At 33.9% G+C, this 250,494-nt stretch overlaps 15 protein-coding genes and 3 long non-coding RNA genes across 26 annotated transcripts; 10 read left to right on the forward strand and 8 right to left on the reverse strand.

Moving 5' to 3' along the window:
• Positions 1 to 941: 941 nt before the first annotated feature.
• LOC126815794 (transmembrane protein 128) lies at positions 942 to 12,437 on the reverse strand. The gene is made up of 4 exons (XM_050541733.1): positions 12,303 to 12,437; positions 9,495 to 9,705; positions 3,148 to 3,315; positions 942 to 2,513 (listed from the first exon to the last, which is right to left on the reverse strand). The coding sequence occupies exons 1-4, from the start codon at positions 12,385 to 12,387 to the stop codon at positions 2,414 to 2,416; spliced, it is 564 nt and encodes a 187-aa protein (XP_050397690.1). The 5' UTR covers positions 12,388 to 12,437; the 3' UTR covers positions 942 to 2,413.
• A 192-nt stretch (positions 12,438 to 12,629) lies between these two features.
• On the forward strand, positions 12,630 to 16,061 carry LOC126815786 (mannosyl-oligosaccharide glucosidase). The gene is made up of 2 exons (XM_050541723.1): positions 12,630 to 13,337; positions 13,572 to 16,061. Exons 1-2 carry the CDS (start codon positions 12,762 to 12,764, stop codon positions 15,453 to 15,455), a joined length of 2,460 nt encoding a protein of 819 aa, XP_050397680.1. The 5' UTR covers positions 12,630 to 12,761; the 3' UTR covers positions 15,456 to 16,061.
• Positions 16,062 to 17,025: 964 nt separating this feature from the next.
• On the reverse strand, positions 17,026 to 31,085 carry LOC126815790 (alpha-centractin). The gene is made up of 11 exons (XM_050541728.2): positions 30,925 to 31,085; positions 30,109 to 30,173; positions 29,027 to 29,102; positions 27,919 to 28,044; positions 26,891 to 27,015; positions 26,153 to 26,369; positions 25,151 to 25,243; positions 23,501 to 23,675; positions 22,752 to 22,813; positions 20,831 to 20,871; positions 17,026 to 19,988 (listed from the first exon to the last, which is right to left on the reverse strand). The coding sequence occupies exons 1-11, from the start codon at positions 30,970 to 30,972 to the stop codon at positions 19,886 to 19,888; spliced, it is 1,131 nt and encodes a 376-aa protein (XP_050397685.1). The 5' UTR covers positions 30,973 to 31,085; the 3' UTR covers positions 17,026 to 19,885.
• Positions 31,086 to 31,498: 413 nt separating this feature from the next.
• LOC126815788 (suppressor of fused homolog) lies at positions 31,499 to 42,479 on the forward strand. Its single transcript, XM_050541725.2, has 11 exons — positions 31,499 to 31,688; positions 35,692 to 35,826; positions 36,638 to 36,774; positions 37,198 to 37,426; positions 37,742 to 37,814; positions 38,344 to 38,527; positions 38,962 to 39,058; positions 39,241 to 39,384; positions 39,573 to 39,711; positions 40,531 to 40,599; positions 41,524 to 42,479. The coding sequence occupies exons 1-11, from the start codon at positions 31,516 to 31,518 to the stop codon at positions 41,593 to 41,595; spliced, it is 1,452 nt and encodes a 483-aa protein (XP_050397682.1). The 5' UTR covers positions 31,499 to 31,515; the 3' UTR covers positions 41,596 to 42,479.
• Positions 42,480 to 49,990: 7,511 nt separating this feature from the next.
• LOC126815783 (biorientation of chromosomes in cell division protein 1-like 1) lies at positions 49,991 to 66,505 on the reverse strand. The gene is made up of 11 exons (XM_050541720.2): positions 66,293 to 66,505; positions 62,362 to 62,486; positions 60,261 to 60,439; positions 56,306 to 57,088; positions 55,882 to 56,048; positions 55,557 to 55,734; positions 54,591 to 55,275; positions 54,168 to 54,281; positions 52,759 to 52,877; positions 51,335 to 52,217; positions 49,991 to 51,099 (listed from the first exon to the last, which is right to left on the reverse strand). The coding sequence occupies exons 1-11, from the start codon at positions 66,425 to 66,427 to the stop codon at positions 50,178 to 50,180; spliced, it is 4,290 nt and encodes a 1,429-aa protein (XP_050397677.1). The 5' UTR covers positions 66,428 to 66,505; the 3' UTR covers positions 49,991 to 50,177.
• A 340-nt stretch (positions 66,506 to 66,845) lies between these two features.
• Positions 66,846 to 81,437, forward strand: LOC126815785 (eukaryotic translation initiation factor 2-alpha kinase 3). The gene is made up of 18 exons (XM_050541722.2): positions 66,846 to 67,120; positions 68,137 to 68,266; positions 69,096 to 69,293; positions 69,840 to 69,973; positions 70,115 to 70,230; positions 70,682 to 70,812; positions 70,929 to 71,085; positions 71,231 to 71,356; positions 71,695 to 71,814; positions 72,162 to 72,270; positions 72,454 to 72,541; positions 74,914 to 75,008; positions 75,336 to 75,458; positions 75,615 to 75,758; positions 77,197 to 77,920; positions 78,663 to 78,830; positions 79,738 to 79,902; positions 80,334 to 81,437. Exons 1-18 carry the CDS (start codon positions 66,963 to 66,965, stop codon positions 80,499 to 80,501), a joined length of 3,054 nt encoding a protein of 1,017 aa, XP_050397679.1. The 5' UTR covers positions 66,846 to 66,962; the 3' UTR covers positions 80,502 to 81,437.
• Position 81,438: 1 nt separating this feature from the next.
• Positions 81,439 to 82,908, reverse strand: LOC126815795 (uncharacterized). Its single transcript, XR_007678066.2, has 3 exons — positions 82,821 to 82,908; positions 82,168 to 82,289; positions 81,439 to 81,658 (listed from the first exon to the last, which is right to left on the reverse strand). It is a non-coding gene; the product is annotated as an uncharacterized LOC126815795 (long non-coding RNA).
• Positions 82,909 to 83,125: 217 nt separating this feature from the next.
• LOC126815784 (uncharacterized) lies at positions 83,126 to 97,092 on the forward strand. Its single transcript, XM_050541721.1, has 8 exons — positions 83,126 to 83,205; positions 85,403 to 87,723; positions 91,348 to 91,438; positions 91,632 to 91,816; positions 92,666 to 92,810; positions 93,798 to 93,989; positions 95,297 to 95,454; positions 96,404 to 97,092. Exons 2-8 carry the CDS (start codon positions 85,447 to 85,449, stop codon positions 96,554 to 96,556), a joined length of 3,201 nt encoding a protein of 1,066 aa, XP_050397678.1. The 5' UTR covers positions 83,126 to 83,205; positions 85,403 to 85,446; the 3' UTR covers positions 96,557 to 97,092.
• A 1,029-nt stretch (positions 97,093 to 98,121) lies between these two features.
• LOC126815138 (Fanconi anemia group I protein) lies at positions 98,122 to 125,369 on the reverse strand. Its single transcript, XM_056099307.1, has 32 exons — positions 125,286 to 125,369; positions 124,949 to 125,024; positions 124,299 to 124,429; positions 123,983 to 124,068; positions 123,380 to 123,505; positions 122,758 to 122,923; positions 122,445 to 122,530; positions 121,872 to 122,001; positions 121,468 to 121,560; positions 120,727 to 120,863; positions 117,747 to 117,918; positions 117,309 to 117,396; positions 116,947 to 117,148; positions 116,161 to 116,275; positions 115,487 to 115,609; positions 115,190 to 115,258; positions 114,884 to 114,985; positions 114,316 to 114,504; positions 113,712 to 113,833; positions 113,305 to 113,490; positions 112,001 to 112,180; positions 111,074 to 111,222; positions 110,080 to 110,156; positions 106,714 to 106,882; positions 106,189 to 106,316; positions 105,623 to 105,782; positions 105,117 to 105,301; positions 104,592 to 104,708; positions 104,283 to 104,378; positions 103,873 to 103,962; positions 102,724 to 102,852; positions 98,122 to 102,162 (listed from the first exon to the last, which is right to left on the reverse strand). The coding sequence occupies exons 1-32, from the start codon at positions 125,367 to 125,369 to the stop codon at positions 101,902 to 101,904; spliced, it is 4,224 nt and encodes a 1,407-aa protein (XP_055955282.1). The 3' UTR covers positions 98,122 to 101,901.
• Positions 125,370 to 126,359: 990 nt separating this feature from the next.
• Positions 126,360 to 132,397, forward strand: LOC126815843 (DNA polymerase lambda). 3 transcript variants are annotated; one of them, XM_050541823.2, is made up of 9 exons: positions 126,360 to 127,154; positions 127,502 to 127,579; positions 127,817 to 127,924; positions 129,273 to 129,452; positions 129,642 to 129,770; positions 130,006 to 130,174; positions 131,094 to 131,185; positions 131,294 to 131,455; positions 131,971 to 132,397. In XM_050541823.2, the coding sequence occupies exons 1-9, from the start codon at positions 126,435 to 126,437 to the stop codon at positions 132,076 to 132,078; spliced, it is 1,746 nt and encodes a 581-aa protein (XP_050397780.1). In that variant the 5' UTR covers positions 126,360 to 126,434; the 3' UTR covers positions 132,079 to 132,397. The 3 variants fall into 3 exon arrangements, with proteins under 3 accessions (XP_050397780.1, XP_050397782.1, XP_050397781.1); XM_050541825.2 differs by having other exon boundaries at positions 127,146 to 127,222; positions 131,971 to 132,315; XM_050541824.2 differs by lacking the exon at positions 126,360 to 127,154 and adding an exon at positions 127,213 to 127,327 and having other exon boundaries at positions 131,971 to 132,318.
• A 474-nt stretch (positions 132,398 to 132,871) lies between these two features.
• Positions 132,872 to 141,153, forward strand: LOC126814918 (uncharacterized). Its single transcript, XR_007677801.1, has 7 exons — positions 132,872 to 132,886; positions 136,027 to 136,289; positions 136,949 to 137,117; positions 137,974 to 138,086; positions 138,476 to 138,578; positions 138,976 to 140,595; positions 141,139 to 141,153. It is a non-coding gene; the product is annotated as an uncharacterized LOC126814918 (long non-coding RNA).
• A 2,232-nt stretch (positions 141,154 to 143,385) lies between these two features.
• LOC126814917 (2,3-bisphosphoglycerate-dependent phosphoglycerate mutase) lies at positions 143,386 to 148,565 on the reverse strand. Of its 2 annotated transcripts, none has more exons than XM_050540366.2 (6): positions 148,342 to 148,565; positions 146,645 to 146,854; positions 146,280 to 146,363; positions 145,135 to 145,233; positions 144,614 to 144,722; positions 143,386 to 143,990 (listed from the first exon to the last, which is right to left on the reverse strand). In XM_050540366.2, the coding sequence occupies exons 1-6, from the start codon at positions 148,468 to 148,470 to the stop codon at positions 143,866 to 143,868; spliced, it is 756 nt and encodes a 251-aa protein (XP_050396323.1). In that variant the 5' UTR covers positions 148,471 to 148,565; the 3' UTR covers positions 143,386 to 143,865. The 2 variants fall into 2 exon arrangements, with proteins under 2 accessions (XP_050396323.1, XP_050396322.1); XM_050540365.2 differs by lacking the exon at positions 148,342 to 148,565 and adding an exon at positions 147,521 to 147,764.
• A 541-nt stretch (positions 148,566 to 149,106) lies between these two features.
• On the reverse strand, positions 149,107 to 163,608 carry LOC126815778 (nucleolar protein 14). Its single transcript, XM_050541712.2, has 23 exons — positions 163,518 to 163,608; positions 162,878 to 163,084; positions 162,372 to 162,506; positions 161,887 to 162,034; positions 161,352 to 161,470; positions 161,145 to 161,240; positions 160,722 to 160,832; positions 160,413 to 160,481; positions 160,031 to 160,119; positions 159,417 to 159,691; positions 159,052 to 159,236; positions 158,543 to 158,597; positions 157,195 to 157,325; positions 155,872 to 156,096; positions 155,444 to 155,545; positions 153,857 to 153,919; positions 153,545 to 153,635; positions 153,004 to 153,079; positions 151,907 to 151,990; positions 151,026 to 151,170; positions 150,614 to 150,735; positions 150,320 to 150,478; positions 149,107 to 149,541 (listed from the first exon to the last, which is right to left on the reverse strand). The coding sequence occupies exons 2-23, from the start codon at positions 163,058 to 163,060 to the stop codon at positions 149,439 to 149,441; spliced, it is 2,766 nt and encodes a 921-aa protein (XP_050397669.1). The 5' UTR covers positions 163,061 to 163,084; positions 163,518 to 163,608; the 3' UTR covers positions 149,107 to 149,438.
• A 241-nt stretch (positions 163,609 to 163,849) lies between these two features.
• LOC126815285 (nicotinamide/nicotinic acid mononucleotide adenylyltransferase 1) lies at positions 163,850 to 195,958 on the forward strand. The gene is made up of 9 exons (XM_050540850.1): positions 163,850 to 163,998; positions 164,518 to 164,606; positions 164,792 to 164,859; positions 165,017 to 165,162; positions 181,999 to 182,117; positions 186,978 to 187,079; positions 188,851 to 188,909; positions 189,826 to 189,921; positions 194,429 to 195,958. The coding sequence occupies exons 1-9, from the start codon at positions 163,905 to 163,907 to the stop codon at positions 194,721 to 194,723; spliced, it is 1,068 nt and encodes a 355-aa protein (XP_050396807.1). The 5' UTR covers positions 163,850 to 163,904; the 3' UTR covers positions 194,724 to 195,958.
• Positions 195,959 to 197,977: 2,019 nt separating this feature from the next.
• LOC126815212 (30S ribosomal protein S18) lies at positions 197,978 to 204,271 on the forward strand. Its single transcript, XM_050540772.2, has 5 exons — positions 197,978 to 198,089; positions 200,322 to 200,506; positions 201,405 to 201,488; positions 202,347 to 202,473; positions 204,074 to 204,271. The coding sequence occupies exons 1-5, from the start codon at positions 198,014 to 198,016 to the stop codon at positions 204,160 to 204,162; spliced, it is 561 nt and encodes a 186-aa protein (XP_050396729.1). The 5' UTR covers positions 197,978 to 198,013; the 3' UTR covers positions 204,163 to 204,271.
• A 4,011-nt stretch (positions 204,272 to 208,282) lies between these two features.
• On the reverse strand, positions 208,283 to 212,213 carry LOC126815213 (uncharacterized). Of its 3 annotated transcripts, none has more exons than XR_007677842.2 (5): positions 212,061 to 212,213; positions 211,517 to 211,595; positions 210,876 to 211,034; positions 209,754 to 209,823; positions 208,283 to 209,030 (listed from the first exon to the last, which is right to left on the reverse strand). It is a non-coding gene; the product is annotated as an uncharacterized LOC126815213 (long non-coding RNA). The 3 variants fall into 3 exon arrangements; XR_007677841.2 differs by having other exon boundaries at positions 211,926 to 212,213; XR_007677843.2 differs by having other exon boundaries at positions 211,895 to 212,213.
• On the forward strand, positions 211,993 to 220,363 carry LOC126815628 (uncharacterized). 4 transcript variants are annotated; one of them, XM_056099490.1, is made up of 4 exons: positions 211,993 to 212,024; positions 215,394 to 216,289; positions 217,386 to 217,520; positions 218,020 to 218,719. In XM_056099490.1, the coding sequence occupies exons 2-4, from the start codon at positions 215,437 to 215,439 to the stop codon at positions 218,343 to 218,345; spliced, it is 1,314 nt and encodes a 437-aa protein (XP_055955465.1). In that variant the 5' UTR covers positions 211,993 to 212,024; positions 215,394 to 215,436; the 3' UTR covers positions 218,346 to 218,719. The 4 variants fall into 4 exon arrangements, with proteins under 4 accessions (XP_055955465.1, XP_050397317.1, XP_050397315.1 ...); XM_050541360.2 differs by lacking the exons at positions 211,993 to 212,024; positions 218,020 to 218,719 and adding exons at positions 212,444 to 212,529; positions 218,814 to 220,363; XM_050541358.2 differs by lacking the exons at positions 211,993 to 212,024; positions 218,020 to 218,719 and adding exons at positions 212,444 to 212,529; positions 218,811 to 220,360.
• A 20,054-nt stretch (positions 220,364 to 240,417) lies between these two features.
• LOC126815703 (uncharacterized) lies at positions 240,418 to 248,400 on the forward strand. The gene is made up of 4 exons (XM_050541586.2): positions 240,418 to 240,684; positions 243,212 to 243,390; positions 244,861 to 245,078; positions 246,122 to 248,400. The coding sequence occupies exons 1-4, from the start codon at positions 240,453 to 240,455 to the stop codon at positions 246,318 to 246,320; spliced, it is 828 nt and encodes a 275-aa protein (XP_050397543.2). The 5' UTR covers positions 240,418 to 240,452; the 3' UTR covers positions 246,321 to 248,400.
• Positions 248,401 to 250,494: the final 2,094 nt, after the last annotated feature.

A 250,494-nucleotide genomic window follows, 5' to 3' on the forward strand; every position in this document is an offset into this window, starting at 1 on the left:
TAAGAACAACCCCTTTACCTCCATCAGAGATGAGTTAATTCAACTTCTGTGTACTACATTGATTGTTCAAAGTTTCAATATTGATCCACCAGAACATAACACTAACTTAAGAATGCGAATAGTGAAACTTTTAATGAAAAAATTAATGTTGTACACGGAAGTCGAATCAACTCATCTCTCAGGGGGGTAAAGAGCATGTTCTTATGGGGGGAAGGGTTGTTGGTCTCCTTAAGCAGTGTTTTGATGACATGCTGAGGTTGGTTGACTTATGCACGAAAGTTGATCGTTGTACGCAAAAGTTGAATTAAATTTGAAATTTCTGCATTTTGTCGCCCCCCCCCCACCACCATGGGAAGGGGACCTGCAACTTAAGAATCAAGGTTCAGAATATCAGGCACCACTGTCCACTCACCTATCATAGTAGAAATTTTGTACGCAATTTACGAAACAACCTGAACCTTGCTCCCGTACTATATTTGATTATGAAGTCACTTTCAAAATATCACAGGCTCAGAAAGTGCCAAATGCACAATATCCCTCACTTTTTCATACACACAAAAGGAAGCTACAAAATTAATAGCTGTGGTCGAGACCCTCTAAACTAACATTAGATCATCAAAAGCAGAATGCAGGCTTCCCAATACTTAAACACAAAGTAACATTATACTAAAGCTTTGGGAGACAGGTATCCTATCATCCTGTGGTCCTTTAAACATCTTTTTTAAAAACCCAAGACATCAAAAAGGTCTGTCTGCTGCCTGTTCACTATTGGAATTTCCCATGTATATGTGTGTAGGATGTGATTGAGAAATGACACCATTTATCATTAGCTTTCTCCTGTAGGAATACAATCTTCCTCATTTTATCATGCTCAAATCTCCACACAAAACATCTTAAAACACTCATTATACGGTGTATCATCAATAACATAATCATACAAGTAATATATAAATATTTTATTTACAAAATTATTTTTTTTATATTATTAACATTTACACCACAGCAATATAAATAATTTAAATACATGTATATACATCAATGAAAAACACAATAAGCTGGGTTGCGAAGCTGTGCCATAAAAAATGCTTTTAAAAACACAATTTTCATCCGAGAAATAGGGACAGCAATAATGACCGAATTTTCCTACTTGTGGGCCAAACTCATCAGTCAGCCCCCAAATATCCAGTGTAGACCTGAAACAAGATTATAAGCTGCCAATGGCCTACTGGTAAATCCGGCCCTGAAAGCAATAATTCACTAGTTCTCTCTCATATGAAATCAACTACTCCTAATACTAAGTTCATTGTCAGACAAGAATTATAACATTCATTAATCAGTCTAGTTTTTTAGTTTAAATATTGATTACCATACCATTACCTGCTCTTATTTTCTTCCTGACATGTAAAACAAAGTTCTTCACTGACAATATATCAAATATATGTAATATATCTTGGCAGATATATATCATTGAATACCTTCTGAATATGCTATGTATTTAAAGATGCATGACGTAATAGTTTAAAAATATTAAGTGAACAAGGAATAATCAAAAAGTTCAGTCAAATTACTTCAATGGATATTTGAAGAATGGCATAGTTTCAATTTTCATTGCTACCACTGTTACGATATTAAACAGTCTCGAGTATCCATTTTTAAATTAAATTATTAAATGATGATTTTGTTTCAACCCGTTCAAAATCACAACCATCCAATTGTCTAGATAGTTGATTATGGGCTTTGAATAGCTCACTGACAGTTCAAAAACAGATATATTTGAGATATCAAGGAAATAAGGCAATTTACCAAGTTTCATTAAAATTGGATAAAAAATATAGACTATTTTGTGTGGAAGCATGCATGGATGGACGGACAAGGGTGACAACAATATATTCTCATTAAATGTGGGCATGTAATTCCACATCATAAAGTCTAAAAAATTCCCAATAAATGTAAATTAAAAAATCCAGAATATACAATCATATCAGTAAATACTCTCTCTTCATTTCACATTTAATTAATAATAAGTACACATCTACTAAGGGAGTGATCTTTTTGAAATGGAAATTAAGACGTATAATGAGAGGATATTAATTAGGATTAACCTTGTTGATCAGTAGATCTAACTATCATCAATGAAAAGGCTTGATGCGGTATTAATATATCAATGGGTACTTAAGGCAAGGCTTATAATAGACTCTATATATCCTTAAGACATGCTTGCCATTACAAAGGAGATGCTAAAAGACTTTCAAGTGTTTAGATGTATTTCAAGAAGTAAGAGTTGATGCCATACACAGAGATACAGCTTCTATATCATTTTCATAATAATAATGATTCTGATAGTTTGATGTTGAAAATAAAATAGCTGTCAAAATATCAAATCTGTCACTCTTTCTTTTACATAATATTTTTTTTAGCCCAGCATGGCGATGATTACGACTATTCCCATTAATATAGTGAAGAGAATAACTGGAGTTAGAAGTCCCCATACTGGCCATAAACCAACATTTACACTGAAATATACAAGTCAACAACATATCTCTTATAATCTATTCAATCTACACTAAAAGCTTGAAATATTTTGTACATTATTGATCTACCGTGTTCCTTGTCTAATTAAACTAAACTCATGAAATACACAATAAGCATATTTCATATTTCTTACATAATTTATCATACTAAGATTTCAGTTTTCAAAACCTGGGGCATGTTGTTGGAGAAGAGAATTATCCTTTTTTCCAATCAGTTTTCAAAAACTGTGGAATGTTGTGGGTGAAAAGAATGATCTTTTTCTTCAATAGCCTATTTTCCAACAGCTGTTTATGACTACATGTATCAGCATAATGGTTTGTCCTCAACACTGACATCAATATCCCATTATGTTTGAATCATGTAGGTTATAGACATTTGTATATCCCAGTATTAGACTGTCATGATATAATGACTGATTGAAGTATGACATGTTGTATGTATACTATAAACTCATTGTATGTAATTTTCTCTGCTGATGCATATCAACAAATTTTAAAAGTAAACACTGTCAAATAAATGATTGATTATTGTAATTTATGACTGTATGCATAATGTTGTATAAATAAACATTACATGTATAGAGGAATATCAAAACTATGCCATATCTAAACTTACCATATAGCACCACAAACAAAACAACCTGTTGCTATGGGGATAGCTGCAGGGTAACGTTTTTCCCATTGGTCACTACTTATCTTCTTTATATAAGTTAACCAACCAATTAGAAATATTGCAACACAAACATTAATAGCAATCAATATAGCTCCTATATAAAACCATAATCTGTAAATATAATCAAACATATCATCTGTATTATTTATATAAATATAATATGCATCTGTCTACAATCATCAAACAGCCAAATCATATTTAACACTAGGAGAAAGAACAAAAAAATAACAAAATAGATTAAACACCATAACACCATATGCTACTAAATATAAAAGGAAGGGTAATTCATGTAATAAATCTTGCCAACACTGCAAAAATTTTGAAACTAGAGTGTTTATTTTATTTGTAGTGTATATTGGTAAATTTTGAGGTGATTAATATTTGCATGAGCAGACCAATTCTCAGGCAAATTACAAAGAAATCATCGAGTTCAATAAAATGTTATCTTTTCCTTATGTTACGACGTAAGGGCTTGATTGGAATATGTGACATACCTCATATTTTAATATTACTTCTAGCATAGTGAAACATTTGAACATAGAGAATTATTTTATAATATATGCACATTCCAGAACCAGGTATTGTATTGAATGCTCATTATTTCTGCCTTCTATTGATATAAAAGCAATTGAAATTTATAATCTTGTGGTGAGTGGTACAATTTTCTAGTCTAATACAATAACAGACAAAGATTTATGCTTGCTGGGCTGGGTTCACATTAAGATACAGACTAGGTAATAGTGTAGCAAATAATCCATTTTATCTGAACAGAATAGGTAGGATTATAAAATAGTTTCGGTAAATCGTTACTGCATTAGAATCTTGAAATGGCGTAATTGGTTTCTAAAGAAATTGAACTTTATTTAGCAATATGAACAAAAATTATTATCACCAATTAAAAGGAACAGATAAAAAAAACACAGCCTTTGCGTATGTCGGTCTACAATGTCTAATGTATTTTGCCAGCTAGATTACTAAAGCTTTGTCTCAATGAATATCATGTCTGGTTGTTTTAAACACTGTCCAGCAATTAAGACAAACACAAATCGTTTTTTGTCAGAGTCAGTCATTGTTAAATGGGGATTGATAACGAAATATTGATATACTATACAATAATTGTGATAACCCATAATTATTAAATTACTAGATAGATTATCTGATACAGTCTTACACCATAAAAATTATGATTACCATCTCAACTGCAATAATGTTAATTTGAAATATTTACACATCCAGCAATCAAATAACATAAACCCACATCTTTCTAATTATAGCCAATTGATTTTTATCAGTCCACGAAAAATCATCAATTTCATTATTTACTGAGAAGTCATTATTAAGTAATTTATCAAAATTCATAGTACATAACATGCAGCAATATGTCTGCTGTACACTACATAGAGAACGGAAAAGGTGTTTGTAGCTATCACATTTCTGGTAATTATTTATTAATAATTATCAAGTCAAATCAAACAGTCAGTAACAAAAAGAATCAATGGCAACCATATTAGAAAGTAATTAATTATACTGAGTATAACACAGTCTTATAAAGACTAGTAATTATAATCATTATGTTTACTTATTATATTATGTTATCTCTTCATTAAATATTAACACTTTTTACCATAACATTTGAATATTGCCAATTTTTTGTAGAATATAAAAGTCACTTGAGAAAACAAAAAAACCGAAAAAAAACCCGCTCAACAATGTCGCTGTTCAATCAGAATTTTACATGAAATGCTCATTATCAGTACCATCTTATCTACATCATGCTAAAAAAGGCTGATCTATCAACAAAAGCAGTAGAGATAGAACTGTGGAAAATTAATCTATAACATTTTGTCAAGTGTATATAATAATGTACTATAAAGAGGATAAATTATAAATAATTAGTAAATTGTACTTAAATACGTTATTATTATAATATTCTCATAAATATTATATCATATATATAATATATTTTTCTCTGTAAAGTGACACAAACCAGAGTCATGAATGATTGCTCTATTTTCTTAACTGTTGATTTGATGAAAATTTCTTCATATTTTGTATCTCTAATTGAGTAACCTTGTCAGTGGACAGTTGCAAGCTAAATACAAACATCCCTGTTGACCTATCAGCATGTGTGATTAGTCTATGTGTGATGACAGTAAATATGTCTTTTGACTATCCTTGGTTAGAAGTTAAAACAGTTATTCATGACCGCACAAAAAGCCACAAATGATTCTAAAATTTGAAAGGAAAAGCTGACTTCTGTTTAATGTTTCAAAACAAAATTTTAATCATACAGAGCTTGCCCAGTCACTAACTGAAATAACACATTGGTCATTGGATCTGAATCAAGCCAAATTAACACTTTTATTTTGAGCTAAATCAAAGAGGTTTACCTCCTTTAGTAGTATGTTTTGGGGACATGTAAACATGACTTATTAACACCTGTTTTAATATTTACACAATGTGCTCCCACCACCTCCTTACAAGTAAAACACATTAAATAATGTCAAAATCTTTCAAAATTGGTGAAAAGGTAGTTTTTCTGTCCCTTCTTTGGGATTTACAATGTTTTTAATGAACCTTTAGGCATTTGGGCATTATCAAGCAGTGTCACTTTAATATTAATGAAGTACTTGACATTTTGTTAACCTAATCATTTATAAATATATTGTTTATTAAAGCTGTTGTATTTAACTGTTAATAGCCTGAATTATAATAGTACTGTGATCATGTCAACACCCCATGGTATCAAAGTAGTCCATGCTTACTTGATTTGTGCACAAAAATAACCTCAATCATGACAACATCAATAATTACCATGTTTTAAATGAGATAAAAAAAAAAAAATCTAACAAAAACTGATGTGTTGTTTATTATGCTTATCCATGCTATTTCACAACTGGAATAAATCAATAAGTACTTCAACATTATCCAACCAACTGAAAAAGCTTGCAGCATATTGCCTACCATGCTAGAGGTCACCTTAATTGTAAGAAAGGAACTCGTCGGAAGTCCTTCAATATGACCTTCCGTCCTTCTATGTTGTCGGAATTACAAACTTCCCCAGAGACGATCCTGTTCAAGTGATAATCTTGATGCCAGCGATACCTTCAAGGACATTAAGCCAACATGATTTCTCTACATATTACTTCAATAAATTCTTCTATTATTGATTATATGAAGACGTTTGAATTAATTGCCTTGTATTGAGCTAGGTATAATTTGATGTATTTAATAAATGATGGTAATAAAGATTGATCACATATAGACACTCCACAGACCTTATGTTCTGCATCATATTAGTGAGGGTGATTACAGACATGAAATGGACATATTATTGACAGAAATCATACCACTGTCTATTGTTTTATAATAAAGTAGCAGCAATCAGGCTATTAACTTTCCAGCCAAATCTTTTAATGACAATCAAACTAGTGTAAATAATTATTACTATGGGTGTACACAACAGTCTTTACTGTACATAAGGGAGACAGTAGAATTTATTGATAGGGATATAGGTAATAGAAGAATTATCATGGCACACTAGAGACTTATATAAAGCCATTGTCAATCATGCAATTTCGCAATGATGTTACCATGATGTATAATTGGAACAATGACTATGATTAGGAGATTCTAGCTAAGATTGATTATATCTTAAGAACATAGTCCAAAAATTCATAAAAATGATCGATACTCAGAGATAATGTTTTTAGCTTGAAAAAAAATGAAGCAAAGGTCTACTACATGTAGCCTACCAAGAAAAATAAAGGCGCTTACAAAATGACTGGTATTTCTTACTGGTAATTATTGTGGTGTCAGTTTAAAGATAGGTTCCCAGAAAAGTATTTAACAGGTGGTTATTTCCAATAAAAGTATGGCAATTTTGGTATATATGAAAAGTAGAGATATCCAATCTTACTAGAAAAATACTGGATTCCCCAAAAAACACTCATGGAGCGTATACAGGACAAAAATGTCAGGGTTCCCCTAATCGGCAGCCCGACGATTAAGAATATCTGCACTCGTGACGTCAAAGGTTGCATGCTGAGATTGAGCGCTTGATGTACATGTTGATAAACTTTATGAAGAGTTAGACGTACAACACTTTCTGGGATGAAAATCACGAAAAAAGATGCGGGCAGTGGATAATCCGAGAATTTAATTAGGCTTCGATATTTGTAATAAATAGTCAGCGATTAAAGGCACGTCGTCTTGTATATGCAATAAATTCTCCTCTGACTTCGCACCCGTCAGTCACAAATATGACCTCTTTTGATCGATTTTTTATAGCAAGGGTATTCCTTGACAATTACAATGTTTTGAGAAGGATTTGAAGCAAATTTATGACAAATTAATTAGTCTGAATATGTTTTTAGGCCAAATATATCATCAAATCGCCCAGTTTGTACGCGGGAATGTATCTTTAATGTTTTGTTTTGAAGTCACTAAAAGGGCCTGCAATAGGCATACTTAACTCTTACATAAAGCATCCTCAGAAGTGGAATTATTGACTGTGTTCCAAAAGGTGTTACAGACAGACACTGTTTCTTAGCCTACATAGAAATGCTTATTATCTAACTCAACTCACGACAATCGCAAAGTATGAACAGCGTACGTTAGAAGCAGAGTTATTGTGTCCTGAAGTTTCGATTAATGAAATTGCTTATCTCTGCTTACCCAAAGCAGAAAATGCTCATCGTAAATTCAGTCAAGGCAATTACCCAATGAACTTTGAATATTCTAGATTGATATAACTTATAAGCAAAGTTACATGTCGTCAGAGGCAGTATCTGGCATATTTGACAAAATTCACTTTTTTTCTTCTTCAGAATCAGAATTTTCTTGCACATCTCTTCGTCTAGTTCTCATATTTCTAAGCCAATAAAAAAGGCTTGTATAATATTGTTTCAAAATGTTGTACATGGGGTTTTCCAGCCAAAATAAATAAATATCAGGAAAATAAACTATAAACTTAGTGACTTACCAAAGCATCACAAGCAAACAAAATGTAGCCAGTATTGTTTTGAGCTTAGTTATGTGATATCTAAGAAATTCAAGCAGTTAAAGGTGAATTTTTTCCCCCGAGATACAATTTCAAATTACTAGCTTTCACTCCTTATTTCTGCACTAGATATTTAGCCTGATATGTGCAGATAGCTACATGCTGTTTAAACAGCTACACATACATTTTGTACAGAAATATTAAAGAAAATCTTTAGAAGTACAACATTTTGCATACAACATTTTGATGTGACTTTTGCTCGATACCATGATTCTTAACCTCTATAACTTTTTTCGCTAGGCTGGACAATTTGGCAAAACTCAGATACAACCTTCTGACAATGTATTTTGACCCAAAAGGTGTGATGAACCCATTTAATAGTCCCCTGTCTTTCTTTAACAATAATAAAAATAAAATTATAAGTAGTATTCAGGGGCGGATTGGGCCATTGGGCGATGGGACAAAAAATGAAAAAAATAATTGTGTCCAATTCGTCTTAAAAACCTTTTTCTGCTGAACATTAAATTGGGGGGGGGGGGTGTTATTGGACCGGCCATGGAGCGATGATGATCATGTTGTATGTGGCTTTAACGGGCTGCCACGCCATCACTGGAGTCTGGAATGGGCTGGTATAATAGACTTCATGAATTTCACTTTCGTCACTCTGTACCAATGTGTCTTGTGGCCTTCCATCACAGGAGCAATCAACTAGCGCTCCCGGCAACAAAAATGGGACATTTTTCAATGAAAATATTCCTACTTATTCAATATTCCTAACTGGTTAATCAAATGGTCAAAATTTTCTCAACTAGTCGCATTTTTTAACCAGTTAAATTCTCTTGACTCTTGATGATACAATGATAATACGTTAATTAATAATATGAAGATATGATAATTTCACAGGTTGATGGTTGTAAATTACTTGCAGGTCGGGGTTTTGGCCTAAATTAATTGATTTATGAGATATATTATTTGACAGAGATTATGATCAGATATGCCACCAAATCGCATATTTGGGGTTCATTTTTCAAAATTTTCGAGGGGGAGAGCCCCCGGACCACCCGTCCAGGCTCCGCGGTCAGTAAAAGGCGCCGCTCCGACACGGGAGCCCGGGTTGGTTCCCGGCCCCAATCCGCCCCTGGTAGTATTCAATGAAAATTATAGTTTTCACAAAAATTTCTGGTTGGATGGATAGATGTAAAGATTGACAGGGCACCAAAAAAATACATTAAAATGTGGGCATAAAATACAGTGAGTAATTCCTAACAAGCATATCTTTACAACTTACCTGTTAACATTTGGATTGAATCTTAAAACCATGTAGAAATCACTAAAATGAAACACAGCAATGGAAGCTATTAACCATGTAATATTCTGAATACTGAATGCAGATTCTTTTTTCTGATATTTTCCAAATGTTTCTTCAAATTGCCTGCGAGTTTCTGGGTTAATGCTCCTGAATTTTGATTCTTCTGGTCGTGTTTCTGCATATAAACGATCTGTGAAAAGAATTTAATAATTTATTATTTAAAATAATATTTTTAGTGTGAATTTTTTCAGAGATTAGAGTGAATTTTTTCAGAGATTAGAGTGATTTTTTTCATTTAGAGAGAGAGAGAAATGGGATTTAACGTCCACTCACACAAACTAGGTCATTTCGGGACTATCATATTGTTCAATTTTATTTCAATAATTCACTTGCGCATAGGGGTCTTTAGCAGTGGGAGAAAACTGGAGGAGGGGGGAAAACCCACAAGGTTTTTTTCATTTAGAACGTACTGCACATGTACTAACCTGCTATTCATCCTACAGTAATTCAAGATACAGACATGTTTAGTCAGTGACAGAATACCAGGAAATTTCCCAGGGACCCAAAAGTGTAATCTTTTATTTGAGTAAACCTTTACTTTGATGGGGGGTTGGATGGCCGAATGGTTAGCATGTGCACTGTATCATAAGGTCTGTCATTGAGTTAACTGGCGAGATTTCGATTCCCCGGTTGTACTTGACAAGGTGTAGGGTCGCCTATCCAACCTTGTGGGTTTTCTCCGGGTCCTCTGGTTTCCTCCAACTGCCAAAGACCCCTACGCGCAATTAAATTATTGAAATAAAATTAACCAGGAGTTAGTCCCAAAATGACCAAGTTTGTGTCGAGTGAACTTAAATGCTATTCAAATATTATATTCAGTTTAAAGGAACAGTTTTTGAATAGTTTTAGATTTCTAGAAATTGTGAATATTTCAAATAATAATATCAATATTTCCTAAAGGTGGCAAAAGTCAGGTCATATTTCAATAATTCAACTTTGAAAAACTATTTGAATTTGTATTGTTGTGTGAGCACTAATAATATCTAATCTCAAATTCAAGATTGATTTCATGAAGATAATTAAATAATATCATGAATTTAACAAATTGAAATTGTATTCCTGCTCTAAAACTACAAATCACACAACCAATAATATATAGTATTTTTATTTAGAAAACTGTGCGATGTTACATGCCAAACAACCTGCAAATCTTTTTAAATAATAATAACATTCACTATTTAAATGAAGCTTTGATACAATTATGCAATAATTTCAAGTATAGTGAAGTAACAATTGTGGATCAAAAGTAGGATCAAACTTAGACAAGGTACCGGTACATTTGTACCTCTTGTCTCTAACTTCTAACTTCTGTGTCTCGAGATAAGGTTTGGAGTTATAACGATTGATTATTGTTAGTTATTCAATTTTTTCAACCGCGCTTGATTATCAAAACCAAAAATACATGCAGTTAATGTGAATATATTGTGTCATTATATTAGGTTGTGTGCATAAAAGTATTGTACATATACAATTATCCTGATTCTTATTTATAAGATCTCACATGCATTACCGGTAATAATTAAAATGAACTTGAAAGGCAAAACTAAAAGAGAACCAATCACAGATAAAAACAAACGTGTCAGAATCAGATTTATCTCAGTGTTTTTAGTGACATTCTTCTAGAATGTTTAAAAAACCCAATAATACTGTCTATGGTGCTGGTTCTTATCTTCATGGTAGGGTGCCCCACCATAAATAAATATCTCCAAATATCTCGACAATTACACCACAATATTTATATATACATACCAAGCTTTAAATCAGTTTCGCACATTTATAGTCACTAAATAAATGGTGATATTGTACTTAATAATATAAGCTATGATCATTTAACCATCAATAAATAATAGACTGAAGTGAAAAATGGTTACGTGTGTCGGCCATAACATCTGGGACCTTTTGAGTCAAAAAAAAGTAACATGCCCTTGTTTTGAAATTAGTCTTGCTTAACCAGTCAACCAATCATTTGCCATATGACTGACAGGCTGGGATAATCAAGACTACTTTTTTTACGAAACATATTCAGAAAGTTGGAACAAGATATTGAATTTAGAAACACGCATGTTAGGCAACTCAACAATTGTTTTAAGAAACTTGGAAAAGTAAAATGAAACAACTGCTATTATCATGTTCTTGTCGAACTCGAGTGTTTCAGAGATATTATTTGTACTAAACCAAAAGATACCGCTCCTAACAGTATAGTTAATGATAAAGCAATTTAAAAAATAAAACAATCGTAATTTCTAAAGCTGCTGCAATAACCAAAAAGCTAAATATTACTGCTATTCAGAATTGTCAACCTGAACCATAGATTTTTTACGGCTGTAATAGTTGATCGATGTTTAGAGAATTTCATGTGCGATGGATATTTATAGAAATCATTCAAATCATTGACTCTTGTGCTGAGTGTTATCGCACCGTGTGACTAACCAGATATCACTTCGAGACAAGCCACTGAAGCGTGTACACTCACCGTGTAGAGTTCAACTTTCAGTAGGGAAAATTTTGACTGCAACGGGCAGAGTATTCATGATATAAATTTGTGGGATGCAGTGTTGTTAAATTTAGGCAAAGAAAATCCATAACAATGCATGGGAGATAACTCTTTTATTTACTGGTTCGTCTTTATCGAGTTGAAATAATGATGGTTTACCGTTGTATCAACCATCTGATAAAGTTTATAAGAGATTATAATTTTAAATTCCAAAATGTTTCCTTAATACGCACCTGGGTCTATCGTATCCAAAAGACGACCAGCCAGTTTATGTTGAACTCGTCGCCTAAAAACTTCTTCGCTCATTCTATCAGCCATCTTGACGCTTTTGGTTGCCGTTGTATTCTGGATCGTGTCAAAATTTTACAAAACGAACAAGTAAATGTTTTATGGTAAGGCTGTATATATACTTGGTTATTTATTTCAATTGCTCTGTACTTCGAAGGGAAAAACCCTTGACGAATCGTGTTTTTAAATAATAGACAAATAAACAATTAATAAACAAATTCGCTGGAAAGCATTTCGAATTAGATGTCTTACAACAATTTTACATTATCCAATGTTTTGCATTTGGAGAGAGCTTTACGTGTCACTGTCTTACCGTTTCGATTAATGTGGGCAGAATGGGTGAAACCTAGATTTGAATTTTGGTGAAAACGTGTGAATTATATCGTGTGACAGTCACAAAAAATATGACGAAAGATAGATCAGATACAAGACGGCGGCATCTAGTCAAGAATAAACCCCCAGAAATAGTAAATAACCATGTCCCCACCAGGGTATCATCAAAGACAAAACAGGGAATGGATTTCAGGACAAAATTGATTGGCATATTTGTGACGACAGTGTCAGTTGCACTTATTGCATATTTTAGATATCAACAGTTATTAAAGGATGCTGTGAATACTCCATTTGATTCGCCTAAAATCATCCATGATAACAGTTCCAGCGCACTAGTAACACCAGAAAGATTTTGGGGATCATACAGACCCCACACATATTTTGGTCTAAAGACTAGAACAGCTCATTCACCTGTTGTAGGCCTAATGTGGCTTCAACAGTTTACTGGTAAAATGCCTCCTCCAATAAGACATTGGTGCAATCAAGATGACCAAATTAAAGGATATGGTTGGACTGCCCATGATGGTGTTAATTTTGGTGTGCAAGAAATAAATGATGATAATTTTGTATTAAATACATCATTTGTAAAACGGAGTGGAGGTATTCATGGTGGTGATTGGACTGCTAAAATATCTGTGATGCCAAAGGTTAATATTTCTTATTTCCATATACATGTACACCTACCAGATGATTATAAAACAGTTAAAAAAATAACTGTCCCCCAAAATTCCCCAAACTAGATCATTTTTACTATGACATACATTTATGAACATAAAAGAATTATTACTTTCAGAACTTTAAAAACACACTCTGAATTTGAAAGTTAAATTACTAATTTGTAAATAAAGACATTAATATATATTTCTTTTTTTTTGTTTCAGGAAAGTGGTTCTCCAGTTTTTGTATCTCTAATGTTTTACATGGCTTTAGATGGACAAGGACATCTGAACCCTGTAGCATCAAAGAATCGACTTACAGAAATAAATGGAAACACAGAAGAATTAGGCAATTTTAGGATGTCTTTTCCAAAAGCATCAGCAAAAAGTCCTAAATACCATCACCTGGTTACCTACACTCAAAGCATAGAGAAACTTAAAGAGGTTATGATGGGAAATATAAGAGTTGATGCCTGGGATAAAGCTAGAACAATGCCCTATTTTATTTTGGGTGGAAGGATGGTTCCAAGAGATAGTCCAGGTGGTCCTAACTACGCTGTACACCAAATAACGGCTCAGTTACCCATAGAAATGGAAGTTTTATTTGAATCTGAAAGTGTTGAAGACAGAACAGAACCATTGTCAGGAGAAACGTATGACAAAACACTTCATAAATATCTGGCACGATTTGACCAGAAATTTACTGATTTATTTCAGCTACAGAGAAAGGGTTATAACAAATCAGTGACAAAATTTGCTACATCAGCTATGTCCAACATGATTGGTGGGATTGGGTATTTTTATGGATCATCAATAGTGCAGTCAAAATATCATAAAGAACCTGTAAATTATTGGAAAGCCCCTTTGTACACGGCTGTGCCTTCTCGACCTTTCTTCCCCAGAGGGTTTTTATGGGATGAAGGCTTTCACAATATTTTGATTCGAGAATGGGATGAATCCATTTCAAGAGACATCTTGTTCCACTGGTTAGATTTATTAAATTCTGAGGGTTGGATACCAAGAGAACAGATTCTTGGTGAAGAGGCAAGAGCTAAAGTCCCGGCACAATTTGTCGTTCAGCAAAATAGAAATGCAAACCCACCAACCTTCTTCCTTCCACTGCAAAAGATAATAAGCAATATGATTAAAAGTAATACAGATAAAGATCGTGCTATCCTAAAAGCTTTGTACCCTAGATTAAAGGCATGGTATAACTGGTACAATTCAACTCAAGTTGGATCACAGAGATCTGTGTATAGGTGGAGGGGCAGGGACCCAACTACTAACAAACAACTCAATCCTCAAACACTAACTTCAGGCCTTGATGATTATCCAAGAGCTTCTCATCCTACTGATGACGAGAGACATGTTGATCTACGCTGCTGGATGGCATTAGCATCAGGTGTAATGGCAGATATTGCTAGAGCATTAAATGCTGACTGGGAGGAATACAGAGCAACTTATCAGATGTTATCAGATAATAAATTACTTGATGAACTTCACTGGTCCAAAGAGGGTCAGCAATATAGTGATTATGGTTTTCATACAGACAAAGTAAAATTAGAATTTCCTAAAGTTAATCCAAATCAGCCACCAGGCCAGCAGCCAGAGAAAGTCAGAGTTGAGATAACTAATCCAAAATATCAGTTTGTCAATTCTTTTGGATATGTGAGCTTATTTCCCTTTTTGTTAAAAATTGTAGAACCAAGTTCTCCAAAACTATTTACAATTTTAAATAACATAAAAAATCCCAATATGTTATGGACTGATTATGGATTAAGATCATTAGCGCGTAGTGCCAAGCTTTATAAGAGATACAATACCCAACATGACGGTCCATACTGGAGAGGAGCTATATGGATAAATATGAACTATTTAACATTAGGGGCATTAAATCATTATTCTTTAACTGAGGGACCATATCAAGAACTAGCTAAGACAATTTACAAAGATTTAAGAAATAATATAGTAGAAAATATGTATAGACAATATATAAAAACTGGATATATTTGGGAAAATTATGATGATAAAACTGGTGATGGCAAAGGAAGTCATCCATTTACTGGTTGGTCAGCCCTTGTAGTCCTCATAATGGCTGAAAAATACTAAGTACCTTGTTATGTTTTATCATCAGAAACTACTCACATTTCAATAGTTGTTACCCAATTAAGAACTTAATATAGACAGAATCACAGGTGTAGATGAAGATTTTTATATGTTCACACTTTGCCAAGTAAGCCAAGCCCATTATCATATCAGGCAATGAAATAATCTGTTATGGCTGCGACTCACATAGAAATGTACTCTTCTTGTCATGAGGGATTTCAAAGAATAGACTGAATCACACATGTATATATAGATTTTTTTATATGTTCAGACGTGCCATTTAAGCTAAGCTCGTTATCACATCAGGTAATGAGATAACCTCTGCTGTCATGGCTACGACTCACATAGAATCGGCACAGAATTTGTTATACTCTGGTCATGAGAGAGAGAGAAATGGGGTTTAACGTCCACTCGACACAAACTAGGTCATTTCGGGACTAACATGGTTCAATTATATTTACATAATTCGCTTGCGCGTAGGGGTCTTTAGCAGTGGGAGGAAACCGGAGGCCCCAGAGAAAACCCACGAGGTTGGACAGGCGACCTTACTCCTTGCCACGTACAACCGGGGATTCGAAACCACGCCAGTCGACTCAATGACAGACTTTATGATACAGCGCGCGCACGCTAACCATTCAGCCATCCAACCCCCCTACTCTGGTCATGAGGGATTTCAAAGAATACTTTGAATTGATTGAAAAGATGCAAGAGATTTTTTTATTGGCGTTGATCAGGTTTGTTAGTAGAATGTGCCACATATTTCATAAGTGATAGTCAACCAGAATCGCATAATAAATTTTACTTATCTCTTCAGATCGAAGTGTGTTGATACCTTTTAGACATGGTATCTGGATACCTATTGGTTAGTTTTTGTTTGGAAAGGGAAACAACTTTTGTGTTGTGGTCGTTGTTCATTCTCATTAATTTGATTTTATCATCCTTGATTGTTTGTATGCATGTATTGTATGTTTTATAAAAGGACCCATAAAATATTAACATGTTCATCATGCCTTAATATCACACCAAATGGCAATTGATTAAAATATTTTTCTTAAACTTGAAAATTACATTTGTGTATTTTCTGACCAGTATCTTGAAGACCAACTCATCATTGTTATAAAAAGAAAAATCAGACTTTTTCGCAAGTTTGATTTAATTATGGAGATATTATTAACAGTCTAAACATTTTAACCAGGTTTTTATATACCATTGTCTGATTTACTGGTACTACTTTATAGCAACTATTTGAATCTATATATATTTCTATTGAATAAATATTATATAATCTTAATTCTCTTATCTTCAGCTGTCTGAAACCCTTTTTATATTCCTTCATTTTAAGGGTGGGTGAAAGGATAAACTGTCAAATTTTTCTGATTACTAGATCACAATACAAATTCCATTTGTTATCTAAACAGATCAACTTGAATTTGGTGCAAGCCCAACCTACAGTGTGCCATCAATCAAACTCTTTATAAATATCATTTAGCAATCAATTAATGATCGAAGGAACAGAGACTATAACAAACTGATTAAATAAATCTTAAAAAAGAAAGAAAAAGCAACCTGAACATTAAATTTAAGACGAGTTTAATACAAATTTAATATCTTGTATGTTACAGCAATTGACACAATGCATAATAGAAGGCAATGAGACAAGCAATAAGGCTTGAAAAAAAAAAAAGAAACTAAACTAAATTTCCCTCATAATAAAATTACATTGTTGGTTTTCTATTTTCTACACCACTATTTTATATCATAGGTACATTATAGAACTATTGTGAACTGAATACCACATGTAATTAACCATGTGAAAACATCACATGTAAGTACACATTGGTCAAAAGACCCTTCTTCAGTCTGAATAATTATATTACAAATATTTTTTTGTGACATAATTCTCATGAATAGTTGACTAATTTGCGATGTGAAATTGATGCAATTTAGTACTCAAAATGCACCTAAATATTAAATGCAAAGCTGCAGTCAATTCATTTAACTGCCTTGCATCTCTTATGTCAATGTGCACTTACTGGAACATGTGTGATTATATTTATAGAATACAGTTCATTATTTATTATTCTAAAATATTCAACCTCCATTATCAGCTAAAAATCAATACATACAGAGTAATATACAATAAAAATTCAGCTTGAGTATTGACTAGTTATATAATGTCTGAGCCACTAGTCACAATATAGATTAATCTGAAACCTTAATAAGTAATCATTATCCTTTCATCTCATATATTGCACTAGTTGGTGTCGTGAGGTAGTGCTTTACTAAACCATGTTTTATAACATGGTGGATTTCAAACTAACGGTACTAAATATCTGCTGTTTAATCTGCGATTGCTTTTTGGCTTATATCAAATGTTTATTAAAGAACACTGACTTCAACTTGTAGTTGTAGCGAAATTTTAAAAATTCATCAGTTCGGTAGTGTTTTTCTAACCCATGTTTTATAACATGGTGAATTTCAAACTACTAAATATCTGTTGTTTCATCTGTGACTACTTTATGGCTCATATCAAATGTTTACTAAAGAACACTGACATTTACTTTTAGTTGTTGCTTACTTTTCAAAATTCATCAGTTTGGTCAAAATTCAATGTTTACTAAAACTATGCTAATAGTAGATTTTAATTTGCATCATATGAAGGTATCTGCATAGGACAGATTATTTCAAGGAAACACTGCTAAATGATCAGAAAGTATTACTTCATTTTTATGCAATTTCGCTGTGGATTTAGACTGGGCATGTTCATGTAACATCTGACATTTATCAACAGACATTTTATTGTTAATTACAAAGAGAATTTTTTTTGTAGTAATAAGAAATAAAGTATAGCGCTCCAAATAATCAATGATTGGATTCTCAAGCTTGGGGCTGTTTTAAATATATGACCTAAAATTCAAAATTTTCATAACGCTTTTACACAGACAAGGTATTTATTGTTGAGCTTGAAATAAGGAAAGGTAATAATCACCAATTGACAGAACAATTACCATGCATAAGTACATGTATCAAATATATATTGTTATAGATATTACCACCAATAAATTAAGAATATAATATTTTAATATTTCATTGAATATAACTGAACAGCACCCTTTCACCATTAATTAACAGTTCCTATAAAAGTAACTTAAAATATCCATGGAAAAGCATTTTATATGGTTAACATATTCTTATGAAATATTAAATACCAACCATTGTAGTCATGATAGTTTCAGTATTTTAACTTTTCTCTTCTTGAAATAGGTCCTATTATTTATTGTGTGACATGTATGCATTCAGATTTAAAAAAAAAAAACCAATACCATTGGCTTATTAATAATAAAAGTACTTAGCCGAATTACAAGGTGACAATAAACAATAATACCATTAGAGTGTACAAACAATAAGCATTACTCAAACAGTGTAATACATGTATAGCCTAGTAATTCAACTGGTCATCCTGTCTTTTGTTTGTCTCGGTGCCTGTATTTACAGATAGATACTCATTTGAAGTGTGATAGTTAACTTTTATTGGATAACATTACTACCAGATTATATATTGTTTTACAATATATGTGTACTAAATATTACATTTTAACATGATTCAGTAAAACGATTTCATTTTATCATTAACAGAAACAATATATACATACATCTATAGGGATAGAGACACACAAGATCTAGTGTAATACAATCAAAACAAATATTTTATTTTAAGTGTTCAAATGAAGTATAAAGATAAGAAAACTAAAACCATACTCTAAGCACCAATATTATGACTTTTTAGCACAAAATAATTTGTTTGAAAAAAATCACCATTGTAAATATTTTTGTTGATATAAATAACCTAACCACTTTCACCTTGTATGCAAACTCTACAACTTAATAACTATTATTATATAACTAAAAGTTTTACTACTAACATAACAATGCCGTTTTGTTCATTTAATGGCAGCTAGAGTGAAAATGAGGATGATAATCAAATTAAATATATAGTGGCTGTACAGACATTACAATAAGTTATTCTAGAAATGACAGTACTGCAATATGGTCCAGAAATTTGAGACATCCTGTGCTTTAGAAGGCACTCTTGCCTTATAGATTATTTGATCTGAGTATTGGACAAGTGTATTATTCTCCAATAGATATTCCAAATTTTGGCTGTAATCTTAGATGATCAAGTCAATTTGAATTATTTATGTAGTCACAATATTTGTTAGCACCTGCTATTCAATGAGAGAACTGCTGTAAATTTAAATGGTAAACTTTAAGTACTTAAATTCACTTTCAGCTATTTAAAACTCCAATTTCACATGGAAGAGATTCTAGTCATCATACAGAGTGAAAGATCTACACAAGTAGAGATGTTAAATGAACACACTATAATAGACCATATTGCAGTTTTCATCATGGGAAAATAAAAAAATAAATAGCTAGAATGTTTTCCTATGTAGAGCTTTAACACCTTCATCATTATATTCTCTTTTTGAAATCCACATCTTTTTAAATGTATCCAGTGATGCTAAAATAGAACCCCTGTAAATAAACCAAACATTCTTTTTTATAATTACATAATAAATCAACAAATATATGTATATCAAAATATCACCAATTGTATCTCTATTAAATGAAGGATGAAATCAGATCTTAAGTGAGGAAACATTCTGGTTCCATTGCTTTAAAACATAGGTTGTCAGTCTATGAAACATACTCATAAAGGATATCTCCAAAATCCCAGCAAGTTTTTAAAAAAAATCTCAAAAACTCTGAATTTGGGTACATCGGTTGATGACAAGATCAATAACTGATGGATGACTTTGTGATAGGGTTCAATTATTCATTTGTATAACTAATGAAATAAACCCATGAAATTCACAATGAAAATCTCTGAATCCCATAGCAAACATAAGATTTTGATGACACATGTGGTAATTGTAAGTAATTGATGTACAACTTATAATTTAGATAGGGTTCAACCTTATTACTAATAACCAACAATCCCAGTTATTTTGGAAAAAAATCTTAAAAACTCCAGACCTGCAGAGTTTTGGTGGCTCTATAAACAATTGGCTCTAAATTTTAATAGGGATTCATGTCTAGAAGTAGTTGATTAAGCCCAGCAATTTTGAAATAAAAATCTCAAACATAATTAACTTGAAGTTTGATCAAACAAAGTCGACCGGACAGATAGATCATTGAACATAAATCCATGATCTTCAAGTCAATCAAGTTGTTAGCTACCGGCATAGCTATTAAGACAAAATGGTCATTTTATGAAGGCAATAATGATTCAGAGAAGTTTAGAATGCACGGTAACAAATACTTAAATTCAGTGATCCTAAACATGAAAACACAAATCAGACAAGAAAATAACCTACCCTATCCATGTAGAATATAATCGTTCTTGCGGGGCAGATATCTGAAATATAACAAATTATTTGTCAAAATCTTTACAGCTATGAATACACTGTACAATTTTATTGGAAAATTTTGTTTAAGACAAAGATATGTATTTGAACTTTAAATAAACAAAGAAAGCAAATGAAAGCCCATGTTGCATGGTAAATTATAGGTTAGAAAGACCTTTCTTTTTAATGTCTATTTAAGATTTCAAAATTTCTTTTCCAAAAAATGTAATGAAGAATTGTGCCCAAGCATTTGCATTATTGCTGTATGTCCGCCTTGAATTTACATCAACTTTATCTTAACAATGAAAAGCCAAACCATATAAAATACCAAATCAGGATTTGAAACTTATTCATCTTGATTCCATTACTCTTACAATGGCCATCTTCATTAGCCAAATTGGTGTAGAAAAGTAGTATGTTAAACCATATTTCATTAAAGATACATTATGTAAGACTTAGATAAAGATAGGTTGCCAGGCAACGAAACACGCCCACAGCAGCTAACTCGTCCGGGCAGTCAACAAGAGTCGTCACATATTTTAACTTTTTTCGGTAATGCAACATTTATAATACATTAAAATCTGATTAGGAGTAACAACTCATTAAGTAATTATCAGAAAACCATTAGAATTTGTTTGGTTTTTATAAAGTTTTGCCCCATGCTAACGTTTAGTATAGGAAACTTTTAACATCATGGATTTAGCTGTTCAAGTCATAAAAATTCATTGAAAATCAATATACTTGTTTGTCTCAAGACCTTACACTCTGTGTATGAATCTGAAGTCAATCGGATGATAACTTTAGCTTCTAGAGGGTCACAAGGTTTTTAAAAGTGATCAAGGGCCATAACTTTGGCAGTAATTATCGGAAATCGTTGTAAATCAATATGATTCTTCGTCTCATGACCTCAAACACTGTGTATAAATTTAAACTCAATCGGATATTAACTTTAGCCTCGAGAGCGTCCACAAGATTTTTCAAAGTGATCAAGGGCCATAACTCTGGCAGTAATTATCGGAAATCGCTGAAAATCCATAGGCTTCTTCGTCTCATGACCTTAAACACTGTGTATAAATTTAAAGTCAATCGGATATTAACTTTGACCTCTAGAGCGTGCATAAGATTTTTTGAAGTGATCAAGGGCCATAACTCTGGAAGTAATTATCGGAAATCGCTGAAAATCAATAGGCTCATGACCTTAAACACTGTGTATAAATTTAGAGTCAATCGGATATTAACTCTGACCTCTAGAACGTCCACAAGATTTTTTGAAGCGATCAAGGGCCATAACTCTGGCAGTAATTATCGCAAATCGCTGAAAATCAATAGGATTCTTTGTCTCATGACCTTAAACACTGTGTATACATTTAAAGTCAATCGGATATTAACTTTAGCCTCTAGAGCGTCCACAAGCAATTGTGGACGCCAGACCGCCGGCCGGACGGGGGTGACAACAATATACGACCACATTTCAATGTGGGCGTATAAAAAGCTAACCATTCTTGCTATAATAGGTCGAAAATAGATAATGTAAAATGAATAATTTGAAAATTTCATTCAAATTACTTTATTGTGAGCGAAGATAATAGCCTTTGAATGTTTGACAAGACGTATGCAATAGTTTCAACCACCGTACTGGTTGTTCGAAGCTAAGTCTCGCTCCTCCATTTTTAGATTAAATCAAACTATGGCTGAACTGTTCTAATCTATTTAATATCGGAGAAATCCAATGCCATCAAGAGTTGATTATGGCCTGGATAAGTTAATTAATGTCTAATTAATAATTTAGAAAACATTTCAGGCCTAAAGAAAGACCTGCAATAGGCAGATTTGTCTCTTGCATAATGTATGTTTAACATTGGTGGTGAGAATTTTATAGATTATAACCTACCCTTATTTTTATGTCTTTCGGGGCTAATTTTTTTACTTCACTAAGCAATCGATCACCGAAACCTGTAAAAGAAGAAATGAACATACTATATTAATTTCTGGTATGTATCTAATCCATTGATTTGAATACTGTTGATATGTTAGTGCATGCTCAAAATAGCTTCCTCTGTAGCATTTTGGTAACAGATCTGTACTCTAAAAAATCAACAGACATCGCGTTTTACAACTGAAATTCAATAATTTTAAAAATATCATTAAGAATTCTATCTCATATCCCATTCACAAAATTCCATAAATCTAAAAATAAATGGGGAGACAACTCGGAAATTAGCCATCAAAATTTGGGTATGATTTTTCCTTTATGACCAGATGACCAACATATACAGAGCATGGTTTTTACTTTCAAATTATGCTAATCAGTCAATTTATAACGTATGTTGTTTACTTTAGATTAGCAAGAAATCTTTTCCAAAGAACCTGATAATTTTGAGCATAATCCTCCCAATATATTTATACAAGTATATCCTAAGTGTTTTTAAACTATAAATTTTAATGTATTTATCATGTTTTACAGGTAATTCTTTAAAATTCGAATTTTATGGCATATTAATTGACTGACAGGTAAATACTCAAGCTGTTCAAATTTATTGCCACTCAGTTTAAAAAAATGAACGAGCAGATATGTTGACAACAATATATATATGACGACTTAAAATGTGTGCAGAAAATAATTTAGCCATATTAACTTACCTTTAAATAATGTTGAACCTCCTGATAAAACTATATTAGAAAATAATGTTCTCCTAAGATCCATGTCTGACTTTTGTATTGAGTATGCTAGAACTTCATGTATACCTTGACATTCTTCACCTATTAAATCTGGTCGAAATAGTAATTCTGGTGCTTGGAAGCGTGCAGGACCAACCTAAATCAAAAATTAATCATTCATTGATTTTAAAGGAGCTAAATCCTATTGATTTGGGTAAAAATAAAGTGTTGAGTTGAGTTGATCTGATAGTTGATGGGAAAGAAGACTTTAATGTATGATAGATACTCACTTCATAAACGATTCAACACACAAATCTTGGAAACAATTTAACAGTTTGATCAACACTGTAACCCAGGTATCATTTAATCTTGTGTATCTAGCACTAATTTCTTATATATGTGTTTAATATCAAATCTTTGTTTAAAAATTCGTAAAAACTGTTTAAAATCACCATAAATTGTGACTTCTAGTGGGTCCACAAGCTAAAAATGTAATTTTTCGAAAAATCAGGGGCCATAATACAGGAAGTTATGTTCCGATATGCGTGATTATCTAAAGAAACCAAGATCTTTGTGATATAAACATAAATCTAAAGTTTCATCAAAATCAGATCAAAACTGTGGCCTCTAGAGGGTCCACAACCTTGATATATCACATATCTACACTATTTGCATTCAAGGAGCGGCCATATTTTGTCCAGCAGCTTTGGTCTGATTTTCATGAAATTCGAACTCAACCATCATTAGGGTGTAACGGTGATATATTCAAATCGGATAGAAATTGTGACCTCAAGAGGGACCACAAACTAAAAACACGATTTTTAATACAATCAAGGGCCATAATTCTGGAAGTTAAGATCCGATATGCATGAATATCGAAAGGAGCCAACATCTTTGGGTTATAAACATGTATTTCAATATTCATCAAAATCGGATCAAAATGCTGACCTCTAGAGTCCACAACCTTGATATACCATATTTCTACGGTGTTTGCGTACGAGGTGCAGCCATTTTGTCCGTTAGTTTTGGTCCAATTTTCACGAAATTTTAACTCAACCGACATTACAGTGGAATGGTGATATATTCAAAGGTTATCTTAAATCTGATAATAGTTGTGACCTCTAAAGGGACACCAAGCTAAAAACACGATTTTTTTCGTACAATCAGAGGCCATAATTCAGGAAGTTACGAACCAAAATCTTTGGGTAATAAACATACATTTCAAGTTTCATCAAAATCGGGTGAAAATTGTGACCTTTAGAGTGACCAGAAGCTAAAAACGTGATTTTTCGTACAATCAGGGTCATAATCCATAAAGTTATGGTGTGATAAGCCAATATTGAAAGGAACTGAGATCTTTTTGAGATTGACCTATATTTTAAGTTTTGTCAAAATTGGATAAAAATTGTGACCTGTAGAGTGTCCACAAACAATTTGTGGACCGACAGACTGGGGCGAGGGCATAATACGTCCACATGAAAATATGGGCGTATAAAAACTCTGACCTGTAGAGCATTTACAGAATTCTGGATGAAAAAACAGATGGGCTGGGGTCATAACAACACACCTACAACCTCTAATTCCACACTTAAAGAATATGACGAGAGATAATACAATATAAAATATACTTACTAATATGGTACTTCCATCTGGTAAACTATATTGTGCTTTGTCTGTGTCAATACTTTCTTCTTTTAATGGATTTAATGCTAAATAACACATTTTCTACAAAAACAAGATAAAAAAAATATTCGATAACTGTCCAATTTTTAGAATAGGTTTATGATATAACTTAATTATTAATTAACACTTGAAGTATAATGGTCACAAGATAATATATGTGACCTGTGATAGCAAAATGAGTCGGTAGCCACAAGTCTTTTATGATATCAACAAAAGGTTAAAATAGGCTATATATCTTTTAAATGATATAACACGAAAGATAAATTGACAAATAAAGCCAACTAAATTTTTTTTTATATAATTTTAGCTGATTTCGACATTATTGTTCCTATATCGTACACAATGACTTGCAACTTCTGACTTATTTTGCTGTAACAGGTCACATTTGTCATGGCATAAATATATGTCATCAATTATCTTGGAATTTTAACATTGGCAATTATGCATGAACAAATGATTCAGCAAAAAATTTAATTATCAGTTTTAGTGCTAAAGGTAGCCTTGCTCTGCAACGCCAAATGAGAGAGAGAGAGAGAAATGGGGTTTAACGTCCACTCGACACAAACTAGGTCATTTCGGGACTAACATATGGTTTAATTTTATTTCCATAATTCGCTTGCGCGTAGGGGTCTTTAGCTGTGGGAGGAAACCGGAGGACCCGGAGAAAACCCACGAGGTTGGACAGGCGCCCCTACTCCTTGCCACGTACAACCGGGGATTCGAAACCACGCCAGTCGACTCAATGACAGACTGTATGATACAGCGTGCGCACGCTAACCATTCAGCCATCCAACCCCCCACGCCAAATGAGGGTATAATATCAGGGTTGTTGCAGTATTTATGAACTGATGCCTTCTTTTATTTCAAATCATCTCTTGATCAATGTATCTTTCAACCATAATATTATTGAATGTAGGCCTACATAAAATAAACATCACAACTAAAATGTACCTCTTTAATTGTTTTAACTACTTCAAATTCTGCTGTAGTGTGAAAATCAAAACCTTCTTTTCTGAGTAGAAGTCTAAGATATCTAGATACATCTCTACCAGCTATATCTACTCTCATTATACTATGTGGCATAGCAAAACCTTCATATATTGGTACAGCATGTGTTACCCCATCTCCAGCATCTAATACAACACCAGTAGTTCTACCAGTAGCATATCTAAAAAATTCACAGTATTACAGATCATATACTGCCAAAAAAGAAACTTAGGCCTTATGAAATTGATGTGACCCAAAGACTATATAATTATGCCATCATGATGGAAGTTATATTCCGTACTTTTGTTACAAAACAGAAACACTTAAATAAATGTGATTGGTTGGATTTCACACATTACATTATTCTAAGGAAGATTAGCACTACTCAAATTAATAAAACTCTGTTTACCTAAGAGAGGGTATTTCTGACAAAAAAATCAATCAAATATCAGTTACTTTTTGCGAAAATAAAACTGTTTTAGAGCTCCATTAAAATAACTCAAAATGTGTTTGATTATCATTGGAAGAAATACCAAACATTAATCTATTTTAGTTAGATTAATATCAAGTCATCATAAACATTGGATCATTGACTCTACCGGTATTAATATACTTCATATATGAAAATTAAACAGATGGTATTGATATTTCATGACACATTAAATGTGCAACATAAAATAATTATATGACTGATAGACTTACAAACTTAACACAGCTTGCATTGATATGAATAGTGCAGGTACATTAAATGTTTCAAAAAATATTTCGGCAGCTTTTTCTCGATTACGTTTTGGATTTAACGGTGCTTCTGTTAATAATACCGGATGCTGTAAAGTACAAAAATAAAAAAAATTCTAATTTTATTTCCATTTTGCTATCATTATAGTTTCTTGACAGCAATTTAAGTGTCTTGTACTAAAAAATTCAGATCTGATTACACCACAGGCACATTGGTAGACCCCACCCTAATGTTCATATTAATATACATAAACTACATACATGTATTACTATACATAACTTATATTCCAGGGCTAATAGTATTATAGATAGATGAGGTATAAGATGCATTTAGTGATTCATATGTAACAAATTTAAAATTATGAACTTCAAAGAGTGAATACGAATTTACATCCTCCCCCAAAAAATGGCTGTCATTTTAAGACTACCGGTAACATAAGGTCATTACTTAATTATATGACATGATAATTGGGTCTTTAAAGATACATTATGGGAGATTAGATAAAGAGCTGGTAGTTCTCACTATAATAGTTAAAAACTAGATAATGTAAAGGGAATTTGCTGAAAATTTCAGTCAAATTGTTTCAACCTGAACCAAGTATTTAGCGATTGAATTTTGGACCTAGCCCCAATCATCATTAATAAAAAAACATAGTCTCGATTATCCATTTTTTGATTTAATCAAAAGAAGCAGATCGGGTACTAATCCAGAAAATATCGCAGGCTAGCGATGCCATCGAAAGTTGATTATGGTCTGGGTAAGTTAATTAATGTCTAATAATTTAGATTACATTTCAGGCCTAAAGAAAGACCTGCAATTGGCAGATTTAGCTCTTGCATAATGTATGTTTAAAGAGTGGTAGAAAATAAACAGTCTGGCAGGCACTCCTAATTGTTCTTTACAATTGTGGGATTGTGGATTATGACCACCCAACCCAATCAATACCTTTCTATAAAGAATGAGAATTTTGTTTAATTTTAGATGAATATACCTCTTCCGAGAATGTTTGAAGTTGGTCTTTTGAATAAATATACTGCCAGATTCTTTCCATATCATTCCAATCTCTAACAATACCATGTTCCATAGGATACCTTATAGACAACAATCCTCTGTGTTCCTGATAAATGAATCAAAGATTTTTAGCTTAATGTTTTTAAAAAAATTGACCTAGTTTTCACATATACACAACCATAATTCAAACGAATCAAACATTTCGTGCTTGGTAATATGGGTAACTCTTAATTGCGGATTACAATCGGTGAAGCCAATCCTTAACTTTATTGGTTTCAAACTCGGGACAATAATTATTCTTATACCACAGAATTAGTAGGTTGATGCATGAATACTTCAATGAAACCATCTGTTTCATGTTTATTTTTCGACTGGTGTGGTTTCGAATCCCCGGTTGTACGTGACAAGGAGTAGGGGCGCCTGTCCAACCTCGTGGGTTTTCTCCGGGTCCTCCGGTTTCCTCCCACTGCTAAAGACCCCTATGCGCACGTGAATTATTGAAATAAAATTAAACCATATGTTAGTCCCGAAATGACCTAGTTTGTGTCAAGTGGACGTTAAACCCCATTTCTCTCTCTCTCTTTCATGTTTATTTTCATTCATGCAGTGAGTACAGACCAGTAAGTTTTAAATTAGACATGATCACAATTGAAGTAAATGAAATTAATTGCTCAAAAATTAAATCTGCAACATACTTTTATTCACAAGTGAATTCTCATTATATTATAAATGTGACAAATTCTGGTTAAATGAGACATAAGTTCAGTTACAGTCAATTCTCTGTTTCCAAATGACTTGTCTTCAAAATGACTCTATTTTTATTTTCCCAACACCCAAATATCAAAACATATCAGAATTGCACAAAATTTGTTGTTTTTGCTTACTAAGAATTTTCATTTGCCCAACACCAAAGATCAAAACATATCAGACATTTGTTGTTTTGGCTTGCTATGGAATTTGATTTGTAATTTCCAACATCAGAGCTAAATATCTCATCCATTTTGCGAAGTAACTGCCCATATACTATTGGGGTTTTTAATTGGTTAAGCATAAGAAATACATTAAAAGTCCTTAGATAATATGCATACCTCTGCTTCTGGGCCCAGAAATATGTCCCCTTCAAGGGCTCCTGCCATAACACGTACATGTTTGGGTCTACCAATACTATAATAAACATATGTTCTACATATTTAATGGTACTCAAGGGTAGTCAAATATTCTCCATCCGTTTCAATTTGCATAATCTTTTAAAGATACATTATGGGAGATTAGATAAAGAGCTGAGCAGTTCTCACTATAATAGTAAAAAATAGGTTGCCAGGCAACGAAACATACGCCCACAGCAGCTAAATCGTCCGGGCAGTCAACAAGAGTTGTCGCATATTTTTAATTTTCGGTAATGAAACATTTATAATACACTAAAATCTGATTATAAATTTAAAGTCAATCGGATATTAACTTTGGCCTCTAGAGCGTCCACAAGAATTTTTGAAGTGATCAAGGGCCATAACTCTGGCAGTAATAATCGGAAATCGCTGAAAATCAATAGGGTTCTTCGTCTCAAGACCTTAAACACTGTGTATAAATTTAAAGTCAATTAGATATTAACTTTAGCCTCTAGAGCGTCCACAAGCAATTGTGGAAGCCGGACCGACAGACGGACGGGGGCGACGACATTTAAATGTGGTCGTATAAAAACTAGATAATGTAAAGGGAATTGGCTGAAAATTTAGAGACTGAATTTTAGGGCTAGCCTCGATCATCATTACTAAAGTCGATACGATAAAATACATATTCTAGATTATCCATTTCTTGATTTAATCATGAATGAGCGTTGAGCAGCAGATCAGATTCTAATCCAGTAAATTTAGCAGGCTTGCGATGACATGAAGAGTTGATTATGGTCTGGATAAGTTAATTAATGTCTAATTAATAATTTAGATAACATTTCAGGCCTAAAGAAAGACCTGCAATTAGCAGATTTAGCTCTTACATAATGTATGTTTAACATTTTTAGTTTACATTATCATTACGGTAATGTTAATCTTATCCAGAATATATACCACTGGTACATTAATTAAAGATTTCATTTAAGATTAAAGGTGACTGTCACTGACTGACTGAGCGTTACATTTATTATAAATTAGTTTAGAGCATCAAATACACTTACTAATTTGGAAATATATATTTTGGAACCTGATCACCAGCAAACCCAGCTTTTATTACACCGGACCCCTGTAAGAAGTAATAGATTTAGCATTTCTTCATATATATTTAAAGAATATAGAAAATGTTACATCAAATGAGAATGTGTTATTATAGGCCTACAATTATTATAAGGGACATACATCAATATGACAATATGCAAAAGTAATTCTTCAAATATTTTCTTTAAACATGAGAGAAAACCAAACTAGTGTAGGATTAAGTGTGTTCTGAGAACTCATTGGTCTACTTCAATTTTCAAAATTCATTTTTGTTTGGACGCTTCATAGCCGGTTTTCTATAGTCATAGAGAAAGCCATGTTGAACTTTATTATTGATTTCCTTGATTTTAAGAGACCTCCCAGAACTTAAGAGCAAAATATTAGCATGCCTGGAGATAAAGCAATTTTTTTGAATCACCACCTATCTTGGGAGTGGCTTGTATGATTAGATCTACAATACATGATTTAAAATGGAGAAACAGCCAGAGCAGCAGCACCAATGACATGTTTTTATCAGTATTGTTATCTCTGTGGTGAGGGAATACAGTCAAGTAGATGGATTATCAGCACACTATTTAAGCAACACTTATTTTATGAATGCATCTTCCATATAACAGTAAATAACAGTAAATATTATCGACAAATTACAAATATGAGTCATTCATGTCACTTTGGTGCAGACAGGTGCTACAAAAATGGCGAATTTAGCAGACGGTTTGTTTGGGGAATCAATCACAATTAGTTTTAGCATCGCATTTTACAATGTGTGGAGGACTCACATTGTCTATGACAACAGGCTGGTTTGCTATTACATCATAAGATTCCATGGAATAGGCACGATATGCCAAAAATTCGTCTAAATCTCTCAAGTTCTGCCTTATGATACTTTATAATGCACATAGACCAAATACGTTATGCATCATGGGAAAACCGGATGTGAAAAACGCTTATCGCGATTTAATCCGAAATATGTGTTTCTTTAAATATGGATTATTTCTAAACGTAAAATTATGAAAACTCCGTTATATTTCATTTCAAAGGCTCCATAGAAAGATTGTTAAAATTGTATTGGTAATTGATAGGTTAGTCTTGATAATCCAGCTCTGTCACTGGTAACCAAATTTTAGTGGGCTGGTTCAACGAGGCTACTTCTTGGGTGGTCAATGTTTTGGCTGTTTCGCCAAATGGCTTGACATACCGGTGAATGATAATTCGATGTAAATCAAATGAATAATTGTAATTGATAATTTCAAGTTCATTGAGAAATCGTGGTTTAAGACGATTGTTACGCAATTTAAAAGAAGCTTTATAAAATATTTAGATTTCTTTTGTTTTCATTTCACGTGTTGATGCCGGGGGAGGTGAATAGAATGTCAAATGCCAAAATGGAGGAGAGAGAACATTTTTACTCTTCTTCGTCTAATTTCAGTCAACCTACAATGCCAGCAACCCCTCCTGGATTAGAGGCAATTTACTCAGCATGTCGAAGACTTTATCCGAGCCAACCAAACCCGTTACAAGTCACAGCATTAGTAAAATATTGGTAAAAATACTGATTATATTTCACTATGATGATTTGTTTGGTTTTCAATTGGGGTACATAAGCAGGGCTATAACTTAGTATAAGATCATTGAATTCTGCCGGACAAAAAAGTTTGTTTATTGTTTTGTACCATGAAGATATGTGGTTTGATACATGTCCAATATGTTCATATTTGGGATACATAACTTAATTTACTATGGTTATTGAATAATTCTCATTCTATAATAAGGTGACATAAAATAAATTGATGGTTAACGCCCACTCCAGCCCTAATCCCACTTACTTAGAATTTAGTCTGGAGATTTTTAATCTGATGTCTTGCCTTTTTTTACGATGGGGGGGTTGGATGGCCGAATAGTTAGTGGGTGCGTGCTGTATCATTAGGTCTGTCATTGAGTCAACTGCTGTGGACACTGTGGTTTTGATTCCCCGGTTGTACTTGACAAGAGGTAAGGTCGCCTGTCCAACCTCGTGGGTTTTCTCTGGGTCCTCAGGTTTCCTCCCACTGCTAAAGACCCCTACGCGCAAACGAATTATTGAAATAATATTGAACCATATGTTAGTCCCAAAATGACCTAGTTTGTGTCGAGTTGATGTTAAACCCCATTTCTATCTCCCTCTCTCATTTTTCATGATATAAGTGATGTAATGTTTTGCCATTTTTAATGATATGTGTATGGCAATCTAAGGCAGCTCGCTGCAAGGCAGGATTGGGGCAGCCATTTTGTTCAGCTATAGACACTCATCAATTTATTGGCTATAGGCTATCGAGTGATATACCCAAGATGGAAGTTAATACCCTTCACAACCCAATAAATTTGGGTTTAAAGTCCTACTTTTCTACACTATCCAGGCTAATGATGCCGAGCATACTCCATGCAGTCTATTCTTATTTTGCATTCCTACATGTGAAGAGATCTTTGTGTCAGCTTACTCTTTTTTTACCCATCCAAATGACTAGTCACTGTTCCTTGCAAGTACATGTGTATTTATTTATTTACATTGCATTATTTTTTTTGTGGTCACTTTATATTTATATTTAGATACAGAATTTGTAATAGTCATATATGTTGGAGTTATTTTCATATTGGTTAAGGGTAGTCTAATAGAATAATCACAAATATTGAAATCAGACTTAAATGAAAACAGATATTGTATCTGATAAAAAAAAAATAGTTAGATTAGAACTTTATGCAGTGTAGACCAATGAAATATTTATTTTATTGGTAATTTGGGTTCAGAGCTTCCAAGGAGAGTGATGTACATGTACATGTGAAAGCTATCTTTGACATTTAGTTCCAGTATGGTCGGGAAATAAATCTGAAATTGGCAAAATCATTGAGGAGGCGTAATACTCTACAGTAATAACAACATGTAGGCGACATTGATAATTGATATTGATATTGATATCAAGTGATATCCAAACGTATAATAATTTCATCTTGGTTGTTGATTGGTATTAAGTGGGACAAAAACATGTACCTCTTGCTGAGTTTGAAACTAAATATTCTAAATGGGCAGTTATTTATTTGAATATAGATGATTCTGCTGATTATTTTCAGGTAGGGGGTATTTTTGTTCAAAGAGGCATATTAAAGTAGTATTGTTACCACATGACACTTGGTTGATCAATTAATATTAAAATAATCTGTTCACTGTGGAAGAAAATCAGATTGAATTCAATCAGGATAAATATAGATCGATCGAAAGACCGTAATATTTTCACTGATATTTAAAGACCACGTAAGATCAAAAATCTAAATTGCATGTATGCATAGCCCATGGTCATTATATCAACTTTACGGCAAGTTCACACCAATCTGATTAAAATTAAGTATCCGACACGCCAAAACGCTTTTCGATTTTTCAATTACGACCTTAATCCGGTTGATTGGCTGGTGACGTCACAGGCACTACACATAGGATATACATTATCTATACAATATCTCACTGTATGTACAATATAGCACTATCAATACACACGGCAACTGGACAAGCGTCTATTGACGGTCCAATTACCACGTGACTGGCCTGATCATAATCACCGAATTATCGTCTTTCATTGGTATAGATTAGACATTTGTGATTGGAATATTTTAGAGTGAATTTAAAATGCCGTATCATGCCGTAGATCATTTTAAGCTGCCTTTGTTTAAATAGGCCACGTGTCAAATGAAGATGACTCAAGAAATTAGCGCATTTACTGGTAATTTGGATAACCTCGTAATACTTGATATCCCAAACTTAAGTACAGAAATACAAATGGTGCCAGTCATTTGTCGATATATTCATTATTAGCTATATATAATAATAAAAACCATTTCTATACATAAAGAACAACTACAGTGAATATGGAATTTTCCGATGACTATGCATAATAAACATGTACAATAGATCGCACTCATTTCTCTGCCAATCAACGCTTGGTATCTTATTACCATGTACCGTTCCATGTACTCCGGGTGTAGTAAATGAAGTTAAACGTCGCCACGAAAATTGCATGGGATCATTCGTGTAGTTCCTGGTGCCGTTTGGTGAGTGATAAAACTGTCAATGCAATTGTAAAATACTTTTATTATAAAGAAGATAAACGATGTTAGACATTATAACCTAATTGTATCAAAAACATTTATCCATCCATCAATTAAATGTTGTTTAAACGCCAATCAACAAATAATACGAGGCTACTTGATTACAAAAACACCGGTGAGCAATAATTATTGGATATATAGTAATTTTAAACAACTTATTAGTAAAACTAAATTATTTTATACAATTAATGTGTGTGTATGATTCTACCATTAGTTCGTTCGTGAGGTATTACGCACACTTTCCACTTTTATCCATCCATCAATTAAATGTTGTTTAAACGCCAATCAACAAATAATACGAGGCTACTTGATTACAAAAACACCGGTGAGCAATGATTATTGGATATATAGTAATTTTAAACAACTTATTAGTAAAACTAAATTATTTTATACAATTAATGTGTGTGTATGATTCTACCATTAGTTCGTTCGTGAGGTATTACGCACACGTTCCACTTAGTGACGTCTTTGATCTGGCCGGCGTAAAAAAAGATAATTACCTAATCAACATTCTTAATCCCACTGACACTCACTGCTAACACCAACGTGTAAATTAATTTATGGCCTATGCCTGTATAACATCGTTGTTGTTGTTAGTTAGTTGTAATTTACGTCCACTTCCACCGAGGTGATATCGCAGACATCGTATAACTTTTATAGTCGGATTGAGTAATTAATGACAGATATTAACGACACTACACTTTATGTGGAAAAGCGAAGTGCTCGCAGTAAAAACCACATAGCTGGACCCGTATATTATTTACATATTAAAAGTGTTCGTCCAATAAGTTCCATATTGTAAAAAATTAATTAAGAGTTCAAGACTTCAAAGTTTAAAAGTTGTAGGCACTCTAAATTGGATCTTAAATCAAAATGAATTACAAAACAAATTATTCCGTAGTCAATTGTTTTATTTAATTAGGGGGATTAATGAATCCTTCAGGCGTTAAAGAATACACCACCGGCTGTATATAGGTAATTAAGGAATAAACATTCCGAATATGCATTCGGTCACTGTGACGTCACTGGCGTCTGAGGGGATTAAGAGTGTTTTCGATAATTGACAAAGTCGTTTTCACGGAAGGTCAATTTTTACGACTTTGAGTGAAGATAGCTGAATTAATTTCAACCAGATTGGCGTGAACTTGATATAGTAATTACTGGCTACACCCATTAAAAAGTTTTTCCACCCATCTTATGTGCACTTGAAATATACGTTCGTATATGCACAAATAGGAAATATTATTTCAAATGTTGTATGGCAGAGTCCTTTCAAATGTCAAAATGTTCAGGTTGTAAATTTCAAACTGTTCACAATTTACAGATACCGTATATATCTGTCTTTTAAAGCTTGTGAAAAAGCCCCAGTTCCGTTCCGTTAATGACATGGTTTGTGAATTATATTTTAACAGGTTAAATGGTCCAGATCCATTAGATTATATTAGTATGTATTCTAATAATGGTGATCCTGAAAGACACATTCCACCACACTGGCATTATATTAGTTTTGGTTTATCAGATTTACATGGTGATGGTAGAGTGCATGAGTAAGTAAACTTTTATAATTACCTGTGTATTGAGTAATTTCATACATTACATGTGTACCGATATTGATAAAACATTTAATGATAGGATTAGGAGCGTTTTAAAAGTTTTACTAAAATTTATCAATGAATATTTACCAAACATAATACATTGCTAAAAAATCATGAATCACAGGCCATAAATGATTCAGTCTGATTAAAACATTGATCCTAATTCATTTTGTTTTTTATAGTTCAAAATTTCGTTTTACTTGTCTTTAAACTAGGGTCTGGAAGAGTTGTTATATAACCAGCATTCTGGTTGAACTGAGGGATTAGCCAATGAAACGGTCTGTTATGGCGAGTTCTTGGCGTGCAATGCACAGAACTGTGGATAAACCACTAGAAACATCAACGCTTATGTCATAGGGTCAAAAGCCACTCGTAGACCCCTGGCGCGACCTTCCAGTACTACCGGTCAGATCTTCATGTAGTGTAGGCCATTGAAAGTATAGAAAAATGAAACGAAATATAGATCTGTATTTTAATCAGATTGTAAATGATTAATTTTGCCCTAAAATTTGAATGTCTGAACACATTTGGGGAGCTGCATTACACTGAATAGGGTAGCAATATTATACATGTATGTAATATTCTTTTATTGTTTAATTTTGAAGTACAGAATATTATAACCTGCACCAGCAGGTTATTTATACTAATATATTTTAAATCAAGACAGAAAAAAAGAAATCTATTTATTTACATTTTACTGGCCGTATGTTATTAAACTTAATTACTTGTAACATTAAAGATTATATTATATTTTTTGTTACAGAAGCTCAGCAAATGAAGGACCCAGTGGTTATGGCTTTGAATTAACATTTAGATTAAAAAGAGAACCAGGTGAAGCTAATCCACCAACCTGGCCAGCAGCTTTAATGCAATCATTAGCTAGATATGTTTTTCAGTCAGGTAAATTTCTGATTTTTTACACACACATATAACGGGAATGTATATGTAGTATGTATATCAGATTTTGATGAAACTAGGCATGTGGCTTTATATATCCAAGAGTTTCAATTATTTGAAAACGTTTTAGCATTTATTTGGCTAATAAGGTATACACCCCAAATATAATAATTGTAAATTCCTTGGAGTCTGAATGTTCTATCAGTTTAAATGAAACATTATATATGAATGAGAAATGATTACAACTTTGAATGCAATTCTTTAGTTATTGAAGAGTGATTTCCCAGATTTAGTCCAAAATAGCTTGGGAATGCATTGAAGGGAGAATTTACTATATTTTAATTGAATATAAAAGCAGTTACCATTAGTACATAATATTTAATATATTTAGCTATTTTCAAGTATGAGAAATGTTTTATTTTTCAGATAATGTATTATGTAGTGGTGATCATGTGTCATGGCATACTCCTTTAGATGGTAGTGAATCTCGTATACAACATATGTTAATGACAGAAGATGCCCAATTACAACCCATTACAACACCATTTGGTTCGGTTAACTTTGTACAGATTGTAGGAGTATGTAGTGAAGAATTACGGGCATCACAACACTGGAATGGTCCTGGTGTTATAGAATTACTTAGATCCAAATCAGTGTAAGTAAAAGATTGATCATCTTTGTGTTACTCTTCTAGTATCTGAAATTTTATTCAATGTACTCTGAAATAATTGAGACTACAATGTATTTACATATAGATTTTAGTGTCTGTCTTTTTGAGGGGCCTGCAGGTAGAAATCCTGATTTCCAGGCAAAATTCTGAGGTCCACATAACCATAGAAATAAAAAAAAATACCATATGTTAGTCTTATAATGATGTGATTAAAGTGTCAAAGAAAATTAAAATTCTATTCGAATCTTTTAATTAATATAAATAAAGTATGTACAATCTACCATGTTTGTGTTCAAACAGTGCTGGTGGAGCTTGGTTAATAACAGACATGAGAAGAGGAGAAACTATATTTGAGATTGATCCACAATTACAGGTAGGAATTATTACTTCTGCTACCCTAGCATTCATTGCCATTCAATAGTTCCGGAGTTAATTTGACATTCAATTAATTTAGTCCCAGGTTTTCATTTCAGTTCTTGAATTTTGTTTTGATATAATTTATTGCTACCGGTACCCTAAAACAAGAAATTAATGCAAATTTATATACAAAGAAACCTTTTCAATTTTAACAATTTCTGTTGCTTATGTCTAAAGTTATGTCCCTGGTTTAATCTAGTGAACTCTCTGCTGACAAAAATGATTGTCTGATTAGCTTGGAATTTGTATGCATTGTTTAAATTACTGAAACGAAGAATCCTATTTCAACAATTTCCCTAAATTACCTTCAGAGCTACATGTATGACCCTTGCTTGCTATGTAAATCATCTTATGTTATGTTCTATTCATAGTTCGATAATCTTTATAAATTGCTTGGATTACTGCACAGCTGTGGACGTATGTTTAGTTTCCAGGAAACCTATGGTATGTCTTGGAGTAATGTTATATGAAATTGATTGTTTCAGGAAAGAGTAGATCAAGGTATTGAACAAGAAGGTTCTAATTTAAGTGGTGTAAGTAGTCGTTGTTCATGGGAAGAACCTGGAAGTAATGATGCACAATACGATGATGACAAGGAAAATAAAATACATGACAATAGAAGACGTGGAAGTAATGATTCAGCTGGTCGACCTCATATTTCAGATCATGGTTAGTTCAACTCCTTTATTTCTTTTCTGTTGAATCACTTATTAAAATGTGGTGATTTTGTAGATTGTTATCCACTATATTTTGTGAACATTGTAGAGACTACATTTATCATTTGATCTTTTTAAAAATTGTATGTGTTCTTGACATAAGTAAGATGAAGAAATCGATTGATCTTCAGAATTTTCTGTTAATTACAATCAGTTCTTGCACTTAAGAATTATGTGATGGCTGTAGCATTAAACGATTTCGTTTAATTTGCCTAAGATTAATAGGAATTGTTTAAGTTAGTGATCTAAAGTTGGCATTTAACAGAGATAATCTTTAATGTCATATATAATTTTATGATTGAATGTGAATTTGCTGCAAACGGTAATTCTTTTGTCTACAATTGTCAACTTTATTATTGTTCACTTCTTGACTAAAATTTATTTCAGATTCTGAACAAATTAAAGCTACTTTGAAAAAGGGTTTAAGTACTAGTCGAACTAATCTTCCATTTAAAATAGAAGGAAAAGAAGCTGACTCTCATACGTAAGATCTATTTCCTTTGTTTTGCTAGTACTCTAGCACATTGTTTAAAACATCAACTGTTATTATTTGTCCACCGAGGACTATTTTCAATGATACCTCCATTGTAAATAACACATTTTCAATGTTATAAAATTTCATAACCAGATTTTAATTAAAATCACAATGTATTATTTTATTTATAGGAATCGTAATCAATCAAGAAAAGAATCATTTGATAGTACAGTCAGTTCAGAAGGTCCTACAGAATTAACCAGAACAAGATCATTAGATGCTATTCATCTTAAATTTAATTTAGAAGCGGGTTTATTATTACCATTAGCACTTAGGTAAGGTTTTTATATCTCTATACTGTTATGCAAGAAATTATTAAATTGACATTTATATTTTTGTATTAATTTCATGCCACATTTTTAGTAGGTATGCAACGGATACAGTATTTGTGGAATAATTACAGTTATCTGACTCAGATTAGTTATGTTTAAATTGATTAAAAATATTTTCACTATTATTACAGGGGTCGATTACGGCATGGTAGACATTTTACATTTAAAAGTGTGTTAAATGATGTAGCTATAACATTTGTATCATCTAGTGTCGTGGGTTCATTTGCTGATGAAGAACATCCATTTGCTGCTCATGGCATGTGGTTACAGGTAATTAATTCCCCATTTTGTGAAAATGTATGGAATACAGAGAAGCTAAATACACATGTGTATGTAGCAAAAATGGGAAGATAAAGGTAGCAATCTGCATATATGGATCATCACCTTTGTTTTGTTTTAAACACTATCTGGATGTTAATATCTTTTAATCCGTTTAGAGTCTGCAAGTTTTATTAATCTTTAGTGTGTATTTTTAAGACCTTAATATCACTGTATATAATTAAAGATTTAATGTAATTTCTGTGTTATTCTTTTAATATAATACTTGAATTTGAAAAGCAGTTCTTTGTACCTGATTGCCTTTATTTCTGAAGATCAATTAAAGCTCTTATATATGACGGTACTACAGTTGTAGCGGATTTGCTTTAGAAGAATCTTTTGACACATGGACTATATAAATGGGCTGAGATAGAACCTGTTCTCGTCAATCGATAAGATTCCCTCATAATAATTAACTTTTACTGTTCTATCAGACATCCATCATTAAATTATCAACAAAACACACAATTTGATCCTCTGTTGACTATGTACTTGTCAACTAATCTGCAGTCTGTTCAATTTTATTGTCATGTTGCGCAGCCATGTTTGGAAATAGGGGTTTGAATAATATACTAATTTTATGGCGTGCACATGAATTTTTTTGGGGGAAAGGTGTCTCGTGGGAAAGAAATGTTTAATCCCAGTGTATTAAACTGTACAAATTGGCAGAGAATAGAGGATGATTGCAAGTAGTGCCCATCTTACGGAGAAAAAAGTGCTGATAAAATATGTATGTTAAATATATGTAATGTGTGTGATTTTGTTTATTAGGTGTTATTAACAGATGATTTTATAGATGAAATGATACATGAACTGGAAGAATTATCAAATCCTGATGATGTAAGTCTTATAATAAATTATTCCTGAAATATTTTCTTAATGATACATTATGGAAGATTAGATAAAGAGCTGGCAATTCCCACTATAATAGTTAAAAACTAGATAATGTAAAGGGAATTTGTTGAAAATTGATCCACTTTGAACCGAGAATTTAGCGATTAAGTTTTGGTCCTAGCCTCGATCATCATTACTAATGTCGATACAATAAAATACATAGTCTTGATTATCTATTTCTTGATTTAATCATGAATGAGCGTAGAGCAGCAGATCGGATCCTAATCCAGTAAATAAATCGCAGGCTAGCGATGACATCGAGAGTTGATTGTGGTCTGGATAAGTTAATTAATGTCTAATTAATAATTTAGATAACATTTCAGGCTTAAAGAAAGAATTACAATAGGCAGATTTAGGCTCTTGCATAATGTATGTTTAATGTAAATATAATAGTGGTCTAATTTCAAAAGATTTTTTACAGTAATGCCATGTGGGCCCAATTCAGTTATTTTATTTAAAGATGCATTACATGTATGTGAGAATTAGATATAGAGCTAGCAGTTTAAATATAGTTCAAAAATAGATAATGAAAAATGAATATATTGAAAATTTCCGTCAAATTACTTTAGTCTGTGTGTTTATGATGAGGGTTTGAAGTTTTGACAAAATGTAGTGTAGATTGTTTATTATCACAGCAATGGAACTTAACAATCAAGACTTAGTCTTGATTATCTATTTTATAGTTACATGTAAATGGCAGCAATGTTCTAATCTTCTTAAAATTGGATTGATGTTAATAAATGTTTAAATAATCATTTATATAACTTTTGAAGGCAGAAAAAGACCGGCAATGGGCAAATTTACCTCTTTTATAATGTATCTTTAATATGAAATGTATAAAATGTTCAATTTATTTCTAATATTTTGCAGGCATTGTATCCCAAAACATACAGCTGGCCGGAAAGGAGATTATGTGTAACTGTTTTACCTGATGAAATGTAAAAACACTAGACATGGTGTAGTATGATGGCAGACATTATTGTCATATAATGATTGGTGCATGAATCAAAACATTAAACTGTGTTTATCAGAGTCCATGAAACTAAAGATGGTTGTTTATTTATTTTATTGTATATTTGTTGGATCATGTCTGTGCTAAATACATTAGTGATTGTGCAATGGATATCATCATTATACTCTAATGTGAATCATCTTATTATGAATTATAGAATCCTGACTTATCTTTGTCATGAAGCCAAAAAGTTAGACATTTTCTTGAGTGTATTGGAGATGTAGTGCTGTGTGAACATTTCTCTTAAAATCTCATGGACACTACAATATATGTGGGTTATGAAAGACTTGTGTTCTCTTCCAGTATGTGTACTGTTGTACCAGGCTTCTAATTTTACCCTCATCAGGATGAAAGAACTCTGTAGCTTTTTATCATTATTCAGTTCAAAGTTCATTGTTGAATTTTTTTACCTAATTTAAATATTTGTATTTTGGTATTTTACATGTACATAGTAAACATTTTATTACAGTTCACAAAAATCAAAATATAAAATTACTGAACTCTGAATAAATACAAGTTATAATAATATACTATTCAAAAAAAGTAGGGGATATTTGATTTTTAAGTGTTATTAAAGTCACCTAATGAAACTGATGAAGAAACAAATGACAAAATGAAATGAAGTTCACATTCATCGATTTATTCCAAATGATCGTTAGACTAAGTAAGGCACAGACTGACCATTATAAGGGTAAAATGATACCCGGGGTCAAACAGCAAAGTTACCACAGCATCACAACCAAGTCAGTAACGGGTAAATCCTCCTCTGTTTGCCAAACAAGCATTGATCCGACGTGGCATACTCCTAATGAGACGTCTAAGGTCATTTTGGTCCAGATTGTCCCATTCCTGTTGCAACGCAGCAGCAAGTTCTTGGACATTGGCAGGACGTTGTTGACGTTGACGTAACCTCTGTCCAAGCATGTCCCAGACATGCTCGATGGGGGAGAGGTCGGGACTCAGTGCTGGCCAAGGTAATGTGGTGATGTTCTGTTGTTGGAGGTAACCTGTAACGATCCTGGCCCTGTGACATCTTGCGTTGTCATCCTGGAAGATGAAACGGCGGCCATGACGTCGTGCGAACGGCACAACATGGACTGCCAAGATGTTGTCCCGGTAGTACTGGCCTGTAACACGCCCTGCAACAACATGTAAAGCCGTTCTTCCAGCAACAGTGATGCCTCCCCACACCATAACAGAACCACCCCCAAATCGATCATGTCTGATGACGTTAACGTCTTGGAAGCGCTCGTTTCGACGACGCCACACCCTCCTACGTCTGTCCAAAAAATCAACAGTGAACCTTGACTCATCTGAAAACATCACATTGCTCCAGCGTCGATTATCCCAGTGTTGACGATCCCTACACCAATGGCCCTTGCCTGAATGTGAGGATCTCTCAAACAAGGGATCACGCGAGGACGTCCGGCGCGAAGGTGACCCCTATGCAGTCGATTTCGAATCGTCTGGCCACTCACTCTCACACCAGTGTCTTTTTGAAGACGAGCGCTGATCTGATTTGCTGTGATGACACGATTTCTCAAGGCCAAGGTACGGATAAATCGATCCTGGGCTTGAGTTGACGCCCTTGGTCGACCTGAGCGTGGTCTGTCCTGTACAGATTGTGTATCACGGTATCTGGACCATAGCCGGACAGACTGAGAAACATTCATCATCCGCGCCACAACCGCCTGTGTTGTGCCGATCTGTAGCATGCCAAGGGCACGTAACCTTTCATTTTGGGTAAGCCGATGCATATCAAAATTTGTTTTCTGGTCACTAAAACAATTAAACTGATGTTTCCACCCTGGAATTCAATGCCACAATGACTGTAACATTCAAAGTCAGAGTCGTGCAAATCTTGGGTTGGACCCCCATGATGATCCCAAGCATCACCTGCATTCCATGCGGTAGCTATTGATGCGTTTGGGCGTCACATGTAACTGGAAATGTTTCTTCTGTTAGGTTCTATAGTGACTTTTTTCGTAGTCATTTGCATATTTTAGTATTATGCCCCCAAAATCAAATATCCCCTACTTTTTTTGAATAGTATACAACATATACATTTAAAATAAGGCAGGGTGCACTAAAATAAATAATTAAATGAAATAATTATTTTAATTTAAAGAAGTATGATTTTGTTGTTTTAAAGATGTGAGTAAAGGTGGTTTTATATAAACTATGTACATTTATGGGGAGTAGCCTTTCTTTTAAAGATTTGATATTTTATTTAATTTTTAATAATTTTTAAAATTTATGCAATAGGTAGCTGACCTACATGTATTGCTGTATTTTTTAGCACAATATTAATCAAATTTATTGCAGTTTCTTTCTGGTGAAAAGAAGCATCTCTGATTAAGGATTTGGATGACAAAAGAACTGATCTCTCTGATGTTAAGTCATGTGGAAATATATTTCTGTCATCTATTTTGCTATTATTTTACATTGATGATTTTGAGAAATCAATGAAATGAATGCAATACTTAATCAAATATTTTAGGTTATTTTATGTCTGTTAAAAAATACATGAATAGTTTGATATAAGATCTGCATTTGATGGTTGTTATTGAATCTGATTTTTGTTTTCATTTTTATGTTGATCTTATTTGAAAATGGCAGTTGTGAATGTATTGGATTTTATAGACATAATAATTTGTTTTCAATTTCAAGTACCAGGGCTCATGCTGTTGGTCACCAATATGAAAGTGTTGATAATGTTGTGGGGTATTGGCGATTCTTTTTTTGGGAACTGACGAAAAAAAATATCTGAAAATTGTTATATCCTACGAGTGTCATTCACAATCACATGGCGGCATACTATAAATTAATTAGCTCTCTAAGTATCCGGATCACATCAATAAGTAATACTAACCAATTATCTCAGATTAATGATTAGTTGATTGATAATTGGCATTGATATATATAAAGCCTATAAAGTCATAATTTACTCCAAATGATTAATCCAAGCGGTGATTATTTGATGTTCCGTTTCATCTAAAAAAAAAAAAAGAAAAAAAAAGAAGGAAATATTCAAAATGGCTGTCAATTCTTTTCGAGGAGAATTAATTATTTTGATAGTTAAACTGTGGCTTCATACGGCATGTAAAATATACAAACATACCTAGTCGGATATTATTATTTCAAACTGTATTATCACCACTGATGGGAAACGCAAGAATGAGTCAAATAGCGCCGATTCTCGAGTGAGAAGATGATCCACCATTTGCTTCATATTATGCTATTACCAACGTCAAAATGGTCTAAAGTGATAGATGAGTATAATTGTAAGCATATCTTACAAATAATATCAAAATTTATATCCTATCTGGGATTCCGATTCCTTCAAGGTAGCTGAAAATAACAATAGGCCTATTGTGCACGCAAAACATAAATTTATAGAAAATTGGCAATCCTTGGATGAGATTTGAAAATGTATTGTGCAATATGGTGTGCAAATAGATGTTGTATATACCAGCAATTGTTTTATAGTAGGCCTACCTGAGAAATAAAATTGTTACGTCTTGTTTATGGCAGATAAAATATTCCAGTTGGCAGAAATTTTTTTTTGAATATTATTTGTTCTTCGCCTTTTAAAGAAAGCAGGGGACTATTAAAATGGGTCTGTTCGTCACATACAATAACTCGCCTTCTAATTGAGCTACAATGTTCAAACGTGGTATAGGTGTTCATTAGGAGAATGCCTTGATGGAGTTCGATGCTGAGCATTTTCTGCTTAGGGCAAGCAGAGATAAGCCATTTGATTGGCTGATGCTTTGGGATACGATGACTTTAGTTCTAATTAAGTGAGAGTGATGAAACATGTATAATTTCATTACATCAATACTTTGACTAAGTTTGGTAATGAGCATTTTCTGCTTAGGCTAAGTAGCTAAAAGCAATTTGATTGGTCAAGACTTTGGAACATAACAACTCTGCTTTTAATTGAGGTAGAATGTTTAAACTTGATGTAGACTGAGTTCAATGATTACCGTAACATTTCCCACTAAAGCTTAGCACAGCTAAGCAGTTTCACTGGTTGATGCTTTGGGACAAAATAACTTTGATTCTAACTGATGGAGAGTGATGAAACTTAAGTGTATAGTTTCACTGCCAGGTATTTCAAAACCTTGACTAAGTTTGGTTGTGAACATTTTATGCTTAGACTAAGTATAGATAATCAGTTCGATTGCTCAGTACTTTTGAAAAAGTTAAATGTGCAATTAATATGTGTCATCTATTTATTTTGGGATTTCAGTGGTGGCCATCAGCCTCACTGTTCGCTTGTTTATATAAAAATTATCATCCAGTTTGGCGGAAAAAAATTGAAAGCCAGTGTGAGCCCTGTCAAGTACAAAACAATGTATTTGAATAGACCAAGTTTTGATCTTTATAAATCAGAATAAAACTGATATATTATGCTGGTCACACAATAATATTATATATTGAGAATTAGTCCCTGTCTATATATATATATAAATATATATATTATTTTGAATACATGTATAAATATATATATTATTTTGAATACATGTATAAGATATAGGTATGCATGATGTATTTGGTATGACTCAGAGTAAAGGTATTTATTTACCTTGTTCATTGATACATATATCTATCATCTTGATAAATATATACATATCAAACCAATGTAGTATTCTTTTCTTTTCTCTTTGTGGAATTGATATACCACATGAAAAACTGCTTCTGTGACTGCGACATCTCGAGAGCTCAGTGTCAAAATACCCACTTATTAATTTGTATGATTAGTATTGATTACACAAAATACTATTTTGTCTGGTCTGCACCATAATAGACTGCAAAATTCAGTTGAATTCCACTGACCCCTAAACCAGCAATATGTCTACCAAATATAGATGAAATTCATCACTTGCTATTTTGATCAAATATTAGTTACTATCCTAGCAACATACCTATACAACGTACCCAAAGTCTTATCAAGCAATTTAGGAGAGGAAATCAAAATCATCCACACCTATGGAAATATCATCAGAATTTCTATATCTATTTTGGATAAAAAGTGCAGGGGCATTTGGCTTTGGAAACAATGAACATTTCTAAAATAAGCACCCATATTCATCAAGCAAAGTCCTTCAGAAATAAAATGAAATGAAATGGGGTTTAACGTCCTACTGTTCTGCTCCTATGCTGGGCTAATGTCCACCTTCCCTCTGACTTTTTGGGTCATAAACAGTGCTGGATTTATCTATTGGCTTAGAGGACTGAAACCTAGAGCCCAAGATCCAGGGGGCCTGCAACCAAAGGTGTATAATATTTTGACACTGTCATCATAACCCTTTCTTACATGCACTGCAGTCTTAAACATAGGATTTGCCCAATTGTGTTTAAACATACCTTCATTCCAGCACTGGTCGTAAACTTATTATTTACATAAATCAAATAGTTGGTCTTTCTGTTTATATTACAAATTTACAAAACTAAATATGAAACTTTATAGACTTGGAGGACTGAAACCTAGAGCCCGAGATCCAGGGTGCCTGCAACCAAAGGTGTATAATATACTATTCAAAAAAAGTAGGGGATATTTGATTTTGGGGCCATAATACTAAAATATGCAAATGACTACGAAAAAAGTCACTATAGAACCTAACAGAAGAAACATTTCCAGTTACATGTGACGCCCAAACGCACCAATAGCTACCGCATGGAATGCAGGTGATGCTTGGGATCATCATGGGGGTCCAACCCAAGATTTGCACGACTCTGACTTTGAATGTTACAGTCATTGTGGCATTGAATTCCAGGGTGGAAACATCAGTTTAATTGTTTTAGTGACCAGAAAACAAATTTTGATATGCGTCGGCTTACCCAAAATGAAAGGTTACGTGCCCTTGGCATGCTACAGATCGGCACAACACAGGCGGTTGTGGCGCGGACGATGAATGTTTCTCAGTCTGTCATAAGCAGGCTATGGTCCAGATACCGTGATACACAATCTGTACAGGACAGACCACGCTCAGGTCGACCAAGGGCGACAACTCAAGCCCAGGATCGATTTATCCGTACCTTGGCCTTGAGAAATCGTGTCATCACAGCAAATCAGATCAGCGCTCGTCTTCAAACAGACACTGGTGTGAGAGTGAGTGGCCAGACGATTCGGAATCGACTGCATAGGGGTCACCTTCGCGCCCGACGTCCTCGCGTGATCCCTTGTTTGAGAGATCATCACATTCAGGCAAGACGTCGTTGGTGTAGGGATCGTCAACACTGGGATAATCGACGCTGGAGCAATGTGATGTTTTCAGATGAGTCAAGGTTCACTGTTGATTTTTTGGACAGACGTAGGAGGGTGTGGCGTCGTCGAAACGAGCGCTTCCAAGACGTTAACGACATTAGACATGATCGATTTGGGGGTGGTTCTGTTATGGTGTGGGGAGGAATCACTGTTGCTGGAAGAACGGCTTTACATGTTGTTGCAGGGCGTGTTACAGGCCAGTACTACCGGGACAACATCTTGGCAGTCCATGTTGTGCCGTTCGCACGACGTCATGGCCGCCGTTTCATCTTCCAGGATGACAACGCAAGATGTCACAGGGCCAGGATCGTTACAGGTTACCTCCAACAACAGAACATCACCACATTACCTTGGCCAGCACTGAGTCCCGACCTCTCCCCCATCGAGCATGTCTGGGACATGCTTGGACAGAGGTTACGTCAACGTCAACAACGTCCTGCCAATGTCCAAGAACTTGCTGCTGCGTTGCAACAGGAATGGGACAATCTGGACCAAAATGACCTTAGACGTCTCATTAGGAGTATGCCACGTCGGATCAATGCTTGTTTGGCAAACAGAGGAGGATTTACCCGTTACTGACTTGGTTGTGATGCTGTGGTAACTTTGCTGTTTGACCCCGGGTATCATTTTACCCTTATAATGGTCAGTCTGTGCCTTACTTAGTCTAACGATCATTTGGAATAAATCGATGAATGTGAACTTCATTTCATTTTGTCATTTGTTTCTTCGTCAGTTTCATTAGGTGACTTTAATAACACTTAAAAATCAAATATCCCCTACTTTTTTTGAATAGTATATTTTGACACTGTTATCATAACCCTTTCTTACATGCACTGCAGTCTTAAACATAGGATTTGCCCAATTGTGTTTAAACAAACCTTCATTCAGTACTTGTCACAAACCTAATATTTTCACAAATCAAATAGTTGGTCTTTCTGTTCATATTACAAATTTACAAAACCAATTATGAAACTTTATTTGTCACAGATATTTATGTCACATGTTGAGAATATATTGTTACCTTCTGAAAAATTTACACGGACCCCAATTTCACAAAAGTTGAAAGATTCTTGAAATCTGTTACTTGCATTAAAATATGGATTTTAACAGAAAAAAGTTTTAGTATATGGATTTTTAATTTCGACCATATTTATCAATCCAATCCTGAACACTAGAGTAGCCAGCCACATTACGCTGGCAATTTAAAAAATTAATTTTCTTAACGTCTCCAGTGAACAAATTGTTTTCACAATTCTATGTATAATTAACACAATCTTAACAGTAAAAATCATAATCTGCCAACTCTTTATCTAATCCCCCATAATGTATCTTTATTGTCCTATCAATAATTTAGATAACATTTCAGGGCTAAAGAAAGACCTGCAATAGGCAGATTTAGCTCTTGCATAATGCATGTTTAAAGGAGCTAAATCGCTAATATTTGGGACCTAGAAATTGACACAAATGGATTGAAGTGCATATAAAAATGTAATATGAATATATATAAACTGATTTACATTCAATCGTTTCTGTTTTTACTGTAATTTCTAATCAGTTATGTTTGGAAAAATATGCCAGAAGTCTCAATCGAATGGCAAATCTCTACCGTCTGGTTATTTCAGTCTGCACTGATAGTATTTATTGTGCATACTCTCCAGATAAGAATGTGATGTCATCGTTTGACATGACTTGAAGAATATGTCTAGCCTCATTCTTCGAGTCCCTTGTTACAAATCGCGCTAATACACATTATGGTGCACGATTCGTGTACCAATGGCAAAATCTTTATTTTGTCCTAAATACTGGATATCAGAAGCCCATCCTATCCCGGTAAGATCACAACATCAATGTTGGTTTAAATAGACAAATAATTTCAGTTTTCAATGTCAAAGACTTTGGATGACACTGAGTTAGAGACTTAACTACTTTAAAGTCACCATTATGAACATGATTTGGATAACTAGTATGTACATCAAACAATCCTAAAAATGGGATTAGTATGCCAGATTGTATTCATTGCACATTAAGTAAATGGAAGGTCACTAAACACAAAAGTCACCTTTTTTTAATCATTCACTTTTTACAATCATTTTACAACTATATGAACCTATTTATCAACTTAAACATTTTCATTATCTACATCATAGAAACTTTCTTCTCTTATCACTGTAAAAATTAGGACTAGAAATATATTTATTTCTATATTGTGATATAACAACTTTTTGATTTTTCGCAGTTTTATCTTCTAGGTCTTTTAGCTGGGGGACTTTTTTCTCTGTGACTTCTTGTGAAGTGTACAGGTGGTGGTGAAGGTGCTCTAGTTCTCCTTGTTTCTCTCACAGGAGGGGGTGAGGGGGGTGTTGATCGCTGACTCAGTCGTCTAGATTGCTGCATCATAGATCCTGACGATGACAGAGGGGTATTTATTGGTATAGAAGAATCATCTGGACTTCTAGGTCTTCTTCCTCTACTAGGTTGATCTATTGGTGGTGATGATACTGAAGATCTTCCTCTAGTTTCTGGTGCCTCGTATTCAGGACTTGGTGTACATTGACCTTCAGATGGTGAAGATGATATTGGTGATGTTTGTAAATTGGCAGAAATAGTCGGTGGGGTCAAAGGTCGACCCAGTGGTCTACAAGGATCTGATTTGTAACCGGACATTGATGTTGATGTAGGAGAGTTGGTCCTGTAGGTGGTTCGTGGAGATGACGGTCGCTTGTAGGGAGAAGCTGAATGGTAACCAGTAGGAGATGATGATCTAAAACTAGTTCTTGTGTCTGTTGGTGATGGGGGACGAAATCCTTGGCGTCCTCCAGACGGAGATGGGGGACGATAGCTAGATCGTGCTATAGGTGAACCTGGGGACGGGGGTCTGAAACTTGCTCTTGGTGTTGGTGATAACGGACGAAAAGATCTTGATTCAGTTGGGGAAGCTGGTACAAAAGGGCCGGGTGATATTGGTCTGTAAGTAGGAGAGGATGGTTTGTATGGGTCTGAATCACCAGGACTATAATACCGTTTACTAGGAGATATATACGCTTCTTTAGTGGGGGATCTACTCAAATCATCAGATCTGCTTAAACCTCTTTGATCAGAATATGATCCTCTTTGAGAACCTCTATAATTCTTCTGCTGAAACATACCTCCCCTAGTTTTCCTGAAATATAAATTTATTCATGTATACAATTAATAATAATAATAATAATAATAAAAAATATATATGTATTTATACTTGTTAAAGTTAAATAGGTCATTTCTTCACATTTTGGTGTCGCACTTGCATCTTTAACCCCACTAGTACTCTATACAAAATGTGGGCATCCCGATTCATACAAGGTAGGATTCACTTAAAGAAACATAACCAGACAGTTTAAAATTTAGATAATACTTACAATGGTTTTTGTTGCCATCCAGGGTTCCACTGTGTTCTATGTCTGGCATGTTGTTCAGCTAAACCAAAATTGACTTCTGTTACAGGTTTCCGTACAATCTCTCTTACTCTTCTCTCAGCTTCACCAAAATAAACCTGATCTATTGGTGTCTTCCTTCTCTTAACAAATAGTTCTCCATCCTCCTCTTCTTCAGATATTGTTTCTGTACTTTTCGATTTGGATCTTGATCTCATTCTTGACCTTGATCTTGACTTGGAAGAACGTTTTGAATATCTAGAGCTGGAGTATGATCTTGATCTTGATATGGATCTTGACCTTGAATATGACCGTGATCTGGAGTAAGATCTTGATCTGGAGTAAGACCGTGACCTGGAATATGATCTGGATCGTCTAGAATGAGATTTAGATCTGGAACGAGAGCAAAGAGACTTTGATCTAGAACGAGAACGAGGGGATCTTGAACCAAGGGATCTGGAACGACGTGATCTGGAATGTGATCGTGATTTAGATGATGTTCTAGATGTTCTAGCAGATCTAGACCTAGATGATGCCCTGGATGTTGATTTAGAAGATTTTTGATCATCTTTCACAGATAATATTTCAATGGAGACTGAGTCATCATCTTGTTTTGAATCTTCTACACATATTTCAGTTTGTTCTTCAGGAACTTCTTCGGTTGTCACAGATACTTCAGTTACTTGTTCTTCTGTTATTACATCTGTTTCCATCACTTCTGTTTCTCCCATACTAATAACTGAAGATTCCACCATTTCTGCTGATAGTGTTTTCAATTGTCCACTTTCCACATCAACAACTTCTAAAGCCCCTTGTAAAACTTCAAGGGTACAGGAAACAGATACACTACCATCTTCTAACTCAGTCACTGAAATGATTCCACAAAAGAATCAGTTGATATCCATAGGAGATTGTCTCAATGGAGGTAAGCATAATTTTCTTATATTCAGTTTAGTGCAGGGTCCTAAAATTTTTTGGTGTGTGTGAGAGAGAGAGAGAGAAATGGGATTTAACATCCACTCGACACAACTAGGTTATTATTTCAATAATTCACTTGCACGTAGGGGTTTTTATAAGCAGTGGGAGGAAACCGGAGGACCTGGAGAAAACCCACAAGGTTGGACAGACGATCCTACTCCTTGTCAAGTACAACTGGGGAATCGAAACCAGGCCGTTTGACTCAATGACTGACCTTATGACACAGCGCGAACATGCTAACCAATTGGCCATCCAACTCCCCAAACGTTTTTGGTATCTGGGGTCAAATTAATGAGTGTACTAGCAGTAAAGACTAGAAAATGGGGAGGCTACACCTTTACGAGAGTGACAATGGGAGGAACATTTAACATTCAGGAGTGGTTAAAAGAAAATCTTCACAATTGAAGAACAAGTATATTAGTCATACTTACCAGACTCTGAACTACTCTCTCGTTTTTCTATGAATTTTTCTGGATCTGGTATAGTTTCTGTTGATGCCAGTCTTTTAGATGATCTTGTTTCAACACTTGGTGAGATGGATACATCTGATCTGTAATTTGATACAATGCCATCATATAACTACATACACAAGGGCTTAACTATTATTACTCTGATGCTGAAGTGATCTGATTACTGTCCCATAAGAGAAATACCCTTGTACATGTATATGATATATGAAGGTTTTGCGGGAATGCCATTTTAGCCATGTTGACAATCATCTTACAGTGAAACTCATCTATTACTGTAGCTTTCTTTAAAGATGCATTATGTAAGATTTAGATAAAGAGCTGACAGTTCTCGCTATAATAGTTCAAAAATAGATAATAAAAAGGGAATATCTTGAAAATTCTGTGCAGAGTTAGGGCTGTTTGAAGAATAGGGGTCTTGATTGTCATTGCTACCCCTGTTATGATAGTAATTATCCATTTTTTAGTATTAATTATAAAATTGATAATCCAGATTTTAAAATCATTAACCGCCAATAATGTTTAAATACGTTGAAAATCTAGAGCAACCAATGGCATCGAGAGTTGATTATGGTCTGCTCAACTTTCATTTAATCATGAAATGGATAATCGAGACTATGTTTTTTATCATACCGACTTTAGTAATGACGATCAAGGCTAGGCCGAAATTTCAATCGCTAAATTATTGGTTCAGAGTGGATCAATTTGACTGAAATATTCAGCAAATTGCCTTTACATTATCTTATTTTTAACTATCATAGTGAGATCTGTCAGCTCTTTATCTAATCCCCCATAATGTATCTTTAATGTCCTATCAATAATTTAGATAACATATCAGGCCTAAATAAAGACCTGCAATAGGCAGATTTAGCTCTTGCATAATGCAGCTTTAACTTTCTAAAGAGAGAGAGAGAGAAATTGGGTTTAATTATATTTCAATAATTCGCTTGCGCGTAGGGGTCTTTAGCAGTGGGAGGAAACCGGAGGACCCGGAGAAAACCCACGAGGTTGAACAGGCGGCCCTACTCCTTGCCACGTACAACCGGGGATTCGAAACCACGCCAGTCGACTCAATGGCAGACTTTATGATACAGCGCGCGCATGCTAACCATTCAGCCATCCAACCCCCCTAACTTTCTAAAACTTCACTATGAAACATGTAACAGTAGACTAAAACACAATGATATACAAGTGGCCATATAGTGTTTAATAGTTTGCAATCTATTTTGTTGTGGACTTATTATACAGTCTGTGTCAACAATCTGATAAAATTTGGTATTGTTGAATTGGTCAAACAGATGATCTCGATATGCTCAAAGGAACATAAATATATTTCAAAGATCTGTACAAATAAATATGAAATGTGTACCAACCCTCTAGAAACTGGTGGAGTACAGGGTCTACGATGACTAATTCTAGGTTTATATAAATCAGATGTATCATAACGTTGACTAGTTTTAGATCGACTGCCTTCTGGGGATTTCCCTCTAAAAAATAAAAACATTTGATGTTTAAATCATGATTCTCAGTTGTTTTGTTGTATACATTTATAGTGCACAAGTACTAGGTGCCAACACAATACACATTTACAATACATATTCCCTATAGAAGGAATATAATTCGGTAATGTCATTATGTTCAGAACTGACCATTACATTAACTCATTTCATGATGGCAGATATTTCTTCAGGCCTATATCATTTCATATAAACATGGAATTATGCTATTTTTTCTAATATTTGATAAAAACATAACTCTATTTATACCGTAACAAGTAATAAATGAAGACAACAAACCTCATTGATTCACGCCTTGATCTTGTAGCTGTAGGTTCAGTTGTTGCTAAATTTCTCTGAGATCTTCGAGTCGCTGCCTTTTCTGAATGACTGCTTTCACCAGAGATATTTCTCTTCCTCGCACCAGATTTATCTGAGCCAGCTTTAGAATTCTCAGAAATGTCACTTGATGGAGAATGTGGCTGAACTATAGTCTGTGACTCGTCAAACTTAGGAACTAAAGTAACCGACATAAGAGCTGATTGTGGTAGTTCAATAACAGGCAGGGGACTATCAGGTAAAGGGATATCTGCTACATTTTCAGGGGGACATAACTCATCTTGAGTTGGTGTTGGAGGACTCTGAACAGGCATTTCAATTTCACTGACTTCAAAGTTTTCCATGGTATAATTCATAGTATTATCTATTTCGATTGTCTCAGTTTCTATTATTTCAGTCTCTAATTCCTCCATATCTTGAGAATAATTTCGACTAGAGAAGGGTTGTTTTTGTTCTGTAAATATTGATGTAAATTCCTCTGATGTGTATCGTCTATTTCTTGTTCTATGTCTCCGAAGTCCCAGACGTTTCTGTTGCAATAACTGTTCTTTCCTCTCTTCTTTAGTTTTGCGCTTTTTAACTGGTTTTTCTTTTTTATCATCTTCAGTATCCATAGATGAAGAAATTTGATCTTCAGTTCTTGATTCTGTAATAGAACATATTTTAAAAAAATTTTCAAAAAGAAAATCACTGATCATACAATCCTTGTTTTAATTTTGCTTAAAAAATAAAAGATCCCACAAAATGGAGGATGGTTGGCATTCTTGTGGAAATATATTTTGATTAATTTAATTTCAAAATGAGAAAATATTTGCTTATAGTCAATAATAGTTCCTTCTAACAAATATAGCAAGATTCAATAATTTTGAAATTTATTTGGTGCATTTCAGCCAAAATGTCAACAAATTGTTCATAACTTTTACCCACCATTTTGTGAGCTTTCAGTCCTTTCATCTCGGGAGGTTTCTAATTCTGATTCTTGTTTTTGTTTTTTCTTTCTTTCTTCTCTCAATCTGGCTCTTTCCTCCTCCTTTTCCTTCTTTTTAGCATCAATATCAGCTCTTCTTTGTATTCTCTTATGATACCTTTCAGCTTTTTCTTTGGCCTACGAATTATAAAAATAAAATATAGACAGATAATAATTTAGAAATCAGAAAAGAAAAATAACTAAATACTAAATAAGAATAATGTATCATTTGCAACTGAAATAATTTTTTTTATCAATATTTGAAGAATTAAATGTAAGACTTGCAATTCTGGCTTTCCTCTCTTCTCGTGTCTCCTCATCATCACTATCACTAAGATTATATGTTAAAGATAGAAGTTTTCTAGGTTTAGGTGGTGTTGATAAACTGGCTTCTTCATTATTAATTTTAGATTGTTCACTAGTTTCTTTTCCTAGAGTAACCTCCTCTTTATCTGTAAATAAAAACAGCATTTAATAAACACTTTGTTGCATTACATTTATTAATATCACATGTTCTTTTGTTAAACCTAGCTTTGGAGCATAAAATTGTTGCAAAAGATATCAAATTTGAAGCATAATTTTAAGCTTTGACACAGTTTCTAGAATTTTACTATTTTGACTTGACTGATAGGGGTTCTGGTGCCTAAAAAACCCAACCCAACCCATATATCTCCTAATTTAATTGAACCGATAAAACTGCTCTACTTACTGCTGATTTCTTTCAAAGGCTTGACAGGAGATTTGAAGGGTGATTTCTGTATGGACAGTTCATCCTCCTCACTATCACTTAATGATGAATATTCAAATGATGATAAATCACTGGTATGAATCGAGCTCAGTTCTGAGTCTGAAATATCTTCTTCACCAGTGTCCTTACTCCAAGCAAATTTATATTGCTTCTTGTTAGATTTATTATTCTCATTAATATTTTCATTTGTTTTATTTGCAACATTTTTTTCTGCAGCAGTAACAGTCACTGTTTCAACCTCCACATCCGCCATTTCCACCTCAGTGATGGAAGATCCACGACTATTTTCATCCAAATCCATTGGAGATCCTGATGTTTTAGACATTCCATCTTGTGCTTTAGACTCTGGTGTTTTGCTCCGTGGTTCATCGGGACCAGGTGGTGGAGGTGTAGCTGAATCTTGAGGGGGTGCTGGGTCATTAGGAGGGGGTAGTGGCGCTTGCTCTGTTCCCGGGGCAATTGGTTGATCGGTTGGAAGTGGCGGAGCAGCCATGCTTCCTATAGGTGGAACCCCTGGGGGTGGAGCAGATGCATTAAATGGTTCCAATCCTGGAGGATAAAGTCCACCCCATCCTGGTATTTGTGGAAATGTAGGTTGAAGTGGATTAAAACCAAATTGCTGAGGAAAGGCTAAATTCACTGGAATATTTTGAGAACCAAATGGCATTTGTTGTTGCCAGTTTGTGGGCTGTGTATATGGTGAATTCTGATTATAACCAGCAGGTAACCTGTTATTTGCATTTCCTGAAAATACAAAATATTAGCATATAAATTCAAATAGATGTAAAGGTATATTACAGTGATACATATACAGGGTGACCCATGCAGTGAAAATTTTCCCTACAGAAAGCTGGACTTGACACAGCGAATGTGCACACTTTAGTGGCTTGTCTCGAAGTGATTTCGGGCTAATCACGCAGTATGATAATACTCATCGCACATGCAATTCTCTAGACATCTATCAACTATTATAGCCGTAAAAAATCTATTGTTGACGATTTTGAATAGCAGTAATATTTAGCTTTTTGGTTATTACAGCAGCTTTAGAAATTACGTTCATTTCATTATTTCAGTTGCTTCATCATTAACTGTGCCGTTAGGAGAAGCATCTTTTCGTTTAGTACAAATAATATCTCTGAAACATTTGCGTTAGACAAGAACATGATACTAGCAGTAGTTTCATTTTACTTTGACAAGATTCTTAAAACAATTGTTGAATTGCCTAACGTGCGTGTTTCTAAATTCAATTTCTTGTTCCAGCTTTCTGTTTTCTTTCGTAAAAAAGTAGTCTTGATTACCGCGGCCTGTCAGTCAGATGTAGAATGGTCGGTAGACTGGTTAAGCGAGACTAATTTCAAAACAAGGGCACGTAACCTATTTTTTACTCACAAGTGCCTGGATGTTATGGCCGACACTTGAAACCAACTTTCAGTGTATTATTGATGGATGGTTAAATGATCATAGCTTATTAAGTACAACATGACCATTTAATTAGTGATTATAAATGTGTGAAACTGATTTAAGGCTTGGTGTATATATAAATATTGTGGTGTAATTGTCGAGATATTTGGAGATATTTATTTATGGTGGGTCACCCTAACATGTAAAGATATCTTCTTTGAAAGATATATTCAAGTGATACATGTAAAGATATATTAAAGATAGCCTAGATTGTCCCGAAAGTATTTATTGGGTGGTTATTTCCAATAAAAGTATGGCAAATTTGGTACATATGGAAAGTATAGACACCCAATCTTACTAGAAAAATGCTGGATTACCCGACAAACACTCAAAAATGTCAAGGTATCACTGGCAACCCGACTGTTGTCTGCAAGCTTATTGTGTGCAAGCTTAACTGAGGCAGCAGTTGTTATTTCTTAATCAAATGGTTAGGTGGTTTGGGGAACATTGAGGGGTGTCAATGAACAAAAGACTCTGCAATTAAACAGCGGATAAAGAAGTTAACAGAAAATAATTGAGAATTTACTTTGGCCTCAATATGTATGGTAAATGGAAGGTAAGGTGACATCCATGGTGTCTAACAACAGTTAAGCTATGGGAATCTCCCGGCGAATACAAACTTTTGAGAGGGATTTGAAGCAAATTTTTGATAGATTAATTAGTTTGAATATGTTTTTAGTCCAAATATATCATCACATGACACAGTTTGTACGTGGGAAAGTAACTTTAAAGTGAACAAGCCAACAGTGAGGCTGATGTCCCCCGCCGAAATAGGAAAATAATTAGAGGACACATATAAATTTATCACAAATTATCTTTTACAAAGTATTGAACAATCAAACATTATATCTTTACTTATAGTCTAACAATCAAAGTAGGAGAGTTATTGTTTTCCAAAGTCTCGACCAATCAAATTGCGTATCGCTCTGCTTACCCTGAGCAGAAAATGCTCATTATCAAACTTAGTCAAGGTATTACTGTAATGAAACTATACACCAAGTTTCATCAATCTCACTTAATTAGAACTAAAGTTATCGTGTCCCAAAGCATCAACCAATCAAATTGCTTATCTCTGCTTACCCTAAGCGGAAAATGCTCATCTTCGAACTCCATCAAGGCATTGACCTAATCAACACATACACCAAGTTTGAACATTCTAGCTCAATTAGGAAGAGAGTTATCGTGCCCCAAAGTATCAACCAATCAAATTGCTGCTTACCCTGAGCAGAAAATGCTCATTATCAAACTTAGTCAAGGTATTACTGTAATGAAACTATACACCAAGTTTCATCAATCTCACTTAATTAGAACTAAAGTTATCGTGTCCCAAAGCATCAACCAATCAAATTGCTTATCTCTGCTTACCCTAAGCGGAAAATGCTCATCTTCGAACTCCATCAAGGCATTGACCTAATCAACACATACACCAAGTTTGAACATTCTAGCTCAATTAGGAAGAGAGTTATCGTGCCCCAAAGTATCAACCAATCAAATTGCTTATCTCTGCTTACCCTAAGCGGAAAATGCTCATCTTCGAACTCCATCAAGGCATTGACCTAATAAACACATACACCAAGTTTGAACATTCTAGCTCAATTAAAAGTTATCGTGTCCCAAAGCATCAACCAATCAAATTGCTTATCTCTGCTTACCCTAAGCGGAAAATGCTCATCTTCGAACTCCATCAAGGCATTGACCTAATCAACACATACACCAAGTTTGAACATTCTAGCCCAATTAGGAAGAGAGTTATCGTGTCCCAAAGCATCAACCAATCAAATTGCTTATCTCTGCTTACCCTAAGCGGAAAATGCTCATCTTCGAACTCCATCAAGGCATTGACCTAATAAACACATACACCAAGTTTGAACATTCTAGCTCAATTAGGAAGAGAGTTATTGTGTCCCAAAAAGTGTGACGGACAGACAGACGGACAGACAGACGGACGGACAGACGGACAGACAGACGGACGAACCCATTTTAATAGTCCCCTGCTTTCTTCAAAAGGCGGGGGACAAAAAAATTGGTTAATTCTGTATGGAAGGATCTAAGAAGCCTTTATTCTAGTCTCATGCAACTGCTTCAAGTTCTGTGATACATTTTTACAGGAAAACCAATCTTCAGTTGTCTAGTGGCGTTGAAGACAGGTTTTATTGTTTTCCAGCGAGTAATATAATATTTTTTCAGCGTATTGCTGCGCTTAAATTATGTCTTGGCAAGTTTACAAATGGTATCCAATAGTCATGTGTATCATGTCATTCCACAAAAAATTGGAAATTACGTTACCCCTAAAAAAAATTTGGCAGACAATTCCAAACTGTTCAATATTTTGAATAACAAATAGGCTGGCATTTCATTTTCATACCTAACCGTGAAAATGGAACTTCTCATTTAATTAAATTAAATCAATTTAATGTCTTTACTTTTTTAACTTTTAATAAGATATTTTTCATACCAAGCTGTGACGATTGTTGTTGTAATTTACGTTGATGTAACTCCTCTTGTCTTTGTTTTGGATCAATACCTAAATGTTGACATACAACTTCGTCTATTCTTGGTTTAATAAACTGAAATATTTTTGGATTAACTACTTGTTCAATAATACGTTCTACACCATTAGTTAACATCCCAGATCTGAAAAAACAGAAAGCTTTTTTTGAAACTGGAAATATGCCAGTTTGTATATATTTTTATAAAGAGCCAAGAATTAAGCATCAATGGCTGTATGTATGCCGAAATTAACAAGCAAACAGTGATGTCTCCATGGGCTGTTCCATTGACCCCTTCGAAAAAATCTGGAAAAAACATATGTTATTGTACATATAAAAACTAAAAACTGTGCAAATTTTCTAGAAATACTTATTCCAGCAATTTCGACCTATCGGTTACTGGGTTATGGTGATTTGAATAATGGCGGCCACGCCCATTTTGGACGAAATCCCCAAAATGGAGTGGACCGTATATCAGAAACTGTTAGTCTGATCAAGCTAAAATTTGGAATATCATTTTTTGCAGCCTTAATAAACATATAAACCAAATGTCAGCAAAATTGAAGGAGGTGCGGTTCAACACATTGGGTGATAATTGACATGGAATGACCCAAAACACATATTTTAAAAAAATCTTATAGAGACATTAGTACAAACTATAATTCCACCAAGTTTCAGATTTTAAGGTGCTCATCTACCAGGTTCAATCGGCTTGAAAATACAATAATTGACATGGAATGACCCAAAACACAGATTTTGAAAAAATCAAAAAAATATCAAGATGGCATGGTTCAAGAATGGTTTTAACATATGTTGAAGACATTAGTACAAACGATAATTCAACCAAGTTTCAGATTTTTAGGTGCTCATCTACTGGGTTCTATCAGCTTGAAAATAAGAGGCAATTTTTGAAAATTTGTGTCTGAGACCATATTCGAGGCTAATTTTCTGGGAATCTAGTGAAGACTGGTGCATTTTCATATGTTTCTTACATAGTACTACCGACAGTCTCTAGATAGGCCAAAATCTGGGTCTATAACTATTACACTGTAGCTCCTTGTGCACTACAAAATCCAGAAAATATACAATTACACCCAATTTTGTTTTTCGGTTTTCATGAAAAAGTAGCAGGCAAACCCTACCACTCACCTATAATCTGATTGCAGATTCTTAATCTACACAAAAAGTTGTTTAAGACTACCAAATATGAGCCCTATATCTTCACTAGAAAGGTAAAAACAAGACATCTGGATCTCAAGTAAATTATTGATGTGTATTTTGTTTCGAAAACTTATCGGTAGATGTACAATAACATATATTTTTTTCAGATTTTTCGAGGGGGTCGATTTCCCAGCCCTGGCCCACTTGATATGGAATGACCCCCCATCCTCAATCCCAAAATACATGAATTGTTTCAATGATGAGCGTTATTAACTACTTGCACACTTACCTATTTATAAACTAACGAGCCATCAAATTATCAATTTTGTTTTACATGAGAAGATGCTCATTATAGAACTTGTCACAGTATTGATACAATTAAAATATATACACCAAGTTCCATTAAAACAAGCAGCAAAATTATTGTATTCCAAAGCAACAACAAATCAATTTGCTCATCTATGCCCCACATCAAACTTATTCAAGTCAACAATAAGTTTGATTGAATATTCCACCTCAATTAGAAGCAAGGTTCCAAAGTCTTATCCAATCAAATTTTTTGTTGCTTATTCTACTTAGCCTGCACCAAGTTTAAACATTGTAACTTGCATCTCCTAGATTGGAATTACATAAGAAACATCAATGCAAGCCTGTGTAACAAATAAAACCTGGTTTAACCAGATCTATAAATATGCCGAAAAATTAAGGTGTGTGAATTATAGTAACCAAAACATTGTGTTACTGCTGGAACATAGAAACCATTATAAAGCACATTATTTGATTGTCCACTACATGTAATGAGGGACTTCAAACACAAATATGAATGATTTTACTGTAGCAAAGGAGTGTAGATGAGTAAATTCAACTACTTTGAGTAGTATGGTAGTCATTATTTCATGTACTTACTGGTTGATCTGCTTTCGAAGATTTTCTCGAAGTTGATTTTTGCTCAAATTTGGACTCCATTGTTGTTTTGACAAAAATCTTGTTACATAGTTTTCTACTCTTTGCTGTAAATTTTGATATGCTGGCTGCAAATTAAAGATGTTATCAAATGATAATGACATCAGCAAAAATAAGTAAAACAAGCCAACAGTAAGGCTGACGTCCCCTGCTGAAATCCCAAAATAAATAGATGACACATATTAATTAATCGCACGGTTTTTTTTCAAAAGTATCGAGCAATCAAACCATACACTAAGTTTCATCACTCTCTATCAGATAGAATCAAGATTATCTTGTCCCAAACCATCAACAAATGAAATCGATTAGCTCTGCTTAGCTTCAGCTCAAAATGTTAATTTTGTCCTCACTCTCACTTAATTAGAACTAAAGTTATCGTGTCCCAAAGCATCAACCAATCAAACTGCTTATCTCTGCTTACCCTAAGAAGAAAATTCTCATCAAGGCATTAACCTAATAAACACCTACATCAAGTTTGAACATTCTAGCTCAATTAGAAAGAGAGTTATTGTGTGTCAAAAAGTGTGACGGACAGACAGACGGATTGACAGACAGACAGACGAACAGACAGACGGACGAACCCATTTTAATAGTCCCCTGCTTTCTTCAAAAGGCGGAGATAAAAACAAAAGGAATCTGATCATTTACCACCTAGAAACCTACATGTTCAATTCCTGGCTGCAACCATAACATGTGGACAATTGCATTCAAGCAGTAAAGACACTTGACTCTTGGCTAGAATATCATGGGCTCAAATTCTTATTCTTGTGTGGGTTGAGAAGATTTTCAGGTATGTAAGCCTGGTTCCCACCTGTAAGGAGTATTGTCTGTGTGGCTGATAAATATAAATGCAGGAATTCAATATAATGTCCACTCAACACAAACTAGGTCATTTCGGGACGAGCATATGGTTCAATCTTATTTTAATAATTCACTTGGGCGTAGACGTCTCTAGCAGTTGGAGAAAACCAGAGAAATCGGAGAACCTAGAGAAAACCCACGAGGTTGGACAGGCGACTCTACTCCTTGTCACCTACAAGCAGGGAATCGAAACCAAGCCACTTGACTCAATGACAGACCGTCAAATCCAACGCACACGTGTTAACCATTCGGACCCCCAATACCCTGGAATTGGATGAAGACTTGGCATTAAACAGTCTCAAAACGACTGAAGTATTATGCTGACAAAACACTTAACTCCTTGCAACCACAATAAACTTTTATGTTCACAATGAGTATCATTGTCTCATTTGAGTGCAACCGCTATGAGGAACTCCGCAAGACAATTGTTTATGGGGCATTTGAGATCAAAACTATCCATTTTCTTATGAAAACATGTTTAACCCGCCATTTGCTCTGGCAAAAACAGTGCACATCTTTGTGCACCCACTTAGATGTAAATATAAACCAAAAAACAACCAACAATTAAAAGACCTTTTATTCATGTTTAGTTCAAGCGACTATGACATATATTCAAAACTTTGGTTTATATTTTTTACATACTCCCTCAAGCTCAAATGTACATTTCATCTACTTTTTATGCAATTATCGTCCATTTTTTATGTATTCTTTATCCACTTTTTATAGATTTTTTATCCACTTTTTATAGATTTTTCATCCATTTTTTAAAAAATGTATTTATCATGCATACCGTAATGTATAATTTACATGCTGCCCAAAAGGGTATTTTATGTAATAAAAAAAAAAAAAAAAATCAATAAACAACAAAAGATTCAAACTTTAAATTTAATCCTAATCTTTCAAACATGATGTGTTTGTTTTTAGCTATGGCTGTGGCCCTTTAGTTTCCCCTTGCAAACTCATTTTGTTTACTAATTAAACTTATCCAGCTAAATGTAACTGTAACTATTATCTGCTAAATTAATCAAGTGGTGTTTTTCAATGACTTGACATATTCATAGTTTTGATGCACCGGGATGTAGTCATATGCCATAATGGTCAAAACGGCCCAACTTTAATCATAACGGCCAAACAGTTTGGTTATAACGGCCAAACAATTTGGTCATAACGGCCAAAACATTTGGTCATAACGGCCAAAACATTTGGTCACAACGGCCAAATATTTTTAATTTAATGAAAAACAATATATCTGAGCAAATATTATTGTTGTTTGTTGTTGTTTATTAAAGATTTAACGCCCAATACATTAGATATGATATTATGGACAGGTTGATTTAATTAAATTATTTACACTTAATTGGTTGAAAATTGGTAAAAACATACAATGCAATCTTCCGTGTATATCAAAAGTCTCGTTAAAATTGGTTATGCCAAGAAATAAAACGTCCTTTTATATTAAAAAGTCAATTTAAAGCACACTCATAAAATCGGTGTCGTGAGAAGAGAGGGCGGTTCATCTTCTCCCTTTGTTATAATGAAAACACGTTAAAACAGGTGGTTCAGCTGAATGACGTTTGGCGCCATCAGTGCGGATAGAAAAAAATGCTTTTGTTACGTGGATGACATAAGCCACTCAAGAGCTGTGGATATTGCCTTTAATTATGCGGTATGGATGGAGCATCCATCTGGTAGACTTTTTAATATATTAACATTAAATTCAGGAATAACTACACCACCTTGGCTTAACCAGAATATGTATGGTGTAGAACTGTACCAGGGTTTACAGTGGTATATAGTGGGTCGCAGAAAGGAAAAAATAAATTAGTAGATAAAAATGGATATAATACATATGTCAAGAAGTCTTCAACTGAGAGACAGGACAACAAAACATCAATGTGGTGCTACTGTTATACAAACCATGTGTCCTGAAGAATTTGTCAGTGGAAAAATAGCCCATAACCACAGAAACCAACTGGCAAATTACATGCTGTAATTCAATGGAAAGAGGTGAGTACTAATTAATCAACTGGTTGGATAATCCCTAATTAGGTACTTCACACCCTCTGATCTGATTAGGTAATATGAACAAGTACAAAAGAAGGTAGTATCAGTAGTAGTAGTAGTAGTGTGTCGATGCTGCTAGGGATATGTACCAGAGTTTATGATCTAGTAGTGTAAAGGTGATATACAATGCAATATCTATATGTAATTTTTTTTAATGTATTAAATTAATGTTTATGTAATGTATGTATTTATATTATCTATTATGAAATAAATGTGTTTTTTTTATGTATTAAATTATAAAATTAATGTTTATGTAATGTATGTATTTATATTATCTATTACGCAATATTTTTGTTAATAAATATCATTTTCTACATGTAAAAAATGTTTTTTGGCCGTTATGATCAAATTGTTTGGCCGTTTCGACAAAATTTTTTGGCCATTATGACCAAATTTTTTGGCCATTATGGTTTAGCCTTAGGGCCGTTATGTCTATAATAACCCGATGCACCAAGGGTGCCAACCACAGACATAGAAGTCTATGCATGTATGTCTTCTGATTTGGACCTAAAATGTAATGAAAATGAAAAAGATGATTTGTGTCTACCGTCTAGGTGAGGAAGGATTGTAATGAAGGGCTATAGAAGACAATCAGTTATTATTAATAATATAGAGCGAAGCTCTAAAGCATCACCCAAGCGAGATCACGCACCTCATAGAACTATTTCTATGACGCGTCTAATCATTGACGTCACATAGACACATATTTTTGACGTCAATGAAAATAATTCTCACACTTTTTTGTTCTTTTTTTAAAAACAAAATTAATGTATACAATTTAGATCTAAATAAAAATTTAAATTATTTAACATTTTTTGTATCACTTGAGAAAATTAATTATAAGGTTTTATATTTGACAACAATCACATCAGCTTCGCTCTACTTAGGCAATGCCTGTTACATATCATAAGTTATAAGGATTATGTTTTGTTTACTCTTTTTACCGTACCTTTGTGTCAACATCAGCAAGACATTCTTTCCTAAACTGATCAAAAACGCCCTGTGACTTGATTGTGTTAATTATTTCTTGAACTACCACTTTATCTGGTTCAGGAGGCGATTGATCAGTTAACGTAGAAGACATTCTATCTCTTTAACAGTGCAATATGCACAAACAGAATCTAGAATTTCTTTTACATGGAGGCTGCCATTTTTATATATAATTGCACCGGTATTTTTTAGGGGAAACGAAATATGACATGTGATATCATTCAATAAATTATTTTAATCTATTTAACATTGTACATCAATTTTTAGTAATATATTTATATACTTATGCGTTAAAATCAATATTAGAATGTTTTATGAGAGTCAGTACAAAATTAAAATATTTGTTATGACAACTGACATGAGATAAGTACTAAGTAGGTCAAACTCGTTTTCAAACTTCTACGAAAAGCTTAAAATCTATTTTTAGAAGAGAAAATTCCAGATTTATCACAGGAAGTTGTGAGTTGGAACGTCCACGTGTTATAATTACCTCATTTCCGCTAGACAAACCAATCGTTATCTTAGAAGTTTGTCATCAGACATTATTGTAAACACGACAGCAATCTCGAAGAAATAATGACGAAACATTCAATTTTCAACACGATGTAATTCCATTATAAATTGTTTAGATGGGTTGGAAGAAAGTCAAGAAATGGTTTCCACGGTTGATCGGTGTAATAGCCTCCCTGAGTGCCTTGTGTATAGGCAGCGGAGATGGACTGGAAGAAGATGGAGCAAAAAACTCAAATGTATTTAGTAATACTTGCAAACCTATAAAAAAGGACAAGTAGGAATATTAATTATTTTTTCGTGTTTGATGTTTTTTCTATTCTTTGCATGATTTCATTCTAATTGAGTTATGGGTATTTATCCTTGATATGGTCAAATAAAAAATGACCATATGAAGGCTTATGTTTGTTCATTAACCTATTATTGCTATCCCTATGATGATTATGATTGGAATTAATTTGACCTTGCAAACTCAAATGTTATTTAATATTTATGATGACCATGATTAATAAGGAATACTTTTTGATGGATAACGATATAATCATGATACGGTTTCTGATTTTAAAAAACTGCAAGACACGTTTAGCTCCTAATAGGAGCTTAACGGGTTCCCCTTTTGACGTCATTTTCGGTCATGCGCAGACCCTGGCCTTATTCGTAGACTGAAACCCATAGGCCATTGTGTGTTTTTTTGTGAAAATACTGTTGTACAGTAAGCTTGTTTTACATAAAATGGAACCAATAGTTAAGACGTTGCAGTTGTCGAGTTGAGTATCGAATAATTGTTATAAACAAGAATGAGAAATATATTGTGATTATGAAGTAATTTTGCTTTCTTCGTTTATACTAAAGGGTCAATTTGCAGTCCCGCCCATATACATGTATATTATTGGCAACCCAGTGTTTCTTTTTTCGTTTATACTGAAGTGACAACACTGAAGTCTTGTTTATGTACATGTACATGTATGTTAATGGCAGCCTAGTAGTTTTTGCATTTTTACTGAAGTGGCAACTCTATGTATGTATATTGAAAACAAATCCAGTCACTTTTTCTTCCTTCATTGATTCCTGCTCATGTATTACACAGTATATTGAAGGCTGAAATTTGATTTTGCTAAGAGTCATGCCCCTTTATTTTCGGTTAAATGTCTGACAAGAAAAATTTTGAAATCCCATCACTGGGCGGTAACCTAATATTCATTGATTATGCATGTGCATGTATTATCTAGAATAGCTACATGGTTTTGTGCAGGTACACAACCTATTTTAAATAATTTCATTTATCTATTTTAGCTCTCATATGTTTGTTAGTACATTGGATGGTAGATTATCTGCGTTGGATATCCGTAATGATGGCGAGCTTCTGTGGTCTGTACAGGCTGATGCACGTCCCCTGTTGTCTTCAAGTATAGGAAAACTTGAGGTCAGCAATTTATATATTGATACATAGTATAACCTTCACCATACAAGTATTATGATTATGACTCATCAATCTATATTTAACATCTGTTATTTTTCTTAAACATAATAGGCCATCTAACCTCATTAAACAATTACGACTTTCTCTTTCAATCCATTAGACTTTCAGCCAAAGTAAACAAGAGCAAGGTTTGTTATAATTTTACAAAAAGTTTTATCTAGATTAGTAGGTACACTTAGTCTTAAATGATACATAGAACATTCAATGGCTGTGTATTGTGATACACATGAATCCTGGTAGGGAACACAAAATAAAAAATGACATCTGGCGCACTAGTTATTATCCGATGTTTACTGGATAACTAGTGTGTGAAAGTTGATTACCCGATGATCTCCAGATAAGTAGTGCTTGCTCGATTTTAACTAGTACACAATGTGTTTCAGATTTTGCTGCCAGCTAATAATGATAAAAATGTGTATATGATAACATGCATTCTTCACACCATTAATTCCTATGTTGGTAACCGAATTCCTACTCTTTTTAACAGTTGTGCCAAATCCCTCCCATAGTAGTGTGCATCAGATAATAACTAGCTCGGCAGGGTAATACTACACTGTTTTAAACAGTGATGGATGGCATACAAATATAAGAGACAATATGCTTGCACCTTCTAGAGGATCTGATACCACATTTTACGTAGTTTTCTTATTATCTGGCGTGCACTACTTATTATATGGCACTTACTAGTTATTTACTCGTGCCATACTATAAAGAACTGGTATAGCAATGTATGTTTTTACTTTCAATCAAGGTCATTTTGTTATGATTTTAGTTGAACAGAAATGGAGTAAGAACAAGACTAATACCATCTTTAGATGGAGGTTTATATCAGTATGATGGTGAGAGTATTGAAGCTGTACCAATGACAGCAGAGAAACTGCTTAGTTCAACTTTCCGTTTAGATGATAATACTATGATGATAGGAGGAAAAGATAGTAAATCATATGGTGTTGATGCCAATACTGGCCAGGTTAGTTTTCATTGAAATTATACATTTCATTACCATTGTATTTTAGTACAGTACAGTACTAGAATGCCAAATGTGAAACAAATTGGACTATGAAAGACTGGAATTATTCATATGTTTACTATGGTCAACTCTTCTGACTGAACTTTATAATCTGCCCCTCACAAGCATTCACCATATTGCATGTGCAGTTGTACATGATAAAATCCATTAAAATGACACATTAACCCTCACTTTCTTTATTATTCTTATACTTATTTAACTTTTTTGTCAACTATTGAAAACCCCTGCATATCTGAAGATGAAGCTTCATTGAGATATTGATGAAATCATATCTTTTGCTAGCAAGCTTCAAATATTGAATCTCAATTAATATTTCGAAACTATTGCAAGAATGGTAACTCATTTATATTGCTTTCAAATGATAAGTTATATTATTTTGGACTCAGTCTTCCAAAATTATTAACACAGGAGGGTCTTTAAAATTTTAAAAACTTGAGATACACATTTTTGCAGGTGCACTAGCAATACATTTTATTTTAATTACAGGTTCGCTATGTGTGTTCTATGGAAGGGTGTAAATTTCTGGGTGATGGAGAGGTAACTGATGATGAAGATGTTATTGTTATAAAACGTAATACACAGACAGTTAGAGCTGTGGATGCTAGATCAGGTGTAGAAAGGTAAACTATATTATAAAATATACACCAGACTTTATTTTATCAAAACATTGGTAATAAAAGATATTATTTAAGAAAATAAAAGACATAAATGTTAAAAGGAAGGTCATTTGAATTCAAATTGATTGAAAATTACAATTTTAGGTGGAACTTTAGTGTTGGAAATCATGAGTTAGATTTTGTAGATGGAACACCACCTATCCCTAGAGTTGATGATGAAGATGATGATGGTATAACAATAACAACCTGTCAACATCAAGGTGAGACAAACAACACTTTTCAAATCAAAAGAACATGGCAGATCATTTCTTAACTTAACATGTAATTTTTCCCATCATTGTTGCCTATGCAAAGGCGGGTTGAATGGCCGAATGGTTAGCGTGTGTGCGCCGCATCATAAGGTCTGTCATTGAGTTAACTTGCGTGGTTTCTATTCCCCGGTTGTATTTGACAAGAAGTAGGGCCGTCTGTCCAACCTTGTGGTTGCCTCCCTCTGCTAAAGATCGATACGCATAAATAATTATTGAAATAAAATTGCACCATATGTTAGTCCTGAAATCACCTAGTTTGTGTCGAGTGGACTTAAACCCTCTCTCTCTCTCTCTCTCTCTCTCTCTCTCTCTCTGTGCAAAATGTATTGTCCCTGATTCCTTGGTACAGAGATTATAGGTAAATACATTGTTACTTTCACCTGCATTATTTTAATTTCAGGTGATCACATAGAAGAAGATGAACAATTTAATACTGAACATCAGGATGAAGCCTTGAAGATAATTGTTCCTGAAGGAAGAATTGTTGCTCTTAACCCTGCAGATGAAGCACATATCCTTTGGCAGCACAAGGTACCTACTTTTGTAGATGGATGAAAATGTAGTTCTAATTCTCATTGTATAATGACAAATAGGTGAATATAATGTAAATAAATATGCAAGAATTTGCTTATTATTTTTATTTGCAGTTCTCGAGCCCCGTAACAAATGCTTGGATACTTAAGAAGGGCATGATGAAACGTGTGAGTTTATTTGATAATCGACATATTCCTGCTTTATCATCATTTACACCTGAAGGCACAGAAGAATTAGATGATGTACCAAAAGAACCCTTATTATATGTTGGTAAGAACTAATTTCAAATGTTTAATAAAGTAGCTAAGAGCTGATATTTGTTTAGCAAATTAAAAATATAAAATGTATTTATAGGCAGAATTGGAAATGATGCTATTTATATTGTAACATTATTTTATTTAAATTATTTATTCAGGTATGCACCAGAATCAGCTGTATGTACAACCATCAATAACTTTAACTGATGATGAGAGAAATTCAGACATTTTTGTTGGTAATCCTGCATTACCTCAGATTTCCTGGAGACCATATCTTAGCTCTTGTAAGATTTCTTTATCAATGATAATTTACCTACAGTGTAATCAAAGTATGTAGATTAAAAAATGGATTCCTTGTGTTTTATTAATGTTATATTTCAATTATACATAATATAGTGCAAAGCAGCAATACGTACACTTGACAATATTGAATGAAAAAGCATCTGCCAAATAAAAAAATATATCTCCAAGAATAATCATAGCAGTTTTCTTCATGATTCTACATAAACCAAAAAAAAAATGATTACATTTCTGTCAGTTCATTCAACAATTGAGCACCCACAAATATGTTTGTTTATATAACTGTATGGTAACATGGTTTATTGTAAAATCATATTTTTAGCTACTTCACGAACACCAATCTTTCATGGAAACCACAAAGATAAAGTACCTCTTCTTGGTGACAAGTCAACAGAAAGTGGAGATAAGTCATTGATAGTGTGGCATGAACATTATCCCTTTGGTAAGAAAGTCAGAAACAACTATCTTAGCATTTAGATCAGATCTGTTAACAATTTCAAAACACTGAAATGTTATCTGGAAGATAGAAAAACTTGTATTTGAAACCCATAATGGTAGCTGTTTCATAATACTTGATAGAAGGGATTGTATGCACAAACAGAAGAGTTAAAATAAAAGTGAAATTATATAATTTCTGGAATAGAAATTTGACACACTTATTTTTGACCAAATTGTCCAAATTACTTCTTTTCTCAGATAGGTCAGACCAAACACATAATAAATCTTATTTGACTTTTAATTTACACAAAATGGGGTTTTATTTTCAGTAAATATTATTGTTTCATTCAGATAATGGGTATTATTTATATCCTGATGTGACACCTTTACTGCCAGTAAAAAATTTGACACCCGAGGCTGACAGTATAATGTACATTCCACAATCACTGCATTATTGGTGGTAAGTTTTCCGTTTCTACTTTGACATCTATAGAAAAATGACTGGCATTTCAAGAATCCGACTGTCTTTTTAATACATTTATTTTAGAAATTAAGATTATTCTGAATTTATTTAAATAAACAAATTTATATTACCAATTTAGTTGACAAAGATTGATTTGATTTCTTAATTGATATTTTCTAGGAAAGAAGTCATTGCCATCAGTCTAATAACTTCAGTAGTTCTACATGTGATTCTTAATAAATTTGTAAAAAAGGATTTACCCAATCAGGTAAATATTACAGAGATTATTTTACAGGACCAGTAACAGATTTCATAGGGTAGCCATATGTTAATGCATGTGGATTTAAGTATGTAACTTTTACAAAAAGTTGTAAAGAAATAACCTGTTTGTTTCAGTTCAAAATTTTGAGGTGTTTTCAAATTATCTCCAAAATCAAATAATGGGGATATGTAGCCCAATTTGCTCAAATAAAGAATTTTATTAATGTGTGTCCTGATAAATAAAACACTCACACCATGATTAATTTGTATACATGGTTAACCAAACACTATCTAAATTTTCACTAAGCTTGTCACTTGACTAAGGAATATAAAATTGAACGTATGTATCTTTTCAAAATATTATCACAGATATTCAGATTGTATTCAGGTACATGTAACTAGTTGAAACATTGCATTAGGGAAATTTTATATGCCCACGTTTTTATGTGGATGTATATTGTCGTCGCCCCTGTCTGTCCGTCCACCATTTGTTTGTGGACAATCTACAGGTCACAATTTTTATCTGATTTTGAGGAAACTTGAAATATAGGTCTATCTCCCAAAGGTCTTGGTTCCTTTCGATATTGGCATGTATCGGACCGTAACTTCATGGAATATGGCCTCTGATTGTATGAAATATCACGTTTTTAGCTTGTGGACACTCTAGAGGTTACAATTTGTGTTCGATTTTGATGAAACTTGAAATGTATGTTTATAACCTATAGATCACAGTTCCTTTTGGTATTAGCGCATATCGGACCGTAACTTCCTGGGTTATGACCTCTGATTGTACGAAAAATCTCGTTTTTAGCTAGTGGTCCCTCTAGAGATAACAATTTTCAACCAATTTAAAAACACTTTCAATATATCACTGTTGCACTATAATTATGGTTGAGTTCGAATTTTGTGAAAATTGGACTGAAACTGTCGGACAAAATGTACGCAAATAGTGTTAAAGTATGTAATATCAAGGTTGTGGACCCTCTAGAGCAGGGGTGTCAAAGATGCTGCCCTCAAACCAGATCTGGCCCGCCAAGGGTTTAAATGTGGCCCGTGGAACATATTGCAACAAACTGACATGGCGATAATTCTTAGAAACTAGCGATGGAAATCATTTACTATTGTTTTCTGGATTGATTAAGACTAGTTCTGTATGTCATAGATATCTAAGTTGTATGTAATACAAGAGAACATTGTGTTCAATAGTATATCTTGACAATTTGAAAACCAGTCTATAAAATCACCTGTGTCATGGACGTTTGGCTTTGATTTTAGAATTCAGTTAAGTTCAAGGACGTTTGATGTTATCTGATATTTTTGTAGATTTCCGGCCCACTTGATGTAAAATTTTAGTTGATGTGGTCCCTGAAATGAATTGTGTTTGACACCCCTGCTCTAGAGGTTACAATTTTGCCGAAACTTAACACATGTGTTTATATCTCAAAGGTCTCAGTTACTGTCAATATTCACGCATATCGAACTGTAACTTCCTGGATTATGACCCCTAATTATACAAAAAATCATGTTTTTAGCTAGTGGTCCGTCTAGAGGTCACCATAATGATGGTTGAGAATTTATTTTGTAAAAATTGGACATGGATGCTCCTTGGACGCAAATAATGTAAAAGTATGTAATGCCAAGGTTGTTGACCCTGTTAGATAGAGGTCACAAATTGTATCCGATTTTGATGAAACTTAAAATATATGTTTATATCACAAAGATCTCGGTTCCTTTTGATATTCTCGCCCACCAGACCATAACTTCTTGGATTAGGTCAATGGCTCCTGATAGTATGATCCTCTAGAGGTCACAATTTTTATCTGATTATAAAAAACGTTTAAATATGTCGCTGTTGCACCACAAAGAAGGTTGAGTTGGAATTTTGGGAAAATCTAAACGAAACTGCTCAACAAAATAGCCACTCCTTGTATGAAAATAATGTAAAAGTATATAATACCAAGGTGTGGACCCTCTACAGGACACAATTTTTGTCCGATTTCGATGAAACTTAAAATATGTTTTTATTCCAAAAAACTCAGACCATTACTTACTGGATTATGGCCCCTGATTGTACGAAAAATCACTTTTTTTTTTTTAAATTTTTCTCTATCCATCTCTTGCAAAATGTTGGCATATCTTGCATGGCAACCTCTGGTTTTTACACAGAATTGACTAGTTTTATGTACTAACATATGATTGGGATGGCCCTTATAAAATAAAAGCAGTTGATTGTATCATAAAAATAATTAATAAATTATCTTAATCACTTTACATGTGGACTGCATTTCATATTCACCAAATCTCCACTGAAAGTGCATGGGATATGTAAATTTAATTAATTTTAACACAGAATGTCTTTTTATTTGGTATAATTTACAGCAAAGTGGAAGTAGTAGCAATGATATGATTAATACAAGCCAAATGCACAGAACTGATTCAGAGAATTCAGAAACACATTCAGAATTTGCATCCAGGTATATTTTACTCTTTTTTTTTAATATATGGTTTTGCATCATAAAAAAAATAGACTGGATAATTAATCATTAAAGTTTTAAAATTAGAGAACAAATATACTGGTAACCGTAATAATGTGTGTTTTACCGGTATATGGTGAAAATATTCAATCTACCGCATTGGTGTCACATCTAAATCAAACCCTTTAAAAACAGACGATATAACTCGATACTTGATATCTAGTGAATCAAAATAATTAATTCTATATAATTTTTAACTATCAAGTGAAATTAGAAAATACTTTTATTTCTCCAATCGTTATATTTTATTTCAAATCTTATTTACAGGTTTTCATCAGAATTTGAGTTTGTACATAGTTTAGGCAAAGGAGGTTTTGGAGTTGTGTTCGAAGCTAAAAATAAAATTGATGAATGTCATTATGCTGTCAAAAGAATTACTCTTTCCAACAGGTAGGCCTATTAAATTTATGTATTGATACTTGTACATTTTCTTTTTTTTTTTCTGGAGTAATTCTTCTTCTGGGTGTCAGTTATTCCTCTAATATTGAGTTTCAGACTCGGTATTATTAGAAGATTATCAAAACATGGTCACATTATATTTTTCAGTGTTGGAGCGAAAGATAGAGTTATGAGAGAAGTACGAGCCTTGGCCAAACTTGACAATCCTGGAATTGTACGTTATTTTAATGCTTGGATGGAAAATCCTCCTTTGGGCTGGATAGACAGTCTAGAAAAATGTTTAGAAGATAGGTATGTCCACTATTTTATTAAAGCAAACAAACAATGAGTATTTATTTGGATCATTTTTATACGCCCACATGGAAATATGGTCGTATATTGCCGTCGCCCCCGTCCGTTGGTCGTCCAAAATTTCTTGGGAACACTCTACAGACTACATTTATCATCTGATTGTTTTGAAATTGATATATGTTGTTTACAGTAGTGAGATGAAGAAGTTTATTTAATCTTAATAACTTCCGTTAATTTCTTCTGGAGTTATGACCCTTGTTTCACTTTGTTGCACCTTGTGAACACTCTAACGACAAAAGTTATCAACCGATCTGTATGAAATTTATATGCATCATTTAAATTAGTAAAACAAAGAAGCTTATTGAATTTCAGCAATTTCCATTAATTACATCTAGAGTTATGGCCCTTGTTTCACTTTGTTGAATCTTGTGAACGCTCTAATGACAACAGTTATCATCCGATCTGTTTGAAATTGATATGCATCATTTAAATTAGTGCAGCGAAGATGCCTATTCAATTTCAACAATTTCCGTTAATTACATCGTGAGTTATGGCCCTTGTTTCACTTTGTTGTACCTTGTGAATGCTTTAACGACAAAAGTTATTATCCGATCTGTATGAAATTTATAGGTATCGTGTAAATTAGTAAAACGAACAAGCCTATTGAGTTTCAGCAAATTTCCGTTAATTACATCTAGAGTTATGGCCCTTGTTTCACATTGTTGAATCTTGTGAACGCTTGAACGACAAAAGTTATCACCCAATCTGTATGAAATTCATATGCATCATTTAAATTAGTGAAATGAAGAAGCCTATTGAATGTCAGCAATTTCTGTCAATTACTTCTAGAGTTATGGCCCTTGTTTTACTTTGTTGAACCTTGTGAACGTTCGACAGACAAAAGTTATCATCTGATCTGTATGAAATTGATATGCATTATTTGAATTAGTAAAACGAAAAAGCCTGTCGAATTTCAACAATTTCTGTAGATTACTTCCAGAGTTACAGCCCTTGTTATAGTTTTTAGAACCTTGTGAACCCTCAAACGACGAAAAATTATAATGTCAACTGTATGAAATTGTCTATTAAATTCCCCCCTAATTACCTACAAAAGAATAAATATACGACAACTCTTGTCGACCGCTCGGACGGTTTAGCTGCTGTGGGCATGTGTTTTGTTGCCTGGCAACCTATCTTTATAATAACTGTCAAAGAAAGTAGGCTTATTTGAAACATTTATTTTTTTGGACAGCACTAGTTAAGCATACTTAGCTTAACAGATTATACTATTTGGGTACCATGTTTATATGTGTGAGCAGTATTCTGATTTTTATGCAGTTACTCTTTTTTAAAGCTTGCACACACAAATCAATCCCCACACTTAAAATAAAATGCTGAGAAATTTTTGCTTTAACTTTTTTTTTTTATCTTTATACAGTGAATGTTTTACACCAACGCCTTGTAATTCTGGTACTGACCTTTGTTCACTGCCACTAAAACAGAATAGAATGTTTGTTTTGGGTTCATCTGCTACGGAATGGGGAGTAAAGTGTGGAAACTCTGCAACATTTGAGGTTCATGGTGGTGATGATTTGTTATTAACAGATGAAAGTGGATCCTATAGTATTGGAACTTGTGATAGACGTAAACATTCTGATGTCAACGAAGATTCTTTTCAAATTGAATTCGCAAACTCATATTCTGAATCAAATAATAGTTCATCACGAGCAAAAGCTTGGGAAGATACAGAATCTTTTGAAATACCATTCCAGAATTATCAGGACAAAAATATGTCGAACAATGATAATTCTTTTTCAGTTGTGTTTGAAGATTCTGGCTGCCGTGATAAAAGCAGTAAAGGATCACAAAGCACTGATGTACTTAGATCTCAGGATAATGTATTATATAAACCGGACTCGACTTGTGATAAAGATACAAATGACAATGAAGCTTTGAAAAAAGTTGTTGTACAGAAATCAAATGCTGGTGGAAATCTGTATCTCTATATACAAATGCAACTGTGTCGTCGAGAAACATTGAAGGATTGGTTATGTGCAAATACATTAAATCGTGATAGAGAAACAGTATTGGATATTTTTGATCAAATAGTTGAAGCTGTGGATTATGTTCATAAATGTGGATTAATTCATAGAGATTTAAAGGTAAGACTTGATAAATATGAAGGAGGCAAACCGATTCTGATAATTCAGAGAAATTAAGAAAAGGTTCCTGTTAACTTTATCTGTTTTTCTCATCTAGAATTCTTTCAACATGGATAATACATGTACTAAAGCTAAAACATAGAGATGAATAATATCTACCAGATATAAAAAATATGTTGACAAATGTCTAATTCTCTGTTTCACTTATTCCCATGACTTGAAAAACAAAAATTAATGTTTTAAAATGCAATGTTGGAAAGGGGTGATTTTTTTTCCATCTTAATATCCTGAAATTCACAGTACTTCCTCAAACCATTTGCTCTGTAATTCACTGAAAATTATTGTTTTATCAGTCCATTATATTTTTTCCAATGGCTTTATTATGTTTCGCATGATTTATAAAAAATTTTGTTTGTGTCTCAGAACGAAATATTTAACAAAGTGTTTTGTTAACAGTTTGAAAAGGTGATCGAAAGTCTAACCACTTCCGGCAATGTCTCATTTTCTAGGAGCCAATAAATTATTTGACTTTTGTGTAAGACTATTATTCAGTTGCTTTGTTTTGGTTTTTTCCTTCCTAGTAAACTTTTCAACTGCTGTCCCATACATGTAATGTACATGTACACATTTGCTGTAAGGAAAATGTACTCAATTAAGACGATTATGATGTTGCTTTTATAAAAGTCAACTGAATTTCTGTATGTTTTTTCGAACCACTAAATATATGAACATAATATTTCAGCCATCTAACATATTTTTCTCCATTGATGGTGCTATAAAAATTGGTGACTTTGGTTTGGTAACCGGTTTAGAAAAGCAAAGTGATGAATATTTTCAAGCTGTTAAAGATGGCTCTGTTGTTAAACATACAGCAGAAGTGGGGACACAACTTTATATGAGTCCCGAACAGGTTGGTAAACTTGTTAAATATTATATACCGTAATTCAATTTTTTTAATACCCATCTACAGGTATTTGGATAATTATTTTTGTGCTTCTCCACCCATGTGGAAGCCTATTTTTATACTTCTCCATCCAATGCCAAGTGGTTTTACCCAGATGAAAACTCAGTTTGATGCATGATAATATCAAATCACAAACTTAGCTTGTTAAAAATATATAAGAAATAGTAAATACATGTAACTAATGAAACTGATTTGTACATTTAAATAAATACCTGTTTATCTTGTCATGATTGTGCTGCATTTAGCATCCAGATAATACATGTAGTTATTCTCCCGTAAAGCAGCTTATAAGTTTTATCTGGGTAACATGAGGCTTTAATATGTTTTAAAAGTTTTACTAATAGCTAAAAGAGCAGTGCTGGGATTTGATTCTTCTGTGATATATCAAAGTTTCATATCATGATAAAATTGTTGTTTAATGCATACATGTAACTTCAAGGTGTAACACAATTTTCATTTCATTTGAAATCAGAATAAGCTGTTTGGCATATAATCTGATGTTCAATTTTTACTAAAGTGATCTTTACATTATTAATGGTTAAAGGCTCAATACCACTCTTGTTGTAACTGAATAATATGTCCCAATCTTTATTCCGGTCAACCTTATTTAAAAATTTTGAAAAATTCAACATAATGGTTTGAAACGTCTAACGTAAACCTTTTCAAATGAAACTTCGATTTAAAAATATTTTCGAACCCTCTGGACAAGTAAAATAGGATGTAATGGATAATTTACACAACAGGTAGGACACTTAAACATCTAGTACTTAGAGATATTATTTATTTTCTGGAGCTTTCAAGCCAGCAAGAGTGTTATTGTCCCTTTAATGTTGTGATTTTTCTTTTTAAAAAGGTTGCAAGAAGTGTTTATGACCATAAAGTTGATATTTTCTCAATGGGAATGATTCTATTTGAGTTGTTTTATCCATTCTCCACTCAGATGGAACGGATAAAAACATTGGTGGATGTAAAAAAGCATGTCTTCCCTCAGCGCTTTATTAAAGAGATGCCAAATGAGGTTTGTTGAATCATAATTATTTGATTTCCTTCCGACAATTTGAATAATGGTGAAGACATTTATTAGATTTTTTTTGTCTTTATTATTTGTAAACAGTTGTCTATGTACATGTACATATAGGTTACAGAGCTTACGATACATGTACAGTAGCTATGGGGGGTACAAATTATATCTTTCGCTATATCATTTGCATTTTTGAATGTCTATTTCATTGCAGTGCAGTGTCTTCAAAATCTCTGATTGATTTGTTGATATTGTTTTCTGGAGTACATGTTGAATAATCAATTTTAGTGCATTTTATTACAAATTAGATACTGTTTGAAAAATGCAAATAATGATCAGCTGCTTTAAAATGAGCTGTCCAGTTATGTGTTTATGTATGTCATCTTATTATGCCATTCATTTTCATGTTTATACATATTATGTTTCAGAGTAAATTTGTAAAGTGGCTATTAGCCTTAAAGTCCCATGAACGGCCTACTACATCTCAGATATTAGATAGTGAACTACTAAAAGACTTTGCATGCCGTAGAAGTTCAAACAGATTTCGCAGTAGAACAATATCGGATGATAGTTCATCATCAGTTAAAGCTTCCTGAATTAACATTTTCATTATTCATTTTCATGTAATTATTGTACCATAAATTATCCTAGTTACTGTTATTTATATTGTTATATTACAGATGTAAATATTGTTTATTTTTCATACAGTGATATAGAACACTAAATGGGAAACCTGGAGTATGTTATCGTTAAGCTGTTCCATATTAAGAAATCAATGGCTATTTATTATTTATCTCAACATTCCTTAATTAGGGTTCAGATTACTAGTATTGTAAGTAAATATTTGCATCATGAAAAATTTTGCTTGTTTAATTTTCCTGAATCTCAATATTGCATGGGTTCATAAGCAGTTGAATATGGTATATTCGATTTTTACGTCTTTAATTTGTTTATTTAACTAATGAATTATTGATTGTTTAATTTTGTTTTTTGATATAGTATTTTTGAGCTAAATATTCCTGAATATTGACTTGGATTAAACAGAATTTTATAATTTAACTAATGAATTATTGATTGTTAAATTTAGTTTTTTGATATAGTATTTTTGAGCTAAATATTCCTGAATATTGACTTGGATTAAACAGAATTTTATACCTTTTGAGTTAATGGCTAATGTTAAGCAAAGTCAGCTATCAGGAACAGAGGATTCTGACTTCAGTTTATTTTTAAGTGTGCCATAATATTACTGTGCCATTTGCCTGTATAATTGGTAGACAAGTTTGTCTGATTCGGATAAGACCCTGTGTGGTGCTAGCACCATGGGGTAGAAATCAAGACATGTACAATGTACTTTCTGGAAAGGTTACATAACTAGACATTTCTGATTGAAAATTTATGAACCAAGTGCTTGTGATAATAGTGATTTCACTCTTTAATATAAATTATTGTCCATGCTAATGTACCATACTGCCATTATGTATGTGAGAGAAAAATTCAATGTATAAAAATGGAATAAAAACCTCAGGTGTTGATATTTATTTGTTAATTCATTAGTTAATAAATATTTAACAAATTGTGGTATTATGAAATAGCAAAGTAAGATGTTTTTTCTAATTGGTGATTACTGAATTGGAGAAATGAAGCTCTAATTTCTTCGAACAATGGCTGCAGTCTTTCTCTGTCTGTCTTAAAGTCTGTATCATATGAGGGTTGAACTGTGAAGCAAGATCCACTTCCAACAAATGACATTTGACTGAAAAGAATAATAAATAAATTAAATGTCATAAAAGGAGTCAAAATTTAGCGACTATAGCAAAAATGCAATTGTTATCGTAAAATGCAATATATCTGAGAAGAGAGATCATAATGGAAGGCTGTTGAAGTGGGGGGGGGGGGGGCAAAATGGTCTAACTTGTGATCATAAGGTATGTTAGTGAGTCAAGTGGCGTGGTTTTGATTCCCAGCTGTACGTGACAAGGAGTAGGATCGTCTGTCAAACTTCGTGGGTTTTCCCCGAACCTCCAGTTTTCTTGCTCTGCTAAAGACCCCTATGTGCAAGCGAAGTATTGAAATAAAATTGAACTCATATGTTTGTTTGATATGTGGATGTTCAACCCCATACTCTCCACAATGAAATTGGTTAATTGTGTGTACCGGTCAACTAGCTTAGAAAAAGTGATTTTGGTCAAATATTGAAGATTACCTATTGACTTGCAAAGGCTAGCTTAGAAAAAGTGATTTTGGTCAAATATTAAAGGTTACCTATTGACTTGCAGAGGGAGGTCTTTAATTCGTTCAACTGCTTGTTGATATCTTCTATCTGTGATATAGCCTCTGTGTGATTATATGCAAAATTACCTTCTCTTGGATTTTCACTGTTTTCCCTAGCATGAAAAATATTCATTAAATGGCACCAAGTCAATTTGATTACATGAACATTGATATACATGTAGTCTACTAAAGAGAAAACAATTTATGAACACAAGATGTATGTCATAGCATATGATAATGTGTGCATAGTTTTTTCCCCCTTAATTCAACATTCCCCATACAGCATCCTGTTACTGACTAATTCTGTGACTATCCTGTAGGCCTATGCAGAGGAAATGAAGTAAAATTTAAGTCCTACTCTTCTGCGCCAACGGGGCAATTTTGCGCCCCAAGCGAACAACGAGGTGCTTTTTCTAGCCACACATGGGGGAAACCACAGTCATTCAGTACAATGCCATGAATCATGACACAGTTTAAAATAATGCAAATTAACTGTCCCAGGGCCAGATATAGGCGGAGGCCTAAATTCATCAATTCAAATTCGTCTGGTTTAGCAGTAATACTGTGTAATGGTTGGATGTGAACTTTTTATTTTATAAACTATTCATTGCCCTGCTAATGTGTTGGGAGGAGAACAAGTTTACATGGATGATTCCAACATATTCTCTGTTGACATAGTTCTTCTAGGTTCACACTTGACAGCTCGCTTTGTTATGAATTTGAGAATTCGTCTGCTACAATGCTTGGCACGTGACAAAACGTGAAAGAAAATATTTTTAAGGCTTTTAGAAAATTGAAATTTAATTTAGAAAAGTTTCAAATATATCTCATTAGATCTACTTTGGTCAAAATATTAAGCAATATTCATTGAAAATGATACACGAAAAAAAACCAAAAAAAAAACCCTGAGAAAAATGCAAAACACGTGACATTTTTTGTGCTACTGCTATGGCGGAAAGACAAAGATTTTGTATCATTTTGAAGATAGAAAATTAAAACCTGTAAGACCAAGAAAAACTAGGCTTAGTGGTAAATTTAATGGCAATTTGACTTATATTTCAACAGAGGGGTAATTTGTTTAGGTCTTGCCGTTTATGTTTCTAACAGTTTTTGTGACATCCACGACCTCCTCGGGCACAAATTTGGAGAGGCTAACAGAAGGCGAGTCGGCTTAGAAACATCGTCGATAGTTAGGATGGCGCAAAATTTTGAAATAAGATGATATCGATGGTCTTCACACAATGATTTATAATCACAGTTTTGATTTACTTTAAAACTACAAATCATAATGTGGTCTCTATCAAGAAGTTTACTGTTCACAATCTAAGAAATCCAGATATGATAGTTTGTCAAAAAGGATAAAACAATTAATACATATTATGATATAGGTACCGTCTTGGCAGTGGGCTCAGATTTTAACGACCATAGTTAAACAGACATTATATAAAAGCTAAATCAGCCTAGCATTGCCAGTCTATCTTTGGGCCTTAAATGTTATATAAATTACTAGACATACATGTATATTAACATGACAAGACCACAATCGATGCTATTGGATGGTTCTGATTTTTCCGATTGTTAACTTTCCATTTATTAGTAGTAACATTCCAATATCACCAGCTTATGGAGTGTTTGTGTCTCAACTAGTTCGTTATGCGAGAGCTTGTTCATTTTATTCTGATTTTTTAAGTAGATCGAGGCATTTGTAATGTAAGCTTCAACTACAGGGATACTTGCGAACTAAACTTATTAAAACCTTTAAAAAGTTTTATGGACGTCATATTGACTTGATTGGTAAATATAACATGTCTCTCTCGGCTATTATTCTAGATATATTTAATTGACGCGTATACAATCTCCCTGATAATGTCTGTCTACTAAATCGTTAACACTGTTCATCACATGCATTTTGGACACCAATAGTCCATTGGCCAATCACGCTATTTTACCAAGATTTGGCCTAATAGTTTGGATGCAGATATGGCGGGTGTGGCGCCAGGCAGGGTAAGCTTACTCTTCCGGACACCTGTTACCACTGTTTGTCGTGTATTTTGTACACCGTGAACAGTCCATATGCTGATTACACTATTTTGCCTTATAACACTATTTTGCCTATACCGTTTTTTTAGGACCTTGAATTTTGTCTAATTGTTTGGATTGTTCGTACTTGGTTTTATTTTATTAGAACGGTTTGGGCATTTAACGATTTAATTTAAAATGGAGAACCAGTACAGTGGTTACGATCAATGCACACATCTTGTCAAAACTACAACCATTATAACTTTGCTCAAAATAATGAAATTTGAATGAAATTTTTAATATATTTAGTTTGCATTACCGGTATCTATTTTATACGCCCACATTTTTATGTTTGTGTTCCCTGCTTCTAAGCTATTGATTGGAAGTTTCTCACGTTTTTATGTGATGTATATTGTCCATCCACCCACAGTTTGTTTGTTGACTGTCTACAGGTCACAATTTTTATCCAATTTTGACGAAACAAATATAGGTTTGTCTCCCAAAGATCTCAGTTACTCTTGTATCAGACTGTAACTTTATGGATTATGGCTCCAGATTGTAGAGGTCACAATTTGTGTCCGGTTGTGATGAAACTTGAAATGTATGTTTATAACCTACAGATTTCAGTTCCTTTCAATATTTGTGCATATTGGACTGTAACTTCCTGGATTATGGACCCTGATTGTACGAAAAATCACGTCTTTAGCTTGTGGATGCTCTAGTAGAGGTCACAATTTGTGTATCTGATTTTGATGGAACTTGAAATGTATATTTATAACCTACAGATCTCAGTTCCTTTTGAAATTCGCCCATATTGGACCATAACTTCCTGGATTAGGGTTCCTGATTGTACGAAAAGTCATGCTTTTAGCTAGTTATACCTCTAGAGGTCACAATTTTTAACTTATTTAAAAACATTTGAATAAATAACCACAGTCGAGTTTGAATTTCATGAAAATCGGACCAAAACTGTTGGACAAAATGGACGCTCCATGTACCCAAATAATGTTAAAGATACATTCGTTAAAAGGGACATAACAATTTATTTTTTGGGGGACTCAAACAACAGATTTGATTTTGAACCATGTGGAACCACTTTTCTGAACAGTTCAAAATGTTTTGATATCATTGGCTTAGTAATGATTAATCTAGAGTATCTTGACCGGCATATATAGTTATATATTTTTTTTTTCTTTTTCATATGAAGTAAGTGTATTAAATACCATATTGTATAATCATCAGAAAACAAAGATGAGTAGAGAAGATAAACGCGAAACTCTTCGTGATCATTTGAAGAGTGGATACAAAAAAATTAACTTGCTCAATGCTAAAACGAGAAAAGTGAAGGCAGCACAAGGTTTTGTGATGATGAAGAGAGATAAGATAATAAGAGAAATGGAAGAAACACTGGGTAATCTTTATAAAGGAATTGAACAAATGAAAACAAAATTTGAAAAAGATTTGAGTTATGTTGTTGAAGAGAAAATAGCAGAACTGGATTCCGAATTTGAAGAAATTCAAGAAGATATCTGCATGTTGATGGAAATATGTGTAGAATCTGAGAAAACTTTGAAGATGGGAAATGAGGATTTGTTACATAAACATAGTAGTGCTTTGGTCAGTTCATTTAACATGTTGTTTGAGTCTGATGAATGTTCGGTTGTTGATTATGATCAAATGATTGTCATGGATTTTAGAGCTAATAAACTAACAGAACTGTTATCCAAGAAAGGCTTAGGTTATATAGTTACTAGTGAGGGTGAACAGTATCCCCCAACTTCTGACAATTTGGTCGATGTGTCTACCCAGGTGAATGGTGTCGTCAAACACACTGATGCGACTACACAAACTTTTACTATGAACTTTAATCAGAATATCATGCGTCCCCCATTAATACAAAACCCGTATACATATATTAATCCTAACAGTATGTACATGGCAAGACAGAATTATACGCCTTATATTCCTGCTGGCAGTAATTACTATACAGGCCAATCCTTGATATCCTCTATGAATCATCCATTAAATATGAACAGTAATAATCTTGGCAGAAATCGTTTGATGAAGCCAGCATTTCCTCTTCCTATGTATTGCCCCCCTGTACCTGTTCAAACTGAAAAACAACAACAGACAGAAGTTGAGGTTAATCCTGTGTTACTGAAGCCAACATTTCCTCTTCCTGATCAAACTGCAAAAACACAACAGACAGAAGTTGAAACAAATAATATACCTGTGACAAGAGATTATATGGCTGATATACAAAAGCTTTCATCAGGAGACAGATACAGACCTTTGTTTTCCACTGATTTGTCAAATGGAAATTTTACTTCACCAAACAAGCAGACAGTGGCACTCTCGCCTACAGCTGATAGTCAGAGAGAAAGATGTCCATCTACATCTAGTACCACAAGCAATCATAGTACAACAACAGATGTTGTCAAACCAAAAGCAACCAAAGAGGAAAAAGCGCTAAGCCAGTATGAGGAATCAAGATCTAAAAGACCTCCACGATTACCAGGAGCAAAAACAGTTGATAGATTGATGAATTCTGGTGTGGTTACAGGTAAAGTAAAGTTGCTACCATCTTCATCTCCTCTCTTACAGGACGATAAAAAGTGTATCAAATCTAGAGCATTTAGTGTTAGATTTTCTCCAACTTCTATTAGTTGCAGCATGCCAGAAGCTGGTGAAAATCCAGCCAGATCTTCATCAACCGATTCCTTAAGCCAAAATATTCAGGAACTAAAAGATCTTCAAAGTTCTTGTCCAAAGCCAATCTCTACATCAACTCCATTTTCATGCAGTAAAAACAATTCTATTGTACCCAAACATACCAGTTACGATTCTGCCAACTGTGATTCCAAACCAGTGGTATTAAATCTTGCTGATGCGAGTAAGACAATTACTTTCAGTGGTGAACATGATGCAAATCAAAACTTTGTGAAATCAATTAAATCTGAAGTTGTTTCACCAACATGTTTTAATGATAAACATAGTCAAATTAGTGATGTTAACTTGCCTAATAAAGATGCCAATGAGTCCTGGGATGAAGAACTAGTCATTATTAAGGAAGAAATGGTTTCTGTTGAGCTTGAACACATATCTAAAAATCCAAATACCGTAAATTGTTCAAGCAATTCTGATCAACTTAAGGAGAAATCTCGAACTGTATCTGGTAACGATAGTGGTATATCTCAAGATATACATTGTACTGGTACATCTAATCCTGTAGAGGCCTGGGATCAAGAAATAGAGATGGGAAAAAGCAACACTGGGAATTTTAACAAGGCATTTAATCCGGAAGATATTGCACCTAGTAAACCCAAAGAAATTAAGGGTTTTGGTTCGAGCAGATCACAGATAAATGTAAAATCGGACACGGGACCGTCTAAAAGTATAAACCTGACTCAGTTTAAATCTTTATTTGAAAAACATATAGAATCTAATGACAGTGTACCAAAATCTGGTCACAGTGTTGGCAATGGAGCATCATATCATGTGGATTGCAATGATAAGGCTAAAAGTGAGGTGAGTAAGACTTTACATTTTTATACGCCCACATTTTCATGTGGACGTATTATGCCGTCGCCCCTGTCCGTCCGGACGTCCTTCCATCCGTCCGTCCACAATTGTTTGTGGTCACTCTACAGGTCACAATTCTTATCTGATTTCGACGAAACTTGAAACATAGGTTTATCCCCAAAAGATCTCGGCTGCTTTCGATATTGGCATGTATCGGATCGAAACTTCATGGATTATGGCCCCTGTTTGTACGAAAAATCACGTTTTTAGCTTGTGGACCCTATAGAGGTCACAATTTTTATCCGATTTTGTTGAAACTTGAAATGTAAGTTTATAACCCAAAGATCTCAGTTCCTTACGATATGTGCGCATATCGGACAGTAACTTCCTGAATTATGGCCCCTGATTGTACGAAAAATCACGTTTTTAGCTTGTGGACCCTATAGAAGTCATAATTTTTATCCGATTTAAAAAACCGTTCTATTATATCACCGTTACACCCTAAGGATGACTGAGTTCGAATTTCGTGAAAATCGGCCCAAAATTGACAGACAAAATGGCCGCCATTCGTTCCCAAATAGCGTAAGAATATGGTATATCAAGGTTGTGGACCCTATAGAGGTCACAATTTTGATCCGATTTTGATGAAACTTGAAATACATATTTATAACCCAAAGATCTTGGTTCCTTTTGATATTCGCACATATTGGATCATAACTTCCTGAATTATGGCCCTTGATTGTACGAAAAAATCACTTCTTTTTTTGAGCTTGTTCTCTGTGCATCTCTTGCAAAATGTGGGCGTATCTTGCATGGCAACCGCTTGTTATCTGATTTTTTTGAAACTTGAAATGTAAGTTTATAACCCAAAGATCTTGGTTCCTTTCGATCTTCAAGCATATCGGACCATAACTTCCTGAATTATGGCCCCTGATTGTACGAAAAATCGCGTTTTTAGCTTGTGGACCCTATAGAGGTCATAATTTTTATCCTATTTAAAAACACGTATGATTATATCACCGTTACACCCTAAGGAAGGTTGAGTTCGAATTTCGTGAAAATCGGCCCAAAATTGACAGACAAAACGGACGCCATTCGTTCTCAAATAGCGTAAAAATATGGTATATCAAGGTTGTGGACCCTATAGAGGTCACAATTTTTATCTGATTTTGTTGAAACTTGAAATGTAAGTTTATAACACAAAAATCTCAGTTCCTTTCGATATTCGCGCATATTGAATTGTAATTTCCTGAATTATGGCCCTTGATAGTAGGAAAAATCACTTTCTTGTTAGCTTGTTCTCTATCCATCTCTCAAAAATGTGGGCGTATCCTGCCTGGCAGCCGCTGGTCATTCAGTGGAAATGTGATCATATACTGCTGTCGCCCTTTCCATCTGTACACAATTTCTTGTGAACAACCTACAGACAACGTTTGTCATCTGATTGTTTTAAAATTGATATGTTGTTTACATTAGTGAGATGAAGAAGCCTAATTAATGTGAACACTGTAAGAGTCTTAACAACAAAATTTATTATCATTTCAGCAATTTCCTTGAATTACGTCTAGGGCTATGGCCCTTGTTTCACTTTGTTGAACCTTGTGAATGCTCTAACCACTTAAGTTATCCTCTGATCTGTATTGAATTTATGTGCATTATTTCAATCATCAAAACCAAGAATTCTATGGAATTTCAGCAATTTCTGTTAATAACTTCTAGAGTTATGGCCCTTGTTTCACTTTGTTGAACTGTGTGAATGCACAGTCGACAAAAGTTATGAAATTTATATGCATCATTTAAATTGGTGAAACGAAGAAGCTTTTTGAGTTTACGGCCCTTCATTTACTTTGTTGAACCTTGTGAATGCTAGAATGACAAAAGTCATCCCCCAATCTGTATGAAATTTATATGCATTACCGTATTTGAATTAGTAAAATGAAAAAGCCTGTCGAATTTCAACAATTTCTGTAAATTACTTCTCGAGTTTAAGGCTGTTGTTTCAGTTTGTAGAACCATGTAAATCCTCAAATGACAAAAATTATATTTGAAATTGTCTTGTGAATTCCCCCCCTATTGCCCACAAAAGAATAAATACGCGACAACCCTTGTCGACCGCCCAGACAATTTAGCTGCTGTGGGCCATGGGTGTATATTTTGTTGCCTGGCAACCTATCTTTACAATTTGTAAATTGTTTTGTAAATTTTTATACGCCCCTGTCCGGCCGCCTGGCCACAATTTGAAGATACTCTATGACAGGTCACAATTCTTATCCGATTTTGACAAAATTTGAAATACAGGTTTATCTTCAAAAGACCTTGGTTCATTTTGATATTGGCATGTATCGGATCGAAACTTCATGGATTATGACCCCTGATTGTACGAAAAATCATGTTTTTAGCTTACATATATAACCCAGAGTTCTTGGTCCCTTTCGATATTTACGCATATTGGATCGTAACTTCCTGAATTATGGCCCCAGATTGTACGAAAAATCACGTTTTTAGTTAGTGGTCCCCCTGGAGCTCACAATTATTATTTGATTTTAAAAAACGGTCGAATATATCACTGTTACACCGTAAGGAAGGCGAGTTAAAATTGCGTGAAAATCAGACAAAAACTGCCGGGCAAAATGACCGTCCCTTGTATGCAAATAGTGTAAAATATGGTATCAAAGTTGTGGACCCAGTAGAGGTCACAAGTTTGATCCAATTTTGACGAAACTTAAAATACGTGTTTATAACCCAAAGATCTTGGTTCCTTTCCATATTTGTGCATATTGGATCATAACTTCTTGAATTATGGCCCTTGATTGTACGAAAAAACGCGTTTTTAGCTTGTGCTCCCTCTAGAGGTCACAATTTTTATTCAGTTTTAAAAAACTTTTAAATTTATCCTCGTTACACCCTAATGACGGTTGAGTTCCAATTTCTTGAAAATCAGACAAAAACTGCCTGACAAAATGGCAGCTCATTGTACGCAAATAGTGTAAAAGTATGCCATACTAATATTTTGGCCGCTCTAGAAGTCACAATTGTTATCAGATTTTGATGAAACTTAAAATATATGATTATGTCCCAAAGATCTCGGTTCCTTTCTCTAATTGTGCATATCAGACCATAACTTCCTGGATTATTGCCCCTGATTATACAAAAATTCAAGTTTTTTTACCTTGTGGATTCTCAAGAGGCCATAATTTTTTTTATCCGATTTCAAAAACCGTTTAGATATATCATCATTCCACCATAATGAGGGTTTAATTCGAATTTCGGGAAAATCGAAATGGAACTGCCCGATAGAATAACCGCTCTTTCTACACAAATTGTTTAAAAGTATGTAATATGAAGATTGTTGACCTGCTGGAGGTCACAATTTTTATCCGAGTTTGGGGAAACTTAAAATATATGTTTATGTCCCAAATATCTCATTCTCTTTCAGTATTCGCACTTTCCAGACCATAACTTCCTGGATAATGGCCCCTGATTGTCTGAATAATCACTTTATTTTTTTTTAACGTGTTCTCTATCCATCTCTTGCAAAATGTGGGCGTATCTTGCCTGGCAACAGCTGGTTAAAAAAAACAAAGAATATGTACATGTAAGATATGTCTATGTCTGTGGATATGATTACAGACTTCATTGTGGAAACCAAGAGAAAAAAAGAAAACACAACCTCAACCTTCAACAAATTTCTGTGTTTATACTCAACATAAGAACTCAAAAGGTAAAAATATCTATCTTAAAATTAACCCACATGTATACTGTTTGTATTGATAGGTATTATCTGTTAGAGCTCATTGTATCATGCCTGTAGCATTATTATATGAATTTATTCAGTTGTTGCATTTGGTGTATCTTGTTTAGAGAGTACTTACATGTATATAAATAAGCTTACATAATAAAAAAATTTATTGTAGAAATAACTGCTAGCCTGCTTTATAAGATGGGTAAACCAGGGCATGGTGCTTCTTTTACCGATATATTAAATTTTCCTATTGGTCTTACTGTGAACAGTAAAAAGGATATTATAGTGAATGATACATCCAATCATGTTGTGAAGATATTTAGACAAGATTCACTCATCTCTGTAATGGGGTTAGGGGTAAGTTTCTGATTATACATTTATCTAAGTGCATAAAAAGTGTAATGTCTAATTAGCGTAATTCCAGGCGACTTTTTTTGTGAACACTCTTGTGAATTTGCAGGGATGCTTCATGTGGTCTTAAGGAAGAAATTTTTCCTCCATTTATTTTCTGAAGAAACCTATTTAAATTTTCCATCACATATCATGGAGTTAAATGTACATATATTAAGCATAGCTGATTGGTATGTATGGTGTCCTGACAAGACTGTGTATATGATTCATATCGTTGAATTTATCACCTATAATCTATACTAATATTTGTGACTGTCATTTCTCTGGTTGTTTGGGGTTGGCTATGTCTGGTTGTTCGGGGTTGGCGGCTGCTCTATGGCTGTTAAATTCTAAAACATTTTTTTTTATGTATTAGAGAAATAAATAATGATTGAAGTATTTGTAGGTAAAAATTATTTTCTATTTACATGTAGTGTAAATGGGTATTAAAATGAGTAATAGGCACCATTCTGCCCGAATGTGACCTCACGTGTTGAAGGCAGTCATCTTTTACAGAGATATTAGAAGACATTTGTAATTCTCTGTGAAACAGATTAGTTCGCACTGTGGAGTAACATAGGCTACGTGGCATTGGCCTACCGCTTCCGGTTTTGAAGTTAAACTATTTTCAACCTGTGCAGCGGCGGGTCATCTGCTAGTATTATTTATAATACCGTATGAATAAATTTTTGTTTTGAAAAGCATTTGGTATGGCAGTTTTATTACATCGAACGCTGAGCCAGTATTTGCTTCAGTTTTTACAACAGGTTTTTTGTGTTTAATTAATTTCATCCTGTGTCATTTATTTATTTTTAGGATGTACAGATGCAGAGACCATCAGCAGTAGTTGTTAATAAAACTGATGATGTTTTTGTGAAAGATAACTGTGCCATTCATGTATTTGATTCTAATGGCAAATTTAAATACACTTTTGGAAAAGATAAATTGAAGCAACCATATGGTGAACTATTTCATAACTCTCAGACTCTTTTCACTAGCCTCTGCCACCCAGACCGTTGCTGTCAATGTCCACTTCTATGGGTTATGTCCTGGATACTACTAATTTGAACACAAAAAGCATAAGTGGCCTGGTCTACTTCAGGAATTCTTTTTTCCAGATAGCTGATTGGTAGTAAATATTTGCCCTGGTCCATTATATGTTATACAATGTATATGGTAGTCACAATTAACCCAACTGTGTCTAAGAAATGATTTCACATTTTAAAACTTTTTAAATCCCCACATTTCATGCATATTGTCATCGCCTTGCGATTTTCAATAGTTACTCAGTTATAGCCCTTGATCACTTAAAAATCTTTTGGACTCACTAGTGGCTAAAGTAATTTTCAAATTGATCTGAAAGTGATACACATGTTATTGAGACGAAGAAGTCGAATTAATTTTCAATGATTTCTAATAACTTAAAAGGTAAATTCAAGCTCTGATTATCTGTACGATTTGTATCATGTTAGCATTATGAAGAAAAAGAAGCCATTTAAAATATTGATTATGTCTATTTCTGATGGTACTACTCTCAATTAGTTTTTAATGTCTTGTAAATGGGCTCATTACCCAACAGGAAAATAAATATTCTACAACCTTGTGATTTCTCAGATGACTTGCCTGTTGGGGGGGCATAATAATATGTTTCATTGCCTGACAACCTATCTGTCTAGCTAGCTAAATAAGTTCTCCCAAAATAAACAATCTTTGGGCTGATCTGAAAAGCTGCGAGATAACTGACATTGGAAATCTCAGTTGTATACTGAAACACGACTGTCTGGGCGAAATTCTCACTCTTCCATTGAAGACATAGCATAAAATAGTATCAAAATGACAAAGTATTGTGTTGACCCTATTCTTTTCCCTTCCCTTCATGTATTAAACCAGTTCTTGTAAGACAAAAGATACCGGTAGTTGTTAAATTATTAATGTTTTGTAATTCTAGGATTAGTCATGACAGAAGATGAAACATTATTAGTGTTAGACATACAGAGACCGTTGCCTTGTTTATATGAGTTTCATCAAGATGGTAAAATGGTAGCGTGTTATCCATATCAACCATTAGCACAATCACAACCTATGTCTAAATGTCGCTTTATGGCATATTATGCTGGTAATCTTCTTGTCAGTGATTTAGGTAATATTGTTGTTTTCTTTTTACTAAACTTATTTTCAGGTTTGCTCTGTTACTGTTAAAGGTGGTAAGGACAATACATTATCTTGTAGTGTAAAACTAAGGAGCAATAATTCCACCTACAATAGCTGACAAAGTTTTAGTAACTGGGTTCCTTATCAGGACTAGCAGAACAATTCAAGCAAGTTTGAAAAAAAAAAAATGATAACATTTAACTGAAGCATGTTTCTAAGATTACAGAGGCAATAACTCTAGACAAAATTGTGACAAGTGAATTTTGACAGGATTCCTCATCTATAAGCTGAACAGTCTTTGCAAGTTAAGTGACAACAGTATGCTCCCACATGAAATGTTAGAGTATAAAAAGATGTGTGTAGTGTGTACAGTACACGTCATAAGGGGGCAATAAGGTTTCAATAATATCTTCTAGATATCAGCGGTTGCCAAGCAAGATACGCCCACATTTTGCAAGAGATGTTTAGAGAAGACGCTAAAACGAAAACGTGATTTTTCATACAATCAGGGGCCATAATCCAGGAAGTTAAGGTCTGAAATGCACGAATATTGAAAGGGACTGAGATCAGTGGGATATAAAGATGTATTTTAAGTTTCATAAAAATCGGACAAAAATTCAACCTTTGTATAACATACTTTTACACATTTTGGGTACAAAGAGTGGCCATTTTGTCGGGCAGTTTCGTTTCTATTTTTCGGAAATTTGATCTTGACCTTCATTATGGTGTAACGGTGATGATATATGACCAGTGCTTGCAAACTGAGTCGCAAGGAGGAAATTTTGAAAATTGAGTTATTATTTTCACATTCTCCACCTCAATACGTTCAGATTGATGTATAGTTGGTATGAATCGTGCAAAAATTGACTGAGCTGTATGTGTTTTGAAGTTGCCTAAGTCAGAAAAGGTAGTTTTGAGAAAAAGCAAGTTAAAGATGTCAGTATGTTCTAAAGCAAAACCACGCCATAATATTTGTTAATTTTTTTCGTTTAATATTGGTGTTATAATTTAGAACAAAAGAGAATAGTCCATAGATTAGTAATCTAGGTTTTGTATATTATAACTTTTATGGAAATAACTTCTGTTAATCTCATCAATTAATTAGCACCTTAGTGTTAGCGCACAGGAGATTAAGATTGTTGATTGGGTAATCAAGTTTAGTCTTATCAAAGAAGCCGCCACATCTTTACGTGTGTTCTTTTAATGTTGGCATATAAAAAAGATTGGATATTAAAGAGTTTAGTAATGTTGAATTATTAATATCCTGTTTGTTATTTTTCACTACATATAATTTAGGAAGAAGTACAATGTATTTAACAAATAGAAAGGGTGAACTGATAACCCAGTTTAGTAGATATGGTAAAGCAGGAGGAGAATTTAATGAACCGTCTGGTGTAACAGTTGATTCTGATGGACATTGGATTGTTGCAGACAGTAAAAATCATCGCCTTCAGGTATACTGGACTGGTTTGGTGTTAGACAATAAGATGTATATTTCCAATACCAAATGATACCATGGTGACATTGCTATATCGATATCTCATTCAGTTAGTCATTTAAAAATCTGATACCGAATGGTGTGAGACAAGTTTGTTTAAATTTATAACCAAGATGTGTATCTTAAAAATACAAATAAATTGAACTGTAAAGAAAAATAATTGGCTGCTATTTACAAAATAGTTAGCTGTGATGTATTAAAACAAATTTTCAAAACAAAATGCAAAACAAGAAAACACTCTGTCAAGTGTCAGCCGGCATGATTAGAGTACCAAGTATAAAAGACAGTTCACATTTCTAGAAATACATTATCAATAGCTGTATATTGCACGATAAATTGTAAGTGGTGCTGCAAACTGCTTTGATGGCAGTTCAGAATCATTGTTATTATACAATAATAGTGTCTTGTTTGATGGAGCCAATGTGGCTAAGTGAGTCACATACTGGCTCGCTAGCCTGCAGGTCGTGTGTTTGATCCCTGCATTGACTGAGAAAGTTCATCAGGATTTTCCGGCATGGTTTCCCCCTTGTCAGTGGTGCAGAACAGAGGACCTGACAAGGACAACTCTCTAGTCGTTTGGATAGGATGGAAAAGCAAGGACCTGTGTATACATTGGCGTGCAATCGCTGTGCATGTAAAAGATCTCTAGGCAGTTGGAATTCGATGTAAGAGTACGTCATAGTGCCGCTGCCCGGGCAAAATTTCCCTCATAGCACACTGTATGGCGTATGCCTGTCTCCATTAGCCCAGTAGGATCAGAAAAGTAGGACTTGAACCCCATTTCATTTCGTATTGTTTGATACCCAATGATTTGTTTAGATTATATTGTTCAAGGTGATATGTATTTTTGTGTGGCTTGGGTTTTGGACAGACTATTTATATTTGATCAAATAAATTATTTTCAGGTGTTCAAGTCAAATGGTGATTTTTTAAGTGTTATAAAATTTAAGGAACCAATCATTCGTCCTTCAGATATTCATTTAACAGAAGATGGTACATTAATAGTGGCAGACTTTCTTGCCCATATGGTTAAAGTGTTCACATTGGAGAAGTCATAATTCAAGCCATAATTATTAAGACTTATGCAATAAAGCAGTGCTACTTAGTATTTAGTGCTATAAATTTCATACGCCCACATTCAGTATGTAAGCATGTATTGTTATCTGTGTCTTGGTTCATCCACATTCAGTTTGGACATATATTGTTATCACCTATGTCTGTTGGTGCATCCTCTGTGCACAATTTTTTTTTGTTTGAACACACTACGTACAAATTTGTGTTTAAATTTATTCGATACAATTTTTTCAAATTTGGTGACATTGTTCAATATGGAAAAAGCAAGAATCCTAATGACTCTACAAATTTTGAATTCTGGTGAAACCATTGTATTTTAATAGGATGGATGTAAAATAAATGAAGTATTGCATCCAGCAACTTCAAAATTATGTTCACCAGTCTATAATATATGGTTATATGTAAAACTTCATTTTATTTTGTTTATTTGAAAAGGCTTTAAAAGAAATTGAAGCAGTTATTTATTTTTATCATTCTATCAAAGATGTCATTACTCATTAATTAAAATAATTTCACCATCCATATCGTCTTCGTGTCATACTTTATAACTTTTAAAGTCCTATTTATTAATAAAAAGTGGTTGCCATGCAAGATATGCCCACATTTTCCAAGAGATGGAGAGATAACTGAAACTGATAGGGCTCCTCCACAAATTGTACCAATGAAAAATCTGTAAAAACTTGAGCTTCTATAACAGTCGCAAGGGACAGGGGTTAACTTCACTCAACAACTGCTGAACATCAAGTTCAGAAGGTTTTTCTGCAAAGGAGGCGTATATTCAGAATGGAAGGTCTGATTCACACCAATATCAAATTTGATCAAAATCTTTTGATCTGGAACACATACTTAAATCTTATTTAAAACCGACAAAATCATTGCCTCTGGAGGGGTCAAAATCTTGGTATACGCATAGGTGTTCAAGCGGGGGGACATCTGACTTTTTGGGCAGACGGGTAAAGTGACAATATATTATTTTGTCTAGTTGGCAAAATAAAGTGCTGGAAATCTAATTTTACTTTTCTTTTAATTGAATACAAAGAATTTGTACTGAATTGACTATGGATTAAAACATTTTGTACAGAGCCACTCTACTTTGTGCCAAATTTTTCCGGCATCGATTATTATTTTTTAATGCAGCTGCAACAGTCTGATTGGATGGTTGGAATTTGACAACTTTGAAGCTGCTTAACTCCTGGACTAGAATAGCAGAAAAACGCATCTCTGGTTGTTGTTCATAAACAGTAATCAAAATTGAATAAAAATCTTTACTGCTACAGGCTCTACAAGCTTTGTAATTTTCATTTTCGTACGATCAGGCAATGTAATCCAGGAAGTTATCGTCCGATATTTGCTAAAGTTGAACTTATCCCTGATCTTCACATATATTTCACGTTTCAAGCAATTCCGAGATCAAACCAAGACCTGGTTGGTGAGCCAGTGCCATTCTTCCTATGTTCCAGATCTATGCTGGTAGAGAAAAAGGACAGATTATAATATTGAATCCAAATTTAATAATTTTGGGGAAAATTAAGTCTTTAACAAAGTGGATTTTATTAGAGTAAAATATACAAAATTACATGTCACAAGTTTTAACACACACATATACATTCCATAAACAAACAACTGAATAACAAATACTGGTGATAACTGAATATTAGAAATGGTATTTAACATTGTAATAACATGGTTTCGAATTGGAAAAGACCCAAGAATTCCCCCTTCTGTTCACCAAATTAACAAAATCTGTTACTGGTAATAATTGCAACCTGTAAAGTATTTACAGACAAAAAATTAACAAACAAGTCAGTGTGGTACTACACCCCTGGAGGTCAGGACATGCACCAAAATAAAGAATTGCTATCCTTACAATATAAGGAATATGATCCATTCAGAATTACAGCCTGTAGACAAAAAGCATAAAAATTGTGTGTGGCTCTGCCCCTGGGGGCTGGACATGGTCCAATATAAATAGGTACAACCCTATGATGGATCATGCCGAAATGGAACCAGATCTGCTAATAATGCAACCTGTGGATTTATTTACATACAAAATATTAACAAAAAGGTGTGACACCGCCCAAGGGGGGCAGATCATGCACAAAAATCAATAGTTGCCATCCATGATAATCCATTCAGAATTGTGGTCTTCATGTGCTAAAAACAAAAATTGGGCGTGGGTCGGGACATGCACTAAAATCAATAGTTGCCGCCCTTAAGTTCTAAGGAATACATATGCCAAGTTCCAAGATGATCCATTCAGAATTGCGGCCTGTATGCGATAAACACGAAAATAGGACATGGCTCCTATAGGACATGCTATCCTTAGTCTATAAGGAATACATATTATGTCAAGTTCCAAGATGATCCAAAAGACACACACACACACAAAAATGGGTGTGGCTCTGCAAAAATTGGGCCTAGCTCTGTGCCTGGGGGTCGGGCATGCACCAAAAATAATAGATGTCATCCCTAGGGTATAAAGAATAAGCCTGAAAAGTTTTCAAGACGATTATTAAGAAGTTCGTCCTGTTGGCAACACACAGACATGCAATGAGAAAATGGGTGTACATTCACTTGTTTTTATTCATTCCATACTTGGTAATGCACAGACTTTTTCAATATTTTTTCGTTTTCTCTTTTCTAGTGACAGTCAATTTCTGTTTTTAATTGTCAGATATCCTTTCAGTCTCATATAACAACTTTTGATCTTCGAAGGAATTATTAGTGAGCAGAAATTCGCCCATGTATCTGTTATCACTCGTCACTTCAGTCAGTTATATAGAAGGGTAACTTGTGTTTACCTTTTGCGTTCGTCACTTCGTTAGTTGAACCCTTGATTACGCATCTATCATAGCAATGATCTCTGTGTTAAAATTATATTTGGAATGTGTTAAACCAGTTCAATCACATATGTGATAATAACTGACACCAATATTGTCCTTTAAACCACTTTTCCCTATACAGTTTAATTATATGTACAACACAACCATTATGTAAAATAACATACATGTAACATCACAGCAAATAACATAGCACATTTTTTTAATGATAGGCCAAGATGTTGGACAAACAATTTACAAAAACATAGAAACTAAATGTTGACCGTAAAAGAGATGTTACTGTCTGAACCATCGTAAATTTAAACAGATTTCTTCGATTATGAACAAACTACTTAACTTTGGTTATTATAAGCTAACCTGTGTGTTTGAAATCAACTCGTGCTAAATAAAATTCATTGCACAATTAAATATTCTAACGAATAAAAAAAGTTCTCCCTTGAAAAATTTGACTATTTACTTGTAATTTCGACTGAGTGGAAGACAACATGGCTTTCGTCAAGTATTGGGTGAAACCAATGATGTTTTTGCGGGGGGTGGTTTAACTTTGACAGATCCATGTGTTGCAATCAAAACAAAGCATGATCGTCTGAGTTTGGGCAACGAAAAATATCAAATTAAGGCAATTACATAGAAGATTTATATTGAAACCATTTCACAGATACTCATAATAATAAAGTCATATATTATATATAACCTAAAACTTTCCTATCTTTATATTATCAATAATTCAACAAGCAACATGAAGTTCACATCCAACATTTCTGAGTGTATTGTTACTTTGATAGCCTGTAAGACCTTGTAAGAAGGGTAACATTACTTCCAGATTCAACAGTTTTGATACGGAAAACTATCCAGTCTGTATTTCTTGCAACATTTATGTAGGTTTATCTTGTCGGTTTTCTTTTGCATGTAGTGATGTCCTCCTGCACTTACTATTAAAGGAGCTAAACCTTTCCATAACATTTAAAATTAAACACAAATTATAATTCACAATTGGGTCCACTTCAATCAATATTCATGTTGTTATCTTGACGTGAAAATATGCGATCCTTCTATCCAACAGTTAAGACACAATTAACATTTTATAATCACTACAAGAGGTTGGTATTTTAAAATCCATTTCAGTTAATTCCATATCTACCCGGTATTTGAAATATATGTAATTTTAGATAATTCTATTTTTGAAAGTTTGAATTGAAAGGGGGCTTTAAAGAAATAAAATACAAACTCGAATGATTCAACACTTTTTATGGTTTACTTTCTTGAATTTTATCCAGTTCTCAACTATCTAGACAACTGTGCTCTGTACTTAAAGAAAAAAATATTATAATTTCTCAAACCCACCTGCAAAGGGTATTAAAAGAAATTGGGTTTAAGTTATATAATGCACATAGTTAAAGATATGTCATTGTTTTTGTGCCGCATGTCAAAATTCTCTCATCTGAGTCTCTAATCAAATATTTCAAATGGGGAAAGCTATAAACATTGCAGAGATTTTACTAGAATGTAAAAGACGGTAATAAAGTAAAGGAAGCAGTTATGTGTGTAAAAGCTCAAACTCAATCCTGAGCCGAGACTTATTGCTTTTTCTTGTACAAAACTTGAATTGTCGTAAAAGTACTGAAAACCGGTTTAATGTGGTATATGCTGTCGCCCCTTTATACGAAATGATACCTTGGTATTGCGTGAAGGTTCAAGTTTGTGGGATTTCAATTTTTCAAGAAGGAACTTTTTTAATCGTTGGGATATTTAATTGTGCAATGGATTTTATTTAACAGGAGTTGATTTCAAACATGCAGGTAAGTTTATAATAACCAAAGTTAAGTAGTTTGTTCATAATCCGTTCAAAATTTACGATGGTTCAGACAGTAGATGTTCTGCATAAAAAACTTGAAATATATATGTAACACTCAAAGGAGGCATTCCTTTGACAATTAAAATATTATCTAAAAATTGCCTGGAAAAAAATCATGTGGCAAATGGGCTTACAAATGCAATTTGCCAATAGTTCCCAAAGCATCCGCCAGACATTACTTGGGGTTCTTGAGCATTCATGGTCAGTCATCTATTAAGAAATCGTACGTCATTCTTATTGATGGCAAAGTATTTCAGGCGCGTGTCAAGGGGAGGGGATGGGAGGTCCAGAGTGTCAGGACCCCCCACCCCCATGTCAAGCCTATACAAGAGAGACCCAGGAGAAAGTCTATACATTTAAAAGAATTAATTTTCTTCAGAAATGGCCTCAGATGCAGGGATATCGACTTCAACTTTCAAAATTTTCTGGGGGGAGAAGCCCATACACCCCTCGAAGATAGTAGCATTAAGCAGTGAAAATGTTCTGAAAAATGCAATTATAAGTTGATCAGGCAGTAGATGAAAATAAATTTCACAGATTAATATATTGATTCTTTCAGCCAAGTCTTGCTTTTGTAACGTTCAGTAACTTTATGTATGACAGCACTAAATGATCAATTTTTTATATACATTTTTTATCTTCTATTTTTAACTTTACTACCTAGTTTTGCTTTTTTATTTGGAGGTGTATTATGTTGACTTGTGCTTGGCCAGATATCGCGTTTATTAGTAGAAACTTGTGGATCTTGCTGACTTGTTGATGGTGTATTAGAAACAGATGATTGATTTTCTTCATCACTATCATTGTCATTATCACCATCGCTATCCTCAACACCACTATTATTCTCTTTTTCTCCGTCATCATCACCATGATTATCTTGATCGTTTTCAACATCCTAAAATATTCAATTATTATATACTTATGCAATCATCAATCCAGTAGCAATTTCTGCCATGCTTTCAACAAATTTTATTATGGAGGATTTGTCAGATGCCTAAGATATTCAAATATATAAGAATTCTTTTTAGACACTCCAATATCTCCTTTAAATTTGATGAAACTTACAGGATAAATTGCTTACTACTGCAACTTCATACATCGAGAACAGATCTCCACCCTAATTGGCCGCCATATCCAACAATTAGTATATTGTTTAGTATTAGTCTATTCCATTTTACATCTGTCATACACACGAAGACTAAATAAACTTTTTCGATTTTATTAAATGGAAGCAAAATAAATACTTATTTTCAACTAAAATCAATTATTTAGGAATTAAAAATGTCGGTCTACTAGCTTAGTGTCTGTTCTCAAGCAAAGCTAACTGTAGACAGACAGCCTGAGGTTAGTATGTAAAAAGCTAGAAAACTGATACGACTGACCATCTATACAGTACCAGTATAGTTAAATAAAAACTTGGTTCAATGTTTTTCTTTACGATAAAATAATAATTTACCTGTGTAGGATCCTCATCTGAATTTGATGAAGAAGAATCGGATTGTTCATCTAACACAGCTTGTACAGCGGCTTTATTTATACGAAAATCACGAGCTGTGCTCATCTTTACATTATCCATTAAATTTACCTACAAATCATAATATATTTATTCATTGATATAAATTATCTTGGTCTACATTAATATTATTAAATAGACAATTTTGTTAGCTATGGGGTTATTTGGAGGTATGGGGTTATGGGGTTATGTGGAGGTATTGCCCCTTTAACTTCATCATAAGGAGGAACCCTATCGAAATTCAATTTTACAAGGAGTGTTTGTCCCTGTCAGTAAAACCTTGTAAATCCTCTGTAGGGAAGAGTTTTTGAGACTGAATAGAAACGGGAGAACATTATCAAATTTCAGTCACACATAAACTTTATCGGGAGATAGTGCCCATATCACTAAAAGTCTATCAAAATTCAGGGTCACCTATCAAATTTTATGGATAGTTATTGACCCTGAAACTTGAAATCCCTCCATTGGTCAAAGTTGTTAATTTCTTTTGCCCTATTATAGTTTTTGGGATTGTTCTATTGGCAGTTATTGATCTGGTTACTGAAACATTGCAATTGTTACAGGTCAGAGTTTATGGTAATATTCAGCAAGTAGCAAGGAAGAAACAAATCAAAATTCATCCTGTCACAGAAACCTTGGTATCAGTTCCTGCTATATCAGTAGCATGGAAACACTGTGTTTATTTACATAATATTCTATGTTATCTTTTGATGGGTCTGCTTCATTAGCCCAGTCAGAACAGAAAAATAAGACGTTAAACCCCATTTCAGTTCTTTTCATAGGTCATGTTAATTTAGTATGGCTCTAAATCACTAATCTGGATCACAATGTTGGCGGAGAAAGTTCCTTAGCCTTTTCTAGACTCGTTTTCTGTCAGGGGACAAAAAAATCAAGGTTCTGTAATAAATACCATTATCAGCATTGTTAAAGATCCCACGACATTTGGAAATCAATGCCGTGCTGTCCAGTTAAAATTTCTCTGATAGTATACTTTTTGGCCTGTCTTCATTGAACCCCATTTTATTTCATTCTTAGTTTATTTTCATGCTGCAAACAATTTTTATATTACTTTAGACAGTACTTTGTATTTACCTTTGATTTTTTTGTAAGTTGTATGAGAAACTTTTCAAACACTTCTATAGCATATATCAAATTAGGTATCATCTTCGTCTGTTTTATCACCTATAATTATAATATCATCATTATACAGGTAGTTCATTACTATTAAAGTCCCATTTCTAAGGTGCTAAAATATGAAGTAAACGAAATATTTCTAGATAAATGGAATTGCATCAAATATACACCAACAGTAGCATTTTGAAGAGCAGCTTTCAAGCTGCCAGGGACAATGATTATACATAAAATTGATGGGCATCTTGAAAGGGTTGCTCCCCCGGATTAGCTGAACAATCCTAGTAAGTTTGGAGAGGAAAAAAACCCAACTCTGAAAGGGTCAGTTGTATAAACAAGTGTAATAAAGAGTTGTATGTATATTAACCCACCTTGCCAGTAGGTATATTAGTATTAACAGGTTTCTTCTTATCTTTCTTAGTTTTTATATGATCTGCAGCCTGTTGTATGTGTTCTTTCTCTAATGCCTGTTTAGTGAACAAATAAATAAAACATATATATTTCAATAAAATTTTATAAATTAACCCTGAAAAACTAATATTATATTTATATTACCAAATATCGATCATTCCATTTGTATCTATAACATACACTTTCTAATTTGTAGCTTTCATTAAGCCTAGCACTAGACACTCCTATTACCCTTTCCTGAGAAATGAGTAAATTCTATAAATACTTACTTGAATATATGTTATAAAAGCATATACACATGGAGATAATTTACTTCCTATCAATTTAATCAACTTCTCAAATCTTGATGTTAAATGGCCAGTCTTTTTGGTATACAGAGATATATACTGAAATAATATTTAATATCGTATGTAGGGTATACTGAAAAAAATTATTTAATATTGTATGTAGGGTATACTGAAATAATATTTAATATTGTATGTAGAGTACAGAGAAATAATATTATTTAATATTGTATGAAGGGTATACTGAAATAATATTCAATATTGTATGTAGCATATACTAAAATAATAAACATGCCTGTGCATAACAGCACTTAAGACTGAAGGGATAGCACCATGTGACTTTGTACTGGGCACAGGGGCCTATTCATTGAAGTCACAGGCCACTTTCTGGGTAGCTGGGGTCATTTTAATATAAGAATATGAACCCATATTCCCCCAAAAAGTGATCAATCAAAAGCTGGTTTGTTAAAATCTAAATTTCATTGCAGATATCATTTAAAATATACTTACATATTTAACTAATACGGACAGTGATGTATATAATTTAGTTAAAGATTTTAACATGATATCTGTACATATCCCACTAGGTAAAGCTGATTGTACTAATTCATAATAACCAACAATTATTACACCATATCTACTACATATACTCTTCTCTCTTGTTTCTTGTTGTGTAGCATTCGGTAAATCATCACCTAAAACATCAAAAATATCATTTCACTATTACAAAGAATGCTGTCCATTGCTCAACAAAAAATAGAACATTTTAAGAGGACACAAAGACAGTCTAAAAAAAACCTGAACGTTTTCTTTGTAATTACAGTCTTAATTCTTCTTCTATCGAAATAAAAACCAAACTGAATTATTTCCTTGTGTGATCTTCAATCAGAAATGAATCAACAGTGGAAATATTATACAAAGACAAAAATAACATGTTGAAGTAATTTCTTAATTAGTTTGGTTGGCAAAGTTAATTTAATAAGTTAATTTGAATAAAATTTGAATGATTATATTACCTGATTGTGAGATTGATGTATCTGATTTAATATAACCTATGACCCAATCCATGTCATCTAATTCTCTATCTATATGATGTAATGTCAGCTGTAATACAGTTGGAGCAGCTGTCCGTATTGTGATCAACGAAAAGTTAGTTTTATCTTCAACTTCTACTTGCTGAAATAAATATCATTTAATCAAGTTTGGACTTTTTTCACAATGTGTTCAGTTTTTCCTTTACCTCAAGCAGGACATTTCCTCAAAGTTTCTTACTCATTACCACTTTTAATAGGCATACTATGAACTATGGTTAAGGGTTGGTAACTCTTACTGAACTAAACAATAAACATGGTATAATGGGATAACTCATAATGAATAATAAATGATTGAACACAGACTAAGTATGGACAACACATTGTCAGAAATATCACCCCCAGTGGAAGCAGATATTAACCCCTATTTAGTAGTAGTAGTAGTAGTAGTAGTAATAGTGGACAATACTATGCTGCTGTGACATTCAGACTAGATTGTAGTTTTAACACATAGAATAATAATGTTAAAGTGAGAATAAAGAATATAAAACCTGATCAACATCTCCTAGTTGACTGTGAACATCCTGACACATATCTTTTAATATTTGTGGTACACTTGTCATCTGTTGTGTTATAGTTAATAATGTTGATAACACTTGTTTACATGTTGGTATATCATCTGCAATAAATAAATTAGTTTGGAATAAAGTCTTGCACATGTTTGCATTAAGGACTAAAGTGGGTTAAGTATTTTGGACTATATCCTCTGATAAATCTTTTTTTTCCTTCCTTTTTCTCATAACTATAAACATGAGTGTGTAACCTGGAAGTTGACTTTAATATGTAACAGGTTCAGGACTAACAACCGCCAACAATCCAAATACCTGATTCTGACAATTTGACAATCCTGATTCTTGTGGGTTTTCCCCGGGTCCTCCAGTTTCCCCCAACTGCTAAAGAAGCTTACACTCAAGTGAATTATTGAAACACAATTGTGCCATTTGTTAGACCCAAAATGACTTTATTTGTAGTGAGTGTCAGTGGACATTAAACCCTATTTCTCTCTCTGATCCTACCTATAGTTTGATCAGTACATATTTTATGTATCCATATTTGTACTTCTTCATACTCGGTTCCATGATATGGTAAATATTTACTAAGTTGACCAATAATAGACAACAGCGATCCAACTTCTTTTATATTCTGTTTATCTTCATCAGTAGTAAATATATTAGCCACTAATCTCTATAATATACAATGAAATATGTGAATATCATTATTACATCTCTCACTAATCTCTATGATATACATTGAAATATGTGAATATCATTATTACATCCAGAGGCGTAGCCGTGAAATATATATTGGGGGGGTCCGCAACCCTAACCCTAACTCATTTTTAAAACCCCTAACCCTAACTCATTTTTGAAACCCCTAAAAAATATAAACAAACACCATGTGGCCATGCTGTCTACCAAGACACTGCGTGCAAAAGCATTATGGTTACGTTGCTGGCTGAGCGGGCGATAAATATTTGGTTTAGGCGATAATGTTTTGGGGTACCTACATGCGATTCACTCTGATAAGTGGCAGAAAAAATTTAACAAAATATTACTGACAGGCTAACTAGACACAATTTTATGGAACACAGTTACTTTTCACTTCACACATGTTTCCAGGATGATTCTCTCTGTGTTTTATTTTAGCAATGTAAACCATATTGGGATATTTACAGGTTTTATACAAATAGAATCTTAACTAATCCTAACAAGCCAACAGTGAGGCTGATGTCCCCCGCCGAAATAGGAAAATAATTAGAGGACACATATAAATTTATCACAAATTATCTTTTACAAAGTATTGAACAATCAAACAGTATATCTTTACTTATAGTCTAAGCATACAATGTTTTTGATGGAATAATTATAGCATATTAAGGGGAAAACATGCTCTATGCCTACAGATCTAGAGTTTGGTTGTATCAACGGGTCTATTTTCCATCTTGCTGCAAGTTGTGCAAAGTTCACTGTTTTCTTTCTGTCATTAAATGTCAATTCATTATTGCATACTACATATTTAATTAATTTATAATAGTTTCTTTTTCAATTTGTTTTTTCCATTTATTTGTTTATTTACCTTGCCTATATTCATTGTATTGGATTGTATTGGAATTGCTCAATTGATGCTTTTATCAATACCTGGTTATAATATTATGACATGTAATGTGGCAAGTTGAGTCGGGACATGTAGGCTATAATGTAACCTAAATGTATACATAAGTGGATTTCGTTTCATTTTTTTCGAAAATATTGTACAGATAAAAGAGGAGGAATTACAGGGGTAATACATTGGAAAGCTTCTTCAAGCATACACACCAATTTTGAACATTTTAACTCAATTCGAAGGAGTGTGACGGACAGACAGACAAACAGACGACGGACGAACCCATTTTAATAGTCCCCTGCTTTCTTCGAAAGGCGGGGGACAATAAGCATACACACCAATTTTGAACATTTTAACTCAATTCGAAGGAGAGTTATTGTGTTCCAAAGTCTCAGCAAATCAAATTGCTTATCGCTCTGCTTAATCTGAGCAGAAAATGCTCATTATCGATCTTAGTCAAGGTATTACTGTAATGAAACTATACACCAAGTTTCATCACTCTCACTTAATTAGAACTAAAGTTATAGTGTCCCAAAGCATCAACCAATCAAATTGTTTATCTACTTAATTAGAACTAAAGTTATAGTGTCCCAAAGCATCAACCAATCAAATTGTTTATCTCTGCTTACCCTAAGCGGAACGGACAGACAAACAGACAGACGGACGAACCCATTTTAATAGTTCCCTGCTTTCTTCGAAAGGCGGGGGACAATAAGCATGAACATTTACTCAATTCGAAGATCAACCAATCAAATTGTTTATCTCTGCTTACCATAAGCGGAACGGACAGACAGACAAACAGACAGACGGACGAACCCATTTTAATAGTTCCCTGCTTTCTTCGAAAGGCGGGGGACAATCAAAGTAGGAGAGTTATTGTTTTCCAAAGTCTCGACCAATCAAATTGCGTATCGCTCTGCTTACCCTGAGCAGAAAATGCTCATTATCAAACTTAGTCAAGGTATTACTGTAATGAAACTATACACCAAGTTTCATCAATCTCACTTAATTAGAACTAAAGTTATAGTGTCCCAAAGCATCAACCAATCAAATTGCTTATCTCTGCTTACCCTAAGCGGAAAATGCTCATCTTCGAACTCCATCAAGGCATTGACCTAATCAACACATACACCAAGTTTGAACATTCTAGCTCAATTAGGAAGAGAGTTATCGTGCCCCAAAGTATCAACCAATCAAATTGTTTATCTCTGCTTACCCTAAGCGGAAAATGCTCATCTTCGAACTCCATCAAGGCATTGACCTAATAAACACATACACCAAGTTTGAACATTCTAGCTCAATTAAAAGTTATCGTGTCCCAAAGCATCAACCAATCAAATTGCTTATCTCTGCTTACCCTAAGCGGAAAATGCTCATCTTCGAACTCCATCAAGGCATTGACCTAATCAACACATACACCAAGTTTGAACATTCTAGCCCAATTAGGAAGAGAGTTATCGTGTCCCAAAGCATCAACCAATCAAATTGCTTATCTCTGCTTACCCTAAGCGGAAAATGCTCATCTTCGAACTCCATCAAGGCATTGACCTAATAAACACATACACCAAGTTTGAACATTCTAGCTCAATTAGGAAGAGAGTTATTGTGTCCCAAAAAGTGTGACGGACAGACAGACGGACGGACAGACAGACGGACGAACCCATTTTAATAGTCCCCTGCTTTCTTCGAAAGGCGGGGGACAATAATTGTTGTAAATAAATAGGAGTTTGGGCCTACTATGTAAATTTTTTGGGGGGTCCAAGTATATTCAGACCCCCCAGAAAAACAATTGGGGGGGGGGGGGGTCGGACCTCCCCGGACCCCCCCCCCCCCCCATGTGTGACGCCCATGATTACATCTCTCACTAATCTATATAATATACAATGAAATATGTGAATATCATTATATTATGTCTCTCTAACTAATCTCTATAATATACATTGAAATATGTGAATATCATTATTACATCTCTCACTAATATATAATGAAAAATGTGAATATCATTATTACACCTCAAAGAGCTACAATTCTAAAACATGAACAAATTTCCAATTCCTTTTTTATTCCTATTCTTCAATTTCTGCATAGAAGTATATGTCAAAACCCCTTTAAACCATCAATGAAAATCTTTTATTATTGAAAACTTGAAGACATTCAATGTGATCATATAAAAACAAAAGAAAAGAACCATTTATGGTTTATAACAGATCAATCTAGTATTACCTATTAATTATTATCTGAAATGAAGAAATTACCCAGTATAATAAAATACATCTTACCTGTAATTTTTTAATATGTTTGTGAATTTTTTCCGTTTTAATTTTTTCTGACCATTTTTCATTTTCTGCATAATCTTCTAAAATTGACATAGTACATAAATGAGAAAACATATATCTATACTAATATTTGTGACTGTCATTTGTCTGTCTGTCTGTCTTTTCGGGGTTGGCGGCTACACTAGGTCTGCCCCGAGTCTGAAATTTGGGGTATAGGGGTAGCTCGGACCGGGGAGTAACATAGGCCAGGTGGCGTTAGTCTACCACTTCCGGTTTCGGGGTTATGACCCCCGAGCGAAGCCGGGTATCCTGCTAGTAAAGTATATTTTTAAGACACCTGACCATCAATTAAAGAAAGTGTTAGTAACTTAAGCTATAGCTAGTACTTAATAAACAATTAACATTTATCCTGAAGTATGAATCAAGGACAATAATCATAGTGGTTACATTTTATGCTAATTCTACAGTTCAAATATTCTATGTCATTAAATGAATGCTAATTGAATATTCGATTCAAAGGAAATTATCAAGTGTACAATGGTTTTTAATGCATTTTTAGATTTCTAGAAACTACAAATCAATATACACTCCATTATCTGTTTATTTTTTGATATTAGTCACTCAATGAACATTATTATATATTTCACTATAGATGAAAAACAAATCAGATTCCATTACCAATAATTGACATCTAAATACTAGTGTGAGCATTAGATATTTGCGAAAAGGAGGACAAGGTTGGGTGGAGTTGGTGATTCTTTAATTAAGAACAATAGCATGAATTTAAGGAAACTTTATTATTTTCGGTGCCTTCTGAGGCAATAGTTTACTTGAAGACACTGTAAAAATATTCTGAAAATGGGAGAAACTGGCATAGTCAATGGTATTGGACCATACATTTGTATTGTATCGAAAATCCTATAATCTTTATAGATTATTGAAATATAGCTATTGTAAAAATATGAGAACAGTGGCATCTTATGTGAAAACTACATACCTAGAGCTTTAAGACATTGACATAGTTTATCTTTATCTGTTGTACATATAGTAAATACGTGTAACAAACCATCTAAACATCCTGATACTATAGTTTTATTATTTCTATCTGTTGTCATCTGATGTTCTATATAATACACTAAAAATAACCTGTAAATAATATATCATACAACTGTATCAATTTCTGTTACTCTATATTACACTAAAGATGGATTGATGGGCAATGAAACATACATCCACAGTTACTAAGTCGACAAGCAGTCCACAAAGCTTGCCGCCTATTTATTTTCTAGGTAATAGGAGCATTCACAAGACAATGAAACTAATCAAGACAAACAACTCATGATTTGATCAGTAATTGTCTCCATAAGAATGTGTTAATAGATTATTGCTCTATCCAGTTACTAAATGCTTCTAAAAGATCAACTCATGATTTGCCTCTAGAGCATCCACAAGATTTTTCAAATTGATCAAGTGCCATAACTCTGACAGTAAATATTGAAAAATTGGTGAAAATCAATAGGGTTCTACATCTCATGAAAAATTTACACTGTGTATAAATTTCACGTCAATCAGATGATCCTTTTAGCCTTTAGAGCCTCCACAAGCAATTGCAGACGAGTATACAGCCACATTTTAATGTGGGCCTATAAAAACAACCTGTTAATAATACATCATACACCGATATTAATTAATATCAATGCTGTCATATTTCAAAAGACTGCTCTTTCCATGTACATAAGATTAATTGTTAAGGTTTCACCCATAATTTGTTTTTAATTTTTAGTAAAAATGCTTCAGGAGCTCTGTGAATTAACTCTGTGAATTCAACATTCACATTACAGAATTCAGAGGGTAAATTGGTGTATATATAAAAGACAAAAATAATAATAATAATAATGATTTTAATAGAAGAAACAGAACTTACTTTCCCAGCTGACAACAATGGTTCATTAGTTTTGATTTATCAAGTCCTGCTGATCCATCACATACACCCTTATCTGAATATTGGTGTAATTTATTAACTGCTGTTGTTACAATATGTTTCATAAAATCTAAATTAGTACGTAGAACATCATATGCTGTTTTATGTTTTGCTGAAAAATCCCTGAAAGAAAACATTACATCGTACAATATTTTGATTATTCTTAGACTAGCATTCAGTTATTATTTCCATGGCCACATGCGCTATTCAATGTAAGAAAGAACATTTTTTTCTGGACATTTTTTTCCAACTGTCAAGGATTCTTTTACGTGCATGTCAAAGTGTACACAAAAACAACCTTAGCAGAATATTTTCATTATCGAACTTAGTCAAGGTATTGATGTAATAAAGCTATACACCAAGTGTCCTCACTCTCACTTAAACATGCATTATGCAAGAGCAAAATCTGCTTATTACAAGTCTTTCTTTAGGCCTGAAATGTTATCTAAATTATCAATTAGACATTAATTAACTTATCCAGACCATAATAAACTCTCGATGTCAAGGCTAGCCTTCGATATTGGCTGGATTAGATTCCTATATGCTGCTAACGGCCATTGATAATTAAATCAAAAAAATTGGATAATCGAGACTATGCTGTTTATATTAATGATTTTAGTAATGATGACCGAGACTATGCAAAAATTTCACCCGCTTCTTTCTCGGCTCATAGTGGATCAATTTGACTGAAATTTTCAGCAAATTACCTTTACACTATCTAGTTTTTAACTATTATAGCGAGAACTGCCATCTCTTTATCTTATCTCCCATAATGTATCTTTAATATATGAGAGAGACAGAGAGAGGGAGAGAGAGAGAGTTTAATGTCCACTTGACACAAACTAGGTCATTTCGGGACTAACATATGGTTCAATTATATTTCCATAATTTGCTTGCGCATAGGGGTCTTTAGCAGTGGGAGGAAACTGGAGGACCCGGAGAAAACCCACGCAGTTGGACAGACGACCCTACTTTGTCATGTACAACAGGGGAATTGAAACCGCGCCAGTTGACTCAATGACAGACTTTATGACACAGCGCGCACATGCTAACCATTCAGCCATCCAACCCCCCATTAAAATAAAAATAAAAGTAGAGAAATAAAAGAAGGGAAGAAAGGAATGGCACTTGCATCCCACAAATACAATATTATTTGCATGGTTTCATATTTAATGTGAAAGATCAACTTTTAAGTTGAAATAACAATAAATATTTAACAACAATAATTGAATACAGGTCTTACTTACGTTAATAATAAAGTCACTATATCAACATTAAAACTGAGAGAAAATAAACTAGCTGGAGCTTTACTAGGTTTACTTGTAGAAACTTTGCCTTTTTTACCATTAGCTGTACTGGCCTTCTCCTTTAATAGATCACTTAATTTAACATATTTCTCATATAACTTCAGAACTTTTTCACACTTTTCTACACTGCAAATAATCAGGTTATAAATATTTTATTATTGTCATACTTCGTAAAGGTAAAAATGATCCAACTTTTCAAGACTCATTTTGATAGTGACAAAAATAATGCCACTGATGAACTTTCGCATCATATTTAGGCCTAAAGGGACCCCATCCTCTTTGTATACTTTTATATTTTGTTTTATTTCTTATATATATTTATTTACCTTGAACCATTATATCCTTACCTGTTTTTATTATGAATAAAATTGTATTCCATCAATACTTCATATATACCCAACACTAAAATAGCAAATATATTATTCTTAATACCAACTGTGTTTTTTAGTGTGAAATCAGCTGATTTATCCTGAAAGATAGAAAATATGTACCAAATTAGACTTTAGGTCATCTGTCATATATATATTTCACTGGAACTGGTCTTATAGCAAACCTGGTTAACTTTGCTTTGGTTAAAGATATCATTGTTTTATCAAATAATTCATTATACAGCTGTAACAAAACTACAAATGGTGCATTACTCAGCGATTAGAAAATTACAAAAGGTGCATTACACAGAAATAAGAAAATTACACAATTAACAATTTGAATCCATTCACAGACATAGCTTTCCACAATGAAAATGATGGCACAGTTTTTGACTCGTATCAAACATAGCAGAGTTTTGCTATGATCATGCATGTAAATACTGAATGATACAATATTCCAACGCAAGCACTGAGCTGACCTTATGGTAACTACCATCTACATAAAATGTAGTTGTCAACACATTTTAGTCAAGAGGCCACTGTCCCCTAACCCTACTTCACAAAAAAAATATAAACTTCTTACAATTTCAAAATCTTCCATTTCACTAGAGATCATACGGACAGTTAAATCAGCTAGTACTTGTTCTAGCAGTATTAGTGACCTATCTTCCTTTTCCTCTTCCTCATCATCATCATCATCATCTGTGTGTTGTTGGGTCAGTGTTTCTCTTGTCTTTATAACTATATGTTGAATACATGCCAATAGGTGAGCCTGTTTAAAATATAAAATATAGAAACTCTTACATATCATTAACAACTATACACAACAAAGTACAACAAAAGTAAAGAATGTAATTTTGTTTGATAACCATTTAACTCTTTTTTTAACCCATAGAGACTAACAACAAAAATTAAATAAATGAGACAAGATGTTTGATACGATCAATGGACTTTTGACTGATCACAACACTTCTGTAAAATAACACAAAAACAGTCACCAAGTCATTTTGTCACATATTTATATATCTCACTTCACAATTTAACGCTAGAGTTTTATGTGATTTTTGTTGAATTATTGTCATTAGATCTACTAAAATGCTGACATATAGCTCCAAGTTAAATTTTTCTGAACAAAATGTAACATTTCTTACCAATGGTTCAGCTAAGAAGACTTGTTCCCCCTGTGGTAAAATACATTTATCTAATAGAACTGGTGGATTTATCTCCTCATCTTCAACATAAAACTTTGTCAACTGAAATATAAATTTTTGTAAATATTTGTAAGTCATTTCACTTTACAAAATCTTGAGAGTCCAAGCAAACAATGTTGATTATAATTCTGGAAATTATATATTAGGTTAGTTTAACCAGAACTAGAACATAAAAATGGAACATGGACCACTGTACAAATTTTGGTTTCATTTTGATATCTTGGTTATATAAAATAGATGTATTACCTGATTCAATAAATTGTCCAACACCGGCATCTGTAACTGTGTATTACGATGAACAACTTCATAAAAACCCTGTTCAAATATTTATTACTATTTTACTTTGCAAAAGTAGAAATGAAAATTGTTAATTGTGTAAAGTTACCAGATAAATGAAAAGCACAACTGAGAATTGTAAATTATTTAAATTAAATGAAATTTGCTATTACGTCAACAAGTTGTATCATATATAATGACTTATTTTCAGATAAATTTTCATATGAATGGTATTTGTTTTAAATTAGTTGCTAATTCTGCTCTTACCTCATATAACTGAAGACGTACATCTGCTTGCTGCGTTCCAACTCTTCTCAGATTACCTAATATTTCTATACACACAGCCTCATTACTAGCAGGATTATAACGTGTATGTACATCAATTTGTACCTATTCAAATGAATAATTAAATAAGACATTAAAATTCAAGGAACAAAACTTCTTTGATTGTAAGAAAATATTATCAATTCGATTAAGTGTTATTTCACTTGGTGAAACATAATCTACAATCTACAATCTTATAAAACCCTAGCCATTTTATTTATTATGTAATATAAAAAAGTTGCAAGAATGTACAATGCTAGCAGTTAACTAAACATACACCAGCTGTGACATGAGGGGAAATTGTCAGTTACTTGAAATAAATAAACTAGCATCATCTGATGTAACAGTTACTCCCCATACTCTGTAATCATGGCTGTAAAGTCACAATTCCTGTCACAATGCCACAGCAGGTGTGTTAATTAAAACTAATTTGTACTTGGAAATGCACATTCTTAAAATTAATTTAAAATCAGGTCATGAATAAAATATTTTTGAAATCTGCAAAAGCTGGAGTCTGTATAACAAAAGTCTATCTTTTTTTTGCTTTATATGGATAATCCATCCAAATTTATTTTCTTAATAAGACAATTTTTATTAAAGTTGTAAAGGAAACAAACCTGACTCAAGTTAAATGGCTGACTACATTGACTGGAGGGTAAGCCACCTAATACTTTAAAATGTTTCAATATCATCAAATATCCATATACACCAATCTTCCTTGGATCTAACTGTCTGTAATATAAACCACACAAAGCTTTGCTGCATTATAATTACCTCACCACATTTTACTTTAGCAAGAATATAGACAGGCTTATCCAAGAGGACATGGAATTTGGAGACTAATGGGGGATAATGGCTTCCAAGAGTCTTTTACACAATGTACTTTATGAAATGTAACGCTAAATATCAAAGATAGGTTGGCAGGCAACATACATACACACACCATAGCTAAGTTGTAATAGGTGCATTTACAAAATATCAAAAACAACCCCATGATGTAATTACCATTAATTTGATAGGCTTCTTGTTCTTAGTAGGGCTAATATAAACAAAACACGCACCTGTAATCAGATGATAATTTTAGCTGCATGAGTAAGATTCCAGTGTCTTATGATTTTAAACAATTTCAAGTTGATCAGGTAACTTTAGACTTAAGGGCAACCACAAAATTTTTCAAAAAGATGAATGGCAATAAATCTGACAATGATTATTATTTGTCTCATGAACATAAACACTGTGTATAAATTTGAAGTAAATCATATGGTAATTTAGACCTCTACAGCATCCACAATTACCAGATCTCAAAAATGAGCATTCAACTGACTGAGAGGTGACGACAATGTAAGACCAAATTTCAATATTTGGGCGTAACCAAACAAAATTGATTTTCAAAGTAAATTTACCTTGAAAACATGGCTTTCCTTAAAACAATGAGAAGCGTATCTTTTAATGATGTGCTTAATTTAAGAAGAGGTTGTATGGCCGTTAACAAGCCTTGTCCAGAACTTGTTGGTAGGTAGGACAAATAATCAAACGCTTCCTTCACTTTTGGTATTGCTTCCAACAGAAAATGTGGAGATGAAGATACAATGTCTGATAAAAGATCTGTAATCAAAGTCAGTAAAAAGATTTTAATTTATTGGTGAAGAATCATTAATTATTTTACAAAAAGGCCAGCAGAAGATTGAAATGCCATCATTAAACATGAAAATAAAATAAAATTAAAACTTGACATTTCAAAAATAAATCAGATTATGTAACTTACCTAAATAATGTGAGATTGGTTGAGTTGCTTTGGTTACAATTCTATTAAATATTTGATCCAGTATTTCCAAGCGTACAACTTCATGCACCTGATATAATAAAGAATGTGCTTTAAAGTTTGACATATAATTTTCTTGGGCGTAGGGATCCTTACCATTAGTGGGAGTAAACCAGATGACCCAAAGAAAAATCAATGATGTTAAGCAGGCGACCCTATTTCTTGTCACGTACAAGTGTGGGATTCAAACCACACTACTTGATTCAATGACAGACCTTATAATGATCTAAATTGCACACATTAGAGCAAACAGCCATACACACACACATCCATCCACATGACACAATGGATGCAGGTGACAACAATACATATCCACATTAAACGTTAACAAACAAATATAAGCAATAACAAATTAAATCAAGTGAATTTGTTGTTTCCTACCTTAACCGTATTTTTCAGAACTTGTTTACCAAGTTGACAAGTAAACTGGGAAGGAGTTTTTATTGTTGCTTGATAAATTTCTTTTCCAAATGCTGATTTGGGTCCACAACTATCCATAAGTGTAAATCCTAGTTGAACCAGTCCTTGTAAAACATGATCCCAGCCATATTTACTATAAAACAAATCATAATACATTATCTTGTTTATAATAACAACAGTATTTAAGTACATAACTCAATTTTACAATTAACCATGCATTATGCAAGAGCTAAATCTGCCTATCGCAGGTCTTTCTTTAGGCCTGAAATCTTATCTAAATTATTAATTAGACATTAATTAACTTATCCAGACCATAATCAACTCTCGATGTCAAGGCTAGCCTTCGATATCGACTGGATTAGAATCCTATATGCTGCAAACGCTCATTGATAATTAAATCAAAACAATGGATAATCGAGACTATGCTTTTTAACGTAATAACTTTAGTAATTATGAACGAGGCTAGGCGGAAATTTACAAAGCTGATATCTCGGGTTATAGTGGAACAATTTGACTGAAATTTTCAACAAATTACCTTTACGTTATCTAGTGTTTAACTAGTATAGCGAGAACTGTCAGCTCTTTATCTAATCTCCCATAATGTATCTTTAAATGTTTTGATCAGAAATACTATTTGTTAAACACACAAGAAGCCATTCAGCCATTATGAGTGGATTATTAATTTCAATACATATTCTATTGACTGCCTTTCATAAGACACTAATATTTTGTTTTACAGTAGTACCAGTGTTATAGATTCTAGGCATGTTTAATTTATATAGAGTACTCAAAGCATTGGCTTGTACACATGGTTCCAATCTGATTAAAATACAGATCTATATTTTGTTTCGTGTTTATATACTTTCGATGGCCTACACTACAGGAAGATCAGACAAGTTGTAGCGATAGGTCGCATCAGAGGTCATGCGAGCGGCTTTTGACCCTATCAGGTCAGACATTTGATTAACAAATCAGCATTGATGTTACTGGTGGATTACCCATAGTTCCGCGCAAAATGCGCCTAAAGCTCGCCGTAACAGACCGTTTCATTGGCTAATCACTCACATCATTTAGAACACGTCAATGATAACAACTCTTCCAGATCTTAGTGTAGTGAAGACAAGTAAAACGAAATTTTGAACTATACTATTCAAAAAAAGTAGGGGATATTTGATTTTGGGGGCATAATACTAAAATATGCAAATGACTACGAAAAAAGTCACTATAGAACCTAACAGAAGAAACATTTCCAGTTACATGTGACGCCCAAACGCACCAATAGCTACCGCATGGAATGCAGGTGATGCTTGGGATCATCATGGGGGTCCAACCCAAGATTTGCACGACTCTGACTTTGAATGTTACAGTCATTGTGGCATTGAATTCCAGGGTGGAAACATCAGTTTAATTGTTTTAGTGACCAGAAAACAAATTTTGATATGCGTCAGCTTACCCAAAATGAAAGGTTACGTGCCCTTGGCATGCTACAGATCGGGACAACACAGGCGGTTGTAGCGCGGACGATGAATGTTTCTCAGTCTGTCATAAGCAGGCTATGGTCCAGATACCGTGATACACAATCTGTACAGGACAGACCACGCTCAGGTCGACCAAGGGCGACAACTCAAGCCCAGGATCGATTTATCCGTACCTTGGCCTTGAGAAATCGTGTCATCACAGCAAATCAGATCAGCGCTCGTCTTCAAACAGACACTGGTGTGAGAGTGAGTGGCCAGACGATTCGGAATCGACTGCATAGGGGTCACCTTCGCGCCCGACGTCCTCGTGTGATCCCTTGTTTGAGAGATCATCACATTCAGGCAAGACGTCGTTGGTGTAGGGATCGGCAACACTGGGATAATCGACGCTGGAGCAATGTGATGTTTTCAGATGAGTCAAGGTTCACTGTTGATTTTTTGGACAGACGTAGGAGGGTGTGGCGTCGTCAAAACAAGCACTACCAAGACGTTAACGTCATCAGACATGATCGATTTGGGGGTGGTTCTGTTATGGTGTGGGGAGGCATCACTGTTGCTGGAAATACGGCTTTACATGTTGTTGCAGGGCGTGTTACAGGCCAGTACTACCGGGACAACATCTTGGCAGTCCATGTTGTGCCGTTCGCACGACGTCATGGCCGCCGTTTCATCTTCCAGGATGACAACGCAAGATGTCACAGGGCCAGGATCGTTACAGGTTACCTCCAACAACAGAACATCACCACATTACCTTGGCCAGCACTGAGTCCCGACCTCTCCCCCATCGAGCATGTCTGGTACATGCTTGGACAGAGGTTACGTCAACGTCAACAATGTCCTGCCAATGTCCAAGAACTTGCTGCTGCGTTGCAACAGGAATGGGACAATCTGGACCAAAATGACCTTAGACGTCTCATTAGGAGTATGCCACGTCGGATCAATGCTGGTTTGGCAAACAGAGGAGGATTTACCCGTTACTGACTTGGTTGTGATGCTGTGGTAACTTTGCTGTTTGACCCCGGGTATCATTTTACCCTTATAATGGTCAGTCTGTGCCTTACTTAGTCTAACGATCATTTGGAATAAATCGATGAATGTGAACTTCATTTCATTTTGTCATTTGTTTCTTCGTCAGTTTCATTAGGTGACTTTAATAACACTTAAAAATCAAATATCTCCTACTTTTTCTGAATAGTATATAAAAAACGAAACAAAATAGGATCTGTGTTTTAATCTGATTGACATGGTTCTTAACCAGAGAACACAATGATAACCCACAAGTTAGGTAGATGACCTATTCTTTGTCACTTATGTCAGATCAAAACTACAACCTGATGGATTAGATTTCTTCACCTTCATACCCCCCTCCCCACTTCACACACTGCCGAATCTGACTTGATAAAGATAATATACATCAACAATAAATACAGGTATATTAATAGTATACACTATGTTAATCTGACCTGTTATCAACTGTTTCTAAAACATAACTAGTAATATCTACTGTATCTGGTACTAATTCTCTTATCCACTTAGAATTATTTTCTTTATCTTTATCTTTAAAACTCTTCAATATTGTGGATTTTATAAAGTCATAAAGCTGAAATTTTAAAGTGAATGAGATATCAATTGTTTGCAAATACTTTTAATTGTTATTCACAAAATTTTCCACACTTATGCATTTGGTAGTTATGATGTGCTCCATGTCAGCCTGGAACATTTTGAGTTGAGGGCTATGCAATCGAGTGACACAGAATTGAGTCACAGTTGACCCAATCCAGGAAACAGTTGTGGTATAAGCAGAATGAAAAGAGAGAGAAATAGGTTTAACATCCACTTGACACAAACTAGGTCATTTCTGGACTAACATATGGTTCAATTTTATGTCAATAAATCACTTGGGTGTTAAGCAGCGGGAGGAAACCGGAGGACCCAGAGAAAAGCCACAAGGTTGGATAGGTGAGCCACTTGACTCAAAGATAAATCTTGTGATTTTACGTGCGGACATGCATTTAACCACTAGAGCCCCCCGCCCCAAGAATTAATCAACTGATGAATGAATGAGAAGGTATCATTCAGGTGGTGCATTCCTTTTCGCCTAAAGTTGTATTTACTTGAATTGATTGACATCCCTTGACTAATGAATTCTGGACTCAAATGGACATGCGAATATTAATTTTCAGAGCAAGTCCAGTTAAACAAACCTGATCTTGTAATCTATGTATACGAGCTACAGATAAGGCTAGAGCCAGATTGAATGGTGCTAATACTTTAACTGGATGCACCAGCAGTGTATTCTGAAAATAAACAAAAAAAGATTTACACAGCAATAATTAAACTACAATGCACACACAATATCTTGGTCATCTTGAGGATAACATTTATCTATATTTAAGAAAGACATTTTGTTCATGCATATTTTTTTTCAGTGCTGAATATCAACAGACTTTTCAGTTGTATGGTCAATATTGGAGCAGAACAACTGCCAGAAGGACATGAATGACGCTGATTGGTCCACAAAGGTAATCAATCCCTCCCTCGCATTGTACAGAAGTCTAGCCTCCTCAGCCCACTAACCAAACTAATTTAAATAAACTATATTTCTTACCTTTAAATATCTAATAAATTCTCTACCCAATTCTTGATCCTGTTTAACTGAGAAAACTATATGTAATATTACAGTTCCTTCTGTATATCTTAATGTCTCTGTATCACATTCTTCACTCATCAAATCTTCACTAGCAATAATAAATATAATATCAATTAAACAAATACAAAAATTAATAATAAAATATCTTAATTCACATGGTATATCCATTGCATATCTTAAAGAAGTTACTGACTAGAACCAGACAGCAGGTTACTTTATTAGTATATATTCAAGAATTAAATAAAACAGGTATAGACTTTGATTATTTTGAACTAAATTTGCACTAGTTTTGATTCCAATTGTAAATAACAAAAAGCACAATTTCATTAAATTTGATTTTTTTAAAATTATTTCAAACGGTAACAAAGTTATACTCCAAGAAACTAATTTCATACCAACAGACAGACGGACAAACTAGCTGAGCAGGTGTATAATTATGACACATAAATGATTACAGCTAATGTTACAGTTAATTTGTGTTATAGACTTGTTATTTTAGTATATATTCATACATGTAAATTAAATAATTACGTGATTTCTGATATTTGATTTCTACAAACTGTATCTTTATCAATATAAAATGAAGTAACACCCTCAATAACCAGACGTTTATGACCCTTAAAAAGAGTAAAATACATTGATACAAGAACAATATAATATACTTCAAAATAAGAAATCTTGAATATCTGTCATTAAAACAATAATTACTATTTATACCTTATTTCCACCATTGTTTTCAGCTTTTAGGATTAAGGCTGAACAAATCTAGATAATCACCCTCTGTGTTGGTTACTTTTTCTATGAAAACGGCCTTTAAAATAAAATGATTAAAAAATTTATTTACCCTTTTGGCCAACAACAAAAGTTGATAAACAAGAGCTGGTAAATCTTGTAGTGCCATTTCAGGAAAGGATCGTATAATTTTTTCTATCACAAATTTCAATTCTTCGGATGTCATTGGAACATCTATAAACATGGCTGCCAAATGAACAACTGTTGTAGGATTCCATCTATAAAAAATAAAAAACATTTGGAAATTCATCTCAAAGTATTTTACGAGAATCTGTCTATATTACACAAACAAAACGACAAAACCTAATGGTCCTATATGATGATTAAGAACTTGCGCAAAGACAAAATCAAATTTGGTGGAATATTAAGCATATAATACTTAATGAAATCTATGACAGCAATTTCCTTAGATCTTGGAAGTCAATTCTGTGTGTGGGTTGAACTCATAACACACATTGTTCTAAACTTTACAAAGTATGGTTAGAGGGAATATTATGTTAGTTGGGAATTGTAATTGTAAACTTTATAAAGCATGGTTAGGAGGGATATTTTAACTTTATGTTAGGAGGGAATTGTAAACTTTACAAAGCATGGTTAGGAGTGAATTGTAAACTTTATATACCATGGTTAGGAGAGAATTGTACAATTTTTTATAAAGTATGGTTAAAAATTACCTTCCTGAACAAAGAGTATTCAAAATATGATTTTTACATTCAGATCCTCGCATACTACCATCTCCATATATAACTTTATCTTCTTTTGATAACTCATATAATATCTTTGGAAACAGATCAACAGCTCTGGAAATAAAAAAAAACACCATTACAGCCACCTATTTCCCGCCATAATCTATAAATTTACTAGATGACAATTTCCTTATAATTATCAATATCATACTGAATTATATTTATTGATTGTTTATCTTTTAGCACATATTTATTAAAATATAAAATTCCACTAAATGTTATTGTTCAAGCAGTTTGACAGCAATTTTTTTCTAGATATGTATTACTATGCATAGGATAATGTGATTTATTGCCTTGTAGATATTTATGTATTTACGCACAATGTACAAGAAAATTTGAGCTAGTTTAATGTCAGATATGTTTTGTAAGATGCTAGCTATGTTTATCTCTTTCTAAAATAGAATTTTAATTCAAAATGTGTGTACTGTAACAAAATATTTTTTTTCTACCATAGTCGACATGATTTGATTCAGCTTTCACTACTGATTTTGCTGCATAATATATAGTGAGGTTTATTACAAATAAACATACTTTCCTCCTGTGAAAGTACCATTTTTCACAGATTCTGTAAACTGACTGGCTAATTCAACTAAATTTGCTCCACCCAATTTGTCAGCCTAACAAAAATAAAAATACTTGAATCTTGTGTGGACAGGAACCTGTAGGCTATATAATGTCAGTCAATGAAAAATCATCTATGCAAGAAAACTTCTTACAACATATTTCGTTTATCAATATAGATAAATTCCAGCTTTGATTCTAAGATTTGTGACTGAACACAACCAAGATATGCAATGAGAATTTTGTTTGATTTATTTTTAACATGTATCCACCATGCATATCTTACCTCAAGCATCAATAAACCAACAAGGTTAGAAACAGTTTGAATGTTGATTTCATTTTTCTGCAGAACCTTTATCATATATTTATAAATAAGAAGCTGATTTTCTTTTCCATCTTCTTTTAAATAATATAAACCTAGAAACAGTTTAAAGTTGAATGATCGCAATTTAAAACATCAATCATTTATTAAGAATTAAGTAAACTGACTAAGAGAGAGAGAGAGAGAGAGAGAGAGAGAGAGAGAGAGAGATGGGGTTTAAAATCCACTTGACACGAACAAGGTCATTTCGGGACTAACATATGGTTCAATTTTATTTCAATCTGACTAAAATACAGGGGTCATACGAGCGGCATTTGACCCTACGACGTCAGACATTGATCAATCAGTGTTAAAACGTTTCTAGTGGTTTACCCACAGTTCTGTACACCGCTTGCCAAGAACTCGTCGTAACAGACCGTTATTTTAATCAGATTGACTTTTCACATGAGCGTGTAAATTTCTTGGACATCATTAGAAAATCCTTCAATTTCTATTAGAATCAATTAGATACATAAATCTTCTTTTTTGGGGGGATCATCTATTGGTTAACCCTACATATTTCAACAGTGTGGAAATCCTAGTGCATAAAAAGAATATTATAACAATAAGATTACCTGTTAATACAGCTAGTACTAATACGGTTGGATCAGTCCTTCCTCTTAATACATAATTATCTAATAACTCTTTTATCTACAATAAGACACACTCACATGTGTATATATATCAATAAAAAATCACATTTCATTCTTTGAGCAAATTTAAGTTAAATTTCTTTGTATCATGACATGATACTACTGAGTAATAAATTATTCATATTTGTGTTCATACTGTAGTGTTTATGTTGTTTGCTTGATCTATATGTGAAGTTTTATGTAAAGTTTGTAAACTTTATATGTTTCCAAATACAAAGTTGACTTGGAATGGATACTGGTATACTTATTACTATCATACCTCACTAAATTCTTTACTTTTCAGTATTTTTGCCAATTCCTCATATTTGCGTTTCTCATAGTGCAATAAAATTTGTTTATCCATATTTCTATTGTTTCTGAAATAAATTAACGGATACATGTATATCAAGCACAGATCTAGGACTATTTTAGATTGAGGATTTCCGGCAAAAGTGCCCATTATTATATAACTAATAAGGGAGGAAAAAGGCACAATGACAATGCTGAAATATGCAAAATAAATGGATTAGGCTTTGCAGAACAAATTATGTCTTGTTAAGTTGTTTGTCTGGGATCAGTATTAGGATTCAGACTTAAAGTAGCTAAGTTTCTAACTCAATATCATCCAAAATCTTCAACATTGAAAACATGATTTATTTGTCAAATTAAATCAACATTCATGTTGTGATCTTACCGGAAAAAGATGGGCTTTTGATATCCAATATTTAAGACAAAATAAACATTTCACCATTGGTACACGAATCATGTACCATAATGCGCTTCGGCCCCAGTTGTACCAAGAGACGAGGCTAGACACATTGCACCAAATCAAACCAGACGCTAGAAATTTGCACTCTCTTGAGACTGCTGGCTTATTTCGCCGAACATAACTGATTTGAAATTGGAGTAAAAACGGAAACCATTGAATGTAAATCAGTTTATATACATTCATATTACATTATTATATGCGTTGCGACCCACTTTTGTCAATTTCTAGGTCCCAAATGTTAGCGATTTAGCTCCTTTAAAGTTAGTTGTACCATGTATATAGGCCTAATATAAATTTTAAAAATAGGCCTCTTGATTTGTCCGACAAAAACGAAATATTTAGATAGTTTGAACAACTGTCAGTGTCAATTTGTGGTTGGTTTATAATCTAAAGTTCGTCATTTATTGTTAGAACCTTGAATGATTATGTCTCACCAATTGATTAGTTAGAAAACTTGTCGTTATTACTGATTTTGATCATTTGTAAAACTTGCAAATTTAGTTTGTTTACAACGTGAAATTTAGCGGGAAACACCGCACTTCCGCTTCCTGGAATTGGTCCAATGAAATTCGCAAATAAAGTTGACCTACTTTCAGACAGTCGGAAGACACAGCAAATTTCTAAAACAATCTAATCTTCTCAAAATTTAGAAATTGGGGTATGTCTTCTAAGAAACGAATTCGAGAAAATGGAAGCAAAACAGATGAAAATGAAGCAAAAAAACAAAAAACAGGTCTTCCTGCTCATACTGGTGGCAAATCAACAAAAGCACCAAACCATTCTATAACATCAACAGTAGGCCTAACAACAGCCACCCAAAGTTTCTTCTCCAAATGTAGAATGTTTATTTTAAAAGCAGGAATTGAAAAAGCCAGATTAAAAATATTCGAAACTCAAGTAGAAAAATATGGGGGAGAAATATCGGATAGTTTTAGAGATGATGTGACTCATATTATTGTTGAGGATAAAATTGATTTGGAAAAGTTGTGTCGTCTGCTAAAATTAGATAAACCACCAATAGACATTCCTATTATAAAATCAACATGGTTAAGCACATGTTTTCGTGAGAAACAGTTAACAGACACAAAAGACTTTACCCTAGACGTCCAACAATACAAAGATGCAAAGTCAGAAAGTGATACCAAGAACGCGATGGAAGATAACATTTTAACTAATGATGCTGTTCAACCAAAATTGGAAAACAGCGAAAACAAATCATACAAGAAAGTTGGGATTATGTTTAACGCCTTCACTAAGCCATCCAAAAAGACTGAATCAGATAGTGACTATGTTGAGAGTGATGATAGTGATTATGGTGAAGGAACTAGTACCAGTACAAGTGATTTTTCATCTGACATATCCCCTGTCAAAAGTTTTCCAGTAGGATTTCATTTTGTAGCCTAATGTATATAACAAGTGAAATCTTTGGTACAATTTACAAATATGTGGTTGGTGTGGATAAGTGAATGTTAAAACCAATTCCATTCATTTCAGAATATATAATAAATGTCCAGTTGTCCACCAAATTCTTCTTCTTAGTTCTAGTCTCAGTGGTAAATGTCAATGGTAGACAGTTATTTACTAGCCCAATCTCATCCAGTATTTATTTTACTCTGGCTAAAATTCATTATGAAATTGTCAACTACCATACTAGTTAAATCAGTATCAATTACTAGTGTACAATATATTAGTCAAGAAATCTATTTATCATTTCATTCATCTTTCAGGTTGGAAGCTGGACTTGTGCTCATTCATCCAAAAATCCTAAACCAAATATGAACCAAGCCATTACAGCTAAACTAGAGGTGGTATTATAGACAAATTGTGATTTTTAACACTTTTATAGCATTCTGTATATTACTCTATACATGTATGTACTTATATTTTGGTGAGGACTATTTGCAGAGATACATGTATGGTTACCAATAGTCTATCTTATATTATTGTTTAATGTGAGTATTAAATAACTCACTGGCATTGATCAGTGAATTATATTGTGACGATCTCTACTAGATTTAACTTGTTTGTATTCTTTGGAATAGGAAATGGTGAAAACCTATGAAAGTACAAATGATAAATGGAGAGCTTTTGGTTATCAAAAAGCAATTCAGGCTCTACGAAGTCACCCTAAACAAATATCAACATGGGAGGTATGTGGATGTTTATCATCAAGAGTACATTTGGAGGTGGAGTGGAAAGAGAAACTACCCAGAAGTTTCTACTCTGTTATACGCCCACATTTTCATCTGGACATATATTGTCGTTGCCCCTGTCCATCCAGACGTCCGTCCACAATTTGTTTGTGGACACTCTACAGGACACAATTCTTATCCAATTTTGACGAAACTTGAAATACAGGTTTATCTCCAAAAGATCTGGGTTCCTTTCAATATTGGCTTGTATCGGATCGAAACTTGGTGTATGATGGCCCCTGATTGTACGAAAAATTACGTTTTTAGCTTGTGGACACTCTAGAATATCAAATTTAGATGAAACTTGAAATATATGTTTATAACCCAAAGATCTCTGTTCCTTTCGATATTCCCGCATATTGGACCGCAACTTCCTGGATTATGGCCCCTGATTATTTAAAAAATCGTGTTTTTAGCTTGTGGTCCCCCTAGAGGTCACAATTTTATCCGATTTAAAAAAACATTCAAATATATCACTTGTTATACCATAATGATGATTGAGTTCGGATTTCTTGAAAATCAGATTGAAACTGCTGGACAAAATGACCGCTCTATGAATGCAAATAGTGTTAAATTATGTAATATCAAGGTTGTAGACCCTCTAGGGGTAACAATTTTTATCTGATTTTTAAAAACATTTAAATATATCAGTGTTACAATCTAATGATGATTAAGTTCGAATTTTATTTGATGAAAATCAGACCGAAAATGTCCGCTTCTTGTATGCAAATAGTGTAAAAGTATGTAATACCAAGGTTGTGGACCCGCTAGAGGTCAGAATATTTTTTACCTTGTTTTCTGTCTATCTCTTCAAAAATGTAGGCATATCGAGCATATCAACTGCTTGTTTAATCTTATAGAATGAAATGGAGTTTAACATGAGGCTAATGAAGTGTGCTTTTTGGGAAATGTTAACTGGATAGTAATGTGTCAATGTGTCAGTTTACTCTACGTTGATTTCCAATTCCAAGGTTTCTTTTAAATGCATGATATCATGCAGACACTACCATGTTTTTTCTATCCCATCCAAACAACTAGATGCTGTTCCTTGTCTAGGGGAAATCAGTTTGAAAATTCTGAAGACCCTTTTCAGCGAACACCAGGATTGAACCCAGAACCTCCTTTTAGTTAACAAGTGACTTTTCACCAAGCCACAATAATGTCTCCCAAATACATAAGATGAAGATGGGATTTTGTTCGGTTTGCAGCTCCCATTTTACAGGAGTTATTCCCCTTATCATACTTACAAGTATTTATTATTACTGCTTGGCTAGATATATCATAGCTTTTATTTCTTTATTTATAGGAAGCGAGAAATTTACGTGGTGTTGGTGCTAAATTAGCTGATAAGATATGGGAGATAGCTGAGAGTGGTGAACTGCGTAAATTAAACGAATTTAAATCAAGCGATGAGATTAAGATATTAAATATGTTTACGGATGTATGGGGTGCTGGTCCCACTACTGCAAGAGCATGGTACCAACAGGTATTATATTCTTCTGCATTCTTTTCATATATATTGAGGGACATGAATATTTTATCATATGGAATAATATAAATATAAACTATTTATTGTTGTCATTCCATGTATTTAATCAAATGTTTGTGATTTTAATTTGTCGAAAAGAATTCATTTTTACAAATTTAATTATAATTTTGACTTTGTTTGTATTAGGGATTTCGAACTTTAGAAGATCTAAGAACCAAAGCTAAACTAACCAGTCAACAGAAAGTAGGCGTTCGACTGTATGATGATTTATTAGAGAGAATGCCAAGATCAGAGGCAGGAGAAATAGAGAGTGTTGTAAGTGTATGCTGGACCATGAACTATATTTTATTGGATGTGATGGATAGTCGTTTCAAAATAAAATGGGGTTTAATTAAATTAATCGAATGCCAAAAAGTGACAATGTATCTTACTTATAGTTCCATGGCTAATTCAAAGAGGCCTCGTCATTTTAAATGTACATTAATAAGACCCTAGTATTTTAACAATTACAATTATTCTCTAAATATATTGTGGATTTATTATTGAACAGGTAAGGGAGGCAGCTGAATCAATACAAAGTGGTATTATATCTCAAGCTTGCGGTTCATATCGTAGAGGAAAGACTACATGTGGTGACGTAGATGTATTACTAACACACCCAGATGGTAAATCACATCGTGGTGTGTTTACTAAACTAATAGAAAAGTTAACTGATGAAGGTGATTAATTAAAATGATGATGTACACTGTATAGTAGCTACAAATTTGTTATGTATAGTTAGATAAATGATTGAATTACCAAATAAAAAATACCAGATTTATACTACCTGTTTGAATATCATAAAGGCACAATATTCAGACTGAAGGAAAAATACTGGCCATATGCATTAAAAAGTAGTCCTAACAAAAAGCATATTGGTCCAAAAATCAATTAATCCTAACATCAATTATGGCCATCTAAAATTCACGATAATTTCTATTTATTTCATGCTGAAATCTTGTTATTGAATGACTGAAGGATAACTCATTTCTAACCTAGGGTCTTTGTTTTAATCATTTAAATTGAAATATGGAAAATGGTTATGACACATTGAGATTTAAGGAAATCATATACAATCATTGTAAAATATCATTATAATCTATCATGATTATACGGGAGCAGAACAATTGCCGACCACATTGTTTGTATTTTGTTATGTTGTTTTACATCATATACTATCTATAATGTCACTGACACATGTCCAACACATGGCGACAGTTTCTATATTCTCTTATTTGAACAGGTTGTTCCCCAGCTATAATCTGTTCTGGCACTTGTGTTCAAATATGGCTTATTTATTTTGTAATTATCTATAACTGTTTTCAATTGAAATACTATCTTGGAAAGAAATCGTACCAGTAGTTATTTCTGTTTGCAGTAAAATTTACAGTTATGTTATTATGATTTGATGATGATTACATGTATAGATACTTAATAGGCCTCATTCATCATTTAATAAACTATACTAAAAAAAGAAATAAAATGGCCGGCAATTGTTCTGTCATCAGTTATCCTAGATCCGATTATACTGTATCTGAAATATTTATTATATAATAATAAGAATATGTGATATTAAAGATCTGTTTCTTATGTTTTCAGGGTTTTTAACAGATCATTTGGTCTCAATAGAAGATAGTGGTAATCAGAAAAAATATCTTGGTGTTTGTATTTTAAAAGGTGAAAATAGAAAGGTACTGGTAACTAAATTATCAGATTTATAAAAAAAACCCAGCTATATAATTGGCAGTGCTCTTGTTTTTGTTATTGAAGCGCTCGATAATTAGTATTTTTAATTTCAGCATCGTAGATTGGATATTATAGTTGTACCATATGATGAGTATGGGTGTGCTCTAGTCTATTTTACTGGATCTGCCCATTTTAACAGATCTCTGAGACACATGGCTAAAAAGATGAATATGTCTTTGAATGAACATGCCTTAAAATATGGAGTTGTAAGAAAGGTAATGGAACCAATATTTCATTTTCTGTGGATTCATCAAGTCGTCACGGTCAGTCTCAGATAATATTTTCACTTACTTACTGGTATATAAGAAGTAAGAACATACATATCCTAATTTTGAAAATGTGAAATATCTCAAGATAGTAGAGCTACGTTAGTAAAGTTTGGTGAATTGTTCATTCATACCATAAGGAGACATGCAGACATTTCATCTATCTACATGTGTTCATATAGGATTATGAGAACTTGATGGAGTAATATGTGTCTGTGTCTAATATCTTTACAAATCTATTTGGTGTCTTGGTTTTCATCCAATGTTTTGGTTTTATTAATTAATACTTAATTGACACAACTACAGTAGAGATGCTTACCATTGGTATTTGATGACAACTGGTGCCATTTTCTCATATGAGAGACTTGTCAACTTACTGTTACTCATAAAATGCGTCCAGGGATTTTGTACTTGACAACTAGTGAGGGTATCTTTATAACTACTTCTGTATTTTATTATTTCAGGGTAATGAAAAAATTCATGAAGGAACTATTATCCCAACACCAACAGAAAAATCTGTATTTGAACATTTTAAAATTCCATATAGACCACCAGAAGAAAGAGATCATTGATGGCTGGATATTTATTTATTTATTGAATTGTTAATATTTTGTGGTCATTTGATGAGTTTGCTCCCTATGGCCTACAGTATTTTTACATAATCATAATATCATATTTATTATATAGTGCAATAATACTAATATGGTTTAAATATTATTCACAAAGCATAATTTCATGTAATTGTAATTAGTTTACATAATTCTGTTTCATTTATTACATGATTATTTAATTTGATACAATTTTAAATTTTTTAATTTATTAGAATTGTCTTAATTTTTTTAATTTATTAGAATTTGTCTTAAATTTTTTAATTTATTAGAATTTGTCTTAAATTTTTATAAAATTCGCTCTATGTAAATTTTAGCCTTTATTTTTTATGTCATGTTATTTATTTAAACACATGTTATTTCATTAATTTTGTTTAAGTTATGATTTTTCACTTACTCTCACTAGTCTGAATAATTATAACAAGCCTGGCACACACTACGCTACAACTTAAGTGACAAGTTTGGCGACAAATAGCGCCGCAATATAAGTGGAGTGAGCACACTACACGTCGACTTTGGCGAACACGAAAAAATAACCTGTCACGTGCTTCATCATGTGACAACTCTAAATGCATTTAGATCTTTTATATCAGGTGGTGGCGTAGTCGTCTTAGTACAACATCGGTAGAGCGCAGTGCGTTTATAGTATTCTAAGTAACAAGTTCAAATTGGGCGACTTATGTATGCATAGAAAACAGGCCGAGTGAAGATGAACCCAGAAATATTCCAGAGTATCCTAAATATAATTAGCCCTCTCATTTTCTTGGTACAGGTACTGGTAAAAACATCCATTCTAATTACCATCTATGAATCCTAGGACTATATTATTATTGAGTATATTGCTATACGGAAAAATCCACAGGGCCTACGATATGTATTTGACATGTTTCTTTTCTTACGATAGTCTAACAAAATAAAATTTACAGTTCGCACATTTAATAAGTGCCAGGATTGAAAACTTAATTTCAATTAGTCAGTTAGGCCTAAATTGGATTACCCGAGCCACTTATACATGCAACAGAAAAATTTCTGAGAAACCTCGTGAGAAACCAAAAATGATTGTTTTAATAGGTGAATTTATTTCCTTGTTTACCGCTTAACTTTTCGCTGAGGTGAGCACATTACACAATTTGTTGCCGAAGAAGCGACGAGTTGGTCGATCATATCAAACATGTCAGATATCAGCGACGATCGCGCGTTGGCGACGAAAAATCGCTAGCGACCGAGTGCGCACACTAGGCGAGTTTTTGATTTTTCATCGTCCATGACCGAAATCGCCTATATCGTCCCTAGGACTATTCATGTCACTAATCTGAACCATGCTTTCAAATCTCATTCTTGAAAGATTCTACAGTCATTGGCACCTTCTTCCTGCTAATATTACCAACTAAACATATGCATTAGAAAAAAGGTGTTCACAAGTTATTGTGGACCACCAACGGATCGAGTCAACGAAAATTTTTATATGCCCACGTGGAAATGTGGACGTATATTTCCTTCGCCCCCGCCCGTCTATCGGTCGGTCGGTCTGTCCGCCCGTCCGTCGTACACAATTTCTTCTGAACGCTATAACGCTAAAAGTTATGATCCTATTGTTTTTGTAATTGATATATGTTGTTTACATTTGTGGGACGAGGAAGCCTATTGAATTTCAGCAATTTTCGTTAATTACTTCTAGAGCTATGGCCCTTGTGTCACATTGTTGCACCTTGTGAACGCACTATAGCCAAAAGTTATCATCCGGTCTTTGTGAAATTTATATACATTATTTGAATTAGTGAAAGGAAGAAGTCTTTCGAATTTCAACAATTTCCGTTAATTAGTTATAGAGTTATGGCCCTTGTTTCACATTGCACATTATGAACGCTCTATCATCAAAAGTTATCTGACGATCTGTATGAAATTGATATGCGTCATTTAAATTAGTAAAAAGAAGAATCCTATAGAATTTCAGCAAATTCCGTTAATTACGTCTGAGTTATGGCCCTTGTTTCACTTTGTTGAAACTTGTGAACGCTCTAACCTCTAAAGTTATCTGCCGATCTGTATGAAATTTATATTCGTCATTTAAGTTATTCCAGAACATATTTTGTGACAAGCTTCATGAACTCTCGGGGTGGCTTTGGGTGTATGTTTCGTTTACTGGCATCCTATCTTGATGAATCTGTTGGAATATACATGTAGGCCTATAAATGAAAGACTAGCCAGTGAAGATTGATAGACCAACAGAAAAATGATCAAGGATAGGCCTAACATTTAAAACGTTTAAAATAAAGATCTCTTTGGGAAGTAATTGTTAATTTCTACCAAAACTAATTTCTGCTTTATTTATATCTAACTTCTTGTTTACAATGTAGAGCAAGTGCATCCGTCAATATATACTAATGTCCAAAAGAAAGTATACACACTAAAAATATGACTAAGTTTTATTTTGATTAAAAACATTTGAAAAAAAACTTTACTGGGTTTGTCTCTTGCGTCCAAACTCAATATTCTAAGCAAAATAAAAAAAAAAGCGAAACAGATTGACATTGTACCCAAATGCCGCATACGATGGAAAACGACTTTGGTTGATGCAGCACGAAATGCACAGCTAGTGTATACTTTCTTTTGGACATTAGTATATATCAATCGTATGGAAATCTAAATAAAAATTATTTTAACACACTGGAAAAAAAAGGTATAAATCTGTCGACGTAGGCCTACTTCCGCAATTCAGTATCAGATTAACGTTCTCTCGTTGTGCATGTACTTAAAAGCTATTAATTTAAATTCGCCCCAATAAAAAAAAACTATAGGCATAGTTCAGCGGTCCCCATTTCACATTGAGATACTTAAAAGACTTTTAAAACGTCTCGAAACAGCTGCAGGTGTTTGTAAAAAAAAGTTTTGAATAGGGACCTTAGATGCCCTCTATTCGATATATAATATCTTAAATTCTTTGAAAACTTTTAAAATGTATTTAAACAACTGCAGATGTTTGTAGATGCCCTCTTTCCGACATATTTCATAAAGCAATAGCAATGAGTGTAATGAGCCGATGAACTGCACTCAAGTAGCTCGTAACCCCTTCCTCAAGGATATGTCTTATCTGGCATTTTTAGAAAAAAAACATATACATTTATAACAAAATATTTTACCGAATCGCAATCCAATAACTATTTGGTCTTTTTGAGTTTGGGTATCTCGTAATATATTCTACAATGAATTAAAACAAAACCTTCTACCTGCATGATAAAAGACCGATTTTTGTCCGAAGAATTAATTTAGTAATAACTCCAAAAGACATCAAATTTGTCCACTATGCATTTGATGTGGGATTGTTTTTTTGTGTGTGCACTCTTTCAGTCGGTACGCCAATCTCTCTACATATTAGATCTTTTTCGATATTTTTTTCAAACCTGCTGCAATTGTTTGGGGAACCCTTTCGAAATTCACAGTCGCACATAGATTTTGCGCTATTGTTGTTGTTTTTATTTTTTAAAAGGCTTTATTTTATTTGACTTGGCCCAAAAAGTTTCTCCTTGGCATAAATTCCCGTCTTCACCTTTAACTGTGACGGTGGAGTGGGTCAAAATTAATTCCCTCACTCCCCTGCCCCACTTCGCACATTTTATCAAATGGTGCATATTACTACTTGCATGTTCTTATTTTTGCCTCTCGTCACATTTTGGGTGTAATTAATACTTTCTTTCAAGGTAACAACTACTTATATTTAAAAATATATAAGCGGATAATATATCTATCATTGTAAACGTCTTTTCGGACATGTTGAAGCCTCGATCTATTGTATTACAATTATCCTCTTAATTTATTGTGACGAGAACTGGCGACCCTTTATCCCTTTCATAATTATATGTATAATTTGTTTCCGACAAAACATTCACTAAGCACGAATGTATTTTTTTAAAGGTGCATAAATCGCTGTGGAAAAAAAGGGTAATATTTTGAATTTACATAATCACTGATTTAGGCTTATCAAATGTGCAATAATTTTTGAAGACGAAGGTCACTTGTGGAACGTGTGACAAAAGACTGTGTGTATAAAATTCGGGAAGTTGGTTTGTAAATTAATTGAATGAACTACGGGGATAGATACACATAGCCTATCAACATGTTCTCTGATAAACTCGTTATCTTTTTGGCTGTGATTCAAGGTTTCCATTGTTTGCCAGGTAAGTAATATATTTATGTTACATAACATACTATTATACTTGTGTAATTAGTCGTGTAATACAATACCACCGAATATACTAGGGTCAACGAGGGATTATTATCAATCAATATATCTGCAGCTCTATAATTTATCCATTTAAAGACTCGTCATGGAAATAAAAGGGGTCTAATGTTTACACAAAAAAAACCCCAGATGATTTGATACGATACATCATTAATGTTTGTGAATGCATTGTAAAAAATATTTCATTATTTATACAAATTCCGTACTATGAGAACTCGTCAACGTTGAAATACTGGATACATATTGTTGGTCCCATGCTTTTTAGTTTCCCTAAAGATGATATATAGTTGACCAATAGTTCGAGGTTTAAATCAGCTAGACCTCAGAAACTTCCGATTCTAATAATGACAGGCACACAAAATAGATTCATTGCGTGTTATAATAATTTGATTCTCTGCCCCACTAAAATAAATTTTCCTAAAGATAAATCACGCATCAACGAAACACCCCACCCTAGCCTCGACGGACAACCAAGCTTCAGATTAACACATGTCGGTCCAGTGATCGACTGTAACTATAAACCGTTTGGCAATGCGACAATAACTTCTATTAATTTGTAAATAACACCTTTTTTCTTTCTTTCTTCAACTCTAGCTGTATCAGAACGAAGAGTCAGTTCTGCTCATCAATTTTCTAATGCTGATAGTTTGAGATGTATGCAAGCAACAGAAAGATGTATGGCCCCATTAAATTTTTTACGTGACGCTTTTGTAAAACTAGATTTTTCTTCTGTAACTGCATCACAAGTTAACGGTTTCTGCAGGTGAGTTTTCCCCATTGTAGCTACTGCAAGGAGCCATGGTGGTTCGCCAACCTGGCTGGCCCGTGTTCGACCGAGAAAGTTTATTGGGATTTTCCGGCATGTACCCCCTTGTCAGTGCTGCAGGACCGTGTGCCTAGCAAGGGACAAGCGTTCGGATGGGAAGAAAAACCGAGGTCCCGTGTACAAACTGGCGTGCACGCTAAAGAACCCTTGAAAGAATTCGATAACAGAGTAGGCCGTAGTGCCACTGACCGGGAAAAATTTCCATCATTGCACCCTTTATGGCGTATGCCCGCTTTAATTAGCCCAGTCGATGCAGAACAGTATGACGTTAAACCCTATTTAATTTCATTTGTTACGACGGATCGCTTTGTTTTAGGTTGCGACAGGCTTACTAATAGCAGATCTACAAAGAATTGTTTTTCACTCTTCATTACGCTGTTTACAATACCATTTTGTAAGCCCAATTATAAGCCCTGCATAAGATCGGAATAAAGTCGGCAGATGATTTGAGACATTTTATCGGGGTTTTTTTTTTTGGAGGGGGGGGGGGGTGTCACAAAATTCTTAATAAATATACATTATGCAAGAGCCAAATCTAGCTATTGCGGATCTTTCTTTAGGCCTGAAATGTTATCTGAATTATTAATTAGACATTAATTATCTTATCCAGACCATAATCAACTCTCGATGTCATCGCTAGCCTGTGATATTTACTAGATTAGAATCCGATCTGCTGCTCAACGCGCATTAATGATTAAATCAAAAAATAGATAATTCTCGGTTCAGAGTGGACCAATTATAGTGAGAACTACCAGCTATTTATCTAATCCCCATAATGTATCTTTAATTTCAGTGCCCATTTGGAGCATGCCACAGCATGTCTTAGAGATATTGTTTGTGCCATTCCTATGCCACATCTGAAGGTTATATCTAGATTGATTAACTGGCTTTGTTCAACCAAAGACGGTAAGTCCACAGTTTTTAAGAAAGAGAATTAATCAACCAATATTTTATCGAGTTGGATAAGCTGTTACCTGTTACTATTTCTTAAGCTACAAGCAAACTATTTAGAATCCGACTTTACTTTGTTAATCAAGATAGAACTCATAAACAAAATAAGGTCGCACAGCTCAAACTGTCAATAACCCCGTCGTCGATAATTATTCGGACTTTTAAATGTCAAAGATATTTATCGACAATATTTGGGATTTCGCACGTATGAATTAGTAATACACGACTAGATATTTCAATCAATTAGTTAAAATTATCAGGTCATTTGTCCAGAGAAAATGCATAATCTTCGAAATTCGCAATTATTTCAGTCTCGAATATTTTTTTTTTAAACCTTTTTTCAGATTTCATCAAAAGTAAGTCGTGTTTTACATCTGAGAGCTTCAGGGTGCATGCTAAGCCATGTTTTACACCACCTACAATGATGTGTACCAGTGGTAACTGCCCGTAAGTAGCACAATATGTAGATATGTTTTCTAACCAATGGCCATATTAAAACACTGTAACAATTGATTATAATACCCCATGTCAAGTAACTAAAACATCTCACCATGTCAAGTCACTGTAACATCCCATCATGTCAAGTCATTGTAAGGCACACCCACCCCACCATGTCGAGTCACAGTAACATCGCACCATGTTATGTCATAGTAACGTCCCATCATGACAAGTCACTGTACCACCGTGCCAAGTCACTGTAACGTCCAATCATTGTACCACCATGTCAAGTCACTGTAACATCCCACCATGTCAAGTCACTGTAACATCCCATTGTAACATCCCACCATGTCAAGTCACTGTAACATCCCACCATGTGAAATAACTGCCTCGTTCTTTATTACAGTACACCTTATTCTTCATTGGCAGCATGTCTGGCCCCACACCTTCAACAAGACCAAAACTGTACATCAGAACACATCAGCTACATTTCTAGATATTTCCAAAATCTCGATATGAGAAATGTTTAGTAAGCTAGATCTAATTGGAAAGAGAAAATTAATATGGTGACCTGTGTGTCAATGATTTATAGAAAAGGTTTTTTGTTACTCTGTAAACGTGAACGGATTTCTGAACGATATTATTTTATAGTAATATTTTTTACGGCATTATCTCATAATCTATCCATTTTTCGTATTGTATCACACAGCAATGTATTGTCTGCATCAAAAACGCATCATGAAGAAACTCATATATCTATACTATGTCATGTTTTGTATTCATTGAAAATGTTAATAAATAAAATGTTAAAGAATTGGTGTACATATTTTGTAAGCCCAAGAGGGCAAACCCTCTACAATCTGTTCATCACAACTTGGGTGTGTACCTTGGTTAGGATCTCGTGGACACTGACCTTGGATCGCATCGAGAAAAGTATCATTTTTCCCGCTAAATTTAGATGTTCAGCGTTACTACAATATATGTAAATACTTATTAAGATTATTATAGGAATGGTAGACGGAAATTGTTGCGACTGTAGCTCGTTGGTCTCAGTCAATAATTGATATATATATACTTTCTTAACGTCTTACTTTTCGGTACCTGCTGGACTAATGAAGGCGGACATGCAAATTTGTTAACGTGCTGACAGTGGTATACACGGCACCCCCGGGTCTAAGTGAAGGTGGTGCATTTTGCGTCATAGGTTTGAGTTTTGTTCCCCCAATGAAATGTGGTTTCACTTCAATGTATTTTCAATGCTATGATCATAATCATAATGCTCAATTGCTCATGAACCAGTGTCAAAGATTTAGTGTGACTCAGATACGCTACAAATCGACACCTACCATGTCCCACAAAGCCCCGAATTTCTCAGCGTCTGGGGCAGAGAATCCTTCCTAATGATATAAATATTAAGTTTTTGTGCCCCCACAGGATCTGGTTTCTCATGCAAAATCACCCGTCACCAATCTGCAGACTGACAAGAATTGGAAAGTCCCACAGAACAATCTCGGCCAACACCGGGATTGAACGTATAGCAGCTCCTGTTTAGTGAGCCTCCCTGGGTCCCTTGGATTTCTGAAGTTGTACTGTGGATAAAATGACTTAAATGTAGTTAAGCGTTTACGACACGTTAAATTCTTTTCATCTCTTTATAAAATGGAAATTGTTGATATAGTTTTATTGATAATGTTTGAGGGCGTATCCTGTTTTTACTTGTGACGAAATAAGAATAGGTTTGCCATAGATAAGAAAACGGTAGGCTAAGGATTCGTCTTCCACCCACGATAATACCGAGAGTATAATAGACCAACACACGATTCATAATGTTAGCGTATTATATATTATTATAGGGAATTCAACAGGGTCAGTTATTTTTAGAAGGGACTCGTGTGACGATACAGTCAGTTGGTTATGTACATGTACATATAAGCGCACGTTTATTTGTTGACGACACACCTGCTGAGTGTGGACTGTTATTACACAACGGATATACTTTACCTCAGTGAATAGCCGGAACTTCAAGGTAAGACATCTCAGATGGTAAAACTACATTAAATTATAATTTACGACACAGTATGAATACATTTAAATAGAAAGAACACATTGGCGATTGTGATTTTCCTCTCAAACTCAAAGTGAAATAGAAAGAACATATTGGCGACTGTGATTTTCCTCTCAAACTCAAAGTGAAATATATGTTTGGCATGTAAAGCGACAACACATTCTTTAGAACACCTTTCTGGACAGCGTTCTTTACATTTTTGCTTTGTCGCGTCACACCTTCTATTATCCCGAGTGGATGAAATTTTATAAAATCGCTAAATGTACATATATTTAAATAAATCAATTTAACCCGAGAATTATACACTAATCTACATCTCTAATAAACCAAATCTAAAAGTACGCGTAAATAGAAACTGATATATTTGTAATTTGTTTCATTCAATTGTACGTAATTATTAAGAACCCGTAACAGTTCCAATTCGAAACAAGAAGCCGAACATCTGTTAGACCTACTGTTTTTAATGATATAAAGTTGCTGGTAATATCTGATATTTGATTTCAGAAGAGACATGGCAACCGGGGGAAGCTATGAACAACACCCTTCCTATAACAACAGATACAAATTATCTAGCAGTGATACAGACTTCAGTCCACGGCAGAACAGATTATCCAGTATTGCAGAAGCTATGGAATATGAGTTATATTTTGGTCATTTGTCATTTTCAGAGCCAAAGTCACCAGACGCAATGAACAACAACAATAAACAATTTACTCGTATGGCATCTTCTGAATCACATCATTCGGATGACGTTTTTGTGGACATGGGGCATGATCAACTTACAAATAAAACAAACTTAGGCAAAACAACATCAACTTCATCCACGTCGAATATTTTGCCGAATCCATACAACAAAATAAACCATAAATTTCACAGTACAATTTGGTGTTGGTATTGCTTTTATTTCGTGTTCTTCTGTTGTATGCCAGCCGTTCGCTTTATGGAGATGTCGGATAAAGAATATCGAAAAGGCGATGATATGATGGCCAAGAAACACGGTCGTACAGCAAGTGCTTGTTATATATTAGGAAGTGTTTTAACAGTTGTTATTTATTCGTGTATTTTCTTCCTGATTATATACTTTTCTACATACATGACGTCGTAAAACAACATCTTATTCAACACAATAACATTAATGACAGTAATAGTGTGGTAGTTATTATATGTTACATCCTATACAAACACTTATTTGAATATATTATCAAGGTGTGATAATCTAGTGTTGGGATAGTAGACATGTGATATACCCTATACTGCACCTTTTGAAGGATGGGCAATTGGAAAACCCTAAGCAACGGTAAACGGAAGTGTAAGCCACAACATTTTGTTACAAGGTGTTCCCCTTTTCTAATCACGAACAAGCATTCCATCAAATACACGGTGTTAATGGTGTACGTTTCCAGTATTTTTTTTTTTTAAAAATTACTGATTTGTGTCGTTAATAAACAGTGACAATTCCATTGTGAACATTTATATAGAGAAAATATAATCCATGGTATAGTTTCTCTATGATTTGTGGTGTTTAATCAAAGACCAAAGCTGAATTTCATGAACTAAAGTTTTATCTTATGTATTCATCATGTATTTATTATGACACATTCTGTTTCTCAGGGATTGATACCTGTTCTACTGTGTTTTGTATATTTCAGAGTTGCATTAAATGCTGAACCTTAAATAATGTTAACTATCTGTGCCATTATGGATCGATATTTTAATCTCATTGTATATGAACATTTTCAATAAATTAATAAAAATATTTAATTTTTATATCATATTCAAATTGAAAATTCATTAAATTGTTAAAATTCGGTACCATTAACAATTGCATTTGAAATCTTGATTTGATTTTGATTTACATCAGACTGCATCTGAAACGATTTGGCCAGAAAACTATAAAATTCATTATAATTAAATTTATGAAAAAATGTCAAGTTTGTCTCCTACGTAAGATCCAGAGTGATCCAATATTTAACCAAATTCAAGTCTATTTTTTCTTTGTTGGAAATATGTCTGTATGCAACTATATTTCTCAAGATGAACTATTGTCTGTGTGCATGTCTCAACTTGAGAGAATAAAAATATCAACTTGTGGGTCTATCAACAGTAGTTGAAAAAAATAATGACTTAATCCCCCCCCCCCCCCAGTCACAACTAAGGCGTCTTTTCCTTATAGAGTATGTAGTCACAACTAAGGCTTCTTTTCCTTATAGAGTATCTCTTGTCGGTAAATGAATGAATTTAAAGGTCGGATATATTTTATGTGGGATATTGATTAAATAACCATAGCTCTAACACATTATTGAGTACATGTAAGAAGATAGGGGATGATTTACTAAAACAAACATGTGACTCCCTTAGTCTCTTTATGTTTGTATTCAACAAGAGAAACAGATGTCTTGGATTAAAGATGCATTATGTAAGAGCTAAATCTTCCTATTGCAAATCTTTCTTTAGACCTCTATGACATTATTAATTAGACATTTATTCACATGACAAGTCATAACTTCACTCAGCATGAAATATTTTGACTGAAATTTTCAATATATTCCTTTTTCATTATCTATTTTTATTTAAACTATTATAATAGAAACTGTTTAACTAAACCTTACATACCGTAATGCATCTTTAAGGATTTGTTTGAGGTCAATAATAAAAGAAGTAATACCAAGGTTACTATTATATTTCCTTCTGTTGAATGGCCAAAAATAATTTGGCCCATAAGGTAAACCCTAAATGTAGGTAAGATATACATAATTTTTTTACTGATTTATTTCTCCACATAATAAAGACATTCTAACAGAGATAAAATAATGCCAGCACTAGGAAACAAATATAATTAAAAGAAGGATGGCACATGACAATAGCACAAAAAACAATCCACCGGTCAGATTTGAAACAGTTTCCAACATACTGGTAGGCTGAGGATTTATACTGTAGAAAAGTTAAATTAATATTATTAATTAAAATGAACGTTTTGATCTATAATCTCATTAATATTCTTAGCGCTGAATTGATCAATATGAACAAGTTAAAAATAATATAACTATCATGTGCATAATAACTAATGGAAGAAAATTTAGATCTACAACTTTTTTTTTATAGAATAAATATACATGTATACAAGTGGAAAAGAGAAGTTCTAACTTCTACACAAGATGTTAAAAACCTAGCAATTAGTAAAGGTCTGGAACTCTACTTACAAATGTAACAATGTTAAATACATTAAATAATTTAGTTTTTAGCTTTTGCTTGGTTTGCCACCTTTTCCATGGCAGCTTTTACTTGTTCTTGATCTCCCAGGTAGAAATGTTCAATTGGCTTCAGATCTGCATCCAGTTTATAAACCAATGGAATACCTAAAACATTTATTGAGATTTTAATAATGAAGACTTCAAGTACATGTATACCCCCAAACCACCCCTTAAGTCCTGTTTTGGCTTATTATACATGTACAATAGCTCAAACATTTAGTTTTTTTCTCCTCAGTACTTTTTGAGAATCACATTTAAAAAAGTCATTTGGTAATATGCAGATGTTCATTTCCCAAGCACTTTAGGACACCTGCCCTTTTGTTAGTTATTGTTCAGCCAAGCATTCCTAACATATTACAATATACATAAAACTTTGGTGATGTTAAGGAAGCTAGTGGTTGCTATGAAAAGTCAACTTTGCATATGTGACCGGATAAATTTAGATGTGAAAATAAAAATGAAATGCACAAAATGATATGATAATTGTTTGAAATGGAGTCCTGTTTTGTTTCCTTAATTTTGAATTGTTTTTCTCTGAAACTTATTATTATAGCGTATACAAACTTCAAAGATAAATACTTATGTTTGAAACCAACTTAAAAGTCTTTCAAAACAAAATTTGAATTTATGCACAGTTGTGTTTTGAATATATGCATATTGTGTTTCCAGATTTCTGATGAATGTGTCACAAATAGCATTCTTTGTGTAGCAAGTAGGTGGTTACTTACCTGTAGGTATATTGAGAGCTAGAATAGCATCGTCGGTCATGTTATCCAAATATTTAACTAGAGCTCTTAAACTATTACCATGGGCTGATATCAGTACTCTTTGTCCAGACTGCAATATAGCATAATTATCAATTACAGATAAAACAGGTATTATAATTTGTAAGCAAAATTTGGGAAAAGCTAACAAATATGTAAAAAAATCTATTTATTGATTATTTTTTAAAATATTTTCTGCAAGTTAGTGTGACTTTATAGTGTTTACGAATTAAACTACAATTAAACAGCAGGCCTCTTTAACTGCGGTGTCCTTGGACTGCGGCACTCAGTAGGTTTTGATCTATACTTTTGCAGCTAATCCTTAGATAATCCTGAATACAATAGTGTTATAAAACTATAGTCTGTTTTTTATATCACTTGCCAAACATTGATAATAATAAGCTTGTTGGCAGTTCACCCAGGCTGGCATTTTGGTGTACTACACTGAATAATTGGGTTTATTCTTTATGTATAAAGTTAGGTACCTTTATAGCAGGAACTATATTATCATACCAATATGGTAAAACACGAGCAACTGTATCTTTTAAACATTCACAAGCTGGTACACAGCTACTATCAAGAGTCTGAAAACATTACAATAAATGTAATTAAAATATCACAATATATAATTACAATATTAAGCATCTTGTGATTATTCAGATGTGTCCCAATCAAACACACCATTCATTCATATGTTTATATTGTACATGTGTTTATAAACACCAAAAGAGGGTAAAAAAGTGAATACTTTTTGCGAATCCCCTATCGGAAATTGTTTTTTTCTTTGTAATGCACAGTCTCGAATACAGCCAAAGCATAAGTTTCTACCTGTACCACATTTAAATGACTGATGACGTTCACCTCATAATGAAATGTGTTTTATATTTGAATTTTATTGTTAGTATGAAATGGGGTTTAACATCGTACTGTTCTGCTACGTATTGGGCTAATGAAGACGGGCATACGCCATACAGTGTGCTATGAGGGAAATTTTGCCCGGACAGCGGCACTACGGTTTACTCTTATATCGAATTCCAACTGTCAAGGGATCTTTTCGTCCCATCCAAAGGACCTTGTCAGGCCCGCCGTCCTGCATCACTGACAAGGGGAACCACGCCGGAAAATCTGGATGAACTTTCTCGGATAATGCAAGGATCGAACACCCAACCTTCAGGCTAGCGAGCCAGCGTCTTACCCACTTAGCCACGTGATCCCCAAATTTCATTATTAGTAACATCAGTTAACCAATGTCATTATCTGACATCACAGAATGTCCACAATTTAATGTAACATGAGAACTACAGCTTATGATAAACTTGACGTAGACTGCATCATAATGATAAACCTGATGTAACAGTTTGTATCCTACATGACAAATGCTATCAGTAGTATTAATGGTTTCTTTTTCAATTAAAAGGGGATGATATTAGTTGACAATAATGAATAAATGAATGATATGGAGTTTAATGTACTACTTTACTGCACAAACAAGGATATGAAAACTGTCCTGCACCATGTGGGGAAAACCCAGATGAAATGTCTCGACCAACACTGGCATCGAACATGGACTTCACGGTTAGTAAGACATTGCTGTTCCGCTGAGAATAAAGATAAACTTGACAATACTTACAGAATATCTTCTATCTTTACCCGACCATCTTTCATCATCTGGTGTCAGAGCTGGTGGTGGAATATCATAAGAACGTCTCCATATCTGTTCAATCAAATATAAGCTTATATCTAGTTGTTGACAGGCATTTCATTTTTTCTCATTCTCAAATATGTTTAGTGCACAGGCTTGGAGGTAGACAGGTATTGTTTACAAGATTTTGAGTTGGACACCCTAGATATTTATTTGTATTATGAATATGGCTACAAGATGCTGCACAAAGTAAACCTAGAATATAATTAGCTGTCTTAATTTTCTTTAATTCCACATGTGATCTCTAGGTAAAGGCATTAGAATCATAATATAAATTATATAACACCACTTACATGAACTTGCTCATCACCATATTTCTTGGCTGTTTCTGCTTTATTTAAACCTTGTAAAGCACCATAATGACGTTCATTTAATCTCCAATGTCTATGAACCGGTAACCAATGAAGATCTAATTCATCTTGAACCAAGTATAAAGTTTTGATGGCTCTTTTTAAAACACTGGTAAAAGCCACATCAAATGTGTAACCTTTTTCCTTTAAGGACTAGAATAAAAAAATAATATGGATTTCGCATTGAAAAAGCAAGATCTAAGCCCGTAATGTTTTTATATTCAGTAATCATAGTGTTTGTGTTGTCGGCAGTGAGGATGCCGAATTTTGATAAAAAAAAGTTTTAATTTAACTTAATGACCGAAATTGAAAGACTTTTGGATTATTATATTACTTTTCGAGATTCAAGTTTCACTTTATCTAATGGATTCCTCAATTCCTCAAGTGATGTACATGTACAATGTCAGCAAACTCAAGGAAACAACCATAAAATAAAACATTGGGCATTCTTGGTAAATTAATCATGAGATTTAAAGAAAAGTACACATTTGTAAAAGATAAGCTTACAGATTTTGATAAAATTTTTAAATACTTTCTTATAAAGTATCTTGCAACCAATCTCTCTTTCTGGATTTAAGTATAATACATACATATATAACAGTGCTACCACACCTTTCATTTATACCTATGTATGTCATTATTTCATAATGTATAATTTAAATGCTGCCACAAAAGGGTACTTAGTACTTATATATGTACCATAATAAAATTTCTATCTATGTATAATTTGCATGCTGAACGAAAGTGGTGGTTTATTTAATAAATGTCTATTTAGATTCCCAAATTTTAACCATGTTTCTTATTATTAAACAAATCTACCTGTCCAGCAAACTTGGCTTCGGTTACTCCTTTTTCGGTTAAATCACAATCATACCAACCAGTAAATTGATTACTTTTGTTCCACTCACTTTCCCCGTGTCTAACCAAAACTAATGTGTATGTGGCCATGCTTTTTGAAATGAAATAGGGTTTGACTCGGCAAAAAGGATTAATAATAATATTTGCTGTGTAGGTCAAATTTTCGTCCTGAACAGTTTGCGTCTCTTCTACACTTGGATAACCAGGCTTTATTTCTTCTATTGAAATCTATAGGCTTAAAAGACTACACATTCCGGTCTATCAAGAGTAGCCTTGACATTCACAATAAATTGATCACCTTGACCTTGATTTATCAGAACACTATTTTTTTTTTTTAGCAGACGATAGATTTGATTTTAATGATTTATTTAATATCATTTTCTCAGAGTTGCGTCTTTATTACCGTAACTGTTTTAAACATGGGATATTTTTGATTGAAAAAATAAAGATCACAAATCAGATCTAGGCCTAATCCTTGGCTTTTTTCTTTTTACAGATTTTTTATTTGTTTTGACTTTTATTTCTTCCGGTTTTAAAATCAACTGTCACATAATATGTGGCTTTTTATACTGCTTCAGAATTCTTTTTCGATGCTTGTCCGTGCGCTTCACTACCCTAGGTTCACGAATTTATATTTTTGAACAGTTATTCTCTTTTGCGAATTTCATAAGTAGGCCGACTAAGATTTAAGAAGTAGTTAATTCTTAAAAAAAACTTATTCAAATAAAGCAATACTATTACTAATAATTCCTAGCTACTTTACTGAGTCAAATTTGTGGTACCTGTCCTGCAAGCTTTGCTTCTTGTAATCCAGTTTCAGAAAGATCAGCATCGTGCCAGCCACAAAATAAATTTTTCTGGTTCCATTCACTTTCTCCGTGACGGATAAGAACTAAAGTATAGGTTGCCATTACGCCGGGTTGGCCTACAAGTGCGGGTACTAAAACGCACCGTTATACGGAAACGGTTAGGTTACCGTGACCTTCAGACGGTTTTGTGCTTCATTTGCATGCACAGAGAGCACAACAAGGTTGATAACTCAATGAATTCTACCGGTAATCGGGATCAGACCACTTTTAGGAAGTCAACTTTCTCATATTAGAGATCTTAGGCCTACTTGTTCATAAAATAGTCTTTAGAACTACAATAGTAACTTTTCTTAATAACCACCGAAAATACCTGATTCCATTTAAAAATGCTGAGGATATTAACTTAAACATTAATAATATTCAAGCTAGACACTGATGTACCGGTAATTAATTTGGTTTGATGTGATATTATGGTTAAAGATGTCTGAATATCATATTACAACTGGCGATAGTTTTCCTGAATATCATATTACTACTGGTGAATTATACAACACTTATTCATGAACACCATTATTATTGTCATTGACTCATTTGTATTATAAACCCCACTCACACTAAAGATGTCTATTCTTCTGAACAATAAGTTACCATTTTGACTTTGTGTCTGTATGAGTTCCCTGATCCGAACTTCAAAGGCCCTCAAACTCAAAATAAAACAATCATGTAACTCTACTCAGATGCTGTTAATTCCTATATTTTTTTATTTACAATAAATTTATTTATGTACAAGAATACATGTTAGCATATTGCTTTTTAAATTTTCAGTCTGTTCTGACAAAAAAAAAATATTGAATTCTTAACATGACAATAACATATTTTTGTGTAACAGATCAACATCGGGTTCCCATTTCATTAAAGCACCCTTATAACTTATGTTCTTCATACAAAACAACCATTTTACTACACATCTCAATGGAACATCACGCTTTATGAAATGGACCCTGATCTCTTGAACAAATATTACATGTTACTTTTTTGTTTTATAAACTGTTCACAAAGTGTTATAAATCTCAATACTTCTTCTTTTTCATTTTAGTAAGAGCCCGCACTTCTCCTTCTTGATTGGCTAGACTGGAGTACAAAGCTTTAACTTTCCTTTTTCTATCAGAATCCCTAAAAATAAAGAAATAATAAAATAAATGGAAATGTCACATATAATCAATTAAACACATATACTACTTACAAGTGAGTTACAATGTATATAGAAATCATACATTTTTTTCTGATCAGACTTTACAATTATTTCAGAGCTGCTTCAATAATTATGTAGATAAAGCAATCAATTTTTAAAAAAAATCCAGGATTTCCACTAATCTAGACTTTTGATTAAACTGTACAATTTTTATTATTCATTGTTTGTTAACAGATTAATGCAGATTAATAAAGAAATATTCGACAGAGTTAAAGGACGTATGACTTTATTTTTATTAACCTTGAAATAGACGAAAATGGTTCTAAAAGCAATATTAATGTAACATGAATGTATGTAAAGTAATTTGTATTCCAATTCTTGAAAAAAATATTGTAATTTCTAATCAATTATGTTCGGTTAAATATGTGGACAGTTCAAATTGAACGACAGTCGTTTACGATTGCTTAGTCGTTTCTACATGTTTTCTTATTTTTTTTGTCGATTGCGAATCAGTCTTTACTAATACATCCCCACTGTCTTTAAGGATATGTTCATATTTGTTCGTTATAAAATGCCATCCAAAACCATAGAATACACAACCTGTGTACTGATTATATAATGTCAATTGTATATTGGATAGTAGGATATACATTTTCACTGCAAAATAACAACATCGATATTGATTGAAATTGACCAATATTGAATTCTAATTTGTGTTTTTAATTGCGAATATTATGGAAAATGTTGAGTTAGAGATACCTTTCTAATGTTTCTTTCAGTTGATGTCGAGCTAAGAATTGTGAATCTCTTCTTATATCTCTTACAGCACCTTTCATTTCTCTTTTATGTTTGTGAACAAGTTTCTGTGTCTGTTGAAATTCTTTTGTTCCACCACATTTCTTCCTCTTACCAGTCCATCTAAAATAAAAAGAATATTATATGCTAGTAAATAAGCCTTCAATTTTTCCCCCTTTTCTTTAATAATTTTCTGTCTTTTTTAAGGCTGCTTGTCAAAGTACTGATTGTTATTATCTAAATTCTGTCAGAACTTACTTTTCTTCTACTTGAGGTTCAAACATCTTTAAAGCAATGGGTTTATTTTTCTGTACTTGAAGAGCTTTCTGTGGTTTTGAAAATCCTTCTTCTAAAACTGACTGTAACTTGGCGATTTTTTCCTAAATTATAAAGTTCCAGTAGCATTAAAGTAGTTATGCCCTATACAATTTAAATTCTATCTAAATATGCCTAACCTAATCAAAGAGTTTGGAAATATTCCATGAACTGATTTCAATAACTCCAAACTACAACTCCACTTGTTAATATAAGTGACGGTTGTCATACATGAGACAGGGTATGCTTACACTTTCTAGAACAGCTTATACCACTCTTTAAATTAGGAATTTACATAGCTAAGACAATTTTGTTATACTTTTTTAAATTAATAATATTATGTGAGCTCTGTTACCTGTAAATCAGCTGGATACATATCTATTGGCAATTTACTACACATATTTACAACAGGCGAAAATATGTCTTTAAATGCAGGAAGATCTGTATACAGGTTGGTATATTCTAGTAATAATTCTACTGTTGTTGACACAGCATTTAACCTAAAATTACAGTTAAATATATTATGCAAATGCAGTCAATCACAATTCTAACTTGTCAACAAAAGATTAAGCTGATTTGAATTTAATGCATACAATGACATGAATAACTTTGTCAGAGCCGTGATGTACCAAATTTATATTTAAAGGGGCATTAATGGAGATTAGATCAAGTATTGACAGTTCTCGCTATAATAGTTAAAAAATAGATAAGGTAAATAGAATGTGCTGAAAATGTCAGTCAAATTGCTCCATTCTGAACCGAGATATTAGCTTTAAGGCTAGCCTCGATCATCATTACTAAAGTCGGTACGATAAAAAACAAAGTCTCAATTATCCATTTTTACGTTTAATCATCCTTCACAAAATTTATTCCAATCTGCTAAATATTGCAGGCTAGTGATGGCATGGAGGGTTGATTATGGTCTGGATAAGTTAATTAATGTCTAATTAATAATTTAGATAACATTTCAGGCCTAAAGAAAGACCTGAAATAGGCAGATTTAGCTCTTGCATAATGTATGTTTAAAGAAGTTTCTTCTAATATTCTTTTATCTTGTAGACCACATCAAAAAATTTAGGCAATTTTCAAAATCTCAAAATACTTCCTTAACAGATTTCGGTTTATCAAGATTTAGATTCTGTAGGAAAGTGACATCAGAGGTGCAGATCAAACACAAATTTGCTTTCTTCTTGCTTTACAAAATCTCAGGATAATATCATCTACATTAAAACTTACCTAATTTGATTATTGTTTAAACTATCTCTAGTAGCAGAAGATGCTAATAATACACAACCATTTAATTTACCAGCTTTTAATTTACTAGAAATACATACAAATTAGAGAATCAAAGAAGGGCAATGCAAGAAATTATGTTTGTATGTTATTACTGCTTAAAAAGCATGTAACATATATTTGAGCAACATTTTGTTTGTTAAGGAAAGTTTTTATACAGTAAACCTTGCATAAGTCGGATCATCGCTCAACTCGGAGAGAGAGAAAGAGAGAGATGTTTTTTTTTATTTTGACAAGTATTCAATAGGACGGTTCCTGAACTTACAGGGCGATAATGAGACCTACATTCAGAGCTGAACTAGGTCTTCGGCTAACTCTGATCTTCGCGTAACTCAGATAAAATTGGTCAGTCCATTTAGATCCGACTTATGCAAAGTTTACTGTACTCTGACAATTTGACGTCTGCAAGGTGTATTTAAGGGGTATAAAGGCAATGACATGCATAATCATTCTGAAATACCAATTTCATTTGGTTGTACGTGACAAGGGGTAGGGTTGCCTGTCAAACCTCGTGAGTTTTTTTTCGGGTTCTCTGGTTTCCTCCCACTGCTAAAGACCCCTACGCGCAAACGAATTATTGAAATAAAATTAAACCATATGTTAATCCCAAAATGACCTAGTTTGTGTGGAGTGGACGTTAACCCCATTTTTCTCTCTCTCCAATTTCACTATTTTTGGTTGATTATTGCTAAAATTATTTTTATTATTATTAAGAAAATATACATGTAAGAAAAGATTGTTTTCGCACAAAAAATATTTCTGTGAAATTATTGTGCAAATTAAAACAAGACATTAGTCTGTTAGTTCAAGTTTTTTTTCAGATAATGATATCTTGATGATTAAATACTATCAAAAGCTCAGATCTTCACATTCTGTCATTTTACCTGTATGACTGAAACAGATTGTAGTAAAATAATAATTTAAAAACAGCTGTCCCAGCAACTTAATACAGTATTGTTGTCCATTATAATTATGATGCATAATTACCTGATAAATAAAAAATATCTTTGAATTTGTGCAAATAAAATAAGAATACTGACCTGATATTTGGAGGTTTCATATTTAATAAATTAATATTATCTCCAACTGGTTTAAAAGGAGGGAATACTTTTTCCACTGCAAGTAAACAAGATACTTTAGTGAGAAAATGTCACAAATGACATGTTTTAAGGTGCAGGCATGCATATACAATGTGTATTTATAATAGATATATCAAGTTATTAGATAGCAATGGTCACCAAATATACCAATGATGTGGGAGTAGCCCAAGGGAAATGAAATGCAGTAACTAGGCTAATGAAGTGTGTCATGCAGTGTGCTATGGAGGAAATTTTGCCAGAACTGTGGAGTTTCATCCACCCACTCTTCACCGAATTCCAACTGTCAAGGGCTCTTTCACGTGCAATCCATGTAGTACAAGCATCAAGCTTGGTTTTCTGTATCATCCGAACAACTAAATGCTAGTTTACTTGGCCCACGGAAGAAGATATGCTTATCAAACTTATTACAACATATTGCTGGGATACTTTCATTCATCTACTTTTTCTTAATAATTATCTACATGTATATAGAAAAACTTACACTGTTTAGGATTCTTCTTTGATGCAAGAAATAATAATCCATGTAGAAAACTGATTGCTTCTGGAATAAATCTCTTAGACATACCAATAAACTAAAAAAAAGAGGTATTTATGTCATTATGAAAACACAAAATATTGTATACAACTACTTATATTATTGCCCTTTGTGCTACTTCAAGTAACCAGACCATTCTAACTAAATTATTCCACCTATTTATTGCCAGTCCCACAGTCCATTATCTTCTTCTTTCTCTTCAGAATTAAAATCATATGTATAATCAAATATTTATCTACTTGAGTTTGTAATACATACCTCAAGACATAAATTACATATATACAGACCATAAATAACATCTCTCTCAGAATTTAGAGGTGTCTAGAACAAAAAAGAAAAACAACACATCAAAACCATGTAGTTTATCATATTAACAAACCTGATAATGCAATGTTTACATGAATATACACTGTAACCCAGGTATCATTTAATCTTGTGTATCTAGCACTAATTTCTTTCACATTCGTTTAATATAAAATCTTTGTTTAAAAATTCATAAAAACTGTTTAAAATCACCATAAATCATTTAATTTCTACTTGTCTCCAGTTTAAAGCTGACCATTCAATTTTGATAAAATGAGTGTCCAATTTACAAGTGTTTAATTTCTCAATCACTGTCCAATTTACAAGTGTTTAATTTCTCAATCACTGTTAAAAAATAAACAACCCAAATGATGTATAATTATTAATTTTTAAACAGTGGTCAGGAAATTAAATACTTATTGAACACTCATTATCAAAATCAATCAGTCAGCTTTAAACTGGAAACAAGTACAAATTAGATGATTTTTGGTGATTTTAAACGATTTTTATGAATTTTTAAACAAATATTTGATATAAAACGAATGTGAAAGAAATTAGTGCTAGATACATAAGATTAAATGATACCTGGGTTACAGTGATAACTATTATTAAAGTTTGTAGCATATCAGTAGAATAGACCAAAGTGAATAAATCCACTAAATTCTAAACCTTTTTCCTACATCGCAATTTGCAATCCGTAGCTTAAATGTAAATGCACAGACAACTCCGCAAGGCATGTTCATAATTTATGATCCCCATATTTGGAACTCCGTTCATTTTAACATAAACAGGTAAATAACTCCACAATTTGCAATTTCAAAAATTAAGAATTTTCCTCCTCTGTTCCAAATGAAGCATCACATCAAGTATATATATACCTCACACAAGCAAAAATATAAAAAATGTGTCCAGAAAAATAACATCGTAAAAAGTGTACAATATTATGTTCTGAAAAATTTGGTAAGTTGCTTCGGTCTATCCTAATGACGAATACTACCAAGTTTTAAAAAAAATCTATTAAAAAGTTAGTACTGTATCACATTTACAAGAGTTCATACAATCTGTTTTACAGAGAATTACGAAAGTCTTCTAATATCTCTGTAAAAGATGACTGCTTTCAACACGTGCCGTCACAGCATGCGACGTCAATCATTGGCTGAATGGCACGTGCATTGTTTACATAAGACGTTACTGCTTCGGGCAGAATGCTGCCTTTTAGTCATTTTAATACCCATTTACGCTAAATAGGAAATAATTTTTACCTACAAATATGTCAAACGTCTTTATTTATTTTTCTAATACATCAAAAAAATGTTTTAGAATTTAATTTGTCGGTGGAAAAAAGTTAATATTTGAGACTCATTAAGTCGCATTGATGTCATCCTTATCAGTGATTGTAGCTATCTAGCGAATATTCACTGCTGATCAGTGTGGAGCTCATAAGCTTGAATGTAAACAGGGAGATAAGTCTAAATTTCAGCAGTGGTCTGACTTTAAATGTGACAGGGTAAAAACAATTAATTGTGTTATATGTTGACATACCTGTCCCAACATTTGAGCCATAAAAAGTAAAGATGGTGTTGTAACTTTATGTTGAAAATCAGACGTAGGAAAGATGATTGATACTAATTTTAACATTAAAAGCTGAAATACAAAATAATTTAATAAGTACTGTAATATCTTAATGATTTTTAGGTATGCAGAAAATACAGACTGATTTGATATCCTGAACTCTCTAGTCCAGCAACGCCAATGCTACATGGAATAGTCCAGGAAAAAGTAAAGCAATGAAAAGGCTTGCGCCTTCGTTCATTACAGTAACTACAGTAAATAAGGCACTTAATCTATGTCTTCTTCAAATAATATTTATTTGCACACATCTTGAGTAGAAATTTACATATAACAAAAATATTTGGAATGTGAAATTCACAAATAAATGAGAAGGTCAAATAAAATCTGTAGAATCTTACCGTATCTAAGCCTAAATAAAGACCTCGGCCATGTTTACGCTCAGTTATCTGTCGGAACTCTTCCTGTCGACTCATTATTTCATTTTGAAATATTTCTGCTGCATTATCTGGTGACATTTTGGTGAGATTGTAAATTGGCAAGACTAATTTATTCATAAGTTCTAACTCTGGTGGCTCTTGTAATGCCAGATCACCAAAATATTGAACTAGAAACCCATGAAATGTCTGCAGAATAGGAAAACAACATCTATTAAAGATACATTATGTAAGATTTAGATAATAGTTCGAAAATAGATAATTCAAAATGAATATATTGAAAATTTCATTTAAATTACTCTATTGCGAGCGAAGATATTAGCCTTTGAAGGTTTGATAAGATGTGTGCATTAATTGTAACCACCGTACTGGTTGTTCGAAGCTAAGTCTCGCTTTTCCATTTTTAAATTAAATTAAAATATGGCTGAACCATCCTAATCTACTTAATATCAGAGATATCGGATGGCATCGAGAGTTGATTTTGGTTTTGTCAATTTAATAAATGTCAAATGAATAGTTTATGTAACATTTCAGGCCTAAAAATGACCTGCAATAGGCAGATTTAACCCATTTTATTGACCTTAAAATCTAGAAAATAATGTAACATAAAAAAGAGAGATATTAAGATAACGCAAAATTAGTATCAATTAAAGAGAGAGACTGAATAATAGGCAGTAACTTGGGGATGTGATCAGAACAGCCATTTTCTGTACAAATTTTCTGATGAAATATCTGATGAAAAATATCAATGACTGCACTGCCTCTTACTTAATTAATTGCCAAATTTGGTGAGCCGCTGTGGCTCAGTGTCTAAAACGCTGACTCGTTAACCAGAGGGTCTCAGGAGTTTCTGTCCCGGTTTCCCCTTGTCAGTGGTGCAGGTTGCCAGTTAGTGATACCCTGACATTTTTGCCCAGTGCTTGTCTCATTGGTGTTTTTTAGGGAATCCGGTATTTTTCTAGTAAGATTGGACATCTATACTTCCATTTATACCAAATTTGCCATACTTTTATTGGAAATAATACCCTATAAATACTTTTGTGAGAATGTACCTTGAAGTGTTCAATAAATATAAAATTTATAATAATTTTGTTGATGTCTTACATATGAAAATCCAACTAGAAAAACTGCCCTCCTTCATTAATTTTTTTAAAAGGATTGTGTGGCCTTGCCATCTGGTTTTTCTTTCTACATGAGCGCATGCCCAAAATGACATATTCCTAGGTCTGTAAAAATGATGGATAGCAGGTCATAAAATATATACTCTATTATGAAAACTATTCATACCTGTAATTTCTGTTTATTTCCTTCACCTAAACTAGGATGATATAATTTCTGTATTCTTTCTACTACAGTTACCTGATCCGTGGCATTCAGACCTTGTATCAAATTTAACCAATCATCGTAGCTGGTAGGTGCTGTAAAAGTTTAATTCTGATTTGATTTAACCTAAATATAATACATTTGCTGTCTATAAACTCACCAAAGCTACTTGGTATAGGGCAACTCCAGGCCAATAGTGACTTACATAGCTCTGGTAATTATTATTACAGTTCTAGTCGTTGTTTTTGTATTTTAGAAGAGAGCCGAAAAAAGCTCCCCTTAATGAACAAATTTAAAACATCGCTCCCCTAAAAAAGCTCTCCCAGTTTCGATAAGAAGAGTGATTTAGAAATTAAGGAGAGTGATCTGATATTAAGGAGTTATTATTTGTATGTATGGGAAATGGTTCTGAAGATCAATAATTGCGGGTAAGGTGTCATTCCTGGTTACATAAATGATAATAAACATCGTCTGCTAAATAATAGTACTCGTAGTCGCACGGTCAAGTCAAACTTTTGCTATTGTCTAAAACTACTTACGGTATTCCAATAGAAATACTTGTAGACATTTCTAAATATATATAGCTTGTATAAATTTTGTTTAAAAACATAACCCCTATTCAAAATATAATCATAAACACTTGAAAATTCCATCAAAATATAATCTATTTCTTCCGGAATTATTCTCATTGGAAATTTTCATGTGCCATCTCAATTTCTCACGTCTCACAAGAGTTCTACTTTACATTTCAGTTAAATTAACCAATGATGCAGAGGCGCCATTTATTTTTAGCAACATATTCATCAGAATTTTTTTACCATGTGCGATCACATTATACACTAATCGAATACACCAAATAAATGTTCACAATGACAGCATGGCGGTGATGGAAATGTGAATCTTTCACACTCTTTTTTAAAAAAATACATATGTCCATGATTTACAAATAAGGAGAGTGATTTTCAATTTTAAGGCGAGGGAGAAAAACCTCCCGTTCGGTTGACATTCAGGTGCATGACCGCACACCTCACAAAACAATGACTGAAATGCTATAATTGAAGAGTCTTTTAATCAACAGATTTGCTTAACATATGTTTTCTAATTTTCCAAGACTTTTGATTTTCTTTGAAGATAATTTAAAGTTAATAGTCTATATTGTAATCATGTTTAGATAATTTCATAATTTAGAGTGAACAGTCCATATTATTATGTTTAGATAATTTCATACCGGTAATTTTAATTTAGCAGGCTACCCCATCATTAAAATAGGTTTTATTATAGGAAGCAATGGATAAAATCGGTGTCAACTCACCAGGAAATGTATAGGGTAATTCCTTTTTTGCTTTTTCTATTATTTCTTTGGTTTCCTGCAAATAAGGATAGTGACTTTATATTAATTGAATCTACTTATTAATATGGGGGGGGGGGGGGCTGGCCGAATGGTTAGAGCATGTGCATTGTATCATAAGGTCTGCCCTTGAGTCAACTTACTTGGTTTCGACTCCACGGTTGTACGTGACAAGGAGTAGGGTTGCCCATCCAAACCTCATGGGTATTCTTCGGGTCCTCCAGTTTCCTCCCACTGATAAAAAAAACCCTACGCGTGAGCGAATTATTGAAATAAAATTTAACCATATGTTAGTCCCAAAATGACCTAGTTTGTGTTGAGTGGACGTTAAACCCCATTTCTCTCTCTCTCTTATTAATACCTTATATTATAAGTTTTAAAGTAGCATTAATATAATAATCTATATTGTTTCTTTTTACCAATTCATAATAAATCAAAATTGTGGTTTGTTTCAAATGTATGTTTTTACTTGCCTTTGGATTTCGAGATTTCAAAGGTTTATTTTCAGATTTCTTTAAAATAGACTTGATAAGAGCCTTCTTCTCTAACATACTGTCGTCTACTTTTTCCTCTTCTTCCTCTGATTCTAAATCAGCATAACTATCATCACTATCGCCATCATCATCATCATCATCATCATCATCTCTTTTGTTATCATCTGTAAATATATAGTGTTAATGCAATTTGATAACAATATATGTATCCAATTTTACTTGTATTTACGCGAAACAATGAATCTTTTTTATCTGGAATTATAACAATAACTGTCAATCACTTGGCCAAAAATCTTGATACAGAAATACAGATCTCATAAAAAAAACTATCATACAATCTTAACCTTTATTGTCATTATCTTCATTTTCTTCATCATCAACTTCATCTTCTTCATTTTCATCATTTTCATCATCTTCATCACTTTCATCACTTTCTTCATCCTCCTCCAAGCCCTCCTCCTCATTATCATCACTTTCGTCATCATTCATTTCAATATTTTTCATTCCTTTCTTCGTTTTAGGAATCAGTACATCATCACCCCCAGCTAATTTACCATCTTTAAAATGAACAGATTGTTTAGCTCTTTGTTTATCTCGTTTGTCTATATTAAGATTAAATCTGTAAATAAAACAATTTGTAAATTACCAGAAGTTTTGATTTGGCTTTATCACCACCACATTGTACATCTTTAGTCTTTCTTTTATTGTGTCATCAAGGCATAGTTTAAGATAATAAAATTTGACCAAAATTTGTTTCAGTGTCTCTAGAAACCAATTTTTTAAACTCCTCTACAGAGGATCAGCTGATGAAATAACAATGGTGTAATTATGAAACAGATAATGGTCATATATAAATCAGAATTCAGTGGACAGCATTATTTCAAAATAGCTTAATTTAGGACTATTGCAAGCACGATCCATCAATTTCAGTAAAAACATATCAATTCATTAATCTTACCCATCAAAAAGATCATCTGCTGAGATATGTCTTGGTTCAGAAGTATTTTCCTCTTCTGTTATACCCTTCATTCGCATTAATCGATCAGCCTGATATATTAAATATTTAAAAATTTTAAAAATATAAATAAAGTTTTCAACATATCTAGCTTTGACAAATTATGATACAGTGTTTTGATCTATTGCATTGTCTACTCTGGGGGGGGGGGGGGGGGTAAATTTAATAAATAGACCCCATTTAAAAAATATGATAAAAAATCAGCACAAAATTCTATCTCTTTAATAACAATAATGACATTTCTCTAATAAGATTATTTTTCAGTGTTTAATATAGCTATAAAATTAAACCAAGATAATCTATTTTCAAAAGTTATCTAAATTACCTCTAATTTTTCTAATCTTTCCTTCTCTTCTTTGGCTATTTCTTCATCTGTCTTTAACCTATCTGAAGCCTGTAATAATTTACATGTGATGGTTAATCTATAACTCTACACCTAGATCTTTCTGACAAACAATGCATTAAATACTATAAATGAAAAGAAGCTTTTGAAACTTTTAAACTGAAAATTTCCTAACATTCCAAATTTAATTCCTAGAAATAGATTGTAAATATATGGGTATATATATGCAACAAATGCATTCCAAATGACTATCATTACTTGAACAAGTATCTAATAATTCAACAAACTTACCTTTCCTTTAGCCTCAAACTGTAGAGTTCTAACAGCTATATCATAATCATCTGCTTTTGTAGTTACAGCTGCCTCTTTCTCTACTTTATTATCACTTGATTTAGATGATCTCTGTGCAACAAATATAATTATAAAATTGACACAATAAAATACCCTTAAAGAATATTGAATATCAAGGCTAAGGTGAAGAACTTGTATGACTATCTAATTGCATTTAAAATATTTAATTTCGTCTACACAATTGGCAAATTTACAACATATCCTTTAAATGGAATTAAAAACTTGCAGTTACTTTGGTAAACAACATAAACAATTGAGGTACTGAACAAGTTTGTTCAGCTTTTGTATCCTTTCTTTTCGGGTCTTACCACTGCCAGACAAAATAAAATTTGTCAGAAGAAAATTATAGTTTAATTTACATACCGACAACCCACACAGAAGGTGCATTACTTCTTTATATTCTTTATCAGCTTGTTCTGTCATTTCAAGCCTTTCATTCTTTTCTGATTGTCTTTCAGACTGAAATATCAATATCATTATTATCATTTATCAGCTCTGTTGTTTGGCAAAATTAAACTGAGACAAAATATTTAAAGATATTTCTATTACAGTTCATTAAAGAATTCTTACTTTATATTTTTTAGAGAGAGCTATCACTTCTTCCATTTTCTCTTTAAATGATTTCTGAGTTTCTTCATCCGATTTCTTTGTTAGGAATCCTCCAAAATGTTCTTCAGCTACAATTTTTGCTGAAATATTGTTGACATTTGTTAAGTGTGCGATGCATTTAAGACTTCAAACTTACATAGCCATCTATTGCAGACTACATCAAAACTATACAAAAGGTAAATATGTTGCTGAAAATCAAACATCCTATCCTAATACAAATAAAAAAACCCATTGTTTTCGAGACTAACTCAAGAGAATAGGATAACTATGAACATGAAAATTTTGTTTGACAGAGTAAAGGATTACTTTCTTTTTTTTTTCATTTTAGTCATAAACATTATCATATTATTTTTTAATAATTTTCTGTTAAAAATATGGTTTCAGGTTGCACAAGTAAATATAACTTTAAATGAAATAATTATGTGCATCAGGTTTAAAAATAGGTAAAGTGATATGGCAAATAGTAGAATAATTTTCAAGTCTTTTAGGATTTTACCTTTTAACCTTTTGATATCATCATCATCTTCATCCTCATCACTTACAACAGGATTATCAAACTTTTCTATATTTGATAAAGATTGACCATAATGAGTGAGATCTTCGTCTTCATTCAAACTATAAATACTTCCTTTCTTCTCTTCATTCTAAAAGTAAGCATATATTGAATTCAGAACAGTGACAACACAAAAAAACGTTGGTGCTTATATTTCATAAATGTGGGTAATTCATTGACTATACAAGTTAAATATTCAAATGTACTTCATGTGTGTAAATCTTGACTCAGTTTACAGCACAATTTATTGCATTGAAATAAAGTATCTCCCAAATAGTAAAATCTGTCCTCTGCTTTCAATATTCAAATAACCTAACATAAATTGAATTTTTTCATTCATCATCAAAATAAACACAAGGAATAGACGTTAGAGTAAGATTACAATAATTACTAATCATAATCAAAACATTTAAAACTTATGCCTTTACCTTTCTCTCCAAAGCATATCTCTGCATCATTTTCTCTTCTAAAGTCAGATTTTGATCTTTTTCACCAATACGTTTATCAATTAACTTGTTGACTTTATGTCTACCTTGGTATTCTTTAAGTAGTGTTCCAGCTCGCTGTTAAACAAAATAGCCAGAATGTTAATAAGATAATGCATATGTAAACATTTCTAAAATCCAGAGGATATTAGATATGTAATATTTATACATTTATGTTACAGGTTTATTAATATTAATACAGAAGATCCCCCTCAAAACTGTCTTTAATTACAAATTTACTACCTTGCTGTTGCAATTTTAAACAAGTTTAAAAAACTAATGTAGGTTGCCATACAAAATTACACGTAGATTGGAAATAATACAATGGTATAATACACTTAAGTTTAGCAATATACAATATCATGTTCTTTAAGCATGAAATATTTTTTTTAACAGTGACAGTGTAAAGAAATAATGTTCATTCTGTTTAAACTAAAATATTGTAGAACCTTTTTCATAGCTTTTGACTTTGATATTCCTGGAGCACCATGTTCAGATTTTGTTCTTTTTTTCCCGAGTACATGATGTTTCTGTTTGTTGATTTTTACTTCGAACGGGTTGAATTTTTTAAAACTACCACTTTTATTTTTTCCTCTTATTTTGTCTGACAAGTTCTTCTTTTTCTTAGCCATCTTTTCAGGGTAAATACTTCTACACTGAAATGTTTTACAAGACATACATCAATTCACATTAAATTACAGAACAACAACAAGTTTAGTGTATCAAAAATACTATATCAGACTCAACCACATACATGGTCGCAAAAACTACAAATCAGAGAATCTTTATCTTCCAAACACTGTGTTGATGTTTACTTCCTATCCATCATACTAAACAATCATTCATTATACTTAGTTCGCCAAATGAAAGAGGGCCTGACAAGGACAGCTGTCTAGTCGTTCGGATGGGATAGAAAAAAAAACCTGAGGCGAAGTTGTTATTGATTATATGAATATATCATTAATAATTTATTGAGTTTTTTTTGTTCACATTTTTCTGCCACAGAAAAGATAAGACTATGTTACGAAGTCTATCAACGCATGTACCCCGAACCGGACACAGTATTTACACACCCAACAGTACATTTACCTTGGAGTAATAATTAAATGGTACAATATTTCAAGTTCTTCAATAAAAAACAACACGCTTGTTTATGGAGGCAGCCATATTACAAAGTGATATATAAAGTTGGGGTGAGGATCTACTAAACCGTATAACTAAAACGATGCATAGGCCAATCAAATCAAATTTACTAAATTGGCACTAGTATATTGATTTTTTTTTCGAAATTGATTGCAAATAATTCCTAAGTTGAACAAATGTTGCAGAAGTTAACAAATTAACGTGATTAGGTAACAATAAATCCAAGTCTAAAAATTATAATAAACTTTTTGACGGTGTCTATCACGTGACAGTCACGTTACTTGCTAAGTTATTTGAGTTATTTCACAATGGTTATTTGGCTTCCAGGTTAGGATGTACAGAGTAAAAATGACGTCGCCGACCAAGGTTGTGTTGCTGGCGTGTGGATCGTTTAATCCAGTAACCAACATGCACTTGAGACTTTTTGGTAAGAGTATATATGGATATATTTCATGAAAAATTTTTTTTTTTCATTCTTTAAAGGAATCCTATAATCTGTAAGAGACAACTCAAATATTTAAAATTTATTTATTGATTGATGATAAATAATAATTGTTTAGTTGCAACTACCGGTACATGTGGAATTTAGATTAGATTAGTAACAGTATGAAAAATTATAACAAACAAGAACAAATATTAGTATTTTATAATATCTAATTTTAGATTTTACAAAATAAGGTACCGTAAGTTGTCAACATCATATGAGTAATATATGTAGGCCTATACCTATACTGTGGAAAAAAGATTGGATTTCAAGATCATCTGTAATATTTTATTACAATTACATTAGGCATAGATATATCTGACTCAGCCCACATATTGTTAAATTTGTATCTATTTTTCTATAGGTAGATCATATTTTACTCGGTCAATATATTGATTTGATTTTTTGTTGTTTTGTATGTCATGAATATTAATATTATATATATGCTATTTTATTTTTCAGAATTAGCTAGAGATTCTTTAAATAAAACTGGAAAGTATAATGTTATTGGAGGCATAATATCACCTGCCAGTGATGGCTATAATAAAAAGGTATTCTAAACCTGAATGAAAGCTTATCTTAACACTATAAAAATGTTCCAAAATAGTAGGCCTAAGGCTGTGTAAATTCTTTATTTCTATACAATACAATACATTTCTTTAGACCTATTTTACACTATATATACATATATTTGTCTTTGTAGAATATATGTATAAATTAAATGTTCTTTTTGTAGGATTTAGAATCTGCGAAACATAGATGTTGTATGATTGACCAAGCACTTAAAACATCTAACTGGATAAAGTAAGTACATTTATGTAAATAAGATTAGTCTAACATCATTTATCAAAGTGTGAAAATTGTAACAAGTGCAAAAAGTTGGTCAGTTTAGTAGATTAATGACATATTTGCCCTTTTAAATGTATATTAGTTACTAATACTATTATTTTTTGTTAATCAGATTAGACAAATGGGAATGTTCTAAAGAGGATTGGACGACCACAGCTAAAGTTATGGCACATTTTAGAGACAAGATAGAGAGTGACTATAATGAGAGAAGTAGACCACTACCAGCTAAAAAACGCAAAAAACTCAACAGTAATGAAGGTAAAGCTTTATTTTATAGATATAGTATCATTTAAAGTGGCCAAGTCTCTAACTCAATATCATCCAAAGTCTTCAACATTGAAAACACAAATTATTTGTCAATTTAAATCAACATTGATGTTGTGGTCTTACCGGGAAAAGATGTGCTTTTGATATCCAATATTTAAGACAAAATAAACATTTTACCATCGGTACACGAATCGTGTACCATAATGCGTTTCAGGCCCATTTTTACCGGGGGACTCGAAGAACGAGGCTAGACATATTTCACAAGTCACGTCAAACGGTCCGTCATATTCTTATCTGGAGAGTATGCGCAATAAATACTATGTAGACTGGAATAACCAGACGCTAGGGATCGTCATTTGATTGAGACTTCTGGCTTATTTCATTGAACATAACTGATTTGAAATTAGAGTAAAAACGGAAACGATTGAATGTAAAACAGTTTATATACATTTATATTACATTATTATATGCTTTGCAACCCATTTGTGTCAATTTCTTGGTCCCAAATATTAGGGATTTAGCTCCTTTAAACATGCATTATGTTAGTTTAGATAAAGAGCTGACAGTTCTTGCTGTAGCAATGGTATGGGACCAACAAGACTTAGTCCCGATTATCCATTTAATCGTTAAATATCAGGGGCACACTAATCCATTTAAATCTCTGCCATATACTGCTCTAGAGAGTTGATGATGGGCTTGTCTAAATAATAGTTTGTTGCCAAAATGAAGACATGCAATAGACATAATATATCTTTAAAATATACTATTCAAAAAAAGTAGGGGATATTTGATTTTTAAGTGTTATTAAAGTCACCTAATGAAACTGACGAAGAAACAAATGACAAAATGAAATGAAGTTCACATTCATCGATTTATTCCAAATGATCGTTAGACTAAGTAAGGCACAGACTGACCATTATAAGGGTAAAATGATACCCGGGGTCAAACAGCAAAGTTACCACAGCATCACAACCAAGTCAGTAACGGGTAAATCCTCCTCTGTTTGCCAAACAAGCATTGATCCGACGTGGCATACTCCTAATGAGACGTCTAAGGTCATTTTGGTCCAGATTGTCCCATTCCTGTTGCAACGCAGCAGCAAGTTCTTGGACATTGGCAGGACGTTGTTGACGTTGACGTAACCTCTGTCCAAGCATGTCCCAGACATGCTCGATGGGGGAGAGGTCGGGACTCAGTGCTGGCCAAGGTAATGTGGTGATGTTCTGTTGTTGGAGGTAACCTGTAACGATCCTGGCCATGTGACATCTTGCGTTGTCATCCTGGAAGATGAAACGGCGGCCATGACGTCGTGCGAACGGCACAACATGGACTGCCAAGATGTTGTCCCGGTAGTACTGGCCTGTAACACGCCCTGCAACAACATGTAAAGCCGTTCTTCCAGCAACAGTGATGCCTCCCCACACCATAACAGAACCACCCCCAAATCGATCATGTCTGATGACGTTAACGTCTTGGAAGCGCTCGTTTCGACGACGCCACACTCTCCTACGTCTGTCCAAAAAATCAACAGTGAACCTTGACTCATCTGAAAACATCACATTGCTCCAGTGCCGATTATCCCAGTGTTGACGATCCCTACACCAACGACGTCTTGCCTGAATGTGATGATCTCTCAAACAAGGGATCACGCGAGGACGTCGGGCGCGAAGGTGACCCCTATGCAGTCGATTCCGAATCGTCTGGCCACTCACTCTCACACCAGTGTCTGTTTGAAGACGAGCGCTGATCTGATTTGCTGTGATGACACGATTTCTCAAGGCCAAGGTAAGGATAAATCGATCCTGGGCTTGAGTTGTCCCCCTTGGTCGACCTGAGCGTGGTCTGTCCTGTACAGATTGTGTATCACGATATCTGGACCATAGCTTGCTTATGACAGACTGAGAAACATTCATCGTCCGCGCCACAACCGCCTGTGTTGTGCCGATCTGTAGCATGCCAAGGGCACGTAACCTTTCATTTTGGGTAAGCTGACGCATATCAAAATTTGTTTTCTGGTCACTAAAACAATTAAACTGATGTTTCCACCCTGGAATTCAATGCCACAATGACTGTAACATTCAAAGTCAGAGTCGTGCAAATCTTGGGTTGGACCCCCATGATGATCCCAAGCATCACCTGCATTCCATGCGGTAGCTATTGGTGCGTTTGGGCGTCACATGTAACTGGAAATGTTTCTTCTGTTAGGTTCTATAGTGACTTTTTTCGTAGTCATTTGCATATTTTAGTATTATGCCCCCAAAATCAAATATCCCCTACTTTTTTTGAATAGTATATATCTGACCCTTTATAGCCAGAACAACAACATTAATTAACAAAAAACATTGATTTATAACCTTTCTAGTGGTTCATACTTATATTAAAGAAGACTGGGTGTTTACCGGACACCAGTAGGTGTTAAAAAGAAAATTTTAGAATAATAATAGATATTTTTATCAAATGAGTCATTTGAATAATGATATTAAAAATGTTTTTTAGACCTACAGTAGTCCCCGGGAATGGTTGGTTAGTTGAATTAACAATTAGAATGATGATAATCGAATTTAAGTAGTTTGTAATTTGATATTAGCTATTTTATACATTGTGTTAACGCAGTTATAAGTCAATGTACATGCCTAGTATTTACTTTCACAAATGTATGGTAACAGTCAAAGACCATTGAATATACATGTACATGTATATAGTCTGATAAAATATATTATTTATTAAATACATAAACCACATCTGGTGCAATACAGAATTATACCTGCACCTACATGACGTGAAAGAGAGAAATGGGATTTAACAGCCACTCAACACAAACTAAGTCATTTCGGGACTAACATATGGTTCAATTTTATTTCAATATTTCGCTGGCACGTAGGGGTTTGTAGCAGTGGCATGAAACTTCTTGTCACGTACAGTTGAGGAATCCTACATGACGTTCATGTATGAATACATAATGGTTGTATAAGTTTTTACAGACATTTTCCTTTGACCTGTCTTCCACAGTTCAACAGGAATACTCACTATAACAGTTAAAATAAAGTCGGTAGGATAAAAAACATAGTCTTGATTATCCATTGCATAATGTATGTTTAAGATTGAATTTCTGAGAATGTGTTTTAGGAAGGATGTTTAAAAAAATCATTGTTATGTATTCATCAAGGGTAACAATCTTATGTAAAATATCTAATTCTTATTAGTTTTTATACACCTGCTTTTAAACTGGCTGTATTATGGTATGACATTGTCGGTCCATTAAACTTTAGTGGGTGATGACTTTGTGATATACAAATGTATTAAACTTGTCCTCTTTCTATTTTGAGGCTGTTTCATTAATTTTTATGCAATTTAATGGATTTTTAAAATGATCCCTCACCCCCCCCCCCCCAACAATATCTAAAAACAATTTATAGGCAAGGTTTGGACTTGGAGCTATCTTTTGTATGTAAATGTCCAGAATTAATTTATGGTTTTTCTGCCATTTGTGGCACTCTTGCTAAGTATTTGATTTACTATAGAACTTTTTCTGATACATGTATATATATATATACAGAATATTAATTCAGTATATTATAAATTCAGTATATTATAAAATCCTTTTAAATATCAGTCTTTAGTGAAAGGAATAACAATTGGTTTGTTTGATGAAAACAAATCTTTTTATAAACAAATACAATGAAAATTCAGGATGTAAAATATATTAACTCAAGTTAATTTAATTTGTGATGCTAAAATATCAACCTTGTTGCAGAATATGTATAATCTATTTTGTTTTTAGATTTTCTTAAATCCACCCAACCACTGAGATGATAAATTTACATGTAAAACTAAGATTATATATTTACATGTAAAACAATCAGATTTATATGTCTTGTATTTTATGTTTAGATTTATATATTATTCATTATTCAAAGATTTTATTCAGTTGAAACGATCAATGCTTGTATTGCTTTTGATTCTTTTTCAGATTTCTCAAATAAAAATCTATATATTTTTCATATCTATATTGCATTAAATGCTCAAAGTTCATTGTGAGCGTATGGTTAAAAGCATCTGTCACATATTCCTCCATGAGGTGACAGAATATCCTCATTACATGTCTATTAATGTATAAAATTATCGTTTATTTTTCCCTGCCTTTCGAAGAAAGCAGGGGACTATTAAATTGGGTTCGTCTGTCCATTTGTTCGTCCGTCCATCCGTCACACTTTTGAGCTAGTATGTTCAAACTTGGTGTAGGTGTTTATTATGTCAGTGCCTTGATGGAGTTCGAAGATGAGCATTTTCTGCTTTGGGCCACAATAACTTTAGTTCTAATTAAGTGAAAGTGATCAAACTTGGTGTATAGTTTCATTACAATTACCTCAATACCTTGACTAAGTTCGATAATGAGCATTTTCTGATCAGGGTAAGCAGAGTGATAAGCAATTTGATTGGTTGAGACTTTGGTGGAACACAATAACTCCTCTTCTTAGTTCTAATTAAGCCACAATTTCCACACTTGGTGTAGGTGTTTATTAGGTGAATGCCTTGATGAGTTCGAAGATGATAATTTTCTGCTATGGGTAAGCAGAGATAAGCAATTTGATTGGTTGATGCTTTGGAACATAACTTTAGTGTTGAAACTTGATGTATAGTTTCATCACATCAATACCTTGACTAAGTTCGATTATAAACATTTTCTTCTGAGGGTAAGCAGAGTGATAAGCAATTTGATTGTTCATGACTTTGGAACACAATAGCTCTCCTTCTAATTGAGGTAGAATGTTTAAATTTGGTGTAGGTATTCATTAGGTGAATGTCCTGATGGAGTTTGATGATGAACATTGTCTGCTTACGGTAAGCAGAGATAAGCAATTTGATTGGTTGATGCTTTTGGGCACGATAACTTTGGTTATAATTAAGTGAGAGCGATGAAACTTCGAGTATAGATTCCTTATATCATTACCTTGACTAAGTTCGATGATGAGAATTTTCTGCTTAGGCTAAGGAGCGATAAGATATTTGATTGGTCAAGACTTTGGAACAATACAACTCTGCTTTTAATAGAGGTAGAATGTTTAAACTCGATGTAGATGTTCATTAGGTGAATGTCTTGACTGAGTTCAATGATTAACATTTCCTGCTAAAGCTAAGCAGTGCTAAGCAATTTCTTTGACTTTTATTCTATCTGATAGAGACTAAGAGAGTGATGAAACTAAGTGTATAGTTGATAATCAGTTTGATTGCTCGATACTTTTGAAAAAGATAAATGTGCAATTAATTAATGTGTCATCTATTTATTTCGGGATTTCAGTGTGGGACATCAGCCTCACTGTTGGTTTGTCTGTATTAACTTCTAGTTAGTTTTCATATTCACTCATCATATAAATTTTCACAAGTGTTTCCTACTGTAAACCCAGATATACTCAAAGGTACACAAGTACATCCTGAACAAGATGAATGAAGGCTTGGCCCAATAATCACTTCTGTTAATGAACCACTGGGAAATAACACACTGATTACTATCATAAATGATTTGTCTTGCCCAGTGGTCAATATTTCCTAATGAAAACCTTGTTACAACAGGTGTATTATTATTGTTAATGATTTTATTGTCTGGAAGGGATGTAGTCTTGTTTGATTATCACCATTCACATATTTTTTAGTCCATTGGGCATATGGATTTCTCTAATAACACCCACAATGATAGTCCTGGTAATTAGAAAGGGTAAATTTAAAGCACAAGTTATGGTTTATTTTTCAACATTGTGAATGACTTTTAATATTTCTCTCATTGTGGGCTTAAAGCATCAGCCCCAGATGTATTTTAGCAAATAAACTCAATAATTCTGTGTGAAATACATTTGGTAATCTTTATCCTAATCCTGTGTAACTATCTGAAGATCTGTGATACTTTTCAAAGAAACTCGAACTAGATATGTATCAATTTCCATGTGGGGTTACTGTTAAGCATATCCAGCGATCATTTCGAAACAGCTCCATATTTTGATTTGAGATTTTCAGACAAGATAGAGACCATTTTTTCACATTTTGGTATTTGATTGGCACACTTGAAAACAACAGTATTTATGACATCCTGTAAGCAGTGCTTAATTCTTCTTTTCTTATTAATTTCTAGCATTATTTTTATTTTTAATCCCATTTTCTAATTGAGTCTCCTTTACATGCCTTGAATCGGTAGTGAGTGACACAAGAGATAACTAATATTATTCATAGACAGGAGACCAGTCTTGGAAGATTTTAGTATGTCAGAGGATTTAATCCTTATAACTGAATGTTATAAAATGTAAGAAAGTAAGAAGTTATAAATGCAAATCCTTAAAAGACATTTTACGGACAGTCAAGATCATATTCATCGAAAAATTTATTTGTTACCAAAAACAACACATCTTATGAAATACATTGTATACTAAGCAAAGTTCATTTTGCAATCTACCCATTTTGATTTAACTGTAGTCACCACTGTGTAGTACATTCTGTAATAGTTAAAGATGCATTGTGTGAGAGTTTAATCTGCATATTGATGATCTTTATTTTGGTTCAAATGTTATACCAGCTATTATTTAAACATTTAGGGGGTTGGGTGGCCGAAGGGTTAGCACATGCGCACTGTATCATGAGGTCTGTCATTGAGTCAACTGGCGTGGTTAGTCCTGAAATGACCTAGTTTCTCTCTCTCTTTCTCTAGACATTTATGGCAAGCCGATAATCAATTCTCCAGATTTAAATGGATTAGAACACCAGCAAGATTAAAAAAAATTAAGGATAAAATGGATAAGCGAGACTTACTCTCAATTGTCCAGTACCATAGCTACATCTTCAAACACTCATAACTTCACTCAGAATAAAGTAATTTGAATAAAATTTTCAATATGTTCATTTTTCATCATCTATTTTCAACTATTATAGCTAAAACGTCCAGCTATTTATCTAAATCTTACATAATGCATCTTTCTCTCAATTGTCAAACACTCATAACTTCGCTCAGAATAAAGTAATTTGAATTAAATTTTCAATATGTTCATTTTTCATTATCTATTTTCAACTATTATAGCTAAAACGTCCAGCTATTTATCTAAATCTTACATAATGCATCTTTCTCTCAATTGTCAAACACTCATAACTTCGCTCAGAATAAAGTAATTTGAATTAATTTTTCAATATATTCATTTTTCATTATCTGTTTTTCAACTTTTATAGCTAAAACGGCCAACTATTTATCTAAATCTGACATAATGGATCTTTAACTTTTTTAATTTATTAAAGGATTATTATGCAATCTGAGTTTATAATTTGACTTTTCCAGGTCATTAAAAACATCATACTTGTTCTTTGTGGGTTGAATAGACGACATTTCTTTTGTTGTTTCTGTGGTACTTTTAAAATAAATATTAATTATTATTTTAATGTTTCATTTGAGGTTCTTCAAAGTCCAATGCCAAATGGTCTAATGCATGCGCATAAGATCCTAAGGTCTGTGGTTGGATTCCCAGCTTGTACAGTGACACCCCCCCTCTCTCTCTCTGTCTCTCAGAGAATTCTTTTTATGTGCAGTAATTGCTTTTAATCTATTAAATAGTGAAGTAGTTTTCAGATGAAAAAGCATTTGGTTTTCATTTTAAATGCAGCCTGTCCCTTTGAGCGATCAATCTCCAACTTAATAATATTCGCTAGCCAACAATGATTGACAATTTCTCCTTGAAGATCTTCTTCATTGCAATTCTATGTCAGAATTATCTAACTCTTTAAGATTTATGGGTGAAATTGGTGTTGATTCAGAAAGGCTGATATAGTTAGTATCTCAACCGTTTCTAAGAACTCTTCAGTTTAGTGTGTTAATCAAGCCAATGACGTCTTGTCGTTGTATAAAATCTGATTTTCTTCGGGCTGCTATTAGCTTGGTTATCAACAGTTGTAATTCAGTAGTTTGGTAAATAGTGTTAGAGCCTTTTAGTGCTCGCTATGGAAACCAGAATTAGTGGTAAGATAAGACTTGAGAAATTCTAAATTATTGATTGAAGTATAGGCTTATGTAGGTATGATATACATGATATTCATCTAAAGGATAGTTGTCTTTAGAAGTGAGAATCATTTTCTAAATACTAAATCAATGGTTTTTCACTGAATATTTTTCAGTCAAAATATAAACAGTGTTTAAAAAGGCTGAAAAACTACTTTGTAAAATTGGCACGTTCACTGCTTTCCATAAATGGTTCCTGTAGATTAAAAAGTTCTGCTAACTGCGTAAATGGACCATTTACCATGATTAATGGTGTGGAGATTAGGATTTTCAGATTAATGATTAGGAGTAGGAAATGATGACCTTAAAATGTGGGAATTAAATTGCAGTGATTCGGCCAGTGGTCACGATATTTTATTGATTTATTGGCAGAGAGCTTACTGTTACTCTCAATAAGTCTATAAAAGAAAATAATGTTAGAAACTTTGGATTTGCTAAATGTCATCCAAGTAAAATAAGATGGATATTGAAATAGGCTAAGTCCATTAGCCTTCGCTCTTAGTTTTGGTTCTGGAAAATGTCCTGTTGCTAATTAGGAATTTCCCAGTTGAATAATTCTTGTGTTTCCTCAGAAACAAATCTGAACACTTCATTTTGTTCTTTCATTCTTAATTAAGATGGCACATATTGAATAAACATGTCTAGGGGTTTTTTTTTAACACCAAAACAAAGACATTTATTACAGAAATATATTACCAAGAATATGAATTAATTTTTTAAATCCTTTATCAAAGTCCAATAATATTGGTGCAACAATAGTACACATACTCAGTTCACAAATTATCTCAGATTCTCTGTCTGTGGTCTTTATACCAAAGTTTTGTCACTTTATAACTGTAATAGAATGTGAAAACCCACAGCTGTTATATATAGTGAGCTGGGCCCTGAATTAGTTAGCACACAGTTAAATGTTTAATCTACAGGATGATATTTGTTGAATCCGTGATAACCAAAATATGACTGTTGCAGAGAAACACGTCCACATAGCTACTGTGGTCAACTTTCAAATAAAATGAGAACATGTATAGAAAATAATGGGGATTCAAATTTGGACCGTTTTTACCAAATGTACATTTATACATGTAATATGACCTAAAATGTTTGTAAAACATGTAGGTGTTAATGTGAAAGTAGGATCTGGTGTGGTTCATAGGTTTCAAAAATAATAAATTTGGTGAAGTGTTTTAACCATGGCCATTATTGGTGTAATATACTGGATAGATGGTGAGAACTACAGTTATCACAGCTAAGTTGAACTCAAGAAGTTTCTACAGATCTACGCGTACAGATTAACATTTCTTTGAGTTTCTTACCAATGAAATGTCTTGATAATCAAAACCAAATTCCAAAGATTTCATGGAAATCTCTTCATGACAGACTGCTTACCTATTGGTATCTATTCCAAGAGGCATTATCATGCACACCTAGAAAAATAAATACACGTTTTAAATAATATCAGATTCAAAATAACTTTAGACTCTCCCGATTACCAAAACTCCAAGCATTGACCCACTTAAGAGTAAGTTAAGTCCTGGAAAAACACTAAAAGAAATTGAACTGACAGTGTCAACAAATCACATCCAGTGGAAAATTATTTTGATACCAACTAGCAAAGTCTTCCTAAGTTCTAATGCCTCTTTCAGTTTCAAGGTTGAAAAGATAAGATGTGTTTATTGAGCAGCCAAAGCACTTTCAAAAGGTAGCATAAATAAAGAAGTAATGTTAAAAAGAAAGATATGAAAAAAGAAAAAAGAAAGGACATCAGTCTATTACCAGTAGTAAAAATCATACCTTACATGTACCTTTACAATTTTGAAAGAAATCTGTACGACACAATATAACTGATTATTGTCAAAATTCTCTAAGATATCCATTTATTCCCTTATATCCTTGACATTACTGGTTAATATTATATTTATTTCTGCAGCCTTTGCTTCCTAACATATTCTGTATCCTATAATCTACAGTGGATGCCCATTGTTTACAAATTTTTGATTCTTCATATCTTTGTAAATACTGAATAAAACTGAACCATTTTGGGGCTGCTATTCCACTTCCACAGTATTATAGTTTACATGGGATTGACAATCCCTCAAATGATGTTCAGAGACTTTAATTAATTCAAATAAATGAGGTTTTTTCCTGTCTTATTTCAATTATTTATAGATTGCTTTGATTGAAATATATTGAGTATAAAAATCTGTCACGAAATGTTATAGTGAATCATAAAGTTGTTAGACTGAGTGAGCACTTCTGTATCATGCCACCCCATTCCTCACCCCATTGATGTATAATATGTCATTGACCAATGGGTAGTGTGTTCTGTACACTTTGATATTTTTACTTTTGTCAAAAAAGAAAAACATTAAACAATTTGCATAAAATGTGTTAGTCACCTACATGTAACTGTTGTTTACAAAATCTCTCATTAATAAAATATAAAGATATCAATGTCTGGTACATCGTGACCTGGATACATTCAATTGCCATGATTTCATTCCATAGATCATCTAGCATGGTTTATGTGGAATATAGTACTTATAGTGTTATTGTTGATTTGCCGATTTTGGAACCATTAACGTGATATTTTTACAAGTGTTTTATGTCCAGTGGCATGCTGTTATAAATAGTTTTAATGGTATTTTAGACCATCAGCTCATTTATGGATCCATAATTCCATTACATTAAAGCCAGTAGGTGTGTTATTTCTTTTACCTTTTTCATTAAATAATCAAATAAAGCATGAGCTGATAATACCTAACTGTCAAACACCCAGGCAGAACATAAACACAGAGATTCTAGATGATGTTTATGTTCTAGAACATCCTATTGATTTCTGCTGGTCAGATTGTGGGCTGTCAACACAGTCTTGTCGAGACAATGAGATGCCCATGGAGGAAATAACAGGTTTAGAAAATGGATCCTTCCTGACATTTATGTAGACAATTCAATAATTGCTGACTGTCACGTGCGTTAACCCATCTAAGGTTACCATCATAAATGTCTCCTTTCTATAATGTCATTAATACACCAGACTGCAGTATGGGTACATGGTAAAACTCTCACATTTACTCATAACAGTTCTAAAAAATAAATACTGTTTCTTTCAAATCAACTGTTTAAAAAATCAGATAAATCTATGGTAAAGAGATACATTTAACACTGCTTCATGTTTTCTCTAGACAGATCTAAATTTTTTATCTTAATGTTAGAAATTGTTTAGATACATTTGTAATATTTATACGTCATGGTTTTCTCAATTTTAAAATGCACCTTAAGATTTAAACTTGCAACATGTATTAATGTAGCTGTGCATGATTTGATTATTTAAAGTATCTAAGTCTCTAACTCAATATCATCCAAAATCTTCAACTTTGAAAACACGAATTATTTGTCAATTTAAATCAACATTGATGCTCTGATCTAACCGGAAAAAGATGGGCTTCTGATATCCAATATTTAAGACAAAATAAACATTTTATCATTGGTACACGAATCGTGTACCATAATGCGTTTCAGCCCCACTTCTAGCAAGAGACTCGGGGAACGAGGCTAGACACATTGCACCAAATCAAACGGCGTATGTAGACTGGAATAACCAGACGCTAGAAATTTGAATTCAATTGAGACTGCTGGCCTATTTCGTGGAACATAACTGATATGAAATTAGAGTAAAAACGGAAACCATTGAATGTAAATCAGTTTATATACATTCATATTACAGTATTATATGCGTTGCGACCCACTTCTGTCCATTTCTAGGTCCCAAATGTTAGCGATTTAGCTCCTTTAACATTTAATTAAGACAACAAAATCTCAACGCTAAATAATCTCCCAGCTTAAAAACAGGCCCATCAATTAAATTAGATTTCGCAATACATAAAGATGGCAGTGTACTGACCATTTACATAGCAAGCAGCATAGATCGATGAAATTTCATTTCTTCATATCTTTGTAAATACTGAATAGAATTAAACCATTTTTGGATTGATATTGCTTTCAGAAATTCAACTGATACAGTATTTCGTATTTTGCAAGCGATTCCAATATAGGTCAAATCAAACTCAGAGACTTTGAATAGGCTTACATCTATTGATTAAACATACATTATGCAAGAGCTAAATCTGTCTATTGCAGGTCTTTCTTTAGGCCTGAAATGTTATCTAAATTATTAATTAGACATTAATCAGACCATAATCAACTCTAGATGGCATCGCTAGCCTACGATCTTAAGTGGATTGTGAGCCGATTTACTGCATAACTTTCCTTCTCGATTGAACGATTAAATGGATAATCGAGACTATGCTGTTTATCGTACTGACTTTAGTAATGATGACCGAGGCTAGGCAGAAATTTCATTCGCTTCGTTCTCGGTTCCTAGTGGATAAATTTGAATGAAATTTTCAGCAAATTGTCTTTACGTTATCTAGTTTTTAATTATTATAGTGAGAACTGCCAGCTCGTTATCGAATCTCCCATAATGTATCTTTAAGATATTCCAAATTACTGAAAATGCTCATCAACGCAAAAGATTGTGAATCTGCCAAATCAAATAAAATGATAACATCGTTAATGATAAAGTAAATAAAAACTGTCAAATTTGTTTAAAGTAAAGTAATTGTGTCTATGGTCTAGTGAATATTGATAATGAAAGTTAAAGAATACATCATGTGTTGTTAGAATAATTGTGTTAAGTGGCAGATGTAGAAAACAATATGATTTATTGAATTAGTATATTAATTATTTTAGTCCTACACATAGTAATCTTTTGTTTTCTGTATTGATCATTTAGATTTAAGAATCATTGGGGATTATGATAAAAATGATAACTCAGCACAGACATCAATTGTTATTAAATATTTATGAAATAATTAGATTATGTTTTTTGATGAGTTTGTATTTCTTTTTTTTTTATCATGGTAATATTTTTGGGCATCCCTAAGCATACCTGTAGGTTTATCACTTAGTTTCTGTTTCTTGGTTTAGTCAGCAGCTATGTAAACTGTGTTCAGCCGTTACGTTATCATTATTCATTTAATTTTTATGTGATAAAGACTTTACCTTTTGAGCAGTGTATCCTGTTCTATTGCTAAGGAAAATTTTTGTTTTTCCCTGGCTTAGTTTGTTTCTTGTTTTAGTCAGCAGCTACGTAAACTGTGTTCAGCCGTTATGTTATCATTATTCATTTAATTTTTATGTGATAAAGACTTTACCTTTTGAGCAGTGTATCCTGTTCTATTGCTAAGGCAAATTTTTGTTTTTTCCCTGGCTTAAATCAGCAAGTCAAGTAATTAGTTTGTGTGTTCAAGATGTCAATCATTATGAAAATTTCCACTAAAGGTCTGATTTCTGCTACCTCTGTCCAGTCTATAAAAAGAAAATAAAATTACCATAGTACATTGTCATGAGATAACTGATATTTTCAAAGAAGCAAAAATAAAATAAATGCTCTTCCGCTACAAATTTTAGGTATGGTTAAGAAAGACTCGCCAAGTTATATGTATCTAGGAGCCACTTTGACTTAGTGGGTTAGACATTGGCTTGTTCCCTGCGTTGGTCTAAAACGTTCATTGGGATTTTTCAGTGTACTTCCCCGGTGTCAGTGGTGTAGGATGAATTGGAAGAATAACCGAGGTCATGTGTACACATTGGCGTGCATGTAAAAGAACCCTTGACAGTTGGAATTCAAGATACAATGTAAGAGTAGGCCATAGCGCCGCTGTCCGGGCAAAATTTCCCTCATAGCACACTGCATGGCATATGCTCGTCTTCATTAGAACAGTAGGACGTTAAACCCCATTTCATTTCATTTCATATATGTATCTAAATTATTCAAAATTTTTTGATATAATGGAAGAAGTAATTTCTGCTAACACATGTAGAATAGGAAGGGAAAAATTGAACGTCATTGGTCTAATTAAGTGTTTTAACTTTTACCAATTAATATCTCCTTAGTAATTGTCTGATTTCCTGGCAATCTGCAATGTCTGTACTAGCCTATTCATAAGTTAAATTGATATTTCTTGACTATGGGTTAGTCTATTTACCGAAGATCTGATTTTGGCATAAAATCAATATTTTACAGATTCTAACACTCCAGAATTAGACAAGTTGTATTATTGATATTTTCCAATCAGTATGATAAATTTACATGTATACCTTGTGTTCCAATTGTTGGGTTTTTAATACAGTCAAATATTTAATTCAGATCTAAGAAACTAAGAAAATGAATTATTTTTTATGTTTAAATAAATCACTTTGGTTTGTAATGTTTTTACCTGTGAAATATGTTGAAATGCAGTTTCAGTTTATGAAGCTTATGTCAGTAGGTGTTTTTTTTTTGGTGTAGGGATTTGTGTGGTGTGTCATTTGGTGAAGTGTTTAGTGTTGTGGTTTTGATCCCATACTTGTATGCCTAACTGCATTTTACCGCCACTGCTAATTAAAAACTTCAACAAGGAAGCAAATCGTTGCGTAAAGACTTACCATACATAGTCCCAAAATGACCTAGTTTATGTTGACAGCATTTTAAACTATTTCTCTTCCTCTCCCCTTTTTTTGTGGAACTGTTAGAATGATTATAGTGGAATCTATAGAGAAACTTTTGTTGATGTGAAAACCGTTCTATTGAATGGATTTGGTCTGCAGCTTTATTTAGAAAAATAAATATGCTATTCATTAATGTTTATCAAGGCGGATTCAAGTGATTTATGAACTGAGAACAGAAACAAAATCCTCCGAGGTTTAAATGTAGAGAATTTCCTGATTTGTATCCATCATGACATGACATACAGTTTATTCTCTTACTTTATGAAAATAAAATTATGACGTTATGAAAGGCTTTGTCACATACTATGACATTTTGGATTGTGTGTAACTATGAGCATACAAAGCAGTCATAATGCATGGGTGGACACCATGAGCATAGGGCTTCCAATCCCAATAAATCTATGTATACTGTGACTTGCTGTCAATAAGTAAATACTCTACTATGAATATTTGTCATTGTGTTACAAGTGGACATCTGCATTTTTATCCTGCGCCATCCGTCCCAATTTAGTTTTCGGAGCATATCTCATAAACTGTTCAAAATATCTTTTTGAAACTTTGTACAAACATCAACCTCTTACAGTAATGTGCCTTTTGCTATTTAGGAATTCCAGGGATATATGTTTTTTGTGTTTTCATGGAATCAAATTCAACTTTGTTTTTGGTGTACAGTTTTGTTTCCGGAGCATCTCATAAACCATTCAAAATATCTTCATTAAACTCTGTACAGGCATCAACCTATTACATAAGATGTGCCTTTTGCTATTTAGGAATTTCTCGGATTTATATTTTTTTTGTTTCCATGGAGACAAAATTGACTTAGTTTTTGGTGTACAATTTTGTTTCCGGAGCATATCTCATAAACCATTCAAGATATATTCATAAAACTTTGTACAAACATCAGCCTGTGATAGTAGTTGTTAAAAAATTCTTGGAATTGATAATTTTTGTGTATCCATGGAAACAAATTTCTATGTTGAATGATTTTTGAATTTTTACTACACATTAGACTTACCGTAGTTTTTGGTATATAATTATTCTAGAGCATATCTCACAAACTGTTCAAGATATCTTTATAACACTTTCACATTCATCTACCTATTATTTTAATTTCTGATGACCTTCCTTCCACCCTGATTTTGTTTCCGGAGCATATTTCATTATCTGTTCAAGAAATCTTTTTGAAATTTTGTACAAACATCAACCTATTATAGTGAGAGAGAAATGGGCTTTAACGTCCACTCGACACAAACTAGGTCATTTCGGGACTAACATATGGTTTAATTTTTTATTTCAATAATTGGCTTGCGCGTAGGGGTCTTTAGCAGTGGGAGGAAACTGGAGGACCCAGAGAAAACCCATGAGGTTGCAACCTATTATAGTATTTTATTTCCTGATGTATAAGCTTATTGTTTAACATACAGCAGCTGATTGAAGTAGGCAAAGGTTGTTGTGAAAACCTTACAGGGAGTAGCGACCCTGCCTTGTCCAGGCAGCTACTGTGATCAGAGTATGAATCTTCTGGCTAGTGCCATTGATATTCCAAGAAGTTGTTTTTCCTTATGCCTTCCAAACAAGTGCAAGGGTGAGGGATGGTGATGACTAGTCATCTTGTTATTACTGTAAGTGGTTGTGTAGGTAGGGGCCCCAATGCACTGCTTTGCCCAGGGGCTTGTAATGCTCTTAAGATGACCCTGAGCATACTGAGAGTGTGTCATAGCACTTTACAAATGTTTACATTGTTATTGTAGAACTTTTATGGAGGACTACTAAAATGGTTTTGTCTATCTGTGTGTCCTTCACACTATTTTGGATACAATACTTCTAATTGAGCTAGAATGATCAAACTTTGTGCATATGTTCATTAGGTGAATGCCTTCACTGAGTTCAGTGACAGTGATGAGCATTTTTTGCTTCGGCTAAATAGAGATAAGCAATTTGATTTAGTCAAAACTTTGGGATAGAAGAGATAAGGGATTTGATGGGTTGATACTTTTGAACATGATAACTTTGATGAAACTTGGTGTATAATTTCATTTCCCCCACTGACTTTACTAAGTTTGATATTAAATGTTATCTGTCCTTCCTGTTACACAAGTTCCACCAAATTTGTTTGATGTGATCACTGTGAAGTATGCCTGTCAACCAACTGTTGAATAAGATGCTGATATGTCAGAATTCTTCTGAATATTATAGTACATGTCAAGTCTGCTTGACAATTTGTTTTTTAAAAATGTCTAATTTCTTTTCAGGTCACACTAACAATATCCCAACAATTAATTTAGAGGAAGAATCTGTACAGTTAAAGTTATTGTGTGGTGCTGATTTATTAGAATCTTTTGGAACACCAGGTTTATGGTTAGAGGAAGATGTAAGTCTTTATTTGTCTACAAACTTTCAAAACAGAAACTTGATTTTCGAATTTATATTTCCACAGTTATGGTGTCCATACATTTAGACTGTTTTTCCCGCCTTATAAGCAAATATTTGGTTGTACATAAGTATTATAAAAGTAATCGCCCCTTTAAATGTAAATTACTGTCCAAAATAAAGTTAAATTTTCTCTTGGGAACTTTTTGGTATAAGTTCATAGTTCATACATACAGGTATTAGGTGAGGGGCAGGTTGGTTTAATTACTTGTAGTTGTTTATCAATCTGGCATGGAATATCTAAGGTTAACGATAATAACTATCACATCTAATAGATAATCATTTGTGGAAATTTATGAGCCATATGAATCCTGTAATAGTAATGGTTTTGTTGCAGTGGACCGTTAAGTGAAGTTAGTGAGAATGGTACAATTTACTTCAGCTATGTTGATCTATTTTTCAAAAAACTTGGACTAAGTACTGATATTATGATTTCCAATTTCCGAAAAATCATTTCATATTACCTATCAATTTAACCAAGATGATAACATTGAAAGAAATGGGCGATCTTCCAGTTATCCCTAGTTTTTTATGTTACTAGTTTCGTTCGTATTGAACTCTTCAGACTGGTTAGACTCCGATGGCGGAGTTCTATTTATACTATCCCAACACCCCGGTAAAAAAAGTATTTACCGAGGTTGAGAATTGGCGGGTTGGCGGGGTCAGTTTACCGGGGTTTGGTTAATTTTGGCGGGGTTGTTATACCAGGGTTTGGTATTTTGGCGGGGTTCATGAATATGCCAGGTACCGGGGTTCGGTGATAATAGGCCCCGTAAATATAATTTACCGGGGTTAGTATTAGGCGGGGTTTTACCGGGGTTTGGTATTTTATGCCGGGGTTACTTGATTATTTTGCCAGGATGTGGTATTATGGCGGGGTTCATGAGTATTTGAATACCGGAGTTCGGTATCGAGGCTCAATTCAGGATTGACCTAAAGTAAGATTTAGGTATGGTGCGGGGTAGACGTGTCTATACTTTGCCGGGATTTCGGGCAAAGGCGGGGGACTAGTTTCGTTCGTATTGAACTCTTCAGAATGGGTGGGTTAGATGGGAAAAGAAGGCAGGCCCAAGGTGGGTCTGGGGCCCGGAGGCTATAGTAAGTTAAGAAAAGAAAAGAAAAGGGAAACGTAAGAGGTTAGATGGAATGGTTTATTAAACCGGAAATCATAGTAGAATTAGTAAGATCAGAAAAGGAAAATTGGCATGCCAAATGAGGGTTATGTTCCATTTCATTTACAGCGGATGGTTCGTTCTGGATTCTGAATCTCTGGTCAACGGACCTATTCCGGTTTTTCCAGTTGGCTAGGGGAGATGTTTAGGTCCCAGTTACGGAAACAAGGAAACGAAGCCCCTAAAGGGGTAAGGTGGCGTCTGTTTTGGTGGCTGGTCGAGGCTACTGGTGATGGAGTAGCGGCACGTAGTGTCTCTGTAGAAGCACTGACAGCCGGGGTGTTTCCCTTGAGGTCTCCAATAGTAGCTACAATCGCTTCCTGGAGTTGGTCTGGTGCTGCTGCTGCACCCTTACAGTTGTGTTTTTTAATGTATTCCTTTCTTCTGTATAGTCTGCCACAGGTGTCGCAGCTAAACTTAGGTGCCAAGTGAGTTTCTTTTTGATGGCGGAGTAGATGACATTTTTTCGAGAACACTTTTCCGCACTGATGACAGGCGTCCATTTTGAATGAAGAGTTGCTATGACGTCGGGTAAGCTATTATGACGTAAAGTGGTGATGGCTAAACGTGGAATAGTATAAGGAACGTTGGCTCGGTGGCACCTATAGGAGGTTAGGGAGGCAAAAAAGATCTAGAGTTGGGATACCCAGTGAGGGGGGTTGTAGAACAAATAAAAATAAGTGGAGGTGCCCAAGTTCCGATTTTGTCGTTGATACCGTGCGGTTGAAAAGTTTTTAATCTAATAATCCAATGTAATTCAATTGTACGTCTGTTGGTTGTGGAAGTGTATAACTCAGGGTCTGAGCCAAGTTGTTTAATTATTTGGTAGTCAAGGTCTCGACTAGAATGTCTCGGTAAATTGAAGTGAGAGGTGACTGGGGTGTCTCTCTTGTGGGTAATATCAGCAAAGTGTTCTTTCAGTCTAACGCGGAACAATCTTTTGGTTTCGCCTGTGTACTGCTTTTGGCAGGGCTTACAGGTGAGACGGTAGATGACGTTCTTACTGTGGCAAGTCCACTGGTTGTGGCATTTGTACGTTTTGCCGGTTTGGGTCGAACGGAAAGTGGTTTTCAGTTTGAGTGTATTGCTAGGTGAGTTGCATATAGAGTCTAAATAAGCATGACTTTTCCCACTAACTTGAGGTTTACGTATGGGATTTTTGATAGTTGCTGAAGTTAATAGATCTTTTAGGGAAGGGTTACGTCTAAAGGCGGTGAGACAAGGTAAGGAGAAGGCTTTGAGGCAGTCCTGGGAGCTATGGAGAATATGCTAGTTGTCCTTAATGATTTTGCTGATATGTACCGAAGTGGGGTTGAAATTCGTAATAAACACTGGACGTTTTTGAGTATCGGCGGTGATTTTATTTCTGAGGAGGTTTATCCTCTGGATAGAATCGGCTTTGTTTCTATTGGTTTTAATAATATCTAGAGGGTAGCCCCGTTGGAGATAGTAATGTTGAAGTTTGTCAGCATGTTTAATATAATCAGAGTTGCTTGTGCAGATACGTTTGATTCTTAGAAATTGGCTATACGGTCCCTTCCGTTTGATGTGTGGCGGATGACAAGAGGTGTAGGATAGATAAGAGTGTGTATCTGTGGGTTTATAGTATAGGTCAAAGGATAGTTTCTTAGTTTCACGGTTAAAGCTTACCATAGAGTCTAGGGAAGGCACTTTATGAGTGGAGAGTTCAGCTGTGAACTTAATAGTTTTGTGAAAGGTGTTCATCAGTTGGAGGAAATCCATTAATTTGGAGTTTCCATATGTCCAGATAAGGAAGATATCATCTATATATCAGACAAAGACTAAAGGTTTTAGAGGTACTTTGTCTAACATAATTTGTTCTAATTCGCTAAGGAACACACAAGCAAAGCTAGGGGCTACTTTCGTCCCCATGCTAGTACCGCCTATCTGGAGGTAATGTTTGTTATTAAAAACGAAGTTCTTAGTGAGTACAAGTTTTAAGAGTGCGATTAAATAAGTGGGATCAATTCTCCAATTAGGTTTATTTTTAAGGATGCTTTTAGTGACTGCTCGTAAGCCCTCATTGGTGGGGATGTTAGTGTAAAGGGATGTGACGTCCATGGTGACAAGAATGACATCTGATTGTAGGGTTAGGTCGATGTCTTCCAATCTTTGGATAAAGTGGGTGGTGTCTCTTATGTAACTAGGGTAAAGAGGGACGAAGTCTTTGATATGTTCATCTATGAAACTGCTGATGAATTCCGTGGGGGTTCCATTCCCGCTGACAATGGGTCTGCCTGGGACTTTACCGGGTTCACTAGATTTGCGTATCTTGGGTAGGCGGTAGAAGCGACCTGGTTTGGGGTCGTCTACAATAAGGCCTTTAAGGATTTTTTCCGTAATGTGTCCTGATTGATACATTTTGGTTAGGAAAAGTGTGATTTCAGCATTGAATTCGAGGGTGGGGTCCTCATCTAGTGGCAGGTAAAAAGAAAGGGAAGCGATTGGCCAACTAAAAACAAACCCCGATATTATCATTAAAAAAGCCGATAAGGGCTCAGCTGTTGTAATCCTCAACAAATCCGATTATATCCTTGAAGCCGAAAGACAACTTTCTAACATTTCTTTTTACACTCTTATCTATCCTACACCTCTTGTCATCCGCCACACATCAAACGGAAGGGACCGTATAGCCAATTTCTAAGAATCAAACGTATCTGCACAAGCAACTCTGATTATATTAAACATGCTGACAAACTTCAACATTACTATCTCCAACGGGGCTACCCTCTAGATATTATTAAAACCAATAGAAACAAAGCCGATTCTATCCAGAGGATAAACCTCCTCAGAAATAAAATCACCGCCGATACTCAAAAACGTCCAGTGTTTATTACGAATTTCAACCCCACTTCGGTACATATCAGCAAAATCATTAAGGACAACTAGCATATTCTCCATAGCTCCCAGGACTGCCTCAAAGCCTTCCCCTTACCTTGTCTCACCGCCTTTAGACGTAACCCTTCCCTAAAAGATCTATTAACTTCAGCAACAATCAAAAATCCCATACGTAAACCTCAAGTTAGTGGGAAAAGTCATGCTTATTTAGACTCTATATGCAACTCACCTAACTGTCTATATTGCAATACACTCAAACTGAAAACCACTTTCCGTTCGACCCAAACCGGCAAAACGTACAAATGCCACAACCAGTGGACTTGCCACAGTAAGAACGTCATCTACCTTCTCACCTGTAAGCTCTGCCAAAAGCAGTACACAGGCGAAACCAAAAGATTGTTCCGCATTAGACTGAAAGAACACTTTGCTGATATTACCAACAAGAGAGACACCCCAGTCACCTCTCACTTCAATTTACCGAGACATTCTAGTCGAGACCTGGACTACCAAATAATTAAACAACTTGGCTCAGACCCTGAGTTATACACTTCCACAACCAACAGACGTACAATTGAATTACATTGGATTATTAGATTAAAAACTTTTCAACCGCACGGTATTAACGACAAAATCTGAACTTGGGCACCCCCACTTATTTTTATTTATCCTACAAGATGATAACATATTTGACCTGGCAACCCAATGTAAACTTACGGAGATGATTCTTCCATGATTGTGAATAATTATATATTGTACAAATTATATTTCAGATAGAAGATATTATAAATAATTATGGTTTAGTTTGTGTAACAAGAGCGGGGAGTGATCCACACAAGTTTATCTATGAATCTGATACCTTAACAAGATGCAAGGTAAAGAGTTCTTAGATAATATTAATGGGTTATGGAAACTATAAATCCTTCAAATTTGTGTGGTTTAGCTTTCAATTGCCTTTCCTTTTACATGTATATGTAAATAAGTCAAGTTGTAAAATGTTTTGGCTATAAATTAAACAAGTGTTAACCCTAGGACGGATATTTACCCTAGCATTTATGCCAACAAACATATAAATTAAGGACATCTTTGCAAGAATGTGAAGACACGGCCTTTTTCTTTTGTCCAAATAGGACAACTAATATAAAATATTGAAACATTGGGAATGAATTGTCAAAATTGGTTAACAGGTTATGCAACTCTGATCATGATAATGCTCCTCGATACATATACATGTGCACACATACATGTACTACCGCAGGGGACTATTAAAATGGGTCTGTCTGTTGTCGGTCCATCACACTTTTTGGGACACAATAGCTTTCCTTCTAGAATGTTCAAACTTGGTGTAGGTGTTTTTAGGTGAATGCCATGACGGAGTTTGAAGATGAGCATTTTCTGCTTAGGGTAAACAGATATAAGCAATTTGATTGGTTGATGCTTTGGGACACGATAACTTTAGTTTTAATTAAGTAAGAGTGATGAAACTTGGTGTATAGTTTGGTTAGTTTCATTACATTAATACCTCGACTAAGTTCGATAATGAGCATTTTCTGCTCAGGGTAAGCAGAGCGATAAGCAATCTGATTGGTCGAGACTTTAGAACACTATAACTCTAATTGAGGTAGAATGTTCAAACTTGGTGTAGGGGTTTATTAGGTGAATGCATTGGTTGAGTGCCAAGATGAGCATTTTCTGCTTAGGGAAAAGCAGAGATAAGCAATTTGATTGGTTGATGCTTTGTGACATGATAACTTTGGTTCTAATTAAGTGAGAGTTATGAAACTTGTTGTACAGTTTCATCTCATCAATACCTTCACTAAGTTTGATAATGAGCATTTTTGGCTCAGGGTAAGCAGAGCGATAAGCAATTTGATTGGTCGAGACCTTGGAGCTCGACAACTTTGATTCTAATTGAGTGATAGTGGTAAAACTTTGTGTGTAGTTTCGTTACATCAATACCATACTATAGTTTGATGCTGAGCATTTTCTGCTTAGAGACTTTAATTTGATTGGTTAAGACTTTGGAACACAAAAACTCTCCTTCTAATTTAGTAATTTAGGTAGAATGTTCAAAATTGGTGTAGGTGTCAAGTAGGTGAATGTCTAAGCAGAGATAAGCAATTTGATTGGTTGAGACTTTGGAACACGATAACTTTGGTTCTAATTTGGTGAGAGTGATGAAACTTCGAGTATAGATTCATTATATTAATACCTTGACTAAGTTTGATGATGAGAATTTTCTGCTTGGGCTACGTATGTAGCGATAAGCAATTTGATTGGTCAAGACTTTTAATTTGAGGTATAGATCTTCATTAGGTGAATGTCTTGACTGAGTTAAAGGATTAATAATTCCCACTAAAGCTAAGCAGAGCTAAGCAATTTCACTGGTCGATGCTTTGGTTCAAACTGATGGAGAGTGATAAAACTTAGTGTATAGATTCACTACCAGGTACTTCAAAATCTGACTGAGTTTGATCGTGAACATTTTATGCTTATACTAAACAGATGATTAGTTTGATTGCTCAATACTTTTGAAAAAGATAAATGTGCAATTAATTAATATTTGTGATCTATTTATTGTGGGACATCAACCTCACTGTTGGCTTGTTAATTTTATTTTCATTAATTTATTTTGTTTGTTTACAGAATAATATACATATTATTACAGAATGGATATTTAATGATATAAGTTCAACAAAAATAAGGTATGTTTAAAATTGATAAACTAAGGTTGATTTTCAGTTTAAAAGTTAGCAAAAGAGGCGGTCTTTCTGAGTTACTCTTTGAATTGCATGTAATTAGTCATGTCTTTTGGAAATAGAATGTGCTGTTTTACTTAATTTTTCATCCTACATTAGTTATACCTTGCACTATTTTATTCTTACTGGTACCAAATTATAGCTGGCGGACTTGAATACAGGGATAAAGTGTCTTGTTCAAAGACAACAGCCTTTAATGCCAATGCTGAATCAGAATCAAACATGCACCTATGTGGTTCTTTTTTTTTTCATTAAATCATTGTACCTTCATAAACTTGGAATGGTTTGGGCCTCATAGCTACATGTAGTGATGGGTGTCATGTACAAGGCAGGATGTGCTTACTCTTTCGGGAACACCTGATGCCACTTGTCACTAGGCTTATCTGTAAGAGAGATGTCCTGTGTTAAGTTCGCATAGCTGACAGTTTTGTATATTGCTTGACATTTGGTTTATTCTGATAATTTTTATATGCCCACATTTAATGTGGTTGTATATTGTCGTTAACTTCATCCTTTCACAATCAGAGTATTTAAGAATTTTTTCTTGACGAATTATTCCCCATTAATGTTCAGTAACAGGGCTTTTAAGTAAGAAGACTGTTGGAGTTCAGAAAATTTGATGGTATATTTTCAAGTTGTCCGCCATTGGCAATAATTTTAGATTTAAGCGAATGACTTTTCTGCTGTTGAGCATATAGGGGACTTGAAAAGCCTACGTCTATGTGAAGGGCTTTGCTACCCACTTTGAGTATTAACAATCCATGGGATAGGGTTATAAGGTTGACATGTGCCAAGTTTTACTCTTTATGAAAGTGAAATATCTTGATTAAAGAGAGATGATGTTGAATTTCTGTTTTTTCAGGAGAGCATTACGGCGTGGTGAAAGTGTCAAATATTTATTACAGGATAATGTTATTGATTATATTAGAAAACATCAAATATATCATATACCTGACAAGTAAGCTAGATTTCAACTCTATATAGGTATAAATATATATACACACTGTCAGTCTTTTTGTTGCTTTATGTAATTTGTAAATTTGTTTTATAAGCATGAGATCAGTACACAGTAGTGATTATGTGCCCAACAAAATAATCTTTGATAATTTAATTGGTTAATTAATGTAGTATTGTGCAAAACAGATATTTGGTGAGGAACACGAAATAACTGTTGCATACATGTAGCTTACAGTGACTTCTAAAGATGTTCGTGTACCAGCAAAAAAACTTGTGTGAACTGGTCTTTATATATTTTTTAGCCGAATTTGTCATTTTCACAGACTAATTTCACCATAATATCCAAATGTGAAAATATTTTACTTGTTAGTGACAGGATATCTTAGATCTTATTTGACTGAATAGGTAATGTGTGAACACAATATTATTTATGCTGATATATTGGATATGTTTATATTGAAAAAATATAAATTAATTTAGTAAAACCATTTAATAAAAATAATGCATTGATAGAATTTGTAATAACATTAAAGTTTGTAATAATCCCATAACTTTTGTTAAAGTAACTGAGCGTAATTTGCATATTTTGGAAAATATCAAATTCCTCACGGCTTAATCAACACTAATATATACTCACATTGATTATTTAACAATTACTTAAGAAATCAAATTCAGAATATCAAAGGTAATTAATTGCCCGGCTTCGATTCAGTTGGTTTAAAAACACGCCAATGAATTAGATTTCTCGAAACATAATGTGGCAGTGGGTTTGTTTACATAGAGAGCAACATAGATGGATGGTATTCTCTTTATCATATCTTTTTAAATACCGGTACTGAACAGAATTGTGAACTAATATTCCTATTAGAAATTCAACTTTTACATTGATGTAGTTTCCATTGGAGTCGCACATTACCCAAATAATGCTCAGGGACTTTAAAATAGAAAGATAATTTAGTTTTTTACTGTTATTGTCTATTAATTATTTAGCATTAATTTGAATAAAAGTGATCAGTAACAACAACAGTGCTTTTGATCAAATGTTCTCTCTTAATGAATTAGGCCTACATCTGCATGAAATATTTTTCTGTGTAAAACTTATTTTTTTTTAAAGAAAAGTGTTTAAGCGTCTTTCTATATATTGTCTATACCTCAGATCTGTTAGCAGGCCTGTGAATAAGGATTTTACTTGTATCTGACAAAATATATATTGAACTTTGTGGGACAGACATATTAAAAATATCGGTTAAAGCACAGCATTAGTGCCAGGGTAAATGACTGGCACTGGAGGAAATGGCTCTGAAAAAGCTTCAATTTGTGTGTGACATCGTCTGTGACAGGTACCTTATCTCCACATACCTCTTGAGCAATGATACTAGATATATTATTAGTATCTGGATTATTTTTTTTAATGCATGTTGATTAAGTAGAAGTATATATATATAGTAATAAACCATTTGATAGTACATATATAGTGACTAAAAATGTCTACTAGATTATTATATTAAGTCTATAGGCATTGTAAATAATTGGAATACAAAAACCGGTAGCCATAACTAATGAATGAATTCAATAAAATGAGGCAAAAGCAATTTTACAAAGTTTATATTTTATAATATATTTTATGCTTATTCATGCTAATATTATTTACTTTAATTTTGATGCATTTATGTAATTTCTTATTTAGTTTATTTTGTTGTGCCTTTATGCTAAAACATGTCAAAGCATTACATGTTAGATGTTAGATGTGTTCTCTTGTCCATTCATCCGTAAGTCAAGATTTGACATTCACACAACAATCATAGTCTTAATTTGACTTCTGTAAGATTTTTCTTTGATCAGATTTCTATTTTATCCAATCCTGCTGTCTGTTAATCAATAGACAACAATAACATGTCAACAGTTTAAAAACTTCAACAGTTTAAAAACTACAGTGATTTCTGATTATAGATTCCAGAGTTATCACCCATGATGTCTTGATTCAAATTTATATGCATTGTTCAAATACTGTGGGTGTATGTTTCTTTGTCTGGCAACCTATCTTTAGTATTTTAGCCAAATATGATCACAGTGCATGAACAGATGGAACAGGTTCAAATAAGTTGCTATGCAGGTGTCACTATAACCCATTAAAAAAGAGGTGGCTCAGTGAATGTGGCACTGGCTCAATAACCAGGATGTCCCAGGTTCACTCCTGCTGTTGTACCACCACTGTCAGGGCAAAATTTCCTCACGGAATAGCATATGCCTGTCTTCATTAGCCTAGTTAGTGGAGATAATTAAGACTTTAAGTCCCCTTTTATTTCTGTCAGCAAAGAAGTGCCTGCTACAAGGCAATGTTGTCAGCCCTCAGTACACAATGAACTGATACTGGAAGTTACTATTAAATTTTAGTGTAGAGCAGATATCTCCATTGAGGTCATCTCAAAATTGTTAATGTTGTTATAACTTCTTTATATTTGTTTATTTTATGTAAATATTTTAGTGTCAATAAAAGCATGAAATAGATATTTTTTTCTGTTCTTTTATTCTGTTTTTGTATTTTACTGTTGTATAACTTTAGAATATCATCTGACCATAAAGACAATTACCTGTACTGACAAGAAAAGGAAGAATGTACAAATATCACATTTATTTGAATTATTGATTCTAAATTAAAGGGCTGTGTTCAAACATGCAAAGATTCTGCCATGTGCAAAATAGATGATAACTAAGGACTAAATCGTGGTATTACCTAAATGAAGATTTTTGTGGTATTTGGTTAAAAAATTCAATTTGACTGTACAGTTACTGGTACATTTGGCAATATTCAAACTAGATCATATATGAAATCTGGCTGTCCATCACCAGGGCCGGCGGAAGCAATTCTTGATTGGGGGGGGGCTTCCATCCTAGGCCCTTATAGGCGTGGGTCCAGGGGCCGCAATAACCTGGAGAAAAGAGTACTTGCGGCCAAATTATTGGGGGGGGGGGGCTAAAGCCCCCCGTAGCCCCCCCCCCACTCCGCCGGGCCTGATCACTGAGATGTAGATGTTTAAGATTCATTAAAACTTCTGCATCTTATAGCCTATACCATGGTGATATTAAAGTAGTTCTGTCAATGCCCTTGCTTTACTGTTATTTTCTTTTGAAAGCTGTAATTTCCCTTTAAATATATGTGTATATAGGATACCAAAAATGTGCATCAGATTTCAATCTTTTTAGAAAATTTTTATTTAAATGTCAACACTTCAATAGAGGAAATACATCCCAAATTTAAAACCATTCCTATTCATTACTCATTTCCATCATTAAACAAAATAAAACATCAAATTGGCCTATATGAAAGAGGTTTACCAACGTATCCACCCTGCAGAAAAAACGAACACATTTAATCAACGTAGATCAAAAAAAAATCTAAATTTCTTTTAAATTTCAGAGAGCTTAAATATGTTTTAGTCTGCTTCAAGAAATGAAGTCTTTTCCTAATGGATGGATATTTTTTATTAATCTGCATGCCTCGCGTATATGTTATATGTACGTTTCTGATTGTTGTATGGTATGTAGCGTGGAATTTTATGTTAATTTTATGTGTTTTCTGTTGACCAATAAGAGTGTAAGTTTTATCGCAAGGCAGGTTTGTTAATCACTAGCTTACATGGCTTGACTATTATTCTGGTGCTGGGTCCGCAAGCTACACCCACATTATGAAGACCTTTTTTACCATTAAATATTATAGTCATGGATATCACTATTACATTACTGGATGCCATGTTGACACCTATCTTGCACAAAAACATCCTAATAATGAAGTCCTAGTGTATTTCCCTTCCTTATACCCACCCTTCGTAAGCCTACTGTGCCGTGACCTTTTCCTGTAGATTCAAAGAGAAGTTGACAAACAGATTTGTGTAGTACATGTGTTGTGAATTGAGTAACGTATTCCTACTCTCCCTAGTTTTTCCATCCATCTTATTAAAAATAAAATTAATTTTCACTACAGACATAAAATTAAACACAGATTATTACACCTGCATATGTCCCATATCCACTGTGCTACACAAGTAAGTTTTATCAACTTCTCTTTATAAATTAAATTACACAGGTAGTCCCTCTTGTTGTGTGGCAACACAGAGTCAATAATAACAGCTGGAAGGTGGTGATTTGATATCTAGCCCATTTCTTATTAAAATGTATTTTGCCCAGCAAGCAGACTTTTTATATTGATATTTGTAAAGAAAAAGATTCAGGGAAATCTGTTTTTCATGTTTAGTACTCAATAACATTTTCGTTATCGATAGGTACATGCATGAATGACTGTAAGATATTTGGTTTCAAAATAATACATTGTAACAGAAACAACATTTATACCCATGGATCATATGAAATTGTGTCTTGTTGGTAATTGACTGCATTTTTCATTAGAAGCAAAGTTGATACTGGGATACAACAATGCATGATCTATGTCTTGAGGAACATTAAATATTAATATTTAATAAATTGTTTGTTTTTTGTGATTTTGTTTTCAGTAAATATATCAATCATATGATGCCATCACCAAATGACGAAGCTACTACTGCATCACCAGACACAGAAGAGGAATCTATTTCATCTCTTGATGTGACTCCTTCCCCAACCTCATCCACAAGATCTCGAGACAGACCTGATTCCATGTACCACAGTAGATATCATCATCATTCAGCAGACATCAGAAATTTTTATAACCAGACGCCACAACATGTGACCTGTATGACTGATATTAGTAGTTTAGTTAGACGAGTGAAAAATATTCGAGTGGCATATACACCTGAAACTTGTGTGTGAAAAACAAATATTTCTTTTCGAAAAGGATTTAGAATTGATTGGTCTGTGATTTGGTTAAAAGTTTTAAAACTGATGTTCACAATTGTCTTGATCCAGAATGGCATAATAAACAATGTGAGATTTACTAGTACCATATAACTTTTTATTGATCTTACTTGATAGCTGAAACTTATAATGTGTAACTGAAATTATCTGTTGTTTGTTTGTACATATTATGTCAATTTTTTATACTATATATTTGATGGGACCAGGGATAAATTGATTGTATATATGACTTGCTCTACAACACAGGTTGTATTGTGCTACAGCACTGTCTGTCATATTTTGCAAATGTTTCATTATACAATTTATAGTTATATGAATATAGTCAATATTTCAATTGTTTGTAATTTGAATGATAACAAATTTGTGAAATCAGGAAATCTATGGATTTTAAACTTCACATGCCAGTAGGTGGTCAACTGTTTAGTACTTTACTACAACTGCTTATAAATTTGAGGGTAATGAATTTGTGAATTTGAGAAGTTGAAACTGTACATATTTGTTATCATTAATGATGTGTGCATCCTGTTTTGAGATTGTTTTATCCAACATTTTTTATAATTTATAATGTCTTGACTTTACGTCAAAATATCAAACATTTGTAAACTTGTAGGTAAATATGGGGCATATTTAGGTGTACTCGCTGAAATATAGAATGCATAATGTTATAAATTTATGAAATGATTGTATTATATATGCACCAGGCTTCCATAACCAAAAACTGCTTTAATATACATTTGTATTTGCTGCTATTATAAGTAGATATATGGAATATTTTCATAAAGTCTAGGGTTGAAGTATACTTTATGGTACCTTTTATGACAAGACTTTCTTGTCACATATTGATATATGTTTTACAAAGTGTAATTGCGCCACTGAGCAGTGCATCATTTTTGGGTTGAGGGCACTCTATTGATGGATTATTACCGGTATGTTATATTATGGATAGTGAAACAAACAGAAAGGTTGTCTTTTTGAGATTGATGAGGAAGATTAATTTCATGTATTTAAAAAGCTTTTTGTTGACAATCACAATGCCCAGATACTTTATCTCCAAGTAACACCAAGCTTTAACAAGTAATGCTTCCATAAAATCATGCCTTTAATATTAGTAAAAAAAATTTGTGAGTTGCAGGTTACATATACAGTACTTTGGTGTTGATCGATATTTTAAAGTCTAACAGTTACTGTAAAATAAAGATATGATTTGAAATAATCAGATGTACTAGCTTTTTATGCATCCATGCAATAATTCGGTAATGAATGTACCAGGGCTGGCTTAAAAGTTCTAAGACTGAAAAGGATAGATCATTTGGGTTGAAACAAACTTTTGCCACCAACCAGTACAATCATTGAATGAATCATAGACATAAGAACTGCAACTGTAGTTTTATTATTGTCTTCGTACCAGACCATCTTGTGAAGCTACCCATTGAAATCACCAGTAATGGACAAAATTGGCTATAGGGCAGTCATCAAGTACCTGCAACTGAAAGGACTAACCCCAACACAGATACATGCCCACATGGCCTCCACTTAAGAGATTAATGCCCCTTCCTTTTCCAAAGTAAAGAAGTGGGCTGCAGAATTAAAGTGTGGCAGAGAGAGCCTTGCCGCTGACCTGTGCTGCACCCTAAAGACCATCAACAGCAACTATTCAAGAAAACATTCGCTGGGTGCATGACATGGTGAGTGTTGAACACATTATCACCATCGAGTTTTTGGCCAGATTTGACCCCGTCAGACCTCCACCTGTTTCCAAAAATGAAAAAGGAACTAGTCGGTCGTCATTTTCCTAGTAATGATGACGCCATGTCAGTTGTGAATCACTTTTTTAGGGTGGCTGAAGAAAATTTCTTCCTGACCAGCATCCAGGCCTTGCAACATCATTGGCAAAAGTGTGTGCACCTCAAAGGGGACTATGTAGGAAAATAAATGGAAACCATCGACTTTGTACTGATAGACTTAGAAATTTTCAGCCAACCCTCTTATATTGTTGTAGCCTCTTTCTGGTGGTCTATCCATCCATCCAATTTGCATTTTAGCTTGATGTCATTTGCATGTGTCTGTGAAGAATCCTATAGTATTTGGAGCAATACCCCTAATTCTATGTGATATTAAAACAAAAAATAAATAAAATCTATTTGAGTGAATCAAAGAAAATCAGGTGCAGTTTAAGTACAGACTGTTGTAGCTGTCTGACCTGAAAAAACCCACAGATCTAGGTTCTACTCCAGAAAATATTGAAAAGTACATAGCCATAAATAAAATTTAAATCCTTTTACTGTCTGTTTGAATACAAACTGGAACCAATGATTTTGTTGCCCAAATCCGATGAAAGATAAGGTTGACATCTTGACATTTTCGTTCTGGTAAAAGTGTACAGAGTTGAAACTCAAATGATACAAAGATATGGGATGCTTATTCAAAAATGTATTTTTTTTTTGCCAAGGCTTTTCTGAACTCTTCACAGTTATAGACTGGGAAACAAAGTTGACTAATACACACCTAATTCAGCATGCTGCACATGCATCCAATACTAAAACAGAAAGAAAAATAAATGAGAACTCCAATTATGGCATTCTGTCATTGATTTGGCCTTTGCTATTTTCTCAAATTCTGGATTGTCACAAACCCTAGGAGAATTCATATCAAGTTTTCTCCTGGGACTTAATTAGGCTAGAAATTGTAGAAGAGCACCAAACTGTCATCATTATCTGTCAAAGACTATGAACACAGATTGACCATATTCTTTAGTAGATAGCTGGATTAATAGAATGAATATGAGGTGATCAGAAATATATGTAGCATATGTAGTCACGAAATCCATATGCTTCACCGGACTACACAGACAAATCAGATATTGATACACTTGCAAAAATGTCTAATTTATGTCATAAAAATTGATTCGTCCATTTATATCAGAAGTCAGTTTGTTTTCTTTTAGTACTGAAATGCTGGAAATAGGTCAAATTTTTGGTTAATTATTCTTCATTAAAGCTGAACTCTGGTTACAAAAATACCGAAATAATTAAATAAAAAAAAATTAACGCCCCCAAGCCGCCATTTAATTATTTTGGTATGTTTGTAACCGGAGTTCAGCTTTAAGGCACAAAGTTAATCAAATCATTTAAAATAAGAACTACTGGTACCAAAAGTGGTCTCTATCCATCTTCAGTGGTGGAGTTAAAGTGGTTGCCTCCCTTTACAAAGTCTCGCGTGCAGTAAGAAAAGGAAAGTTATCAAATATGGCTTCCATGAAAATTTTGGTTACTATTCCAAGAGTTTACCAGCGCTTATATTGTACTACTAATCACAAAATAGGTACAGTATTACATATTCAAAAGCCAGCACCTCTTTGATTTGTATGAAAAATCTGCGTGTCAATTTGAATAGGCATGGCATGGAACTACGAGAATCCGTGTTTGACTGTCTGACTGTTGTTAGTAGTAGTGTTAGGTTAGTGTTAGGCCTAGTGTTACTCACTACTCAGGCCTCAGCGACAGCAAATTTAGTTAGCAACACAGCCAATCCTTTTTTGTCACTCATTAGTACTGCTGCCTGGCAATACTGCCATTGCAGTCATTAATTGCTGTCAAAGTCATCGATCGAGGGCTAATCTAAAGTTACTGGCTTATTCCCTAACCTTTTGGATGGCTATTGTAGAGTCAGTCTTTTGAAGTTATAATTGCAACTTTTCACACAGATACATTCATGTTTGCCTTTCTATTGGGGTGTTGCATGGCCGAATGGTTAGCACGCGCACGCTGTATCATCATAAGGTCTGTCATTGAGTCAACTGGCTTGATTTCGATTCCCCGGTTGTGTGTGACAAGGACTTTAAATTTATTACACATAAAAGTTACGTGTGCCATGACACAGAAAACTTACGAATCGTGTTGCATGTGCAGAATGTTTGAGAAACAAATATAAGTCGTAGATTTATTTTAGGTCCAAAAATACGCGTACAAATCATTGAAATACAGTAATACGTAATACTCAAATTCGAATAGACTATTGCGAGACTAGATCACACATATAGGCCTATACTGTATTATAGAAATCTTCCATTTGAGTAATTGCGAGACATTTTGGCTAGTTTTCGAGACTTTGCAGGATTTTCAGGATTTGCAGGATTTTCCCGCGAAATGCGGGACGGGTGGTCACCCTATAATTCAAACAATCATCATTGGCTGCTGATACTGGTGTTATAACCAAGGTGACGTTAACAAGGTTGTGACTTGGGAACTGAATATTGATAGGGTTTGGCCCCTCATTCTAATGCTTCACACCAATCTGAAACAAATTCGTTCAACACTGTGGCCTCTATTGCATTAACAAAGTTTTCAGCAAAAGGGATGTATAAAAAAATTGCTTGCCTTTAAATCTCTAATCCAAATAAGATATTAGATCAACAGATTTCAATACTTTATTTTGACCCAAATCAAAGATGTATAGCTTTTTATACGCCCAGATTTTCATGTGGACGTATTATGCCATCGCCCCTGTCCTTCCATTCATAATTTGTTTGTGGACACTCTACAGGTCACAATTCTTATCCGATTTTGACGAAACTTGAAATATAGCTTTATCTCCAAAAGATCTCGGCTGCTTTCGATATTGGCATGCATCGGACCGTAACTTCCTGAATTATGGCCCCTGATTGTACGAAAAATCATGTTTTTAGCTTGTGGACCCTGTAAAGATCATAATTTTTATCCGATTTAAAAAAAACGTTTTAGTATATCACCGTTACACCCTAAGGACAGATGCGTTCGAATTTTGTGAAAATCATCCCAAAACTGACAAACAAAATGGCCGCCCCTCGTTCTCAAATAGCGAAAAAATATGGTATATCAAGGTTGTGTATCCTATAGAGGTCACAATTTTTATCCGATTTTCTTGAAACTTGAAATGTAAGTTTATAACCCAAAGATCTCGGTTCCTTTCGATATTTGCACATATCGAATTGTAATTTCCTGAATTATGGCCCTTGATAGTAGGAAAAATCACATTTTTAGCTTGTTCTCTATCCATTTCTCGAAAATGTGGGCGTATACTGCCTGGTAGCCGCTGGTTCATAGATCCAGTCGTGCTTTGGCGATCAGTGTAGCAGTGAAGGTTTTTTGATTTGACTATATGGTTCATCTGGGCTTGTTTTCAAAATTCGAGACAAATTTTAAGCTTACATTTGTTATTTTTGAATTTAAGAATCCACAGTCAACAGCTGCACAACAGACTTGGTAGCAGTGAAGTGCTGCTGTTGAGCGTGGATTCTTAAATTCGTTTTTATTTACTCCTCTGCCCCGCCGGTATCTTTTGCTTGATCCAGTACCCATGCAGATGTATCAGTCTGACCAGCTTTAGTCACATTGTCATGGGACTGTTGCCGTCCCTCTTCTCATATTCTATTTTTATTTTTGCATAGTCTAACAGCTGACAATATGCAGAAGCAGACACCAGACTTTTTTCATTGATCAGCCTGTATCTTTTCAGTTATGCTGAGCAAGGATATTTCATTGATAGTATAATTACAACTGTACTTTGTGTTTTTAGTTTCATTAAACAAAATCAGTCATCATCAGTATTCCACAGACAGCATCCATCCAGTAAATTCTAGTATCAAATCTTCAGAAATAAAATCCTCTATCAGTACAGCAGAAGAGCAACAATGGCATGAAAAAGATACTTTTAATCATGAAGAAGTTAAAAGGCTTTTAGGAGAAATTGAGGGTGATGAAGTAAGTCACCTGTTTTATTAAACAGGCATTATGCAAGAGCTAATTCTGCCTATTGCAGGTATTTCTTTAGGCCTGGAATGTTATATAAATTATTGATTAGACATTAATTAACTTACCAAGACAATAATCAACACTTGATGCCATCAGATGGCTGCGATATAACTAGAGTTAAATACGTTTTGGGGTCGATGCGGTTACCGTAAAAATAGATAATCGAGACTATGTTTATTATGGTAACAATGGTAGTTTTGACAATCAAGGCTAGACTATAATTGTATCGTTGATATCTAGGCTCAGAGTAAAGTAATTTGACTGAAATTTTCAGTATATTCTCTTTTCATTATCTATTTTTTAACTATTATAGCGAGAACTGTCAACTCTTTATCTAATCTTACCTAATGCACTTTAATTATCAGATTGTGATTACTTAAAATTTGGATACTGGGTCATTTTATTTACCCACTTTACGGCAAAACCAAAATACATGTAGATGTTAGACATTGTATATACTTGAGAAAATATTACCTGAGAATTTTATACCGAGAATCTTCAACTTAATTATTTTGTATTGATGAATTAGTCATTGATTTGAAGATAAGAATACATACTTATTAATATAATTTTCCTTTTACTGTATATGCTAAAATCAATGCATCAAATCTGGAAATTTACCTGTATGGGCTCATTTTCATGCTAAATGAAAATCCTACCAATTTGACATGTTTCATTAGGATGGGACTGAAATATAATCCTAACTATTTGACATGTTTCATTGAATTTGGCATGAACGTGGAAAATAGTGCGATCTAGGACGTCGTATATAAAAGTTTTATTCTGGATATTAACTTCATAACTAATTTTGATATTGATAACTCTTGTAATTTTTTCTGTTTTCCAGCCTATTGCTAACATGAATAACCCTTATAAAGCAAAACAGCGTAAATGTATCTTATGTACACGCAATGTATATATCGATTACAAGGTAATAATTATTTATATTTGTTAGTTCCCATTTAGACAACCACTGCAAAAAAGGTCTTTTAATATACCAGGGTAACTTTAGCAATATAGACATGGCTATCCAGGAACTTATATAGACATCTTTATATCATGAGAGTTATCGTGAACTCCATAAGGATTCATACAGAATTAACTAGTTTTATTCTGTGGTTTCATAAAAATATACCTTGAGACTATACGCTACTCCTTTTTTTATATGCCAACATGTTAATGTGGTTTTATAGTTATTATAATGTCCTTGCAATTTTCCTTTGGTAGATCTGTCAATCTACAGAGTTAGTTTTTGATCAAATTTCATCAAATTTTCAAAAATAGTTACTGATGAGGGACCCTATTGCTTTTAAAATTTCGCAAAAGTAGTCCACAGGTTGTTAATATTACCTTTTACTTTTGATTGTTGATTAAAATTAACATACCTATACTTATTCTACAGAATTCAGTTCTTAACCCCATTAGTTTAATTTTATTTAAATCTTTAAGAATAATTTGTATTTGGAGTTATTACCCTGACTGATATGATAGTTGATAAATGACAGTTCTGTACTCACTTTGTAGAGTTTAATTTCATACCCGATTTTCAGGGAAATTTCTGGAATTGCACTTTTAGGGTTATTTCTTCTGACTTATGATTGATGATTAAAAGATATTACCATATTGTAGTTCATCTGAACGACAGACTCACCCTACCTGCAGAGAAGTGAAAAAAAAGCCAGCTACCATTTAATTTTCGTATGTTAGTTACGTATGTATTGTAGTCTCTTTAAAGAGTTGAGTTATTGACCACTATCCCGGTATATGATTAATTTATTTTATATTTCAGAATGTTGAGCTTCTCAGTCAATTTGTTTCACAACATTCTGGAAGAATACTTCCTCGCAATAGAACTGGGCTGTGTATTCCCATGCAGAACCATATATCAAGGTTGATCCAAAGAGCGAGAACGCTAGGTAGGTCGGTAATATTTTCCAGTCCACTCCAAAGTCTTCAATGTAACCTTTGTGGCTTGGTATTCTTGTTTTTGGACTAAATTTTGAACATATTGCTTCAGTGATTCAACTGATGATTATTTTATAAAGTCGAATATGTGTGCTTGCATGTGACACAGAATAATGCAGCTTGCCTAACTCAATGTGATTTTTATACGTCCACATTGAAATGTGGACTATATTGCCGTCGCCCCGTCCATCCGTCCGTCCGTCCATCGTCCACAATTTCTTGTGAACGCTCTAACGCCAAAAGTTATCATCCAATTGTTTTAAAATTGATATATGTTGTTTACATTAGTGAGATGAAGAAGCCTATTTAATTTCAATAATTTCGGTTTATTACGTCTAGAGTTATGGCCCTTGTTTCACTTTATTGAACCTTTTGAACGCTCCAACGCCAAAAGTTATCACCCAATCTTTGTGAAATTTATATGCAATATTTAAGTTAGTGAAACGAAGAAGCCTATTGAATTTCAACAAATTCTGTTTATTACGTCAGTTATGGCCCTTGTTTCACTTTATTGAACCTTGTGAACGCTCCAACGCCAAAAGTTATCACCCAATCTTTGTGAAATTAATATGCGTTATTTAGATTACTGAAACGAAGAAGCCTATTGAATTTCAGCAATTTCCGTTTATTATGTCTAGAGTTATGACCCTTGTTTCACTTTATTGATCCTTGTGAACGCTCTAATGCCAAAAGTTATCACCCGATCTTTGTGAAATTTATATGCACGATTTAAATTAGTGAAACGAAAAAGCTAATTGAATTTCAGCAATTTACAATAATTACTTCTAGAGTTATTGCCCTTGTTTCACTTTGTTAAACCTTGTTAATGCTCGATTTATGAAAGTTATCATCCGATATGTATGAAATTTATATGCATCATTTAAATTTGTGAAACAGGCCTGTTGAATTTCAGCAATTTAGTCAATAATTTCTAGAGTTATGGCGATTGTGAACGTTTAAATGACAAAAGTGATCATGTGATCTGTATGAAATTTATATGCATTATTTAATTTAGTAAAACGAAAAAGCCTGTCAAATTTCAACAATTTCTGTAGATTACTTCCAGAGTTGAGACCCTTGTTTCAGTTTGTAGAACCTTGTAAACCCTCAAACGACAAAATTTATAATCTGATTTGCATGGAATTGTCTTGTAAAGGTCCCAATTACCTACAAAGGAATAAATATGCGACAACCCTTGTCGACCGCTCGGACGATTTAGTTGCAGTGGGCGTATGTTTTGTTGCCTGGCAACCTATCTTTCTGATTTCCTCTCACTGCTAAAGACCCCTGTGTGGAAATGTATTATTGAAATTAAAGATAATTGATAGGCTAGTTCCATAATGACCTACGTTTGTTCAATGAACACTTGGCCCTATTTTTCTCACACTCTTAATCATTCTTCTGGTGATTCTATGTGTCATATTAACAAGAAAGGAAAATATTTATTCATAATTACAATTTTTAATGTAGAAATATTATAAAAGTGGAGTCTTTAATGTTCTCGAAACAGATGTGATGAAATATTTATGCATTTATATGTGTATTTTTCAGCTTTTATGCCCTACATGCACAAAGATCCTGAATATATTCCACAGCCTAAAAACATTTTTATTCCAAAAAATGATGATAATTCAAAGTGATGCTCTGCTGATAAGTATATGAAGTGCCATATAAATAGAGAGTTTTAGAACTTAGAATGTGATCCAGATTCAAGTGACTTTTGAATGTAATAAAATATCTAGATAATTATTATAATGGACTTTGTGCTGAGTATGAGAATGACCTGTCAGTGACCGCCCTAGACTCTTAAAACCTTTAGCCAAATTTTTAGCCAATTCAAAATTTTATTAGCCAATTCAGAAAGTTTTAGCCAAATATTTTATATCATTTTTATTCATATGTTTGTTAATTAAAAATGAAAATAAATGTGTGTGTGTGTTTGTTGTATTTTACGTCCGCTTCCACCGAGGTGATATCGCGGACAAAATAAATGTTTAATATGTACTTTTATTTTATGATCAGTAGTGGAATATCGCGTTTTATCAGTGAAATAAAAGTGTTATTCCACTGGCTAGTTGTTTTTACCTAAAATGATTGTAAAATCATAAAATAAATAGAACATTTGTCGTTTTGTCGTGAATAACATATTTTATTTCATCTCTAAGCAAGAAAACGTTTATGTTTTCACTCATGCTACGCATTCGTGAAAATATAAGTTTTCTTGCTTCTCGATGAAATAAAATATGTTATTCACTCTAAAACGACAAATATCCTCTATATATAGTACACAAGAATATTATTTTATCTCCTTTTATGAATGCAGATAACAAAAAAATGTTTATAGGACGTACTTCACAGTCACATGATTTAATTTACTTCATCGTCATAACAGAAAAGACACGACGATTCTTTTTAAGACACCGCTGATTTGAAATTTATGTCCGGTCCATCCATTTTTATAAGCATGAGGTCATTGAGGGTTAGCTCGACGGTCTCGGTTAAAGGTCTAATTTTTGTCCACATGTTGATGAAGCCAACGAAGGACTTGCGTCCGAGATGACACGCTCACTCACGGAAGTAGATTCTGGACTAACAGTAGTCGTAGGAAGGAAAAAGGAATCTATCCTTATTTTGGGTTTACTAGTATTAGTTGTCATTAATGTGCGTTTTATTTATTTGCTGCGTAAGTAAAGAAAACTTGTAGTGAAGCGAATGTAAACAACGCAGTGCCACACAAAAGGGGCGTAACTGTGTTTTATAGTCTCCAGACTCGATCTTTCGGTCGTTTTAATGCGTAATATTGTAACATTGACTGATTTGCGACTTGTAAGATTGAGACTAGAGTAATTAATGTACTAAAAATAGACACTCCATCGAGTCGATCGAAAGAAGCGTTTAACGAGACGATTTCAAGTTTAATATTAGCAGATTTACGAAATAACACTCTCTAAAATTCATTCGCCAAATTTTTCGCCAGTATCATCACTTTATTCGCCAATAAAAATAATTGTCGCCATTGGCGAATTGGCGAATGTCTAGGGCGGTCACTGACCTGTGAAGCTACAGCTACTGGACTGATAAACTGCAAACTGAGCCTTTTTATACGCCCACATTGAAATGTGGTTGTATATTGTCATCGCCCCCGTCGGTCCGTCCGTCCGGCGTCCACAAGCTCTAGAGGCTAAAGTTAATATCCGATTGACTTTAAATTTATATACAGTGTTTAAGGCCATGAAACGAAGAAGCCTGTAGATTTTCAGCGATTTCCGATAATTACTGCCAGAGTTATGGCCCTTGATCACTTTGAAAAATCTTGTGGTCGCTCTAGAGGCTAAAGTCAATATCCGATTGACTTTAAATTTATACACAGTGTTTAAGGTCATGAGACGAAGAAGTCTATTCATTTTCAGTGATTTTCTATAATTACTGCCAGAGTTATGGCCCTTGATCACTTCAAAAAAATCTTGTGGACGCTCTAGAGGCCAAAGTTATATCCGATTGACTTTAAATTTATACACAGTGCTTAAGGTCATGAGACGAAGCAGCCTATTGATTTTCAGCGATTTACGATATGTACTGCCAGAGTCATGGCCCTTGATCACTTTGAAAAATCTTTTGGACACTCTAAAGGCTAAAGTTAATATCCGATTGACTTTAAATTTATACACAGTGTTTAGGATCATGAGATGAAGTCTATTCATTTTCAGTGATTTTCGATATATACTGCCAGAGTTATGGCCCTTGATCACTTTGAAAAATCTTGTGGACGCTCTAGAGGCCAAAGTCAATATCAGGTTGACTTTAAATTTATACACAGTGTATAAGGTCATGAGACAAAGAAGTCTATTCATTTTCAGTGATTTTCGATAATTACTGTCACAGTTATGGCCCTTGATCACTTTGAAAAATCTTGTGACGCTCTAGAGGCTAAAGTTATCATCCGATTGACTTCAGATTGATACACAGAGTTTAAGAGCTTGAGACAAACAAGTATATTGATTTTCAATGAATTTTTATGACTTGAACAGCTAAAGCCATGATATTAAAAACCAAACAAATTCTAATGGTTTTCTGATAATTACTTCATGAGTGTATTATAAATGTTTTATTACCGAAAGAAGTAAAAATATGCGACAACACTTGTTGACTGCCCGGACGATTTAGCTGCTGTGGGCGTATGTTTCGTTGCCTGGCAACCTATCTTAATTTGAAGCGGCAAGCCTCCGGAACCTCATTTTGCCTCACTACTCTGTCAAACTCTGAATATTAAGAATTGCGTCGCACCAAAATATATTTTGCAATATTTGTATTTCTATAAAAAAAATGTGTTTGTGGTCATTTATACAACATATTGCTATCTGTGCAAGACTGTAATTCCGAAACTGAAGGTTGCTGAACACTGAATAGAGTTCTTCCTCTCATGAAGCCAAAGCTTCACACAAAATCTGTTAAAATTTGTAGTAGACTTTTATCGCTTCTAACAGGGACTAACTCTGGAACTGAAGGTCATGAAATGTTGAATGTCGATAGTGTTTGTCCTCTTGTGAACCCCAATGCTTTACCAGATTTGAAGAAAGTCTTTTAAAAACATATTGTGTATCCTAGGTGTTTTTTTTGTTTTGTTTTTTTACAAAGGGGTGGGGGTGGCTAAGTGGGTAAGACACACTGGCTCGCTAGCCTGGAGGTCAGGTGTTCGATCGCAGCATTGGCCGAGAAAGTCCATCCAGATTTTCCGGCGTGGTTCCCCCTTGTCAGTGATACAGGATGGAGGGCCAGACAAGGACAGCTGTCTAGTCGTTCGGATGGGACGGAAAACCGAGGTCCTGTGTGCATGTAAAAAATTCCTTGACAGTTGGAATTCGATAAAAGAGTAGGCCGTAGTGCCCGTTTTCATTAGCCCAGTATAGGAGCAGAACAGTAGGATGTTAAACCCCATTTCATTTCATTTCACAAAGGGGTGGTAACTCCAGAATGGAAGGTTTCCCTCTCTTATGACTAGGGCTGTGTCGATACATTTCATTTTCGATACGATACGTATTGACGATACGGCAAACCGATACACGATACGTATCACAATATTTTGACATCACGAATTATGCCCAAAATAATCTCAAACTACATTCTGTTTCAAGATGTTTGAGATGGGTAAGCATCAGGGTTCTTAATCCATTTTGAAACGGACCGGCCAGAATTGGGTCAGTTGAGGTCCCGTAGGATATGGGTTAATTATAAGCTCCATTCCCTTTAATATAACTAGACTTCAACAAAAATAATTATTAATTCATACGGAGCGTGAAAGATGCTCGATTGGCAAACCATGCCGAAATTGTCTTCTTTCGCCACGTGGGTTTCGTGGTCTTTCTTAACTGAAGAATTTTTTTAACGATACGGCGATATTATGTATCGATATAAATATCGCTGGAACGTATCGATACATATCGGTGTATCGATATATCGACACAGCCCTACCTATGACCCCAATCCTTCACATCAAAGTTTTTTAAAAAACCTGTTAAAAACTAGTATCTATTACGTCAGTAAGTTTTTTGGCAGAAGGGGGGATAACTCTGGACTGTAAGTCATGGATGTTCATCCTCTCTTGACCCAAATGCATAAAACCAAATTTGAACAAAAAATCTGTTTAAAAACTAAAGCCTATATCGTGTTAACAAGCAAATTGTTGATGGACTGATGGATATGGGTGATGACATAATTCACCCACACTGAAATGTGGGCGTATAAAAACAGATTACCCTGAAATTTTCACAATAACCAACTTTATTCCTACAGCAAATATAAAAAAAAAAATTCCACACTAACGAAAACTTTCCACACTAATGAAAACTTTTCGTTATAACCTATCTTGAAAAAGGCCTGCTCACTCTGCACCACCCACCTTAGGAGCATGAATAATGGATCAGTCTTCAGAACAATACTGTTGTCACTTGATTTATGTTGCGTGTAATGATAATACATTGATCGACTGTCTGTAAGATAAGATATCTGATGAATTCTAATTTGGACTCAATCTGCCATAAGTGTTCAGTTATTGGCCTAGACTTCTCAAATGAAGTAAAATATAGACATTATTCATCCCATATGAAGTGGCCGGACAAACCTATGTCTATGTTTAAATGAATTATTGAGATACACGTAGAGTGAGTAATAATATCATGTTAAGTTAGTTACAAGTATTAAGATAACATCCAGTAAAATAATAATGTTGTATGTACTCTATAGGTCATAGAAATATTTCATCTAAGATGGATAAATCGGGTTTCTGTTTTTTAGTGTCTGGTTGATCAGTTTTGTTTGTAATAATTGGATCACAAGGTTCACTTTCACTACTCTCTGTACTGAACAGATCATCAAAAGTATCATTATCATCGGTTTCATCCGACACTTTTATGTCAATATTTGAACTTTTCTTGGAATCGTAATGTCTTTTTCCGAACTGATTTATCTTGACAGGACTGTTTGATTCGTCGATCATAAATTCTTTTCCAGCCTGAAATGGAATATTTTTATGTAGTTAAAAAAGAACTTAACATATACTTCCTCCTCAACATAAATAATACATGTGATTAAAATATATTACACATATATTCAAAAATAGCTTTCTGAAGACTAAAGGGAGATAATCCAAGTGGGATCTGGGTTCAAACTAGTAATTCTTTACAAATACAATGAGCACAACATCTCACATCTAGAGGGGGTTTACTCTCTCAATTCCTTTTTTTCTACTACAGGTCAAATTAATTTTTGTTTACATGCTGATTCCTCGGCCTCCAAATTCATGAATATTCACCAAAACCTGGCAGATAGTGTCAATTCAACCACTCTTATTCGAATCTAGACCAAAAAGTCAACAAATAATTCCATGCAAAAGAGGGTTGGGGGGGGGGGGGAGAGAAAGAGAATTGATATAGAAAAACTACATTGTCTATCATGAAATCAGGGGAAATAATCACTAGTCTTAGTCTATATAAATGAGAAATGAACATGCGTTATACAATTTATTGTATAATTATCAAGTGTTTAAAAAAAAAAAAATCACTTTTCTCAACAAAATTTTTTTATAAATCAAGAAGATTTCCTCAAGAAAAACTGTATTGAAAGTTGTCAAGTCAGAAAAGCTGAAGCTGACTATTAAATTGGTGTGTAGACGTATTACAAACAATATATATCTGGAATATCTATTATATGTAAATACACTTATTGATTGTACAACCTGTTTCAATATATCTTTAGCTGTTTCCAATAGTTCTTTTTCTGTCATACAGTATATTGTCTTCCGTAATCTTAATAAAGAATATGTATGGTAAATAAAATGCATACACAAGACCACCCAAGGACCTTTTTTAAATATATTTTTAGAATACATGTTCTTCAGAGACAGAGCAGAAATCAATTTAACCATGCATTATGCAAGAGTTAAATCTGCCTATTGCAGGTCTTTCTTTAGGCCTGAAATTCATCTAAATTATTAATTAGACATTAATTAACTTATCCAGATCATAATCAACTCTCGATGATGCCATCGTTAGCCTGAGATATTTAGTGGATTTGAGTACATTTCGTGATGGCTAATTTAATGTAAAAATGATAATCGAGACACTGTTTATTATTGTACCGTTAGTAATGACAATCGAGGCTAACCTAAAATTGAATTCCTAATATCTTGGTTCAGAGTGAAATAATTTGACTGAAATTTCCAGCATATTCTGTTTTCATTATCTATTATTTTAACTATTATAATGAGAACTGTCAGCTCTTTATCTAATCTTACCAAATGCCCCTTTAACATAACTGAATTTAACATAATGATTGATATCTTTATTAATGCATCATTGATTGACCTAATTCATTAGCAATAGCTTCCTCAACTAAATCGTGAACATAAACCCCTCTACTGCACAAAAGGTACAAGGCCTTAACAGAATCTGAAAACAGTATGGAATGAAAATAAAACAAAGTATTAAAATATAGGTATGAACTGTATTCAGATTAGCTCCCAGCCAAACAAAAGTTTTTGTAAATAAAGTCCCAGGGTAATAGTTTTTATTCCATTTCAATGTAGAATCTTAAACATTTTCAGTAATATTAAAATTTAGCTCCCTGTGTTTAATAAAATGTAAAATGGAAGCATGTTTAGTATTGCAACTTAACCTGAATGGTGTAGGCCTACATCGTACATATAAATAAACAGGATGTGGAGTTTCCTCCTAAAAGAGCTCTAAAACATGGAGGGTTATTAAATAAAGACTATACCGAAATGACCCCGTTGTGTTCGCTGATTATTAAACTTCTCTCCTTTTTTTCTATTGCAACTTTGGGCTTATTTGTAGCTTACCTTTTTCTAGGAACTGATGATCCAGAAGATCCACTGCTTTTATTCCCCGATTTATTATTTTTAGTAGATTTTTCCGAGTTTTGGGTGGACTTCAACATCCATTTTGGTAGTGGCTTTACATTAGCACTGCTGCTGCTAGACATATTCATTTACCAGTCTCTATAATATTAAGTTTAAAAAGCATTAAGAATGTCTCATTTTAGAATGTCTCATTTTACAGCACAAGAATTGGAAAGAAATGTGCGATTTCATACCAAAGTTAATATGCAAAAAAACTATATTCAGAAGCACCTGAAATGGAACAGTCTTACTTTTCTGCATATACATGTATATGCCATGTGATAAAAGGGGAAATTAGAAGCACATGAAATGAAACTTTTCTGGGCCAAGTACTGAAGTAGATTAATGAATACTATATATGCCATGTGATATAGGTGAAATTAGAAGCACATGGAATGAAACTGTCTTACTTTTCTGCACCAAATAGGTTAATAAAGTCATGCCATGTGATATAAGGGAAATTTAGTCTGCCATTACTCTTCTTCCAGAAAAGGCCTGGGATATCTATGACTCATGAGCAAAACTGAATGACATCGTCCTGGCCGGCTGGGAATTAAAAAGATAATATATTCTGCACCTACATTATATACCTTCACAGGATTTCTTATGCTCACACAGTGTTTATAATTGGTGTTTGGATTTCGATAATTAGAGTCAAATCTGTTTATTAAAAATGTAAGATATTAAATGAAATTAATAAAATCAGTCAATGCTTCAGAGATTTGTTTATAAATCTTGCTTTCTCCTTAAAATGTACTAATTAAACTATAGCCTACTTTGCAAATCCCCATTTAATTGATTTATATACTTGGAGTTTACAATCTTACTATAAAAAGGAATGATGTTTAATATCAAAGAAATTCTATCTTATATCATTCAAAGAATCTTTGTTGTACACATTTGCTTGTGCTTGTATCTCGCACTTTATGTAAACAGTTTAAACAAAAAACAGCATTTACAGCGTGAACAATAATCGACGAATAAAATTACTTGGCCTAAATAATAGTCACGGGACATTCATTCTGCTTTTTCATTGGTCAATAAAGACGTCTTGTCGCTAATGTCTGTGGAATGTATATCACAGTAACGGTACGTTTCATTTCGATAGTTCAAAATATTCCTTACAGTCACAGCATGTATTCACGACAGGAATTAAAATTAATAGCATGATTTCCGACTATAAAGAATCCTAAATGCCATCTATGACATGGTCATTTTGATCAATAGTTTTAGTACCCAACATCAACATTTCGCATGGACCGAAAATGATTCGATAATTTCGCTTGCCAGGGAAGGGAGCGGTTATTGTATATCGTCACCGATATTATTTTAGCCGTTGCAAGAACGGTATTATTTATTTTAGAATTATAGATGCTTACATAGTTAGATTACTGACATTAATTAGAGTTTTTGAATATTAAATCCACAACATTAATGAGCTCGTGACCTTCTATGAAATTTGCAAGTAAACACAAGCAATGTCTGCTCCCCTGTGTAGCACGCGCTGGATATAGGGCACCGATTGACGAATTTACCAAAACAGAGAACACTGGTCGTCGAAATAAGTAAAATTACAAATCTGTGGCGAAATTTTGTAAGTTTGATTTCATCACAAATTATGTGGCTGTAGTGATTTTAACGCAGTCGTGCATGTAGAGAAATGAACTGTTGCAAGAAGTATAAGAAACTATTTCGCATCTTTGACTTGGCCCCATCATGCGTGATTTCGTTATTCGAAGGATCCGAAAATGGCCATTGTTAATATAGTACCGGTGACAATCAATAGATATGTTCGTGCAGTATTCATTTGTTAACAATGAATTAGGGAATTGCATATGTTTCGTTATTATTTCTGTATACAAAATTAGACCGGGTTCACGGGATCCAAGATGTAATCGTGCGGTAGGTGGCTATCAAAATGGCATTTTAAACAGTTAGTCAGTCAGGAAGGACAAGGCCAAGTCAATTAATTTCGCGATTTACAATAAATAACTTTTGGGATGAAGTCATAATCAGAATTATTCGTTTATATTGCTTTGTCACCAGAACCCCATTTTATTTTTCAATTTGACCACAGTTTTTTAGGGCAAGGTACAGCGAAAACAATTGTCACAACGCCTTAATGTGTGTGTGTGTGTGTGTGTGTGTGGGGGGGGGGGGGGGTAGTCAACAAGGCAACAGTTTTAGTGCATGTTTTGGTATCTAAATGTGCTTTTATACTGAACAATAAAAAATAGATGAAAATCAAAATCAAATATAATGACTTTGGAATTGGTAACTTTGGAAAATATTATGCAAATGTATCATTCAGCAGCTACAGAGTAAACAGCACAACATGGGAAACACAAAGGCTTACAGAGATGCTAAAGTCTTCAAATTTTGAAAACTATCTTGTTTTACTTTTAGAACACCAAGTCCATATAATCAAACTGTCTACTTTTTGACTTTTTGTATGAAGTACCATCACAAACATCTGGATTAAATATTTAAAGTAGCCAAGTCTCAGTATCATCCAATGTATTCGACATTGAAAACACAAATTATTTGTCAATTTAAATCAACATTGATGTTGTGATCTTACCGGGAAAAGATGGGCTTCTGATATCTAATATTTAAGACAAAATAAACGCTTTACTGTGTACCATAATGTGTTTCAGTGCAATTTGTAACAAGGGACTCGAAGAACGAGGCTAGACATATTGCACAAATCATGTCGAACGGTGACGTCATATTTTTATCTGGAGAGCATGCACAATAAATACTATTGGTGTAGATTGGAATAACCAGACGCTAGCGATTGTCTTTTCGCCGAACATAACTGGTTAGAAATTACATTAAAAACAGAAACGATTAAATGTAAATCTGTTTATATACATTCATATCATAGGCGTACGAGCTGGGGGGCTGGGGGGGCGGCTGCCCCCCCCCCCCCCCATTTTGGGCACCAAATGCTGGGAAAATTTGGGCACACAATTGTACTCTGTAAAAGTTGTATAAAAAAATATTGCATTCTTGAATGTGTCCAATTTAACAGCAAATTTATTATTATTATGTAACATACTAAGAACCTAACTACATTTTTTGGGCACCAACCACCACCGCCCCCCCCCCCCCCCAGTAAAAAATTGCCCCGTACGCCTATGATTCATATTAGTACATTATTATATGCATTGAGATCCATTTGTGTCAATTTCTAGGTCCCAAATATTAGCGATTTACCTGCTTTAAGGTCTATATGGAAAATGGTAAAACAGCATCAAGATTTTTTAAAACTGCTTTTTTGCATTGAATACACACATTGTTATCATTTTTATGACTTTTCAATTCACACTTTGAAACTTGATCCAGAAAGCATAAAGATATCTGACAATTATTAAACATGGGAAATATTTATTAAAGATATCTTCCCATATACAAACTGGTTGGTTTGATGATACATTCATACTAATTAATCAATAAAAAATTGCTTCAAATCCCTCTCAAAACATTGTATTTGTGAGGAAATACGCCAAGCTATAAAAAATCTATGAAAGAAGTCCTGGGCCCTGTTTCTCGAAATCTTAACTGAAGATAAAATCCAAATTTTAGTAGATTCTTCAATTTTGATTGGTTAAGCGCTAAAATCAATCTAATATTATCCAATCAAATTACTAAAATTTGGATTTTATCTTATATAAAATTTCGTGAAACAGGCCCCTGTTTGTGTCAAGTGACTCAGCGGTCACGTTAACTAGCAACAGGTGCCAAGCTGGAGGAGAATTCATTGTGTATAAACTATGATGTATTCTTTAATCGCTGTCCATTTACCATAAATATCGAATCCTAAGTAAATTCTTGGATTATCACCTGCTCACTATCATATGCTGATCAACAATGACATATACATTAAGCGCTCCTTGATGACAGGCTGATAATTAGTGACACCCTCTCATTTTTGTCCTGTGCACGCTCCAGAGATAATTTTCAGGGAATCCAGAATTTTTCTAGTAAGATTGGGTGTATCTACTTTCCATATACCAAAATTGCCATACTTTTATTGGAAATAACCACCCCATAAATGCTTTTGTGGGAATGCATCTTTTAGTTTTACAGTAAAATATTTTGCAATTTATTTTTTTATTCAATATTATTCAATCACACTCACACAGTGTTTAATCTATGTTGCAAATGGTACTCCATAGAACTGAATTTTCCCTACAAACTTATGTTAAGCTAACAATTTCTGTACCAACCCTCACAAACACTTCTTATCCTTACATAAATGAATGATAATCTATCCAAAATTTAGAAACAAGCCCTTTTGGTAACATTTACCAACACTTGACAAATAACTATGGATTCTTGTTAAACTTGCAAAGGTATCAATTTCTGTTGTACTTTTTGATGTGTCATATTTTATGTCTTTATTTTTTAAATCAATATTTATGGCTTTATTCATCTTTAATTGTATTTTTACAGGGTTGATGATTACTTCTTGATTTAAAAAGTTTGACCAAAAATCATGGATGAAGAGAGTAGCAGTAATCCTACTAATATGAAAAAGTCTGATTTTATGAAATATTTAATTAAGAATCTACAATTTCTGTGCCAAGGCCATGTTCCTTTCAGCAAGAAAATTGAAGTGATAGGACACATATACTTGAATGTTGATGATAATGCTGTAAAATACAACTATTTTCTCAATGAAATAGTCACGAAAACAGACTCAAGTGACCCATCATTTACAAGTAACAGCTTTCAAGCAAAGCCTGAACAAGAAAATTACATCAATACGCAACAGCCATTCACATCTCCACAAGATAGTGAAAGTTCCAGTTCTACACCATCCAGATCTACCGGTACACCAAAAGTTCAAATTATTCAAACAGAAACCAGTTCTAGTATTCCTACAGAAAATGACCAGTCCCCACTTTTCTTGCCCAAAATAATAAATGTTCAATCAGTGCCTCAGAGTGATGTTAAGAACACCGAAGCAAAATCAGAAACAAAAAATATAAGTATACATGTATCCACTCCTAAAATTGACAGTGTTGTAAGTTTAGCTCCCAAGGTGGCACCAGATGCATTTACTTCAGTGAGTGAAATTTTAAAAAACATAAAGAAAGAACCAGTCGAGGAAAGTTTAGATACAGTTGATGCTTCTAATTCGGCATCAAGACGTAAACGTAAACCCGATCACACAACTAGAATTGACTTTTCCTCTGTGAAATTAGAACCTGTTGAGCCATCATCGCCAAGCAGCAATAATATAGCATCCAAAAAACCCAAAATAATGAAACCCAGACCAACATCTGCAGCAATTTTGTCAAGAAAGCCAAAGCCTAAAACACCTCAAACTGATGATAGTTCACAGTGTAAGTAAATTGTTAGTGTATATGTTTTAATAGAGAGGTTTCTCAACTACTTTACATTATGACCTGGTGACACAAACTTGGTCCACGATCTCGATAAGCCTTCATTATGGATAGATTGTTAAAGATTAGATTAGTAAAGCACGCACATATTTTGTCTCAGCCTCTTCTCATTTTGTCTACATAAAGGAGAGAGAGAGAAATGGGATTTAACATCCATTTGATACAAACCAAGTCATTTCGGGACGAACATATGGTTCAATTTCATTTCAGTAATTCGCTTGCGCGTAGGAGGTCTTTAGCAGTTGGGGTACCTGGAGAAAACCCATGAGGTTGGACAGGTAACCCTACTCCTTGTCATGAACAATTGGAGAATCGAAACCACGACAGACCTTACGATACAATGCACACACACACACACTAACCATTCAGCCATCCAACCCACTACATGAAGGAGAAGGTCTTCTTTGTAGATTTAGGTCGCGAAAACCACGATTCAGAGAACAATTACAGACTGGATTATAGAAATTAAACAATATTTAGCTAAGTGTAGTGAACTTACAGTTATGGAGGCTGCTACCCGCCAGACACACTTTTATGATGTGTGCTTCACGTCATACATCACAAAAACTGATAACGTTTAAAACCGTCTAACTGAAATTGTAAAGTTGAGAAACCTCTCTAATAATTGTAGGTCTACAGGTAGTACATTGGAAGTAAGAAAGTAATGAATTTATTTTAGAAGATTAAAGGAACTACATGTATCCATTGCAAACAACAATATCGTGAAAGTTGGACCTCTCAAAAAAATATCGGTGCAAAAAGGGTTCAAAATATCTAGGTTCTCAGATACTGCTGTTTCACTTAAAAAGGGCTGCATGGTCGTTTTTGTTTTAATAAATGAGAAGTACATGTACATTGTGTAAAACCATCATATCCTCCTAGATTACAGTGAGTTCTTTTTTCAGTGTTAAAGGGAGGTAAATCAAGTTAAATGTTTACAGTAGACTGGATAGCCTTTATGCTGTATATCGTATGTGAGCACATTCTCCAGTTTGTTTTCAATAATACTTACTTGTGTGTCTTCTTTTTCTTTCAGCTTCCTTGGGAGATGATGTTCCTGTTCATTTTGGCGAGGGATTAGGTCTTGGCTCTGATGATGGTAGTATTTTTCCAGTCGGTTTATTAAGAAATTTAAATACTTCATTGGATGGGGCTGGAACATCAGATGGATGTAAGTATTATTTTCAAAAGAAAATATTTTCTAACTCTTGAGTATGTAAGTTTTTATTGAAAATTGAATGTAGGAATTTTAGACATTCAGAGATTGTACAATTGATCAATTTGTTACTGGTACATGTATTATTTTGTTACTGTATCAGGTTTTGTTTGTTATTTTGACTGTTACATTGATATTAGTTGGTGTGGGTTGATTAATCAAGCTTTGAAAATCAGGCTACAGTTGATTTGATCTCTATATTTGAATGATATACATGTAGGCAATAGGGCTAGTACAGTGTTCATGTGTAGGCTGAAAAGCAGAATAATGGCAGCATTCCGACAAAAATATAGTTATTTTGACCTTAATTATTTCAAAATAAAAGCAATTTATTTTTAAACACATTAAATTAATGTGCATGTATCCTATTCTATAAAATCCTATAAAGCTTAAATATATTTTCACTACACTTTTACTAGAACCTGCCATAATTCTCGGGCTTTTGCTCTTTCAGCCTACTTAAATAAAATAACTGTACCACACAGGAGATCTCTTCAAATTAACCTGCACCCTAATGAACTGGTACCGGTATCACGTAAAAGACGGCGATATAATTCCTACAGTAGTATAGAAAAGCAGAATGCTGTCCAATTAGCAGAGATTCATGGTGTTAAGGCAACGTGTGTAAAGTTTAATATTCCAGCTAGTACTTTATCTACTTGGCGTACAGCTGTTGGACGTAACATACGTCAAAAAGGACAAGATCTGCAAATGGTGAAATCTCCATTACCTCCGTTACCGACAGATATTAAATTAACAGATGCCCTTCCATTTTATTGATTATGATTCAGTATTTATGCCAAGCATTAGTTATTATGACAATTTTATTTTATAATTGTGTTATTTATAAAAGTTAAAGAAAACTGTGAAGTCCCAACAGTCAATTGATCAATAATTAGTGCAATATTTACTTAATATGAAACCAACAATTAAATGATGTTTGTGTCTTGTGTGTGTTTTTATATGTAATCTATTGCCAAAAATTCAAGTCTGTGTTCTCTGTGAATAGTTAAATTATTTTCACAGAAAGACAGATTGCAATAATCAAAGTGGATGATTAATTTGTGTGGTATTCAAGTCATTTGTTGTTCAAGTTATTGGAAGTGTACACTTGTATGTGAATTCGTATTTGTATAAAATTTTAAGAAGACAAATGATTCTGTGATTATTTATGTAAGGGTGTTTGTTTCAAATGCTGTTACTTTTCTAGAACTTAGTTTTAAAAAATGGTATAATTTATTACAGTAGTTTGGGTAAATCTCCAAGGACAGGCTGATCAAAGCAAGAAATTACCAATGTTTGCTCCAGGAAAGAAAAGAGGCACCTATAATTTTTACTCCCAGGAAGAAAAGCATAAAGCAGTAGAATTGGCAGCACAGTTTGGTATAGCACCAATTTGTCAAAGATTTGACATACCTTCCAGTACTTTATGGACATGGAGGAAACAATTTGAAAAATACCAGGAAGCAAAATTAGATAAAGAAAAGGAAACATCAGAAAGCGAGAAAACAAAAATAAAAATTGAACCAGGAACAACTTAATCTTGTTTGCTGCAACTTGTTAAAAGGAGAGTGGTTCATTGCTTTGATTAATTGTTAAAAGTTATTGCCCCTTTATGAATTTCATTTCTGAACATGGTCACAAGTTTTAATATAGCAATTTGATCTGCACTGTATGGGGATACTCGATTGAACATTCCGGAATTGAATTGTCTCAATCCCAAGAAGGGTGACAATGGAGTGAAAGGGTGGAATATGGGTTACAGCTGAAACATATCTGTTGTGTTTAATTATACATTACGATTCTACTCACACCACCTCTGGTGTGGGGACTGGCAGAATTTTGACAGGTCTGAATTCCAGGTCACTGGATTGCAATTCTGTAAATTCAGGACGTTCTGGACTGACAATCAAGCATCCCCAATATGTTTCGTATTTTTCTTCAATCAAACGTGCTGACAGTGTTTTATTGTGTGTGCATACATTAAGATGTAAAAATGTCATTTGTTTATAAACTTACATTGTACGTGTAACTAGTCCTGTATAATATTTCTATAATAGGATGTAAAAGAAACTGAATTTTATATAAAAAGTATGAAATATTTTTTTAGCTGGTGCCCAGTTCAAGCATGTTTTATGTACATATTACAACTGCATTGTATACAATGCTATGGTGACACAGTGAATGAAGTGCTACTAAATTAGAGGTCATGAGTAGGAGGAAACGCCATTGTCGGGTAAAATTTACCCTCATAGCACATGGCATATGTCCTCTAGATCGGTTGGTGCAAACAAGTAAGACGTTAAACCCCATTTCGTGTTTTTGTCAAGTAACCAATATTGTCATCTATTGGAACTGTACATAATTTTCTCCCTGTATAAATGTAAGTGCAATAGATATGTTATGTACATGTTTAAATTTGCATGTCAACAACCATGTTTACAAATGAATGCAATATTGATTAGTATTTAAGATGTATTCCTTGGGGTCAGTTATACATGTATAATACATAGAATCAGGGGAAAACCTGTATTAACTTGATAATCCCATACAATAAATATTTAATATGTAGATATTTAATATGCTTTTAAAGGACAGTATTGGTGTCGGCCATTATCACATATGTGATAGAACTTAAACTTGTTCAAAATATAATTTTAACACAGAGATCATTGCTACAATAGATTTCAAGAAATGAAAGTGATGAAAGCAAAATGAAAATACAAGTTATCCTTCTATATAACTGACTGAAGTAACAAGCAACAACAGATACATGGGCGAATTTCTGCTCACTGATAATTCCTTTGAAGACCAAAACTTTTTATATGAGACTGTGAGAAGATATCTGAAAATTTATAAAAAGAATTGACGGTCACTAGACGATAAAAATAGAAAAGTCTGTGCATTACCTCGTTTTTATTAAGTATAGAAATTAGAATGAATAAAAACAAGGGAATGCACAGGCTATTGCTATTTTTCTCATTTTCTGTTATCTAGTGACAATCAATTATTTTTTCGGATTGTCAGATATCCTCTCACAGTCTCATATAACAACTTTTGGTTTTTGAAGAAATTATCATTGAATAGAAATTTGCCGGTGTATCTGTTATCGCTCGTTACTTTAGTCAGTTATGTAGATGGATAACTTGTGGTTTCCTGTTGCTTTTGTCACTTGTGTTTCTTGAAACCTTGTTACACATCTATCTAGCAATGACCTGTGTTAAAATTATATTTGGAACATGTTTAACTAGTTCTATCACATATGTGATAATGGCTGACACCAATATTGTCCTTTAAATTGATTGTCATATAATTTGCTTTTCAACATCAAATTAGTATCAAAATATTTCTGAATACATACATCTAATTTTATATTGTTTATTGTAATAAACATACAACGTAAGATAAGCCCATTTTAAACTTTTTATAACATTGAATAACCAGGAATTTTTCAGAAGTTTTGAATTTATAAATTGTTTTCTTAACTTCTTTACAGAAGTTTAAATTTTTTGTTCCTCAGCATTTTGATTAGATCTTTAAGAGTTTATTTTCCATACCTGATATTTCTAATGTCTTTTTTTAAACATCTTTATCTGCAATCATATTCAATGGAAACATGCATTCTTTTGAAAACAATATACTTATTGATTGCCTAGATTTTTATTTGTTAATTATTTGTTATGAGGCTGGTAATACAAAGCAAATAGGCTTAAATCCCACTTTCAGTATTCTTTCATTAGATTTGGCTTTCACCCAATATTGATGGAATGGAAATGATCTGGGTTATCACATCTTTTAAACCATCAGACTTGGCCAAAAAAAGCTCATTTCTGCATCAATTTTTGTACACACACACACATAGTTTGGGTGTATATAGTCTCCATGTCGGTCCATCTGTCTGTCAACAATTGGCTTGTGAACCTGATAGAGAATCTATAATCTGATTAGCAGTACATATTTTGTATTTTAAATGTTAGAACTTGGAAGAACTGGAAGTCAGTCAAATTTTAATTATTTCTAATTGTTATTTAATAGGTTGTTACCTATGAACAGATTTTAGTGTTTTTTTAATACCCCAATACCTATAAAAGAATAAACATGCAACAGTCTTTGTGGACTTGCTGCTCAGATACTTAGCTGAAGTAGGCATATGTTTCGGTGTTTGTCAACGAATCTTTATTCTACACAATAACTACTTGAAAATCACAATATCAAAAATAAAGATAGCCACACAAGGTGTGGAAATACGCCCACACAGCAGCTATGTCTTGACGGCAAATGCTCACTAGTCCACGGGTGCACTAGTCTGCCAGTTCACTAGTCCGTCGGTATCTATTATTGTCATTTTTAAGATGATCACATGTAAATGCACACCCGAACTCTGACAATAATACTAACGCACCCACCCTAACAATGAAATATAATGCACCCATACTGACAATGAAATAATGCCACCCACCCTGACAATGACATAACGCACCTACCCTGACAATGACATAACACACCCACCCCGACTTAATGCACCCTCCCTGACAATGACAAAATGCACCCTCCCTGACAATGACAAAATGCACCCACCCTGACAAGGACATAACGTACCCACCCTGACAATGAAATGTAATGTACCCACACTGACTATGAAATGTAAAGCACCAACCCCGACCGACAATGAAATGTAGTACACCGACAATGCAATGTAAGGCTTGACCAGTTTTCCTCCCTAGAAAGATATTTGCGTCAAAAATGAAACTTGTGGCGCTAAGGCACCGCTCTGAAGTATTTGATTTTAGGTTTTATCATTTGTTATATACTATTCAAAAAAAGTAGGGGATATTTGATTTTTAAGTGTTATTAAAGTCACCTAATGAAACTGACGAAGAAACAAATGACAAAATGAAATGAAGTTCACATTCATCGATTTATTCCAAATGATCGTTAGACTAAGTAAGGCACAGACTGACCATTATAAGGGTAAAATGATACCCGGGGTCAAACAGCAAAGTTACCACAGCATCACAACCAAGTCAGTAACGGGTAAATCCTCCTCTGTTTGCCAAACAAGCATTGATCCGACGTGGCATACTCCTAATGAGACGTCTAAGGTCATTTTGCTCCAGATTGTCCCATTCCTGTTGCAACGCAGCAGCAAGTTCTTGGACATTGGCAGGACGTTGTTGACGTTGACGTAACCTCTGTCCAAGCATGTCCAAGACATGCTCGATGGGGGAGAGGTCGGGACTCAGTGCTGGCCAAGGTAATGTGTTGATGTTCTGTTGTTGGAGGTAACCTGTAACGATCCTGGCCATGACGTCGTGCGAACGGCACAACATGGACTGCCAAGATGTCCCGGTAGTACTGGCCTGTAACACGCCCTGCAACAACATGTAAAGCCGTTCTTCCAGCAACAGTGATGCCTCCCCACACCATAACAGAACCACCCCCAAATCGATCATGTCTGATGATGTTAACGTCTTGGAAGCGCTCGTTTCGACGACGCCACACCCTCCTACGTCTGTCCAAAAAATCAACAGTGAACCTTGACTCATCTGAAAACATCACATTGCTCCAGCGTCGATTATCCCAGTGTTGACGATCCCTACACCAACGACGTCTTGTCTGAATGTGATGATCTCTCAAACAAGGGATCACGCGAGGACGTCGGGCGCGAAGGTGACCCCTATGCAGTCGATTCCGAATCGTCTGGCCACTCACTCTCACACCAGTGTCTGTTTGAAGACGAGCGCTGATCTGATTTGCTGTGATGACACGATTTCTCAAGGCCAAGGTACGGATAAATCGATCCTGGGCTTGAGTTGTCGCCCTTGGTCGACCTGAGCGTGGTCTGTCCTGTACAGATTGTGTATCACGGTATCTGGACCATAGCCTGCTTATGACAGACTGAGAAACATTCATCGTCCGCGCCACAACCGCCTGTGTTGTGCCAATCTGTAGCATGCCAAGGGCACGTAACCTTTCATTTTGGGTAAGCCGACGCATATCAAAATTTGTTTTCTGGTCACTAAAACAATTAAACTGATGTTTCCACCCTGGAATTCAATGCCACAATGACTGTAACATTCAAAGTCAGAGTCGTGCAAATCTTGGGTTGGACCCCCATGATGATCCCAAGCATCACCTGCATTCCATGCGGTAGCTATTGGTGCGTTTGGGCGTCACATGTAACTGGAAATGTTTCTTCTGTTAGGTTCTATAGTGACTTTTTTCGTAGTCATTTGCATATTTTAGTATTATGCCCCCAAAATCAAATATCCCCTACTTTTTTTGAATAGTATATCATGATTTATGTGATATCCCTCAATATGTGGTCATATATTGTCGTTCCCCCCCCCCCCCCCCCCCGTCCGTCGATTCATCCGGCTCTAGAGACTAAAGTTAATAACCGATTGACGTTAAATGTACACACAGTGTTTAAGGTCATGAGATGAAGAAGCCTTTTGATTTTTAAAGAGGTTCAATAATTACTGCCAGAGTTATGGCCCCTGATCACTTTGAAATATCTTGTGGATGCTCTAGAAGCTAAGGTTAATATCTGATTGACTTTGAATTTGTACACAGTGTTTAAGATCATAAAGACAAAGAAGCCTGTTGATTTTCAACGATTTCCGATAATTACTGCCAGGGTTATGGCCCTTGATCACTTCAAAAAATCTTGTGGACGCTCTAGAGGCTAAAGTTAATATTCAATTGACTTTAAATTTATTCACAGTGTTTAAGGTCATGAGGCGCAGAATCCTACTGATTATCAGCGATTTCCGATAATTTTATTACTGCCAGAGTTATGGCCCTTGATCACTTTGAAAAATCTTGTGGACGCTCAAGAGGACAAAGTTAATATCTGATTGACGTTAAATTTATACACAGTGTTTAAGGTCATGAGACGAAGGATCCTATTGATTTTCAACAATTTCCGATAATTACTGCCAAAGTTATAGCCCTTGATCACTTTGAAAAATCTTGTGACGCTCTAGAGGCTAAAGTTATCATCCGATTTGACTTAAGATTGATTCACAGAGTTTAAGGTCTTGAGACGAACAAGTATATTGATTTTAAATGAATTTTGATAACTTGAACAGCTAAATCCATGATATTAAATTTTCGTATAATAAACGTTATCATGGGGCAGAACTTTATAAAAACCAAATAAATTCTAATGATTTTCTGATAATTACTTGGGCTCTTATTTTCGAAAGTAGATTAGTGCTAATCATAGATTTAATCTCCGATATTCTGACCAGTCATATTCTAAAAAACTGCCTTAATTTTAAGCTAAGATTTTTATAAACTTTGATTAGCCTAATCATTGACTGAATCATTGTTCGAGAATACCATAAAATGTGATATTCTGGAACGTAGACTTGTACTTAATCTTTGACTGAGTCACGCCAATATTAGTCATCTCTGGTAGTTGAAGGAAGGATTGAGTGCATGGATATGCCATTATGATGCATTCAGTTATGCAGTTATGAACCAAACACGCATGAAAAAACATTTATTTTGAAATGAAATGAAATGAAATGAGTTTGAACATCTATCTGCATCTACTGGGATGAGATAATACAGTTTGCCATCAGAGTATTTTATCAGGGACATCAGCACTACTCTTATTTCGAATTCCGATTGTAAGGAGTTCTTTTAGGTCCAATTGACCTCAGGTTTTCGCACTTTCTCTCGTGCACCACTGACAAAGGGTTACCAGATGAACCTTCTCGGCCAACAACGCGAGCGAATACGGGAGTTCCAGGTTTGCGAGCCAGCATCATACCCACTAAGCTCCCCTTATTTAATTTTTTAACACCATACATCCCCCTTTCTCCATAATTCGCACACACACTTCGCAGACTCAACTTACGCTGTCTGTCTATAATTATATCTATTTTCAATTCAGGCCCCCCCCCCCCCCCAACTCTGACAACGGGGTGCATACATGATTTTTCAAAAGTGCTGGGGGGGGGGGGGGAGCCAAACCAAAGTCTCTGCGAGCGTATCCAGGACAGCATATTTGGTGACACTTTCAAGCGATTATGTAGAGATAAGTCAACTAGAAATGACATTTGTTGCATTAAAAAAGTGTTACATTTTTTGTTTCAGTTTCATTTCCATCAAAGAGATGTAAGAAATGAAAAACAGCCAATTTCAAAGCAGAGCAAACTCAATAATTGTATTTTGGGTCTTTGAAGCTTGATAATTACAAATATAATATATCTCATGAAATTTTATGTAATTGGCACTCAGTTGTATGTATAAAAATTGCAAAAGCAGTATCTAAACGGCCAATTAAATTCCATCGAAACATGAATTAGACACATTTTATGTGGATATAATGACATGCCCAGCGGGGCGATGCGAACAACTTTATTAAAAATGATAATTACATCTTCATCTTATTTTGGAGAATAAAACTGTTTAATTTTCTGTTAAAAGTCTTAAAACTCTACCCTAGGACCGAAAAACTAACTCAATAGACGCAGTCATATATGTTGGGCATAAATCTCACCAAATATTCACAACATTTGTGTCTATAGACCTGTGTGTATTATCTGAACATAGATCGTATATAATCTAGTACAGTTCTATGATCTGAAGCACTGTGATAAAATAATTGACTGGTTATAAAAATATCAGTTATAGTTTTATTACTCTAATTTGTCATTTTATATTTGTATCAATTGGATTTCCCTTCAGCCACCCCCCCCCCTCCCCCAAACTGACATTGGTCCCGCACATCGACGAGGTTGTATATTGTGAATCGGCCCTTATAAGTTTGTAATTAGACACATTTTTAGATGTGCATAACACCAACAAATAAAAATTTCAAATGTTGTCATTTCATAAAATGAATGTCGGTGATATAAGAAAAAGTAAAATAATCGAAACCCACATTAACATGTCCGCAGTTAGTTATCGATGTATAGTAACCATAGACAATTGTAACTATAGACAATTCAAAACACTGTTTTTGTCCCCCGCCTTTCGAAGAAAGCAGGGGACTATTAAAATGGGTTCGTCCGTCTGTCTGTCCGTCTGTCTGTCTGTCCGTCTGTCTGTCCGTCACACTTTTTGGGACACAATAACTCTCTTCCTAATTGAGCTAGAATGTTCAAACTTGGTGTATGTGTTTATTAGGTCAATGCCTTGATGGAGTTCGAAGATGAGCATTTTCCGCTTAGGGTAAGCAGAGATAAGCAATTTGATTGGTTGATGCTTTGGGACACGATAACTCTCTTCCTAATTGGGCTAGAATGTTCAAACTTGGTGTATGTGTTGATTAGGTCAATGCCTTGATGGAGTTCGAAGATGAGCATTTTCCGCTTAGGGTAAGCAGAGATAAGCAATTTGATTGGTTGATGCTTTGGGACACGATAACTTTTAATTGAGCTAGAATGTTCAAACTTGGTGTATGTGTTTATTAGGTCAATGCCATGATGGAGTTCGAAGATGAGCATTTTCCGCTTGGAGTAAGCAGAGATAAGCAATTTGATTGGTTGATACTTTGGGGCACGATAACTCTCTTCCTAATTGAGCTAGAATGTTCAAACTTGGTGTATGTGTTGATTAGGTCAATGCCTTGATGGAGTTCGAAGATGAGCATTTTCCGCTTAGGGTAAGCAGAGATAAGCAATTTGATTGGTTGATGCTTTGGGACACGATAACTTTAGTTCTAATTAAGTGAGATTGATGAAACTTGGTGTATAGATTTATTATATGAATACCTTAACTAAGTTCGATAATGAACATTTTTTGCTGAGGGTAAGCAGAGTGATAAGCAATTTGATTGGTAGAAACTTTGGAACACAATAACTCTCCTTCTAATTGAGGTAGAATGTTCAAACTTGGCATAGGTGTCTATTAGGTGAATGTTTAAACTTGATGTATATGTAGATGTTCATTAGGTGAATGTCTTGACTGAGTTCAATAATTAACATTTCGAGCTGAAGCTAAGCAGAGCTAATCGATTTCATTTGTCGATGGTTTGGGACAAGATAATCTTGATTCTATCTGATAGAGAGTGATGAAACTTAGTGAAAAAAATAAATGTGCGATTAATTAATATGTGTCATCTTTTTATTTTGCAATTTCGGCGGGGGACATCAGCCTCACTGTTGGCTTGTTTCATTTGATTTGTTCTAATTAGATTTTAAATAATGGCCGTTTAATATGGAAATCAGCCGATGCTCAAGGAAATTTTCAATCGCATTTTATTTTATTGATTTAATTAAATAGAATAATTTTAATTAATGAAATTATTGATTATAATTTGCCCCATGAAACTGTTTTGGCTGGGCGATAATTGCTCAGGAAGGGACGTGACTACCAAAAATAAATGTTCTGCTAAAATTTCTTCTAATGAATAAATATAAAATGCCCTACTTATCCTTATTATTTTATTTTATTTTTTTATTATTTTTTTTTATTTTTTATTTTTTTTAAACAAATTAGGATTGTCGTGTAAGTCATAAGTGTAACACCATGCCGTGTCGGGATAAACTGCATCCTGCGACCTGGCAATAAATCAGATTTGTAACACAGCGGCGAATTAAGCCATAGCCTGCTTGGTCCATGCGGGGGTTGGATGGCTCAATGGTTAGCGTGCGCGTGCTGTATCATAAAGTCTGTCATCGAGTCGACTGGCGTGGTTTCCAATCCCCCGTTGTACGTGACAAGAAGTAGGGTCGCCTGTCCAACCTCGTGGGTTTTCTCCGGGTCCTCTGGTTTCCTCCCACTGCTAAAGACCCCTACGCGAATTATGTAAATAAAATTAAACCATATGTTAGTCCCGAAATGACCTAGTTTGTGTCGAGTGGACGTTAAACCCCATTTCTCTCTCTCTCGCTTGGTCCATGCGCAAAAATTTTGTCATAGTTATATTCAATGACATCTTTTAGTGTAATTTTACCTTTATCTGCAATTTCCCAAATAGTATGCCATTTGTTAATACCATACCTCAAAAGCCAAGAACGGCAACATTTAAGACTTTTCGGTTTTATACAAACTAAGCATGCATGACGTTATTCTTATAAAACGATAATGGTTACTTTATTCTCACAAACGTGTCTATATCACATCTCCAGGTAAATACCTATACTAAGTCTTCTCATTATTTATGTATTTATAATATTTATACCCATGCACCATAATTGTAATAAATGCTGTGCCATTATCAAACTTGTTTGAGGTAAATGTGTATATTACATACTGTTGTCGCGGGAGAAAATATATATTAGGTTAAAATTACCGTTGTCTTATTTGAAAATATTATTTGTCATATTGTTATAAATATATGTACATGTTTATATTTGTATGCTGTCCTAAATGGATGTTTAGATACAATAAAATCTTATCTATGTTGTAATATACTGTTCTGCCAATATCCCACATCTGACGCGTATCTGGCGAATGGTATTCCTGTGATGCACTGTCTTTCCATTTGGCGTCGTTCATCTTCATTATCCTGGTGATGACCGTTGCCAGGAAAGCCAGTGATCAGAACGTATACTATACTGCCCACGGGCGCAAGAAGTTGTCTCGAGTGTCTACAGATCCATTGCCTCGATTATGCTGAGTTAATCGGTTTCGAATATTTATAGTATGTCGTGCATACGAACGTTATGGCTGACGAATCCAGTTTCAGTATGTTGGGTAATTTTACGTTTTGTTTACCTTCAAAGATCACAGCAAATTGCAGCGATTATTTGTCAGTTGTCATCGCTGAATCCGCGACAAAATAAAATCGTAAATAAGGAAAATAATTTGGATATCTGTTTTGCAGGTGTTCGCGCTTGTGAGCTCGTTTCGGCAACTGGGATACTTTATTGAATTTGTAGCGACAACACCGGTGGGTGGAACAAAAAGTCATAAACATATGACCCAGCTTCTGGCCTATAACTAAGATAACTGGAACAAACTTCGATGTTCACTTCAACAAATACAATCAAATGGGATCGATCGTGTAAAACGCCGAATGACGTCATCAGTGCGCAGCGGAGTAACTCGAATTCTATTACGAAAATCGTACCCGATTGATCCGCGTTATTCTACTTTTCTAGTCAAAGGTTAAACCCTTCGTTCATAATCAGTAACTTACTGACCTCAATACGCAGCCGTTTTGAAGGGGTGGGGGGTGGAAATATCGTCATTCCCTACCTTATCGGCTGTCGCTGAAAAGTAATGCCCGGAATTTGAAATGGGTCGCTACGCGACAATGGCTACTCGCCATGTGGGTCCAGGCGCACAGGCATCAATTTCACCGTTTCTTTGATTTCCATCAAATCTTACTGTTACCACCTTTATACTTTGGCGGTATATTAGATTCAAAATTCTAACGTGCTTTCGTCTAACTTCTAACTTCTGTTCATGTAACTTCTATTCATGTAATTTCTAACTTCTATTCATGTAATTTATAAATTAAGACAATGTATAATCCAACTTCTTTATTTGTTCAGTGTAAATTTTAATTCTATTCCGTCTTATTTCTATTATTTAGACGAAAAGCGTCTTCTTAATCGATGCTTTACACGTTTAGCATCAACATCAACGAATTTAGAATTTTTACACTTCTGTCTAGCAACCATCATTATGAAGTCGTTTGGTGTCGCCACTGCGTGCTCATTTGGTGATTGCGCACCTGGTCGGGACCATTATGTTGATATAAACGACCCATTCTTCGTCTGGTTGAAGGCTGGAAGGAGTGCTGAAATTTGGAGAGAGAGAGAAAGATGGGCTTGATAAAGACGAGAGTATCCTCGTCGAAACGTCGCTTAGTATTAAACTCAGTAACTCCGATCCATAAAATTGTACCCTGTGTTAATATGTAGAGCAACAGTATATAAATATTAATTGGCTCAACTGTAAAAAAAAACACCCCTACGCGCAAGCGAATTATTGAAATAAAATTGAACCATGTTAATACTGAAATGACCTACTTTGTGTCGAGTGGACGTTAAACCCCATCTCTCTCTCTCTCTCTCTCTCTCTCTCTCTCTCTCTCTCTCTCTCGATGTTATTTTCAATTTTAACACTCCACCAAACCATTCAACCTGACGAAGAGCGAGTCGTTTGTATCAACAGAATGGACCGGATCAGGTGCTCAATCGCTAAATTGAGCACACGGTGGCGACACCAAACGACGCCATAACGATGGTTGCTAGGTAGAAGTATCAAAATTCTAAATTGGTTTGCCGTTCATGCTTAACATGTAAAACGACAATGAAGTAGACATTTTCCGCCCGAATAATAGAAATAAGATGAAACAGAATTAAAATTTGCACTGAACAAATAAAGAAGTTGGATTATACATTGTCTTAAGTTAGAAATTACATGAATGGAAGTTAGAAATTACATGAATAGAAGTTAGAAATTAGACGATAGCATGTTAGAATTTTGAATCTAATATTCCGCCATACTATTCCGCTTTACAAAGATTCTGGTGAGTGTAGCCTATTTTATTTGTAGCCTGACTACGTTGTTTACGTTATATTACATCTTTAGAAAGAACTTAGAAAGAACTTTATAATCGAGTTTATGATTTTGTCGTATTCCACCAAATGCACAGAGAACGAGCCTCCCCGTTGATAGGGAGATGAATCCAATTATAATAAATGTAATGATGCAATTAATTTAGTTATAGTAGGCTACTGAATTTTAATTCCATATCGCTGCAAAGTTTACTCTAAACGCGTCTAACGTAACGGCTGAAATCATGATTGAAATGAACAATAAGTTTGCTCATAAGGTATAATAATAACAATAAAAATAACAAATATAACAACGGTTATCAATTGAAATGAACATTAAACATAATGGCTTACATATCGATCTTACACCAATTATGTACCGCGTGGTACATGTATTACCGGTAGTATTAGTAAGATGATGATTTAGGTTTGAAACATATTATTAGTAATAAGTCTTCGAAAAGAATGAACATGTCTGCAATTTGTTTTTATGGTTTCAGGTAAATCATTCCACAATTGTGCATCTTTATAACGCAAACTATTCTTAATAATATCTAAATTCGGTCTGAAAAGGGCCAGTCGAGAATTAATACTGCTAAAAGGAGTCTTATAAATTCAATAATAGATTAGACTAGAACTGCGAAGCAGTAATGACGGGTTTCACTGGTGCCACGTTATCCTTGAACTTATGTCACTTCCGGTACCAATGAAACCGTTAAACAGGTTTCCACATAAGCATTGCACACATGAAATAAAATGGACGCAGAAACAACCAAATCCAGCAATCAATTCATTTGCTACATGTCAGTGATCCTGTCAAAATTACATTACTTCCGGTGATAATGAAAATGTTAAATTGGTTTATGAAATCAGAAATAGCATCATCACATGGTGAAAATTTTATGTAAATCCTATAATAATTGCCACCTTTATAGACCAAAAACCTTGAAAAATGACTTGTAGAAACTCGCCTATTTCTCTGCAACCGTACAAGTTAGAAACCATTTTGAGGTATCTGTATGATCGAATGAGTTCATTCTATTTGTTGATTGGAATCAAATATCATAATTTTAAAAACATTACAAATCTGATTCATTTGAATAAAATATCTGTTTTGAAGGCTAAAAATACAGTTTTTGCCAAAATAACGTTACTTCCGGTGATAATGAAAATCTTAAATTACTTGTATGAAATCGTAAATGGCATTATGTATGACACAGTGAAAATTTCATGAAAATCGAATAATAATTGACACTTTTATTGACAAAAAACCTTAAAAAGTGACCTGTTGAAAATTGCCTATTTCTCCGCAACTGAACAAGTTAGAAACCATTTTGTGATATCTATATGATCGTAAGGGTTCATTGTATTAGTTGATTTGAATCAAATATCAAAATTTTAAACAAATAACAAATATGACTCATTTGAATAAATTACTGGTTTCGAAGGCTATAAATACAATTTTTGCCCAAATTACGTCATTTCCGGTGATATTGAAAATGTTAAATTGGTTTGACCTAGTTAAAATTGACATTACACATCAAATGGTGTCACTTTTATGAAAATCGAATAATAATTGACTCTTTTACAGGCAAACTAGCGTAAAAAGTGACTCATGCATAATTGCCCATTTCTCGGCAACTGCGCATATTACAAATTAATTTTCAAATACATTCTCTCCGTATAGATTATTGCTACGAGTTTATGAAAGTTACGAAGTAATATTTTAAAATATGAAAACGCTGGATGGGTTGTAAATAGCTTAATTTTACACCTTTTTTCACCTTTTAATCGAAATAGCCCGAAAACGGAATCGAAATTAAAAAAACTGGTCCCAACATTTTGTGCGCCTTTATACCAGATTTGAAAAAAATAATATTGTCAAAATTGTAGTTTTTTGTCAATTTACGCCACTTCCGGTGCCGACAGATAACACTATTGGTAACAAAAAAAATGACAATTGAGACAACGGAGCATATGAACTTTGTTTTATACAAATCGAACAATAAATAATTAATCTAGGACTAAAAAATTGAATTAGCCAATGGGGGCCAAGGAAAATTACCGAGACAAAAATTTTTCACATTTTTGCCCAAGTCAAAGGACTCGTTATATTTGTGTAAAACACGACTAAAAAATATTCATAAATAAAAAAGTTTTTTGTAAAAATTTAAATTTTCTAAATTTAGCGCCTAATATCTGCGAAGATTTGCCGAAAATCAAAAATCAAAAGTAGCATAGCTATGTGCCCCGTCTCCGGCTATGCCAAAATGCATCGAAAGTTAAAATCCAATGATTATTGTTAAAATTACTGCAATATTTCTAAAAACGATAGCTTCGGTGATTTCGGACATTTCGCATTGTCGCAGAACGTTCAAAATAGCTTTATCCTCTAAGTCACACCCACTTTTCCGATAAAACCGAAGAAATCGTAACGATCCGACAATCAGTTGCTGAGATCTACTCAAAACAAAAGAAGACGAATAATAATAAGAATAAGATACCAGACCATAGCCTACAAATGGTTCTGAAGGTTTTTATAAATCTTTCCAACAAATATGGTAAATATCAGCCATTTAAATTCGAGGAAAGAAAAACAAACACAATTTGCAAGAGATGGATAGAGAAGAAAGTTAAACAAGAAAGTTTTTTCATACAATAATATAATTCAGGAAGTAACAATCTGATATGAGCTAATTACCACAGGAACCAACATCTTTTGGTAATCAATTCATTTTATACATTTAGTGATCCTGACGAAATTACATTATATGCAGTGATAATGATAAAGATAAATTAGTTTTTTAAAATCAGAAATGGCAAAGACCCAAAACCTTGAAAAGTGACTTGTAGAAAATCGTCTATTTCTCTACAACCGTACAAGTTAGAAACCATTTTGCGGTATCTGTATGATCATATGTGTTCAATATATTTGTTGAGCGGAATTAAAAATCATAATTGTAAAAACATTACAAATCAGACTCATTTGACCAAAATATCTGTTTTGAAGGCTACAAATACAGTTTTTGCCAAATTGACGTTACTTCCGGTGATAATGAAAATCTGAAATTACTTGTATGAAATCATAATTGGTAAAAGGTATCAAACAGTGAAAATTTTATGAAAATCGAATAATAATTGACAGTTGTATGGTCCAAAAACCTTGAAAAGTGACCTGTTCAAAATCGTCTATTTCTCCGCAACTGACAAAGTTAGAAAGGAATTTGTGATATCTATATGATCGTATGGGTTCATTCTATTAGTTGATTGGAATCAAATATCAAAATTTTAAACGAATAACAAATACAACTCATTTGAATAAATTATTTGTTTCGAAGGCTATAAATACGGTTTTTGCCCAAATTACGTAATTTCCGGTGATATTGGTAATGTTGAATTGGTTTGACCTAGTTAAAATTGACATTACGCACCAAATGGTGTAACTTTTATGAAAATCCAGTAATGATTGACTCTTTTACAGGCAAACTAGCGTAAAAAGTGACTCATGCAAAATTGCCCATTTCTCGGCAACTGCTCATATTACAAACTATTTTTCACATACATTCTCTTCGTATGGGTTATTTCTACAAGTTTATGAACGTATCAAAGAAATATTTTAATATATGAAGGCGCTGGATGGGTTGTAAATAGCTTATTTTTACCCCTTTTTTTACCTTTTAATCGAAATGGCCCGAAAACGAAATCGAAATTAAAAAAACTGAGTCCGAGATTTTGTGCACCTTAACAGTGCGCATCTTTTGGATAATATCAGATTTGTAAAAAATAATATTTGCTTTCAAAAAGTGGTACCGAACTGTCAATATTGTAGTTTTTGCTAAATTTACGCGTCTTCCGGTTCCGACAGGAAACTTTACCGGTAACAAAAAAAATATTAATAAATAAAAAAGTTTTTTGTAAAAATTTAAATTTTCAAAATTTGGCGCCTTATATCTTCCAAGATTTGTCGAAAATCAAAAATCAAAAGTAACATAGCTATGTCCCCTGTTTCTGGCTATGTCAAAATGCATCATATGCTAAAATCCAATGATTATTGTTAATATTACGGCAATATTTCAAAAAACGACATTTTCGGTGATTTCTGACATTTCGCAATGTCGCAGAATGCCGGGAATAGCTTTAATCTCTAAGTCACAGTGTGAAACCCTAATAAATAACTTGGACAAACAATGTTAAGTATTTTATATATGAAAATAAGTTTGTTTAACGTATGTCTTGACTCTATATTCAGCAGCTTGCAATTCCTTAGAAAAGGGGGCAAGTCATTAGAATGTTCTTGATCAAAAATGAGTTTGAAGGCACGATTTGGTTGACGCTGAAGGAGTAAATATGCAGTTTTGCTACAGTTATCCCAAATTGGAGAGCAGTAGGTGACTTGTAATATAGTAGCTGGAAAGATTTAGATATATATATATGTTTTAATCCTTCGCAATTGAAATAGTTGCTGGTTTAAGGTTTTACTGATCATCTTAACATGGTCCTTCCAATTCAAATTTTGATCAATATAGGGTGCACATATATACACCTAAGAGTTTGAAAGAGTTCACTGACTTCAATTTTTTACCTTCAATTTGAATATCAAGGGATTCTTTAATAAACTTTCTTTTCTGAGGCGTTGTTACAAGCATAGCTTTAATTTTCATTATATTTATTATCATGGAATTATTAACACACCAATTTAGAACACTATTAGTATCTGACTGTAATTTAGTTCGAAGTTGGGATAACGTTGCATCCGAAGTATAAACCGTAGTATCGTCTGCAAATAGATCACAATTAGAAGACAAATTTAAAGACAGATCATTAATGAAGATATTAAAAAGTAAGGGACCAAGGACAGATCATTGTGGCACCCCATGTAAGACTGGCTGAAATGAAGATGTGCATCCATTAACAGATGAACACTGATTTCTGTCAAAAAAATATGATTTAAGAAATGATAGGGAAGATTTCGATAATTTGTATAAAGCACATTTTTGTAATAATAATTTATGATTCACTAAGTCAAAGGCTTTTCTGAAATCAAAAAAGATTAATCCACTTAACAAATTGGAATTCAAATTATCATAAATATTTTCTGTTATATGTGTCAAGGCAGTTAAACAAGAACTAGTTTGTCTGAAACCTGATTGCTTAGCATACAATAAACTATGTTTGTTTAAAAATTCTATTAGACATTTAGACACATGTTTTTCAAGTGGTTTTGATAATACAGGTAAAAAAGATATTGGACAAAATTATTCGGATCAGCTTTACAACCAGACTTATGCAAAGGCAGAACCTTAGCTGGCTTAAATAAATTTGGAAATACACATTTAGTTATGCATAAATTATAGATATATGTTAAACTTGGAGCAAGTATACCAAATCCCAGCTTTAAAAAAATTGGATTAACAAGATCTAAACCTACAGATTTAGTTGTATCAAGCAACCTAAGAAATTTTGACACTTGCATAACAGCTATAGGAGTAATTTCAAAAACCTCTTGCGATGGAAGGTGCCCTTGAATAAAATTACAAACTAGCTCATCATTGAAACTTTCTGGTGATACAGATGCTTTCTTTAAAAGATTATCAGGTATTTTAGAAAAATAGTTGTTAATAGATTCACAATCAATGGGTATATAGGAGAATTAGATTTAGAGGTGTCAGTTACACTATTAATTGCCTTCCAAATTTGTTTTGAATTTTTTGAATCAGTTACTAAGCTACGGAAATATTTAGATTTAGAGTTTCTGATTAATTTTTTCAATCTATTTATACATATTTTGTATTCAATGATTTCGCCTCTCTTTTTGTGGTGGTCGCGTAGACGCATCATTTTAACAATTTCATCAGAAAGCCATGGTGGTTTTGAGACAGTTTAACTCTTTTAGTCCTAAAGGGCGCATGCTTATTGATGACTGGAAGAATAGTATCATACCCCATTTTAAGAGCAATATTTGGATCACAAGCATTGTAAACATCAAAAGGAGCAGAATTTAAATCACTCAAGAAATCAGATTCATTAGGAAAATCAACTAATTGTTTAAGGTTATATAACTCAAGAATATCAGTCCAAAAGAAGTTGTTAGATTTAAAGAGATCAAAGTTCATGTCACCCATCATTATAATTTCATGACCTTGATTCCAAACAGTGTTCATCATTGCTTGAAAATATACAAGCCATTTTGACAAGGAAGCAGGATTACGGTATAATCAACAGATTAAAATAGGTAGAGAGTTACAGCATCACATGACATATTCTCGTTTAAATTTGTCTCTGTGAAACCAAAAACATCACATTGTGAATATTGATGTGACCGACATGTAAGCCTTTATGGACTAAAATATTATCAAGCATAAACACTACACCTGCACAATATCAAAATGTGAAAATTAAAACCAGTATGTACAGACAAAATAATGTTCTATTTAAGTGGTGAGTTTAAATAAACAGAGATCTGTTTACCACTACTTATAGATAAAATACAAGGGATAAAAACGACCTATAAATAGTAAATGCTATGACCTATACTTAATTAGTTGTTAATTATGCAGTGTGTATACAGCCTGCAAGATGTAACATTGTACTATTTTGTAATAAGAATTTCTAACAGTATTAAAGTACAATTCTGGGCATTATGTTTGGCTGTGACTTAAATTATTACCACATTAATATCAAACAATTAAATTTGTATGACTTGCATATTTATAATTAATGCACTTGAGAGTCCTCGTCGAAGGGAATTATCGATGTGAATATTGTGAGATAGAATGAATTTAATTTAAGGGAATTATCGATTTGAATATTGTGAGATAGAATGAATTTAATTTAAATGACATATCAGTTTACCTGATGGGTATCGTCCGTCTTTTCATACAACACGTAAGTACGTCTATAACCCCACCTTACAAATCATTAAATATTTTTATGAATGATATGTCAACACAGAATTGTGTACTGACCTCTTAGGAAGCCACACTTTATACACGTACACATAGCACCCATAGCTTGAATTGAATTTTTCAAAACGATAAAATTATAGCTGGAATCGTTTGATGTTTTGAATGTAAAGAGAAAATTCTGAATATATTATTTCATTATTACGCAATGATTTATGATTTAGAAATTGATATGGGATATGCTTTTATCTGTATGAAAATCGTTGAGTTTTAGCTGTGGGCATCAGTTATAGCTGTACTACTCCATAAATATGTCTGTTATATCAAGAATTCTAAGTAAACGGCGATGGAAACCTCTTACAACTGGAACCATGTTAGTAATTGGATTTATCTTATCACAAAGAGTCTACCTGCATTACGTAAGTACTTTTTTTTTCTCTCCTAACATTTAAAAGCAGTTATGTATTTATTAATTCATCAGCCCTGATACGTTCCTAATATTAAAACATTTTCAATTTAAAATAAAAGATAAATATTGACTTTTAAAAGCGAATTTATTCCCCATTTCTTAATAATGATATTTAGTAGATGTGTTCTTTGTTATCAGTAGCGTAGCCAAGTAAGCGGCCATTTTGCCTTCGTTCCCCCGCCCTTGTTTTTCTCTAAAATGCACCAATGCCACCACCATTAACAATTGCTCCAAATAACATTTTCTGGATTGGGAAAATAGCTTAATAGAGTTCAAATACAAACCCAATTCACAATTCAGTATGAAAAGAGGAGTTCTCGCGGGGTCCTTGCAGTGGCGGCGCCAAGGAGGGGGTGGGGGGCATTTGCCCTCCTATAAATCTGGTCTGACCCCCTCCCCCTTCCAATACTTTTCTTTGAAAATAGTTCAATATCTCCAGTCAGATCAGGTATATAGACAAATATTTAGTCAACCCGGTTACTGGGCGGTACGGGGTACAAGGGCTGAGTGAGAGGGGCAATAAATCACGCGATTGCAACGTGGTTTTCAACATTATCATCATAAACATAATGCTAAACCAGTGTCAAACATACCGTGGATCAAATTGACCCTAGCATGTTCCACACAGTCCAATATTACCCGTCACACATGGGGGGGGGGGGTCTGAATATACTTGGACCCCCTAAAAATTTACATAGTAGACCCTAACTCCTATTTATTTACAACAATTATTAGGATTAATTCTATGCAACTTTCTTGTAAATGTGTATAGTATTGTAGTTAACAAGGTGATTGTCAAATATGCATCCTCATAAACTAAAGTTATGTGATCAAGTTTTGTTTCATTTGGATCCTCCTCATAAAAATTCCCCTACTAAACTCTCTTTGTCGTGTTGTTCATAACTCAAGCGTAACATTCAATATGTAAAAGTCATGAAAAAAATATGAAGACGCCACCCCCTGACTTAAACATGATAAACATTGTATTTGTGTGATGTTTTAGTTTAACCCCGTAAAATATGCCAAAACGGTGTTTACAGAAGACTGAAACTTTAAAAAAATTTTATGGGGGTGCCTCCTCCCCCCCCCCCAGTGGGAGGGTGACCCTCCCACACTCTCCCTATCGCGCTACATAGGCTGCTTCACAGCCTTGTGCCTCCGGCGTCACAGATTGTCAACATTTTATATAATTTCATTGCGGACCCCCCAAATATATATATTTCACGGTTACGCCTCTGCTGATGGGGGTATAATGAACATTTCCATGCTTCAACTACACTCGATATAGATAAGGGTACAACTTCAACAAAGCACACTCGAATCTACTATTTTATTACTACGGAATAGATTCCTTTAAAATTACTGTGGTCTGGCGTACCTTTTTAAAAGACCCAATAATCTTTAATTTATATGTATACAATAAATTAGAATTGTATCTGCACTCCCCGATAACCTAATTAACAAAAGTGGATAGGTATAACGATGATAATAAATATTATGACGCTCAAGTTAAATAAGGCTATTTCACACACAATGAACTTCTTACATCTGTTTCTAATTTAATTATAAATATGGAATATATTTTCAGTCACACAGGAGACATGTTTCCAGTTTCACAAAAGGCTGGAAATTAAACAATAATCCCATTCCAAGGGATACGTCTGAAAATAATGAATTCCGTCACGTATTTCAAAATGGCGAAGAAACATATTTTCTGTCAGCTATAGCAAGTAGAGATCTGGAACAACAAGACATGAAAATAGTTTTAACAGCTTTTGATTCCTTGCGAGGAAATGGAGATTTTTTGTGCTGTGTTTTATATTCCGATGGGACAATGCATACAACACAAGCCACATTTTATCATATACATCATCACATTGATTTTCTACCATCTATAACTCAGCTATTTAATCAAGCACCATTTCATGCCACCCAGTATGTATGCCGTACACCCATTCCAGGTGAAAATGTTTCAGTGGTTAATATCAGTTTAACAACTTTATCAATGTGTGGAAGTAATAACCGAGATTATTTACCTGTACGAATGCAAGAAGACAAAAAAGATAAGTTAGCTATTTGTGGGAAGGTGGCCTTCGGAGATAAATTAAAACCCTCAAGATTGGTTGAATGGTTTGAAATGCAAATGATTTTGGGTGTCGATAAAATCGTTGTATTTGATCTTGATTGCCCAGAACAGATTAAAAGTGTATTTAAACATTATATAGATGAAGGTTTGTTAGAAGTTATACCATACTCTCTTCCCGGCAAAGTTCCAGGTACTAGAATATATTTTTTTTTAGCCCCTCGGTCCACATGGCTTATGTAACTATTTATGTCCGTGCCCATCCGGCGTAAACAATTTATATCTTTGACTTCATCTTCAAAAACGCCAATCGGATTTCGACGAAATTTCATATGTTGATAGTATATGTCGTGGGGATTTTCCAGCGTGGCTACCCCTTATCAGTGGTGCTAGTATGTTTTAAGGGAACCGATCTAATAATTTGAGGTCCGATGTACATTTTGGCGTACAGGTAAAAGGACCCTTGGAATACAAAGATGAGTGATCGGAAACACCGCTGTCCGTTTAAAGGACAATCCTGGTGCCAGTCATTATCATATATATGTGATAGAACTGGTTAAACACGTTCCAAATATAATTTTAACACAGAGATCATTGCTACGATAGATGCGTAATCAATGCTTCAACAATCGGAAGAGACACTGCCACAGTGACTTGTGCGCCACATTTGCTTTCATTTTTGCACCAGAAATAAAAAGTTAATACCACTTTCATAATCGGCATTGGAGACGGATTAATATAAGTTTTATAGATTGTTTCCGAATCCATATAATTTATTGTGTATTGTATATTGTGTGTAATTAATAATAATATGTTAAATATATACTATACTATTCAAAAAAAGTAGGGGATATTTGATTTTTAAGTGTTATTAAAGTCACCTAATGAAACTGACGAAGAAACAAATGACAAAATGAAATGAAGTTCACATTCATCGATTTATTCCAAATGATCGTTAGACTAAGTAAGGCACAGACTGACCATTATAAGGGTAAAATGATACCCGGGGTCAAACAGCAAAGCTACCACAGCATCACAACCAAGTCAGTAACGGGTAAATCCTCCTCTGTTTGCCAAACAAGCATTGATCCGACGTGGCATACTCCTAATGAGACGTCTAAGGTCATTTTGGTCCAGATTGTCCCATTCCTGTTGCAACGCAGCAGCAAGTTCTTGGACATTGGCAGGACGTTGTTGACGTTGACGTAACCTCTGTCCAAGCATGTCCCAGACATGCTCGATGGGGGAGAGGTCGGGACTCAGTGCTGGTCAAAGTAATGTGGTGATGTTCTGTTGTTGGAGGTAACCTGTAACGATCCTGGCCCTGTGACATCTTGCGTTGTCATCCTGGAAGATGAAACGGCGGCCATGACGTCGTGCGAACGGCACAACATGGACTGTCAAGATGTTGTCCCGGTAGTACTGGCCTGTAACACGCCCTGCAACAACATGTAAAGCCGTTCTTCCAGCAACAGTGATGCCTCCCCACACCATAACAGAACCACCCCCAAATCAATCATGTCTGATGACGTTAACGTCTTGGAAGCGCTCGTTTCGACGACGCCACACCCTCCTACGTCTGTCCAAAAAATCAACAGTGTACCTTGACTCATCTGAAAACATCACATTGCTCCAACGTCGATTATCCCAGTGTTGACGATCCCTACACCAACGACGTCTTGCCTGAATGTGATGATCTCTCAAACAAGGGATCACGCGAGGACGTCGGGCGCGAAGGTGACCCCTATGCAGTCGATTCCGAATCGTCTGGCCACTCACTCTCACACCAGTGTCTGTTTGAAGACGAGCGCTGATCTGATTTGCTGTGATGACACGATTTCTCAAGGCCAAGGTACGGATAAATTGATCCTGGGCTTGAGTTGTCGCCCTTGGTCGACCTGAGCGTGGTCTGTCCTGTACAGATTGTGTATCACGGTATCTGGACCATAGCCTGCTTATGACAGACTGAGAAACATTCATCGTCCGCGCCACAACCGCCTGTGTTGTGCCGATCTGTAGCATGCCAAGGGCACGTAACCTTTCATTTTGGGTAAGCCGACGCATATCAAAATTTGTTTTCTGGTCACTAAAACAATTAAACTGATGTTTCCACCCTGGAATTCAATGCCACAATGACTGTAACATTCAAAGTCAGAGTCGTGCAAATCTTGGGTTGGACCCCCATGATGATCCCAAGCATCACCTGCATTCCATGCATTAGCTATTGGTGCGTTTGGGCGTCACATGTAACTGGAAATGTTTCTTTTGTTAGGTTCTATAGTGACTTTTTTCGTAGTCATTTGCATATTTTAGTATTATGCCCCCAAAATCAAATATCCCCTACTTTTTTTGAATAGTATATTTAAACCATAACCTGGGGGTTGTTGGATGGCCGAATGGTTAGCACGTGCGCGTAGTATCATAAGGTCTGTCACTGAGTCGACTGGCTTGGTTTCGATTCCCCGATTGTATACGTGACAAGAAGTAGGGTCGCCTGTCCAACCTCGTGGGTTTTCTCCGGGTTCTCCGGTTTCCTCACACTGCTAAAGACCCCTACGCCAAGCGAATTACTGAAAAAAAATTGAACCATGTGTTAGTCCCGAAATGACCCAATTCATGTCGAGTGGACGTCAAACCCCATTTCTCTCTCTTTCTCTCTCTAAACCATAATCGGGATATCTGATGAGAACTCGTTTTCACATTCACTTATGTAATTGCAGGATACTCTCACAGAGGATTTAGATTAAAGGAGCAAGTTTATCCCCAGTTTTCACACGATAAACATATAACAGTTTTGGATTGTCATCAAAGATTGGGAGGTTATGGTTATGTCTTAGCTGCTGATTTTGATGAAATAATCATACCCAGCCATCACTTTACATTGAAGCAATTACTACAGGTATTAAGCTATTTATTTTCGATGTTTTGTATCGGTCTATGAACATCTTAGGCACGTAAAGATATATGAATTCTGGCAGATTGGAAAAGAACAGTTCTGTTTGGTTCTAAAATTAAAACTTTTAGGGGTTCTGGAGTGTGCTCAGTTTGTGCTGACGCGATAATTCCCAGAAATGTGTCTCTTAAAAATCTTTCCTAGGTGTATAGTGTAACAGACTAGGGCTAGCATAGTCTGTAAGGCTACATGTATTTTTAAAAGCAATTAATTTGCTTTCAAATTGGGATTCATATTTCACAATTAGACGGTTTCCAGACGCATCTGTCACACGTGTCGGTTGTTGAACCATAAAATATAGACGCAGTTTTCAATTATTCTTTGCTTAATTGGACATAGTTCACTTGGTGTCAGGTATATAAAAGACCAGAACGTATAGTTCGTATTCGCGAGAGCGGGGAATATTGTGATTATCAATTTTTTTTACCTTGCCTAAAAGAATTCAAGTTAATCATCGAACCTGAATTGTAGTTGCTTAAATTAATTGGTGACGGGGGACGAAGTACAAGTAGAAGAATACTTCTATCCCACAAGTACTTCAATACTTCAATATTATATCAGTGAAGACTTCAGCTAACACTTATCTGGTTCCTTTATTTCTCAATTTTCAAACTTTTGGCATTCATGTTTGATGTCACTCTTGTAGCACCATGGGCCTTCCGTCTGACGTGGAGAGCGAGCGCATGTCGGAAACCGGTCGCCACATCTTACATACGACCCATGCCTCGCGGCTGTCTAGGAACTCAGATGGAACCTCTCCGGAATCTATAATGGAAGTCTGCTTGAAAGTTTCAAATAGATATCATGTATATCACGCATAACAGAGCGTGTTCATGGCCCTGAACTTGTGTAATTAACAAAATGATTGGTTAAATTAAACCCAATGACGCAATAGTACTTTTCCTTCCACACGTGCTCTCTGTGGTATTTTATAGACGCATGTTTTGGCTAAATAACTCTTTTTTATATAACAATATGTCATTTATACCCTAAGTTGATTTAAGTGCACACTATATATAATATATGAATATGAGTGAAACTATTAATTTGCCAAATATATTAATTAATGAAATATAAAGTCATCTTATTTCTCTATTCTTTGTCTATAAATTTAAAAACAATGTCGACACATCTATATTGCTACACTCTTCAATACATGCAAACCCTAAAACTAATCCTAATTCTAACCCTGACCCTCATTATATAACCTTAAATCACCTCATATGTTTGGAAGTGACATCAGACATGATTGCCAAACTTTTATTTTGAATTTAAATAGTAAGATATGGAGACGAAGTTGGAATACGTGCTAAAATCCATGTACTGTTTATTAGACTAATTTATTACTTTCTATTCATGGACACCCGAGTTTGACTACGCTTTGGGTTCAATGGTATACTGTATTGTTATTTTCAGAACTTGACGTCAGAATCCCCAAATGCTGCAGGTTTTTATTTCCACGTTCAGTTTCATTTGGAAAATTGGGGCCGAGTTAGAACGGATAGTGATATTTATTTTCAACAATATCTAAAATCTACCAAACCACGGTGGGAATGTGAGAAGTATATTTATATACCATCCAGAACCAAATCAACGACTATACATAGCTTTCAACCTAGATATCCCTTTTCCAAGTAAGTCATCGGTCAGTTCAACTCAGTAATATACTAATGTCACAGTTCCATGATAGGCTTTCCTAAACTTGTCGAATGTTCATGGAATGAACAACCGAATAAATGGAAGACAATAACAGCAAAGTCAATGGCAATTAGGCTACAAAGGTAGCCAAGCAAATTGTCGGATACGCCCACACAGCATCGATGACCCCAATGTTTTAAGACAAATATGAAAAAGATCCATTAAAAACTAAAGCTTTTATTACGTTCATCCTCACATGACCCCAATGCTTCCCACTGTATTTGAAAAAAAAAACTGTCAAAAACTATAGCTTATATAGCGTTCACAAGGTTTTCGGCAAAGGGGGGATTACTCCGGAACCGAAAGTTGTGAACAGCTGAACATCCAAAGCATCTATTCTCTCATGCAATGCTTACAACCAAATTTGAAAAAAAAATCGTTAAAAATTGTAGCGTTCATAAGATTTTCAGCAAAGGGGGGATAACTCTGAATGGAAAGTCGCAGAACGCTGAAAATCGATAGGGTTTGTCTCCTCATGACCCCAAGCTTCACACTAAATTTGAAAAGAATGGGTCTTAAACTGTCGCCTCTATCACGTTCACAAGGGTTTTTTTTCGGGAAAATGGGGATGACCCTGGAACGGAAAGTCGCAGAATGCTGAAAATCGACAGGATTCGTCCTCTCATGACTACAATGCTTCATGGCAAATTGGAAAATAATCTATAGCCTTTATCGCGTTCACATAGGGTTTTAGGTAAAGGGGTGGGGGGCATAACTCCGAACGATGAAAATCCATAAATCAAAAGGATTTGTCCTCTCATGACCATGATACTTCACACAAAATATGAAAAGGATACGTCAAAAAACTCTAGCCTCGGTCGCGTTCACAAGCCAATTATCGGCGGACAGAGGGACATAATGCGCGTATATAAATGTCAACTTTCGGTTTTATATGCTTTTTAAAATATTTCTGAAAACTTTGTAAAGAACATACCACAATCTGTTAAAAATATGTTGATAAAAATATATGTTTTTTCAGGAATTATGTTGATATAAAAGAAGCTACTATACACCATTATCGCCAGTGTCCGCTTGGATGGAATAATTGTTATCCTAAAGTTATAACAGATAAACAAGTTTCTAAATACGAAGAATTACACACGGCTAATACATTTAAAGTTTTTCATAAACTGAACATAAAGCCTTATGACCATGTAACCCAGACGTCCGAAATCTAATGTTTATAATTTTTTTTATCTTGAAGACTATTCACAATTAATGTCTGACTGCTTCCATAACCTTTCTGTAACTTTTGTGATGACGGCCTTCGATCACAATAGTCTTCAAAACGGCTTCTGGAAGCATTAGACATTTCAGAGTCGGACACCTCACGAGATCGAGATAATACCAGCAGTGCCCGACTGGGCCTAAGCCTATAAAGAAAAAAGAAAAAAAAGAAAAAAGAAAGAAAGGAGAGTGAGAGGAGAGGAAAGAAAAGAAAGAAGGAAGGAGAGGACAGGACACAGCCCTTTCCTAATGATAGTACTCTTAGGTCATTCTGTTGTCTAATTGTATTAGGAAATCAAAAATTTGCCTTCTTCTGCTGTGGTCTGAAATGCTTGGGACATTGGCTTGCGGTTGTCAGTTTTCAAAATTTTCATTGGGGACAACCCCCCCCCTCCCACGAGAACCCCTCGGACGCTCTAGCGCCTTCGGCGCGTACTTGTGTGGGCCTTGGTCAATGACCTGATAGGTGGGCCTTCGTACCAACAGTCCGGCACTGAATACCAGATATTATGCCGCGCCCATTAAAATGGGCTTCGGTTTTGTTTCCGGAGCATATCTCATAAATCGTTCAAGATATATTTATCTAACTTTGTACAGGTATAAACCAATCAAGGAGTTGTTCCTTGGATTAAATAATTTAGTGTTTCCAAGGACACACAATCGACTAAGTTTTTGGTATACAATTATTATTCAGGAGCATATCTCAGAAAATGTCCATGGTGAAACCCTGTACACATTTCAACCTATTATACTTTTGTCGAAAATCATTGTTAGGCCTACCAACATCACAGAGATTACCAATCCCTGTGCCTTCAAAAGCATCTTGTCTATTGTAAAAATAGCTGCCTTTCATATTTAAAATACATTAGTTTATTATTTCATATATGTAAATATATTCTCTGATTTTTCATGGGAGGAAATATACTTTTTGTAGACATGGTTGTTTTTTGTTTTAGTTGTGTGTAGTTTAGGCAAAAATTTAAGAAAAACTTCCATCCACTCCATTCATTTATAAGAAAAACATATTTGCCTTTCTTGTGCATATTGGTATAGTAAATTTACTAGTACTACCACATGTCATATTGGTATAGTAAATTTACTACTCGACTACCACATGTCATATTGGTATATAGTAAAGTTACTACTCTACAACCGCATGTCATATTGGTATATAGTAAAGTTACTACTATATTACTTCATGTCATATTGGTATTAATTCACGTCGTATTGGTATATAGTAAAGTTACTACTCTACTACCACATGTCATATTGGTATATAGTAAAGTTACTATACTTTATTACTTCATGTCATATTGGTATATAGTAAAGTTACTACTCTACTACCACATGTCTTTTTGGTATACTGCCATTTAAAAATGGCAGCACATGTATATGTAATTTTACGACCTTTCCAGTCAACCATTTAATGAATTTATTAGTTGTAGGTATTTTCTTTTATTATTGTCGCACATGTCTTATATTTGCGTGGACTTTTACATCGTGTGATCAGTATCGTTTTTACTTAGTAGTTTTACTTCTAATTCTTACAAGTGTTTATAATTCTTTTATTTGCTATATTCGATATCAATGCAACTCAAAATAGGATTTTGGAATAATATTATGGCCTGCCATAAAAAAAAATAATGACCCTGCGTGCTTTTTTTTTTTTGTTGTTGTTGTTTACAAGTATGTTAGATAACAAACCTTTATCTCTCAACCCTCCGTGTTTCGACATCAGTATATCTCAGCGTTTTTTGTTACGTTCTCGTAGCTAACAAGTATGTCTGTGGTACTAATGTAATTTATGTAATTATATGTGATACCGGTACTAATGTAATTTATGTAATATTATATGTGGTACCGCTACTAATTTAATTTATGTAATTGTATGTGGTACCTGTACTAATGTAATTTATGCAATATTGTATGTGGTACCGTACTAATGTGATTTATGTAATTGTACTAATGTGGTACTAATTATAAAATGTGATTTGTGTAATTGTACGCTGCAATAAACGAATCTTATCTTTTCGTTTATGATGAACACTATGCCCATAATGCAACCACCAAGCTATGGTTCCCTACCGAGATTGCAACAGACTTATATCTTATATATGCTGCCAACTCAACGGAATTTTATTAAAATTCCACTCGACGATCACCTTCGTCAGACAGGTGTATTTCGCCAGAAAAAAGACTAAAATAGGAGGTATTTGGGGGGGGGGGGGCAATGGGGGCCTTCCAAGGAAACTTTGAAAATAAGACGGCCGCAGACACTTCCTGCACGCGAAGTAAGGAACAAGAAAGTAGTCCAAAAAAGCCCACGAGCCAGACCAGACAGGAAAGTGTTAAACGAACCGGGTGCGTGAATCAAAGTGAATGATACACTGGTCGTCGAGCGCCAAGTCACAATAGCTTATACGAACATAGGGTGGGTGAATTAAAGTGAATGAATGTAATGCCGAGTTGAACTCTTACCCCAAAACTTTGAGGATAGTAAAAAGCACTTGTGGTTTACAGGGGTCGGTAAGAATTCACGGACTCTACAACATGCAAGTTTATGACTGAGTGGGAATGTGGGATTTAATCACCGTAGAAGGTATTAATTACTGAAACATATCACAAGTATTTTAAAAAATTTTTTTAAATTATTGATGAAGGGGGGGGGGGCAGCGGCCAGGCCAGACCACACTGCCACGGGCCCACCGGAATTTGAGATTTAGAGTGAGGGGAGATAGAAATAACGTGGCCGAAAACGCCATGGACTCGGGGAGTATGAGGACCTCTCGTGTAAATAGGAAAATTATACTTGCAATTCCGACCCGTGAGTAAAGCATCAAGAAAACAGTCCAATATAGCCTTAATTACGTGGCTTTGGAACCAAAATCCCGGCCTGTGCCCACCTTACCTAATTGCAGAAATATTAATATTATTGGCCTGTTATTTAATTCACTGCAAATGGTATAAAATGTTAAAATGTTCGAGGAATATTTAGGCTAGGGCACAAATATGTATTTAGAATTGCTTTATTGTACTTAAAGAACAGAATTCAATTTCTCCAAAGACATATTATTAGGAAGCTAACTAAAAGTGTGAAAGTTATAGGTATTTATCTATTGACATTAGGACTACATGGAGGTAAATGACATTTTCGATAAATGTAAATCAATAGTTGAATAAGAACTGTGTAGTATAGCGAATTTAATTAACTTGAATGAATAATTTATTAACTGTAAAAAGTTAACTGTGCTATTGTGTTATAATCTTAATTAAATCTATTAAATTGTTTAAAGTTTGTAGAAGTTACCAGATGTGTAAATGATCAGGCTTGATATACAAAACAGTTTTTATTTGCCAATTCATTCAATGCTGTACATCAATGCAACAGCATTTTCATATCAGCAAAGCTTATATATATATATTTTACCTTTACAGATAGTTCTTATCAGACCTATAAATGTTGATACAATATTATATTCTAAGTATTTACTAGAGAAAACAGCCACTTTGTTTCTACTGCCTCTAAAGAAAACTGCCACTTAGTTTCTACTACCTCAACAGAAAGCAGTCACACCCTCTAGAGAAAACAGCCACTTTGTTTCTACTCACTCTAGAGAAAACAGCCACTTTGTTTCTACTCACTCTAGAGAAAACCCTCTGTTTATTTGTTTTTACTCTCTTTAAAGAAAACATATACTTTGTTTCTACTACCTGCAAGTTGGGTAGTGATGATGAACTTCTTCAATAACATTCATATCAGAGGAAATTAAACAACTGGTACTATTTGTGTCTGTTGTATTTGATACGGGCCTTTATCACCTTTTGTATCAACGGTAATTAAGTTATGATTTCAAGCAGGGGCGGATTGGGGCCGGGAACTGGCCCGGGCTCCCGTGTCGGAGCGGCCCCTTTTACTGGCCGCGGAGCCCGGATGGGGGTGTGTGTGTCCGGGTGCTCTCCCCCGGGAAAATTTTGAAAAATGAACCCCAAATATGCGATTTGGTGGCATATCTGATGATAGTCTCTGTCAAATTCAGCCAGCAGACCAGCTATCACCAAATTTTGCCGAGGCCTTAAAATTGAATTTTTTTGGGATATACGAACCATTGGCAGACGTTTCTGGCG

The sequence above is a fragment of the Patella vulgata genome, chromosome 3, assembly GCF_932274485.2.
Source record: "Patella vulgata chromosome 3, xgPatVulg1.2, whole genome shotgun sequence".
Lineage (NCBI taxonomy): Eukaryota > Metazoa > Mollusca > Gastropoda > Patellidae > Patella > Patella vulgata.

Excerpts from the sequence above, each read along its gene's own strand:
- LOC126815794 (XM_050541733.1), bottom strand. The coding sequence starts at position 12,387 with ATGGCTGATAGAATGAGCGAAGAAGTTTTTAGGCGACGAGTTCAACAT. Across the intron at positions 3,316-9,494 it reads TTCAATCCAAATGTTAACAG|ATTATGGTTTTATATAGGAG; the intron begins GTAAGTTGTAAA and ends TTATATTTACAG. Across the intron at positions 2,514-3,147 it reads TTTGTTTGTGGTGCTATATG|TGTAAATGTTGGTTTATGGC; the intron begins GTAAGTTTAGAT and ends TGTATATTTCAG.
- LOC126815786 (XM_050541723.1), top strand. The coding sequence starts at position 12,762 with ATGACGAAAGATAGATCAGATACAAGACGGCGGCATCTAGTCAAGAAT. Across the intron at positions 13,338-13,571 it reads AAATATCTGTGATGCCAAAG|GAAAGTGGTTCTCCAGTTTT; the intron begins GTTAATATTTCT and ends TTTTTGTTTCAG.
- LOC126815790 (XM_050541728.2), bottom strand. The coding sequence starts at position 30,972 with ATGGAATCTTATGATGTAATAGCAAACCAGCCTGTTGTCATAGACAAT. Across the intron at positions 25,244-26,152 it reads TAGTTAAAACAATTAAAGAG|AAAATGTGTTATTTAGCATT; the intron begins GTACATTTTAGT and ends TTGTTTTTGTAG. Across the intron at positions 20,872-22,751 it reads CGAAAGACATAAAAATAAGG|ATATCTGCCCCGCAAGAACG; the intron begins GTAGGTTATAAT and ends GTTATATTTCAG.
- LOC126815788 (XM_050541725.2), top strand. The coding sequence starts at position 31,516 with ATGTCAAATGCCAAAATGGAGGAGAGAGAACATTTTTACTCTTCTTCG. Across the intron at positions 39,385-39,572 it reads TTATTACCATTAGCACTTAG|GGGTCGATTACGGCATGGTA; the intron begins GTAAGGTTTTTA and ends CTATTATTACAG. Across the intron at positions 39,712-40,530 it reads CTCATGGCATGTGGTTACAG|GTGTTATTAACAGATGATTT; the intron begins GTAATTAATTCC and ends TTTGTTTATTAG.
- LOC126815783 (XM_050541720.2), bottom strand. The coding sequence starts at position 66,427 with ATGTCTTCTACGTTAACTGATCAATCGCCTCCTGAACCAGATAAAGTG. Across the intron at positions 56,049-56,305 it reads GCCTTTGAAAGAAATCAGCA|ATAAAGAGGAGGTTACTCTA; the intron begins GTAAGTAGAGCA and ends TTTTATTTACAG. Across the intron at positions 55,735-55,881 it reads AAGAGAGGAAAGCCAGAATT|GCCAAAGAAAAAGCTGAAAG; the intron begins GCAAGTCTTACA and ends TATAATTCGTAG.
- LOC126815785 (XM_050541722.2), top strand. The coding sequence starts at position 66,963 with ATGGGTTGGAAGAAAGTCAAGAAATGGTTTCCACGGTTGATCGGTGTA. Across the intron at positions 67,121-68,136 it reads AAACCTATAAAAAAGGACAA|CTCTCATATGTTTGTTAGTA; the intron begins GTAGGAATATTA and ends TATCTATTTTAG. Across the intron at positions 72,271-72,453 it reads CAATCACTGCATTATTGGTG|GAAAGAAGTCATTGCCATCA; the intron begins GTAAGTTTTCCG and ends GATATTTTCTAG.
- LOC126815784 (XM_050541721.1), top strand. The coding sequence starts at position 85,447 with ATGAGTAGAGAAGATAAACGCGAAACTCTTCGTGATCATTTGAAGAGT. Across the intron at positions 91,817-92,665 it reads TCTCTGTAATGGGGTTAGGG|GATGTACAGATGCAGAGACC; the intron begins GTAAGTTTCTGA and ends ATTTATTTTTAG. Across the intron at positions 93,990-95,296 it reads TCTTCTTGTCAGTGATTTAG|GAAGAAGTACAATGTATTTA; the intron begins GTAATATTGTTG and ends CATATAATTTAG.
- LOC126815138 (XM_056099307.1), bottom strand. The coding sequence starts at position 125,369 with ATGGATAAACAAATTTTATTGCACTATGAGAAACGCAAATATGAGGAA. Across the intron at positions 124,430-124,948 it reads AGTACTAGCTGTATTAACAG|GTTTATATTATTTAAAAGAA; the intron begins GTAATCTTATTG and ends AACTGTTTCTAG. Across the intron at positions 106,883-110,079 it reads AACATATTAAAAAATTACAG|AGATTAGTGGCTAATATATT; the intron begins GTAAGATGTATT and ends TGTATATTATAG.
- LOC126815843 (XM_050541823.2), top strand. The coding sequence starts at position 126,435 with ATGTCTTCTAAGAAACGAATTCGAGAAAATGGAAGCAAAACAGATGAA. Across the intron at positions 127,580-127,816 it reads CCATTACAGCTAAACTAGAG|GAAATGGTGAAAACCTATGA; the intron begins GTGGTATTATAG and ends TCTTTGGAATAG. Across the intron at positions 131,186-131,293 it reads TAAAAGGTGAAAATAGAAAG|CATCGTAGATTGGATATTAT; the intron begins GTACTGGTAACT and ends TTTTAATTTCAG.
- LOC126814917 (XM_050540366.2), bottom strand. The coding sequence starts at position 148,470 with ATGGCAACCTATACTTTAGTTCTTATCCGTCACGGAGAAAGTGAATGG. Across the intron at positions 145,234-146,279 it reads GTAAAGATAGAAGATATTCT|ACTCTTGATAGTAGCTGTGT; the intron begins GTAAGTATTGTC and ends TAATGTTTTCAG. Across the intron at positions 143,991-144,613 it reads AGCTCTCAATATACCTACAG|GTATTCCATTGGTTTATAAA; the intron begins GTAAGTAACCAC and ends TAAATGTTTTAG.
- LOC126815778 (XM_050541712.2), bottom strand. The coding sequence starts at position 163,060 with ATGGCTAAGAAAAAGAAGAACTTGTCAGACAAAATAAGAGGAAAAAAT. Across the intron at positions 157,326-158,542 it reads ATTACCCTATACATTTCCTG|CACCTACCAGCTACGATGAT; the intron begins GTGAGTTGACAC and ends AAACTTTTACAG. Across the intron at positions 151,991-153,003 it reads ATGAAACCTCCAAATATCAG|TAAATTAAAAGCTGGTAAAT; the intron begins GTCAGTATTCTT and ends ATGTATTTCTAG.
- LOC126815285 (XM_050540850.1), top strand. The coding sequence starts at position 163,905 with ATGTACAGAGTAAAAATGACGTCGCCGACCAAGGTTGTGTTGCTGGCG. Across the intron at positions 165,163-181,998 it reads AAAACTCAACAGTAATGAAG|GTCACACTAACAATATCCCA; the intron begins GTAAAGCTTTAT and ends ATTTCTTTTCAG. Across the intron at positions 187,080-188,850 it reads ATACCTTAACAAGATGCAAG|AATAATATACATATTATTAC; the intron begins GTAAAGAGTTCT and ends GTTTGTTTACAG.
- LOC126815212 (XM_050540772.2), top strand. The coding sequence starts at position 198,014 with ATGGCTTCCATGAAAATTTTGGTTACTATTCCAAGAGTTTACCAGCGC. Across the intron at positions 198,090-200,321 it reads TACTACTAATCACAAAATAG|TTTCATTAAACAAAATCAGT; the intron begins GTACAGTATTAC and ends TTGTGTTTTTAG. Across the intron at positions 202,474-204,073 it reads CCAAAGAGCGAGAACGCTAG|CTTTTATGCCCTACATGCAC; the intron begins GTAGGTCGGTAA and ends TGTATTTTTCAG.
- LOC126815628 (XM_056099490.1), top strand. The coding sequence starts at position 215,437 with ATGGATGAAGAGAGTAGCAGTAATCCTACTAATATGAAAAAGTCTGAT. Across the intron at positions 216,290-217,385 it reads AACTGATGATAGTTCACAGT|CTTCCTTGGGAGATGATGTT; the intron begins GTAAGTAAATTG and ends TTTTTCTTTCAG. Across the intron at positions 217,521-218,019 it reads GGCTGGAACATCAGATGGAT|CCTACTTAAATAAAATAACT; the intron begins GTAAGTATTATT and ends TTGCTCTTTCAG.
- LOC126815703 (XM_050541586.2), top strand. The coding sequence starts at position 240,453 with ATGCAAGAAGACAAAAAAGATAAGTTAGCTATTTGTGGGAAGGTGGCC. Across the intron at positions 243,391-244,860 it reads CATTGAAGCAATTACTACAG|AACTTGACGTCAGAATCCCC; the intron begins GTATTAAGCTAT and ends TGTTATTTTCAG. Across the intron at positions 245,079-246,121 it reads CCTAGATATCCCTTTTCCAA|GAATTATGTTGATATAAAAG; the intron begins GTAAGTCATCGG and ends ATGTTTTTTCAG.